The sequence below is a fragment of the Eubalaena glacialis genome, chromosome 18 (assembly GCF_028564815.1).
Source record: "Eubalaena glacialis isolate mEubGla1 chromosome 18, mEubGla1.1.hap2.+ XY, whole genome shotgun sequence".
In the NCBI taxonomy this organism is placed as follows: domain Eukaryota; kingdom Metazoa; phylum Chordata; class Mammalia; order Artiodactyla; family Balaenidae; genus Eubalaena; species Eubalaena glacialis.
Genome location: NC_083733.1, coordinates 17,220,292 through 17,464,084, shown reverse-complemented (window position 1 = coordinate 17,464,084; position 243,793 = coordinate 17,220,292). Strand labels below are relative to the sequence as shown.

Below are 243,793 nucleotides of genomic sequence, written 5' to 3'. Positions count from 1 at the left end.
GTGGACTCCTGTCCCAGAGAACCATCTTACCTGAGTTAGAATTCAGGCTTCTTTTATACTAAAGAGGGAAGGGGTGTGGCTGGTTGTTGCAAACTTCTTGGTGCTGGAATCCTTTGCTCTTGCAGCTGTCCATGTCCAAGTAGGTCAGGTCACAATGTTCATATAAACCTCCAACAAGACAATTGCTATTTTCTGTTCTGCAACTTTTTGTCTCTCTATGCATGGAAAAGTGTTATACTTTTAAAGGTCAGAGCCTTGAGAATGGGCTATCCTGTATATTCCCCAAAGGAAACCTCGTACCCATTAGCAATCACTCTCCATTTCCCCTGCCTTTCCCCCGCCTTTCCGCCATCCCTGCCTGTCCCCCCAACCATTGGTCCTAGGTAACCACTAATCTACTTTCTGCCTCTGTGGATTTGCCCATTCCAGGTATCTTATAAATGATATCATACATTACATGGTCTTTTGAGACTGGCTTCTTTCATTTAGCGTAATGTTTTCAAGATTCATCTGTTACCAATTCCAAGCTGGTACTGCTTGTCACGACAGGCCAATAAATGGAGAGACAAGTTGTTATGGCAAGGAACAACGAATTCATTTGGAAAGCCGGCAGGCCCAGAAGATGGTGGACTAGTGTCCCAAAGAACCATCTTATCCAACTTAGAATTCAGGCTTCTTTTACACTAAAAGGAGAGGGGATGTGGCCGGTTGTTGCAAACCTTTTAGTGACGGAATCCTTTGTTCTTGCAGCTGTCCACATAGGTCAGATCACAGTGTTCCTATAAACCTCCAACAAGACAATTGTTATTTTCTGTTCTGCAACCTTTTATCTCTATATGCATGGAAAAGTGTTATACCTTTAAAGGTCAGAGCCTTGAGATTGGGCTATCCTGTATATTTCAGGCTAAAGACAACATTCTTTTACAAAAGATGCAGATCCAGCATGACTAAGTACAGACAACAAAGCACAAAGGAAAAGATCCAGGATGGAGTCAGGTTTGTTTTCTCTGTTACACATCCATGTCAGTACTTCCTTCCTTTTTACAACTGTATAATATTCCACTGTATGGATAAACCACATTTTGTTTATCCATTCACTAGCTGAAGGACATTTGGGTTGTTTCCAATTTTGGCTATTATGAGTAATGATACTGTGAACATTTGTATACAAGTTTCTGTGTGGACATGTTTTTCCCTCTCTTGGGTAGATACCTAGGTGCAGAATTGCTGGTAACTCTATTTTTAACATTTAAGAAACTCCCAAACTGTGAGGTAGGGACTAATACCCCCATTTTACAGATAAGGACACAGGCACCAAGTGGTTATTGGCTAGTCCATAGCTATACAGCTAGTCAATGGTGTAGTCCAGAATTTAAACTCAGGCCCTTGGACTTCAGAGCCAGCTCCTAGCCCCTTGTTATCAGAGTTAGAGTCAAAATTCTTGCACCTAGCTCCAGGTGCTAGTGCTAACTGCTAATGCTCGTCTTTCTGAGGCCTGGTTGCCTCATCTGTAAAAATACAGGTTGGGCTGCATTTTCTTAAAGGTCCCTCTAGCTTTAATTTGCTGTCAGTTTAAGATTGTACAATTTCCATGATCTTCTCTGAGCAGGCCTCTGTCCCAGGTGTGTGTATGTCCTGGGCATTGTGTATCGACTGAAAACAGTGTCCCCAAGGCCTTCCCCACATCCTCAGGGAGCAGGCCAGCACCATGGAGCTGTAGGAAGCTTTGTTGTCTTCATTAACTAGAAATAAAAAGCAGGGGCAGGAGAACCCTCAGGAGTCCCCTTCCTCCTCTCGATGAAAGAACACAAACAGCCTCATTTTAGTCACCTGCTAAGGCACTGCATCCACACGTGTGGCTGCTTTTTTGCACAAGAAGTCCCCAAAGCCCCCATGCTTTTCTCTGAGCTGCAGGTGATGGACTTAGCACAACAGCTCAGAGCTGTGCTTGGGCCTGTCTGGGGACCCGGGCATCTGTTGTCCTCAGTGGTTCCTGTGGCTACCATCGAAGTATCCCTGGAGGGAATAGGTCCTTGGTATTAGGAGAGAGATGATTCTTCTACTGTAAGCTCCATCCCATCCTGCCCTCCTGTCTCACTGCCACGATCACTGCTGCCCAGAACACACACTATTATGTTGGACTCCCTGTGTTCCTGTGTGTCCTGCTGGAATTTTGTCATGTTATATATTGTGTAAAGTAGGTCACCCTCTGTTGGGCTTAGACCGCTTTAGTTAAACTCAAATTTCTCTTGAAATGGCATGCATGTGTTGTGAAGAGATTTTATCTGATGTAGCAAATTGAGTTTTGGTGCCAGATGAGAGAACTTAAAGTACAGAAGGGACCCATTTTCAATGCTTGCTCCTTTTCACATCACTAGTAATTCTTCAGCTTTTGCATGAACACTTCCAGTACAGGGAACTCATTTATAATTTCCAAGAGCAAACTAGAAGAAAAGTTTGGAAAAAGTATTTCTTGCCTCTTGAATATTTTCTCCAAACTGGTCTGAATCATACATTCAGTTCCACAACCATTTGTTAAATATGATTCAAGATCCAGGCACTGAGCTTTGTGAAAAGTGTAGAAAGAAAACACCTAGCGTTTGAAGAGGTCTAAGCAGCTATTGGTAAATGTGCAGCACAATTCCTTGTCACTGTGCTTCACAGAACTACAGTCTCTTCGTTGTCTTAATTACGCAAAAGGTTTCATTTATGAGAATTTACCTCTGAATGCGTGAACACAAAAACACAGTGATCTAGGGGGCTTCCCTGGCGGCACAGTGGTTGAGAATCCGCCTGCCAATGCAGGGGACACAGGTTCAAGCCCTGGTCCGGGAAGATCCCCGTGCACCACAATTACTGAGCCCGTGTGCCACAACTACTGAGCCTGCGCTCTAGAGCCCGTGTTCCGCAACAGGAGAAGACACCGCAATGAGAAGCCCGCGCACCGCAGTGAAGACCCAATGCAGCCAAAAATAAATAAATTTAATAAATTAAAAAAAAAACAAAACAGTGATCTGGACATGTTCAGCATTTCCACTCTAGATTTCTTCCTGTCTGTATGTACTGGGGTAAAAATTGCTAATGATTTGCTAATAATTGTGGGGTATTCTTCTAGATGCCCCATAGTTTTGCTGCTTGGCTGTGAATTAGGGTGCCACTGCTTCCTTGGGAGAGTGTTTCAGAAATGTCGATGACACAGAGCTTTTAACCATATCACGTATTAAAGAAGATAGCGGTACAGAAGTGTCAAGCAAGGAATGTTCCTCAGTAGAATTCTGGTTAAATATGAGTTCCGAACATCCTGACCTAGTAATCAAAGCTTTCAAGGACAACTTATTTACATTAACAAGTGTTTCCTACATCGGTATTCGTTTTTTTTTTAAATAAATTTATTTATTTTTTATTTTTGGCTGCATTTTGTCTTCATCGCTGCATGCGGGCTTTCTCATTGTGGCGAGCAGGGGCTACTCTTCGTTGTGGTGCACGGGCTTCTCATTGCAGTGGCTTCTCTTGTTGCGGAGCACAGGCTTTAGGCACGTGGGCTTCGATAGTTGTGGCACGTGGATTCAGTAGTTGTGGCTCGCGGGCTCTAGAGCTCAGGCTCAGTAGCTGTGGCACATGGGCTTAGTTGCTCCGCGGCATGTGGGATCTTCCACGACCCGGGCTCGAACCCGTGTCCCCTGCATTGGCAGATGGATTCCCAACCACTGAGCCACCAGGGAAGCCCCCTACATTGGTATTCTTGAAAGCAAGCTAAATATAGAACATCATCACAGTTTATATCTTTTTACTATTAAACCCCAAATCAAAGATTCATTTTCATTTTTCACATTTAATTAAAATAATAGTGTGCTAGAAATTTAGATTTTTTAGTTAAAAGATCTTTGTTTTCGAATATGGCTACATAATATGAACAATCCATTTATTTCTGGGCAGTCATTCCTGCCTAGATGATTGATTTAGTGGGTTTTGGTGAGGGCAAGCATTTGCATCTTTCTATTACACCCTTATAAAGCAAATTTTATTTTATTTTTATTTATTTATTTTTTTGGCTGTGCCCCGCAGCTTGCAGGATCTCAGTTCCCTGACCAGGTATTGAACCTGGGCCACGGCAGTGAAAGCCCAGAATCCTAACCACTAGGCCACCAGGGGACTCCCAAATATTGCCTTTTAATATTTCTCATATGTGTGTCTCACATAGGCCAGAGGACTTAAATTTGCCTGTGTCCTTTGATGTTAAGGCAAGCCCCGTTTTGGCATGTATATAAAGCTCCCTGTAGTTCACTTTTTACTATTTACACCATTTTAGTGTGAGTTTTGCTTCTTCGCATGTAAGCAAAATAGATGGGTTGTGTGGGGGAGTAGACTTAAGTGAATGGGTTCACGGATATGTGGGTTTGTTGGTCTCTTGTGTGACCATCGCCTGGCTGATGCTGCCGTAATCGGAGAGTTTCGGATTTCCTGTGTTTCTGGAGTAGACTCCAGAGGCAACTTTGTTCTTGTCTTCTTGATGAAGTTTTCTTCTGCTTCTCTTTACTTTGGGCCTCTTATTCTTTCCAGAATTAGATCAGAACTGTGCTCTGCCTTAGCTCCTTCCTGATAAAAATGAACCCTGCGGCCCAACTCTGAGTTATAGCTCTAAGGGGACTAGGAGAGAACTCCCTCCCCTTCTGCACAGTAAAGCCATCGGCAGGTGAAAGAAAGCAATCCTTTGGAAGTTCCTAAGCTTTTAAAACCTCTAGTCCTTAGGATTGAAAAGCTGGAATTAACAATTTGCTGTGCATGCATTTACAACCCTCTTTATCATAACGTTCCTGCTCACAAGTTTGTTCAAGGCCACATGTCTGCATCTCTGCAGTTGTGGTTGTCACTAGTGCTGTTCGCCCAGCATTTCTAGCACCCCTCCTCCGAGACACTGGGATGGTGTTTCTTGTTCCCCTGGGATTGGGTGGGGCCACAAGACTACTTCTGGCCATTGAACTAGGAGTAGGATCCTTTTGAGGTTTGCTTTGGGCTAGACCAGAGGAGCCTTCAGTCTGGAAATAATAGTTTCCTGCTCCTGAGTACTTGCCTGATGCCCAAGAATTAGCAGGTTTTCCACTCTGCATAGCAGAAAGATGAAGTGTTCCTGGCCTTGGGTGAACTTTGAGGATTACTTCCTGTTTTTTGGGGTATTTCTTTCCCCAGCTTCAGGAAGCTCCTCACATAATGCGCTGATCGGTACTTACCTGAGGACTCATGGGGGCCCTTTTGCAAACCTGCGGTGCTCGTGCGTGTGCGTTCTCTCTCTCTCGTGTGCTGTGATGCTCTCTCCTTTCCGATATGTCTGGGCCCTCCTGGACTCCCAGCTCTGTTGCTGCAACTCAAGACTTCTGGCTACACCTCTTCCTTCTGGAAGTTCTCTCTAGACATCAAACTAGTGCAATTGTGGCACTCACCTCATTTGTCTCCTCTCTCACGGATCAGCACACTGCCCTGCCTGACCTCCAGAAGCTGAAAACTGTCATTTCCCATATCTTATCTTTTGTTTTGGGTGAGAGGGTAAATGTGAACCCCTTTACTTCCTCTTGGCCAGGAGTGAAACTCTATGACATAAAATCCATCCTAAGTTTAAAGACAACCCTAAAATGTCTCCACAACCAAGCTAGTATTCTGGCTGTGTCTTCAATAACTGAAAATAGAATTCTTTTTTTTTTTTTTAATAATTATTTATTTATTTTTTTGGCTGTGTTGGGTCTTCGTTTCTGTGCGAGGGCTTTCTCCAGTTGCTGCAAGTGGGGCCACTCTTCATCGCTGTGCACGGGCCTCTTCACTATCGCGGCCTCTCTTGTTGTGGGGCACAGGCTCCAGACGCGCAGGCTTAGTAGTTGTGGCTCATGGGCCTAGCTGCTCCGCGGCATGTGGGATCTTCCCAGACCAGAGCTCGAACCCCTGTCCCCTGCATTGGCAGGCAGATTCTCAACCACTGCACCACGAGGGAAGCCCTGAAAATAGAATTCTTAAACCAGTTGGTAGAAAGTTGTGATTCATGGCCAGCTAGTCAAAACACTTTGAGGTAACGGGTTGGGAGTTAGGATATATATATCACCTTTTAATAAGTTAATATTAAATGCCAAATATATGCAACAGTAAATATTTATTGAGCACCTGCCATGTTCCAGGCACTGATCTACGTGCATATAGAGCAGTGAACAAAATACAGCCCAGCCTTGTGTCTTCCAAAATGTCACACACACACACACACACACACTTATTTTTGCAAAAGAAGACACAAGGATAAATCAGAAACAAATGAAATGGATTATCTAGAGGTTAAGGGGAAACGGGATGAGAGGGAAGGGCATCTAGCTCTATGCATACCTTTGTTGTATACAGTTATATAGTTTTGACTTTTGGAACTGAGTTAGTTTCAAATTAAAAAAATATATGGGACAGGAAAAATCTTAAACTGAATTGAAAGCAAAAAAGTTAACTATATACCAAATGGACAACCATACAGGAAAAACCTCGATGTAAAAAACTTTTGAAGCTACCACTTTGTGAATACACTGTTGATGTAAAGAACTTAGAAATCTTGTACCTGGCAGGTTTATTCACAAGTAATGAGTTACCATCACTTAGGGTGATGCACTGAGGACCAATGATCACGTATGTAGCTTTCTTGCCCAGTGTGCACCACCTCCATCTAATCCTGAAGAAACATCCTGTCAAACCCAAATGCAGGGACATGTTGAAAACCCAGCTTATACTATTAAAAAGTCAATTTCTCAAAAGACAAAGGCTGAGAAACTGTTCAGATTTGGGGGAAAATGCTATGAAGGACAGTATTGGGACAATTTGGTAAAATTTGAATTGTTATATAATAGTATCAATGTTAAATTTCCCGAATTTGATCACTGTGTTGTGATTATGTAAAAGAACATTGTTTCCCTCTGTGTGCTTGTGTGTATAGAAAGGGAAGAAGCAAATGAGGAGAAATGTTAATAATGGGAGAGAATGTTAACAATGGGAGATTCTAGGTAGTTGAATACTGAATTTACCTGGATGACTGACATGGTTCAAAATAAGTTAAAAAAAAAAAAGGGACTTCCCTGGTGGCGCACTGGTTAAGAATCCGCCTGTCAATGCAGGGGACATGGGTTTGATCCCTGGTCCGGGAAGATCCCACATGCCGCAGAGCAACTAAGCCCACGAGCCACTACTGAAGCCTGCGCGCCCTAGAGCCCGCAAGCCACAACTACTGAGCCTATGCATGGCAACTACTGAAGCCCGTGCACCTAGAGCCCATGCTCTGCAACAAGAGAAGCCACCGCAATGAGAAGCCCGCGCACCGCAATGAAGCCCCCGCTAGCCGCAGTTAGAGAAAGCCCGCACGCGGCAACAAAGACCCAACGCAGCCAAAAATAAATAAGTAAGTAAATTTATTTTAAAAAATGGTAGCTCTTAGTTTTATTATGATAAACTTTCCCGCAAAAAGATAGACCTAAATGCTTGATCTTTGGTGTACACCTTAAGTAAGTGTTTGCCTCAAATTACCTAAGAAGAAGCAAAAAAAAAAAAAAAAAAAAGAGAAAAAAGAAAATGCACAGAAGCTTGCAACTATATTTACTAGAAATACATTATCACTTGGAAGTTCCCTTCTTTAAAGGTTGAAGATTTGTTCCAGGCACTGTTTGTTCTGTTTTAATCAAAGTCCCCTCAACATGGCAGTAATCCTGGCTCTCTGGATGCACACAGGCCAAGGGATGGCGGGTTCCACCACAAACCCAACCCGAGGCACCACAGTGAGTCCTGAGGCAGCACTATGGAAGCCAGGCCTCTTCTGTGTCCAAGTGGTTGTGGAGTTGGCACAGCTGGGGACCTGAGACATGGTTCTCCTGGGCAGTCACAGCATCAGTCCAGCTTGCCTGTGGAGCTCACACTTCACCTTTTCTTCACAAACTTCTTTCTGGAAGCATTGGGATTTAACCGTCTCCTGCCGGCTCCCAAGGTGCTGTCTCGGACCTGCAAGGTAGCTGACCGGCTGGAGATGTCATTCTCTGCAAAGGGAGACACCCCAGCTATGTAGTCAGGGGCAAACACATCAGTTTTCTGCCTGGCCTTTCGGGAGAGTCGCAGCTGAGGGAAGCGCTGGTCCTCGGTCAGGTGGGGGTTGATGGCGTACTTGCCCCCTTTGGGAGTGGGGAGTGAATACTGCAAATAAGACGAGGAAAGGCCATTAGGAGGACAGGGATTCGTATTTATACACATCAGATCCTGTTAACGTAAAGCTTACCTGACAACTCTGCACGCGGGAAGATGACACCAATGGAGTCTATCGTCACTGCCTACTGTGCACTGAGTACATGACATGCATCTTCCCACTTGAGCCTACTCTCACCTCACAGATGAAAAGCAACATGGTATTTTGACTACATTCCCTCAACAAAAGACAGAAAGAATTACACTAAAACACAGAACCCTAGTAGGCAGGTACCATTTTCATAATGGTATAGGTTAGCACTTCTGAAATAACTACACACACACACACACACACACACACTCTCTCTCTCTCTCTCCAGTTGAACAAATAATTATAATTATGGAAAATGGTGTTATGAAGGGTGTTATGGATATTAGAGGGAGGGCTAGAATGAACTCTGGTGTTGAACTGAAACTGGTTATAAATTCAATTTTTAATACAGATAAGAGAAAAAATATTAATATGTGTATTTATATACAATATTTCCCATCTTTGTCCACTGTGGGCCTAGAATTAATGACACCCTAGGACAATGAGCACACCCACTGTCCAGTGCCCAGATCTTTGCTTCTAAAAACTTAAGAGCTCCTTAGAGAAATGGCTGATTCCAGGGCACAGGCAGGGAGGTATAAGAGTCGGAACAGCTTGCTGTGCCAGAAAGTAAAAGTGTTCCAAGAATAAGTGGGGCACATCAAGAAGACACAGAAGCCATCCTGAAGGGGCTCCATGAACAGTTTGAGTATCAAAATAAATAAGGATAGCAATGGATCACAACCTACAGACTACAATAAAAATCTATGCGACCACACTCATATAAATGATATATGGGAAAGTTCCTTTTTACAGCAGAATGATGGAGAAGAAATGATGGAATTAGAAAATCACCATTTGGCAACCTTCATTGTAAAAACTGATTCAGATGACTTTAACCAGTAAAAGTTTGATGAGAAACAGTATTCACACAGTATCAGACTATCTTTCTCTAAGTTACTTATTAATTACAGATAATAACCTTACAGGAAATTTGGTAATCTTGGTTTTGGTAATTATATTGTGGTTACACAAGAAACCTCCAACTAAGTGATCAAAGTTATCAGCAGTAAATTGGACACAGCCTGAATCTAACCAGGAGGAAACACCAGACAAACCCAAGGTAAAGGATAGTCTACAAAGTAATTGCTCTGTACTCTTCAAAACTGTTCAAAAATGTCAAGGTCATGAAAGACAGCAGACCTGAGAAACTACTTCAGTTTAAAAGAGACTAAGGAGACAGGACAATGAAATGCAACAATGAAATGCAACGTGTGATCCTAGACTGGATCCTGGACCCCAAACAAACCCCCTTCTCTTGCTGTAAAGGAAATCTGTGGCAAAGTTTGAATATGGTCTAAGGACTCCCCTGGCGGTCCAGTGGTTAAGACTCTGCACTTCCAATGCAGGGGGCATGGGTTCGATCCTTAGTTGGGGAACTAAAATCCCACGTGCCACGCGGCACAGCCAGAAAAAAAAAGGTCTGAATATGGTCCATAGATTAGACAGTATTGAAGTAATGTTAACTTCTTGGTTTTGGTAATTGTATTGTGGGTATCTAAGACAAAGTCCTTGTTTCAGGAAACACACACTGAAGTATCTAGGTGCAAAAGGGCATCATGCACAGTTTACTCTCAGATGGTTTAGGGGAAAAGAAAAAATATACATATAAATGATAAAGCAAATATAGTGAATGATTAAATTGGGAAATCTAAGTGAAAGCTAAATGGGAATTATTTGCACTATTTTTGGCAACTTTTCTATAAATCTAAAATTATTTCGGGGCTTCCCTGGTGGTGCAGTGGTTAAGAATCTGCCTGCCAATACAAGGAACATGGGTTCGAGCCCTGGCCCGGGAAGATCCCACATGCTGCGGAGTAACTAAGCCCGTGCACCACAACTACTGAGCCTGTGCTCTAGAGCCCGCGAGCCACAACTACTGAGCCCATGTGCCGCAACTACTGAAGCCCGCGCGCCTAGAGCCCGTGCTCAGCAACAAGAGAAGCCACAATGAGAAGCCCGCGCACCACAATGAAGAGTAGCTCCTGCTCACTGCAACTAGAGAAAGCCCGCGCACAGCAATGAAGACCCAACACAGCCATACATACATACATACATAAATTTATTAAAAAAAAAAAACTATAAGATACCATTAAAAAAAATTATTTCAAAATAGAAAGTTAAAAAAAAAAAAACAACCTTTCTCACATGTTTGTGACATGCACCATACCTGGAGAACTCAGAGCCAGGTCAGCCACACTCATACTTGCCTGTCTCTCAACCCTTCTCTCCTGATTCCTCAAAACAAATCAACCCCGCTGTGTATCCAGCCCAGGACTCTCTTGTGCTGAGTATTTACACAACCTACCCTTGTGGTTCTTGAAGCTTCTAGACATTCTACCCATCCTCAAATTCCCACACAAATCCATCCTCCACCATCCTGCAAACCGTCTCCCTCTTGGTGACCCCACATATATTTGGCCCTTGCTTTTTACCGTGTGGAATTACTGGTTATTTCTCCTTAGATTGCAAACTCCTCAAAAACCTCACAGGGAGGTTGAATTGTGAGCTCTCCCCACCTGCCTTGGTCCCTGGATCACAGGCTTTCAATAACTATTTTTAGAAACCAGGAGGGTTTGTTTGTCCTCTCTGATCATTTCGATCCTGGTGCTAAAAGGTCTCGCTTCCCCGACCTGGGCCCTGCTGTTAGGGGAGCGGAAGATGCACCACTCACCCGGAGGCCCCGAGGATTCAGCACCTTAGGGTTGCGGGAAAAGTGCATACGCAGGGTTCCATCGTCGCTGACGGTCACAGACACCTTCTTCAGTGTCTTGTTTCCACACTGTGCACAGAACACTCTGCTCATGTCAGATGTTGTCCTGCAGAAACAAAGGAGGTGCATCACACTGGAGCCAGAGGCAGCAAACCCCATCCCCAGAGCGCAAGGCGAGTCTCGGGCCTCAGAGGAGGAGACACAAGAAATGGGGACAGGCTGAACTGCACTGCACACATCCCAGACCAAGGCCGCCTGCCCTCACGCTGCTGATACAAGCACACTGCTGCTGCACGGCTCCCACGGCAAAGGTAAATGACACAAGGAGCAAGTTAGTAAGAAAACTGAGCACAATGTTGTTACAGTAATAATGAGCTCTTACTGAATTCCGTTAGGCATTATTCCACAAGTTTAATGTCAAAATAACCCTATGAAGTTGGTATATCTCCATTTTACGGATGGGGAAACGGAGGCAAGGTAAGGTAGCTTGCTCAAGGTCATAGAGCTAGTAAGTGGCAGGTATAAGCCCAGGGAATCTGGCTCCAGAGTCAGTGCTCTTACCACCACCATACCTTCTCAAGGGTCATATTATTACATTACTCAACTATTTCTGAATACCATGTGCCCAAGTATCAGCCTAGGCATTAAACCAGGAGGTGGCTCTGGAGGTGCTGAGAATTTACTAACAAATCATACAGGAAACACTATCAAAGCTGCTATGATTGAATGGGTATGGGTGCTGAGGCAGACCCACAGGCCTTGCCTCTCTCCCACCCCCTCAAGGCCCAACGATGGACCCTGAACAGGCAAAGCTGCTGTTGTCAGGGACCAAGCAGGAGCCCTGGTGTCTGTCCTTGAGGAATTCTCCCTCAGTTCCCAGTGGTAAGGACACAAGAGCTGCGTGAAACTGCCAGAGAAGCCAAGCCCCTTCCTGAAGTCTCTGCGAGTGAACTAAGCAACAGGGGCTAGGAAATAATTATTTTGTGCAAGAAACCATTCAGTCACTGGGGTTAATCTAACAAGAATGGAGAACATTTCCAAGTGTTTCTAAGAACGAATGTTAATTTGAGGAACTTAGAGCTTTTGTAACAAAGGACAATGGGGGAAATGAGATTTCATGAAGCAAAAAGCTTTACCGTCATGAGCCTGGCACGTTTACACACTAAAGGTTCAAAGAATGCAGAGGCAGTTTTGAGGAGTGGCTCCCCAGCAGACCTGCAGAGGACGGTAACAGAGATGGGCCCCGAGCCACGTGGGGGAGCAGGGCTTCATCCAGGCTACTCCACCGTCAGTGGAACAGCACTGGGGACACAGGGAGAGACACCTTACTGCTTCGGAAAGCAGTGCACACAGGCCTCCACAGTAAGGGGCTCCACCAGATACCCGACATGATGGCCACCATGTCTAGACTGAATCTGTGGAAAGGCTGGAAGCCACCAAGTTCCCAGGGCCATGCTTCACTCAACAGCAGGGCTGCAATATAGTCTCTTCCATTCCAACCAGATCTCAGATCCGGGGGCCTCTCCACACAACACCAGCCCTCACCACGAGAAAAACCAATTCATGAGGCAGAAAAGAAATGGGGAGGAGGGCATGGTCAATGAACTAAACAGTTCACCTCAACGGAGCACTTCCTATGCGCCAAACAAGCACTCTTTTATGTGACGATCTCCCTAGTTCCTCACAACTACCTTTCTAATTTTACATAAGAAGAATCTGAGGTACAGAGAAGCTGACCAACTTCTGCAAAGTCACACAGCTACTAGGAGACAGAATCTGGATTGGAACCCACATAGTCTGGATCCAGAGTCCACTTTTTTTTCAAATAGAAAATTTCAAACATAAAGTAAACCAAAGAGCACAATGAACCCTCATGGACCCATCACCCAGCTTCATCTCTACCCTCACCCATTCCTTCCACTTCTGTTTTATTTCAAAGCAAGTCCCAGACATTATCCCATCCATAAACATTTCGGCACTTACTGCTAAACGACTAGGGCTCTTTGCTCCAGAACCCACACCCTTAATCCTATACACAAAGGTAAGGACAAAAAACACCCGCCCTGGCTTTGTCAGGTGGGAGGTCACTGGCCACCTCTGTCCCAGGGCTTTCAGTGCCCTGGTGGGGGCAGAACCTGGCCCAAGGAGGAATGACAAGGTGGAGGGAATGCCTGTACACAAGGCAAGGCTCTCCTTCAAGTAGTCTGTAGAAGGTTTAGTAGTCTGTAGGAGGAGAGGAGTGTTCAGCAGAGGGGCACTGAGCCCAGGTTATCGGCTACATACTTGAAACAGCCATGGCAGCGCAAGATGTAGCTCCGGGCCTCGCGGATCAGCAGGCCGTTCACGGCCAGCACATGCAGCCCCATCTGGAGCAGGACATTCTGCAACCAACAAGTTAAAGGGAAACTGAACTCATAGCAAAACCAAGAATTGTTTAACATCTGCATAATCACAGTTAAAAGAACTTCCCAAACCCTGGTTTGGCTCATAAAGGGCTTCTGCTAAAGAAAAGCAAGCTTAGGATACCTCTCAAGACATGTAAACTAGGACAAGGACCCAGATTTTTCTTATCTCAAGTGCCATGGACCGTGACCATCATTTCGCCAAGGCCTCCTTTAGCAATCTCTCTTAACAGAGACATTTATTGTGTCAGAGCAAGTATACTCATTTCTGGACTGAAAACCTCTACAGTCTCCAAATACTTAACTGAGCACAGAACATTACGCACACTGAAAAGAAAAGCAGCAACAGATCATGAATATTGAACATTAGAAATTTAATATACCATATACCTTCTGTAGGTATACTATGATTCCCTAACCTCCAAGCAAAACTAAAAATTACCAAAGAGCACAAAGTTTCCAGAGCCAGGAAAAGCAGCATTACACAACAGCTCTGTACACACCCCCAAACCTCCAAAGGACCACTGCCTGTAACAGGTATGCCACCAAGCCCAGGGCCAGCCGATGCCCATTCCATCCACCTGCATGGCGAAGTCTGTAGTCACACAGCCGACCCGCACATCCTTCGGGATGGCGCACTGCTTCATCTCCTGCTGGACCTGCTTGATGTTGCTGGGGGTTATCCACCCACCCCCGTCATCATCACTGTCTTGGTCCTTCCTTTCTTCAAATCCATTCTCTTCGTTCTCTTCCTCACTTGGAATAGCCTCACCTTTGTCAATCTGAAACGTTAACAGAATTCAAACTTCTCGCCCACAGGAGCAGCTAGTCTGTTGTCATCAGGAGATCATACAGCAGGGCCTTACCAGCAGCTCCTGCAGTTCATGATCAATATTAGGCAAAGGATTTCTCCAGAACAGAAAGGAACTGAATTCTAGGTCCTCAGGCTCACCGACTGGGTGTCCATGTTCTACTGTTCCTCGTGTGGGTTTAGGCTGAAGTTAAAAGAAAAATAATTTTAAAACCTGAAAATTGAGAGGGTTATAGATGAAATGATATACGATATATAAGCTAGATCAGACAAGGATGGACAAACTATGGTATCTGTCTAGGTAAATTTGGTTCCCTCTAAACAGACAATTTGTGGAGATCTGACATGTAACAGAAAAGAGCATGAAGAGCCTGGCCTAAGAAATTACCTTTGAGGGCAGATGGAAACCAGTAATGTGTAGAGGAGTTTCTGGGTGCTGAACTGATGAACTCACTTTAACCTTTAAAAAGAAAAGAAAAAAGTGACAGCTCTAAGCAAAGAAATACAGGGTGAAAATTCAACATGGAAGAGTAATTTAAAAAACAGAAAACAAAATACTTCCCCCTGGTTATTGAAATAAAAGATATTCAATGTTTTTTAAAAAGTGGAAAACATAAAAATATATGTAAAGAATTTTTTTTTTTAATAAATTTATTTATTTTTATTTTTGGCTGCGTTGGGTCTTTGTTGCTGTGCGCGGCCTTTTTTCTAGTTGCGGTGAGCGGGGGGCTACTCTTCATTGCGGTGCACGGGCTTCTCACTGCAGTGGCTTTTCTTGTTGCGGAGCATGGCCTCTAGGCGCACGGGCTTCAGTAGTTGTGGCTCGCGGGCTCTAGAGCGCAGGCTCAGTAGTTGTGGCGCACGGGCTTAGTAGCTCTGCGGCATGTGGGATCTTCCCGGACCAGGGCTCGAACCCGTGTCCCCTGCATTGGCAGGCGGATTCTTAACCACTGAGCCACCAGGGAAGCCCGTAAAGAATTATTCAGGGATTCCACTACTACCAAATAACCACTTGAGGACATTTCTTTTTTGTCCCTAGACATAAAGGTTTAATGAACATCATTATGTGTAAAACTTGGAAGTATCTTTGGTTATATCCTTAGGATAAATGCCTAAGAGTGGAATTGCTGGGTCAAAAGACAGGCTGTTTTAAAGCTTCCGATACAAAACAGCTAACTCCTGCCCAAAAGACTGCAGGAAAGGGCAATTTTTAGGGATCTCAAATTGACAGACGCCAAAGCAGAAACCCAACTGAGCCACAAAGTCAGAGTTTATATAAAACTATTCCCTTCACTCCCATCGCCCCAAAACATTCTGGTGACACACAGATGTCTATATTTTAGGCATCACTTTTAGACTTCTTGGGATTGGAGGACTCTACACTTGGTTGAAAACAAGTGAAGGCAGTTCTGACTAGAATAGAATCATGAGCCCACTACAGTTTTGATGACCTTAGACAGCGGAGATCAAGTAATTCTTTGCAAACACTACTTGAAATTACTTATTACAGTATAAGGTTAATAATCTATCTTTCAAAATCCTCTGGCCTGGAAACAGGCAATGGGGTCCAGGCACAAAACCATTAGTCTCTTCAACTTAGCCAAGCTGGACAAGTCCCTAAAAGCACAACAGGAACCCAGAATTTTGAAGGTAGCAAGAGTTGAAAAAGATGGTAATCATTTAAAGTGTTCTTTCTTGCTTGCTTCTGGAAAAGAATTCTATTTTTAAAAAACTAGTGAGAGGGGCTTCCCTGATGGCGCAGTGGTTAAGAATCTGCCTGCCAATGCAGGAAACACAGGTTCAAGCCCTGGTCCAGGAAGATCCCACATGCCATGGAGCAACTAAGCCCGTGCACCACAACTACTGAGCCTGCGCTCTAGAGCCTGTGAGCCACAACTACTGAGGCCTGCGCACCTAGAGCCCGTGCACTGCAATGAAGAGCAGCCCCCGCTCGCCACAACTAGAGAAAGCCTGTCCGCGGCAACGAAGACCCAACGCAGCCACAAAAAAAAAAAAAAAAAAAGTGAGAATATAGTTGGTTTTTACTCTTTCTGCATTTTATTATTATTTTAATTTATTTTATCTATTTGGTTGCACCAGGTCTTAGTTGCGACAGGCGGGCTCCTTAGTTGCGGCATGGGGATCTAGTTCCCTGAGCAGGGACTGAACCTGGACCCCCTGCATTGGGAGCGTGAAGTCTTAACCACTGTGCCACCAGGGAAGTCCCTGCATTTTTAAATTTAAGCAACCTTACCAAGAACCTACAGGTCAAGACTGAGACATGTTTGCTAATTGCAATGTATGAACCTTATCTGGATCCTGATCCAAACAAGTAAACTATTAAAAAAAATTTATAAAATAATTGAGAAATGTGAACACAGATTGGATATTTGATGATATCAGGGAATTACTATTAATTTTGTGTAGGTGTAATATTGGTTTTGTGGTTATTTTTTTAAGAGACATACCTTATCTTTAGAGACACACCAAGAAACATCTATCAGTGAAATGTTAGGATGTCTGAGTTCAAAATATTCAGGGCTGGGGTTGGGTAAAGATGAAAACAGATCATGAGTTGATAACTGTGGAGGCAGAATGATGGGGACACTGGGTCCATTATACTATTCCCTCTACTTCTGTACATCTGATAGTTCTCATAATAAAAAAGTTAAAACAGATAAAACCAACAATCTTTCTTATTTACCTTTTCTGGTTCTTGTTTTAGGTGAGACACCCCAACAAACTCTGCTTCCAGCTGGTAGGTAAGTGCCAGTACTTGGATATCTGTGGCAGAGAGGCTGGGATAGTCTCCAGTTTTCTTTGAAAACTCAGTCACTGTAAACAAGAGATTCCCAACTTCAGTTAAAAGCAAAGAGCTATATGACCTTGGATAACCATAATTTAAGTATGAAAAGAACTTAGGATCAGTATCCCAAGAAAAACCTCTTAACACTTTCATCCATTTCCTGATCTTTTTCTATTCACAATTGATACATTTGTATTCTCTATCACCAAGATTTCTGCCAGTTAGGTTTACAGTGATGTCTTTACTGAGTGCAGATGAAGGAACAGAACAAAGTTAATAGAAAGTCAACAAAAGTTAGCATAATATTTGCAAATGAGAGTTCCTTATCTAGGCTTGGGTATTATGTTTGAATAGAAGGTCTCTTCTCTCCCAGCAATAAAATTCTTTGATTCTAACAATCCATATTAATAGAATGATCAGATTCCAAAATGGGACGGAAAGCTGATTCAGCCAATAATTGTCAATCATGAAACAAAAATATTGGGTTATTCTGTAACAAATATCAGTTTTTTATGTAAACCCACCCGACAAGAAAACCCACATCCCTATTTAACACAAAGTAAACTCCAGCTGTTGCTATTGTTATTCTCCTGAGACATCAATAACAAACACATACAATAATATCTTGACACATTAACAGAAAGGTGTCTTCTGCTACACTAGCACAAGGAACAATAAGTATACGGCTCACATTTTCTAAAAATGCAGCTATTAATTAAAAGCAGCTAAAATTCAGTGGGCACTTACTATGTATCAGGCACTGTGTTTAAAACTTTTCATTTTATCCTTCAGCCAAATCTTTTTTTTTTAAACTGAAGTATAGTTTATTTACAATGTTGTTAATTACTGCTGCACAGCAAAGTAATTCAGTTATACATATACATACATTCCTTTTTAAAATATTCTTTTCCATTATGGTTTATCATTGGATATTGAATATAGCTGTCTGTGCTATACAGTAGCATCTTGTTGTTTATCCGTTTTATATATAAAAGCTTACATCTGCTCACCCCAACCTCTCCCAACCCCCTTCCCCTTGGCAACCACAAGTCTGTTCTCTATGTCTGTGATTCTGTTTCTATTTCAGAAAGGTTCATTTGTGTCATATTTTAGATTCCACATATAAGTCATATCATATGGTTATTTGTCTTTCTCTTTCTGACTTCACTTAGTATGATAATCTCTAGTTACATCCATGTTGCTGCAAATGGCATTATTTCGTTCTTTTTTATGGCTGAGTAGTATTCCATTGTATACATGTACCATATCATCTTTATCTGTTCATCATCAATGGACATTTAGGTTGTTTCCATGTCTTGGCTATTGTGAATAGTGCTGCTATGAATATAGGAGTGCATGTATCTTTTTGAATTACTATAGTTTTGTCTGGATATATGCCCAGGAGTGGGAATGCTTCAGCCAAATCTTATGAAGTAAGTACTGTTAGTATTTCCTCAAAAAGATTAAGTAACTTGTCAAAGATCACACAGCTAGGATGCTGCAGAATGCTAAAGAAGTCACAAATAGTGTAGATAACAACATCTCCATTATCAGCCTTTAAACCCTAAAACACTTCCAACCACCTAGGTCCTTTCCTGGGCAGGATCATCGCCTTAATCCCTAACAAAAGAACAACGCTGACTCCTAAGCCAAGTGAGAGTTGTTTAGTTTTCTTTCAGGACTAATGTAAGGCCTAAAAGCCATCCCTTTTTCTGACTTGAGGCTGGCCTCCATATCCAAAACAGTCATCACTCTTATCTACGGAAAAGAAATGGGCGAGAGTAAGAGATCTGGGTTCTTCTAAATCTTAAATCTTTTTAACATCTTTATTGGAGTATAATTGCTTTACAATGGTGTGTTACTTTCTGCTGTATAACAAAGTGAATCAGCTATACATATACATATATCCCCATATCTCCTCCCTCTTGCAGCTCCCTCGCATCTTCTATTTTTAATCCAAACAAATTTATCGAATACTTACAAAGCGCTGGACACTGTGCTGAGTGATATTATTCCTCATTTAATGCTCCCAGCAACCCCTGGGGTAGGTACTATTGTTAATCCCATTTTACAGATGGAGCAACCAAGGCCTAGAGCGTCTGAATGATATTCCCAAGGGCACATAACTAGTAACTGGCAAGGCCTGGCTGACTCATGACCCAGAACTCCTCTCTCCCACCACGGTCTCCTAGATCGTGCAGTTTCTTTTATTTACTTATTTATTTTTTGAATTTTTGAATTTTATTTATTTTTTTATACAGCAGGTTCTTATTGGTTATCCATTTTATACATATTAGTGTATACATGTCAATCCCAATCTCCCAATTCATCCCACCACCACCACCACCACCCCCTGCCACTTTCCCCCCTTGGTGTCGATACGTTTGTTCTCTCCATCTATGTCTCTATTTCTGCCCGACCGTGCAGTTTCTAAATCAACTCTGATAAAGTATCCAGACTCCGACTAGAACCAGAGCAGGTTCAGTCAGCAACCCGGGAAACAGCTTCGCCATTAACACCGGGCAGAGACACTCACCCAGTCGCACGTATTCCGGGAAGGGCTCCTTGAAACGCAGCTCGTAGGGCAGGACTGCCAGCCGCCTGCGCGTGGCCTTATCCCGAATCTCGCTGATCACATCCCGAATGGTGTAGATGTTGTTCCCGATGTCCTGAGGGGAGACCGGCCCAACTCACACCCGCCCGCACCACGCAACGCGCTGCCCGATTTCCCAAGCTCCTTTAGGGGCCACCAGCCCAGACCCCGCTCCTCTCCGCCGGAGCTCCCTGTACCTGGAGAGCCGCGTCCTGCAGGAAAGCCCCTGCATCGGCTACAACATGCTCCACCGGCGCCATGTTGGTCCATCGAGACCGGAGCGTGCGTGCGCATGCAGATTGCGCCCGCCCCTCTGTCCCAATCCGGGCTTCTGGGAGCCGGGACGAGCAGCCGCGGCTAAGCGGCGTCTCCTGGCGGCCGCGCCAGCATCTTCCGGCTCAGGGCTCCCCAAGCGCATGCGCGGTGAGGCCGCCAGCTCTGCCTGGGAGGTGTGGGCGGGGTCAAAGCTTGGGAGGAGCGGGGGGGGGGGGCCACCCGAGGAAATTTGCTTTGGCGTCTGCTCCTTAGCGCCTTCTTTACGCTTAAATGCAAATAGTCTGTATTAGTTTCATTGTTAAGAGTCAATCAATACAGATGCCCTAATTTAAAGATCACAACAACCCTATGAAATAGGTACTATTTTACAGGTAGGGGGTAGCTGCTCAAGAAAACTAGACCCAACTAACATGGGTAGTTAGTGGGGTATCGAGATTAACACTGAAACAAACCGACTCAGAGCTGCTTTCTTACTACTGTGCCATACCGACCGCTGCTTGTTTACTTACCCCCGCTTCATTTTGAGCAACTTGGGTCCAGGATCTCTTACGCCACTTACATAAACGAGGCTCATAATTCCTTGCTGAGATTCCATAATTATGAGATCTGGTCTGTTAGAAATTCATGCTGGCGAATTTTGGCTGAATGATGACTTGAGTTTTCAGTCATCCATCTTCAGAGGTGTTGAGTTATTCTAAACTTTCTTTGTCAAGTCTTCACTCCAGTTTTTACCCCTTAGTTATACTTTATCCATCGTACCTCCAAAAATTGTTCACTGCCCTGGGGGGGTCTTTTAACAGGTGCCCAAATCCCTTTTCCTTCCCCAGATGTCTCAATTTTTTTCTTTTTTCTTTTTTCTTTTTTGCGGGATCTTAGTTCCCCAACCAGGGATCGAACCCCGGCCCCAGCAGTGAAAGTGCCGAATCCTAAGTGCCTAGACCGCCAGGGAATTCCCTATCATATCAATTTTTTTGTTCTTATTTCTCGATATTTTCAGTTTCTCTGCAGAATTTTACAATGCTGACCATTTCCTCTTTCTGGACTGTCTCCTTGCCTCACTTTGGTGATACATCACTATCCTGGTCCCCCTGTGTCTCTGATGATTTCTCACCCTCCTTCACTGCCATCTCTTCTGCCTTGCTCATGGGGCACCCACCACAGAACTGTCTTGGCCGCTGTGTCTAAGTTTTCTCTTTCACCAATACTATCTATCCCCAAGGCTTATCACAATTATCGCATTATCGGAATGCCTTTGGAATCTACAGGTCCAATCCCTGTTTATTCCCTAGACTAGCCGTTGGCCACATCTTTCTGAAAATTTTTGGCATCTTCACTCAGGAGGAAGGTTAAAACTAAGGTAGTTTTCTCTCCTGCCCCCGCTTAAACTTTCTTCACTGGTTGAGTTCCTATTTTTACGAATGGCATTACCAAAAAAGGCACTCAAGGTAAGAATCTCTGAGTCATCCTTATTCCCAGTCTCAACCCATACTCCTCTTGCTAAACTTTACTAATGTCACTTCTGAATTGTTTTGAGGTGCCTGGGTCTCCTCTCCATTCATTCTCATTACTCTAGTCAAGTTTTTATTTCATGCCTAGAAAATATAATCCACTCAACACTAACATTCCTATCTCTAAGTTCTTCCTCAATTGCTCCTGTTGCCTAAAAAGGGAGGGAGTATATAGAAACTAGACTCCACAATAAAAGAGGTTTATTGAAGTTGGCAATAATTCTGTAGACACTAGGGTGAAGAAGAATGATCTAGATCAGTGTTCTCAAACTTGACTGTGAATTAGGATCCCCTGGAGAGCTTGGAAAACTAGATAGCTGGGGTTCATCTTCAGTTTCTGATTCAGTAGGTCTGGGCAGGGTGGGAGAATCTGCATTTTTAATAAGTTCCAGATGATGCTGATGCTGCTGACCTGGGGCCACACTTGAGAACCACTGATTTAGGGGAATACCCAGGGAAAGAAAGATCAGGCTCTGAGCCATTCACTTTCTAGTAAATATTAAAAATACTTGTTAATATAAAAGGTTTCTTGACATTTTGTAGTTTTTGTCATTTTTTGTAATACTTTAATCCCTTTTCTGTTTCCCTGTAAGGCTCGCTACTCTTCAAGTCCACTGAAGCCTTAGAAGGACTCTTATTTAGTGAACAAATAAGTACTGAGAGCTAATTTATACCACCACAATTTGGGTGATATAACAGTTATGAACAAAGTGATATTTTGTATAGTGTCTAGGGGCACCTTCGAGTTTATGACCTTGGAGCCAAATCTTGAGGGATGAGTAGGGCAAAGGCATTGAGGTATGAAAGTCCAAAGGGAGTGTTCAGGGAGTTGAGGGTAGTGCCTGTGGTAGCACAGGGTGTCTGGGGACAGGTTCTCTCAGAAGTGAAGTGAACCCTGAAACACTTCAATTTTTTGAAGCTCCTTGTTTTTTAAAAAGTGAAGAAATCCAAAACATTGTTATGAAATTATGGTCACTTGAAACAGTTTACCTTAACAAATTAACACTTTCAAACATATGTAGAAGAACTCCACGTATAACTTATCTGGAGGTAATGACAACTTTTACATGTGAGGCCCTTTATGAAAGAGAAACGCCTTGCTTGTGTGCCAGTGGAGAGCTGACTTCACTTGCAGGACTGGAAAATGTACAAGCTATGAAACTATATGCTTAACAGTGGGGTAGGGGAGATGAAAGCTTGAAACAGTGGGGTAGGGGAGAGAAAAACTACATGCAATCAGTAAGTGTCCCTAGAATTCCTCTGGACTTTCCTGGGAGTGTCCTGGACTTCCTTGTCTCTGCCTTTGCCCTTGTTTTCTCTTCTGCCTGAAAATTCTGCTGGCCAATCCCTGCTTACTTAGTCTCCAAGAAGCAGCTCTATTGTTTCCTTTGTAAACTGGTCCTCATTACCCAAATCAGATTTTTCTCCAAGGATGGATTTGAACCCTTCTTTCTCACCATACTTAAGACATTTTGATTCTATCACTCAATAAGCAGTTATTACTTCTGCTTTGCATTGTAGTTAATTGTGTGTCTTCTTTAAGTAGGTTGGAAATCAGGGACTGTGTTTTAGGGGTCTTTCTCCTTAAATGAACATTTCAATTTACTTTTTAACTTTTGCAGGGCACTTTTTTTTTTTTTAAATAAATTTTAAAAATTTTATTTATTTATTTATTTATGGCTGTGTTGGGTCTTCGTTTTTGTGCGAGGGCTTTCTCTAGTTGTGGCAAGCGGGGGCCACTCTTCATCGCGGTGCACAGGCCTCTCACTATCGCAGCCTCTCCTGTTGCGGAGCACAGGCTCCAGACGCGCAGGCTCAGTAGTTGTGGCTCACGGGCCTACTTGCTCCGCAGCATGTGGGATCTTCCCAGACCAGGGCTCGAACCCGTGTCCCCTGCATTGGCAGGCAGATTCTCAACCACTGCGCCACCAGGGAAGCCCCTGCAGGGCACTTTTATGATGACATATTTCAGATTTTTTATGTGTCTTAAAAAAAAATCTCCTATACTGTAGGACCTACAGCAATGAGTTCAGTGCTCAATAAATGTTGATGAAGTCTATTCGTTCAACAGATTGTTTAAAGAGGCCTCCTATGGGCCAGGCACTGCTTTGAGGGCTGGGTTATAGCTCCTGTCTTCGTAATTTTTGTAGTGGGAAACAGACTTTATATATACATACACACACACACACATACATACACACATATTCATATGAAAGTCAGATAGTGCTAAGTTGAGGAAATATGGAGAGAAAAAATAAAGCAGGAAGGGGCTGGTAGGAGGGGAAGGAAGAAATGAGTTGCAATTTTAAATAGGGTGATCAGGAAAGGCTTCACTGAAAGGGACAGTTAAGCAAAGATCTGAAAGAGATGAGGGGGTGAGCCAACTGACTACCTGGGGAAAGAGCTTTATAGGAAGAGGGAAAAGCCAGTCCAAAGGCCCTCAGGCCAGAGTGGCTGAAGCAGGGTACTGAGTGAAAGAGTAGTTGGAAATGAGATGAAACAAAGGGGAGGGGTGGGAGGTATCACCTAGAGCCTTTATAGGTCCAGGTATATATTTAGCTTTTACTTCTTTAATGTACAGTGAGAGCCTGCCTTGCCTAGTCCCTTTTTTCCTTTTGGTCAACACCTACTCAAATGCCACCAAATCAAAGAGGCCTTCCCTAATTCCCCTAGAAGAGAATTTGTACAACTCCCATCAATGTTACTAGAGAAATTTTAATAGTTTTTTAGATAGGAATTAAGGTGTTAAGAGAGAGCTGTAGCTCCTTGAAAGGCCATCTCCTGGATGGATTTGGAATGGCAAAATAGAGACTAAATGCTCGACCAGTTTCATTTGTACGCATAACAGGATCCATCCAAACTGGAAGACCCAAAAATAACAGAATAATTAGTGCACAGTGCTTAGAGCTAATTAGGTGATTAGTATTAATTTTAGTTAATGGTGATTAAAAGTGAAAAATTGAGCCTTCATTCAACTTTTCAAAGCTGAAGTTCTCAACCATCAGTAAAGAATATTGATTTAAAATGTTTTTTCTAGTTCATAAAGGTCTGTCTACTCTGTATACTAAGGAAATGGGGGTTAGTTTGGTGTGGTGGGGCACTTTATGGACCCCCAGCAAGAGTTTTGGAGCCTTTCTGCCTTTGTTTTATGTCACAAGAACGGATGCTCCACAAAAGCTACTTTTGTATTTCTAGAGCCTAGAACCGTGCCTGGCACATAGTAGGCTTTGGGTCGTCAGATATAGCAAATTAAAACACAAGATGCCTAATTAAATATGAGTATCAACAACAAGTAGTTTTTTAGTATAAACATGTACTGTACCAGGCAGTATTTGGGGCACACCTACGTATTAATGGTTGTTTATCTAAAATTCAAATTTAACTGGGCGTCCTGTATTTTATATGGTAACCCTGAGTTCAATAAATATCTGCTGACTTGATTGAACGCCTCCTCTCACTTGTAAAATGGGGCTAAGACAGGCCCGCCCTCGGGGTTGATGGGAGGAGTATATGAAGCGCCTGGCACTCAGCGAGCCCTCATTTTATTTGATTGCTCCGGGACCATCTAGCGAGTGGAAAACCCTCCCACTTTTAAACATACAGAGGGTAAGAAGGCCTTCTGGCCAGAGGTTCTCAGGCCTGGCCTAGGTTGCACACACCTGCGGTCCGGCCAGCCTCTTCCGGGTCAGGTGACCGCCCGTGGTCACGTGACCTGGCCCGAGTGCGGGCGGTGGAAGGCGGAAGTGGGAGAGGAGTTGGGCGCCGCTTCTGTGGCCGCAGCAGGTAGCGAGCACCGGCTCTGGGGGCGCGGCGGGCGGGCGGGGGCGCGGGGAAGTCCGGGAGTGGCGGGCGGCGCGGGGTGGGCCGGGGGAGGCGCGGCCAGGGCGCTGGGGGGCGGCGGCTTCCTGTGGGAGGGGCCTGGCGCGGCGGTTCCGGCCTCCGAGGAGGGGTGTCCCGGTTCCCGCCCGAGAGGGGTGGGCTCGCCGCGGGTCGTGCGCGGGGGCTGCTCCGAGGCGGGCGCGAAGGCAGTCATGGGTGCGGCGGCCAGCAAGTCCTCCCGGAAGGGGAAAGCATCTTAGGTGCCAGGGATGAAGAGGAGTGACCTTTGTGCAGGGATCGGAACAGGGGGAAGGGGCGACTTGGGGCTGAGTTGGAATGGGTCGCCTGAGATTGGGCGAGTGACATGGAGGGAAAGAAGGAGAAATCAGTATGAAGATGCAGCCTGAACCGCACCTGAGAGTCTTTTCCTTCCTTCCTCTTTGTAAATGATTGGTACCCGAGACTTTGATTTTGGTCCCATTCAGTTTTTAAACTTCAGGAAGGAGCACAGAATCTTGATCATCTTGCTTTCGTCACACCCACTTACTCCTGCTTGGGTAGGGTTTCCACTTCTTGGGAACCTAGCCCTTGGGATCATCTTTCTTTGAGATTTTCTCAGATCAGATCAACTTCTAGGCTTAAAAAAAAGAGTGTGGGCACTTTGCTCTGGCCATAAAATGGCTTTTAGCCTACCATGTTGAGCACGACCTAATCCCAGCATTACCTCACCAATGCAGAGACTGCTGTAACCTTGGACACTGTCTACCTACCCTGCTTCATGAGTTTTCCTCTTTCTTCAGTTTAAATTATTCAGTTTCCTTTACCATGTGACTGCTTATCTTGACAAACTGTAACTAGGTAGCTGACTGAGAGGTCTGTGTTTTGTTCCTTAGAACTGTGACCTGGATCATAATTTTGAGATTAAATACCTGTGCCAAAGCTGTTTATCCTCTTTTTCCTTGTGTTTACTAACATTTGCAAAAGTGGAATGAATTTCACAGATGTGGTACAATTGGAGTGAATGTTCAAACTGGACATTTACAGGAGCCGGAGTTGTTTTGGGTTACAAGTAGGAAAAAGAAAAGTACTTTGCTAATGTATAATGAGTTCAGATTTTTGGAGTACTTCACAAACATTTAAAAATTGATTTTTGTGGCAGCTCTGTGAGTTAGATTGGGAAGGTGTTATTCCCATTTCACAGTGAACAAACAGACCTAAGAGAGATGACTTGATTTTTTGACAGTTGTTTGCTTTTTCTTGTCTGCTGGTCTCTTTCTCCCTGCTAGACTGCAAATTCCTCAAGGGCAGGGTTCATATCTTATTTGACTGTTTGGCTCCTAGCCTAGTGCCTGTCATGTTGTGGGCACTTGGTGTTTGGTGAATAAATGAATTTCTAAAGGTCACAGACCTGTAAGTGGAGGACAAGAGATTTGAACCTGAGTCCTAGCTCTTCTCTTGTCAGACAAGCTTGCCATTTTCTGTTATTGGTCCATGTGAAAATGACAGGTATGAGGAAAAGGCTTGGGTTGGCTTCTCAGTCTCCTTTATTTAATGACTACTTTCCCAATTGTAAAGAGCTTATGACAGCATCTCATTTAATTTTCACCATGATCCTGTGACGGTTGGAATTGTCCCTATTCTGCAGATGAAGAAACTGAGGCTTAGTGAAGTCCTTGCTTTAGAGTCTGGAAGTAGTGAGTGACTGAGTAGGGACTCACGCCCAGGCATTTTATCCTTAGACCCATTCTTTTCCATTTATAGAGGCAACATAAAGTTTTATTTTAAAATATTTTTTCAAGTGGACAAAGTATGACATTTTAAGGGAAAAATAGTACAGGTTACAGCAAAAATTGTGAATATGGAGTGTAACTGAAGTTTAGAAAATCCTGTGCTATATCATAGCTGCCTCTTCCTGGGAAAACATTTTTTCATTCAATGAATATTTATAAATACCTACTCTGTGCTAGGCATTGTTCTAGAGTTGCATTGTCCAGTATGGTGGTCACTTTCCAGTGTTGAACACTGGGGGTAGGCTATGAGTATAAAATACACACCAGATTTTTGAAGACTTAATATGAAAAAAAAAAAGGTAAACTATCTCATTGATTTTTTAAAATATAATAAATGATAAATATAATATAAATATATGCTATAAATCATAACATTTAAAGTTTTTGGGTTAAATACAATAGAGTTGAAATTTCCTCTGTTTCTTTGTAGTTTTTATTTATTTTTTTTAATAAAAAAAATTTTTTTTAAAGCTGTACCTATTTTAAATTTATTTATTTATTTATTTTAGGCTGCGTTGGGTCTTTGTTGCTGCGCGTGGGCTTTCTCTAGTTGCAGCGAGCGGGGGCTACTTTTCATTGCGGTGCGCGTGCTTCTCATTGCGGTGGCTTCTCTTGTTGCGGAGCACGGGCTCTAGGCGCGTGGGCTTCAGTAGCTGCGGCACGCGGGCTCAGTAGTTGTGGCTCACAGGCTGTAGAGCGCAGGCTCAGTAGTTGTGGCGCACGGGCTTAGTTGCTCCGCGGCATGTGGGATCTTCCCGGACCAGGGCTTGAACCAATGTCCCCTGCATTGGCAGGCAGATTCCTAACCACTGCGCCACCAGGGAAGTCCCCTATTTAGTTTTTAAAATGTTTCCTAGGAAATTAAAAATTATATTGGACAGTGCTATTACGAACGCCAGGACTATAGTACACAAGGAAGGCAAAAACCCCTGCCCTTGTGGATCTTAAATTTTAGTGGGGAAAGGCACAATAAACAAAATAACCAAGTAAAATGCACATTACATTGTTATAAAGGAGGGAGGCAGGATGTGGGTTGTTGGCTGGCATTGCGGTTTTGAAGAGGGTCCTTAGAAAGTCTTCCTGAGAAGGTGACGGTTGAGCAAAGATCTGAAGGAGGTGAGGAAATGAGCCATGTGGCTAAATGGGGACACAGTGGTCCAGGCAGAGGAAAGAGCAAGCTCAAAAGCCCGAAGGAAGGGCCACCCCTGGCAGGTTGGTGGACCTGCCTGGAGGCCGGTGTGGCCGGAGGGGGTGGTTGGAGGGGGTGGTTAAGGGGGGATGGAGAGGATGAGGTCAGAGAGGCGTTGGGGGTAAGGGAGAGATGGGCAGGTCGTGGGGGCCTTGCAGGCTCTCGTGGGGATGTTGATTTTCCCTCAGAGTGAGTTGGGCCATTGGAGGGTTTTGAGCAGTGGAGTGGACACGTTTCATCCTGCCTTTTAACAGGCTTACTCTGGTTGCCTTGTGGAGAAAGCAAAGAGGAGTGAGAAGTAGAAGCAGGGAGACAAGTTTAGAGGCTCCTGCCGTGATCCAGGTGAAGGATGGCCTGGGTGGTAGTGATGGAGGTGGCCAGCAGCGGTCGGGCCCTGGGTATATTTTGAAGTACAGCCAACAGGGTGTGTGGAGGTGGGATGTGAGAGGAAGAAAGGAGTCATGGCAACCCTGCAATCTTTGGCGTGAACACCTGGAAGAATGGAATTGCCATTAACTGAAATGGGAAGACTGTAGGAGGAACAGGGCTGGGGCTGAATTTCTTTCACACTGATTGTAAAATGCCCAGTAGAAAAACAAGTGAAGGTGTCATGGGCAGTTAGATAGGGAAGTCTGGAGCCGGGCTGGGCTGGGGATGTACATGTGGAAGCAGTTAGCACGAAGATGGTATTTAGAGCTAAGAGACTGAGGGAGGTCACTTAGGGCGTAATGTGGATACATAGCCAAGAGGAGTGCTAGAAGTTCAACTTTGAGACAAAAATCTCAGTTTATACTATTATACTAGTAGGTATTTTAAGTATAGCAAAGCATTGCATTATATCTTGGGGAACTTAGTTTTCTCTCCTTTTCACTTTTCATTTAAAGACCGTTTTGAAAACCACAAGCTAATGGGTCTCTTTTCTTCCTAAGGAGGCTACTTTTCCAAGCGTGCATCTTTGTAGTGCCGCTGAAATCAATTTAAGTCCCAGTTTCTGGAATTAGTCAGGCTTTCTGGGTTGGCAACCAATTTAGAGACCTCCAAGAAGAATGGGAAAGAGACAGCTTGGAAGGATGGGTAATGGCTTTTTAATGTTTAAAATATTGGTTCTACCTAACATGTATTGAATGTATGTTGTTGCCAGGCATCCTGCTGTTTTATAGATTTAAAACAAACAACCTCACTGTGGTGAAGTGACCTGTGCATAAGGTCATGTAGCTAAGAGATGGAGGAGCTGGCATTTGAATCTTAGTCTTCTGAGCCCAGATCTGATGCTTCTGTCAGTAAGATATGCAGTAGTGGATGCATGAACATCACCTTCCACTGGAATCAAGTCAGTGAGTGACTTTGGGTTGCTTCAGACTATTACAGACTCTGGAATTTCTGAGAGGTAGGGACAAAAGGGAAGATCTTGTTTCTCTTAAAAAGAACCAACTGAATCTTTTTGAGAAGGTTGTAGTCCCCTGTTCCTGCCTCACCCCCAGCAGCTTGAAAACAAACATTCAGTGCTTTCAGTCAAGTGTTAATCACCATTTCTAGGAATATACCGAATATCAAGATTTGGCAGCCCTGACCTAGGGCAGGTCCTCTTTCTCTCTGTGTCACCCATGCCTTTTGCTTCCTGTTTTGTCCTTAGAACTGCTTTCCAGTCTCTCTCTCTCTTTTCTTTTTTCCAGTCTCTCTCTCTCTTTTCTTTTTTTTCTGACTGGGCCGTGCGGTTTGTGGGACCTCACTTCCCCAGCCAGGGATTGAACCCGGGCCATGGCAGTGAAAGCCTAGAATCCTAACCTCTAGGCCACCAGAGAACTCCCCAGTCTCTTTTATTACTAGCTTATAATTCCACTGCGCTTCCAATGCTGTGACTTCCCATGTCCCTCCCTCCCTCTCTTCTTATGTGCTTGGTCTTTGTACAGATGGCATTTGGCCAAGTTCAGTTCTGTTTGATTGTTTTTCAATATGGGCCTTCGGGAATGGAAGGTAACTCAATGCTGAACAGAGGAAAGAGGCGGAGAAAGAAGCATTAGTGTTGGAAAAGCATGAGAGGGTGGAGGGAAGGAAGAATCTTTTGAACAGACCCTTCTCAGCCACATCTTTCAAGAAGTGGATACAGGGCGGATCTGTACTTATAAATAAGAAGCACTGCCTGTTTCCACAGTGGCCTAATTAGAAATAAAATCTTGGTGCTGGTGAGTCGTTTTTGCTCTTCCCTGCCTCATCTGCTACATAGGTTCTTTCGTCTCAAGATCAGTGTTCAGTGATTTCTTGACTCAAAGCTGGGTCAAGAATTTCAGGAATCTCAGCGCCTAGAATTTCAACATAAAGAAGAACAAGTTTAGCTTGTAGTAATACTTGAAGAACACTTAGTATTTGCTGGTTGCTTTACCTGAACTCATTTATTCCCTACGATAATCTTATAAGGTAGTGCCACTCAATGGCTAGTGACTGGTGAAGCCTATTTGTTTCCGAAAGATTTACTGGTCTGAAAGGTTCTTGCCGAAGTTGGGTGATAAGAATAATCAGGTACTTCAGATATTGTAAGAACTGTCACTTGCTAAATCTGACGTGTGTTTGCTTTCTCCTGCAAGAAGCTCTTCGAGGATTTATTTAATGGGGGACTCTTAGAGTAAGATATCTGAGCTCCCAGAGGGCAGGGGCCCCGTGGCATTCTGCTTTGTATTTCCAGGGCCTGGCACAGAGTGGGGTCTGTGAGCATCTGTTGAAAGACTGACCGTGGCTCAGGACTGGATGGGGTGAATCAAAGGGGTCTGGAAGAGGTGCAGTCAGAAGGCTGGCTGCCCTCCTGCTGAAGGTGCCCTTGACCGTTATAGTCCCCTGGCTTCAAGAATCAACCCATCCTGGAAATTCCCTGGCGGTCCAGTGGTTAGGACTCAGCACTTTTACTGTGGTGGCCTGGGTTCAGTCCCCAGTCGGGGAACTAAGATCCTGAGAGCCACGTGGCTCAGCCAACAACAACAAAAAAGAATCAACCCGTCCTAATAAGACAAATGTTGAGTTGTCCATTGACTGACGAATGGATGAACAAAATGTGGTCTATCCTTACAAATGGAATATTATTATTATTATTTTTAAAAATATTTATTTATTTATTTATTTTGACTGCACCGGGTTTTAGTTGCGGCACACAGGATCTTTTAGTTGCAGCATGCATGTGGGATCTAGTTCCCTGACCAGGGATCAAACCCGGGCCCCCTACATTGGGAGCCCGGAGACTTACCCACTGGACCACAAGGGAAGTCCCTGGAATATTATTCAGCTAGAAAAAGGAATGAAATACTGATACATGCTACAGTGTGGGTGAACGTTGAAAACATTATGCTAATGAAAGAAGCCAGATGCAAAAGACTACATATTGTGTGATTCCAATTATTTGACATGTCCAGAATAGGCAGATCCATAGCGACAGGGAGTAGATTAGTGGTTAGGGGCTGGGGAGCCAAGAGGAATGACGAGTGACTATTAATGAGTATGAGGTTTCTTCTGGGCTGATGAAAATGTTCTGGAATCCGATAGTGGTGATGGTTGTACAACTCTGTGAATATACTAAAGCCCACCAAATTGTATGCTTTAAAAGGGTGACCTTACAGTGTGTTAATTATATTTCAACAAAAATAAAAAATAAAAAAGAATCAACCATGCATCCTCTCCTGTTTGTTCTGTCCAGGTCAAGTCAAGATTTTGATGCAGGTGACAGCAGCTCCTTATTTTCTGGGTGCCACATGTTATTCAGCTTCCTCTATTATTCCCAGTTGAATATGTTGAAAAGTAATCTCCCTCCCTTTTTGATCTCAGGCATTTCAAGTATTTTAACCAAAGAGGACTATGATAGATCTTTGTTGTCTTTCTGGATGCCTCTGGGAACCCCGAACCAGTAGGTGGATCCTTGAGATGCTTGATTTCGCTAATGAGAAGGACTCAAGAATTACTACTCTAGAGAATAGTTTCTTCTAACAGCCAGTGGATTACAGGCAAAGAAAGTTTTTTTTTTTTTTTTTTTTCCTTGTTTAAAAGTAAAGGTGTAAGGGCACTGTTTCTTCCTTTTGGGGCAAAGCTGATAAGCCCCCGGCAGCTGGTAGTTGAGGTTGTACCATAGTCTAACTCTGAGCTGAGGGCAGCTACCTTTCTGGTACCCATGCAGGGCCTGGGGCATGCCTGTGTCATAGGAAAAAGGAAGAAATCGGAGAGAATGAAGGGCCTAGCAAAGTAGAAAAGGAAAGAGAGGTGAAGAGGAGGAGGAAGATGGTAAAGCTTTCAAGTGAAGACCAGAGAGAAGCTGCCTTTTACTCTTCTCTTGTGGCCCTTCTTGCTTCATTCTGTCATTTGTCATTAAAACAGACTCTTCTCAAATTCTCAAAGGCTGATCAGTTGTGGTGGTGTTAGTAATGGCATCAACAAATTGTTCTGAGTAGAGTGTGAAAAATACTCGTTTTTTAAAAAGTAATGAAATAAAACATAATGATACATTTAGGATTCTGGTTTGTATCTGGAGTCACAGTTAAGAAACAGATGACAATTTCAGCAAGACCACAGACCCCTGTGACTGCAGGGGTTCTTTCTTTCTTTTTTTTAAAAGATTTATTTTATTGACTGATTGGCTGTGCCGGGTCTTAGTTGCGGCATGCAGGATCTTCATTGCGGCATGAGGGATCTTTTAGTTGCAGCATGTGGACTTCTTAGTTGCATATGGGCTCTTAGTTGCGGCATGCGTGTGGGATCTAGTTGCCTGACCAGGGATGGAACCCAGGCCCCCTGCATTGGGAGCACGGAGTCTTACCCCCCGGACCACCAGGGAAATCCCTGCAGGGGTTATTTCTTAAGGGAGGTTGCAGTGGGGCCTGGGTCCAGGTGGATATGGAAGTCAAGTGCCCCAAGGATGTGTTGTTGGAAGAGGCTTTCCAGTTTCAGCTTGCTGTCATGAAATCCACATCTTCTAAAAGCCTTTGTCCTAAAAGCCTTTGTCCTTAATCATGTTAATTTCCAATTCCTCCTGTGTGTAACAAATTATCACAAACTTGGTGGTTTAAAACAACCGAAATTTGTTCCTGTATAGTTCTGGAGGCCAGAGGTCTGAAATCAAAGTGTCAACTGTGTCAGCAGAGCTGAGATCCCGCTGCACACTCGGGGAGAAATCCTGCTTTGCCTCTCGTAGTGGCTCTAGGCATTTGTGGGTTTGAGGTTGTGAGACTCAAATCTCAGCCCCAGTCTTTTTTTTTTTTGGCCGCACAGCTTGCGGGATCTTAGTTCCCTGACCAGTGATTGAACCCGGGCCATGGCAGTGAAAGCGCCGAGTCCTAACCACTGGACCACCAGGGAATTTCTTCAGTCCACGTCTTCATGGCCTTCTTCCCTGCGTCTGTGTCTTCTCTCTTCTGTCTCCTATAAGGACACTGGGCCCACCCTAAAGGATGGTCTCATCTTGAGAGCTTTAACATAATTACATCTATTTCCAAATAAGGTCACATTTACAGGTTCCAAGAGGGTAAGCACCTAGGCATATCTTTTGGGGACCACAGTTCAACCCACTACACTAATTAAATGTAGACTGGATGCTCTTGTAAAAATTAAATAAGGACATCATCCTATGACTTGATTTGAAGAGACCCTTTTTCCTTTCTTGAATTTAAATTTTATTTATGCCCCAAATAACACACGCACTTAGTTTAGAAAGTCCAATAGCATTACACGGCTCATAACGCAACAGCACTTCCTTGTTTCACTCCCTTTTGTTCTTGGTTCTTGTTCTGTAGAGTCAGTGACTTTTAACTCATTGAGCTCTTTTCTGGTATAGACTTCTGCATCTCTAAATGGCATCCTTATACCGTCATTTCTTAGCTTGTCAGTTTTTTTTTTTAATTGAAGTATAGTTGATTTACAATGTTCTATTACTTTCTGGTGTACAGCAAAGTGATTCAGTTATATATATATACACACACATATATATATTCCATTATAGTTTATTACAAGCTATTGAATATAGTTCTCTGTGCTATACAGTAGGACCTTGTTTTTTATCTATTTTGTATATATAGTTTATATCTGCTAATCCCAAACTCCTAATTTAATCCCTTCCCGCCCTCGCCCTTTCCCCTTTGGTAACCATGTTTGTTTTCCATCTCTGTGAGTCTGTTTCTGTTTTGTAAATAAGTTCATTTATATCATTTTAAAAGATTCCATATGTAAGTGATATCATATGATATTTGTCTTTCTCTGTTTGACTTCATTTAGTATGATAATCTCTAGGTCCATCCATGTTGCTGCAAATGGCATTATTTCATTTTTTTTATGGCTGAGTAATATTCCATTGTGTATATGTACCACATCTTCTTTATCCATTCATCTATCGATGGACATTTAGGTTGCTTCCATGTCTTGGCTATTGTAAATAGTGTGGCTTGTCAGTTTTATCTATTGCTTTTTAACTCTTTGAGCTCTTTTCTGGTATAGACTTCTGCTTCTCTAAATGGCATCCGTACACCATCATTTCTTAGCTTGTCAGTTTTATCTGTTCCCTTTTAACCACTGAGGATGGACACTGAGCTCTTTCTGGCCAGTCTCCACAAATATACTCTTCTACCCCCACCTTCTGATTACAGCCGTATCACAAGTTTTGATTAAATTGTTCATGCTATTTTGATTATAAATATTTTTCACAGCTGAGCCACACTGCGTATTAGGATTACATTTCCTTTCTCATAATAGCTTTTGTTTTTACTAGAGTTGTGTATTTCCTGATTTTTTCATTTGCATAATTTTCTGTGTACCTACCGCTACCTCAGCCCCAAACATTCTGGTAGAGCTAAAATAATACTTCAGTGCAATCAGATGCCTCATCTAATTTATTTTGTCAGTTTTTTTCTTTCATCTAAAGATGACACGTCTTATGTCATCTTTAGATGAAAGAAAAACTGATGAACTCTCTCATCTGGACTGGTTGCTTTCTAGGCTAATGGACAGTAATGCCTTGGGATTTCTCTTCATCGTTAATCTGGGAATTCCTTTTGCCTCTCCCATGTGAATACACACTGTCCTCCAACTTTCTCATTTACTCCCCTAGAGCGTATCTTTCAGTAGCTTCCTAAGAAAATGAGCTTTGGAAGCAATTTTTTTGAGACTTTACAAAGCTGAAAATGTCATTGTTTTCCTGTCATGCTTGACTGATGGTTATGGAATTCTGGATTGGAAATAATTTTAATTATAAATTGCGATTAATCATTTTATTTAATAATTGGAAATAATTTTATCTGAAATGTGAAGCATTGCATTGTCTTCTAGCAGCCAGTATTACTGTGAAGTCTGATGCCATTCTGATTCCTGTTCTTTGTAAATGTGACTGGAAGCGTGTATACTTTTTGTTCTCGTGTTCTGAACTTTCATGATGTTTTGTCTTAGTGTGTTTTTTTGTTTCTGTTTTTCGTTCATTGTTCTGGGCACTCAGGTTCTTTCTGTCTAGAAATGTATATCCTTCAGCTTAAGAAAAATCTGTAACATTTCTTTGCTGTCTTTTTTTTTTTTCCTCTTTTCTATTTCTGGGCTAAGTCAGACATTGGACATTTTAAACGAATCTACTATTTTAAAAAAGTCTTGGGAATTCCCTGGTGGTCCAATGGTTAGGACTCCGAGCTTCCAATGCTGTGGGCCCAGGTTTGATCCCTGGTCGGGGAACTAAGATCCTGCAAGCTGCATGGCCAAAAAAAAAAAAGAAAACAAAAAGGAAGAATTTTTAAAAAAAGTCTTTTCTCTCCTATCTACCATCTTCTTTTTCTTTTGGTTCTGTTTCTTAGATATGTCCTTACTTTATCAACTTCGTTTCTGCTATGAGAACTGTCCTTTCCAAGGGCATTTTCTTATTCTCTGAATCAACCAACCAACCAACTTCCCTGTCTCCCTTCCTTTCCTCCTTTAAAATTACATTCTGTTCTTGTTTCATGGATGCAACATTTTCTCTTATCTATCTGAATTGTTTTGAGGTTTTCTCTGACCGTGGTTACATTTAACTATGAGTTAAAAAATTGAAATATAATTCACATATCTTAAAATTCACCATTTTGAAATGTTCAATTCAGTGGATTTTAGTATTTTTTACAAAGTTGTGCAGCCATCACCACTATCCAATTCCAGAATATTTTCATCACCCAAAAGAAAACGTGTACTCCTTAACGGTCACTCCGACCCCCAACCCTCTGCCCTGGACAACCACTAATCTACTTACTGTTTATGTGGATTTACCTATTCTAGATAGTTCATATAAAGGAAATATGATAATTGGGTCTTTTGTTCTGGCTTCTTTCACTTAGCATAATGTTTTCAAGGTTCATCCATATTGCAGCATGAAACAGTACTTCATTCCTTTTTATGGCCAAATAATATACCACTTTATGGATATACTACATTTTGTTTATCCATTTATCAGTTGATAAACATTTGGGTTGTTTCCACTTTTTAACTACTACAAATAATCCCGCTGTGAACATTTGTGTACAAATTTTTGTGTGGACACATTTCAGTTCGTTTGGGTATATACCTAAAAATTGAATTGCTGGGTCTTAATGGTAATTCTGTGTTTAACTTTTTGAACAAACTATTCCAAAGCTGCTCACCATTTTTCATTTCTTGCCTGCAGTGTATGAGGATTCCAATTTGTCCAAGTTCTCACTTGCGCTTATTATTGTATGCTTTTTGATTTTGGCCATTTTGGTTTGTGTGAAGTGGTATCTCATTGTGGTTTTAATTTCCATTTCTCTAGTGACTAATGGTGTTTGAGCATCTTTTCATGTGCTTATTGTTTATTTGTATATCTTCTTTGGAGAAATGTCTGTTTAGATCTTTTGCCCATTTTTGTTTTAGTTGGATTATTTGTCTTTTATTGTTGAGTTGTAAAAGTTCTTTATATATTCTGGATGTAAGTCTTTTATCAGTACATGATTTGCAAATATGTTCTCTCATTCTTTGGGTTCTCTTTTCATTTTCTTGATGGTATCCTTTGAAGCACAGACATTTTAAATTTTTGATGAAGTTGAATTTATCTAGTTTTTCTTCCATTGTTTGTGTTTCTCCTATCATATCTTAGAAACCATCTCTTAATATAAAGTCATGGAATTAATTATATTTCAATAAAATAAAAAAAGATAAAGTCATGAAGATTTACACCAATAGTTTCTTCTATAGTTGCTCCTATATTTTGGTCTTTGATCCATTTTGAGTTCATTTTTGTCTAAGGTTTGAGGGAGGGGTCCAACTTCCTTCCTTTACACATGCATATCCAGTTGCCCCAGCACCATGTGTTGAAAAGACTATTGTTCTTTTCCCATTGAATTACAGTAAGTCCCCTACATATGAACCTTCAAGTTGCGAACTTTCAAAGATGCAAACGTGTGTTTGCACGTCCAATCATGTAAGTTAGTTCACATGTCTGTAAGATTACTGTACTGTAAGATTAAAAATATTGTCTTTATTTTTTGTGTCTGTTTGTTTTTTATGTATTATTTGTGTGAAAAGTATTATAAACCTATTACAGTACAGTACTATGTAGCCGATTGTGTTAGTTGGGTACCTAGGCTAACTTTGTTGGACTTATGAACAAATTGGACTTACGAACGTGCTCTTGGAACAGAATTCGTTTGTATGTAGGGAACTGACTGTATCTTGCACTCGTGTCTAAAATCACTTGAACATCAGTGTGGGATTGTTAGGGAACCACTGACTGAAACTGCCCACCCTGGCCAGGCACAGTAGTAACCACTTGCCTGAGTTATCTTACAATAGGAGGTCCTGGTAAGAAACACGGAACTAACAAGCTACCAGCAACCGGTCAAAAGGAGAGAGGAGACTCCAGTCCATATGTCCTATCAACCTCCCTTCTAGATTCCAGTGAGAAGGATTCTTCCTTTTCACTGAAATCCATCTTGGCTGAGCGATGTGTGTGCCACTAGGAAGGACCCCGAGTCAGAGTGATTGGCCGGAGATAACCTGGAAACTAACCCCATCACCATAAAACCTGAGACTGTGAACCATGTGGCAGAGCAGTTCTACTGGGTTCCCTTACCCTGCTGCTGTGCACCCGGGCGCCCCTTCCCAACAGTCTCTTGCTTTGTCAGCACGTGTGTCTCCTTGGACAATTCATTTCTGAGTGTGAGACAAGAGCCCTCTCTCGGGCCCTGGAAGGGGTCCCCCTTCCTGCAACAGGTTTGTATCTGGACTTTTAGTTCTATACCATTGCTCTATATGTCTTTCCTTATACCAGTACCACACAGTCTTGATTACTGTGGCTTTGTAGTAAATTTTGAGATTAGCAAGTGTGAAGCCTCCGACTTTCTTCTTCAATATATTTTGGCTATTCTGGGTCCTTTGCATTTCCTTATGAATTTGAGGATCAGCTTATCCATTGAGTTCTTTTTTTTCTCTTTGCTTTGATATTTGGCTTTTATGTCTGAGTCTCTCCTCAGTTGTGTATGTTTAAGTGTGCTAGGACCCAAATGAGGGAAGGTAAGTGGGGATGGGGAAACCTCTCATAGTTCATGATATAGACTTTCTCTTATCTCCCTGGATCAATATGGTGCCTTATCCCTACTCTCAACCATGCCTTAAGTTCTCAAGTCTGATTTAACCTATCCAGAGATTAAAATTTAACTCTCTGTTTGGGATTAGGGAGGGATGAGTGCCTAGCTGAAGTGGGTGGGGACTGGAGTCTGGGACTCTTTTCCATGAAGGTTTTTACCAGCCCTCCTGTTTTTAACCCCACTTCCCCCATCGCAGGCAGTTAGATTTCAGTTTCAACTCACTTGCCACTTTCCAAAATGTTGCTGCCATCTCTGTTGTTTCCTTTTCCATTCTTTTTTAGTGGGTGTACGTTCTTTGTGTTTCTTCCTGACATTTTGATGGGGTTTGAGAAGGGAGCAGAGATAAATATAGGTGTTTAATCTGTCATGTTCATTGAGAGCCCCTGGAAGACTCTCTGTGGGAAAAGTTGGCATCAAGGAAGGTGGTGCAATGCTTAGTCTCCTTGGAACCACTCCTGGAACAGCTCCTCCACTGTATTCTGTTCCTAGAGTTACATATCACCCCACTTTTTCTTTTTCTTTTTTTTTGGCTGCGTCGGGTCTTAGTTGCGGCAAGCGGGATCTTTTGTTGCAGTGCGCCAGCTCTTCCTTTGCGGCACGCGGACCTCTCTAGTTGTGGCATGCAGGCTCTCTAGTTGTGGCACGTGGGCTCAGTAGTTGTGGCATGTGGGCTCTGTAGTTGTGGCGTGTGGGTTCCAGAGTGTGTGGGCTCTGTAGTTGCGGCGAAAGGGCTCAGTAGTTGTGGCACATGGGCTCATTTGCCCTGCGGCATGTGGGATCTCAGTTCCCCAACCAGGGATTGAAGCCGCATCCAGTGCATTGGAAGGCGGATTCTTAACCACTGGACCACCAGGAAGTCCCCCCCACTTTTTCATTTGCAATTTTGGGACATAATTTTAGTTTAACCTTGAGCATTCTGATAGAGGTAAAGTCCTACTTTCAGTGCAGTCAAATTAGTTGAAGCCTCAACTGATTCAGTAACACTGATCCAGTGGTTCTCGCCCCAGCTTCACTTTGCAATCATTTGGGTAGCTTTTAAATAACACAGCTGTCCCCGGCCCACTCCAGACCAATCGAATGAGAATCTCTGAGGTTAGGGTTTGGTTGTCAGTGGGTTTTTTTTTGTTTCGTTTAGCTTTTATTGCTCTCCAGGTATTCAAATGTGTAGAAAGAATTGAGGACCACTGCTCCAAGGCATTTCATAGTTGATTAAGGATGATTTTACCTAACAGGATAAATTCAGTTGCATTTTTTTTTCTTAATTTAAAATTTTTTTTATTTTTGGCTGCACCGTGTGGCTTGTGGGATCCAAGCCATGCCCCCTGCAGTGAAAGCACAGAGTCCTAACCTCTGGACTGCCAGGGAATTCTCCAGGTGCATCTCTTATCACTATCCTCCTCCTCCTCTTTCACTGCCCTCCAGCGGCGCTGGCCCCCTTTCGTTCCTTACACTTTCAAGACATGCAACCATCTCAAGAGCTTTTGCTCTTGCCCTTTTATCTGCCTGGAGTGTTCTAACGCAGATATCCTCAGTTCCCTCCTTCTCCTGCGTCAGATCTTTGCTCAGAAGTCACCTTCTCAGTGAGACTTGCCTTGTCCACAACGTTTAACATTTCTACTTCCAACCCCCTCCCAAATTCCTGTGTTCTTTCACTGCATGGTTTTTCCCCATACCTCTCGTCACCTCTCTAGTTCTCTTGTTTGTTCCCTATTTGGCATCCGCTTCCCACATATGCCTTTCCCCTAAGTATCAATCTTTTACCGTATAAAGAAGCCAGTGGTTGGAGCTTCATTTATTCCTTCTGCCATGCTCTTTTCTTTGTGTAGATAGAAGTTTCTGACCTTTATCATTTTCCTTCTTTCTAAGGAATGTCTTTTCAACATTTCTTGCAGGGCAGGTTTTTGTTTGAGAAAGTCTTTTTTTTCTCCTTCACTTTAAAGGGTAACTTCATTGGATACAAAATTCTAGGTTGGTGGGTTTTTTCTTTTTTCTTTTAAAAAATATTTATTTATTTATTTGGCTGCACCAGGTCTTAGTTGCGGCACTCGGGATCTTCGTTGCGGCGTGCGGGATCTTTGGTTGTGGCATGTAGGATCTTTAGTTGCAGCATGCATGCGGGATCTAGTTTCCTGACCAGGGACCGAACCCAGGCCTCCTGCATTGGGAGCACGGAGTCTTTACCACTGGACCACCAGGGAAGTCCCGGGTGTTTTCTTTTAACACTTTAAATATTTCACTGCACTCTCTCCTTGATTCTTTTTTAAGTTTATTTTTTGATTTTTGTATTCATCCTGCTTGATGTTCTGTGAGCTTCCTGGATCTGTTATTTGGTGTTATGTCGTTAATTTTGGGAAATTGTTGACCATATTACTTCAGATATTTCTTTTGCTCTGTTCTCTCTTCTGATATTCCAGTCATGTGTATTTTGTACCTTTTCAAATTGTCCCACAGTTCTTGCCAGTTCTGTATTTTCTTTTTCTTTTTTTTTTAATTCTTTTTTTCTCTTTGCATTTTAGTTTGGGACGTTTCTGTTAATATATTTTCAAGCTTACTGATTCTTTCCTCAGCCACATCCAGTCTACTCATGGGCCCATCAAGGCATACTTCATTTTTGTTACCATGTTTTGCATTTTCTTTTGATTCTTTCTTAGAGTTTCCATGTCTCTGCTTACATTACCCATCTGTTTTTATATGTTGTCTACTTTTTCCATTAGAGCCCTTAACATATTAATCATAGTTATTTAAAATTACCTGTCTGATAATTCCAAAATCTGTCATATCTGAGTCTAATTCTGATGCTTGCTTTGTCTCTTCACACTGTTTTTTCTTACCTTTTAGCATAACTTATAATTTCTAATTGAAAGCCAGGCAGGATGTGTTAGGTAATAGGAACTGAGGTGAATAGGCCTTTATCTAGTTGGGAGTTTTGTGTAATCTGGCTAGGAGTTGGCTTGTGTTTAATGACTGATGTAATTGTAGGTACCAGAGGCCTCAAATTATGCTAGTATCCTTGTTTTTGTCTCCCCTGTAATCTCTCGTCTTCCCTAAGAACTCTTTCTTAAATAGAGTATACACCTTTTAGCTCTTTCAGCTGTAATCCACTGTTATTTTATTGGACCCTCGATATGGTGGCAGAGTGTGGGGGAGGGAAAGCATTTTATAATTTTATGATTAAATCTCAGTCTTTTAGTGGGTCTCTGTCCCTGGGCTGTGACCTTTACAAGTGTTTATTAACTGTTTTCCTTTCTCAGTGTGATAAGAAGTCTAGAGGGGGCCTCAGGGAAATTTCCTCCCCCCCAGTTGGCATAAGGCCTGGTAGAGCCTTTTTCCTGGAGTGAAGGCTGCTGTTACGAGAACACTCTGGGCATATATCACAATGGTTACTTTTCCCATTCCCCTGCCAGAGCCAGGATCATTCTTCGCTCTTTACCCGGAGAATCTTGTAGGGTAGGAATTTTTTTTAATGTTTTATTCATTGATGTATCACTAGCACCAAAAACAGTAAATGGTACAGAATAAATGCTCAATACGTATTGAATGATTGAATAAATACTGTTTTACATAGATGTGGGAAAATTTCTCAGACCTAAAATGATAATAATAAACTGATGGCATTTCTCTGAGTGACTAGTTAGTCCCCAGTCTAGTGTTTGTCTATTTGCTTAGTGTTTGTGTCTCTCTAACCTAAAACCCTAAGATAGGATTGTTGTAGAGCAGTTGTTCTCAAGAGGTTTTGACTACAATCTTTAGTAAGACATATACATATTTTATATCATGACCCAGTATACATGAAGATGTAAATGTACATTTATCTGAACAAACTTTTTATGAAATAATACTTTCCTTTATGTGTGGTGTACTTTAATATTTTCTACTCTGTTATTTTATATTTTATTTTAAAAAGTGCTTGTCGACAGAGATTTACACAGAGATTAAGTTCAGAGGATAATGTTTTTTTTTTTTTCAAGAAATTTGGGTAGATCTACCACACTTAGTTCTGGCTTCCCCCTTTCTCTCCTGGTAAATCCATGACTTCCTTGAATAATGAAATTCATTGTGCATCTATAACCTTTGGTGATGTTTTAAACATGTTCTCCCTCCTCCCCCTGCCTGCCCCAGGCTTATGCTAAGTCACTTTTTTTGGAAATGATTTGAATGCAAACACTTCTCATCACTATTAGCAGGGGAAAAAATCACTTGTGTGCATGTACAGAGTCATCTATTTGTGCTGCTGAGACAGGTGTAGAGTAAAATCTGGGTCTCAGGTTTCATAAGCTTCCTAAAGTGGCTAGTAGGAGTTTGGACCTCATGCCCTGTCCAATATGGGGCCCTGAGACAGAAATTGTAGGTACTTTGGGGTACTTTCCCTTCAACAGTAATGGCTATTTGTCTTTATACATGGATTGCAAAGGTTCAATTCAAGATACCTACGTTGGGGCTTCTCTGGTGGCGCAGTGGTTAAGAATCCGCCTGCTGGACTTCCCTGGTGGTGCAGCGGTTAAGAATCTGCCTGCCAATGCTGGGGACACGGGTTCGAGCCCTGGTCCGGGAAGATTCCGCATGCCGTGGAACAGCTAAGCCCGTGCGCCACAACTACTGAGCCTGCGAGCCACAACTACTGAGCCCGCGGGCCACAACTACTGAAACCCACACTCCTAGAGCCCGTGCTCTGCAACAAGAGAAGACACCACAATGAGAAGCCCGCTCACCACAACGAAGGAGTAGCCCCCACTCGCCACAACTAGAGAAAGCCCGTGCGCAACAACGAAGACCCAACGCAGCCAAAAAAAATAAATAAATAAATAAAATAAATTTATTTAGAAAAAAGAAAAGAAAAGATACCTACCTTCTAGTGTCAGGGTGGTATCTTGCTAATGGATCTGGAGACAAAGCCCTACATAAATAACGTGGGCTATTGTTAGTAAACAGTGGCCTGTAATTATGAAAGACATGGGAGGAAGAAAACATGGTAGTCTTATCTACTCTATTTCTACTGCTTTCCCTGTTGGTTTTGTTCTGAGCCGCCTTTGGAATTTATCTGATTGATTTTGTTTTGGAGCCACGAAGTATAGATCGAAAGGTTTGGTCTTTCTCCCATGTAACAGGCCATGTGAGGGCTTTGCGTTTCATTCTCCAGAATTCTCTCTAGTTCAGAGCAAAGGCTAAAAACAGCTAAAGCTCAGGAAGAACAAGCTAGTTTAAAAACTACCCTTAGTCGAGTTGCTACTACCCTTAGAACGAGTCCCAGTAGATGTAAAGATTTTTAAATTGTTTTCTTTTTAAAGTCTATAAATAATGGATTTCCAGCTTTTAGTGCTTTAACCTCTGTTACTAAAAGCCCCGAGGCTTAATTTACAATCATTAATCTTTCCTTCATTACTCAAGATACCATCTTTTTATCCCCTTTAAAATTACTGTTAAATTATGAAAAAGATCAAACATATGAAGTGGTTCAGAGAATAAGATAACAAACAGTCATAAAAACCACCATCTGGATTTAATGAATAGTAACATTTTGCCATATTTGCTTCAGAACTTCTTCCTTTAAAACGTGAAATGTTGCAGATACAGTCGAAGTTCCCTTGGTCTCTCTGTTCACTCCAGTTCCCCTGCTCCCTCTTCCGCTACCCTAGAGGTAACTTCTGTCCTGAACTTGGTGTGGTTCCTTCCCATCCATGCTTCTATACTTTTATACCATTTATGTGTGTCCACAACAGTAGATACAATTGTTTTGTGAAAGTTCAAGTGTATACCAATGGCATTGCCCTACACTTAGGCTATCACTTGCTTTTTTTTTTTTTTTTTAGTTCTAGTATTATAGTTTGGGGTTTGTACATATAGGTTGAATTCATACATTTCAAGAACTATATAGCCTCCCATTTTATAACTATTTCACAATTTATTCATTCCCTCATTGATGGACATTTAAGTTATTTATAAATTTTTGCTGTTATAAACATTGCCATGATGAACATTTTGAACATGGTTTCTTCTGCATTTGTTGGAAGATTTTCCCCTGGCAAATACCTAGGAATGGAATCCTGGGAAGTACAATATATGCATCTTTATTGGCAAATACCTAGGAGTGGAATCCTGGGAACTACAATATATGCATCTTTAACTGTATCGGAGGTTGCCAGGTACCATCTAACTTGCACTGCTTCCAGAAGCCTGTGAGGCTTCTCAGCAACACTGTTGTCAGACTTCAGATCTCTTGCTAATCTGATGGGTAAAAGAGTTGATATGTTTATTGCTTTACCAAAAAAACTTTAAGGGAGTCAAAACATTATCCTTTTGAATTTCAGAAAGTTGATGCTCCTCTTCATTCATTCAATAAATATGGAGTTCTTACTAGGAGCCAGGCACTATTCCAGATAGTAGGCTACAGGGCTAAGAGGGGACACACATCTCAGCCCTCATGGAGCTTACATTCTAGAGGAGGGAGACAATAAATACAAGAAATCAATACACTATGAACCGTGTCAATGATAAATGCTAAGGCGGAAAGGTAAACTAGGGAAGGATGGGTACAGTGTGTGTGGAGAGGTGGGGTTGACAGGGTGGTCAGGGAAGGCCCCTTAAGAAAGCAACATTTGAGTTAATGCCTGAAGGCAGTGAAGGAATAAGCTGTATATGTGGACAATTGGGAAAAGAGCATTCTAGACAGAGGGGTAGAAGTCTGATGGGGGAACATGGCTGGCATGTTCAAGCAACAGCGAGGAAGCCCATGGGGAAGGTAGGGAGAGGGGAAAGAAATGGGAGACAAGGTCAGAGAGGTGTGTGGTAGTGTATCATGCCGACCCTCCAAGGTCATTACAAGGACTTTGAGGTAGATGGGAAGCCACTGGATAGCTTCCAGCTTTTGAATAGCACAGTGATATGATCTGATTACATATTAAAAGACAGGACTCTTGCTGAACGTAGAAATTCTTTTGAAGGGGGCAGAGGGCAGAAGCAGGAAAAACAATAACCCAGCTAAGAGATGATGGTGTTTGGAGCAAGGCAGTGACAGTGGAGATGGAGAGAAATGTTTGAGCTTGGAAATATTTTAAAGGTAGAATCAATAGGATTTATTGATGGGTTGAATGTGGGGTGTGAGAGGGAAAGGGGAAGCACGAATAAGCCCCAGAATTTTGGCCTGAGCCACTGGATGGAAGGAGTTGTCATTAACTGAGATGTGGAACAGGATTGAGGGCGAGTATCAGAAGCTCAGTATTGTCAATGCGCAAAGAGGACCTGAGGTTCAAGGGTGAGGTTCGTACTGGACACACCCATTTGGGATTGTCCACAAATAGATAGTATTTAAAGCCATGAGACGGGTTGAGATAACCAAGGGGAGACGTGCAAGGCCTGAGCTATGGAACACTCGGGTGGTTAGAGGTTCGGGAGCAGAGAAGGAGCAAACAAAGGAGGCTGAGGAAAAGCAGCCTGAGAGGCAGGAAGAGAATCAGGCAGGTGTGGTGTCCTGGAAGCCAAGAGGAGAAAGCATTTCGAGGAAGAAAGACTCATCTACCCATTGTGTCAGGTGCTGCCAATAGGTCATCTAAGACAAGGATTGAGAATTCACTCTTGGATTTAATACCATGGAGGTCTGGTCTCTAGAAGTCTTGATAAGAATAGTTGTAGTATTGTATTCTTATATGTTACCCATAACATTTCAGAAGTTTCCACTGCTACTTTATATGTAAGTAAAATGCCTGTTACGGACTAGTCCAGAAAAAAACTGGTCCCTTAAATTTTTTTTGGACTGGAAATCTCGTAAATAAGGCAAATGGTTTTGTTTTGTTTTGGCTAAAATCTCGAAGCATAGAATTCTTTGACTTCAGCTGTGGAAAATGTCAAAATCAATGTGACTTAGCAGTAGCTACATTTAATTCTCATACAAATGGCTTCCATTCTTAGAGTAATATGGTACATTCATAGCCACATTTTAAGTCTGAACTGCTCTTCAGAATAGGGAGTTAGGAGAGACATCAGATACAAATAGAATGAAAGAAGGTATAAATGATGTTGAATAGAACAGGAATTTCATAGTGTTTTTATAGCAGCTGTTCTCAGGTGTGGTCCTCAGGCCCCTGGTGGCCCCTCGAGAGTTTTAGGGTTTTGCAGGATCAAAACTATTTTCATGATAACTTTGCCTTTTTCACTGTGACACATGCACTCATGGTGCAAAAGCAAAGGTCAGTGAAACTGTTGGTGCCATAGCACGAATCAGGGCACTACCACTGGCCTGGGCTGCTGTCATTGTGTTCCTCACCATGGCCCGCTCAGTAAAAAGGAAAGAAAGCCAGTTTCACTTAAGAATGTGCTTGACGAAGCAGTAAAAATTACCAGTTGTATTGTCTTTACTCATGTGCATGCATGTCTTTTTAATATTCTATGTGATGAAAATGGGAAATACGCCTAAAGCACTTCTCCTGCATACTGAAGTATAATTGTTGTGTTGAGAAAAAGCACTTGTATGACTGTTTGAATTAAAAGCTGTATTATATAGTTGTTTTTTTCATGAAATACCATTTTTACTTTAAAAAAAAATCAACAGATAAACTAGCGTTAATAGATTTGGGCGTTTGGCAGACATTTTCCTGAAGTTGAATGAAGTAAGCCTGTCACTTCAAGGAAAACAACTGACAGTGCTTGTTGCCAATGATAAAATATGAGTTTTTAAGTGAAAATTAGAATTTTGGAACACTTCCATCTACCACAAAGAGCTTGACAGCTTCCCAATACTCAAAAACTTGTCTGATGAGATCAGTGGTGACATTCACAAATGTGATATTTTGGATAGGGTATAATGAAATGTGTCAACATTTGGAATATCTATAGAACTCAGTGAACCAAATATTTTCCAAATGACAAATGACGATGTTACACAATTATGTATGAGTAAAAGAGCCACTCAAAATGCAAGATAGACTTCTGCTTCTAGCCAGGATGGAGTGACGGGGATGCCTTATGGCTAATGAGGTCCATCAAAAATTATTTCATGTGCTTTGTTGGCCAGGTCCGTGTGCACATGCAGGTGATAGCAGGGTAGTCAACTGGATGAATGTTGGGCTTTGGAATCAGAAGATGTAGATTGAATCCTGGTCTGTCATTTCCTTGGCCAATAAGCACATTTACTGGTATACCTTCTTGGAGAAACTTTTATTAAAATCTGTCCATTTAAAAAATTGGTTTAATATTACTTTAAAAAATTTTTTAAATGTTTAAAAATTTTATTTATTTATTTTTTGGCCACACCGTGAGGCATTTGGGATCTTAGTTCCCCGACCAGGGATTGAACCCGTGCCCCCTGCAGTGGAAGTTCGGAGTCTTAACCACTGGACTGCCAGGAAGGTCCCTACTTTTTAAAAAATTGTTGAACTGTGACTTTCTTTTTGGAGATATTATTTTAGGCTCTCCCTCCTTAAGAGGTTGATGCAGCAGTGCTGTGTCCTTCTTAGTCCATCCAAGTCCTACCCAGATTCAGTAGTCATTACGAGACAGACACCACTCTGCCTGAAGCAGCATGGCTGCAGTTGCTTGGATGTTTATATTTTCTTTTTTTTAAAAATAAATTTATTTAATTTATTTATTTATTTTTGGCTGTGTTGGGTCTTTGTTGCTGCGCGTGGGCTTTCTCTAGTTGCGGTGAAGGGGTCTACTCTTTGTTGCTGTGCGTGTGCTTCTCATTGCGGTGGCTTCTTTTGTTGAGGAGCACGAGCTCTAGGTGCGCGGGCTTCGGTAGTTGTGGCACGCAGGCTCAGTAGTTGTGGCGCACGGGCTTATTAGTTGCTCTGTGGCATGTGGGATCTTCCCGGACCAGGGCTCGAACCCGTGTCCCCTGCATTGGCAGATGGATCCTTAACCACTGCACCACCAGGGAAGTCCTGGATGTTTATATTTTCTTGCTTCTATCTCTTTAAACTCAGATATTAAAATTGGGTTCAGTTCCTCCGTCTCTTATCAGATATCCTCTAAACCTGCTGCTTTGTTTGTCTTTCAGTTTCCTGGTGATGACATGGCATCTGCCAGCTCCAGCCGGGCAGGGGTGGCCCTGCCTTTTGAGAAGTCTCAGCTTATTCTGAAAGGTGAGTGGCACTGGATGAAGTTTGTCATTTCAGGTCCAGCCCCATCTTTGGGAAAGAGGTGGAATTATACCACACCTTGGCTTACGAGCGTAACTATTCATTCTTATAGGGTTGTCATATTATAGCTGGAGTTCTTGAAGAGGAGGGGGAAAAAAAGGAACTTTTGGAAAGAATTATATAAAATGGTGAATCCTTCCTTCCCCAGGGCTCTTTTCTATCTACGCTCATTCCCTTGGTGAGCTCATCCGAACCTTATCACTTTAAATGCCACCAATAGTAAGATCACTGCCAGATTAGTATCTCCAGCCTGGCCTTGTCCCTGAACTCCAGGTTTGTATATCCAATAGCCCACTTGGCATCTCCACTTGAAGGCTTAGTAAACGTCTAAAATGTGACATGCCTGGAACTGACCTGATTTTGTTTTTTGTTTTTTTCCTCGATATCCTGTATTCAGCAAATCTGGTTTTGTCTACATTCAAAATGTGGGCAGTGTTCAGCCACTTCTCACCACCCCTACTGACCCACCAGCTGGCATCATCTCCGCCCTAGATTAAGGCAGTAGCCTCCTAACCTGGCTTCCTACTTCTGCCCTTTGCCCCGCTTCATTCTGTTGATCACACAGCAGCCAGTGGTCTTGTTACAGTGTAAGCCAGCTCCTGTCACTCCTCTGCTCAAACACATCAAGGACTGTCTATCTCACTCCGCGTACAAGCTGAAGATCCCATGTGATACGACCCCTTCCATTTCTCATTTCTTGTTCCACATTTACTCCTCTCTGGCTAGATGCACAGGTCCACATGGACCTCCCTTGCTATTCATTGCCTCTACCAGGTACACTCCCACCCCTGGGCCTTTGCACTTGCTGTTCCCGCTGAGTGAATTGCTCTTTTGGCTGAGTTATCTACCTGGTCTGCTTCCTGACTTTCTGCAGGTTTTTACCCCAAAGTCACTCTCTTCAACGAGGCCTTCCCTGATTCCCCCATCTAAAGACTCCCTACCCTGATTCCCTCATGTCTCTCCTCTTCACCACTTTATCTTTTTCTTCTCAGCCCCTGTCACTATTTAATGTTTGACCTATTGGAATCTATTTCATTTATTCACTGTCTCTTTCCATAGAATGTAAGCCCCACGAGAACAGGGGTTTTTGTCTGTTTTGGTTACTGTTGATGCCCCAAAGCCTAGAACAGTGCCTGACACATAGTGAGGCCTCAGTAAAATCACACGGATGAAAGCCTGCTGCTCCAGTAGCTTTAGGAGGAGGAGTCACGGGACCACAAGATGCTCGGGGAGAGAGGAGTGGCATTCAGTATCTGGGCTCAGGCCTCTCAACGTGATCATTGGGAGGCAAAATTGTATCTTTGGTCCAAATTTTAAAATTATTGTTTTAAAAATGGAACTGTTATTCATTTATTTAATGCACTCACATAGTTTACAATTCTTTCCGTTCCTCCAGCTCCCCAGTTCCCTCGCCTGGAGGGAACCTATTGTTATCAATGAGTGCTCCTTTCCCCACATCATCTTTTTTTTTTTTTTTTTAAGCCTACAGCACCCGGTGTTGCCAAGCGGTCTCCCATCCAAGTACTACCCAGGCCCAACCCTGCTTAGCTTCCGAGTTCAGGGGCATTCAGGGTGGTATGGCTGTAGTCCTCACACCTTTACCAACATGATATGTTGTCAGATTTTTATTTTTTTATCTTTGCCAGTCTGGTTGGTTAAAAAAAAAATTGTGTTCTCAGCATAGTTTTACTTCTCATTAAATGATAAGTGATGTTTAGTGTCTTATCATATGTTTAAGTAAATTTGTATTTCCTTTTCTGTGGGTTGCCTGTGTCTGTTCTTTGCCTGTTTCTTATTGACTTATTGATTTTTTTAATAGTCTTCATACATTTTAATTACTTTTCTTGGTGTCTCATGGCTGCTCCAGCCCTTTTGAGAAGGGAGAAGGATTAGAGTGAACTGATAGGGTTTTGAACTTGAGACTACAGCCTTTACTGCCTTATCTAATAATTAGCAGGGCTAGGTCAGAACAGAAGCCTGCCCATGGAAACTGGTGATATCCTGAGGTCCCTGTTTTGGGACCATGTTATTCAGGAACATGCTCTGACTTCTAAAGGTTTCTCTCTTGCCTTTCCCCAATGTGTATTTTCTCACTAGTGTGGAGAGAGCTAACTTGATAATACAGGTGCACCTCATTATATATGCACTTAAGCTATAGGGAGTTGATAATACCATCCAGGAAAGTGGTGGGGGAGAAAGAGAAGGAGAGAAACAACCATTTAAACAGTGTGGGTGGTTCTTCCTCCTGTGCATTTCATGGATAGAGCCTCTGGTGTAATTTGGGAGCTGTTGCTATGCTGTCCCCTCTCTCTGCCTCAGTTCCCTTTGCCTCTCATAGTGCAGTCCTAGAGATTTATTTTTTTTATTTTTTATCTTTAAAAATTTTTATTGGAGTATAGTTGATTTACAGTGTTATGTTAGTTTCAGGTGTATGGTAAAGTGAATCAGTTATACATATACATATATCCACTCTTCTTAAGATTCTTTTCCCACATAGGTCATTAAGGAGTATTGAGTAGAGTTCCCTGTGCTGTACACAGTAGGTCCTTATTAGTTATCTATTTTATTATTTTTTAAATTAATTTATTTTATTAATTTATTTATTTTGGCTGCGTCGGGTCTTTGTTGCTGCACGCGGGCTTTTCTCTAGTTGTGGCGAGCGGCGGCTACTCTTCGTTGTGGTGCACGGGCTTCTCATTGCAGTGGCTTCTCTCGTTGCGGAGCATGGGCTCTAGGCGCGAGGGCCTCAGTAGTTGTGGCTCGCCGGCTCTAGAGCGCAGGCTCAGTAGTTGTGGCGCACGGGCTTAGTTGCTCCGCGGCATGTGGGATCTTCCCGGACCAGGGCTCGAACCCATGTCCCCTGCATTGGCAGGCGGATTCTTAACCACTGCGCCACCAGGGGAGCCCTGGTTATCTATTTTATATATAGTAATAGTGTGTATATGTCAATCCCAATCTCCCAATTTATCCCTCTCCCCCAGTCCTAGAGTTTTACAGTACACTTTTTAAATACACTAAGGTCCTCAAACATAAGCCAACTATTTTATCTGATATTTAACTGAAGGAACACTGAAAACACAGCACAGCAAAGCAAAAAACTGGCTGTTTGGAACCTATAGAAAGATAATATGCCACACTCTATTCTGTTGCCTTCCTAAGAGCTTTTCAGGGGTATAATTTTGGAAATATGTGATTTTTTGCCTTATTTGTTGACTTTAAAAGCTAAATCCTATGTGAAGATGTGACTCCATGTATAAGAAACTGGCATTTATATTTTATCAAATAGTAAATAAACTTTCTAGGTAAACTTGAGACCTTTATTTTGGCTTGTCTTTTAAGAGCAAGAAACATTGAAAATATCACCCCACTTATTAATTATAAATTACTGAGGGGAGAATGTATCTTTACAGTGGAGTGACCTGGCAAACCCCACATTAACCATGGTATCAAAATTAGTATCCCCAATAGGAGGATGGCCTGGTGTGTACAGTAAGAAGTATGCAACCTAACCTGTGTAGTTAGTATTCTTGACAAAAATGTTCACTGTAAATCTAACCATGAGGAAACAATCAGAAAAATGCAGGATTTAGCATTCTATAAGACAGCTGGTGGAAGTCTTTAAAAATCATTGTCATGGAAAAAGAAGGGAGTGCATTCTAGGTGTTAAAAGATTAAGGAGACAGCAGCTGACTACAGTTTGTTCATCTTGATTGGATCCTGGGTTGGGAGAAAAACAGCTATAAAAATATGTTTGGGGGACTTCCCTGGTGGCGCAGTGGTTAAGACTCTGCGCTCCCAATGCAGAGGGCACGGATTCGATCCCTGGTCAGGGAACTAGATCCCACATGCATGTCACAGTTAAGAGTTGGCATGCCACAACTAAGAAGCCCGCGTGCCACAACTACAGAGCTGGAGAGCCACAACTAAATGCTGGCACAACCAAATAAAAAAAAAAAAAAAAAAAAAAAAAGTTGGGAACAACTGGGAAAATTTGAATATGGAATGGATATCAAATGATGGAAGGAGTGACTATACATTTTTTTTTTAGGTATAATAATGGTGGTGTGGTGGGTGGAAGGATGCCCTTATTGTTAGGAATTGCATTCTGAAAGTAATCAGGGCTGATCTGTCATGATGCCTCCAACTTACTTTTTTTTTTAAACACAGATGTCGTATATATATCTGGGTCCTGTGCTATCCAATAGGGTAGCAAGTATAGCCACATAGAACTATTTACATTAAAATTAAATAAAATTTAAAGCTCCAGTCCTCAGTCTCACTAGCCATATTTCAAGTGCTTTATAGCCACATGTATCTCATGGCAATGTATTGGACAGCGCTGGTGTAGAACATTTTTATTATTGCGGAAGTTCTCTGGGTAATATTGATGATAGACGCTGAGAGAGAGACAGAAAAGCATATGTGGCAAAATGATAGCAGTTAGTAAATAATGTGCAATTATTTATTCTATTCTTTCAATTTTTATGTAAATTGGAAACTTCACAAAAAACTACTAACTGCACCATGTGATCTTAGATTGAGTCCAGGACTAGAAAAAAATCTTTTCTCTTTTGCTGTAATGGACATTGATAGGGTAATTGGCAAAATTTGAATAAGGTCTGTACCTTAGATAATAGTATTAAAGAATGTTGAATTTCCCAGTGTTGATAATTATACTATGGTAATGTTAGAAAATGTCTTAGTTCTTAGAAAAGACACACTGAAGTATTTAGGGAGAGAAAAAGAGAGTAATAAAGCAAGTAGCATAGAAAGTTAATATTTGGTGACTTTGGGTGAAGGGTTTTTTTTAAATGAAATTATTTAATTAATTAATTAATTAATTAATTAATTAATTAATTAATTTGGCTGCGTTGGGTCTTCGTTGTGGCATGTGGGATCTTTCGTTGTGGCGCGTGGGCTTCTCTCTAGTTGTGTCGTGTGGGTTTTCTGTCTCTAATTGAGGCGCGTGGGCTCAGTAGTTGTGGCGCATGGGCTTAGTTGCCCCATGGCATGTGGGATCTTAGTTCCCCAACCAGGGATTGAACCCGTGTCCCCTGAATTGGAAGGGGGATTCTTTACCACTGGACCACCAGGGAAGTCCCCGGTGAAGGGTTTATAAGAATTCTTTGTATTAGTCTTGCAACTTTTCTAAATGTCTGAAATTATATCAAAAAATTCTTTTTAAAAAGTAGATACTAAAAAAACAAGGACCAAAAAGGAAACATGATGGAAGAGTTCAAAGAATCGGCCTGGGAGCTGGGAGACTTGGTTCCAGGCTTAGCACTGCCTTTGACTAGCTCCGTGATTTTGGATATGTCTCACCTCCCTGGATCTTAGTTGGCCCAACTATTAAATAAAGGGTTTGAACTTGTTGATTTCAAAGAAACTGTCTAGCTCAAAATGGTAGGACTCTATAACTAGTCCCTATTTTTTATCTATATTTTTACATTTAAGGGTCTGCCTGCAGAGCTGCTCTCACACCACCAGGTGGCCTCAGTTAACCCTGGTCTATGTGTGTAGTATTTTCATTTTCCCACTCTGGGCCACATTTCCCAGCTCTACGACCTTTTTTCCTAATACCAACCCTTGTTGCTTCTTAATCTTCACGACAGCTTTTGTTGCTGTTGTTCCTTGACTTTCTCTCTAGTGTTCTTTTGGTCCTGGAGAAGACACGTATTGCTAAAACACAATCAGAGGTGGCTTTGCCCTTTGCCAAGTTGTGGACCCTTATAGGACTGTCATCCCTCAGAAGGGTCTAGGAGAGAGAGGTTTGCTAACTCTTGATGGGAACTCAGGTTCAGGCAGTCTTGTCATCATGGGTAAGGAACGTCAGTTATATGCTCTGATTTAGGGCATAGGATAGAAACCATCCAGATGGGTTTTGTCCTAGTGATCTGGAGTTTCCACCATGGCTGATAAATGCTACAAAAGGAGCTTGTCTAGCATCCAGCCCTGGGCGTATGCTTGCTTAGTTGGTGCTGAGCCCCTGGCTTGCTGGTGCTGTGTAAGCCTCAGAAATGCTGCCACATGAAGGAAATGAACAGAAGAGGAAATGCAGATGGTTAACAAGTACATGGAAAAACTATTCAATCTGGCTAGTAATTGAAGAAAAGCATTAGAACAAATAAGCAAAGTCTGGAAATGGCATATAGCATGGTGTGGAGTCAGGCTGCCGGGTGCACATTGCGGTTCGAAGCTCCCTGGATGTGTAGCCTGGGGCAATGACCTAGCTTCCCCAAGCTTGTTTCCTCATGCGTGAAATGGAGTGACGATGTATTTCTTGCCTCATTGTAAGGATTCAGTTAGATAATGTGTGCATAGTATAGTATCTGTAATAAGTGCTCATTAACTCTTAGCTATTATCTTTATACTATTTTTTTTTTTACCTACATGATTTGCAAAGGGTGAAAAAAACATAGTACTCAGTGCTATGCAGTGTTTGGTGAAATGGATATATTCCTATAGTGCTGATAGGTGTCTACATGGGTTTAGAAAGGAACTGAGCAGTTTTAAGAACTTTAAAAAATGTTCATATCCTTTGGAAGAATACTCAGAAATGCATGCAGATACTATATACGTTTGTGGTCATTTTCCCCGAGCCAAAAGTTGGAAGCAATTTATTCAACAATGAAAGAATAGTTGACTAAATTATGGTGTATGCTTGTAATGGGCTTATGTTGCAGCTTTTTAAAATGGATTTTGGAGGGAGAGGAATTTTTAAAGAATTGGAGACATAAAAGATGAAAGTCTAGAAAGTCTGTATTTACCAACATCTTAATGATAATTATCCCAGTGTTTTTGGGTTAGGAGTGATTTTTTTTCTTATGCTTCTTTTCTTATGCTATTTTTATATCCTCACATTAAAAAAGAAGACTTTTTAGAATGAGGAAAAGACAAAATTTCTTTTTTAAAAGAAACAACAAAAAAGAGGGAGAACATCTGCCACAGGGGGGCAGCTGGGAGCCCTCTGACTCATCCTTGACTTCTTCTGTCTTTCCTGTCCAGTGGTGTCAGCAAAGCCCAAGGTGCATAGTCGTCAACCTCGAATTAACTCGTTTGTGGAAGTGGCAGTGGATGGACTCCCCAGTGAGACGAAGAAGACTGGGAAGCGAATTGGGAGCTCGGAGCTTCTCTGGAACGAGATCATCATTTTGTAAGAGAAAACCCCTTCTCTCTGAATGCAGCCCCCCGGGGGAATAGAGGAAGGGGTTGTGGGAGATCCAGGTTCCCTGTAGCCGCCTCTAGTCCTTCTGCCTTTGGTACCCGAGGCATCTTCTCTTCAGGTGTTTCTACATCATCGAGCTCACAGAGTGTTCATTGTTAGCTGGATGGTTACAGGGTCAGCTCTGGGGGGGAAAGGGTATATGTGAGTGTCTTCCTCTTTGGGGTTCCCCCCACCTTCAAGATGTCAGCAGTGTAGTTTCTCTGTTTTCTTCTAAGTTACAGGAGTGACTGATCTGCTTGGGTATGATGAATCAAGTATTTGTTTTCCAGGAATGTCACGGCCCAGAGTCATTTAGATTTGAAGGTCTGGAGCTGCCACACCTTGAGAAATGAACTGCTAGGCACCGCCTCTGTCAACCTCTCCAATGTCCTGAAGAACAATGGGGGCAAAAGTATGTACAAGGAAGGGGTACCTGACGTCATTCATTTGTGGGGGTGGGGAAAAGAATGTGAAGGTGTGGATGTCTCTCACATGGTGGCTAAACCTGGTGATGCAGTTTCCTCCAGGACCAGAGGCTGCAGTTACTGTACTCCCCGTGGATGTGGTCCGTGGAGTTCTAGGAAGGCTGAGAGCTACTCTCTGCCTCTATTGCAGAACTCAGCCCCTTGGTCCAGGGCCCCTAGTGGTGGGATGCACTGATGTCTCCCCCTTGATCCTTCCTCAGGGATGCATACTTTCCCTCTGCCCCTCTTTTCCTGATCCTGATGTGTGATGTGTAGAATCAAACTGTCAAATGCCTCCAGCCTAAATCATTACTTTCCTAGTCTGATCCCTCAAACACAACAAAGGAGCTTCGTCTGTGGGTGGTTGTGTACATGTGTGCCTGCCTGTCTGCGTGGAATGGTGTTACAAATGGTGCCCTGTGCTTAGAAGGCGCTCGATAAACATTTCCTGGATGTTGGAATGCAGTGGAAGCTCTATCATGATTATTCAGCATGCCTCGGCTGCACGGAAATCTAAATCCTCACGTCTGTTTATTGCTGTTTGTGGTCAGTGGAGTAACTCGTGGCTGAGGTATCTGGATCCTCCCTCATAAAGCCTCTATTCAGAGCAGTACCAGATGTGGCGAGGGAATGCCACAGAAAGAAAGGCTCCTTCTTTTCTTGATGTGTGCTGTCTAGCGAATATTTTCTGAACATGGATTTAGTTTAAGAGAGATGTGTGGGTGGGGAGCCCTGAGTCCCAGGGAGAGTGCTGCTTGATTCAAGAGTCTTTCCTTTCTGAGCCTGTGCTTTCTGATGGGCCTCTTGAGTGGTGTGTGAGGCTTCCCTGGTCTTTTCCATTCTGCTGGGCACACACTGATGTGGTGAACCCACTCTGGACTCTGGAATCGTCTGAAATGAGGATCTGCCTCTATTCTAATTCTGCAGGGAACACCCCGCTCCTCTGTCTTCTGAGTCGGTCTTTATTTTCCCAAATGCTAGCCTGCCTTTTATAATTTGATTCTCAAGGAGGATTATATTTACTATGTCATTTGGAAATAGACTTGTGGGCATTCTCACATTAGGACCAGCAACCGACATGAGTGTCCTTTTCTCTCCTTTTTCATTTGTCCAGTTGGCATGCTTTTGCTTTCAGTTACAAAAGTAATTGTTGAAAAATTGGGAATCACACAAAAGCACACAGACACACAAAGAAAATAAAATTCTCCTGGAAGCACAGTACCTAGTGATAATTATTGTTAACATTTTGATATATGCCTTTCTGAGCTTTTTTTCCCTGTGTGCAGTGTATTAATATTTAAGACATCAGTGAAACAAAATTGAGATCATACATGAACTTATTTTGCAACATGCATTTTTCTCTTTAAAATGTATTACTATATCTTTATTTTTAATTGTGATAAAAAAAACACGTAACGTAAAACTTACCGTCTTAGCCATTTTTAAATGTACAGTGCAGTGGCATTAAGTACATTGACAGGATTCTGCAGCCATCACCTCCATCCGTCTCCAGTACTTTTTCATCTTGCTAAACGCAAACTCTGTATCCATTAAACAGTAACTCCCTCCCTTCTCTCAACCCACACCATTCAACTCTCCGTCCCTATGAATCTGCTTACTCTAGGTACTCCATACGAGTGGCATCATACAGTATTTACCCTTTTGTGTCTGGCTTCTTTCACTCAGCATAATGTCCTTAAGCCTCTTTCACGTGGTACGTATCAGAATCACCTTTTTTTTCTTAATTTTTAAATTTTATTTTATTTTATTTTGGCCACACTGCACGGCTTGTGGGATCTTAGTTACCTGACCAGGGATTGAACCCGGGCCCTCGGCAGGGAAAGCACGGAGTCCTAACCGCAGGACCACCAGGGAATTCCCATAATCCCCTTTTAAAAAATATCTATTTATTTATGGCTGCGTTGGGTCTTTGTTGCTGTGCGCGGGGGCTGCTGTTTGTTGCAGTGCGCGGGCTTCTCATTTGGTGGCTTCTCCTGTTGCAGAGCACGGGCTCTAGGCGCGCGGGCTTCAGTAATTGTGGCACGTGGGCTCTAGAGCGCAGGCTCAGTAGTTGTGGCGCACGGGCTGAGTTGCTCCGCAGCATGTGGGATCTTCCCGGACCAGGGCTCGAACCCATGTCCCCTGCATTGGCAGGCGGATTCTTAACCACTGCGCCACCAGGGAAGTCCCCGGAATTATCTTTTTAATGCCGAATAATATTCCATTGTATGCCGCATTTTGTTCATCCATTCATCCATCCAAGGACATTGGTGAACATGGGTGTCCAAATATCTCTTCAAGTCCCTGCTTTCAATTCTTTTGGATAATATATTCAGAAGTAGAATAGCTGCATCACATGGTAATTCAATTTTAATTTTTTGAGGAACCGCCATACTGTTTTACATAGCTGTTGTACCATAAAATATTTAATTTTTCCTCAAAAGTCAGTTTTTGATGACTGTCTGGTAGTAGTCTTATCAGATGGCTGTGTGAAAATTTAAGGTTGAACATTTGGGTAGTTTTCAGTATTTCACAGTCACAAATAATGCTATTTTGATAAACTTATAAGTTTACAAATCTTTGTACCAATTGTTAAAAATTTGTGTTAAATTATTGAACATAGACTTGCTGGATTTAAACATTTTTCAAGGTTTTGGACACATATTGCCAGATTACCCTCCAGAAAAGTTCTACCCATTTATCCTTCCATCAGCTGTAGCCGAGATGGCTGGTTTCTATTGCACTTTGGCATTTATTGGATTTATTTGTAAAAAAAAAAAAAAAAAAAAAATATATATATATATATATATATATATAAAATATATATATATATTTTTAGCCTATTTTATAATTAACGTTTTGCCAGATTTGCTTCATCTATTTCTTTTTGGTTGCAGTATTTAAAGTAAATTACAGGTGTTTCAACCTTTTATCCTAGATTCTTCAGCATGCATCTCATTAAAAAAGGACTTTTTTTACATGATTACTGTACCATTATCACACCTGGCAATATTTACATGAATTCCTCATTATCACCTAATACCCAGTTCGTATTCGATTTCACCATCTATCTCAAAGTGTTGTTTTACAGTTGGTTTGCCCCAACCTGGATTTGGGCAAGGTCCCCTCATTGCATTTGGTGGTTATGTCTTTGAAGTCCCCCCACCTCCACTCTACCTTTTTTAAAGCTGTAATTTACTCAAGGAGACTGAATGTTTTTAAAGTGTGTTTATTGCCTTATTAATGTCCTTTGCTCATTTTTATACTGAAATGTGCATTTTTCTCTTTTGGTTTTGAGAGAGCTCTTTATATGTTAAGGCTGTTATTCTTTGTCTTGTAATTTGTGTTTTCCCAGTTTTTCATTTGCATTTTAATTTATCAGGCTTTTTTTTTTTCCTTTTTCCATACAGATGTTTTAAACTTTCTGTAGTCAAGTCTGTTACCTTTTATAGTTTCAGCCTTTTCTTTTACGTTTTGGAAGGCTTTCCTTTATTCTGAGATCAGGTAAATGATCACCTCTATTTTCCCCTAGTTCACTGTGATTTTATTTTTTTAATTTAATTCTTCATCCAAATGAATTTATTTTTGTGTACAGTGTGAGTAGGGATCTAATTTAATTTTTCCTAAATAGTTAACTGATTACTTTAGCACTACTTATTAAATAACCTATCTATATCCCCAGTGATCTGAGTTGCTACCTTAAGCATATATTAAAAACATATGTATATTTGTACCTGTTTGGGGACTTTCCATTCATTGTTGTTTTTTATCAGCCTTTTCAAATCACTCTGTCTTAGCTAGTATAACATTTTGTTATGTTTTTAATGTCTGACAGTTCAAGTTTCTCTTCTTTTCAAAATCTTCCTGCCTCTTTTCTTTGCATGGATGACACCATCACATGAATTTTAAATTATTTTGTCAGGTTCTCCCCTCTTCCTATTCTCCTACCCCTAATCCCTTGAGATTTTTGTTGGAATCTATCATATGTAAAGTTTCTTTATGGAGAATTTTCATACCAGGAACATGGAATGTTTCTAAATTCACTCAAATCATTTTGAAGTTATCTTCAGATAGATTCTTTTAGTTTTTAAAGAAGCTTTGATATTATTTTCAGTGGGATCTTTTTCTATTATGTCTTCTAACTTAATGTTGTTGGTATATGACTATTAGTTTCTGTATTTTCTTTTATATAATCAGTCACTTGCTGAATTCTTAGTATAGGTTTTCAACAGTTTCTTTTGGATTTTCTTGGTAGACGTTTATGTGGTTTCTAAGATCGATAATTTTGATCATCTTAGGAGATAATTTTACTTCTTTTTCTTTGTTAGTTGCTTTGTATACAACTTCCTGTTTTAGTGGTGATAGAGTGGGCATTCTCCCCTAATAACCAAACTTATAGTGACTTCTGTAGGTGTCAGGCTGGGTATTAGTTGGTAACCTGTCTTCTTGATTTACTAATCATTGTTGTCTTTTTCAAAAAATCAGGATAAGGGTTGAATTTTGAGCAAATAGCTTTTATTTTATCTTTTAAAAAATATTTATTTATTTATTTATTTGGCTGCGTTGGGTCTTAGTTGTGGCACGCGAGATCTTTTAGTTGCAGCATGCAGCAAATAGCTTTTAAGCAACCATTGGGATAATTATATGATGTTTCTCCTTTCAATGTATTATATTAATTTCCTTGTAGTAACAACCCTAGAATTTCTAGAATATACCTAATTGCTCATGGTAGATTATTCCTTGAAAATTTTTTTAGAATTACTTGTTCATATTTTATTTGGGGGTTTTCCATCTAATTCATGAGTGACATTTGTTTGTAGTTGTACTATTTTTGTCAGCTTTGGAATCAAGGCTAGGCTAATTTTATAAAGTAAATTGAAGTGCTTTCCAACTTCGGGAATAGCCTCTATAACATGGGAATTATCTGTTCCATGAGTGCAGGAAAGAGCTCACGCATAAAACCAACTAGGTCTGGCACTTTCTCTGAAATAATTCTTTGATGACTTTTTCAGTTTTTTCCCCATAATGATTGGTTTGTTCAGCTTTTCTGACTTATCTTGTGTCAATTTTGTTAATTCATATTTTCTGAGAAAACTGTTTCATGAGATATTCAAATTATGAATATAAAGATTTGAGATAGCTTTCTCATTTTTAAAAATGTTTCTAATTTTTCTCACTTAAAAATGTTGGTATTTTTGTGTTTTTTCCCCATTTATTTTTCTTGACTGGCATAAACATTTTTGTTTTAACTTTTGGCTTTTGATTTATTTTTCACAGGACAACTACTTGGACTTATTTATCAATTATACCATGTTTTCTAATGTTAATTTCTATTTTTAACTTTGTTAACCTTTTTCATCTTTTTGCTTTATTTATTTATTCAATAGTCAGTCATTTATAGCTTTTTGAGTTGAAAGCTTAGTGCATTTATTTTTGTCCTCTCTTATTTAATAATAAAAACATTCTTGCTTTAAATTTGTCTTTGATTTGTACTCCACTTGGTATTCAAATTTTTTTCTGTTAAAGAAAAGTGCACAAATCTTAAGTGAGACAGCTCAATGAATATTTACATGTGTTCACATCTGTGTAATCACCACTCAGATCAAGAGATAGAACATTCCCAGAACCCCAGAAATTTCCCCATGTCCCTTGCTTGCCCTGCCCTGAGATAACAACTATTCTGAATTTTATCACTATTGATCACTATTGATTAGTTTTGCCTATTCTTGAATTTTGTATCAGTGAAATCAATATGTTTTCTCGTGCCTGGCTCTTCGTTATATCTGTGAAATTCATCTGGGCTTTTGCATGTAATGAGAGTTTGTTTTTTTTACTGGGGTATGGTATCCTATTGTATGAATATACCACAATTTATTTGTCTCATCTCCTGTTGGTAGACATTTGGGTTAGTTCCAGTTTTTAGCCATCATGAGAAAGCTGCTGTGAACATTCTTATACATGTATTTTGGAAGACACAGACATGCACTTCTGTTAAATCTATCTATCTATGTGTCTATCTATCTATATCTATCTTGGGGACTTGTTTCATAGGGTGGATGTATGTTTAGCTTTAGTAGAGACTGTCTGGTGGAGAACCAATTTGCCATCCCCTACATTTTGCTGGGTTCTGCTCCTTTTTTGTAATTGCTCTTGTGATTTTCTCTTTGAGCCCAGAGTGATTCAGGAGGATGTTTCCTGTGGCTCCCAGGGGCTGTGTTGCTTATGGCAGTGGCTGCAGCTTCTAGTGCTCTTGCTGACGCCAGCCTTAGCACTTTGAGTGTGTGGCTGGGTTGAGCAGTGAGGCACATCAGGTCCGAATCTGATGGAAAATTTGGGCAGTGGGCTGCTTTTTCTTAGAAAAACAAATCTAGGATGACAATATAGATGATATTCTGGCTGTGTTTCCTAAAGCCTTCTGTATAGAGCAAGGCTGTTTCTGATGATTGCAAATCTGTCATGTAGAGAAGTGGTTAAGAACATGTAGACTCTGGAGTCGGACTCCCGGGGTTTGAATCCTGATTCTACCAACTTTGTACATCAGACACTTAACTTCTCAGTGCTTCTGTTTCCTTGTCTGTAAAATATTGTTTCGAGTTTAAGTGAGCTAACAACAGTATGTGACACATGTTCGTACTATAGTAGTAGTAGTAGTAGTAATGGTAGTTATTATTCTGTCTCCTCTGATACTTTCCTTCCCAAAGATTGGGAGGTACAAATCCCAGAGATGGACAGCAGAGACCCAGTTTCCTGATATGGGACCTCCTTGCCTAAATGGGAGGCAGCCCTGAGGGTGTTCCAAGAGAGAATTCTAAGACTGGACAAATGCAAAAGCTTTGCGGGTGTGGAGTGGGGAGACCATTATTAACATGGGACATTTTTCAGCACCACGGTCTTGGAGCCTGCTCTCCTTGGGGAGCTGCTGGGCGGGAAATGTTTCCAGAGTGGTGTCTAAGTATGAATACGGTTTCGTAGGGTAGTGGGTCACAGTAGGTGAGGTGACTCCTCTCATTGTGGCCGGGTCTTCCTGAAACCACTTTTCTTGGGAAAGGGAGTGACGGGTAGCGGTTGCCCCACCTGGTGTTTTTCTGCTCCATGGGACATCATTCTTTCATTTGCTCCCTTGTTTTCCCCTGGGTGGACTTGGAGGTTGACTGGGAGACCCAGCTGATGTTTCCTGCCTCCCCCTGGCCGAGGGATGCTGCAGTGGAGGGTTTTACTCAAGTCCGGCAGTTACATAATGGTCAGCCTTGGCTGACTCCGCAGGGACATTGACCTGGCTGTGGCTGCACAGAGGACTTGACCAAAAGTCCTGGTTTGGCTCTTAAGGATGGTTCTAGTCATCTCTGTGTGGAAGCCAGCTTTTGAGTTTGACTATTGCTTTTCTTAAAATTTATTTTTTTGGGGCTTCCCTGGTGGTCCAGTGGTAAAGAATCTGCCTTCCAATGCAGGGAACAGGGGTTCGATCTCTGGTCGGGGAACTAAGATCCCACGTGCTGCGGGGCAACTAAGCTCACACGCCACAACTACTGAGCCTGCACACCACAACTAGAGGGCCTGCATGCTGCAAACTACAGAGGCCGTGCACCACAACTAGAGAGAGAAAACCCACATGCCACAACTAGAGACAAGCACGCGAGCTGCAACAAAAAATCCCTCATGCTGCAATGAAGATCCTGTGTACCGCACCTAAGACCCGACGCAGCCAAAAATTAAAGAAAAAATAAATAAAATAAAATAAAAATAAAAATAAATAAATCTTAAAAAAAATGTTAAGTCCCCGAAGCAAGAACCAATGCTTTAAAAAATAAAAAAATTAAAAAAAATAAAATTTATTTTTTAAAAAATTGAATGAATACCAATTTAAAATTAATTAATTAATTAATTAATTAATTAGTCTGCGCTGGGTCTTAGTTGCAGCACGTGGGATCTTTGTTGCTGCCTGCAAAATCTTTAGTTGCGGCCTGCAAACTCTTAGTTGCGGCAGGTGGGATCTAGTTCCCTGACCAGGGATCGAACCCCGGCCCCGTCCATTGGGAGCACGGAGTCTTAGCCACTGGGCCACCAGGGAAGTCCCCTGAATACTGATTTTTAAAAACCTTTTTAAGTTTTTATTTATTTATTTATTTATTATTTTTGGCTGTGTTGGGTCTTCGTTTCTGTGCGAGGGCTTTCTCTAGTTGTGGCGAGTGGGGGCCACTCTTCATCACGGTGCGCGGGCCTCTCACTGTCGCGGCCTCTCTTGTTGCAGAGCACAGGCTCCAGACGCGCAGGCTCAGTAGTTGTGGCTCACGGGTCTAGTTGCTCCGCGGCATGTGGGATCTTCCCAGACCAGGGCTCGAACCCGTGTCCCCTGCATTGGCAGGCAAATTCTCAACCACTGCGCCACCAGGGAAACCCTAAAAACCTTTTTATTAGGGGAATTTTCAAACATAATCCCCATCCCCCAGTAGTCACCAGCATGTTTCATCCGTACCCGCCCACTGGATGATCTTCATTTCTTTCTAGCTTGGTAGCAGATAGGAGCTGAGACCCACTTTTCTCTTGTAGCTCTCCTCTCTAGTAGTTGGACTCATCAACACTGCAGATCTTGGCACTGCCAGATTGTTCTGCTTTCAAGGAGGGAAATATGGCTTGAAGTAGATTAAAAAAAAAAATCCAAACTTCTTTATTTTAAAATAATTTCAAATTCAGAGACAAGTTACAAGGCTAGGGCAAAGAACTCCCCTATACTCTTCATCCATGTGGTGGTATTTTGATGCATTTGCCTTAACATCGTCTGTATGTCTGTATATGCATGTATGGTGATTTGCCGAATCATTTTAAATTATAAATCTTATACGTCTTTATCCCTGAATATTTAAATGTGTATTTCCTAAGAAGGATATTTTCTTGCCTAACCACTATAAAGAACCTAATCAAGAAATCTAACATTTTTACAGTATTGTTATATAATTCGTATTTTCTAATTGTTGCAAAAATGCACTTCAGGTGATTTCCAGGATCCCATGCAAGATTGTGCATTACATTTGGTTGTCCTTAAATCTGGGGTCAGTTCCTCAGCCTATTTTTGTCTTTGATGACACTGTCATTGTTAAAGAGTTCAGGCTGTCTTTTTGTAGAATCTCCTCAGTTTGGATTCAGAGTACTACACATTTTTGGCAGGAGCATTCCAGAAGTGATGTTGCGTCCTTCTCAGTGTGTCAGATCAGGGGGCACACAACTCAGCTTGTTTCATTATTGATGATGTGAACTTTGACCCTTGGGTTAGGGTTGTGTCTGCCAGGTTCTCCACTGTAAAATGACTATTTTCTCTTTATAACTAAGAAGTTTTTTATGGGGAGATACCATACTTTGAGACTATGTAAATATCTGTTCCTCATCACACCGTCACCTACTAGTTTTTGCATTCATTAATGATTTTTGTCTGAATCAGTTAATGTTCTGATGGTCGCAAAATTGTTTTTCCAATTTAGTCATTCCTTCTACATTTATTAGTTGGCATACTGCTGCAAGGAAGAGCTTTTCTTTTTCCTTTATATAGGTATGTATTATCAGTCTCAACTCATGGATTCTTATTTTATGCATGGGTTATAATTTATTACTGCCATTATTTTGATGCTCAAATTATCCCTGGTTTGGCCAGTGGATGCCTCTTCAAGCTTGCTCCTGTATCCTTTTGACATGTCCCCATCATATATTTTTTTCCAAACATCATCCAACATAGATAGAATTTACTATGTGATAAAGGTGGCATTTAAAATCAGTAAAGAAAGGTGAACAAATTGGGACCATTGGTTAACCCAGTGGTTTTCAAAGTGTGGTGTCCAGATCAGCAGCATAGGCGTCACCTGGAAACATATTAGAAACATAAATTCTCAGGCCCTCTCCCAGTCCTACAGAACCAGAAAACCTGGGGATGAGGCGCGGCAATGTGTGTTTTAACAAATGCTCCAGGGCATTCTGATGCCGGTTCAAGTCTTAGAACCACTGAGTTACCACTGGGAAAAAATACAGTTAGATACCTTCCTTACACTAACACTTGTGCTGGTTTTCTTTATTTAGTTTTTAAACGTTTAACCCTTTAATCAATCTGGAGTTTTTTTTTGGTGTATGGTGTAGGCCAAGGATCTAGTTGTATTTTTTCCGTATGGGTTTTACGGTGTCACTGTTTTCACTGGAGGGAGTGCCAGTATCAGGCTGGACATACCTCTTCTCACTGCTTTTTTTTTTTTAATTTTTATTTTTTTGGCTGCGTTGGGTCTTAGTTGCAGCATGCGGGATCTTCGTTGAGGCATGCGAGATCTTTCGTTGTGGCGCACTGTCTCTTCGTTGCCGCACTCGGGCTTCCCTCTAGTTGTGGCGCGCGGGGGTCCAGAACGTGTGGGCTCTGCAGTTTGTGGCACGCGGGCTCTCTTGTTGAGGTGCGCGAGCTCTGGCGTGCAGGCTTAGTTGCCCCGCGGAATGTGGGATCTTAGTTCCCCGACCAGGGATTGAACCTGTGTCCCCTGCATTGGAAGGCGGATTCTTTACCACTGGACCACCAGGGAAGTCCCCTCACTGCTCTTTTTCTTCAAAACTTTCTTGGCTCTTGAGCCTTCATTTTTCCTGAAAGACTTTATGTATACACACACACACATAAATATCTATTCTGTGTCTATATATTCAAGGTGATGAGTTTATGCTGAAATCTCCAATTCTAATTCAACCCCACAGAGTTCTTGCTAACTTTCCTCCTTTCCACACGAGAACCCTGGCTCTCACCGTCATCCACATATTTACTCATTTCTATACACACAGGAGGCGGTTAGAGAATTGCTGTACTCAGACCACTGTGAAAAATGAAGTACCTTCGAAAAGCTTTTTGCTTATGCTCTTCGTTTTCTATGCGTGTCTGTTTTCTTTCCCCATGTGTGTCTCCCAGATATAAAAAAAAAAAAAAAAAAAAATGAGAGAGGGAGAAAAAGCAAACAGCTCCCTATTTATTTAAAAATCTTATAAGCAGAGGGTTGTTACTGCACTTTATGTTCCAAGAACAGATAGGCCAGTCACGAGGGCTGCACCACCTCCCTCCCTCTTCCATGAGGATGGAGTGTTCTGGTGGGTGGGCCATGCATCTCAAGGAGGCAGGCCTGACAGACAGTGCATGCATTTATTTTAAAGTAAACACCACACTGTTTTTCCAGTTTTTCAACTGAAAGAGAAATAAACCACTGATCCTTGGAACCTGAGTCAGAGGGAGAAGAGAGAAAACTTTTGAAAATTGCTCCTAAGTTAAAAACAATTTTAAATTTAAGTTTGAGAAATTATTCACTGTTTCTTCAGATGAGGAGGAGGCGGGCAAGAGACAAAAGTAAAAGGAAGGATGTGACAGTCCTGTAAGCTGGTAGGGAGCTATTATTTAGGGCATAGTTACAAACTCCAGTGCCTTGATTAGACCTGATGGGAGAATGGCCAAACCAGTTCTACATAGCCAAGTAGTTACTTTTATGAACCTGGTAAACCACTAAGACCTAGTTATTTCAGTCTCATGGTATACTCACAGAAGATTTCTGAGAAATTCTCTCTTGCTCCCCAAATTGAAAATAGTATAATTGTATCTCTGGGATGCGCCCCCGCCCCCCACCCCCCATACCACAGTCCACAGATGCTCAAGTCCCTTATATAAAATAGCATAGTATTTGCATATTACCTATGTACATACCCCCGTATACTTTAAATTATCTCTAGATTACCTATAATACCCAATACAATGTAAGTGCTTTGTAAATAGTTGCTGGAGCACAGCAAGTTCAAAGTTTGCTTTTGGGAATTTTCTGGAATTTTTATTTTCCTGAATATTTTTGATCCACACGTGGTTGTATCTGAGAATATGGAGCATGTGGATATGTGGCGGGGGAGGCTGACTATTAATATTTTTTCTGATAATAAAAACAACGTATGCTCCTAAAACTGAAAATGTTACTGTTATTTTTCTGATTATTATTGTTGTTTTATGCTTATTGAAAAAAAAGACAAAGAACATTGGGAGTGCTAAGTACGTACCAGGCATTATTCTGAATTCTTGATCTCTATCTATCTATCTATCTATCTATCTATCTATCTATGTCTATATCTATTCTTTCCATTTAATCCTCCTGCATACCTATAATGTAGGTTGTACTGCCATCCCCTTTGATGAGGAAATAGGCAGATGTTATGTAACTTGCCCAAGATCACATAGTAGGTGGTGGCAGAGTTGGGATTTAACCCAGGCCTTTTTGGTCTCAGGGCCGTTGCCTGCAACCTCTGCATATACTGCCTTCCAAAGAAGGAGAAGGTTAAAAATCACTGGAAATTCTTCTTTTTCCCCCCACAAAGCTAGGAAATCTTGTTCTGTTATTATGAACTCCAATGAATGTATGCATTTTTTAAAGACAATTTTTTAGAGCAATTTTAGGGTTCACAGCAAAATTGAGAAGGTACATGGAAATTTTTTTATTCAGAGCTAACCCGGTTAATATTTTGTTATATATCAACTCAGCTTTTTGGGGGTATGTCAATCATATATATATATATATATATGTGTGTGTGTGTGTGTGTGTGTGTGTGTGTGTGTGTGTGTGTGTGTGTGTGTGTGTGAGTGTCTAACTTTTTCCCCAAACTGGGAACTCACTCTACATATTGCTTTATAACTTGCTTTATTTCCACCCAGTTTTTCTACCTCAATGAAACTAGATCCTTTTAATGGCTACAACAGCATTTTTTTGGTATGAATGCACCATAGTTTAACAGATCTTTTATTGTTGGCCGTTTCTGCGTCTTTACAAGCAAGACTTTTCAGTAAATTCTTGTAATGATATCTTTGTTCTCCTGTCCTTTTTTTCCCTTAGGGTAGTAAATTCTTAGGCATGCATTGCTGGGTCAAAAGGCAGGCACGCTGCAAGTTTTGTGATATCCGTGGCCTGGGTCTGCTGCAAAGACTGGACCCGTTCACACAACCCACCGTGTGTGTGCACGTGTACTTGTTTCCCTTACCCCCAGTGGCGCTGGGCATTGCCAGTCTTTTAACCTCTGCCAGTCTGTTTGGCTGCGACAGTGATTTCTCTTTGTTATTTTAATTTGCATCTCTTTTCTTCCCTTTCCTTCTTGAGGAACTCCTGGGTAACCTTTTGTCCTTGCTGCCTTGCTGCAAATGCTGTACCAGGTCTCCGGTCACCTCCGTGTGACTCCATCCAGGGTCAGTTCTCATTTCCAACTCACTTGCCTTGCAGACTGGATACAAGGAATCCATCCCTCCTCCTTGACCTACTCTTTTCACTTGGTTTTCAGGACACCACGCCCGGCTGGTGTTCTATCTTTCCAGTCACTCTTTTCCAGTCTCCTTTGCTGGTTTTCTCCTCGCTGGTCCAGAAGCATTGGGATACCCCAAGTTGGCTTAGTCTTGCATCCACCTGTTAATTTATACCTCTTCCTTTCACCATCTCATCCAGCCTCACGGCTTTAAATTTGGTCCGTTCACCTATGACTTGCACCCTGGGCCTTTCTCCGGGCAACCTGAGACCGTGTTTCTAGATGTCTAATCAGCATCCTGGAATTAACATGTTAAAAGCTGAGCTATCAGCTTTCCATCTCAGGCAACGGAGATGGAGATTTGGTGTTGCTCAGGCTGAAAACCTGGGTGTCCTCCTTGACGCCACTCTTTCTATTACAACCCACGCTCGGTCCATCAACATGTCCTGCCCTCATTACCTTCAAGATACCTTCGAGGAACTGTTTCTCACCCTGACAGCTGCCGTCACCCATGTCCACCTCACCACCACTTCTCGACTCAGGAGGCAAAGGCCTCCTAACTGGTCTCCCGGCATCATCTGCCTTTGTCTCCCTACACTTCAGTTTTGAGCCCAGCAGCCAGAATGATCCAACCCATAAGTCAAATCACATCACTCCTCCAGTGGTTGCCTTTCTCACTAAAAGTAAAAACTGAAGTCCTTCCCAAACAGCCTAAAAAGCCTTCCCTGATCTTTCTGTCAGCTCTCTGTTACCCCATCTCAATCATTCCACCCTCACCAAACCGCCTTCTGCCCATAGGCCTGTGTGCTCTTCCTCCAACCCACTGCTGCTCTTGCCTCAGGGCCTTTGCACCGCCCTGACCTTCGTCCCAAAATATTTCCTCCTTGTGTGTCCTCCTGCCTTTCTCCCTCAGCCCCTTCCAGCCCACTCAGATGTCACCTCAGTGAGGGCTTCCCTGATCAATTCAGTGACTGTTTTTTTTTAATTTTACCAAGGTGTGCAACATCACCGTGAACTTTCCCACCACCTCAGTAAGATCCCTCCTGCTCACTTAGCTCCTGTTCCCATTAGTTCCTGTTGCCACCCCCAGCCCCTGGCAACCACTAAGCTGCTTCCTGTCTCTGTAGATTTGCCTTTTCTGGACACTTTATACAAATGGAATCATACGTGTGGCCCTGACCAAACCACCTTAATTTCAGTTCCTCCCTACACAACATTCCCTATTCCTTTCCCTGCTTTATTTTCTTTTTAGCAGTATCCCTATATAGTATATATACATTTTGTTTATTTATCTGACTTATTGGCCTCTACAACTAGAATGTGAGCTCCATGGGGGCAGGCACTGTTTGGTTTTTGTTAACTCTTGTACATCTCCTCACTCCTGTGCCCAGAACACAAAGAAGATACTAATAATATAATATAATGTATAACATAACATAATATGATATTATACAATGTAATGTAATAATATGATATTAGTATATATATAATATACATATTTAATTCGATTAGTGAGGATGAACATCTTTTTATGTGACTGTGGTTTTTGTGGCCAGTGTCGTGGCTGACCGCTGAGGCAGAGGTAGGACCAGGGTAGTGCTGGGTGCCCTTTCTGGGGAGGCATCAGGCAGAATCCGTCCCCAGCCTCCAAATGCAAGCCTTTGTTTCATTTTACCTCCATCCAGTTGCAGTTGTATCAGTGACTACTGTTTCCTTGATTGGCACCAGATGCCAGGCATTGGGATTTAAAACCATCTTTAATAGTCTCTGAAAAGCTCCCTGTGTGTTGCTTTCCATCATTGTGCACCTCAGGCAGATACGGCCAAGCCAGAACCTCAAGGAATTTCTGAAGAAGCCAACAGCCACCCCCTCCCCTGACCCCAGACCCCCAGTTTCTCAAAGTTACAGCTGGTCCCAGCTCGCGGCTTTGGTGTCAGTGGAGAGCTGGTCAAAAGAAAAGGTCCTTTTAGCCAGCAGTCTCGAAAGTAAACACACAGGCCCCTGCAATGCAGGGTAAAACAGACCTGCTCTCTGTGTCACCGGCTGAGAGGCTGCCTTGTGAAACCTCACTTGAAAAAAGAAGAAAAGCTTTCTGTCAGGAAAGCCATCCCCTGTACGTGGCTGCCTCAGTGTGGCCTGGGGTTTAAGGCTGCCTCCAGAGTGTTCTGTAAACTTACTGGCTTTGGAGGGCCGTCAGCCTCGTGGGAATGCCTGTTTGAACAAAGAGCGATTCCACCCCTCAAAACACGAACGCTGGCTGAGGCTGTCCCCCTTTTTCTTTTTCTAATGGTATATTGAAAACTTTTGCATTTTAATCCATAGTATTTGGTCCGACAGTTTTCCCCTCTTTTCTTTCTTTCTTTCTTTTTTTTTTTTTCTTTTTAGACTTATGAATTTGTCAGTGTTGGATCAGGGTTTTGTGTGACAGGAAATGTACTTCTTTTCTATCGGGCATTTTCTTAGGGTTGTGAGAGGGGCCTGCGGCGGGGTCGGGGGTGGGGGCAGGGTGGGTGTGAAGTTTATTTACCAGCATTTGCACAGTAAATCCCTTTGAGCACTGGGCTAGATGCCGGAGATGCAGCAGTGAAGTAAGGCAGACAGTCTCGGAATTTAGGATCTAGAGAGGAAAGCGGACAGACGTTGGACAGATAACTGGTGCAGACTGTTCCAGTTGTGACAGATACGATGGAGGAAAGTGCAGGGTGCTCTGGGAGTATATCATTCAGGACTTAACCTAGACTGGGGTCAGGGGGTGTCAAGGAAGGCTTCCCCGAGGAAGTGACACCAGGACTGCAGAAGGATGACAAGCGATTGTCCAGGCCAACAAGGAGAAAAGCATTCCAGGCTGAAGGAAGCTTGGAGGCAGGAAAAAGCTTAGTTCAGTCAAATTACACAGAGAAGGCCCCCGGGGCCAGCCGGGCCTGGGCAGACAGCTGCTCAAGATTATGACTAAAAACGGCAGGGAGGAGGCGCCCAAGCAGCGCTGTCCAGTAGAAATGTGATGTGAGCCACAGACACAATTTAAAGTTTTCTAGTAGCCACATTAGAGAAAGTAAAAACAGAAATAAACGGGAAATTTGTTTTAGTGATCTATTTTCTTTAGTCCAATATATACCAAATGTTATCATTTTAACATATGAGATCTGGTGTGTCATTTACACTCCCAGCACATCTCAGTCTGGAGATAGGAAAATGAGACTGTTGCCTGGATGTGAGCAGTTTCCTTCCGCTTGCCAGAAAAAAAACCAACCCTGAAGTATTGCATGTGATGACGGGGCCTCTTCCTTGTGCCAGTTCCCTGAGAGTGGCTCCCGCCTGCCTGCCCGTCCAGTCTCCCAGGTTCTTCAGGGGAGACACCGCGGCTGCTGGGGTCATACGATGATCAGACCTCGTTTTAGCTCATCGGAGTACATGATTTCCTCTTTTCCTTCAGTCTTCTGGGATTCTAGGAGCATTTTTCTTAGAGCAGGAGACTTACTCTTGTAGGAGAGTGGTGAGTTGGGAGGGAAAGCGATCCTGGATCAGAGTAAGAGTGCCACAGTTACACGTGTGGTGCGGTCAGTGCCACGGGTCAGGTACAGAGCGGAGATTTTCACCTTAGCGTCAGGCCCGGCCTGGGGGATGCTGTTTATTATGTACAGGACAGCAAGGCACACAGTTCTCAGAATATAATGTCTGTGTCTTCCCTCCCTCCCGCTCTTAATTAACTGATTCATGTTTATTTCCACGTGTATTACATGAATTCATTCTTTTGGAGCCGGGTTCATTGTGGTAAAGGCTGAATTCCCTTAGAACGTGCTGCTCCCTCAATCCTAAAACCCTCCTCAACAGATAGATTGCTTCTGTATATATTTTTAAAGATTCTTAGGATACTTTACAAGTCAAAGGGCACAACTTGTGGGCCTAGGGTGAATTCACTTTTGCATGTGTAGTTTATACGTGTGTTTTTGTGCTGGTGTTTGCAAGTCTGATGACTTCATACAAAGTTGACGACAGTGACCTATGTCATGGGGAAACGGTTTGGAATGTGTGTGCTTACATCATATTTTGAATTTCTTTCTTTTTTTTTCATATTTTGTATTTCTGCTTGAATTTTTTATAATAAGCATGTTGTTTAAAAAATTGTAAGTTAATGTTATTTATTGTGGAGCAAATATTATATAGCATAAATGGGGAAATTTTTAAACTTTTTATTATAGAAAGTTTCAAAGATAAATAAAAGTAGAGAGAATCATATAATGACTGAATCATCCTGTATCCGTTACCCACTTTGAACAATGAGGACCACGTGTCCAGTTGTCTTTCATCTCTAGCCCCCACTTTTTGGGGATGTATTTGAAAACAAATCTTAGGTATCATGTCATTTCATTTGTAAACACTTCTGTATACATGTGTAACTGATATTGGAAATTGAGAAAAAATACATATTCACTGTGCAGATAATGGAAATTTAAAAAGTGAAACCTTTATTTCATAATCGGACTCTTCAAACACAACTTATTTTCTCTGCTTCATTTATTTCTTTGCCCCTTTACATACTTATTTTTACAGGGTTTTAATAATAGGGTGCTTTTTATAACTTCATGGTCTTGTTTTTTTTAGAATTAACATTGTAGTGTAAATGATGTTCCATGTTGTTCACTCTTCATAATCATTAATCCAAATCTTAATTGTGGCATAATATTTCACTCATTTGAAATTTGTAATTTTTCAAAAGCCATTTTTTAAAAGGGGGAATTTTTTTTTATTGTGAAGTGATTACCACAATAAGTTTAGTTAACCTTCATCATCTCAGATAGATACAAAAAGAATAAAGGAAAAAAAATGTTTTTTTTTCTTGTGATGAGAACTTTTAGGATTTCCTGTCTTTGCATCTTTCCAGTAGATCATACAGCAGTGTTAACTGTAGTCACCACGCTGTCCATCACATCCTTGGTCCTTATTTATCTTACAACTGGAAGTTTGTGCTTTTTGACTACCTTCATCCAATTCCTCCACTCTGCTGATTTGTTTAAGAGCAGAACCTTAACCATGAAAGCGCTCTTCTAGCTGGGCTCCTGGATTTCGCTATTCCGAGACCGTGGAAAAGGAGGTTTGTTCATTGAAAGCCTTTCTCTGCTGTGTTTACAAACACGTCCTCAATTCTGTGCAACGGGGAGAGGTGGTATAGTCACCGAGGTTCCCTGAGGGCGCAGAGAATGGATAAGCTGCTCAGATGGGCCTAGTCTAGGAATCCTCTGAATTAATGGGTGATGAGGACCACCCCCGCCTTGGGATAGAGGAGCTCTAATGACAAGGCCGCAGTAATTAATGTGAACTAACAGTTTATCCTAAAGATGCAACTTTCCCAGATCTGTATTTATTTCCTCTAAATCACTTTAAAAATAGGCTATAGCTTTACAGACAGTGAGATTCACCAAGACAGATGAGGCTTTTTTTCGTTTCCTATGTGAAGGGGACCCTCACTTGATTCAAGAGGGACTCTTTGTCTATAATGTACCTTATTAGATAGATGACTCAGGTGAATAGCCAGTTCTGAAGTGTCTATGTCAGTGCATTTTTTTTTTTTTTTTTTTGTAAATGAAGAAAAGCATGTGTAGCTGCAGGGGTTTGGACTGTAGAACACTGGGACCCTGAATCAAGAGAAATAAGGACGATCATGACTGATGAATCTGTCATGTACCGAAACGAGGATGCATGTGCCTAATCTCTCCTCCATCATTCTTGTGGTTGGAGGCGAGCCGTCCCTCTTCCTCCCATGTGAAGGGCCGACTCTCCATCCATGCTTTGGAGCCCACCCTTTCCTGCCTTCTCAGGACTCCTTTCTGACTTTCCTCCTGCCTCTCTGACTGGTCTTCTTCCCCAACCTGCTTCACCCCGCAACGTGCTAGCTCTTTGCCTGAAACTTCAGATCACAGTTGAGCTGTCAGTTCCTCAGGAAACTTTTCCTGATGCCCTGACCAGGCCAAATGTCCAGCACTGATGGGACTGTAAGGTCTCTTGTATGAAATCTGTTTCACAGTTGCAACTTTACATTTCTTTGTGACATTATTTAGTTACTTCTGTTTCTCCCACTGACTTGTGAGGTTTCTAAAAGCAGAGACTATGTCTATTTTCCTTCTTCATTATAACCCAGCTTCTAGCACAGTGTCAGGCACATAAGGGATGCCCAGAAAATGCTTCTTGAATGAATGCACAAGAAAAAAAGGAGAAAAATAAAAGTTTACAAACTGGCTTTGTAAAATGAAGCTCTTTTCATTTTTAGAGGAGTTAATGCAACCCTCAGTCAACCAAGACTTTAAACTTTTATTTATTTATTTATTTTTGGCTGCGTTGGGTCTTTGCTGCTGCATGCGGGCTTTCTCTAGTTGTGGCGAGCGGGGGCTACTCTTCGTTGTGGTGTGCGGCTTCTCATTTCGGTGGCTTCTCTTGTTGCGGAGCACGGGCTCTAGGCGTGTGGGCTTCAGTAGTTGCAGTGCCCGGGCTCAGTAGTTGTGGCACGCGGGCTCTAGAGCGCAGACTCAGTAGTTGTGGTGCATGGGCTTAGTTGCTCCGCGGCATGTGAGATCTTCCCGGACCAGGGCTTGAACCCGTGTCCCCTGCATTGGCAGGTGGATTCTTAACCACTGCACCACCAGGGAAACCCCAGCCAAGACTTTAATTTGGAGATAATTAAGGATACGTTCCCAGCAGCAGCCTACAGAAGAAGCTTCAAGGCCAAGGTAGACGCTTCCTTACACCATGTGTTCTGGGAAGACTCTGCCAAGGCTTGAGTGATGGGGCTGAGGGAAGGTGGGTGAAGCAGAGTCAACCTTGGTACCCCAATAAGAATTCCAGTGTCTACAACCTGCTGCTAGCTTGGTAGAAGAGGCTTTCTCTTGTTAGGCCCTGGCTAAGGTTGGAAGCCAAAGAGACATCGTAACAGTAAATCCTGGAAGCCTCTGGCTTTCTTTACTGCGAAGGGAACGTGAAAGAGTGTTCTCTTTAAACCTGGGGTAGCCTCCAGCCTGTGTGTGTCTGAGTTAACGGGGAGCCAGGGAAGGGAAAGGAGACTGTTTACTCTCTGCCCTTCTGGAATTTCCTCCGGTTCCGTTCCTCTGTGCACCAGTGTTTCACAGCTACGTGTAGAATGAACACTGACCTGTTAATGAATGCCCTGTTTATTTTCACTTTCTTTTGATGGGCCTATGGGATTGAGGGCAGAAGGAGGCCGGAAGAAGGAGGTTTGTTTGTTCCACTGAACAGCTCTGTTAAGGCCAAATCAATCACATCTTCCTCGGGCTTCTGAGACTCTTGGCCTGAGAGTACTTGGTCTCCCTTAAAAATATCCTACTTTGTGTCCTGTTTTGTTTTTCTCAAATTTCCAGGTAAATCCTTATATTTGTATTCTGAGTTAGGAAGAAAATATTTTTTCTCTTAAACGATATAAGCGTATACATGCACATACATTTTGGTGGTGTGAGAGCAGGGAAGGACAGTGATGACAGAAGATTCTAAAGCAGAAAGTTCCTTCATACACTGCAGTGAAACTGTCCAGGCAGGGCTTCTGGACTTAACTGAATTGCATTATAGGGGCACAGTTTGGCAGTTCTGGTTTATGTAGTTTTTTTCTTCTGTCGGAATGAGGAAGGCAGCTTCCATGCCCTATTTATCTATACTTATTGGTACCATATGCAAACAACATATTAAAAAGTCCATGTCAGGAAAGGGAAAAAGTAAGTCTTAGAAAAATATTACTCATCCCTGTTGCACGTAACAACTCTTCCCAATAGGAAATTATTAACTGAAGCCACTTGCAAATCTGAGGCTTTGAAGTAAGGGAAAATAACCGTCGGAGCTACTCCCTAAGCAGCTTGATTGTATATTTTCTACCTTTTCATATTTCAAAATGTGTATGTAACATTGAATTTGTGTAAGTTTTTTAGTTTACAAACAAGAACACTGCTTGTTCTTTAGGTATGCTGGCTTGAAAAAGAAAAGCTATTATGGAAAATGTCAAAATACACAAAAGTAGAAAGAATAGTCCATGAACCCCTATGTGCCCATCACTCAGATCCACAGCGGGCTACAGGTGGCCATTCCCACCCCATCCTCCATGGGGTTATTTTCACATAAATCTCAGACACGTTTCATTTACAAATATTTCAGTATGGATCGCTTAAAGATAAGGGCTCTTAAAAACCATAACCATGATACCAGCTTCATACCTGAGAAGCTTAATGGTAATTATTTAATCTCATCAAATATTCAGAGAGTTTTTAACGTTTCCCCAGCTGTCTTCAAAATTATTTTCCCCCCACCACTGGTTTGTTTGAATCAGGATCCAAACAGGATTGATAAGTCTCTTAAGTCCCTCCCCCTCCCCCTGCAACCAGGGATGGAACCCGGGCCCTTGGCGGTGAAAGCTCAGAATCCTAACCACTGGACTGCCAGGGAATTTCTTCTTAAGTGTCTTTTAACCAATATGTTCTCCTTCCTCTTTTTATCCCTTACAATTCATTGTTGAAGAAACTGGACAGTTTGTCCTGTAGTTTCCCACATATTGGGTTTTGCTGTTTGTGTCCCTGAAATGTGTTTTAACATGTTCCTCTGTCCCTCTGTGTTTCTTGTAATCTCATACCTGTTGAGATCTAGATCTAGAGACTTGATCTGATCCAGGTTCTTATCTTTTTCTTTTTAATGAGGTGGTGTGTATTTCCACCAGGAAACACGCTATGTCTTCTTGTCTCTTCTGGTGTGCCAGCTTTTAAAGGGATCTCCTGGCACGGTGTTGAGGATTTTCCTAATTCTTTTCCCCTAGCTTCTAATCTCCAACCCTACCGCTGTATGTTGACCTCCATAAAGTAGCGTTACAAGGTATTGGTAACCAGTGGGTACTTAGAAGAGAAGAAGGACATTTGCTGAAGTTAGCATGAGCTCAGGACTTTGGCTTTTTCGGAGGAACTAAAGTCTCTTGCCATCGGAATATTTTCATTATATATGTTCCACTTGGTCGTAATTGAATCTGACTTCCCCCAGCCATGCTCTACGTTTGTGCTTTTTGCAGCCTCTGCCTATGATTTGCCCAAAGCTTTGATTCCAAGAGCCTGGTGGGTCTGTGGGGACTGACCAGTGTGCTCGGTGGGGAGCCATGGGGCTTTCCTAACACGTGCTGGAAAGGCGGAAAAGGGCGAGTCTCCCTTCTGCTACCCTGCTCCCGGAAGACACTGCCATCGCCTGGCCCAAGCCACCAGCTGCTCCCGCCTGGAATATTGCAGTGACTTCCTCCCTGGTCTTGTCTGCTTCATCTCTTGCTCCTCCTGCAGCTGGAGTGACTGTGCTGCAACAGAAGTCACGTCCCTTCCTTGCTCACGAGCCTCCAGTGGCTCCCAATCTCCCGCCGAGTAAACGCCAGCGACCATGCCAGCGCTCCAAGGCCTTCCTTGTGAGCTTCCAGTTTCCTACCACCCTCATCTCCTGCTCCTCTCTTTCCTCATCCACTCCAGCCACACTGACCTCCCTGCCATTCCTCAGATCTGCCAGGCGTGCCCCCATCTGGGGCCTCTGTGTCTTATTCTCTCTCTGCCTAGAGTATCCTTCCTCCAGATACTTACGTGGCTCCCCTGCCTCATCCTTCTCTAAGTCTTTGCTCCGTTGTCACTTTCCTGGTGAGACTTTCTCACCACCCCAGACCCTCCTCCCACCTCTAGCACTCTTCATCCCTTCCCCTCCTTTCATTTTTTTTTTCTACTGCATTTGCCACTAACAGATTATGCAATTTACTTGAAAAACAAAAAACACTGCCTAGTGTCCGTTTGCCCCAACTAGAATATAAACACCCAGGGGCACAGCTTTTTGTCTGTTCTGTGCCTGTTGAATCTCACTGACCAGAGGAGTCTGTGCTCGCTACGCACGTGTGGACTGCACGATTACAGGTGGGGCGGGGCCGGATGAGGTGGAGGGCCGTTGGTGAGCCTCCTACGTTCAACCTGGTTCTAGTTCTGGAACTTGACTTACTACACCCATGTTTTCATCAGCTTCTTGATTTTTGAGCAGTGCCTGAAAAGGCGGGGGAAGACCTGGTGCAAGAGAAAGGCCCTTTGTAGAGTTGATGGCGTTGCTGCAGTGAAACCCGAGGGCCCCAGAGGAGAGGTGGCTAATGCTGCTATTTATAGCTCAGATTCCAGTATATGTTTTCCAGCCACACTTACTCCTTTCAGCCTCCCCTGTATGCTCAAGTCTGTCACTCAGTTAGCTAATGGTTTCTTTAGTCCCATTATGCACTGTAGTGCTCCCCTGGCTCAGGTGTGTTCTTTTTGTTTTTGTTTTTTGAGAGAATAATAGAGTGTTCTATTCTCAGAGGTTTAATTCTTTAATAGCCTTGCCAATTAAAAAAAAACAAAAACAACCCTTTACCAATGTTTTATCATGCAATTGTCCAACATACAAAAGAGTCGAAAGAATAACACAATGAATGCCCAAACGCCCTTCACCGAGAACCAGCACTTCTTAAGATTTTGCTGCATTTGTTTTACCTGTATGTGTGAGCCTGTGGGTGTGTGTGTGTTTTTTTTCCTGAACCATTTGAAGGTAAACTGCAGACATCATGACACGTCACTCCTGAAAACTTCAGCCTATTCTCCTACAAAACAGTTTGAGAATAAGTGCAGGTATCATTATAATATACTCTTGGATCTCCCGAGAATGAGACCATTCCTAAATACAGCCACAGTACCATTACTGAACCTAAGAAAATCAACAGTAATTTCAGACATCATTCACTATCCAGTCTGGATGCAAATTTCTCCAGTCGTCCCAAGAATGTATTTTTCAAACCAAGGTTTCGTCAGAATTCACGCAAGGCATTTGGTACTTATGTTCCTTTAAATCTAAAAGAGTCTTCTTCCTGCCTGCCCCCGCTCCCCTTTTAAATTTATTTAATGACATTGACTTTTCGAGGAGTCTGTGATGGTTACCGTATGGATGTCCCATATTCTGGGTTGGTCTGATTGCTTCCTCGTGGTATCACTGAATTTATTCCTCTATCCCCTTATTTCATGTAAACTGGGAAGGAGGTTTAGAGGCTTGATTGGATTCAGGTTAAATGCTTTTGCAAGAAGACTTTAAAAGTGATGTTGTGTACTTCATCCTGTGTCATGTCAGGAAGCATGTGGGTGTTGGGTTGTCTTGTTCTTAGTGATGCTGACTTCGGTCACTTGGTTACGATCGAAGTGATGCATAGAGGTGTCTCTGAACTGTTTCTCTTATAAGTAAATAGAACAGTAGAGGGTTATGTTCTCAAAAGCTTAGTTTAAAGAAAAAAAAAAAAAAACCTCCCCTGTCACTGGCTCTTTTCGAAGGTCAGATGTGTCTCCAAGAGTTGCCAGGTAACTTCCAAGCCTATATGTATATAATGACTCTGCTGGACATGATGAGCAGGTAAACCAGACAGAAGAGCTGAGCTGGAGCTTTGAGTTGAGACCATGGAGAGGAAAATGTGGGCTCTGCCCCTGGCTTTGTCAGAGGACCATGGCGGCGTGGCTGTTAGGAGGTTAAAATTAGCAGCGAGAGGCCTTGGGCTCTTCCAGCTTCCTGTTGAACATTATCATTCTTCCAGAAAGGAGGGGAAAGGTACCCACACTCCATTTGTAAAGTGATGGCCTTTGAGATATCAAGAAGGGAATTAAGGAGCCCTTCTAGAATTCTCATCCCAGCATGTTCCTGAGAGTGGTGTACCGGACATCTTTAGGAAGCGTCCTAGGTACAAGACGAGAGGACCATACGTCCTTGTGATAGGTATGTGGGTGATCTTGGAAGATGTTTGCTGACCTTGGAGTTTGTTGTCGAAAGCTGAAAAAGGCTTGGAAAGGTCAGTAGAAGGGCAAGTATACAATGAACAAATTAGATTGAGAGAAATCAGGACTTTTCAGCCTAAAAACAGGAGAGTCAACAGGGAGATAATAAAAATGACAGTTTATTGGGAACTTACCAGGTGCTGTTTAATTCATTACATGTGTTCCCTGAACAGTGTGTTCTTACTGCTCCTGTTTTGCAAGGTAGAGAGACCAGTGCTCAAGTTAAGTAATTTGTGTAGTACCGCATAGTACTAGATAGAACTGAGATTTGAATGCAGTCTGTCTGACTGGTACCCGCCCTCGACCTCTGTGCTTTCCTGCCTGCTAGGGACTTATACCCTGGATCTTGGTATGATAGAGTGGGGAGGTGCTCCTTGACTTTAGAAAAATAAATAAATAAGCATTTGTTACCTCATAGTTTCGGTAAGTCAGGATTTGGGAGCGGCTTGGCTGGGCAGTCCGGCCTGGGATCTTCCACGAGGTTGCACTCGATACATTGGCTGGGCCGCAATCATCTGAGGGCTAGACCAGGGCTGGAGGATCCATTTCCAAGGTGGCTCATCTGCATGGCGGGCATGTGGTGCTGGTTGAAAGGCCTCAGTTCTTTCCCTCTCTTGGACTTTTGAAGGAGCTAGTTTTCAGATTACAAGTGTTCTTTTATAGAAATATTTGGAACTCACCAAGCCCCTTAGTAAAACTGACTGAAAACAGACTCAAAAGGATTTGGAGAGATCCATCACAGGGAAGAAAGGTTAAGGAGAGGGAGAGATGCTTCAAGAGCTTGAAAACCTGAGGGAAAACTGGTTTCTACCTTATTATAGTAGATCCTTGAATTGAACGAGACTTTTTTTTTTTTTTTGCTAGGTTATTAAAGGGCTGTGTCTGTTTCTTGGAGAGATGCAGGGCAGACTTTTTTGGTGAGGGGAGGTTGTCTCATGGAGGTAGTTATTTATACATACCCTGCCTTGTTCTAGAAAACCAGCTTATAATAATACAGTAGCAACTAAGAGAAAATGAAGTGGCGGTTTGATGGATAGTGTGGGTGGGGAAGGAGGTTGGAATATGTGGCACTTTCCTGGTCTGGCTTTGTAAGATGTGGGGTGGCATGGAAGGGCTGCATACTCTTTGGAAATCCTCATAAACGCTGTTCTTTCTTGGTAATTATTGAACGGCTCTGAACTGGAGGCTATGGGTCCTCAGCAGTAACTGGATGGAGGCCATTCGGTGCGGCCAGGCTCGGTGGGTGGGGTCAGGGGTGTGTGTGCAGCAGTTTCCAGCCCGCCTAGGGTTTGGTGCTTCTGCCTCGTGCCAGTTAGTTCTGTTTCTTGTTCGCCCGCAGGGCTGAATTTGCCTAATGTTCCAGGGGCTGGGTGACTCTGAGCTGCCTTCTCACCTCACTGGTGGAGCCAGGTGTTGACTAGTCTCTCCTTGTGGGACTTACCCAGGACCGTGTAACTATGGGGCTGACTTGCTTGTACTGAACTTTTGTTGTTTTAAACTTTTTTCCGCCTTATTTCAAAGTGAAACATTTTCCGGATTGAAAATTAAAAAACACTTTTTAGCCCAAATAATAAGTCCCTGAAATCCTTTATCTAGAGATGACTCCTGATAACATTTCCTTAGGGTCTCCTGACCTGTTTCGATTCTTTTTGCCACCCCTCTTCCTATGGGTGGGGGGATGCTGTTTGTAACTGCTTTCTTCCTCTGTATGCCGTCAGTATCTCTTACTCTTTTCTTACGGTCCTGCAGGTATAAGCAAACAAATAAATAAAGTAGAAATTACCTAGTGAGCCTAACGATATAAAATGTTTAGAAAAAAATGAGCACAGCCTTCCCCACCAGCCTGATATAGCGGTGACAATTAGGCATATTCCTTCCCGTTCCTTTTGCCGTGCCACAAGACAAGTTTGAAGATGTAGAAAAAAGTTGCCAGGGAAGCCAGAGTCGGTGAAGTGGGAGCTTATAACTTACAGAATCTGAACTCGGTGTGCGTTTGCTTTTGTCCATCCATGTTGCTTTTTGTGTCCAACAGTGGAGAACACACAGCTGACCCTGAACCTGCAGACAGAGAACAAAGGCGGTGTTGTCTCGGGTGGTGAGCTGACAATTTTCCTGGACGGGCCGACTGTTGATCTGGGAAGCGTGCCTAATGGCAGCGCCGTGACGGATGGTGAGTGCTGCCCTGCTCCCCAGGGCTGTGCCTGGATGGGGCAGGGCGGGGCAGGGCGGGGCAGAGTAGGTGCCCAGATCTTGGTTCTCTACCAGGTACCTGGGTTTGGGTACTGCACAGCCAGCCCTGACTCTTCTTAGCATCATGGATCACAATCAGGACATGATTTTTCAAGGACTGTTTTCTGTTAAAGGACCAAAATAAATACCAAGCCTTTGTAAGCGTGTTGTTGTTTTGGTTCTAGAGCAGAGAAACACATCCCACATGGGATGTTTTCATCCCACATGGACTTTGTAAAATAAAACATCTTTATTAAATGTTACTTGGGCCCATTTTTCTTCTTCCCAATCCAGTTAAACTTCCTGGAGAGCTTGAGAGTGTCTTTTATGAGACGGTCTTGGTTGGAAAAGGGGAACTGTGTGTCTCAGAGATTCACACGAGCTGAATACAGGCAAGAAGCGGGGAAATTGGAGAGTGTCTCCTGCTCTGTCCTGAATGTGGGCGGTTTGTTTCTTTTCATCTAGTTTGAAATTAGTCACTTTTGGATCTAGCAGGAAATTACTTCATGAAGTCTGAGGTCCAAAACGGGTTGGCTTTCTCCATAATTTTTCTTGTTAAGCGTGATGTAACTATGGCACCTTCCAGGCCCCAAGCAGGCTTTCTGTAGCTTCAGGGGGTGGGGTTTGAACTCTATCTGAAGGGCATTTGAGTGGAATCTCAGTGATTGGATGGGCCTTGACTTCTGAGAATCCTCCCTCAACTGGCCTGCATGGTGCTTGGGGTACTTTCGGTGCATCTAGAAAAGCCTGCATCATTCACTCACTCAGCGCGTACATCCACGGCTGAGCACCCGGTATGTACTAGCTCGTGGACCGGGTGCTAGCCAGACGGCAGGGGCAAAACTCACATGGTCTCTACTCCCTAGAGCTTGTGATCTACTTGGCAGGGGCAGGGGATGTTAGATATCAAATGAGTAAACGCAGAAACAGTTATATAACTGTAACTGTGAACAAATCTATGAAGGAAGAGTACTGGGTGGTATGAGATTCCTTTACTTGAGGGGGAATCTCATCTAAACTGGGGGGCCAGGGAAGGTTTCCCTGAGGAAACTGAGTCCTGCTGGAGTATGAGGAGTTTGGACAGGCCAAGGCGGGGGGCGGGGGTGTGGGTTATAGGGGTGGCTGAGTAAGAGGTGGAGGGGTCTCACATGCAAAGGCCCTGAGGTGGGAGCGAGCGTGGCCTGCAGTGGGTACAGAGGCAGCCAGGGCAGCTGGATCGTGGGGAGCGAGAAGGAGAGGGCTGGGAGGGTGAGGCCAGTCAGATCGCACAGCCTCGAAGACCTTGGTAAGGATTGTGAACCTCGGTAAGGATTGTGAACCTCAACCTAAGAAGTAGAAAGCTGTCGAGGGGTTTTTAATCAGGAGAGGATCATGATTTGATTTGGATCGAATCTGATTTGGCTTTTTAAAAGCCCTCTGGTTGCTGCGATGTGGAGAGATGCCCCAATTCCTTGCCTCCACTTTGCAGGGCCAGCATCTATCCTCTGTCTCACGGGGTGTGGTTCATTTAACATGTAAGGGAACACGCTTGTAAGTGCCTTAGACATTCTTGAAGGTCTTGGGGAAGAAGAGCTGTTTCCCAGGTTTGAGCCCCTCTGTTCCGCAGCCCCGATCAGACCTCACCCAGCCGTCCCTGTCCTTGTCATGCTGGAGGCTGCAGCTTGCTGGACCGTTGGTGTCCCCCTGGGGTGGGTAACTCTAAAACATGCAGTTAGCGCTGTTCCTGTACCCACATCTCAAACAGAGGTGTGAGCTTCTCAACGTTTCTGTCTTTTTTTTGTGATGGATCCCTTTTCCAGGTTCACAGCCGCCTTCGAGAGAATCCAGCGGGACGGCTGTCACTCCAGAGAACCGGCACCAGCCCCCCAGCACAAACTGCTTTGGTGGGAGATCCCGGTAAGACACCTTCCTCCTTGTGAATGAGGAGGAGCCTGGAAGTTGCTTAGAGCTCTTGAAAACATGTTGGGAAGCGGCGAGGAACAATTTATGTTAGAAACTGTTGGAAATTTCCAGAGAGCTTATAACTGACTTATAAGACTTATAAGTATGTTAAGATGGCCCAGAGAGGAATACAAAACTCAGGATTCTCGGAAGGGTCAAGGGTGCCTTGACGAAGGTTGGGACTGACTCAGTTGGTTATTTGGCTGAGAGGAACTGTTGAACAGAGCTTGACTGCTTTTTATGCATCAGGTACGGTAGCCACAGTTATCCTTCCAGGATGCACGTAGGAACACTTAGAGCAGTGGTTCCTTGTATGTGAAAATTTCTGTCTGTACATTTCTATTTGCGGGGGTGATCCATGATTCCCTTTGGAGTGTTGGTTAAGACCTCCTGCACACAGAGTCTGACCTGTTTTATACTTCTTATATACATCCCAAATGACTTAATTTTATTTACCGACATTCCCATCTTATACCTGTGTTAATGGTGCAAACTCCTCTCCACGGTCACTGAATTCCCAGGCAGAGGAATAGTTTTAAGTGTATTTGAGAGATGGGGAGGAGGTTGGGAACCTGCTTTTTTTAAAAATAATAAATTTATTTATTTATTTATTTATTTATAGCTGTGTTGGGTCTTCGTTGCTGTGTGCATGGGCTTTCTCTAGTTGTGGCGAGCGGGGGCTACTCTTCGTTGCGGTGAGCAGGCTTCTCATTGCGGTGGCTTCTCTTGTTGCAGAGCACGGGCTCTAGGTGCGCGGGCTTCAGTAGTTGTGGCACACGGACTCAGTAGTTGTGGCTCGCGGGCTCTAGAGCGCAGGCTCAGTAGTTGTGGCGCACGGGCTTAGTTGCTCCGCGGCACGTGGGATCTTCCCGGACCAGGGCTCGAACCCGTGTCCCCTGCATTGGCAGGCAGATTCTTAACCAATGCACTACCAGAGAAGTCCTGGGAACCTGTTTTATTGTTTATTACAATGTACAAAATCCCCAGACGTTTTAAGGAAATTTTAAGGAAAAGAATCATGTGGAATGTAATTTGTATCTGCAGAGAGTAGGCGAATAACTGGTAAAAATCCTCCCAAACAAATCCCGGGCAGTGGGGGAATAATGCTTTAAGAAACAAAGCATATTTTAGCCAATACCCACAGCATCTGGAAAGATCCCTCTGAGGACAGCCTTCAGCCTCTCTGGATTTGGTTGTTTTGAGGGTTTGTGAGGTCTTGATGCTTGGCAGGCGTCAGGAACAAGAGAGGGTTGGATGTTTGGATCTTTTGTCTATAGCATCATTAGAAGCAGAGGTGCTATTTGCCTGTCGTCTTTTCTCCAAGCCTCTGCAAAGGTCTTAATTACCTCATACCATGAAGACTAGTCATCTAGCGAGTCACAGAGAAGAGTGATTTGAAGGTTGGGATAAGTAGTTGACTCTCACAGGGAAAGGACCAACGATATAACTGGCAAATCTTATATCAACAAAGGCATGATTGGCGCCCAGAGCTAGAGAAAAGAAAATCTCTTCAATGGTGAGTAGCTGGTGGAGAGGAACACCTCAGACATTCACTCTGAGAATGATGCCTTCTTAGCTCTGATGCTAGTAACTACCATCTTGGTCTTTTAGCTGACTTGGAAAATTGGTGTCAAACACAACTGATGTCACTTAATTTGGGGCTGGAGGGCAGTGTTCAGCTCTTAACGTTTGGACTTAATTAAGTTCTTGACCTATTTGTTGCTCTCTGAAGTTCTCTAGTTGATAGACCTTGAACTTTACATGTCTGGATAGCCCTTTTTTGCTGATGTTTGTGTTGAGGATTCTTGAGTGTTACAGCAGCAGGCAGACTTCAACAGAAAATCGGACGCCTTTTTGCCCATAACACGTGGCGGACGTTCAATGCTAGTTAATTGTTAGTGGGCAGATTGCCTTCTAGGTAGCTGAAGCCGTGTGGGAGTCCTCCTCCGCCTGCCCAGCTACTGCAGCATTTTCCATGCATGGCCTCTGAATTTTCACAGGCCTCTGCCACCTAAGTATTTATTGTGTGTTCGCATGGAACCTGCTGCCATTCAGCAGCAAACACTTTTGGATGTATGGCCCAAAGGCAGTCTCTTCTGCATCCTTAAGAACCCCCTTTCCCCATTGCTGCCGCATTTACGAAGGTCACCGTGCACACAGGGGGTAGCAGAGTGGTCTGCTGGATGAGTGTGAGGCTCTGGAATCAGATGTAGATTGAATCCTGGCCTGTCATTTACTTGCTATACAATACTGGACAAGTCACTGAAATGCTCAGCCTCTCAGTTTTTTCAGGCATGAAATGCGGACATCGCCTGCCGCACAGGGTCATTGTAGGAATTAACTGAGATGAGTTCTGTCAGTCTGAGGGCCTTGCACATTGGGAGTGCTCAGTGAAGGTGGCCAGGAGTTGCATCTGGAGACTGTCTTTTGCGCCCCACATCCCCACACCCAAACCTGGGAAGCACGGCATTACTGAAGCTTTCCCGTCCAGGAGACTGTGGTTAGGAGGGTGGTGAATCTAACCTTCAGGATTCAAGGACAGTCCTCCACTGTCCTTGGTTTCCTGTGGCAGAGAGAATGACGGACTTCTGCTTGCCGCCTCCCAGACTAAATATTTAGCTTTCGCTGTCTGAATGGTAGGTTTTTCTTGGACTTGGGTGCTATTCTCCATGATCAAAGGTGCTCTGATGTGCCCGTGAAGGTGAAGATTACAATGTGAAAGCAGCCTTTTCCTCTCCTTCCCCTACTTTATAAAGCCATAGAACTGGAACCGTGTAAGAGTTTTATCTTAAAGGTTCATCTACCCAAGCTCATCCAGCAAAGCTACCATGTGCTTGCTGAACAAGGCCTCAAAGCTCCGTCTTTTACTGGGATCTTTCTCACTATTTAGGGATCATCAGGTGAAACATCTCTAGTTGTTTTGCCATCTGAGCTGCCACATGGAAGCCAGCACGGGATCGCCACCCATGGCATAAATTTATTAGCAGACAGACCATGTTAGTATCCAGTTGGTGGGTCTGGCTGAGTAAAGAAAGAGTTAATATCGTACATCGTTGTTTAGTCCTACACTGAAATGCTGTCCCATAACAAAAATGGAGGAAAGATAGTTGCATCATTGTGGTAGAATCTCAGAAACATAATGTTGAACAAGAGCAGCAGATCACAGAAAAAATACATAGTATGATGTCATTTATGTAAAGTTCAAAAATGTAAATTGAAACCATGTATTTTTTATGGATACCTTCATAGGTGGTAAAACTATAAAAATTGGAAGGGAATGCTAATTAACCCTGAATTCAGGAGGATGGTTGTCACTGGTGGGTTTAATGAGGAAAAAGCACAGTGAAAGCTTCTGGGTATGGGGGATGCTATTTCTTGGCCCTGGGTGTTCATTTTATTATTCTTTTTTCAACTGACTATATATTTAATATATTCTTTGGTTTACACTGTATATTTCATAATACAAAAACTGTCATCCACCAACCTAGGTAAACTGTATAGTGATCGTGTTAGGTTGGAGAAATTGTTGTGTGCCATCGAGGTAGACAGATTTCAGAACTTAGGGTTTCTCCAGGCTCGATGATGACCACTCATTTCTCTTCTGCCCAGTTTATCTTTATAGCAGTGGAGCCAGTGATTCTAAGGCGATGCTTCACGTTGGCCTTGTCGGCTGTGCTCCTGTTACTTAGAAATCTCAGGTGGGAGAATTTAGTTTGGGCCTTGGGAAAGGGTTCCAGATGAAAGCTGGTCACTGCCAGATCATGTGTCAGAACAGCACTAATCTTGGGGGCCCAGGAGGGCCGGCCTGATACCCTTTGGTGTTTGGAGCAGGGACTGTTACGTGGTGTACCCAGGGCTCTGTCTGTGAGTGTGCCGTCCTGCCCTGCGTCCTCAGCCAGCGTTCCTTATTCCAGTGTGTTATGGAGCCCCCTGGGAGAGTGTGTGCTAGTTGGCACGGGGGGGGCCTACCACACCCTTTAATAATCCCCCAGTGTTTATTTTATTTTGCTGGAATGAGGGCCAGCTTGGGAACCGTGCCTAAGTCAATTCAGGCTTTGCAGTTCTCATGTGTGCCCAGTGTCGTGCACACATCGCCTTGCACGAGGCCTGCCAGAAGCATGGCGTCTGCTCTCCACAGTGAGCGCGCAGTCTTCGTGGCATACACCATGTATATGAAATGGCGCGCGTCACGGGAAGCTCAGAGAGAGGAGAGATGAGCGTGTGGAGAGGGAGAGACTGAGGCGAGGGTGGGCGTGGGTTTGCAGAGAGACTCTTGTCCACTGTCCGAAGGTTCAGTGCAGTGTCGTAGGGGCTGACACGTGAGGGTGCTAACTAGTGAACTAGAGAGGCTAGTGCTGTGGTGGACGTGGAGGGGGAAAGAACCCAGCAAGGGGATCCACCCTGGTACCGGCAGCTCTCTTCAGAGCTACCGTTAGGTTAGAAAAGCCAGGACGTTGGAGTCCCTCTGTGGTTTGCCGATTCTTCATCACCTGTGATTTTTTTCCCCCCTCCCCAGCTATTACATGAAACCAGGGAGTTAAGGTGATGTCACCCAATGGGTGAAACCACAGGACTGCCCGTGAGCACTGCTGCCGCTCCAAGCGTAGCCTTAAGATTTCTTCTGACTTGAGTAACTAGCTCCTCCATCTAGAATCCCTGTATATTTTCCATCGTCATACAGGGAAATGGTACCAACAAATGGAAGAATGCATTGAATTTGCTTTTAGCTTCCTAAAGTTTTTCATTAATAGGTCTGAAAACTGTGAAAGGGATCTTGGTTAAGAATCTAGACTTAGGGGCTTAAATAATTAGTTTTTCTTTATTATGTATTATGTACATATTTACTGTAAGAGTATATGTGAATGTGCGTGAGTGCGTGCATGTGTTTGGTGTGAAGGGCTGCAGGCCTCCGTCCTCCATCAACTGTCACTACTGGGCAGTGTTGGTTGGAATCTAGATTTTAACAAGCTCCCACACGATTCTTTTACATGTGAAAGTTCAGACCCTCCTGTAATAAGTTTTCATCCAGCCTCCTTTCCTCTCTCCCTTTTTATCCTGCTTTGATGAAAACATATCAGATTTATTGACTCCCTTGCCTTGGCATCAGTGACCTCTGGAGATGTAAAAGAGCTGTAATCTCAGCGGCGTAGAAAGGCGCAAGGTCTCTGGTGAGCTCTAAATAGCTCATCAGCTGTGTCTGCAGACAGCCTAGCCCAGAAAGGAAAGAAAAATAAACTTAACGGGGCCTGAGACTGCTGGGAACACTGCTGGGAGCCCTGGGAGTGCCAGCGGGGACTGGGAAGCAAAGCTAATGGGGTAACGAGGGGTGGATAGGAACTGAGCCTTCAGGCACTCTCTGTCATTGTTGGCCACTGTCACCTGACCTTCCACTGAGATGACTAAAGGCTACTTGATTCGGAACTGTAGTCATGTGACGATGTCACCCTGTCAGCATGACACTGAACCCAGCATCTTTACAGTTCAGGCCTCCCACACAATAGCTTTTACTTAAAATCTAGCTGTAGCCTCACTACGATTGCTGGGGACGAGAAAGGAGTAAGAAAAGGAATACGTGTACTTCACTTACTCGTGCATTGATAACTAAGATCCGGTCCCTGCACACAAGGAGCTTTCAGGGCTCTCTTCTGAGCAGGTGGTGTATAAGGAATAGGATTGAGACTGTGGACAGGAGCCCCACTGCGTTCTCAAAGGCAGACATCGAAAAGTCATCCTGAAGATTAATTACACATTCATTTATACATTAATTTATTAATCCTGCGCTAATTAAAATTATGCATTATACATTATTGTACATTTTTTTTGTTTGCTTTTGGCCATGCTGCGAGGCTTGTGGGATCTTAGTTCCCCGACCAGGCCCCCGGCAGTGGAAGCACAGAGTCCTAACCACTGGACCGCCAGGGAATTTCCTATTGGACGTTTATTTATTCAGATCCATTTATGTCATTGGTCTTTACTGGGCATTTCTTCTGTATGAGTCCAGAGAGGTGTGGTATGTGCCAGAAAGTAAGGCAAGTATCTGAAGTATCTGCAATTGGAGGCAATATTCGTTCCACAGACATGAGTGCCAGGCTATGAGCTAGGTTGTGGTGATAAAAAGATGAAAAGCCACGGCCCCTGACATCGAGGACTGGCATCCAGTAGGAGACAGAGACACAGGTGAGAATTCCAGTTTAGTGCAATGGACCCCATAGTGATGGTGAGTGAAGACAGTGGAAAGTTTACCTAAATCTACCTGGCGGGGTTTAGGGGAAAACCTCACACATTTGAGCTGTACTTGTAAGGAGTTTGCAGACCAGTGAAGTGGGGGTAAGAGAAGTCACTCAGGCTGAGGGAGCAGCGTGGGAAAATGCAATGGAGAAAAAGAGAACTTGGCATATTCGAGGACATATTAGTCATTTGGTAATGTTGACACATAGATATTCAGGACGATAGCTGAAGCAAACCATGGTTTGCAGGTCACATCCAGGCTGCCACCTGTTTGTTTGTTTGTTTAGAGCAGTGTTAGGTTCATAGCAAAACTGAGTACGAGGTACAGAGATTTCCCATATACCCCCTGCCCCACTTACACACAGCCTCCCCTGCTATCAGCATCCCACACTGGAGTGGTACATTTTGTTACAATCGTTGAACCTACGTTGGCACATCATTATCACAAATGATAAGGAGGGACTTTATCTCCCAACGTCCATAGTTTATATTAGGGTTCATTCTTGGTGTTGTACACTTCGTGAGTTTTGACAAATGTACAGTGACATGTATGCACCATTATAGTATTATGCAGAATACTTTCGGGGCTCTAAAAATCTCCTGTGTTTTGCCTATTCATACCTCCCTCCCTATTAATTCCTGGCAACTACTGATCCTTTTACTGTCTACATAGTTTTGCCTTTTTCTAGAATGTCATATAATTGGAATCATGAAGTTTGTAGCTCAGATTGTCTCCTTTCACTTAGTAATATGCATTTGAGGTTCCTCCACGTCTTTTCATGGCTTGATAGCTCATTTGTTTTTTAGCACTGAATAAAATTCCATTATCTGGATGTACCATGGTTTATTCATTCACCTTCAGGAAATCTTGGTTGCTTCTGAGTTTTGACAATTATGAATAAAGCTGCTATAAACATCCCTGTGCAGGTTTGTCCGTGGATGTGTTTTCAACTCCTTTGGGTAATAGCAAGGAGAGCAATTGCTAGGTTGTATGGTAAGAGTGTAAGAGTATATTTAGTTTTGTAAGAAATTGCCAAGCTGTCTTCCAAAATGGCTGTACCATTTTACATCCCTACCAGCAATGAATGAGAATTCCTGTTGCTCTGCATCCTCACCAGCATTTGGTGTTGTCAGTGTTCCAGATTTTGGCCATTCTAATAGGCATGTAGTGGTATCTCATTTGCATTTACCTGATGATGTATGCGGTAGAGCAGGTTTTCATATACTTATTTGCCATCTGTATATCTTCTTTGGTGAGGTGTCTGTTCAGGTCTTTTGCCCATTTTTTAAATCAGGTTTTTCCTTTCTTTATTGTTGAGTTTTAAGAGTTCTCATAACAGTCCTTTATCAGATATGTCTTTTGCAAATATTTTCTTCCAGTCGGTGTCTTGTCTTCTTATTCTCTTGACCACCTGTTTTTGTAAATAAAATTTTATTTGAATACAGCTATACTCATTCATTTACATATTATCTATGGCTACTTTCACGCTACAATGGCAGAGTTAAATAGGTGTGACAGAGACCATATGGTCTGCAAAGCCTAAGATATTCACTGTCTGGCCCTTTACAGAATGCTGATCCCGGCTGTGGGAGATGGTAAGAAGGTGAGACCAGTTCACAAAGGGTTATGCTTTGCTGAGGACTTCAGATTTTATTCTTTGGAGATAGGGAACCACTGAGTTCTGAGCAAGGGCATGTTGTGTTATTTCTGTGGTAAATTATTCAGGTAAGTATCTGCTGGATGAATTTGAAGTTGTATCAGTTAGGGTTCATTGCAGGAAACAGAAACCACTCTAGGTATTTTGAGCAGAAAGGAATTTAATATGGGGAATTAGGTCTTTATAAAAGTCACTGGGTGGGCTGGAGGAGAAATGAGCCCCTCCCCATCCTTGGTTTCAGGGTCATAGTCCTGTGGTGGCAATCCAGACAGATGTCAGGAAACTTCTGCCCCTCCAACCATTGCATGTGCATGAAGTGGTGTCCAGGCAGTGAAGCAGGGAGACTGCTGGAACTACTGACAGCCATCACCACCACCAGAAGAGTGGTCTCTCCCTTTCTTCTGCTTTCCAAATCTCCTGCAAGAGCTTCTCATTGGTGCAACCTAAATCACTTCCAGAACCTAGGGGCATGGTAGTCTGAGAGTTTTCTAGCCCATGCAGTGAGGGGACAGGACAAGGGACACATGTGGAATAGAAGAAGGTAGGAATGTCTGACACAGTGGAGGTTGAGGCTAGACTCAGGGACCAATAAGAGGACTGCTGTGGGAACTGGTGAGATAGGAGTGGATGACGAGCTGTGGGTGGTGGCAGATTAGGGAGGAAATAGGAGAAAGACCTAGGAGGTGTAATCATTGAGCAGGACTGGGTGACTCACTAGTGAGACAGGGTCGAGGATGAGGAGGCATATAGGGGACTCCCAGCCTCTTGGATTGAGATGCCATTCATGGAAATAAGAAATGCAGGAGGGGAGCAGCTTATGAAGCTGTCACTTTAAGGTGGCATCCCCCATGATGGTTGTGATTGGTGCTTAGCAGGCTCTGTGGAACTGGGACGGAGTCTTTCCTCTAAAAGCGTATCCATAGGAGGAGGAATGCAGAGCAAAACAAACTTAGGAGATACAGAGCAAATCAAAGTGTATTCCTGACGGTGAACAACGGGGCCAATATAAGTGTCTCCACGATTTAGGGGACGGGGTGAAATTTCTATTGTACTTTAACTAGATCTGTGTCTGGATTTTAGCACTTCTCAGTCCCAGAAAATTGTCATTGAAAGGGAAAGAGTTTAGAGAGAAACCAATAAAAAGAGTATGGGTCTCAGAGAAAGGATTTTTTAGTCGTGGGAGCTTGGGCAGTTTGGGTATGGGATGATCAAAGGTTGGAATAGAACTGACTGCAAATGCTTTGGACAGATGTGGATGGTGGGGGAAAGGGTTGCTGAAGCTGTGGTGTTTGTGGTTGTGGTTTGGTGAGGTGAGGTTAGACTTTTCCTTTAGGATTCTGTTGGCACTGGATGGCTCCTTTTGAAAGTGCCAAGGTCTTTGGAAGTGGAGATTTGGGGTTTGGTTTAGTGACTGTCTTTATGATGGCATGCTCCATAACCTAAATAGAACGACTCCTTTCAAACACTGGAACAATTATATATTTAGGTTTTTCATTTTGCATTAGGTAAAAATAGTCACAGAACTGAAGCACGTAATTTATATTGCTTTACGCTCTACATGCCACAGGGGTTCCTGAAGTTGTTATGTACCCATAACTTACTGAAAATATAGTGAAGATATTAGTCTTAATATTCTTTGGGTCTCCCATCCTTATCTCTACTTGTGTATTAGTTCACTTCATTCTGGCATCCGCCTCTATCATTCTGCCAAAATTACAGCCACAAAAGCCCAGCTGACTTGTCTGCAGGTTTCACCTGTGGACTCGTCCTTTCTGGAAGAGTTACCTGCCTTGGCATCTATAGTAGTGTGTAATCCCAGAGTGTTCCTCTTTTTTCTGGTTTTATTGATCTTCATTATTTAAAAAACAAATTTGATCCACGTGAAAAAAAAAATAAATGTATTACACAATAGCAGGATGCACAATTATATAATGCAGTCAAGAGAGGTATCATTAAAAAGGTGACCTATAAGCAAAGATTTGAAGAAGATGAGAGATTTATCCATGAGGCTATCTCAGGGAAGAATATTGGGCAGAGCAATGGCTCTTGCAGAGGAACCGAGCTGGGAGCGTGCCTTTGGAGTTGAAGGAGGCCAGTCTGGCTGGAGTGGAGGGAGTGAAGGGAAAATAGGAGGTGACAGCAGTAACAGGTAGGGCCAGATTATATCCATGAATTTCTTTCCTTTTTTTAAAATGAATGTATTTATTTATTTATTTATTTATGGCTGCGTTGGGTCTTCGTTGCTGCGCACGGGCTTTCTCTAGTTGCGGTGAGCAGGGGCTACTCTTCGTTGTGGTGCACGGGCTTCTCATTGCGGTGGCTTCTCTTTTGTTGGGCTCTAGGCACACGGGCTTCAGTAGTTGTGGCACACGGGTTTAGTTGCTCCACGGCATGTGGGGTCTTCCCTGACCAGGGCTCGAACCTGTGTCCTCTGCATTGGCAGGCTGATTCTTAACCACTGTGCCACCAGAGAATTCCCATGAATTTCTGCGTTATGTATTTCAAGGATATTTTGTCCACAATACAAATTTGAAGTACGTCTTGTGGGCGAATTGAACCTTTTATCCTTATCTCGCGATCTTCTCTTTTTCTAGAGCTTTTTCTCTTAAAATTTATTTGTTCTGAGCAATAAAAAGGAACAGGCTACAACAACATGGATGATTCTCAAAAGCATTATGCTAAGTGCAAGAAGCCAGACACAAAAAGCTACGTTCTGTGTGACTCCATTTACATAACATACTGGAAAAGGCACAATTATTGGGACAGAAATCAGTCAGCAGTTGTTGGGAACTGAGGGGAGGGATTGACTGCCAAGGGCACCAAGAAGTTTTGGGGGGCGATGGAAATGTTTTATGTCTTAACTGTGGTGGTGGTAACACGATTGTATGCGTTTGTTAAAACTCACTGAACTGCACCCTTAAAAAGGGTGAATTTGACTATATGTATTAATAAATATGCCTGAATTTTAAAAATCATTTAAAAAATCTGTTTGGTTTGATATTAACATAACTTCCCCAGCTTACTTTTGTTTTGTATTTTCTCAGCATATTTTTCCCCACACATTTAGTTTCAGCCTTTTGGATGGTTATATATTAGATGCAACAGCATTTAACGGGATTTTTAGCAAATAGTATGAGGTGGGTGGGAGGTTGGGAGAAATAGGTGAAGAGGATTAAGAGGTGCAGACTTCCAGTTATAAAATAAATAAATCATGGGGACGTATGTACGATGTAGGGAATATAGTCAATAATATTGTAATCACTTTGTAGGGTAACAGATGGTAACTAGACATTGTGGTGATCAATTCGGAATGTATATGAATGTTGAACCACTATGTCGTATACCTGAAACTAATGTAATTTATATGATAACTATATTTCAATTAAAAAAAAAAGGTTGAAAAAAGCCCCAAACCAATATGATACCTTTTACCTTTAAGCTCTCACGGTTAGTCCATTTATGTTTCTTGTGATTCTCGATATCTTTGGAGTTTTCTCCAAAGATGCTATCTTTTTATCTTCTTGCCTTTTAATTGCTCTCTGTCCTGCCTTCGTTGTTTCCCTTTGCTAAGCTAACTTTGCACTTTAAGCCTGTGTTTGGCCTGCCTTTTCTTTGTCTTGATGAGTTGAAGGTATCTTTGGCTCACTGATTATTTGATAATGGAGTGTGAAATTCTGCACCTAACGGTGTAAAGAGAACAAGAATTTCTACCCAGGCTCCCTGTCTGAAGATTTTCTGTTTGGACTTGGACTTTACTTGGACTTTTATGGCACATCTATGTGCTGGGTCTACTTTGTGTGCTTATAAATGGCTTTTGAAGGTACAACTTTAAAATGAGAAAACAACAACACTTTTTAACATGAGATTAGCGAAAGTCTAGAATAGGAGATGGTATGAATAATTGTTATTTTGTGAAGGAGAAGGGGAGATGAGGACATGGTTCTTTTTCTTTAAAATTTTACCTTAAAAAATTTACCTTAAAAAAGGTAAGCAAAAAGCTTTATTTTAAATCACATCATACAATTTTGCTTTACACTTAGAAAAGAATGGTGAACTGGGGACTCCTGAGGAGTTAGTTTTTCCTCTTCCATCTACAGCACTCCTTTTTTTGGAGGTGGGGAGGGGTACAGGGGGAGTGGTGCTGAGTTCTCAGCCAAACTCATCTGGACCTTCTGCATCTTTGTGTCCCTACCAGGGCCTAGAATAGTGCTTTGCTGCACGTAGCAGCAGCTCAGTAAATCCTTGTTGAGTTGAAAGAGTCTTGTGTTCTTGCTTCTCACTTGCCAGGACTTCGGGGTGGGTCTTCCTACTGGTTTACATTCCTTGGCACCCTGACTCCCTGAGAAGTGACGGTTTCAGGGGCACAGGTTACAGGGGAGACTTTTTATCAGGACGGCCTTGTGCTTTCCAAGGCTTAGCCGGACCACCAAGAATGTGGTGGGTTCCCACTGCCTGCTCCGTCTCTCCTGTTCGTCCTGTTTTTTTCTTCATGATTGATATTTCCACTTTGAACCCTTTTCATGGACTGTTCTTCTCAAATCCTCGCAACTTTTAAGGTTAACATTGGAATCAGGGATAAGTTGACACATAAATGCGTCTTGCTTGGAAAAAGAATGTGTAAAGTCCATGTGCCTGAACTCTACCAGGAAAGAGAGTTACTTACTCACCCTCTGAGAACAGTAATGTCCCACATATATATAGCTGTTCAAATCCCCAAGTGATGGTTGAATGTGAGGAATGCGTGTCTCATAAAGGACATTCGGATCACGGAAATGCATCCCTAGGAGATGAGCGCTGATTCCATAGGGCATCTCCATCTCTGTATAAGGCCTTCTAACAGAGTGAGGTGGGGTGCTCAGCAAGAATTACCTAGCCGTATATTTGAAAATTAGTATCTTCTGTGGAAACTGACATTTATTTGTACTGAGAGGATCTATTAGTTTTCAACTGCCGTGTAACAAATCACCACAAATTTAGGGCTTAAAGCAGCATCATTTGTGAGCTCACAGTTCTGTAGGTCGGAAGACTAGGACACCATAGCTGGCTGACTGGTCTCCTTAGAGTCTCACAAGGCCAAAATCAAGGTGTCAGCAGGGCTGCATGCTTATCTGGAAACTAAGGAAGAATTTGCTTCAAAGCTGATTCGAGTCATTGACTGAGTCATTGTAGGACTGAGTTCCCATTTCCTTGCTGGCTCTCAGTTGGGTCCTTACTCAGCTCCTTATTAAGGCCATCCACATTTCTTCTCATATGTACCCCCCCCCCCCACTCATCATCAAGCTGGCAAGGGTGTGTCGGATTTCCCTCGTGCTTTGAATCTCTCTGATTTTCTCTTCTGCCCTCCACTTTTGACAACTGCTGGAGAAAGTGTTCTGCTTTTAGGAGATTATGTCATTAGATTAGACCCATCTGGATGATGTCCCTTTCTTTCTTTTTTTTTTTTTTTTTCCCGGTCCCTACCTGCTCTCTTTTTTTTAAATACATTTAATTTATTTTTTTTATTTGGCCACACCTCATGGCAATCCCGACCAGAGATTGAACCTGGGCCCCAGCAGTGAAAGTGCCGAGGTCCTAACCACTGGACTACCAGGGAATTCCCTCATGTCCCTTTCTTAAGGTCAGCTGTGCCATATAATATCATAATATTATCATATATTATTATGGTAATATCATGTGCCATATAATAATATAATCAAGGGTGTGATATATCATCATATCCCTAGTTTTAGGCATTAGGGTGGGGTGTCTTTGGGAGGAGGGGCATTTTAGAAATTCTGCCAACCACAGAAGGTATCTTTCTTAAATCCCATATTTAATCACTTGCCTAGTCTTCACCTGTTGGAGGGCACTTGAAAATTATAGCTAGAACAAAAAAACCCATGATAAATAAAATTTGGTTGGATTTGAAGATTGTCTTGTAATTTTAGTATACGTGTTGGCACGAAATGAGTCTAATGAAATGATTTTTATTTGTAGACCCTGATGCTAGAGAATGTTTTTACATGATGTTGAGGGCTAACCTTTCTGGAAGACACTAGCTCTGACACTTCTCAATACCTGGTAGATTGTGGATTCCATCTCTCAGCATGGATTCCATTCTTTAAAAGGGTGGAGGGAGATGGGGAGGTGAGGACTGGTTGCCACGAACATGGGAAGTATTAGAGATTACAGGCCCAAGAGTGCTTTTGTGCTTGAGAGCTTGCTTCTTTTATTCATTCAGCAAATGTTTTTATATGCCTACTCTGGGGCCAAGCACATTCTAGGTGCTGGTTATACAAAGGTACACAAAACAGACAAGGTCCCACCCTCATGGGCCTTGTTGAAGTCAGACATTAAACAGATAAACATATAATCACAAATGGAAGTGCCATAAAGGAAAAGTTTAGAATGCTGTGTGAAAAGAATTCAAGGGAATTTAGTGCAGCCTGGGAGGTGAGGGACATTTAGACTAAGATTTGGATGAGAAGCCAACCGGGTGAAGAGTCCAGAGAAGAGGATGCCAGGCGAGTAGATCAGCAAAGGCTCTGAATTTTCCTTGGGAGGAGTTTAGAGGGAGGTTTGGAGGAATGTCCGTTGAACATATTCTTTTAGGAGCTTACCTCCCTCCTGCTGAATCCCTGCCTTTGCGACTTGTTGTCAGAACACTTAGAAATAACGCCCAGTGTACTGTCATCCCTGGTACCGCAGGGTCCCCTGTGGTCCTTTCAGGTCTGGGGCTGTAGCACAGGGACACTCTGGGCTGGGCCAGGTTCAAACAAGATGTGATGCCAGGAGGAAGAAGGTGGAGATACTTTTCTGGCCCACCTGTAGCAGAAGCTGGAGCTCCGTATTCAGGGTCAGCCCTGTGCAGCTTCCTCCTGCGTGTCAGTGGAGGCTGATGGTCCACCACGCTCGTCTCCTGAGCTGCTAGAGCATCCCATGCCCTTGTACCATCTCAGGACATGGGACAAATAAGTCAGGGGCTGCCCTCTGTGTTCAAGGAACCTCAGATCATCCCCTCCTGCCCCGAGCGGGGGTGGGGTGGAACGAGACAGTGACCACTTCCCCTGGACTTCATCTCTCCTTCAAGTTTGGGAGGGCGTTTGAGCATTCTTTTTAGTGAAGCCCAACATGCAACCTGGAATGAGATGAGGTGAGTCAAAATTTATTGTATTTTCTCTCTTAAAATGAATTTTTTTAGTCTCAGAAAGCTGCCACCATTGAGAAGTTTGCTCTATATTCCAGGTTGGGCAAAAGTAAATCACTTGTCTTTCTGTCACGTAGAATGGACTTGCAGCAGTTTTATTTTTACCTTTCCTGTCATTTCTGAGGCTGGCAGCTAGAGGTAGGATGTGGAATGGAGCCATAAATTACCGTTGGAATGACTCGAATGGTCCCATTTTTAACTCTAATTGCGCCTTTCCCTTTTCACCTCTCCTTTTTATCCCCTCCCCCTTCCCCCCCCATCCCCCACCCCCACCCCGTCCACATTTGAATGAGAAGGAAGAATTGAGGCGGCTGTAGGTGGGAGCAGGTTTGCTTAGTGACGCCTCTCTGAATGGTGGAAACCGTTTCTTTTCCCATCACCGCTTCCCATTTTTTTCCCTCCATGCTTCTATTTTAAGTGGTTGGTGGTTTTTTTTTTGTTTGTTTTTTTCTTTTTTCTTTTTCTGGTTCTTTTACTGGAAACCAGCCCAGCCTCACTCAGTTTTGTTTCCATGCTGCTATTAAAAGACAATGCCCAGTTAAGAGGACTTGGAGGAGGGGCCGCCCTCTTGGTTCTAGTCATCCAGGCAAAAATCGATTCCCTGGATTGGAGTGTGAGAAGAGTTTTAAGATTATTAGGCAATTTTTAACTTCTGTATCTGTTTTTTGGTTTTTGTTTTTTTTTAACTTAAATGGAGGAAAACCCCACTATCAGTAGTTCTACCCTGAAACTTCTCTTTTGCTGAGCTAATGGACCTGAATTCTGAGGCCAAAGAACCTCCCTTTAGTATCCTGGGCCTCTTTTACCAAGACAGAAAAATATGCTTGGCACTCGGTATCCGGTCAGCCACGAATTCTTGACATTTGGGAGAGATGTGTCCCCAGGCTTTGAAGAATCCCTGTATCTATTAATACAGAGTGTTTGTAGAGTCCTGAGTACTGCCTGAATCACATTCCCATCAAGGTTCTTGTTTTCTGGGTGTTTTATTTTGGGGAGGGGGCTATCCTCATACCATAAGTTACATGCCTTTTAAAAAATATATTTATTTATTTATTTATGGCTACGTCGGGTCTTAGCTGCGGCACGTGGGATCTTTCTTTGCGGCGCACGGGCTCTTCATTGCCTCATATGGGTTTCTCTCTAGTTGTGGTGTGTGGGCTCCAGAGCGTGCGGGCTCAGTAGTTGCGGCGCATGGGCTCTCTAGTTGTGGCACACAGGCTTAGTTGCCCCACGGCATGTGGGATCTTAGTTCCCCGACCAGGGATCGAACCCTCGTCCCCTGCATTGGAAGGCGGATTCTTAACCACTGGACCACCAGGGAAGTCCCAAGTTACCTGCCTTTTAAACCTTTAATTTTTTCTCACGTGGTGAGTTGTTTTTGCAGTGACTGAAACACACAAATTGCTTTTTAAAATTATGAAGATAGGTTTATGGAGGTGTACAATAAAATGCCCCCTATGTAATGTACAGTTTGATAAAAGTATAGCGTCTGGTAACCACTACCATAATCAAGATATTGAAAGTTTCATCTCTCCCAGAAGTTCCCTCATGCCCCTTTATAGTCAGCCCCTACTTCTTTCTCCAGCTACTGGCAGATACTAATTGCTTCCTTTCCCTACAGTTTTACCTCTTCCTAAATGTCATAAAAATGGATGGATATACTCTGTAGCCTTTTGTGTCTGTCTTCTTCCACTTAGCATAATGCATTTGTGATTCATCTATGTTGTTGCATCATCAGTAGTTCAATCCCTTTATTTACTGAGTAGTATTTCACTGTGTGGATGTACCACAGTCTGTCTGTTCATTCACCAGTTTGGGTTGTTTATGGTTTTGGAAATTATGAATAAAGTCACTATAATTTGCCTACAGTTTTCGTGTAAACGTTTTAATTTCTCTTGCATAAATACCTAGGCATAGGATTGTTGGTTCGTATGCTAAGTGCATGTTTAACTTTATAAGAAACTGCCAAACTCTTTTCCAAAGTGATGGTGCCACGTTGTGTTCCCTCCAGCCGTGTTTGAGAGTCCCAGGTGCTTTGTGTTCTCACCAGTACTGTTACTGTCAGGTTCTTTTTTGTTTTGTTTTTGCTTGTGCGTGTGTGATTTTTTGGGTTTGTTTTGTTTTGTTTTTACTTTGTCCATTCTAACAGTTGTGTGATGGTACCTCATTGTCGTTTTAATTTGTGTTTCCCTAATGACTAATGATGTTGAGCATCTTTCATGTGCTTATTTGCTGTTTGTAGATCTTCTCTTTTAAAATCTTTTGATTATTTTTATTGGTTTATTCTTTTTATTATTGAGTTTTGAGAGTTTTTTTTTTCTAGAAATAAATCCTTTATCAGATAGGTATTTTGCAAATGATTTTTCCCAGTCTAGGGACTGTCTTTTCATTTTCTTGATAGTGTCTTTGGAAGAGCAGGAGTTTTAAATTTTGATGAAGCCACCAATTACTTTTTAAATCCATTTCCTCATAAAGGATATGATAGATGTATCAATCCCAAATTCTGGGCGACCACCAAATTTAGAATTTCATTTTTTAATTTAGCAAAAGTTTTTGTTTTCATGTCTTGTGAGCCATCACTTTTTTTGACTCTTCATTTTGTTTTCATTTGCATTACTGATGCTAGGGCTGGCTTTTTTTTTTTAAAACAAAGTTTTGTTTTGTTTAATTACTCCACATAAATTATTACATATGTGATGATCAACAAAGCTGCACTGGGTGACAATGCCAAGTTATCAGGCAGGCTCACTCACTAGACAAGTGGCTCTCCCACACACTGGCGTTGTAAGGTGTGATGCATATTTGCTTCTGAGCAGAAGTACAAGTCACTGCATTTCCACTAAGATATAAGCTCCTTGAGGTCAGCGACTCTTTCTGTTTTGTTGCTAGCCCTAGAACAGGGCCTAGTGCTCAGAAAATAACGATTGAATGCAACTCTCTGGCCTTCATGCAGGGCAGTGCAGGGTGTCCCACAACATTGGAGGCTGTGGCTCTCAGGGTCAGCTGAGGACTGAGGCCAATGCTATGAATGTCAAAGCTTGAATGGCAAGGGACAGCCAAGAGCCCTCTCCTGGGGACCTCACCTGCATCAGTTCTCTTTCTGCAGAGTGGAGAGAGAATCCCAGGGCCCTGACCTTGACTGGCATTCCTTAGGGGGGTCTTAGTTTCTGATCTGAGGGAGGAACTTAGGTAACTTCACACCAGCATTTTGAGAGGCACATGGTGTAGTGAGAGCTGAATCTCTGTAACTAGGTGACTTAAAACCATTCGTGGAATTTTGCCATTCCGCCTTCTTCTGACTGCCCCAGGGGCTGCATAGCTCCTCTCTCCCGCCCCCAAGATGGTGGAGGGATCAGGCCAAGGTTGAAGTCACTGGCAGAGCCGAAGCCAGGCTGCCTGTGGTGGGGCCCAGCTCATCTCCACCCCATCGCCCCGCTTGTGTCCTGGTACTATTTTGGCTTATGGTGTGTGGTTTCAGCTTTTGGGCCAGCTTTTAATCACAACACAGTCCCATCTTTTAAGGGTTGAGTGACCTCCCAGAGAGGAAACTGCTGAAGAGAAGATTGTCCTCAAACATTGAGGCCTTCTCTTCCTTCTAAGAGTCTTACTTTAAAGGTAATTCAAGAGGGGAAAAGTGGAAGCTCCAGATTTAGGGCAAGAGAAGAATCTGGGGGAAAGGTGTGTGTGTGTGTGTGTATGTGTGTGTGTGTGTGTGTGTGTGTGTGTGTGTGTATGGGGTGGGTGGGTAGCTGGGTGGCCGTGGGCCACGGGCAGGGAGGTGGCAATTCACACAAAGTGGTCCCAGCTGCCCCTGGTTTACAGGCTAATCCCGGCTCTGCACCAGCCTGTCATTCAGGGTGTGCTGCTGTCATTAGTGGTTGAACATTTCTGAAAGTATTCTCTGTCAACTCTGACCGCACGCCCCTTTGGGGAAGGGAGGGAGGGGCTAGGATAGTAATGGGACCCACCCTGTTGTCATGCCCAGCTGCTCTGCAGAGGGACAAGGAGCCCAGGACCTAGAAGGAATCACGGGCCTGTCAGAGCCCGTGTGTGTGACATGAGTGTCGCATTTTCTATGCTGCCCCCTGTGGCCTGCTGCGCCCAGAGAGGGTGAGCCCTCTGCTGTGGGCTGTGAGTACAAAATCACAGAGGCTTTTCTTCTTTTGTCCTTTTTTTTTTTTTTTTTTTTAAATTTATTTATTTATTTTTGGCTGCACTGGGTCTTTGTTGCTGCACGTGGGCTTTCTCTAGTTGCAGCGAGCGGGGGCTACTCTCTGCTGCGGTACACGGGCTTCTCATTGCGGTGGCTTCTCTTGTTGCGGAGCACGGGCTCTAGGCACGTGGGCTTCAGTAGTTGTGTCGTGCGGGCTCAGTAGTTGTGGCTCGCGGGCTCTAGAGCACAGGCTCAGTAGCTGTGGCGCACGGGCTTAGTTGCTCCGCGGCATGTGGGATCTTCCCGGACCAAGGCTCGAACCCGTGTTCCCTGCCTTGGCAGGTGGATTCTTAACCACTACACCACCAGGGAAGCCCTTCTTTTGTCCTTTTAAGGGGATTCTTGTCTGAGATAAACCTTCTATTAACCAATTTGGTCTCTCTCAAGCTCTCTGCCCTCAGCACATACACGCACATTCACCAGTGGCGAACGACCATCTTTCCCTTTGGAACCAGTCTGCACTCATTCTGCTTTCGAAGAGGACTTACGGTGAAGTGCTCAATATTAATATTCCTTCCCATGGAGTGGGGACTCTGAGATATTTTTCTTGACTGAGGTGTGACTGACAGCTTTGATTTATGAAATTAGCTCAGGGAAAAATAAGACGGAAAAAGAGAGTCCAAATTAAATCTTTATTTCCACAGCTCAGTCGTACTCTCTCTATCCATTTTTAACTGCCACGCAGCCTTAGGTACAAAGGACTCCAGGGTTTGCTAGGTTTCTTTTTCTTCTTCTTCTTTTTTTTTCTTTTTTGTAGTTTTGGCCCCAAGAAAAAACTTTTTTTTTTCTTTTTAAATAATTGTGTTTCTTCCTTGCTCAAAAGTAGACATGCTTAATGAAGAAAATCAGAAAAACCTAGAAAAGCACAAAAGGAAACACTAAAGGCATCCATATTCCCAATGTCCAAAGATAATCACTGTTAACATTTTGGTTTATACTCATCTTGTTGGAGAAGGTAGTCAGTGGAGGCACTTCTTATTCCTCTAGGAATCTCTCAGTTTGTTGTGCTGTAAGTTTGTCCCAACATACTGGACCAGAATGTCTCACCAGCAGAGATGTTCTGGTGGGTATGGAGCCTTCCAGTGGGGGGAGCTTTCTTTCTTTCTTTCTTTTTTATTGTTGCTGTTTATTTTTTAAAAAATTTTTATTGGGGTATAGTTGATTTACAAAGTTGTATTAGTTTCAGGTGTACAGCAAAGTGAATCTGTTATACATATATGCAATCTTTTTTTTTTTTTAAAGATTTTTGATGTGGACCATTTTTAAAGTCTTTATTGAATTTCTTACAATATTGTTTCTGTTTTATGTTTTGGTTTTTTGGTCCCGAGGCATGTGGGATCTTAGCTCCCCGAGCAGGGATCGAACCTGCACCCCCTGCATTGGAAGGTGAAGTCTTAACCACTGGACCATGAGGGAAGTCCCTATCCACTCTTTTTAAGATTCTTTTCCCATATAGGCCATTACAGAGTATTGAGTTGAGTTCCCTGTGCTATTATACAGTAGGTCCTTATTAGTTATCTATTTTATATATAGTAGTGTGTATGTGTCAATCCCAGTCTTCCGATTTATCCCTTCCCCTGCTTATCCCCTGGTAACCATAAGTTTATTTTTTACATTTGTGACTATTTCTGAGAGCTTTCTATTAGAGGTCTTCGTCTCGCCATTGACCAAGTGACCAATGAATAGCCTGGAAGAGATTCAGCTTAAGTCCAGCCTTCCCACCCCCAGCCTCCAATCAGAGAGCGTGGGCTCTTGACCTTAGAGCACCTGGTTTCGAGTCTTTGCTCCATTGCTCACTTTCTCGGTGTCTGTTTTCACCTGTAAAATGAGCATAATAATAGTAAGCTACCTCTAGGGTTGCCATGTTAAATGAGATAATATATGCAAAGTGCACAGCACACCACAGGTACCTGGAACATAATATTCCAGCTCAATGAATATTAAATTCTTCCATAGTCATTGTTTTCACGTTTATTGTTGGTGGTATTGTCAATGCCCCGAGTCCCGTGGTTGTAAATTGTTCTCTGGATCTCTGTTTCTCTGCCTGGAGAGGGGTGGTCTTTTCTTCACTGGGTAGTACTTAAATCATCTCACTGTTGAAAAGTAGTATATAATGAGTAGGAAGTAGAATAATCTCCTTTGACAAAACTGAGAAAGGCAAGGAAGCTTAGACATTTCCATCGAGTGAATGAAATCAAGCTACGACAGGACCGTGAGAACATGTACTGCCTGTTGCCTTGTGTCCTCTGAAGATGTTAGATAGCCTCTGCTGCTGGATTCCACCATTTTCCTTGTGGTACAGATCCCTCTCTGCATTTGTTCCTCATTTACCTGCATGGATGTTGAATCACCTTTTCTAGATAAAACATGTCAACATACACATTGGTTGAAGTTGTCTAATGCCCCTTGACTTTTATTCCCAAGGCAAGCATGTTTCTAGCCATAGAGAAAATGGATTTGGATAAGTTTTGGACTCTTTTTTGGCTAATGGGAGAAACATGTCGTCTGTAGCCTGTTCAGTGATTCTTGTTTATTTCTTACATTCAAGCCCAATAAAAATAACGTGATGGTCACAGGATATTTTACCAGTTATTTCAGATGTGGGGGAAATTCACTCTGGATTTGTTTATTTCAAATGGAAAAGTTTACCCAAAGTTGCCTTCTGTGCTTTTACCAAGAAGGAAGCTTACGTGGGTCTCTCTGTTCAGGGCCAGATTCTGTCAAGTCAAAGACCAGAAGGACCATTACAGGACTTATTTCCCATAAATAGCAAGAGAGGGAATACGGTGACTTAGGTGGGGCACACCTCTGTCTTTTTCACAGTGACTTATGTCTGTCTGCTTTATATTTTGAACCCCCAGGACACACAGACATTCAGGTGGTTCAGCCAGAACAGCCACAGCAACTGGTGAGCAGAGCCCCGGTACTAGCAGCCGGCAGCACCAGCCCCTCAAGAACCCAAGCCACAGTGGCTTGGCCAATGGCACAGGTGAGTGACAGCGCAGAGCACCAGCCCAGACCAAAGCATGGCCTCTGACTTGTTCTCACATGGAGTCGGGACCCTGCCTGCTGTGTCAGGATGCAGGGTGGGCGAGAGAAGGCTCCCACACTAAGATGGAATTTGAATCCATCAGTCTTTCCATGACCCGTCTTCTTTTCTCTCTGGCATAGTGTGTACAGCCAAGGTTATTCTCCACATGACTGTGCTCGTCTGAAATCTTCCTTTGTACAGAAATAAAAAGTATTGATATTTAAATTCATTTCTTTTTTTTTTTAACATCTTTATTGGAGTATAATTGCTTTACAATGGTGTGTTAGTTTCTGCTTTATAACAAAGTGAATCAGTTATACGTATACATATGTTCCCATATCTCCTCCCTCTTGCGTCTCCCTCCCTCCCGCCCTCCCTATCCCACACCTCTAGGTGGTCACAAAGCACCGAGCTGATCTCCCTGTGCTATGCGGTTGCTTCCCACTAGCTATCTATTTTACATTTGGTAGTGTATATATGTCCATGCCACTCTCTCTCTTTGTCACATCTTACCCTTCCCCCTCCCCATATCCTCAAGTCCATTCTCTAGTAGGTCTGTGTCTTTATTCCCGTCTTGCCACTAGGTTCTTCATGACCTTTTTTTTTTTCCCTTAGATTCCATATATATGTGTTAGCATGCTGTATTTGTTTTTCTCTTTCTGACTTACTTCACTCTGTATGACAGACTCAAACTCCATCCACCTCACTACAAATACCTCCATTTCCTTTCTTTTTATGGCTGAGTAATATTCCATTGTATATATGTGCCACATCTTCTTTATCCATTCATCCGATGATGGACACTTAGGTTGCTTCCATGTCCTGGCTATTGTAAATAGAGCTGCAATGAACATTTTGGTACATGACTCTTTTTTTTTTTTTTTTAATTTTTATTTTTGGCGGTGTTGGGTCTTCGTTTCTGTGCGAGGGCTTTCTCTAGTTGTAGCAAGCGGGGGCCACTCTTCATTGCGGTGCACGGGCCTCTCACTATCACGGCCTCTCTTGTTGCGGAGCACAGGCTCCAGACACGCAAGCTCAGTAGTTGTGGCTCACGGGCCTAGTCGCTCCGCGGCATGTGGGATCCTCCCAGACCAGGGCTCGAACCCGCGTCCCCTGCATTGGCAGGCAGACTCCCAACCACTGTGCCACCAGGGAAGCCCATGACTCTTTTTGAATTATGGTTTTCTCAGGGTATATGCCCAGTAGTGGGATTGCTGGGTTGTATGGTAGTTCTATTTTTAGTTTTTTAGGGAACCTCCATACTGTTCTCCATAGTGGCTGTACCAATTTACATTCCCACCAACAGTGCAAGAGTGTTAAACTCATTTCTTATCAACATTGGATTTCTTTGCGAGCGGGGCGATATCTTACTTACACATGACACGTTTTTTCATTTCCGTAATTTAAGGGAATGATCAGACTAGGGAGAAAGAAGGCTAAGTATTGTTGTGAAGAGCTGGCTTAGAGAAGATGGCAGCACTGTTGAGCGGGTTGGGATGCTGGACCAGGAGCAAAGCCCAGCTGCCACTGGGGGGCCTCCTGTGGCTGTTCCATTGAGAGTATTTGTTCCATTTGAGAGTAGATAGCGCTTCCGCATCCACATGGAACTTCTCTGCACTTGATCCTGCTTCCCCATAAGTGGGAAGAGAAGGACCTATTTCAGAACAAATCCATTTTTGTCATGCTTTCCTTCTGTCTCATCCGGACAGTGTTGAATTAAAAAGGGGAAAGGACCAAAAAAAAGGTTTTTTTCCTAAACATCTTGAAGATTGTCATATCTTTGGTGACTGCTGGTCATTTGGTAATTTGTCTTAATTTGGGGCAGTTGGGAAGGGACTCGGGCGTTTGCTTTGATAAGCTGTAGGTGGGGGAAATGCAGGTGTTTAAATCAGTAAGAGACACTGAAATAATTTTGTAGATGCTTGTGATAGCAGAGGTGTGGCAGGAAGGACAGGAAGTTCAGAGCAGCATAGCTTCTTCACATAAGCGTTACCATGGTACTGTTCCTGCCCTTTGTGTGACAAACTTATTGAGCAGGAGAAGTCGATTGGGATTACTTTCTAATGACTTTTAGTTCTCTCGCAGCAGCGCATGAGGGCTGCAGAGCCCCTTTGACAGCTAAGGGTGCTCGGCTATACTGTTGTCTGCAGCAGACTGCAGGGTGGAGTGGCCTGTGTCTTGCAAGGCTCACTGTGTGTGCAGTGGCCTGACTTTCTCCCTGGAGTTCGGGACCTGCCTGCAGGAATTGAGTTAGCCAGCTCTCCCCGAGCCTTGAGGACGAGGATGAGCTGGAGGTGAGGAGCATAGCGGTAGCTGTCTCAGCCTGCCCGGTGCTCCTTTGCCAACCACCGTGTCCAAGTGCTGGAACTGCCAGTTACAGAAGCCAGGGGTGGCCTGGCTTCCCGTTTGTGTGGTGGGGATGGCGAGGTGGTGGCCGTGGCCTGCGTTACAGAATACTGTATGCAGCTCCGCGAGCACCAGTAAACATGTTTCTCTTAAGCAAATAAGTCACTTGTGGGAATTCCCTGGTGGTCCAGTGGTTAGGACTCGGCTCTTTCACTGCCAGGGCCCAGGTTAAACCCCTGGTCCGGGAACTAAGATTCCACAAGCCATGTGGCGTGATGAAAAAAAAAGTCACTCATAGATGAGGGCCGGTGTTCACAAACGGGCAAGGGGAACTGGCTTTGGAACCCGTTGTTTCCTGGATGCCACAGGCGTGATACCAGCCACTTTGTTCTTCCAGGAGCCTCCATTATTGTGATGCTGGTCTCCCCCAGCCATCTCTGCTTGTCTTACAAAAACTATGAGTAGGACTTCCCAGGTTGTCCTGTGGTTGGGACTGCACGCCTCCAATGCAGGGGGCGCGGCTTCGATCCCGGGTCGGGGAACTAGGATCCCACATGCTGCGCGGCACAGCCAAAAAAACCCAAAAAAAACCAAAAACCAGGCCCCCCCCCCCCAAAGAAAAACACCTATGGGTAAATTGCCTTTCTGTGGTGATGGTCTTTGAGTAACTCTCCTTGGACATTTAAACAGGTCTGTGTTTCCCCTACTCTTATTTTCAGGTACCTTTGTGTATTGTCCTTATCTCCAGGAACATTATGTATTTCAGCAGACGAGGCACGTGCCAGCCGCGTCTTCCGAAAGCCAAATATCTGTAACCCCAAACTGCCTTGGAGATGTTTTATGGTGCTGTGTCTGAATGCCCAAACTGTTCCCAAACCTGCCTGTGAAGGACAGTCGTTGCATGTTAGGGATTTCTGCCTGTTAAAATACTGAGGCCTTGGCCCCTATCTTGTTTCTCTCCTTTCTGCTCTGATGACGGTTCACATTTGGCTCACAGCCAGCCTGGACTTTGTAGGCTTTTTAATGTCTATCCAAGGGATACAGAAAGACCTCACCTTTCCTTTGGGGAGCAGACAGAAGCCCCCCTCTTTGGTAGCATAAAACTAGAAGGGGGTTGAGGCTCTGATTGAGGACATCTCCAACCCTGTATGGACGTACAGGTATATGGACATCTCCATATACCGCTGTTCGAACTGCGAGGACCAGTTCCAAAATGGTGGTGGTAGAGAGCCGTGCTTCCAGGAAACGTTTCCAGAGACATACAAGATTTATTTAGCAAGCCTTTTTGGCTGTGCTCTGCAGCTATGCATGAAAAAGACATTTGGGGCAAAGACGGAGCTGACTTCCAGGTGTTTTTTTCACGTCACAACTGTAAAGTATCCGTTTTTATAAAAAGAAAGTGAATGGCGGTCTGTCTGTATAAATATAATATTTCTGAGTTTTAGAAGTGGTGGAATCAAGGACTAGGCTAATGGTATAGCACTTTATTGAGACTTGTGTGCAATGATTTACTTTCTAATTTTTTCTTGAAAACTTTACCCCCCCCCCACACACAAAAAAAATTACATCTCTCACTCACTCCTCCCTTAAATGTGATTTCCGTGCATGTAAGGTGGGGAGTCACACTGACTGCAGTCAGCTTCTGCCCCCGGTGTATAGCATGTGTGTAAGACCCAGGGACTAGTTGGGCCCTAGTTTTCTCATTAATAAAATTAGGACAAGATTATATATCTCATAGCGTTGTTATAAGGAATAAATTATATAAAACATGTAGCATGTCTAGCACAGTGCCTGGGACATAGTAAGCTCTCAAAGTTAGCTTTTATCTTTACGAATAATTTCATATGGTTATAATTATGCAGCGTGGATAGATATTCTTTTTTCCATTTCATTATTTTTGTTACACGTGTCCTTTTTTTAGTGGCCTCATACTATTTCACAGTTAATATACCATAACTCATATAACCATTTTGCAGTCCTTGTGTATTTCCCTTTTGTAAAACAAAATCCTGATGTAAACATCTTTGCACACAACTTTGTTTCTTCCAGAATAGAGTTCTTGAGTCAAAGGATGCGAATTTTTAAAATCTAAAGTGTATTACCAGATTGCCTTCCAAAAGGTTTGAAATAATCATACATCCCAAGGCACCGTAAAATTTTCCTCATGGCATATGAGGTTTATTTTTCCCTTGACCTTGTAAATACTGGTTTGTCATTTTGCTAACAGGTATTGGGTGCCACCTCATCGTTTAACCTCATTGCATTTCTACAATTATCAGTTGCTTTTCTCTTAAGCGACTTTTTTCATGGTGTTCAGTTATTTGTCTCATGGAGTTATAGACGTTTATTTTAGAGATTTATATAGTCTAAGTACAGGTTTTTAATAAAATTGTGGTAAAATGCTCATAACATAAAATTTACCGTATCAACCATTTTTAAGTGTATAATTCAGTAGCATTGAGTACATTCACAGTGTTGTGCAACTTTACCACTATCCATTTCCAGAACCTTTTCATCATCCCAAACTGAAACTCTGTACCTTTTACACAAAAACATTCTCCCTTCCTCCTACCCCCCCAGCCCCAGCCCCTGGTAACCTTCGTTCTACTTTATGTCTGTATGAATTTGCTTATTCTAGGTACCTTTTGTCTCTGGCTTATTTCACTTAGCATAATGTTTTCAAGATTCATCCACGTTGTAGCATGTGTCAGGGTTTCATTCCTTTTTCAGGCTGAATAATATTCTGTTGTATGTTTTTACCATGTTTAATTTATCCATTCATCTGTTGATAGACATTTGGGTTGTGTCCACTCCTTGGCTATTGTGAATGCTGCTGTGAACATGGGTGTCCAAGTATCTGTTTGAGTCTGTTCTTTCAATTCTTTTGGCTGTATACCTTGGAGTAGAGTTGATGGGTCATAGGGTAATTCTATGTTTAGCGTTTGAGGAACCCTTGAACTGTTTTCCAGAACAGCTGTAGTCTTTTCCCACCAGCAGTGAATGAGCATTCCAATTTTTTAACATCCTTGCCAACACTTGTTTTTTTCTGTTTTTTTTGTTTTGTTTTGTTTTGGTTTTTTTCCCCATACTAGCCGTCCTAATGGTTGTGAAGTATCTAGGTACAAGTTTTATCTGTTATTTGTATGATTATAAGTTTTCCCCCTATATCATTGTTTTGCCTTTTATCTCATTTTCTGTGGTTTTTGTAGCAAAGGAGTTAAAAACTTAAAAAAAATTGTCCCTGAGCATTTTTTTAATATTTGTAATTTTAACTTTTGCTTCAGTAGTGAAAAGATTCTCTCTTGTCTCTAGATGGAATAGATATTTTCTGTTTTACTTTTTTTTCATGTTAAAAATATCCCACTGGAAATTAAACTGGTTTATCTGTATCCATACATACATAAATATAATGAAAGCTGGGTTTCAATAATTTTTCTCTATAGCAGGGTCCTATTATCCTGTAAACATTCATTACTTTTTTTCTTTCTGTGGTTTTACTCAGTGTTTATCACTTACTGTATTCTTATACGCAGTGAGTATTCATTTCTGGACTCTTTACTTATCCCATTTATTTCTGGTTTTGAGCCAGTCTTGCGTGATTTTGATTATCGACATGTTATAGGATGTTTTTCTAATGTCTGGAAGGGCTAGTCCCACCTTATTGCTTTTTCTCCATGATATTTTTTGATAGTTTATACATTTTCAAAACAAATTTCAGACTTTGAATGCTTAGAAGCGTGGTGGAATGTAAGTGGAAACTGTATGAATCTACATATTGACCAAGGAAAGATTGAACTTTCCCATCAGGTGACATGGTATGGCTTTATCCATTTTTAAGTTTTTCTTCTTTTTTCCATCTAATTTAATTGCTTTTTAAAATATAATCCTTACCCACCCTGTGTCATGCTAATTATGAAATATTTTTCTAGTTTTGGTCCGCTCCCTTGAAGAGCTGAGTTGATCGATTGCATTGGAAGGCATTGCTTGGGTTTCACGGATGAGAGATACTGACTGCTTTACCGTGTATCATATGTTACGAGCTGATCTTCAGTTTAAAAAGCTTCCATTGTTGGCAGTCGCCTTCTCCATGCCCGAGTGAGGGGGCTGAAAAGACCTGTGTGTCCAGTGAGAGTCTGTGCTACACCACACACACACCTAAAGATCTTGGAACACACAGTGAGCTGGCAGCCTGTCTAGGATTAAGAAAAAGAATTTCCAATTCCTGATCTTTTTTTGGCCAACTGTGACTAGAGTATGTCTTAGTCCTGAATGAATATCTGATTCAGAAAGTTAGAATGTTTAACCAACATCACAGAGGGAACCTTGTGAAATACCCACAGTTGCAGAAATCAGCCATTTTACCTCCTTACCCCATTTACCCTCTCATCTTGGTATCCAGCTTTTCTTTCCCACACAGGAAAGCCATCTAAGCCATCTTCATTTCTCCTCCTCCCACCTCCTTCCATTGTTTTTGTTTAATAGTCTTCTGGATTTGAGTGCTGGTTCTGCTACTTGCTTGGCACCTCTCTGAGTGGTACCTCTGGGAACCTCAGTTTTACCTTCAGTAAAATGGGAATAATACTACCTTCCACATGGGGTTATTAGGAGGATAAGTGAGCTAATGAGAATGAACTTGTGAAAAGCAGCACGGGATCCTGGATTGGATCTTGGAATAGTAAAAGGACATTAGTGGAAAACCTGGTGAAATCCAAATAAAGTCTAGAATTTAATTAATAGTAATATACTAATGTTATCTTTTTAGTTTTGACAAATGTGCCATAGTTCAGCAAGGTAGTAATAGCATGGATGAAGGGCATGGATGAAAGGCATGCTATCTTTGTACTATCTTTGTGACTTTTCTATAAATTTTAAGCTATTCCAAAATTTAAAAAATTTAAAAAGAACCTGCTTTGCAAGTGATAGTGTTACCCAAAGGTGAGGCGGTTTTATTTCAGATATCTTTTGCTAGATTATTAGGCCTATTAAACAAGTATTTATTCAATGAATATTTATCGAATGCCATTTTGCTAAGCGCTATGACAGTGTGAAGAAGTATGAAATAAGGCCTCTGCCCTATAGTCTGTTTCAGGGGAAGAAGCTGAAAAGCCCCAGTCAGCCAAGTACCAACACAGCAGATGTCACAGGGGCTACATGGTTGAGTAGCCAAGACCACAGGTGCTGCGGGCTCTGCAAAGGGATCCGTCTGGGCTGAAGTGGTGGGGAGAGCCTCTAGGGAAGGAGGGCTGAAGTGAGCAAAGGGGTGGAGACAAGAATGTAGTAGGTAGAGAATGGAAGTAGCAAAAAATGAAGGAAAACAAATTTACCCTCATTCTCAAGAAGGATGCTGTCTTTTGGGGGAGATAAATTGTGTACATCAAATAATTAGGATTAATAGAGAACACTGGCTATACTGAATAGAGCTTAAATGTAAAATACAACAGTTTTCTAAGGCATGATGAAATTGTAACTCCTTGACTTTGTCAATCCAGGTTTTCTCTCTACTTGAAGTCATGGCTCAAGTGCGGCGCTCTGTCACTGTTTTACCAGGGTGACCATGGCGCAGTAACTGAATTATCTGAACTTTGGTTTCTTCTGACTGTAAGCTGTGATGGTTTGGATTTACTTCTGAGGTTTCAAGCCCTTATGTTCTAAGAACATGTGTGTATATACAGGCACACCTTTGTTTTATCTCTCTTTGCTTTATTGTGCTTCACAGATAGTACATTTTTTCTTCTTCTTTTTTTTTTTTACAAATTGAAGGTTTGTGGCAAGCCTGCATCAAGCCAATCTGCCGGCACCATTTTTCCCATAGCATTTGCTCACTTCGTGTCTCTGTGTCATATTTTGGTAACTCTTGCAATGTTTCTTTTCTTTTCTATTTTTTTTTGCCAGGCCGTGTGGTTTGTGGGACCTTAGTTCCCTGACCAGGGATTGAACCTGGGCCCTCGGCAGTGAAAGTGCAGAGTCCTTACCACTGGACCACCAGAGAATTCTCCAGTTCTTGCAATATCTCAAACCCTCCACCAGCAAAAAGATTACGACTCACTCAGATGATGGTTAGCATTTTAGCAATAAAGTATAAAGTACACATTGTATTTTAAGATATCATGCTATTATTGTACACTTAATAGACTGCAATATAGTGTAAACAAAACTTACACGCACTAGAAAACCAAAAAACTTGCTTTATTGCAATATTTGCTTTATTGTGGTGGTCTGGAACCAAACCTGCAATATCTCTGAGGTCTGCCCGTACACACACACATACGGAGTCTTTGAGAGCAGAGAGTATAAGCATGGACACATAAAGTTTCAGTGCTAGGATATCTGGCTTTCACATTCTGTTTCCAAATCTAAACTCGAGATACCACAAAGCTCTTAAACAGATGAACTACTCTGGTGAATCAAAGGCTCTCGGATAGCTCTGTGGACAGATGCAGTCCTGGTGGGAACCCTTCTAACTAGATTTGCAGCAGCATGAACGGTCAGATCCAAATAGTATTGACTAGGCGGTCTTTTCCACTGGCATGCTGCAGGGCTCTGGTTTTGTTCTTTTCCTGGTTGACAATTTCATAAAAATTTTTTTAATAGGCAGCACATACATGTTGTCAACACTTTAAAGGTATAAAAGCTTAAACAGTGTAAAGAAAGTCTCCTTCCTATTCTGGTCTTCAGCTTCCCCTTCCTTCCCCAGAGGCAGTCACTGTTGTGTTTCGTATGATTCTTTCCAAGATATTCTTTGAATATACAAGCATATTCTTTGAACATACACACACCAATGGTAGCACAATATATATGCTGTTCTGCACTTTCCCACTTATTAATTATCTTAGAATTTTTTCCAAAGAACTTGAAGCCAACTTGAAGATCTTTGGCCCTTCCCTCTTCTGCTAACCCCAGCCAAAGGTGGGGACAATTTTAGTTTCAATAAGAACAATAATCACAAAAGATTGAAATGCTTTAAATATATTTAAATCCAAGAACTCATAATGATTTTTAAGCAGAGCAAAATTTCACTGTTTGTTTTTGGAGGACATGAGAGTATCAACTCATTCTTCTGAAAACTGGTAAATGAAAGGAAAGACTCAAGCAATTCTCGTGCCTTTTCTTTACAAACTGAACCTCAAGGTAACCAGATAGTTGATAGGGGAAATTTCTCTTTAGAGGCGTGATAGAATTAGAATATTACTATTTTTCGGTTTTTTACCGGTTAGTGGATTTAGGCAGTAATCATCAATGGCTGCTAACATTGCAAAAGAGAAACGACCAGACATTATGTGCCTCTCCTGATGGGAGTGCACACTCCATCTGTGCCACAGACATTGAATATGTACAAAAGTAAAAAGGAATATTACAATGAACCCATCACCCAGCTTTGACAGTTATTGACTCATGGCCATTTTAATTTCACCTGTAGGCCCCCCACCTCTCTTCTCTGTACCCACCCAAGCTTCCCCCCACCTCCCAATTATTGTATTTAAATTTTTGGTATTGCCCAGCTGCACTCCACAGAGGTTCTAGCAGTTTCTCTTCCTACCAGCAGTATGTGAAAATCCAGTTTTTCTTACATTCTTATCAGTGTGGTTGAATATTTTTCACTCTTGCTAGTGTGATAGGTTAAAAAATGGCATTTCATTATAGTCTTAAATTGCATTTTTTTGTCTCATAATTGAGGTTGAGCATCTTTTCATATGTTTAGGGGTAACTTGTATTTCCTTAACTGTGAAGTGTCTCTGCATATTTTTGGTCTTTTTCTTACTGTTTTTTTTTTTTTAATCAATTAATTTATTTTTGGCTGCGTTGGGTTTCATTGCTGTGTGGGCTTTCTCTAGCTGCGGTGAGTGGGGACTACTCTTCGTCGCGGTGTGCGGGCTTCTCATTGCGGTGGCTTCTCTTGTTGCGGAGCACAGGCTCTAGGTGCGTGGGCTTCAGTAGTTGTGACACATGGGCCCAGTAGTTGTGGCTGGTGGGCTGTAGAGCGCAGGCTCAGTTGCTCCACAGCATGTGGGATCTTCCTGGACCAGGGCTCGAGCCCGTGTCTCCTGCATTGGTAGGTGGGTTCTTAAGCACTGCGCCACCAGGGAAGTCCCTTTCTCACTGTTTTGTAGAGGCTTTTTTCATATCAAAGAAATTAGCAACTGGTCTGTAATATGAATTGATAATAATCTTTCCCAGTTTGTTGTTTTTCTTTTGATTTTAATTTTGCTTATGGTGGTTTTTTACCATTTAGATTAAAAAAAAAATTTAATGTAGTTGAATTCATCAATACTTTATGACTTCTAGATTCTGTCTTTTCCACTTCGAGATTATAAAACTGTTCTCCTCCATTTTCTTTGGTTCCTCTGTGATTTCGTTTTTTATGTCAAAATCTCTGATCTATCTGGAATTTATTTTGATGTAAGGAGTGAGGTAGGAATATATCTCAGTTTTTGTCCAGTACACTACCCACTTGTCACAGTACCGTTTACTGAATAGTCTGTCTTTTCTGCAGGAATTTAAAATGTCACCTTTGTCATATACTAAATTCCTTAATTCCAATGTGTATTTAATTCTGTTTCTGAACTATCTTATTTAATTGACATCTGCCTATTCATGTATCAGTGCCACATTGTTTTAGTTGTTGTAGCTTTATAATATGGGTTAATTAATACCTTAGAAAACTATCTCCTCCCTTCTCCCCCACCCCATGCAGACAAGACTCTTCGTCTCTAGAATTTTTATGGCTATTCTTCTGTGCTTAGTTTTACGTATAAATTTTAGAATGAATTTATTTAGTTCTCAAAAAGTTCATGATGGTTTTTTCATTGGAATTGAGTAAAATTTATAGATTTGCATAAAAAGAATTGCCATCTGTTGTGTTTTACTAACTCAGCCGAGATAGACTAGGAATATAAATAAAAATTCTTGCATTTATGTTGAGGAAACATCAGTTGCATAAAATATAGTCATTTATTAAGCAACTAATTTAGTCTGTGTGCCAGACAATATTTCATATACTGAAGAGAAAGCAGATTATTTAAATTAATCGTAGGTAGTTCCTAGGCTCTTTGCTGTTTGTTAAGATCAAGCTTGGCATCATCTCATGTGAAGAAATTTTAGTTTCCGCTGACCACCAGTCTCACGTTAGCCGACAGGCTCATGTGGTTGCTTCTGAGTTCTTATAATCCCGGGCTGCATTAGAGGATGCGCAGAGAGGGAGAAGTAGAGTGTAGTGAGTGAGGGTTCAGGCTCTGGAGGCAGACAGCAGGGGTGTGAATTAGGTGCCCTGTGACCTTGGCAGGTTATTTAACCTCTTCGAGCTTCAGTTTCCTCAACTGTAAAATGGGCTTGTGTATGAGGCTTAAATGAGATAATCCAAAAAGCAATGATGTGTACTTTGGCTGGCACATACTGGTGTTCTATAAATATAACTAATATCATTTATATTGGAAATCTGACCCTGCTGGTCTGATGGTATCTTGTTTATTACGTTCAGTTCATGATACCATTATTTAGAAATGGGAGGCAATAGAAGAAAATATCTACAAGAGGGCAGCCAGGTCATAAGAAGAGAGTAACCTAGAGACATTGAAGAAATAGTAGGCCTTTTACTGGAATAGAGAGGGTGAATGAGAAACAGGGTGGCCGGATACTTTCTTTGTATTGCTTGGGGTGTGGGGACTAAAGCTATCTAGTAGAATTCAGCTTAACGTAAGAAAAATCTTTCTGGCAGCTACATCTGTTCAACAATGGAAATCTCTGTAGCAAGGTGCTTGTCAGAAGAAATGTTCAATCTGGATAGCCATTTGTTAGGGGAACCGCAAAAAGAGTTTCTGAATTAGGAAGGTGAGGCTAAACCAAGGGGTTTTCCTACGAAATTCTAGTGTACATGTACACATATGCAATCACATATGTAGAAAATTCTCTGTTTATGGCTTATCCATTTTCAAAGAATTTTAATTCTTTGAAACTGTGTTTGATCCCTTTCTGAGTGAGAGGATATTGCAGTGCCTTGGGATCCTTGTGAACATGAGTGATCATCAAAGGAATGGAAAAATGAGGAGACTCGGGAATCAGCTTATTTCACTTCTGTCTATTTGTCTGTTGTTACCTTGGAGACAAGTCCCTTCTCTCACAGCCCCATCTTTTCCATCTAGGGTGTTAATCCTTGCCCCCCACTTTGAGCATGAGTCTTTAAAAGAACAAGCACATTATTGGAAGTTTTCTACCTCTTAGTGTGTATGGAGCTTTTTGAAGGAAGGTGCTATTTGTGTCTAGCAGACAAGTGACAAAGAAAAGTTTACAACCCTATAACTTGGCTTTGGCCTTGGCCTTGCTCCATGTAGCACTAACACACTTGCCTGGTACATTATTTTTCCTGCTCCTCTTTTATCGCTGTAAACGTAACCACGGCATGTTAGAAAAATTTAGTGAAGTTATATAAAAGAGGTAATATTTAATAATCTATTTATTTCAGCTCCATCTCCCACTTTTCTTCCGGCAGGCCCTCACTGACTTGCTGTCCTTTCCAAAGTTATGTTCTGTAAAACTTTTTGCCGTCACCAGGTAACATGTACAGTCACCCTGTAGGTACTGTGTTACCACATTAAGTGAGAAACCTGGTGAATGTGAACACAACGCTGAGTTGATCTCTAAACTACGGTTCCTGTGTTTTCAGTGAATGACGAACCCACTGCAGCCACTGACCCCGAAGGACCCTCCGCTGTTGCTGTGGCGTCCCCGCCTGCTGTGGCATCGAGTGCGGTCCCCAACCCCGCCACCGCGACTCTCCCTGCCACGGCCACTCCGGAGGAAGGAGAGGAGGCCAGCACTTCGGGCACCCAGCAGCTCCCAGCGGCTGCCCAGGCCCCTGATGCTCTGCCTGCTGGGTGAGTAGCCTTCTGTCCCACAGCAGCACCTCCCTCCCCACCCCCTGAAATAAAAAAAAACTGAGGCTCCTTCACCAGGGCAGAAACAACATGGTTATTTATTACCTGGTGGCTAGTAGTCTCTGGGGAGGCTGCCATGCATAGGAACAAGGGAGGTGTGGGAGAACTGCTTGTTCTACATAAATCTTGAAAAGGATCTAAATCATCTAGGGCAGAATCAATGGTACCTTATACCGTGACTTGAAATGCACAGCTTGACTCAAAGAATGTGGCTTTTATGGAACAAGGAGCTCATTTTGCCCTCCAGCATCACTGGATTTGCCTAGATCCTGCCTAGAAAACAGCTTTTCTCCCTTGCATTTTATCTCAACGGCCCATGGAGGACTTCAGGCTCTGAATGTTACTGTATGTTATTCCCATGGCCGGGGCTGATGTTAGCGCGGGCTCCTGGTTTTCTTGGAGCCACCTTTTAGTTCAGAATTAAATCTGATGCTGAAGGCCTTGGATGACAAGAAGACGGCCCCAGCAGGCCAAAAGCGAGTGGAGATTAAAAGCATGGACCTGGGAATCAAGTAGATCTGGGTTTAACTGCCCACTCAGCCCTTTATGACTTTGCCTGCGTGACTTACTATCTCGGTAAGGTGGAGGTAATAATCATGCATATCTATCTCCCCAGGAAGTTAAGGGACTCAAATAAGCCAGTGTATATGAAGCCCTCACCCAATGGTGGGTGTTCTACCTGGTGAATGATATTTTTTAAGTGGGTATGAAGGAACCATAAAGGAACAGACGGTTCTGAACTGGGAAACAGAGTCTTATCTCAGGACTACTGTTCACTTTCAGGGCCAGTCCCGTTGTGGTCCCAGTGCCCATCCTGGTTATCAGTTGGTACTGAGGAAACCAATGTCCATATCACCACAGTCACCATGGTCTGGCAAGTGGTGGTGGTGCGTGGGTGATTCACAGAGGAAAAGGGAAGGATGGATGGTCTCTTGCTTGATGTATAACATTCTGTATTGTTCTTAAACCACTTTAGAAAACCCAGTTGTTTAAGCAAAAAATCCTAAATCCGAAGGCATTTGCGATCCCCAGCATTTGGCACACAACTTAACTTATATTTCTTAATAAAACACAATGAACACGTGAAAAATATTGCAAATAGTTTTTAATACCTCAAACCCGGAGAGAATTGGGGGTATTGAGAGGTGGCTCCAAAAAGTCTTTTGTGAAGTTTTTGATTTTGTGAAAAGATTCATAAGCAATTGCTTGTGTGTAACTCCTCCCTACAGAGGCGTTCTTTTTTTTTTTTCTCTTTCATACGTGGTAAGGAATACTTGAAAGACCTTTGTTTGGTTTATAATTTGAAATCTGTATATAATTTGGGGGGAACAGGGCAGAATCATTTTGGCAGAAAGGAGAGAAAATGGCTTCCCCGGGTGCTCCAGGAGCTGTTTGTTTGCTTTCCACTGAGCAAATGCCTGGAGGGCGGGCTTCACTCCCGGTGTCAGTCACAGGCAATTAGGGCTAATGGCTCAACGCGTCTTTATGTAGGGCGTGTGTGAGGGTTACTGTTCTCCTGGATTGGGCTCTTCCTGTTTCCAGGCAGCTGGAAAACTCCAGGCCTTGAAAACACCCTTTATTCTGAGTCTGTCGATTGAGCAGCTCAGAGAAGCCTGTTCTTCTACCCCCACCCCCACCCCGCCCCTCCCCACTTGAACACGTATCGTGGTCCAGAGAAGGGTACCGAGACCCAGTTTTCCAGCCCAGATGGACTTCCAGGTGCCCACTGGAAGCTCCGGTACTTTGCGGGCTGTCTCAGGGCCTGGAGATTGCCACCGGCCCTGCTGAGTGTGTGGCGGTGAGGATGGCAGGCTTTCAGTTCTCGGCTCTGTGACAGCAAGCCAGAAAGGGCGCACTTTCCACTGTGAGCCTTCCAATTCACAGACCTACCGTCCCCGCCCTAGCTTATTTACAAGTTTAGGAGATTCAGACAAGATGAGTTATTCCTCTTTCCCTGGTGTCTTTTTTTTTTTTTACTTTTCTGAAATTATTTTATTTTATTTTTATTTTTTAAATTTTTTAAAAAATTGGGGTATACATGCTTTACAGTGTTGTGCTAGTTTCTGCAGTATAGCGAAATGAGTCAGCTAGATGCATACATATATCCCCTCTTTTTTGGCTTTCCTTCCCATTTAGGTCACCACAGAGCATTGAGTAGAGGTCCCTGTGCTCTACAGCAGCTTCTCATTAGTTATCTATTTTATACCTAGTAGTGTGTATATGTCAATCCCAATCTCCCAGTTCACCCCACCCCCGCCTTTCCCCCCTTGGTATCCATATGTTTGTTCTCTACATCTGTGTCTCTATTTCTGCTTTGCAAATAGGTGCATCTGTACCATTTTTCTAGATTCTAGGTATATGCGTTAATATATGATATTTGTTATTTCTGGTACCTTGCATTCAGGAGTCAGGGGACCACTTTTAACCTTTGTAAATAAAACTCCGAGCATGACATTTCACCACTTAGAATGCTGCAATGGCTTCCTATTGTCTTCAGGGATAAATTCTCAAATCTTAATAAGACCTAAAAAGCCCTGCAGTGTAGGACCTCATCTACCCCTCAAGCCTTCCATGGAAGACATTCTTTGCTTTGCTCTCTAAGCTGTAGCCATAACTTATTTTAGTTTGACAGATGTACCACACTTTCTCTGGATTTGGGACCCTCTGCCATGCTGGTTACCCTTTCTGAAACCTTCCTCACCATTTTGTCCATTACTTTCTATCCATCTTCAAGTCTCAGATTAATCAGCACTTCCTCTGGGAATCCTTCCTCGATCCCCGGTAGACAAGGTCAGACCACCCTGTGTACTGTAACTTCTCACACGTGTAATTGCGTGTTTTGCGTCTCTCTGCCCTGCTGGGCTGTAAACGCCAAGATGGCAAGAAGCCTGGCACAAAGTCGGCCCCCAAGACATACTTGTAGTGAATTAATGAATCGATTTAAATGCCATCTTTTTTTTTTTTTTCTCCACCTGGTTGAATGTTTTCTGCTTCTTTGATGCCTCAAATAAAGAGGAACTATGACAGGAATACTGCATTTTCTTCCCAAGAACAAGACCCTAAGGGGTTACTAACTAGGCTAGGTTGTCTGGCTTTGGGTTCAAGTATGAATCTCTCACAGGGTCAGGATGCTCTTCCCTGCTCACTAGGGGTCCTCATGCCCTGGGAGACACTGTGGACCATGTCTCGCCTTTGCTAAGGCATTTCTGAGCCATGCTAGACTGCTTTTTCATGGCATCCAGCTGACTTTGTCTCTTTCTAACCTTACCTTCTCAATCTCCTTTACAGAGGGATCGGGCACAGTTCATTTGGGGATCCCAAGGGCTTATTTTTCCAGTTGCTGCATTGCCTTTCTGAAACTTGCAGCAGATGAGACTGGACATAAAGATGTCACATCCGTCTGTGTGTTTTAGTGACCGAAGGCCACCAAAAACTGGGCCACATAAATCCAAATAGAACACCCTTTATCCCTTTCCTCTCTCTCCCTGTCTCCAAACCCTCCTGCTTTCCCTACCTTTTAATTTAATTAGCACGAAAGAAGCTAGTTGGAAGGGCATGGTGTTTTCAGCTGGCAAATGTCCGTTATAGGAGGGGGTGCCAGGAAGGCTCGGGAGACATGGTGAGATAGTGGTCCAGGCAGTGGGCAGTGGGGAGGGAGGCCACTTTGATCAGCTCGGCCTGCATCTGGTTTTTATCAGCAGGGAGCCCACTTTGGGGACCAAATGCTCATTAACAGACAGTGTGTACATGGCTTAGATAAACTCCAAGTGCGTCCCAGGCTCTGCAGCTCGCCCAGGCCCTCTCACACAGAGGCACATTATTTCACCCTGGCAGCCCGCACTGTGCTGTGGTTTCTTACATAAGGGAGGCCGTTGTGTTTGGACTCTGCCGACTTACCTCAGCACTGCCACTTCACACCATCCCTCTCCTCTTGCAGTCATTGGCTGCCCTGGCCGTTTCCTGCCTCAGAGTAGAAATAATTGAGGAGGGTGATTTCTGGATCTGTTTGATTTGCCATCTTCCCCTACCCCCAGGCCCAGTCATGGAGACCCAGAGGTCCTTTCTCCAGGTGGTCCTTGACACACTATCAAGGATGACAACCTGGTAAGAGTTCTTTGATGTTTTGTTTGTAGAGACACTTTAAGAGACGTTGGAATTTGCAGCTTTTCTGCTAAGTTATAAACCAGCTGCTGCCATTGAATTTCATTCCAAACTCAATTTTGGCGCTAGCCGAAGATCCTTACCCAAGGAGTTTTAAAGCAGTGCTTCTGAAACTGTCTGTGAAGAACTAGTCCTTGTTTTTTTTTTTTTTTTTCCTTCTGGTTTTGTTTGTTCTGTTTTAATTTTTTTTTTCAATCTCTTATGAACCTTTACTTTTGTCCTCTGTTCTGTTCAGTGAGGCAGATCTACAGATCACATATTTGGATGTTGTGGCAATGTCAAATTGGTCCAAAAGTTTCTAAACATCTAGAAGCTTCTGTACTTTTCTGGTTGCTGAATAGTAACAGTTTGAGCCATGGACCATACTTTAGTAGCACAGGATTAAAGGATTATACTGGAGAATCTGTGCCTTTTTGCTAAGTAGTATGGTTTAGTTCTTGACTCTGCAGGGAGTATTACATGCTTAGGTAATGCCAGATAATACATGTTCCTGGCTTCCTCCTCCTCATCTCAGGACGAAAGCCTTGTTTCCAAAGATTCTACTGTTGTTGGGGCTGGCCCATGAGAAGTTCTTGCCCTGCTATATGTATGTATTCATGTATAATTAGGAATTTTCATTTTTTACTACACTTTCTTGAGAGCTCCTCAGGAGTTGGGATTATTGGGTTTTTGTATTCCCAGCACTTAGCATAGTATTTGGCTCCTAGGGAGCTGGAGTGAGAAGTGTTTGTTGAATGACTGGATAAGTATTTTCATTCTCAATAGCTCTTACAATTTTTTACAGGTTTTTTTTTTTTTGGAAAACTTAGAAAAAAAAATAGAAGAAAGAAGTAGAACAACAGCAATAACAAGCACACACCCACCTAGATTTGACCACTGGTGCTTTTCATGCACCTTGTGTATTTTTTTGCCTGATCACTGGTGAGAGTTAACATGTGTTAAATGTTTCCAGAGTGCTGGGGAGTGCTAGGTTTCATACGTGGGTTATTTCGGTCTTCACGGCACTCTGTGTAGTAGCTACTTTCACCCTTATTTTGCAAATGAGGAAACCTTAAGCAGTTTGCCCAAGACCACATATACAGACGTGTACACGTCAACACACATCTACCAAAATTTTTTGACAGTCTTAGGGTGTGTGCTTTTAAAATTTATTTTTTAATTGTAAAATATTTTAAGCATGCAGATAAGAATAGAAAGTAATATAAGAAATACCTGTGGGCTCCCCTACCCAGCCGTATCAAACTTTAGCATTATGCTGCATTTGCTATAAACCTTCCCCCTGTTTTTTAACCTCTTGATGAAGACTGTCAATAAAGTTGAAAGTCCCTGTGAACCCCTCCCCGGTCCCATTCCCTATATACAGAGATACATGGAACTTGGTACATTCATTTAAACTGCTATATGGTCTTCTGTTGTATGAATAGGTAAAATTTTATTTATGTTATAATTAAAATTTATTTATATTTACTGTGTATATTCTATATCATATAAATGTAAAATATAAAAAATAACATTTTATATTTGTGTTTATTTATATTATAATTACATCTTTGCCTTTATAAACAATGCTACAATGAAGTTTTTTCTGTGTATGCCTTTTTGTGTGCATGTTCGTTTCTTCAGTGCAAGTACTGGAACTAGGATTTCTTCTTTGTAGGAAGATGAAGGTCTTCAGTTTTAGTAGACACTATCAGATTGCTTTTTGAGTCAGCTCACCAGTTCATGCTCCCATGAGCATGCATAGCATTCCTGCTAAAACTTAGAATTGTCAGATTTTTTTTCATGTTGGCCAGTCTGATGGGTGTGAAAGGGTATCTCTTGCTGGTTTTAATTTGAAAACCTCTTCTTACATGTTTTTTTAATTTGGTTCTTGAGTTTCCTTTCTTGTGAATTGTCTATTCATATATTTTTATCCATTTTTCTGTTTGCTATCTGTCTTTTTTAATCTGCAGGATTTCTTAATATATGCTGGATACTAATCCCCTCTCAATTATGTGCATTGCAAATATTTTCTCCCAGTCTGTGGCTTGTCTTTTCACTTTTTTATGTTGCTTTTTATTGTACAGGAGTTCAAATTTTTAGATAGCCAAATCTGTTCGTCTTTTTCACGTGCCTTTTGTGTCTGTCTGAAATACTTCCTTTCTCTGATGTTGTAAAAATTTTACATGCATACATGATCCCCCTGCCCCCATGTTTTGTAGATTCTGATATGCATGTTATTTCACATTTAACTTCTTTAAAATCAAGATGTGATTTACAAACATTGGAGTGTCATAGTTTAATTGGCAGCATTTTTTTCTTTCTTGGTGGTATGTTAAAAATCTTAACAATTGGTGGCATTTTAGATTTAGTGAAAAATAGTATATTTTTATAATTTTTAAACAAAATTTTGATTATCTTATGCATGTTATTTTTTCACTTATTTTTGTTACCCAATATATTGTAAACATCTGTACAAATCTATATTATCCACAATGATATTTTAAATGATGGAATACCCATTATAGAATGAACATAATTTATTTTACTAATCCTCCACTTTGGAGCATTTAGGTTGTTTCCAGTTTTTCTGTAACATGCTGCAACATACTGTGATGGATGCACTTAAAGCTAAATCTTTGACACATAATTATTTCCTTAGGATATGTCCTGGAAACAGAGTTGCTAAATTAAAGGGTATTCATGTAGGAAAGGTTTTTGACTGAGTTGCCAAATTACCCTTAGGAAAGAGTATACCCATTTTTGCTCCCACTAACTATTTTTTAAAAATATTTATTTATTTATTTATTTGGCTGCATCGGGTCTTAGTTGCAGCATGTGGGATCTTTAGTTGCGGCATGCAGGATCTTTAGTTGCAGCATGTGGGATCTAGTTCCCTGACCAGGGATCGAGCCTGGGCCCCCTGCATTGGGAGCTCGGAGTCTTAGCCACTGGACCACCAGGGAAGTCCCTCACTATTTTTAAAGAGTGCCTATTTCCCTGCATTGCCAATCTTATCTGCACAGTTTTTTAAATCTGCAATAATGTTTAAAAAATTTTTTTTTAATAGACACCGTCTCTAGGAATTGTCTTGCCTGTCTGTGAGAGCATATCTTTTTTTTTTTTCTTTATTTTTTTGCCTGTGTTGGGTCTTAGTTGCGGCACTCAGGATCTTTCACTGTGGGGCACGGTCTCTTCGTTGCAGCACTTGGGCTTCTCTCTAGTTGTGGCATGTGTGTTTTCTCTCTCTAGTTGTGGCGCGCAGGCTCCAGGGTGCATGGGGTCTGTAGTTTGTGGCATGTGGGCTCTCTCATTGAGGCGTGCGAGCTCAATAGTTGTGGCGTACAGGCTTAGTTGCCCTACGGCATGTGGGATCTTAGTTCCCTGACCAGGGATCGTACCCGCGTCCCCTGAATTGGAAGGCGGATTCTTTACCGCTGGGCCACCAGGGAAGTCCCGAAAGCAGTTGCCGTCTTCCATTGAAGAGCTCTGGGGACTTTTCCAAGGCAAAGAAAATGGGATGGGTGAAGAAGAAAGAGAAGAAAAACAGACCTTAATTCAGAGTCCTCTGTAGCTACTACTGTGCCCCCCTGTGATTAAGGGGCATAAAGTGCTGGTTGTTGATAGTTTTAAAAAGGGGGTTAGTGTGCTTGGATTTAAAGGAAAGCTCAGTATTTCAAGAAGGGTTCTTGGGGGAAGGTCTGAATTTAACACACTTCCTACCCAGTTTACAGAGGACCTACTGAAGCAATGAAAACAGTGAGTAGGAGATGTGTTCCGCTGCACACAGATTTTTGACTCAAAAAACAGTCTGACAATGTCCCTACACGGGAAATAAATCTTACCGTTCACCCAGGAAGTGGCCAGAGGTTGGGGAATAGGATTTGGTTCAGAGTTAAAATTTATTATAAGAGCATGAAGTAAGAAAATATGAATTCCCTGTAATATTTGCCTGAGGGGAGTTGAACTTCTACATAGGCAGCTTTAAGAATACCTAAATACTTTCAGTGTATTTTTCTGAAGTTTAGTTTTTGCCCAAGTAACCAGCAAGGCATCTTTTCTTTATTGGTGCATAAGTGTTCTGGCATGACTTTGTTTTCTGATGGAGAGAGTGTATTTTGAATGTGAGTCAGCTTTACTAATGCCCAGTGCTTTTGTTAATAAAATTTATTAACAAATTATAAATAATACAAATTAATAATGTTCTTACTAAGAATTTGTGAGTGTGGTGATATCATCTCTGATACTAACCTGAAATCCTCGGATTGTCCAGCTTTAAATTCCTTCCCAATTTAATCCGACTCTTGGTGAAACTGTGATTCTGTCCAAACTTAGGGGAATCTGACTAAGAAGTGTGTTGATCAGGATGGTTGAATATACACTGTAACGGCAAGTAACTGAGAATTGATTTCCTGAAGACCTTTTAGGAAACCTTCCACAAGAAAATGTGGTTCAGGGAATTCCCTGGCGGTCCAGTGGTAGGACTCCGTCCTTTCACTGCCGAGGGCCCTGGTCGGGGTCCCATAAGCTGCGTGGTGCATCCAAAAAAAAAAAAAAAAAAAAGTGTGGTCACTGTTAAGTGACCAGACAATTTCCTTTCAGATAACATAGGGGAGAAATGATTGGATGCCATCCTAATAATGGAATTGAGATTTTCATCCTTTACCTTTTTAACGATGATGGTGGGGGGGATGGGGGCATGGGCATGGAAGATACACAACTTGTTAACAAACGCAAGTTCGTGTGCCCAATGGACAGTGAGGCCAAACAACACCGAAACATCAGAGTTTGGAGCAGAGAAAGGTTTATTGCAGGGCCATGCAAGGAGACGGGTGGCTTGTGCCCAGCAAACCCTGAACTCCTCGAAGGGTTTCAGCAAAGCACTTTTAAAGGTAAGGTGAGGGAGGGGCATGGTTAGTTATCTCAGACTTGTTGGTGTTGGAGTCCTTTGTTCTTGCAGCTAGGTCAAGTCACACTGTTCCTGTAGGTCAAGTCACAATGTTCCTGTAAACCTCCAACAAGACAAATGTTACTCTCTGTTCTGCAACTTTTTTTTATCTCTAAATGAATGGACCCTTAAAGGTCAGAGTCTTGAGAATGGGCTATCCTGTATATTTTAGGCTATAGGCAACATTCTTTTACAAAAGGTGCAGAGCCAGCATGACTAAGCACAGGCGACAGAGCACTAAGGTTAAAGTAAAAGAAACTGATCTAATATGGAGTCAGATTTGCTCTTCCCTATTGCAAACTGAATAAAGGACAGTTAAAATCCATAGGAGCAAAGGGAATTTAGGTTAAAAAAAAAGTACAGAGATTAATTGAAATTGGAGACTATTTTTTAAGTACTTTCAAAATAGAAAGACCCTGTGTAGTCCATGGTCCAACTAAAGGCTATACATCGAAAGCCAAGGAGCAATGTGTTGGGAAGGGACCTGAATCAAGCTTGGTGCTTTGAACACTGTTTCTGAGAGCATCAAAGAAAGCTATTCAGTGGGAGAGGATATGACCCACGTGACCAGGATGCAGTATCGAGACCCATGGGTAGTTTGATTGAAAAGCCTTTTAATCTCAGCATGAAGAAGATGCTTATAAGGTTCAGAAACCTAACCCCTGCCAGGGATGTGCTGATGAAAGGTCACTGCCAGTGTCACTTTCTTGGCATGGGGAGACCAAACCAAGACAGTCGGAAGGCTCAATCTATATGGGTCAGCAGTTACAGAGGAGAAATGAGAATCCGGGGGCTCGTTTGATTGACGATAGAATCGACCGACTCTGCTACACAAATGGAGGGGAGGGATTTGTATGAATTCTGAGGAGCCGTGCAGGTAGGGAGGAGTTGAGAGTTCTCTAAGAAAAGCAGTTAGGCCAGGTCACGGATCAGGGAGGACCCACATGGACATTTAATCCGAGCAGGAGTCCAATTATAAAAGGAAGAATGTAGATATCAAAAAAAAAAGGTAATGAAAGAAAGGTCTTGTTCCTCTTGGTAACTATTTTTCTAGCTAAGCCAGTTGAGAGGGTTCATAGAAGGACACTGAGATTCGCTGGACAGTAACGGTGCCCAAAAGAGAGCCTTTCATTTCTAGGATCAGCTGGGATCAAAGACAGGAGAGACAGGTCTTGTCAAGGCTTGGGAGGAGCCATCATAACTCTTGAATATAAGCAAAGAGGACTTCACACCGATTTCCTTTCTGGCAGTGCAGGAAGACCACTGTGTCAATTCAAGGCATTTAATTCATGGAATTTTAAGAATTATTCCATCTTCAAATGAAAATATTAGCCAAAGTATAATAAAACCAAAGTTTTCTCCTTGCCTCAAATGAAATAGAAAAGAAGCGAGAAGTCGAGACCAGTTATAAGATGAAATTTTGTAACAAAAGAATTGTTGGAATAAAGAAAAAATGTGCTTTAGCACCTTTTCTCTCCAACTGCAACAACACATATTTTGTCTTCATTCAAGGGGCAGCCCCACCCACCAATTATGGTCAGTTTTCCAATTAGTGACTGCAAAATGAGCAAAGTTGTTTTATTGGTGCTTTTGTGCCACAAAATTGCCAAGGACAGGAAGGATAGAGCTAATTTCTTAGGAAATGCAGAGGAATTCTCAGCTCCTTAAGTCTTTATTAGGAGCAAATGTTATGAAAGAGTGGTTTGCTACCCTTGCCCTGAGGAGCTTCCATATTTCAGTACTTACCCTTAAGCCAAGTATCTTTCTCAAGACTTTCCTTATTTCCAAATTCAGATGACTAAAGAGGGTATTGGATTTGCTGCTTGATCACCCAGCAGACAGGAGGAATTTAGAGAGCTGGTGTGAAATCACAGTATGTTAGCCTTTTTTGCTGAAGGGTCCCCACCAGATCCCTACCAGTCTTTTGAGCTGGCAGTATCTGTTACTCTTTTGTCTTTAATTCAGAAGGGCATCGAGAGGGAGAAGAGCTTTAACTTTACCCTGTGTTTATTTTCACCTGGTCAGTTTTGTCAGAAGATTCTGCCCTTTCAATAAAATACTGACTGAAGTGCATGAATCTTCCTTTTGCAGTGGGAGGAACCCAGGGCACCTGGGCCAAGTCACCAGTATCTGCTTCAACCAGAACCTTGAGTGGGAATACCCAGGAGAGAAAATGTTCTCGAGCTCATTTTAATGGTGTTTATAGCACTCTGGTCCTCAACACAGTAGTTGATCCCTTTTGAAAGGAGAGAGTGTGGAACTACCAGACCTCACTGCTCCCAGGCGTAAGCCTCCCAGTGGTGCAAAATGTGCAGCCTCTTCCCATAGATTGTATCTGAGCAGAGGGTTGTGATTAAAATGGAGCCTAGAAATTAACTAGGTGGACTTACTATAATTTCTCCCCAGTCGTCTTGATCCTATAGGTCCCCCTACCCAGACTCCTGTGCTAGGGAAAGCTGTTCACGTTGAGGTGGGCTTTGGAAAGGCACCTGGCACCTTGTCTGCTGGGTTGTGGGTTCCTTATAATTTCCAGTTGCCCTTCCTTTTCCTCCTTTTTTCCTTTCAGAGTGACATGGTAAAACTCATGGGCTAGAGAGTCAGAGCTGAGTTTGTTTGTTTGTTTAGATTTTTCTGATGTGGACCATTTAAAAAAAAAAAAACTTAAAAAATATTTATTTATTTATTTATTTGGCTGCGCCGGGTCTTAGTTACGGCATGTGGGCTCTTTAGTTGAGGCATGCGAACTCTTAGTCGTGGCATGTGGGACGTAGTTCCCTGACCAGGGATCGAACCCGGCCCCCTGCATTGGGAGCACGGAGTCTCAGCCACTGGACCACCAGGGAAGTCCAGACGTGGACCATTTTTAAAGTCTTTATTGAATTTGTTACAATATTGCTTCTGTTTTATGTTTTGGTTTTTTGGCCACGAGGCACGTGGGATCTTAGTTCCCCGAGCAGGGATCGAACCTGCACCCGCTGCATTGGAAGGTGGAGTCTTAACCACTGGACCACAAGGAAGTCCCAGAGAGCTGAGTTTAAATGCCACATAAGAGTTACTTAGCCTCTCTGAGCCTCAGTTCCCTCGATGGTGATGGCATATGCCACCGTAAAGGATGAAGGCAGGGTTGAACGAAGTAAAAATGAGCCTGCAGCTCATTGTGGATGTTCAGTGGGTGATGGTTACCCCCTTCCCATCTTTGCCTTAAAAACCTTGCGTATACCTGTATCTGAATTAACCTCAGAGGGGCTTATCAATGCAGTCCGCTGATCAGACGTGAGAAATGGTATCGAATAAAGCTGATGTCTATTTGAGTAGACACACCAGGCTTAGTAACAGAAGTTAGGACATTTATTTCAGTATACAGTCAACTCTGCTATAACATATGTGTTCCTAGAAACCACCACGCTATGCCAAATCATGCAGTAAAAACCACAGGGCTTATGGGGAAAAATGGGTTAGGGGTGTAACAGTCAAAAATTTGTCAGTGACACAAATAGGAACCTAATAACGATGGTAGCACAGTTTTACACATGTTAAATGGTTGAGATCATAACACTACAATACATATGGCACATTTCCATGAGAAGACCTGAAGTTTGCTTGTGGAAGCAGGTGTTGGAAGGGTTGGAGCTTGTGAGTGTTGTCATGAAGTGGTACAAAGAGGGTTTTCTGAAATCAGATGGGAGATGTAACACCAGATGTGGGTGAGCATGGTGTGTAACACGCAGTAAAGTGAAGTAGCCGGCAGATGAGTGTGGGTTTTGTGTATTCCTACACGACTGGGTTTAGCTGGGGGAAGTCTTCTGTGTTCATCTAGTGTGTTTTGAAGGCAAATTCATGCAAAGCAAACCCAAAATTCATAGTATGTTCCCTTATGTATCAATCACATTGGCATAGACTTGTGTTTTTAAAACAAGCATTTCAGTAGAACTGACTATACTAGCTTCCTGGCAAAGGTCACCTTCCCCTAGGCAGTACCCAAAAGTAGAGGTAAATAAAATCAATGTAAAACATAAAGGCTAACGGGACCATTAACATCCTTCGTAAAATGGTAATCATTTTATAAACATAAATCTTTGCATCCCTTATATGTAGGTTACTGTATTCTAGGTAAGTGGAGTTATTGTCAGATTGCATTGAATGTGGGAATAACAGGAGTGTGGGGATGGGTGGTCCTTGGCTGTATTTTGTAGTGATTTTGCCTTTGTATTAACTCTTTGGATCATCTGCTACCTTGTCATTCTGCCATTAGCACAGATGAGCCACCCTCCGCACCCTGATCTCATAGTAACCCACACACAGACTTAGGGGTAGAGCAGCCAATAAATAGCAGTATGCTATGTTTCTTGATTCATCCAGATCTCTTTTAAAGATCCTCTGTAAATGAATCCTGTATTTTAAAAAGAAATGTGATCATGAATATATACGATTCTAGGAGAACAGGGATAGTCATATAATTTGTGACTTTAAGAGGTAGTAGGCTACAAGGGCTGGAGGGCCCATGGATGAGCTTTAGGAGAGGTCCAGGAATCCCAGAAATTGCACACACATTTTTGTTGGTAAGTGCGTTTTGGAAGCTTTCATCACATTCCTAAAGGGATCTTTGATCCCGAAATGGCCAAGAAACAGTGATTCACAAAAATCCATGGCAATGTAGATTCATATGGGTTGTTTAGGGGAATTTAGCGTGATCTATGGGTTATCTAGTACCTTGAATCCATAAAGGGGAACTGTTATAGTTTTTTCAAGAAGCAGACGTGGGTGCCACCATCAATGACAATGTGGAGCTTGTCTGACCAGCGGGTTGGTCTTGCATGTCAACTTTGATGTTACCTCTCACATTAGCCTAATAGTAGTGAAGGACTCCTTTGAGCAAGGGCATATGCCTTTCACTGGTGTGTCTCATGCCTCCCTTGACTTTATTTTGCAGATGGGAGCAGCGAGAGCTCCCCAACGGGCGTGTCTATTATGTTGACCACAATACCAAGACCACCACCTGGGAGCGGCCTCTTCCTCCAGGGTAAGGCTTGGACCAGTAAGACCTGAGGCTCTAGAACTGGCACCAAGAGTCCCCCATCAGCTTCTTCACCACTCTCTGCCATGGCCATCTCTTTATTTTCCCCCACTCTCCTCCTTTCTCTCTTTCTTTTCCCCTCCCCCTACAGTCATCCCCTTCTACATTCTCTGCTCTCTCTTTCTACTTTCCCTTCTTTCTACATGTGTTGTATTGGCCATGGGCTTTCTTAAGTGGTATTCAGAGCCCCCATGGGTATTGGGTTCTGGAGGAAGGAGGGTTGGGGAGGCCTCCGGGGCGCTTGGTGTCTCACTGGCTTCAGTCATTTCACCTACAGAAATATCCTATAGGGCCCGATTTTCAGTTTCTTTCTGCAGAGGTAGCAAAGTCCAGGGACATTTATCCTGGGTCCCTTGATTGCCTTTCCTACTCACTTACTTTAATTCTGCTCTCATTTCCTAGGACAGACTAGGAACATTTAGAGCATCTCTGGGGGCAAAAAGAGGACAAGGAAGCCAAGATAGAGAGGGTGTTGATGCATTTCATAGCGCCCTGTGTCCAACCAGCCCCTGGAGACAGTGTGCTTCTCGTTCAGCGGGCTTTGCGAGAACGCAGCTAAGTTCTCCAAAACCAGAGGATGAGTGAGGCTTCCAAGTGAGGGAAGACTGTCCAAGTTCAAGGAGAAGGGGTTTGGTTCCCTGTCTGCCAGGGACAGAAAGTTCTTTCCACATGTGTCTCCCGGTCCTGAGAGCTTTCGAAAGGGAATGCATTCTGCTCTCAGGAAAGAATCACCTCCCAGTAAAGCAGCCATGAAGGGCTCCTACATAGAACATGAACGCTGACTTCCCCCTCCGAAGCTTGCGGAGGGAGAGGATGTCAGAGGTGGACGCATCGGGAGAACCCCCGTGCTCTGTTTTGTTCACCTGTCAGGCGTGTGCCGGGCAAATATCACCTCACTTTCCAGTCCTACAAGTTTCCATGGATGGGCTGCTTTTAGTTTCAGTTTTCCAGTGGAATGCTTGTGTTTTCCTTTTCTTCCTTACCATTCTGGAAATCACACTCATAATCCGCCATCCTTAGTTCTTACTCTGTTTCTCCTTTTACTTTAAGTCCAGGGAACTTACCAAAGATAAACATTGACTTCTTAGAAAAAAATTAAAACATTTTATTATGGAAATTATAGAAATTTTCATACTGAATTTTTTAAATATGTGGGACAAAGCATGCCCACACACTCAACACTTAGCTTCAATAATTATCAACTCATGGCCACTCTTGTTTCATGTATACCAGTGGTTGGCAAACTGTGGGCCTGTGGACAAAATTCAGCCTGCCACCTGTTTTGTAAATAAAGTTTTATTAGAACACAGCCCCTCTCATTTGTTTACTTATTGTCCATGGCTGCTTTTGTGCTCATTGGCCGAGTTGAGTAATTGTGATACAGACTGTAAAGCCTGCAAAGACTAAAATATTTACTTTTCGGCCCTTGGTAGAAAACATTTGCCACCTCCTGCTGTGTAATCCTCACTCACCCCTCTCCCACCCCTGTTCTAGATTATTTTGAAGCACATCCCAGACATCGTATCATTTTATCCAAATTTCAGTATATATTTCTAAAAAGTGTTCTCTTATTAAAAGTAAAACCACTATATTATTAACAGTATTTACCTACCACCATCAAACCCAGTGAGTAGTCAGATTTCTCCAGTTGTCTCACAAATTAATCATCAACTTTTAACGGGACACATTGCACACTTGTACTTTGTGAATTTATAACATGTATATATATTTTTTGTCTTTTTTTTTTGAATTTTTGAATTTTATTTTATATATTTTTTATACAGCAGGTTCTTATTAGTTACCCATTTTATACATATTAGTGTATATATGTCAATCCCAAACTCTCAATTCGTCACACCACCACCACCCCCTGCCACTTTCCTCCCTTGGTGTCCATATATTTGTTCTCTACATCTGTGTCTCTATTTCTGCCCTGCAGACTGGTTCATCTGTACCATTTTTCTAGGTTCCACATATACGCATTAATATGCGATATTTGTTTTTCTCTTTCTGACTTACTTCACTCTGTATGACAGTCTCTAGATCCATCCACGTCTCAACAAATGACCCAATTTTGTTCCTTTTTATGGCTGAGTAATATTCCATTGTATATATGTACCACATCTTCTTTATCCATTTGTTTGTCGATGGGCATTTAGGTTGCTTCCATGACCTGGCTATTGTAAATAGTGCTGCAATGAACATTGGGGTGCATGTGTCTTTTTGAATTTTGGTTTTCTCTGGGTATATGCCCAGGAGTGGGATTGCAGGCTCATATGGTAATTCTATTTTTTTAGTTTTTTAAGGAACCTCCATACTGTTCTCCATAGTGACTGTATCAATTTACATTCTTACCAACAGTGCAAGAGGGTTCCCTTTTCTCCACACCCTCTCCAGCATTTGTTGTTTGTAGATTTTCTGATGATGCCCATTCTAACTGGTGTAAGGTGATACCTCATTGTAGTTTTAATTTGCATTTCTCTAATAATTAGTGATGTTGAGCATCTTTTCCTGTGCTTATGGCCATCTGTATGTCTTCTTTGGAGAAATGTCTGTTTAGGTCTTCTGTGCAGTTTTTGATTGGGTTGTTGGATTTTTAAAATTGAGCTGCATGAGCTGTTTATATATTTTGGAGATTAATCCTTTGTCCATTGATTCGTTTGCAAATATTTTCTCCCATTCTGAGGGTTGTCTTTTCGTCTTGTTTATGGTTTCCTTTGCTGTGCAAAAGCTTTTAAGTTTCACTAGGTCCCATTTGTTTATTTTTTATTTTTATTTCCATTACTCTAGGAGGTGGATCAAAAAAGATCTTGCTGTGATTTATGTCAAAGGGTGTTCTTCCTATGTTTTCCTCTAAGAGTTTTATAGTGTCCAGTCTTACATTTAGGTCTCTAATCCATTTTGAGTTTATTTTTGTGTATGGTTTTAGGGAGTGTTCTAATTTCATTCTTTTACATATAGCTCTCCAGTTTTCCCAGCACCACTTATTGAAGAGACTGTCTTTTCTCCATTGTATATCCTTGCCTCCTTTGTCATAGATTAGTTGACCTTAGGTGCGTGGGTTTATCTCTGGGTTTTCTATCCTGTTCCATTGATCTGTATTTCTGTTTTTGTGCCAGTACCATATTGTCTTGATTACTGTAGCTTTGTAGTATAGTCTGAAGTCAGGGCATCTGATTCCTCCAGCTCCGTTTTTTTCCCTCAAGACTGCTTTGGCTATTCGGGGTCTTTTGTGTCTCCATACAAATTTTAAGATTTTTTGTTCTAGTTCTGTAAAAATAGCCACTGGTAGTTTGATAGGGATTGCATTGAATCTGTAGATTGCTTTGGGTAGTATAGTCATTTTCACAATATTGATTCTTCCAATCCAAATCCATCTGCAAACAGTGACAGTTTTAGTTCTTCTTTTCCAATTTGTATTCCTTTTATTTCTTTTTCTTCTCTGATTGCCGTGGCTAGGACTTCCAAAACTATGTTGAATAATAGTGGCGAGAGTGGACATCCTTGTCTTGTTCCTGATCTTAGAGGAAATGCTTTCAGTTTTTCACCATTGGGAATGATGTTTGCTGTGGGTTTGTCGTATATGGCCTTTATTATGTTGAGGTAGTTTCCCTCTTTGCCCACTTTCTGGAGAGTTTTTATCATAAATGGGTGTTGAATTTTGTCAAAAGCTTTTTTTGCATCTATTGAGATGATCATATGGTTTTTCTGCTTCAATTTGTTAATATGGTGTATCACATTGATTGATTTGCCTATATTGAAGAATCCTTGCATCCGTGGGATAAATCCCACTTGATCATAGTGTATGATCCTTTTAATGTGCTGTTGGATTCTGTTTGGTAGTATTTTGTTGAGGACTTTTGCATCTATATTCATCAGTGATATTGGTCTGTAATTTTCTTTTTTTGTAATATCTTTGTCTGGTTTTGGTATCAGGATGATGGTGGCCTCATAGAATGAGTTTGGGAGTGTTCCTTCCTCTGCAGTTTTTTTGAAGAGTTTGAGAAGGATGGGTGTTAGCTCTTCTCTAAATGTTTGATAGAATTCGCCTGTGAAGCCATCTGGTCCTGGACTTTTGTTTGTTGGAAGATTTTTTTTTTTTAAACCTTTCTTACAACACTTCTTAATTTTATTTATTTATTATTTATTTTTGCTGTGTTGGGTCTTTGTTTCTGTGCGAGGGCTTTCTCTAGTTGTGGCAAGCGGGGGCCTCTCTTCATCGTGGTGTGCGGGCCTCTCACTGTCGCGGCCTCTCTTGCTGTGGAGCACAGGCTCCAGACGCGCAGGCTCAGTAATTGTGGCTCACGGGCCCAGTTGCTCCGTGGCATGTGGGATCTTCCCAGACCAGGGCTCGAACCCGTGTCCCCTGCATTGGCAGGCAGACTCTCAACCGCTGCGCCACCAGGGAAGCCCTGTTGCAAGATTTTTAATCACACTTTCAATTTCATTACTTGTGATTGGTCTGTTCATATTTTCTATTTCTTCCTGGTTCGGTCTTGGAAGCTTATACTTTTCTAAGAATTTGTCCATTTCTTCCAGGTTGTCCATTTCATTGGCATAAACTTGCTTGTAGTAGTCTCTTAGGATGCTTTGTATTTCTGCGGTGTCCATTGTAACTTCTCCTTTTTCATTTCTTTTTTTTTTTTTTTTTAATAAATTTATTTATTTTTATTTTTGGCTGCGTTGGGCCTTTGTTGCTGGGCACCGGCTTTCTCTAGTTGGGTCGAGCGGGGGCTACTCTTTCATTGCGGTGCGCGGGCTTCTCATTGAGGTGGCTTCTCTTGTTGCAGAGCACGGGCTCTAGGCACACGGGCTTCAGTAGTTATGGCACGCGGGCTCAGTAGTTGTGGCTCGCGGGCTCTAGAGCGCAGGCTCAGTAGTTGTGGCGCACAGGCTTAGTTGCTCCGCAGCATGTGGGATCTTCCCGGACCAGGGCTCGTACCCATGTCCCCTGCATTGGCAGGCAGATTCTTAACCACTGCACCACCAGGGAAGCCCTCCTTTTTCATTTCTAATTTTATTGATTTGAATCCTCTCCCTCTTTTTCTTGATGAGTGTGGCTAAAGGTTTATCAATTTTGTTTATCTTCTCAAAGAACCAGCTTTTAGTTTTATTGATCTTTGCTATTGTTTTCTTTGTTTCTTTTTCATTTATTTCTGCTCTGTTGTTTATGATTTCTTTCCTTCTGCTAACTTGGGTTTTGTTTGTTCTTCTTTCTCTAGTTCCTTTAGGTGTAAGGTTAGATTGTTTATTTGAGATTTTTCTTGTTTCTTGAGGTAGGCTTGTATATTTATAAACTTCCCTCTTAGAACTGCTTTTGCTGCATCCCATAGGTTTTGGATCGTCGTGTTTTTGTTGTCATTTGTCTCTAGGTATTTTTGATTTCCTCTTTGATTTCTTCAGTGATCTCTTGGTTATTTAGTAACGTATTGTTTAGCCTCCATGTGTTTGTGTTTTTTACGTTGTTTTCCCTGTAATTGATTTCTAATCTCATAGCGAGCGTTGTGGTTGGAAAAGATGGTTGATATGATTTCAATTTTCTTAAATTTACTGAGGCTTGATTTGTGACCCAAGATGTGATCTATCCTGGAGAATGTTCTGTGTGCACTTGAGAAGAAAGTGTAATCTGCTGTTTTTGGATGGAATGTCCTATAAATATCAATTAAATCTATCTGGTCTATTGTGTCATTTAAAGCTTGTGTTTCCTTATTAATTTTCTGTCTGGATGATCTGTCCATTGGTGTAAGTGAGGTGTTAAAGTCCCCCACTATTATTGTGTTGCTGTCGATTTCCTCTTTTATAGCTGTTAGCAGTTGCCTTATGTATTGAGGTGCTCCTATATTGGGTGCATATATATTTATAATTGTTATATCTTCTTCTTGGATTGATCCCTTGATCATTATGTAGTGTCCTTCCTTGTTTCTTGTAACATTCTTTATTTTAAAGTCTATTTTATCTGATATGAGTATTGCTACTCCAGCTTTCTTTTGATTTCCATTTGCATGGAATATCTTTTTCCATCCCCTCACTTTCAGTCTGTATGTGTCCCTAGGTCTGACGTGGGTCTCTTGTAGACAGCATATATATGGATCTTCTATTTGTATCCATTCAGCGAGCCTGTGTCTTTTGTTTGGAGCATTTAATCCATTCATATTTAAGGTAATTATCGATATGTATGTTCCTATTACCATTTTCTTAGTTGTTATGGGTTTGTTCTTGTAGGTCCTTTTCTTCTCTTGTGTTTCCCACTTAGAGAAGTTCCTTTAGCATTTGTTGTAGAGCTGGTTTTGTGGTGCTGAATTCTCTTCGCTTTTGCTTGTCTGTAAAGCTTTTGATTTCTCCATCAAATCTGAATGAGATCCGTGCGGGGTAGAGTAATCTTGGCTGCAGGTTCTTCCCTTTCATCACTTTAAATATATCATGCCACTCCCTTCTGGCTTGTAGAGTTTCTGCTGAGAAATCAGCTGTTAACCTTATGGGAGTTCCCTTGTATGTTATTTGTTGTTTTTCCCTTGTTGCTTTCAGTAATTTTTCTTTCTCTTTAATTTTCGTCAGTTTGATTACTATGTGTCTTGGTGTGTTTCTCCTTGGGTTTATCCTGCCTGGGACTCTCTGCGCTTCCTGGATTTGGGTGGCTATTTCTTTTCCCATGTTAGGGAAGTTTTCGACTATAATCTCTTCAAACATTTTCTCGGGTCCTTTCTCTCTCTCTTCTCCTTCTGGGACCCCTATAATGTGAATGTTGGTGTGTTTAATGTTGTCCCAGAGGTCTCTTAGGCTGTCTTCATTTCTTTTCATTCTTTTTTCTTTATTCTGTTCCGCGGCAGTGAATTCCACCATTTTGTCTTCCAGGTGACTTGTCTGTTCTTCTGCCTCAGTCATTCTGCTATTGATTCCTTCTAGTGTTGTTTTCATTTCAGTTATTGTATTGTTCATCTCTGTTTGTTTGTTCTTTAATTCTTCTAGCTCTTTGTTAAACATTTCTTGCATCTTCTCGATCTTTACCTCCATTCTTTTTCCGAGGTCCTGGATCATCTTCACTATCATTATTCTGAATTCTTTTTCTGGAAGGTTGCCTATCTCCACTTCATTTAGTTGTTTTTCTGAGGTTTTATCTTGTTCCTTCATCTGGTATATAGTCCTCTGCCTTTTCATTTTGTCTCTCTTTCTATGAATGTGGTTTTCCTTCCACAGCCTGCAGAATTGTAGTTCTTCTTGCTTCTGCTCTCTGCCCTCTGGTGGATGAGGCTATCTAAGAGGCTTGTGCAAGCTTCTTGATGGGAGGGACTGATGGTGCATAGAGCTGGCTGTTGCTCTGGTGGGCAGAGCTCAGTAAAACTTTAATCTGCTTGTCTGCTGATGGGTGGGGCTGAGTTCCCTCCCTGTTGGTTGTTTGGCCTGAGGCGACCCAGCACTGGAGTCTACCTGGCTCTTTGGTGGGGCCAATGGCGGACTCCAGGAGGGCTCACGCCAAGGAGTACTTCCCAGAACTTCTGCTGCCAGTGTCCTTGTCCCCACGGTGAGCCACAGCCATGCCCCGCCTCTGCAGGAGACCCTCCAACAGCAGCAGGTGGGTCTGGTTCAGTCTCCTATGGGGTCACTGCTCCTTCCCCTGGGTCCCGATGCACACACTACTTTGTGTGTGCCCTCCAAAAGTGGAGTCTCTGTTTCCCCTAGTCCTGTCGAAGTCCTGCAGTCAAATCCTGCTATCCTTCAAAGTCTGATTCTCTAGGAATTCCTCCTGTTTCCAGACCCCCAGGTTGGGAAGCCTGACTTGGGGCTCAGAACCTTCACTCTAGTGGGTGGACTTCTGTGGTATAAGTGTTCTCCAGTTTGTGAGTCACCCACCCAGCAGTTATGGGACTTGATTTTATTGTGATTGTGCCCCTCCTACTATCTCATTGCGGCTTCTCCTTTGTCTTTGGATGTGGGGTGTCTTTTTTGGTGAGTTCCAGTGTCTTCCTGTCGACGATTGTTCAGCAGTTAGTTGTGATTCCAGTGCTCTCACAAGAGGGAGTGAGCGCACATCCTTCTACTCCGTCATCTTGAACCAATCTCCCTATGACACACGTATTTAAAAGTGGTGGTAACTCTGTAAGTGTGCTGGTTGCTTGCCTCTTAACCTCTCTGGTCTATAAGTTATTTAGACCTTGACCTGGTGAACATTTGAATGGAATCTAAATGAAGATATTTAATGGTATTTTCTAAGAATGGCTGAGGATTTACTCTTCTTTAAGTATTGAGGTGGAATACTAGACCCAGCTTTCTTATTTTCAGGATAGTTTTAATGTTGTATTGTGAGATGGCTCAGCTCTGCAACCCCTATAGCCTATGAGTTCTTCCTGAGTTTTAGGCCCAGACCTTTAAGCCCCTGGCACTTAGTTCTGCTATGTAATAGGGAACCCAGAGAGAACAGAATGCTCAAGCTTTCATTGCTAATTAATGGGAGAAGTTCCGCCCTGGGGAAGTATTACCATGGTGAGAGCAGCCTTGAAACTACAGATGGAGCCATTATATCAGCAGACCTAGACATCCAGGAGCGAGATTGAACCAAAGGATTCAGTTTATCATGGCCATCCCCTTCTGTCCCACCCATGGGACACTTGTATGAAGACCGGTCATTTTATCCAGGAGAAAAAAGTATTGGACCTGGTAGTTAAGGATGAATGCAGTAATTTGCTGTTTAGTCATTCTTAGATGGTTCTCAAACTTGAGGTGAGCAGGGAGAGTGATCACCATAGAGCATGGTATTGGGGAGGCCTCATAGGGGGCTTAGACTTGGTCTTTAGGAAAGGCTGAGGGGTGGACTTCAGTGAGAAGAGGAAGGTGATCCAGGTTGGGAGAACACTGTGAATGTAAAAGCTGTGTTTAGGGAATGATGCATGGAGCAGTTTTGCTCGAGTGGAGGGTTTGTGTGAAACAAAGATGCTCCAAGTGTGTACAGCAAGGCCCCTGGGTTTGGTGCAGATGCCCCCTGGAACCAAACAACATGAAAGGGCTGACCTGGCCTCCAGCCACTGCTCTGTTTTTGTAGATTGTGATTCTGCGTAAGATTTTACCTGCAACCAAGGGTGTGATTATGCTGCTTAGAAGTTTGAAATTCACCAGTGCAGAGGACTTCTAGTTAAACATATGGATCCAACATGTGTTTATTTCCATTCCTTCCTGAAAACCCACTAAAATAGCAATAAAGGTTATAAAAAAGTATAATGATAAAGGAATGGAAGAGGAGAAAAAGCATATGGGAGATTGTAATCAGAGTTTAGTTGCTGATGGATAAATGGCAGAGTTGCGAAAGCTGAAACCCAAGCTTCCGGTGTGGGGTTTCCACCCGGAAGGCAGCCAATTTGCACCATGGAGCCCTGGAAAGCCTCAGTGATCAGAGACATATGGGGTGTGTGTGTGAATGTGTATGTGTATGTGTAAGGAGACAAAAAACTTGGAAGTTTAAAATTTGTGCAGGGAGCAGCTAGATTTCTAGGTTGTCAGCCATCGCTCCCAACCCTCTGCCATATGTATGTGTGCACACACAGACATGCACACACACAGACATGCACACACACACATGTTCACATACACACACGCACAGCCATGTGAGTGCTGCTAGTGTAAGAAGTTCTGGGAGAGTAGAACCAGCGTGGAGAACACAGCCATAGCCGAAGGCAGAGATGAACTCAGGAAAAAGGGATTAAGTGAGGATGCTGTCTCCAGGGTAAAGACTGGAAGGTTTTTTTTGCTGGGGAAAGTGACCAGTCTAAGGGAAGAAAACTATAGATTGTGATATTTGGGGATCTTCTAGTGAAACAGCTGAGTGAATCCAGAAATCAGCTTTTAGACATTTTAACACTCAGGTGTGAGGGTTGAAATAAAGTCATCTTCGGACATGCAGGGTTTCAAAAAATTAACTTTGGTGCATCCTTTCTCAGAAACTCCTAGATGATTTCTTCTACCAGACAAGAGGAAACAGAGAAAGAAGTCCTGAGATGCAGGACACAGGGGACTCAGTTCAGGGGCCAAGAGGAGGGTGAGGGAAGATGACTCAGGGCAGGAATGTAGAGCAGGCAGGCCTGGAGGACAGCTGTCCACGCTGGACAAAGGGTGCCTGGAGAAATGAGGCCCAGAGTTAAGTGATCCTGGGGGGCCACCAGCCCTGTCAGAATCTGGGGGTAAATTTGTGATAGGTCCTTGAAAACCAAGCAGAATAAAACACGCAATTCTTAACTCTAGAGAAAAAGAAAAAGGTGTACAAGTAAGGAAATGTATGTATGGTATTCTACAAAGTCATAATCCAAACTCTGAATATTGAGTTAGTGATGGTTTTCTAAATTGGGAGGATGGGGGAAGAGAGAGCATTGTGTGTGTTGGGGGGTGGAGTACAAGAACTAAATCCTCAGCTTTGCTAGTGGAAAGTCCATAAGTATTATCTAATTTGGCAGAAATCAAGAAATTATGGAGTAAGCATTTATTTAGAAGTACGACTGTCAATAGAAGAAGCAGTCAAGAGCTGAAAGTCGTTGTTGCCTCTGGGGAGCAGAAATCAGCAGTGGGGAGAAGGAGGCAGGAGACACTGGTTTTCATTGTACCTCCTGCAGTACTGTTTGTGTTTCAAACTATAGATACATGATTCCTTTGCTAACAAATAAAAATAAATAAAAATCAGTGGTTGGGAGAATTTATGAGAAAGGTGGGAAGGTTCCAGATTATTGTGAGCCTTGAATACTGATTCAAGGTTTTGACTTGAGCCTGACATAAGGAGTCAGTCTGTTGGGGTTACCCTGATGGCAGTTTGTTGGCTGGATTGGATAAAGAGATTAGTTCAGAGATAGTTGGACGTAGAAATGGAAAGTCAAGGGCAGGGAGACAAATAAAAAGAAGCCCTTGGGCTGAGTGGCTTACTGACATCAGTAGGAAAGGAAGAGTCGGGAATGATGGTGTTGTTTCATGCCTGGGAGGAGGACTGATGGAGGGAGGACGGGGAAAGGCTCAGGTTTGGGGCGAGAGGGATGGCATTTAGTTGAATCCAAAGTGACAGCAGGTCAGGACGGCAAGGCAGTCCAGCAAGCAGAATCCAGACGCAGTCTGTGAACAGGGACTGGGAACTACTTGAGGAGAAGCCATTTTTAGGGAGGCTTTGAGTTTGATAGAATTGTTGAAGGGGTGGCAACAAAAGTCAGCTAGGAGGCTAACCCTGAAAGCTGAGGAAAGTATCAGACCAAAGCGCCATAGTCATGTGAATAAGATCAGAATTCAGAGATGATACGAGAAGGTAGTTAGGGAACAAAGACCTTCCAACACTTTGGAATCGTACAGTGTAATCCATTTTGGGTTCCTTTTCCGTTGGGTTAACCCCGTTTTCTTCAGTGGTATCTCTCTCTTATTTTTTTAAAACTCCTTTTCTCCCCCTTCCCCTTTCAAATTTATAATGGAAAATTCAGGCATACAGCAAATTTGATAGAATAGTACAATGAATCCCTTGTAACCATTGCCTGGTTCTAACAGTTAATAACATTTTGTTTTATCTGATCTTCCCACTTTTCAGGGGAGGGGACCAATGAATTGTAAAGCAAATCCCAGTCATCATATCCTTGGATCCATAAATACATCACATACACCTCTAACAGATGAGTGTTTTGTTTTAAACATAACCAAAATACCATTATCCCACCCAACACAATTAACAATATTTCCTTACTTATGTCATACACAGTCTGTGTTGCGTTTTCCCCAATTGTCTTAAAAATGTTTTCACACTTGATTTGTTTGAATCAGATCCAAACTCAAGATCAACACATTGCTTTTGGCTGATCTCATAAGTCTCTCTTAATCTATAAGTTCCCCCACCCTTCCTTGTTTTTTTCTGGCTATTTATTTGTTGAAGATCCTGGGCATCTGTCTTGTAGAATTTCTCACATTCTGGATGTGGCTGATTGTGACTCCTGGTGTTGTGTTATATGTTCCTTTATTCCTTATCTTTCCTGGTAAACTGGTCATTAGATATGGAGGCTAAATTAGATTCAAATTCATTTTTGAAAATTGAAATATAATTTACACACAGTGAGATAAACAGATCTTAGTTATACAGTTCACTGAGCTTTGACAAATGCGTACACTTATGTAACTCACACTCCATCAAAATGTAAAATATTTCTATCACCCTGCGGAGTTCCCTTTCTTACTTTCTTTTGATCACTTCTTCCCTGTGTATGTGGAAATCAAGTTACATCTACCAAGCACAGCTGAGGATTTTTACTCTCTGTGCTAGCCCTGCCTTGCCCATGGATATTTTAGGGCCAACTTTGGAAAGATTGCTTCCTCAACAAAAGATAATGTGGAGAGTCCTGCTGTCATTTGCACCAACTCTTCTTCTCGTGATCATGCAACGTATTTTCACTGGCACCTTATATCAGGATAATTTCAGTTTCAAGGAACAAAAATTGGGATCCAAATTGGCTTGAATAATGAAGAGAATTCACTGCCTCATGTAACTAAAAATTCTAGATGTAGATCCTGGTTTCAAGTGAACCATGATCCAGTGGCTCAACAGTATCCCCAAGAGACTGGCTTTTTTCCCATTTTTCTGCTCTGCCATCTACTGGGTCAACTTCATATTGTGTTTGGGTCCAAGATGGTAGCCAGTCCCAGGACTGCATACTTTCTCAGTCATATCCGGCAAAGAAGAGAGACTATATTCTTCCCACCATAACTAGCAAAAGCCATGAGATTCATCCTGATTGGCTCAGCATAGGTCACTTGCCCACTCCTGGTCCAGTCAACAGTTCAACTCCAGGGTTGGGAGTACAGTCAGGTGCCCCAGAACCACTTGGATCTCTGACATGGAAATCAGGAGCTGTTGGTAAAGAGGGATTGGTGGCTGGGGGGGCAACCACAGATGTCTGCTAGAATCATCTAAGCCCTGGAAGCCTCCGTGACTGGAGCCCACCTGGCTGTGCCTCCCCGGAGCAGCCAAACTCCTGTGCCAGACCCCACACCAGACCCTTCCTCACCCTCCTCCTTGCCAGCCATCCTGAGATTTCTCTAGCATTTGAGCGGAGGGGCGAGGCGGTCACTATATTCATTCTGAGCTTGATGTTTGCAGCTGGGAGAAACGCACAGACCCCCGAGGCAGGTTCTACTACGTGGACCACAACACTCGGACCACCACCTGGCAGCGCCCCACGGCCGAGTACGTGCGGAACTATGAGCAGTGGCAGTCCCAGCGCAACCAGCTCCAGGGCGCCATGCAGCACTTCAGCCAGAGATTCCTCTACCAGGTGAGAGCGGGGGGCCAGCCACGAGGGAGGGGAGCCTCCCAGCGGCCACGCACGGCCACGCACATTCTCCGTCCACCTGTTTGGCGAGCAGGGAGAATGGTGGCTAGAAATGTCAGTGCTCTGACACTGGAGATTTTACTCATCACAGTGAAATTCCTCAAACTCCAGTGTTTCTAACTTAGTGACTCCATGTCCACCTTCTGTGTTTATGGACTCAGGACGTGTATCTGAAACTGAATTCCCCGATCTTCCTTCCAGGACTGGATTTCTCTTCTGGTCCCTCCATCCAGGTCCATTTACCCAGACTTGAGACCTGAAGTTTGCTGTGACCTCTCCCATACCTTGCCTTTTCAAGTCAAAGCAGTCACCCAAATCCTTCCCTTTCTATTGCTGCTACTGGTTTTCTTTAGATGTTTATTATCTGACAGGTTCTGAAGGATGGAGGGACCTTAAAGTTCATCTGGATTTGGGGTGGGCAAACTATGGCCTTTGGGCCAAATGGGCCCCCAGCTAGTTTTGTAAATAAAGTTTTATAGGAACACAAGCACACCCCATAGTGTGGGTATTGACTGTGGCTGCTTTCATGCTACAATGGCAGAGTTGAGTAGCCACAACAAAGACCAGGTGGCCCATAAAGCCTAAAATATTTTTGTGGCCCTTTACAGAAAAAGTGTATTGACCACCGGTCTAGATCAGCCTTCTTCTATCTGATTCCTGATTTTCCTCTGTCCCTCCCACCTGAATGGTTAAGGCAGCCTTGGAATTGTCTCTTTGCTGTCATTCTCTCTCCTCCAATCTGTACTGCCTGTTTCTAGCAGAGCAGTCTTCAAATATCACTGTCATTTTGTCACTTTTTTTTTTTCTTTTTAATTTTTTGGCCGTGCCACGCAGCTGCGGGATCTTAGTTTCCCAACCAGGGATCGAACCTGGGTCCCCTGCAGTGGAAGCTTGGAGTCCTAACCACTGGACCACCAGGGAATTCCCCATTTTGTCACTTTTTAAAAAAATCACTGTGGAAGATTTAAGGAATGGGGCTTTGCTCTACATTATTAATCACTGGCTCAAAACCTTCTGTGGTCATTACCTACAGAATAACATTTAAACCTTCTCGTCCAGAAGTCAGAGTGTTGTGGTCCCAAATTAACTGTCTAATGGTCTCCCATACTGGGTCCCTTTAGGAACCTTCCTTCCTGGGTCTCTCTCTCATTAGAGGCCCTACCAGCAGCCTGGTGCTTGGTGGGGAGCCCAGCCACACAGCTTCTTTGGCAGAGAGAAGTGGGATTCCCAAGTTGGAACTCTGATTACATTTTCTCAGAGCCCCTTGAACATGAAGCTTTGTTCCCTCTGCAGTGGAACCTGCACAGGGTGTGGTATATCGGAAGTTGGAAACTTTTTGAGCTGGTCTAGGACATCACCACGTTTAACTCACACTGTTTCTATTTGAAATGAACTTTAACCCCACAACCCATTTCTAAATGCTCAGAAAACCTGTAATTCCAGCTAATAGCATTCATCATCAGCTTTGCCGTCATTTCCAGCTCTTTCTCTGCTCACCCAAAGCAGGAGCTACCCCATCAACCAGAAGGCATGGTGGCATTGGCCTTGGCTGGCTTGTTCCTTCTTCTGTCTGTGGGGGCTGATTGCTTATCATACAGTGTTTCCTTAGTATGGATGAGCAGAAAGTCTGGTGTTTGTCACGTTGAGTTGCCTCCAAGGTAGCTATGATGCCTGTCTACAACCCGTGCCCAGTGGTCTACCTGGTGCAGCACTGCTGGGCATCTGGCCTCCCACTCCACAGCCCCCTTCATACATGCCGGGCATCCGGTTCTGGCATGTTTCAAAATTGGGTGGAATCTGGTTCTTCTCTGCATTTCATAAATTATTCCTTTTGAGCTGGGCCCCAAAGACTTTCCCTGCCATTTTCTTGGGTGGTCATGGCTGCAAAACTGGAAAGGTCTGGGCATCTTTGTCCTCTGACTTAGAGACGAGGACGCGTTTTAGGAGTCTCACATGGTTTTGTCTCCCTGTTTACCCGACTTCTTAAATTAAAAAAGAAAACTCCATTGAAGGACTCTTTTTTTTTTCCTACCCTCCCATGCACTGTGTAGGTTCTGTCAGTTGACCCAGATGTCTGGTGTGTGAAAGGGAAGATTCTGGAGCGCACGTCTGCTCGGTCTTTTGGAGCCTTCATTCCTCTCTCCTGTCTCCCTCATTTTAGCAACATCATTCCAGGCCTGCAGAGGTAGAACTTTGACTTGGAGTGCCCCCTAAAAGTAAAAATTCAGCGCTTGAAAGAAAATGTTCTCTCTGAGTCCTCTAACATGGTTTTCTCAGCTTGGCTGGGGATCCAGGAGGGTTCTGGATGGAGGTGATGGTTCCCTTTTGTTCCTGAAACAAGACTCATATTGAAAAACATGGTAGGAATCTTTTTTGGGTCAGCTTTCAATGTCTCTCTGTTGATTTCCCTTCCCTCTGGATTTGGTTTGCCCCTCTTGTTTGCTATGGTGCCATGTCCTGGTTACAAGTAAGAAGAGTCGCTTTCATAGAGTTATTTTGGGGTTTGGCCTTGGCCCAGGGTTTGACTCGGAAGACTTAAGAGCTGATACTATACCATTGGCTTCCCCTTCTCCTCCTCCTCCTCCTGCTGCTGGGCTGAAACCAGACCTTGTTCTTCTTTGCTGCCTGCAGAGAACACGAAATACAGTTCAATATGGGAAATCAAGGGAATCCCAGATGGCAGTCTCCTGCAATTCCTTCCTGCCTCAATGCATACCTTTTTCGGTCTCGCTGTTATCATCCCCTTATCTCTGACACGTTTCCCTCTCCTGACGCCCCAGTGTGCCGTTGTTACTTGCGATCTTCGTGCACATACTTGCGCTTGGCCGCTGCAGTTTCGATTTCGATTTGCCCTCTGTTTTGTGGTCCTGCTGCGGTCCACCGAGCATGCCCAGCCCAGTCGTGTGCATCTTGTAATTGCGACGGGACTCTGCTTGCAGCCTACTACTATTTCTGTGGCAACTCCTCCTCCACTCCTGCCTGATGCTCCCCCTGATAAACAAAGGTGTAGCCAGCATTGGCAAGACTGAAGCAAATCATCCTGCGGCTCCTAACGTATGGACGCCAAAGTGCTTTATCCAGAAACAGACAACTTGTTTCTTGCTCTGCAAAGAGCCCCTTGGATCAAATTCTCAAGCACCTGGGTTTTGTTCTGTGCCCACTGGGTGCATCCTTAAAAAAAAAAAAAAAAAAAAAAAATGGAGCCTGCCTTCCACACTGTAACCTCTATGCCCTTCCCAGAGCTTGTCTTGCCCTCGGCTGTATTTGCTAGACATTCTTTATTTCTGAGTTTGTATCTTAAAATATTACTGGGACTAAATGCTTTTAGTCCCTAAGGGACTTGAACTCATGTGAGCCCTCTGGCTCATGGCCTGCACCCCAGTTCTTCCACCCCAGGGACGGTTACCAGGAAAATTATTCAACAGCATCCCTTTCTCTTCTTAATAATAAAGGAAACTGTCTTGTCTCTTAGAGTCACCTGCACATCCCAGGATCTCTTTTCTGACCGCAGTCCCCTCCCCCACCATACCCCTTTCTCTGTGCTTTTCCAGCCATGCTCCAGGTAACACTTGGGATCTCTCATTTCAGGGGAAGGTGTGGTAGGAGAGAAGGGGCAGTTGGTTGGCTCACTGGAGATGTGGGGTTTTTGGGTTTTGGTTTTCTGGCCAGGGTATATAGCTTTTAATTTTTTGTGTCTTCTTGGCTTCTGTTCACTTCCTTTAAACATTTTTCAAGTTGTACTATATACGTTAGGGAAGAAATATCCAAAATAATCAAGTGCTTTGCTTTAACCGTAAGAGGTAAAATCATTATGAGCGTCAACTTCCACTGACCCATTTCACGTGTCGCTCGTGTTTATCAGTCTCTGGTCTCTCTCCCTTCCTGTCCGCCTCCTCTTCTCTCCACCTCTAGGGATGAGAATGAGAGGATACTAAAGGCATTTTTCAAAAAACCACCTTCATGAAAGAGAGCCAACACTGTGTGAACATTTAATTTCTGACATTAAAAAAAAAAAAAAAAGGCAAAGGTTAAGAAAGGGGCCGTTAAACATTTTTTGTTTCTAGTTCAGTGCAGGTCACGAAGGCTGTCAGAAAAAAGACCTTTTGGTGTGTTGATTTGTAGAGTTAGGCAAGAGACGACTGTAAGCCCACTGAAGCCCAGTTGGTACCAGTTGGGAGCTAATTTCCCAGCAGAGCTCCTGAATGCTTTGCAGATCATCCACTTACTCTGGTGGGGGAGAAAAAAGGCCTGAATCAGCCAAAAAAATTGCACCAAATGCTGCTTCTTTTAATTTCTTAGAATGACCTTTTCTGTAGCCCTTCCCTTTTGCGAGGACACTGGTCCAGGTCAACGCTCACCTGCCGCCTTCTATTTGGCTTCATTGTCTGAAGCGCGTGCATGTTTCACAAGGTAGTTCCTTCCCTTCTGTTGCCGCGTGTTTTTTGTACCCACTGTTCTTGTTATGTATTAACTACGAAAAAGGTGGAGGAGCTTGGGTTTTATGACATGCCAACTCCCCTCACCTCGCCTCCCCTCCACACACACACCATAATAACCTCCGTGAATTGGGGAAGTTTTCTTTCAGCAGCCATCAGACAAATCGGAACGGTGGTGGGGGGTCGTAAGCACACCCTCGAGGCTGAGGGCAACATGCCCTAAATCCAGGACAGCCCAGCTTCCCGCACCTTCGAGCAGTTTCGCTCTGCCTGGTTAGGAGGCCCTCTGCTGGAAGGGGGCTCCGTCCCATCAAGGAACCTATGGTTTCAAGACTGAAACGTCTTTGTTGGAACTTGCTTTGGAAGAGTCGCTTGTAGCTGCCACCTCGGAAAGAAAGTTTCTCTGTCCTTTCAGCGGGGAGTGGAGGGAGGGCCGTGGAAGGGGGTTCGTTGGCAGTTGAGTTCTACCAATGTTTTCTCAAGCCGAGACTGAGCTCCATTCATCCTCCTGCCCGTGTGTGGCTCCACCGCCCCCAGACGGGGCCCGCCAGGCAGCCCGAAGTCTGCAGTGAGAACTTGATCCCCCTCATGTAACAATTAAATTTTAGTAAGTGAAATAAAAATGCTTTGGCACAAAAAAAAAAAAGAAAGAAAGAAAGGAAAAAAAAGGAGAGAGAGAGAGAAAGCAAGCCAGCGGGGAACAATACTTGTTTTATTTCAGTGTGAAGAGTCTTTGACAGCACCCCCGTTCCCCGCAGGCTATGAGAACTCTTGGGCCACTGCAGCCCTGCCCCAGGGACCCCGCAGCAGAATGAGGCTGGGGGTGAAGGTTCGAATGTAAACAGCGACCCTGAAGGCCCGGAGTTGTCTCCCCTTCTCTCTCTCTCTCCCTCGCTCTCTCTCTGTCTCTCTCTGTCTCTCTGTCTCTCTGTCTCTCTCTCTGTCTCTCTGTCTCTCTGTCTCTCTCTCCCTCTGTCTGTCTCTCTCTCTGTCTCTCTGTCTCTGTCTCTCTGTCTCTCCGTCTCTCCGTCTCTCCGTCTCTCTCTCTCTGTCTCTGTCTCTGTCTCTGTCTCTCTCTCTCTCTCTCTCTCTCTCTCTCTCTCTCTCTCTCTCTCTCTCTCTCTCTCGTCATCTCGCCCCAGCCCCACCTCCCCAGAAAGACGCACACAGAACACTGAACAACTTCAGGTTCAGGCCGGAGGAGAAGAAAGGTGCTTTGTGAAGGGAAGCAAAACATTCCTGGGGGAGGTGAGGGGCCCGGGGCCTGAATGTGCCCTCAGTCTGTCGCACACCGCTGCTGCCTCTCCCTGTGCACCCAGGAGGGAGGAGGGCCCAGCCCCCGGCCAGGAAGCTCTGGGCGTGGGCAGGGCTTGTGGGAATGATTTCATTGGAAAGGCCTGCGATATTTTTTCCCCTCCCGTGTGTGGTTCTTGGAGAAAGTTGGAGGTGGTGGTGATTGCAGTCGCCTTGGCCGCCTTGAGCAGGAGCTGAGCGGCTGACGCACCAGCCGGCCGCGCTTTGCCGGGCAGCCCCGCTCGGGCCCTCCTCCTGCTGCGCCTGGGGCCGGCTCCCGGCCTGGCCTGGGGGCGTCCTGGCCCACCTTCCTCTGCACACCTCTCCCTCCCCCTCGCTCCACCCTCTCCACAACCCGTCTGGGCCCTCAGCATGCAGGGTTCTTTTTTGGTATTTCTTCTTCTTTGAAGACTTTCGAGAGGAGCAGATGCCGCCTAAGGCCCCACCGTATACTCTGCAAAGTGCTAAAATGTGGAAACCAGTCCTTGGCATTTTTATTTTTATCGATTGATTTATTTTTAACCAGTGGGCTTTTTTTTTTTTTTTTTTTTTTTAACTTCTGTGTTCTGCTGTGTTTCTTGTGTTTAGTCTTCGAGTGCTTCCACTGACCATGACCCACTGGGCCCCCTCCCTCCTGGCTGGGGTAAGTACTGAATTCTCCTTCTGTGCCCTCAGCCGCATCAGCTGATGCTCTGTTGTGCTCTGTCCTCTTTCCCTGCACATCTTCTCACTTCCCTGCCTCGGTTCCCCGTTTCTATTCTCTCCAGCACACCCTCTGGGGATACCCAGCTGGAGCAGTTGCAGGTGATGGAGCTGGAAGGCTGGGAAAGTAACTGAGTTCCCCTGCACCCCTCTAGCACTCACCTGCCACAGCTGCAGGGGGGGTGACCTTATGAGAGAAATCCCCCAGCAGCCTTGGGACTGTTGGGTTGTGGTGCTGACTTTCAAGGTGTCTCCTCAAGAATCCATCCTATTTGATGAAGGCATTTTGACACGGGCTGATTCCCAGATGCATTTGTTTCAGGTCCGTGGCTGTCTGCTTAGACACCTTACCAAACCTTTCTCTGCAGCTGAGATGTTGGAGGACTTCAGCCTGATTTTGACTTCAGCCGCCTTTTTATTTATGATAACGGCTGTGAAAGGGGCCAGAGGGAAGCAGATAAGAGAGTTGAGTGTGGGCTGGTGATGTTATGAAAGTGCACTGTTGCTAGTTAATAATGTTGTACTGGATTCTCCTTGTCACTGGAGAACTCCAAGTCCTTGGTGTGATTTGCCAATAATGAGTTAGAGGGATGCACAACCATGTCTTGGGTGAGATGGTGTGCCTTATGGCTATTCTGGGAAGGAGTGGCCATGCACAAAGGGGTCATGAGAGATGGCAGGACCCAGCACATTCTGCAGCTCCGAGCTGGGTCAGGGTTTTGTTCAGCATGTACGACAGGAGTCCCTGGGAGCTGAAGAGGGCCGTTTTTGCAGGAATTGTGGGTCAGGTTTAGTTTGTTTGTTAGACCAGCAGAAGACAGCGAATGCTGGTTTGATGGTGTTCACAGATAGTATTAAAATAGGCCGGGGTGTGCTCCCCAACAAAGACGAAGAAGCTGACAATGATAGGAAAAGCATCACCTGGAAAAGTGCAGCTTTTGAACTGGATCCTCTCCATCTCTCCATACAGACACAACTACTCCCTGGTAGTAATTTACAGGGTTGCATCAACCCCTATGGCCCTGCAGGGTATCAGTTAGTCAGTTACCACTGCGTGCCAGGGCACTTGGAACGGCCTCCTAGTCCTCCTAGTGGAAAATCTCAGATAGCGAGGCCTCCACACAGTTCTTGACTTTTCAGCTGGGGAATCCCTTAGGCACACAGCTGATCCACCCGGCTCCCTGAACCGATGAAAGGTCATTGTTCACTGTTGTCTCAGAGATCGGCAGCAAGTCAAATGTGAGAGGGTCAAACATAGGATCCCTGGCTGGGCAGGGGAAGACTCATCAGATGAAATAAGAATCTGTAAGGCTATCTGGCAGACCCTGTGAACTAGAGCAGGGGACCCAGAATTGTTCCTGGATCTGTAGAGTCAAGTGATTTATTTCTGTACCAGTTCTGCTAAACGATGGTCACCAAGAAAGAGCAGCTTATAGGGTCTCGAAAACAGCTCCTAGAAGCCAGGTGTGAAATATTTGAGATGGGAATAGGAGCCATGGTCGGAGTCAGTGCTGTTTACAAATGATCAGGGGAACACACAAGACCGTAATGATACGAAACTGAGAGGAAAAGAACATCTGGCCGAGGGCCAGGGAACCTTCCTGATCAAATCCTTTGGGCTTTGTGTTAGCTTCCCCAGGGCTGTGGCAGGGTCATCTCCCCAGGGGGAGTTAAGATTGAACAGAAAGTATAGCAAAACCAAAGGAGAGTTGCATTTAGTGCAAGCCTGCTGTCAAGTCTCCTGTGCTCAGTCCTGGGTCCCTTTCTACTCCTCTAGGAGAGATCCCACATTCTCCCTGAGCACCGACCCAGGGGTCAGAGCACCTGAGGTTTAAGATCCACATCGTCTCAGCTGCTCTGACCCTGGGCATGTGACTGAATGCTCCCGAGTCCATTTCTTCCTAAATGGGGTCAAGCTAGATGTCACCTAAGGACTTTCCCAGCTCCCAGACTACGACCTTGCATGCAGCAAGGTGGTTCCAGTGGGCCATGAAAGGCCTCCACGCAGCAACAAGGGCACTTCCCGGCTGGACAGATCCACCCGCCTCGGCTTTGGCCCTTGGCAGAGAACACGCGGGAGGATCTAGTTCAAAGCAGAAGCTTCCGGGCTGGGAGCGGCTCCTTCTTCCCCTCAGAACCCTGTCGGGAAGCTGGTCTTCTGTGGGACGGTCCCACAGGCTGTTCTGAGGTGACGGTAGCTCTGTAGCAATCCCAGTCACCTTCTTTTCTTTCTTTCGAGTCTCTTGTTTTTGAAATTTCCATCAAGTAGTGGATACCAGGTAAGTCAGACAGAGACCAGGACCGTGGGTTGATACTGTGAACATTGCAACCTGCTACTCAAGGAGAGGGGGCTGGGCTCCCTAGTTCTGTGTCTTTTTCAGCTTTTGGTTTCCCTGTAGCTTCTGGAACTGATTATTTTTATTTCTTTAATTTCTCCCTGTCATCGTAAAAGAGGGAGGGCCATGAGCATTGTTTGTTTTCAGGACAGAAACAGGTTTGAAAGCCCAGGAACTTTGAGCTGGGAAAGGTGACCGCTCTTGGGTTCGGAGTCTTGCTCCGGTCTTGCCTGCCATCCACCTGGAGCTGATGGTCGCCCCTTTCAATCCCTGTTAAAGACCAGAATCACCAGCTGGAGTTGAGTTTGCCCCTGGAGCCCAGAGTTTCTCCCTCAAACGACTCAGCGCCATTGTTAGTACACCAGTAAAAGGGCAAGAGGGTAAATGTTGTCCAGAGAATAGAAAGTATGTCTGAGCTCCCCAAACACTGCCCCATCTCGAAGCACACACTTAGGTATAAGACCAAGATGGCACTGTAAGTGCCCACAACCACAGGTGTCTCTTGGCATGTATGCAACATAGAGGTTTTGCTGGGATGTAGGAGTTTGAGAACAAAACTTTGCCTTTAAGCAGGGGGGTATGTAGGCCCTGTGGTGCAGAGCGCTGATCAGAGAGGGATGAAGGAAAATGCAGCCACCCCACAGTGACCCTGCCTGTGGGACAGGGGCACCTGGGTCGGCTGCATCCAGTGGATGGAGGGGTTGCAGAACCAGAGAGCAGCCGTGATGGACTGGGGTGGGGACCAGGATCCAGGGGAGGCTGGGCTGTGCCTCCACTTTGCACACAGCTGGATGCAATTATGCCTCTGGTTTCAGTTGGGCTGCTCCCCCTTCGTGTTGCCACACCGCCCCCTTGCCTCCAGCAAATCAACCAACCAAAGATGGTGTTTGATCTGGAGTTGAAAATGTGTATATCCCTCCCCTACTCCCCAGTAGGGCAAGATTCTCTTTGTCCTTCTTGCCAGTGACAGATGTGAGTGAGCCAGGCTCGCGCTGGTTAAACTTCTCTAACAGGTTAGGAACAGGGGTAGAAGTTCAGACCCAGCACCCGGGAGGTGGGAGTCAGAGGGGAGAGGACATGGGCTCAAGACGTCTCAATCTGAGAGTCTGCTTTTCCTTCTTCTCCCCTGGCAGAGAAGAGACAGGACAACGGACGGGTGTATTACGTGAACCATAACACACGCACTACCCAGTGGGAGGACCCTCGGACCCAGGGGTAAGGACTCAGGCCAGGAGGGGTCTGGGCTGGGCCCTGTGCACCTCCAGTACTGGCCCAGTGGCCTTGGACTGCATTTGTCCTCCACGGCCGATGTTCTGGGACCTTCGGCCACACACAGGTGCCCTGAGACCCTCATGATATGGTGTTGGCCCATTGAGAGCTTGAAAGTGGCACCTTAAGTTGGCCTTCCTCGTGGATACAGCGTGGCCTGGCTGGCAGGTGCTGCTGGTCTCTGTGCCAATTGTGCAGGCTGCCGATCGTGTGATTTCAGAAGGGTTGAGAACCCTGCCCCAACACTGTCAACTCCCCACCCCCCAGAAGCTAGTCTGGGATGGAGCACTGGGTGCCTTGGGATTGCTGGTGCCCGCTCAGGCCACGGCCATCCACCCAGGGCTGGTTCTTTGGCCCTGGGACAGTAGATGACCTCTCTCTGCTGCAGAACCATCCTCAGGACTTGGGTACTGCCAAGCACATTTCCTCAAGGCCCACCCTCAAGGGCTCTGCAGGGCCTGGGTGAAAACAGAGAGAAAGCAGCACTTCAGGGACCCCAGCCTCCTTAGCATGGAGGCCCAGAAGGTGAGGCCAGCCCTTAGCTCCTCTCTTCCCATGTTTCCAGGATGATCCAGGAACCAGCTCTGCCCCCAGGGTGGGAGATGAAGTACACCAGCGAGGGGGTGCGTTACTTCGTGGACCACAATACCCGCACCACCACCTTTAAGGATCCTCGCCCAGGGTTTGAGTCTGGGTAAGGACTTTGCACAGGTGACATCACTCTTAGCACAGGCCTGGTATAGCTGCTCTTACTGCCCTCTAGTGGCCAGTTTTGATGTCACACTAGTGGGGATGTGGAGGGAAGGGGCTACTCTATTTACTCAGAATAACACTGGGGGTCTTTCTCTAAAAGCAAGAGGTCTGGCTTTCTTTTTTTAAAATAAATTTATTTATTTATTTATTTTTGGCTGCGTTGGGTCTTCATTGCTGCATGTGGGCTTTCTCTAGTTGCGGCGAGCGGGGGCTACTCTGTTGCAGAGCACGGGCTCTAGGTGCACAGGCTTCAGTAGTTGTGGCACGTGGGCTCAGTAGTTGTGGCTTGCGGGCTCTGGAGCGCAGGCTCAGTAGTTGTGGCGCACGGGCTTAGTTGCTCTGTGGCATGTGGGATCTTCCCGGACCAGAGGTCGAACCCGTGTCCCCTGACTTGGCCTGTGGATTGTTAACCACTGCGCCACCAGGGAAGTCCCCCTGGCTTTACTTCTAGTTCTTTTTAGTCTTCAAATCTTCAGAAGATCTTAATGGCAGTCACTTTCTTTCTTTTATGCCTTACTTTACTCGTCTTTAAATTAACATAGCATCAGCTTTCCTTAGGACTAACAAGATGCGTTGCTAATTTTTGAGAAATCACATGGATTCCAGAAATCTTTGCTCTTTCCAGGACGAAGCAAGGTTCCCCTGGTGCCTATGACCGAAGTTTTCGGTGGAAGTATCACCAGTTCCGTTTCCTCTGCCATGTGAGTTCTGGTACTGGGACCTCCCCCGGAGATTGGGGTTGTAGAGTTATTTCAGCACAATTTTCTAGCCCAGCAGCAGGTGTTGGAATGCCTGTGTCTTAGGTGGGAGCAGGTCACTTGTCTCACCTCGAGCAGTTTTGTGACGTTATCTCTAGGAAGCCAGCCAAGTTCTCTCCCCAAGCCCAGGGGGATGGGGAAGTCTGTTCAGACAGACAGGTGACCAGACTGAATAGTTACCACCAAGACCCCAATTTGAGGTTTGTTTTTTCCTTTTCTTATCAGTCAAATGCTCTCCCCAGCCATGTGAAGATCAGCGTTTCCAGGCAGACACTTTTTGAGGATTCTTTCCAACAGGTTAGAGAATAATCACCGTGTCTAAGACCGGGGGCAGGCAGGAGGTCCTCTCCTGCTACCCTGTCTTCTATCATGTAGCCTGTTAAGCCCACATGGTAGAGTTCTCAAGGCGTGGGCCTTGGTGACCGGTATCTGCCGAAGAGCAGGCCTGGCAGTCCCCTGTCCCCCACCCCCCAGCCTGCCATGGAAGGGAGAGTGGCAGGCTGGCCACGATCTTCTGTCTCCCCAGATCATGAACATGAAGCCCTATGACCTGCGCCGCCGGCTCTACATCATCATGCGCGGCGAGGAGGGCCTGGACTATGGAGGCATTGCCAGGTGAGCTGGGAGCCCTGGAAGGCTGCGCTGCACCCCGCTTCCCCTGGCTACAGGGCCCACGCCCAGAAAGCTGCCTCCTTCTTGCTCAGAGTGTTGCCAGATCTCTCCTGCATCTTCAGGAGTGGGCAGGGGTGTGGCCAGTCCGAAGGGGCGCTGGAGCTGGGTCCGGGGGTCCCCTGCTGGGCTAGGCATTAATCCTTTAGTTTTTGGGTCATGGGGAGGCTAGGGGGCTTCTGGGAGAGGGGCTCAGGACAATGGCTCTTTACCAACCAACCTGTCATTATTTCCGGCTACACCAGTGTCAGTAGCTAAATATCAGTGTTAAGTGGTTGTCTGGTAGAATCGACCCTGGGCTTCACTTCGTCTTGAGGCAGCCGGGGCGTGTTAAGTCGGCTGTCTTGGTGTATACCTGGCATGTATAAGCTGTGTCACAGTCCAAAGGGCATTGATCAGTACTCAGCTGCGTGTCATGTGCACAGGGTCAATAAATTAAAATAGCTGATATAACCCTAAAAAGAGCTCAAAGCATTGTCTTGCCCTTACCCCAGCCCACCTACAAAAGTTAACAGACTCTCTGGCAAAATGTTGCCTTGGACGATGGGGCACAAGGGCCCCGGCAGAGAGAAGGAGCATCCTGGCCTGCGGTGACTGCTCAGCTTGCTGACCTCTCATGGTGTGGGGACGTCTTCTCACTTGGTGTTGGGTTAACTTGCTTCTGGTCCTCTGTGTGCTGGTGGCGTTGCCCTCTGTGTTGGCACCCACGGATCGATTGCTCTTTTTTCCGTGGTGACTGTGGTGACCTCCTCTCTAGGCTCTGCTTGGTGGTGTGGCTCCCGCCCCGTGTGTGTCTGTCTCTCTGTGTCCTGCCAGTGGTTTTACCCTATGGTAGGTTACGTCATGCTGTTCTACCACAGGGTAGAACCACGGACAGGATACCGGGGCACCCTCTGCATCGAAGGACTCCTCGTCTGCCTGGCCACAAACAGCCCAGCAGCCAGGGACTGGCCCCCTTGGGACGTCCCCCTGCTGGTTTAGCTCAAGCCCCAAAGGACTCTGAATTCTGGCTTGAGGCTTGTACCTAGGGAGCAAAGAGATGCTAAGGCGTGGGCATTGGTTCAGATGAATGCGTGGACATATGGGGAAGGGTGTGGTTGATGGGGTCTGGGGTGAGGGGATGGAAAAGTGCAAGGGCAGTGAGATACCTGCGTGGTAGCTGGTGGGAGTGAAGTGTAGACACCGCACGGGTTACAGAGTTTTCATGCAGAAGGAGTTAGGAACGTATTACCTCGTATTCACATTATGCTGCCTACTCAGGTAGGGTGGAAGCAGGGTGGCTGCTGTTCATACAGCACCTTTGCAAGATTTAGAAAAAGATGCCCTTTGTCAAGACACTTCTGTGTTGGAATATGGCCGAGATATACTGGTTTTATCAGAAAAAAGGCAGCTTGACTGCTATTTGCAGGAAAATTGTTGTGATAAATGTACAAATCTGTGATACTGTAACATCGTGTCGTTGTGCAGTGCATAGCCTACACAACTGTGCATAGTGGCTCCGGGTGCAAGGAGCTCCTTTGCCATTAGGCGCTCTGGATAACAGATGGAAAGTCCTGGAATGCAGCACCTGGAGCCAACATGCAGGCACGCAGGTTTTCCTGAGCATCATTGTCAAGTGCAGTTGTTCTGGTTCACCCTAGGTCTGACCCTGCCCCGTTCACTGACCAGCTGTTCACAGAGGTTAGCCCAGGTGCTGATCCCAGTGGGGCTGCCTCCCCAGGACGCATGTCTCCAGACTAGGTGAAACAGGACAGCACAGGAGACTCGCACCTCCAGAACAGGTGTGCAGGGAGGGATCCATCAGTTCCGTTTTTCTCTCTCTTCTCTCACAGAGAGTGGTTTTTCCTCCTGTCCCACGAGGTACTCAACCCCATGTACTGTTTATTTGAATACGCCGGGAAGAACAATTACTGCCTGCAGATCAACCCCGCCTCCTCCATCAACCCCGACCACCTCACCTACTTCCGCTTTATTGGCAGATTCATTGCCATGGTAAGATTCGCTGCCACGAGCCCTCCAGGGAGGGCGGCGACCCTATACACCACCAGCAGCCGGTGCAGCCTGGCGCCCCCCCTCTCTGAGCCCCACCCTCATCCTTTTACAGAACTACTCACTAAAGATGCAAAAAGCTAGCGAGAGTTCTGGAAATAGTTCAGAGCTCTCTCAGTGGCCACCCCAGGGCGCTGAGAAGGTTTTCGTGTTGATTTGTGTAGGATTTGTCAAGCGAAAGCCCAGGGTCCCTGGATCAAAGTCTTCACTTAACATTCAGCACATGTTCTGTTGAGGGTGGGGCATGACGGGCACGGCCCACCTGCTGCCTGTCTCTGGGTGTTGCCACAAGCTGGGTGGCAGCGTTTGGGAATGTCCGACTGAGACTCAGGCCTTCTGGAAGGGGATTTGGAATCTACACTAGCTGAGAATAGAGCCCTAGTAGACCGGTTGGTACAAGATGCAGGAGGCATCTGTCAGGAGGATGGCAAAATAGGGAAGGGGGAGTTAGGTATTTGTATTTACGTAGAAATAGGAGCACAGTGTGAATATTGTTGAGTGTCCTGTTGAGTGTCTCATGAGCATCACGAACCAGGATGGGGACGGGAGCCCGTGAGGGCCACGGTCCCGCTGCCACATTTGGTAGTTTGAGAGGTTTCACTGCTAGCTTTCCTTCACTTCTTCCCCTGACTTCCCGAGTGAGCGTCTGCCCCGCTCCCCTCTCAGGAGGACCCAAGAGCCCATGACTAAATATGTCCCTTCCCTTTGTCTGGAAGTTCTTGGCCAAGGTGCTGGGCTCAGGAAGTGGGCACATTCTTCCCCGGTCTAGAGACCCGCCTGGCCCTGCAGCGGACAGGACAGACCAGTAAAACCCTAGACTATTACTCACCACTGGCCCGCCAGCAGCCGCGTCTGCATTATTTTTGGCTGCCTCTGCTGCCCAGCTCAGAGCAGCAGTGAGTCAGGGCCGCCACCTGGAGCTGTGCTGAATGAGTCGTCTCTGTACGCCTGGGGGCAGATCTCTGCTAGAGCAGGGAGCCGGCAGGCAGGCAGTGGGCCGGAGGTGGGTTCCTGAGCAGCCAGCTCTGCTCATCTCCGAGGTCTGCAGGCGGGACCAAGAGTGCTGCAGACTTTCCCTTCAGGCTCCTGGGGTAGCCGGATGCTCAGGAGGGCAGGGAGCAGTAGCTGGGAAGTAGCTGATATGGGGCATCCTAGGAAAACCAGATCTCTCTGCCATGTCTCTTCCTTCCTCAGGCTCTGTACCATGGAAAGTTCATCGATACAGGCTTCACCCTCCCTTTCTACAAGCGGATGCTAAACAAGAGACCAACCCTGAAAGACCTGGAATCCATCGACCCCGAATTCTACAAATCTATCATCTGGATCAAGTGAGTCCCCTCCATCGCCCTGTGCTGGGAGACGAGGGAGTCTCAGGGTGGGTAGTAGTGCGGGTGGAGGCACAGCTTCTAGGTCCCCCTGCAGGGCAGCTCTGGAATTCTCTCCTTGCATCAGGGAGATGTCCCGTGACACCTTTCTGGGTTCTAGGCCACCTGTGAGTCCTCGTGTCCCACGGGCACTAAAAGTGAGTGACGGAGCAGGAGGGAGGGAAGACCCTTCTAAGACAGACATCTTCCCTCTTGGTCTCTCGTGCCCCCAGAGAGAACAATCTGGAAGAGTGCGGCCTAGAGCTGTACTTCATCCAGGACATGGAGATCCTGGGCAAGGTGACAACCCATGAGCTGAAGGAAGGTGGTGAGAGCATCCGAGTGACAGAGGAGAACAAGGAAGAGTACATCATGTGAGTTTCAGGCGCTGGGGAGCCAGGGGCCTGGAGAAAGGGGAGCAGAGACACAGCTGGCTGCAGAGAAAGGGTCTCCCGCTCTCATCCTGGGGCCCCCTCTTCAGCCAGGCCCCCACGCGTGGCCCCGGGGTCACCAGGGATGGAAAGAACCTCTCACTTTGCACTGACCTTAGATGGCTGCCATGGCCAGTTACGTGCGGACCAGAGCCGGGGCAGCCAGAGCCCGAGGCCCTCTGTGCCAGCTCCTGGGTGCCCTTTGTTCCCAAGTGGTAGACGTCAAGACCGCAAGGCTGAATTTCTTCGAAGAGGCATAAAGCTTCGACGCATCCCTCTTCTTTCTCTAACTCAAAGGGTGTCTGTGTCCTGCCCGCTTAAACCCACTATCGCACGTGAGATTGTGCATGAATGTGCCCATTACTTCAGGACCCTTTGCCTCGTCTTTTAACCTCCACTCGTCTGAGGTTCAGGTAGCAGTGGTGAGAGGAGCAGGAGGGGGGGATTTCAAAGATTCAAGCGTCTCCGGGTTACTCTGAGGTTTTAAAGGCCATGCCCTTGGGGCCGGCCGCAGCCTGGGAGTCCCGCCTGCCCGAGGTCAACTCTCAGCTGCCTCCTTGCTGCCGATCACAGCCCCCTGGCAGGCCCTGGCGGTGGCCTCCTAGGCAGTGGGTCTCGGGCTCCTCCGACGGCCGGTCTTGGTTTCAGGCTGCTGACTGACTGGCGTTTCACCCGGGGCGTGGAAGAGCAGACCAAGGCCTTCCTGGATGGCTTCAACGAGGTGGCCCCCCTGGAGTGGTTGCGCTACTTTGACGAGAAAGAGCTGGAGGTGAGGGCTGAGCTTGTTGGGACCCTGAACCCCTGCCCCTGGGGCTGTCCTGCCCTTTGATAGCCTCGCCGCGCACCCACAGCGACTCACCAGTAAAGCCCTGCACTCTCCCAGGACGGTGGCAGCGGGCCAATAACATTGATTTGCGTCTCGCACCTGCCCTCACCTGGGCCCTTGTCTGCAGGGGGTCCACATGTTCCCCATATTATTAAAACTGCCGGCAGAAATAGTTGAAGATGTGTGGGATGCTTTCATCTGCCAGGGAGTGGATGAGGCACGGCGCAGCATGGGGAAAGGGCTGGCGCTGGGTGCCTGACACCCTCTCTCTCCACTGCAGCTGATGCTGTGCGGCATGCAGGAGATAGACATGAGCGACTGGCAGAAGAACACTATCTACCGGCACTACACCAAGAACAGCAAGCAGATCCAGTGGTTCTGGCAGGTGGGTACTGGGTCTGGTCCCTGCAGTCAGGGTGAGGGTCTGGGCAGGGATGTTTGAGCAGTCCCCACAGAAAGCGAGACCCGATTCGACCCCAAGCTTGAGGACGCTTGTGTTATCACCTCCCTCGTCTTTGACACTCTCCTCACCTCCCCCAACTTGCAAAAGGAGATGAAAAACCCACCCTTGGGACGAAAGGAGCTGTTGCAGCTGGGTCGTGGCCACTGCATTTGGCAGGAGGTGTCAGCGGTGGGCCAGCTCCCAATGCTGGTGTGTGTGTGTGGACGGGGGGCGGTTTAGGCAGGAGCGAGAGCTCTCGTGGGTCGCGTGGCCTCCTTCCCGCCAGGTGGGGTGGGAAAGCCTGGGCTTGCTCCAGAGAAACTGAAAGAGCTTGATGTCCTGGATACAGTGAATCGATTCCTTTATATGAGTGGGTCTTGTCGTTGTTGTCCTTTTGAAGTATAGCACACGTAAAAAAGAATGAGCGTATATAGGTTTTCTGTGGAGGTAAAATTCACATACCATAAAAGTTCACCATGTTAAGCATTTTAAGGTATACAGTTCAGTGGCTTTTACAGTGGCTTTTGACAACGTTGTGGAACCATCACCACTATCCAATTCCAGCACATTTCATCTCCCTTTAAAAGAAACCTCATACAGGGAATTCCCTGGCAGTCCAGTGGTTAGGACTCCGAGCTCTCACTGCCGAGGGCCCAGATTAGGGCTCTGGTTCAATCCCTGGTCGGGGAACTAAGATCCAACAAGCCATGCAGTGCAGCCAAAAACAAAAACAAAAACAAAAACAAACCTCATACCTATTAAGCAGTCACTCTCATCCTTAGTAATTTTTTTTACATTAATTAATTAATTATTTTTTGGCTGCGTTGGGTCTTTGTTGCTGCGCGCAGGCTTTCTCTAGTTTCAGTGAGCGGGGGCTACTCTTTGTTGTGGTGCGCGGGCTTCTCCTGTTGTGGAGCACGGGCTCTAGGCGCGTGGGCTTCAGAGTTACGGTGCGTGGACTCAGTAGTTGTGGCGCACGGGCTTAGCTGCTCCATGGCATGTGGCATCCTCCCGGACCAGGGCTCGAACCCGTGTCCCCTGCATTGGCAGGTGGATTCTTAACCACTGAGCCACCAGGGAAGACCCTTAGTGTGTTTTTAAAAGTGGAACTTGCATGGGAAGGAGACTACCTGGCCTGAGGTGTCCCTGAGACCAAGAGATGTCACATAGATTGGTGGGAACGGTCTATAAGCACAGACTCTTCGAGCAGCTTTGGGGTTTCCCAGGTACTGGCTGTCACCTCCCCACCCAGCCTGGGTTCCATGTTCTCAGCCCTAAAGAGGGGCCCTGGCTGACTGGAGAGTTACAGGTCAGGGTGAAGTGCTGGGCCATGGGGGCCCTGACTCTGCCTTGGCTTGCGGGGTTCCAGGTGGTGAAGGAGATGGACAACGAGAAGAGAATCCGGCTGCTGCAGTTTGTCACTGGGACCTGCCGACTGCCTGTTGGGGGATTCACCGAACTCATTGGTATGTTTCCCCTTGCCCTGCTGGCACCCTTGGGTGGCGGTGAGGACAGCTCAAAGCGGGAGCAGGACCTAGTGTCTTCCTGGAAGCAAGTCAGGGGAAGGGGGCTGAGCCATCTGTGGTGGAGTCGGAGGGTCCTGCCTTAGGAAGGGACCATCCTGTTATATACAATGTGTTCTTCTTTGGGTAACAGGTAGCAACGGACCACAGAAGTTTTGCATTGACAAGGTTGGCAAGGAAACCTGGCTGCCCAGAAGCCACACCTGGTGAGTGTGCTGGTTTTGGTGGGAGGTGGCCAGAACCTGAGACCCGATGAGCCACTGAGGGCAGCTCTGTGGGCAAGGTGGCTTCAAGGCCTTGACCCGGGCAACTTGTGTGTAGTTCTGGGGTTTGGGGAGGAGGGGCTCCTGGGCCTGGGCCTCTGATCTTTTGGGAGTTGTGACAGCAGTTATGTGCCCTGACGGCCATACCAGGTATGAAATACTGAAACACTCCTATTCCAGTCGGCAAAGAGCTGCTGTCCTGAGTACCCACTGCCCGCAGTTCCCCATTTCCCTTGCAGCCCTGCCTCCTCTGACCCCTTCATGGTCCAGGGACACAGCACAGCCTTCAGGGACCCTGTTCTGGTGTCTGGCTGGCCGGCATTGTGGTTGAGCCACAGTCTGGGAACTCTTTTGACCCCACCCTGTGGCTGTTAGAGCTCTGACCTCTCTGTGCTGACTGCCCTGCTCTCCTTTCTCAACAGTTTCAACCGGCTGGATCTGCCACCATACAAGAGCTACGAACAGCTGAAGGAGAAGCTGCTGTATGCCGTTGAGGAGACCGAGGGCTTTGGACAGGAGTAACTCAGGCTGCCCCTTCCCACACCCCCAGCACATATGTAGTCTTGAGTCCTGCCTGCCCGAGAAGCTGCTGGCCGCACAGCCCGGGAGGCCCCTACAGATGGTGGCCCTGCGTAGGACCACACTGTCATCAGGCTGGTGGCAGCAGAGCCTGACCTCAAGAGGCCCTGCCCACCCCACCCTCCTACCCACTGGTGGCAGTCTGGAATAAAGCCCCCATGTCACTCTTGGCCCCATCAACCATTGCAAATTCTGGAGGGCTGACCCTCTCTGTAGAGCTCACCCTCTTTCTCCCCCGAGACCAATCCTAGGTGTGTGTGAGTGTGCAAGGTGGGGCGTGCCATGCCGAAGCCCTAGGCCTCATGGGCTGGTTAGGTGAGAAGGAGACCGACCACTCGGGGTAGGTGTTCTGGGCTGACAAAGCCCACGGTCTTTGCCAGTAAAAGACGTTCTGTTTTGTATGGAACTTTTCCAGTGATCTGTATAAATGAAGGTCTGAGGGAGCGGAGCTCCAGATCAAGGTCACCTCTCGTCCCTCGCTAGCCGTCTCCAGCTACAGAGGCTGAGCAGCACGGCCCCTCCCTCCACTCATTGCTGGCCAGTTGGTGCTTTCCAGCAGATAAAGGGTCGTACCAGCTGCTTGGGTGTTGCGGATGGAAACGGCAAACCCCCTCAGACTTTCTTTTCCCTTTTACATACACTTGAAACATTTTGTGTGTAGGGCTGCTTTGTGTTCTGTTGTTGGTATGCTGCTGTCACCACTTCCTGTCAAGGAGCTGGTGCGCCAGGCACGGCTGGGACGCTGAGGGACCCAGCACTGTTGGTCCAAGAATTTCCCAAACAGCTGCTCCCCTTAGGAACCTGCTTAGCAGTTCTATGAGCTCAGGCAGGCCTGACCCGGCGGCTCAGCTTCCCAGCAGCCTTGTCCCCGACCCTTGACCGAGAGGGAAGGGGGTTGTTGTCCTGAGTGGCACCCCGACCTCTCCGCCTCCAGTAGACAACTCCCTTTGCTAGGTGGGGTGACGGGGCACGTGGGGCTGACCTGCCAAGCCCCCGGACCTCCAGGCGGCACATGCGTCCGGGTTGAGAATGAAGTGCACCCCAGCTACTGTAGAGTGTGTTCACTCTGCCTAGAAGTGCAGCTTTACCTGCACAGAGGAAACGATGCTCTTGGAAGCCAGCAGAAGGGCCCTGAGCTGCTGCCCACAGTCTGACTTGATTGCTGGAGCTCCTGCCAGCCTCTGCCGTGGGCATCCCGCTGTGTGTTGAGATCTTCCAGGCGAATACTCTCCTCTGGGATGCTGGAGTGGTGATTGTCGCTGGGCCCCCATGCAGGCCCTCAGACCGGCTACGGGGTCTTCTGAGGGCAGTCTCGTGCTCCCAGGTCTTCGTTCTTCCCCCTGGCCCATGTTGGCTCTGTTGCGTGTGCTGATTCGAGTGGCTCAGCTCACTGCAGCCCAACCTTTCTTCTTCCCTCGAATCGTTGGCAGTGCTTCCCTGCGGTGTCTCACCATGTTGGGGGTTGGGGTGCAAGCTGCCTTGCGGGTTTTGGGAGCCTCAGGCTCATGCGTGTGCAGTGTTGTCATGTGGGTATGGGTGTGTACATACGTGTATATAACTGAGGTGTCTGTACGGAATGCCCTTTGGTAGCTCTGAGTTGGTCACCAGATTGTCTTGTAATGCCCACCCCCTTGCCTCGGTATTGCCAGTTTCTTGTGCAATAAACAATCAGCAGCTGTGGGTGGTGTTGGCGTGGATGTGTCCAAAATTATTGTCCTCCAGACAAAAGGCTTCTAGGCCCCACAGACCCTCCAGGTCCAGACAGGGGCGGACATTCCATGACCTTGCTGGTTTTGAGAATTGTGTGCGTCATTAACCAAGACAGCCACACTTCTGGTGGGTGGCTGAGTCCTCGTCTGGGGATCACAGGCTTCAGCCCTCGGTCAGTTGCCTCACAGCACCCTTTTGGCCTGGGTTTCTTTGAGCAGTTGCCGTGGAGCCAGAGCACCAACAGCTGAGCCTGCAGGTTGGACCGGCTTCAGGAACCGGCTCCTGGGGACAGTATTCTGGGCAATCATTCATTCGAGAAACATTTCCTGGGGTTTCTTGAGTTCCGTGATCATAGAGGGACTCCCTGATCTTGAGCTCATCATGGTCAGACAAGGGCTTGCCGCCCACTTTTTTGAACACTTGAAGGTCCAGATAGGACCCATCAGTGCAGTCTTGATGCTTTTGACATGGAAATGACTTTGTCCTGGATCATGCCTTGCTCTCACCGGGCTTCTTCCCGAGGGAGGCAGAGGTGGCAGAGCATCTCCTCCCTGGAGTTCGTCAGCTGAACTCACTACCCCCAGCACCAAAGTTATACTTTGAGGAAATTATCGACAAAAGTCCACACATTATGCAGACGTCTCATAATAAATTCCAATAAGACATCTCTAGTCGAAATTGTTCTCCCCGCTCTTATCCCCAGAAGTAACTGCTGTTCAGTTTACTGTCCTCCCAGAGTATTTTTGTGTGTATAAATCATATGTACATATAATTTTAAAATGTACTAAAGATGAGATCTTACACATATTGAGCAACTCATCTCATTAAATGAGATATTATGAGGGACACCTTTCCATGTTCGTCAACATAGGTCCAGTGAATTCTTTAGTGTGTGATATCCCATGTCATGGTTGTCCTGTAACACAACCATCTTTGTCCTAACGGCGTTGTATTTGTGTCCAACAGTTTGCTGGTGGAGGCTCTTGGTCAGGTCTTGTGCACCGATGCTGCTCTTCTGGGAGGGGGCAGTCCTGGAGTTGGACGGTTGACTATGCACCTTTATTTTTATTTCAAAGTTGTAAAAAAGGTTTAGAAGTCCAAGATAGGAAGGGTCCACAGTGAAAGCCCCCCTCTTTTGTTCCTCAGGCATTCTGATCACCTTCTAGAGGCGACTGTTGTTGCTGGTTTCTTTTGGATCCCTCCAGATAGACTTTAAAATCCCAACAGATTCTACTCAATTGCCCTTCAAAAAGGCTCTTGTTTTACCAGCCTTAGCAATGGAGAGGACCCCTTGCCTCCCCACTCTGCGAACTGGATCTATGAGCTCCCCTGTCTGTTCTTCCAGCTCTTTTTTCACTTTCCCATCTCCTAACTCTGTGCATCTGCCCTTTTGCTTTTACATGATCATAGTGTTTCTTTTTTAAAAAACCCATTTATGTTCTATTCTGTAACCATAATGAAGTCTGTACTTTTCTAAAGGTTTATTCAAAAAACTGAAAAGCAAGAAAAATGTTTATATCACTATGATGATATAAATGCTGTTTACTCCAGAACTAAATGGTATAATGTAGTACAACTATTTCTCCCTCATACAGCTCTTTCACCCTAGGGATTCTAATTACTGATCCTTGTTTTTACTGTATCCTTATTTTTTTTTTCTTACTCTTAAGTGTTTCAAGTTAAATTAGACAAGTAGGAAGCCTCCCTACCTCTATACGCTGTAGTAAGTTCCTGATAAAATTAGCCAAAGCTACAAATTATTTTGGAACTGAAGAGCAAATATGACTCCCTTTGTCACCCAAGGTCCCCAGTGGGGCTCAAGACTTTATATAAGGTGGGACCTCACTGGATCTGGAAAGCTCAGCTGTTGCTACCCCATTGCCCTTCTATATTGGGGCTCACATCATCCTTCTAGAAAAACCTACACTAAAGATCTACGTGCTTCCTTTCAGAGGAATGCTTACAAATAGCAGGCTCTTGATCTTCAGCTAAACTCGGCAACAACAAGGCCCCAGCCTCATCTTGGGGAAGAAAATTGAGTCAGTGCCCAAAGTTATTACCTCTGCTCATTTCCCTACACTCTCCCCCATGAGTCTAATTTTAAATACCCTTTTCTCCAGGTCCCTCTGATTCTGAGGTTGGTTTAAGTTTCACAGTCACAAGGTCACTTTCCTGTGGTCCATGCTGCACGAGTCAGGCACCAATCAGCTGACTCAGATCGGAGCACGTGACTTGTCTTTGGCACACTTTCTGTTTTTTGTACCTTCTGAACGTCATCATGGACTCAGGGCCTCACTCCAACTCAGTTGGTCCCAGTGACAATGATCATTGTTTTCTTTTTGATGCTTGTCACAGTTTTGGCCCCTTCAACTCGACTCTCTTGTGACCTCTCCAGATATACTTGATGGTCTCCATGACATCTAGTCCCAACACTAGTTCTCTTGCCCAAACACAGAATCAACTACCTCACTAGGAGCCCTGGTTCTTTTTGGTGTAAAATAGTACTAGAAACCAAAATGTGGGGTTCCATCAAGATGGTACCATGAACTCATGACTTGATCAGCTTCTCGGCTCCAAACGTATAATATAAAAAGGGAACACAAAATATAAAAAGACAGAAAAAAAGGCTGGTTCAAAAACAAGATAAATAAGTCCATGGGTTATAAATAAAACAAAAATGCAGAACGTTGGGCAAGATGGAACTGTGGGTCGGCTGCACCTAGAGCCTGGCAGTGGTGGCTGAGAGTTCAGCTGCTGTGGGATAAGGGGTCTAAATATGCTCCAGAAGGGAGGGGAGATGGGCACCAGTTGTGTACCTGGCTGTGGCTTTGAGAAAGATGGAGGCCCAAGGAGGCAAACTCATTAAGCCAAACCATCCCACTGGTTCTGGCCTGGATCTGTGACATTCCTAGGTCCCCCCAGGCCAGGGCCCCAAACTGCCATTCAAAGACCAGACTCTGGAATGGATGGCCAGCAGGACAGGATGTGGCAGCTGCAAAACCATTAGACAGGAAAAAGCGAGCGCAGATGGAGAAGGAGGAAAAGAATAACTCCTTACTCAAAAGTTTTGGCTCCATATTTCAGAGAAAGACATTCATGAGTGGTCTTTTGCCTGCTGGTCTCTGCTGTAAGGGTATTAGGTGGCAAGTGGGCTTTTTCATGGGGCCCTAAATATCACTGTTCAGGGGTCTTTTCTCTGGGGTGATCAGTTTCTCCAGAGATGAGTCCCCACCTGAGTGGGAGACTATACCTGAGCCAGGTAACCTGCCTGTAGGCTTCCTGGGAACAAGGAGCAGGAAGGAGCTGGGGCTCTCAGAGTCCTGGCCACTGACCTGACCTTTTCTCGCCCCCTGGCCCTCTGCTCTGATTCGGGTCCCTGAGCCTGGGGCTCCACTTGCCCTCTGGTCTCCTGTAGCTGGCAGAGGGGAGGTAGCCAAGCTGTATGGGGCTTCATGGGGACCTTGGTATCCCACCCTTCTGTGTAGAAACTTTTACCTACACCAGTTTCTGCTCCCCTCCTGCCTTCCTGTTGCCCTTAAGTACTGAGTCTCCGTGAGGACTCGCTCATCTTCTGTCTGCGTCTCCCTCTGCAGTGTCTTAGGTTAAGACTTCTCCTTGGTTGATTACACTCCACCTTTGAACACTTTGTTAAACAACCTTGTCCACTGCTGAATCCTCTTATGTTCTCTTTGCCTTTGTGGATTAAGACTTTCATAAAGCTTTCTTCACTGTTGTTTTAGCGAGGCCAGAGAGGGAGAGGAGATGCTTCATCTGCTATCTCAGTTAAGCTTCCTTTCCTTTCTATAGGTCTGCCTGTGGGCAGCTTGCAGCTGTGCAGAGAGGTCCCAAAGCGGGCTTGGCTGTTTCATTATATTGACTTTCAACTAAGCTGTCGTGTTCACTCCCATGGCACTAACTCCGATCTTAGGCCTGAGCCTTTCCCCGCTCAGAACCCTTTTGGCTAAGCTCCTTCCTCATGAATTTGAAGCTGGGGCTCCTGCTGCCCGGCCGGTGCTCCTGCTTTCCTCCTTCCAGAAATGTGTCGAATTCCCTTGTCCACCTCACAGATGCTACCTCTGAACTTGGGCCAAATGGCAAGGGCCAAATGGGAAATCTTTGACATTCATTCACTCTCATTTTAGTGGGGTCTTGGGAGGGAGAAAGGATAAATACATGTGAGAACTGATTTTTGCTAATCAGCCATGATTTTGCACCTCACTTCTTAAGAGCACTGACTTGGTTCCTAACTCCAGGGATTTTGTTTTGTTTTGGTTTGTTATCTCCAAAGCCACTGGGAGCAATAGGTAGTCCTGCATATAAATGAGGAATGTTTTACTTCTATATTTTCTATTAACATTATCTTTATTCTAAGGCTTTCATTAGGCACTGAAATTAAAAATGAAAAACCCACTGTAGTCGATTGTGGATTACCCTGGTGAATTCTTGTTTTTATCTGTAGGAGGCAGGCTTCTTAGGTGGCCCCCCATGACCCCCTCCTGGTATGCACACCCTTGTGGTATAATCCCCTCTCCTTGAGTGGGAGTGGTCTAGAGACTTGCTTCTAACCAATAGAATATGGTAAAGGTGATGGGCTCTCTCTTCTGCGATTAATTTACAAAGGATTTGGATCTACTTCTTGCTAGCTGACTCTCCACTGCCTTCTTGGCTTGTGTACTTCGATGAAGCAAGCCGCCATGATGGGGAGGCCCACATGACAAGGGACTGAGGGCCCCTTTGTGTCAACAGCCAGCGAGGAACTGAGGCCCGCAGCCCAACAGCCCTTGAGGAACTGAATCCTGCCAGCAGCTACACGCTCTTAGAACCTTGAGACGGCAGCAGCCCAGCCAACACCTTGATGGCCATCTGTGAGCATCGCTGAGCCGAGGACCCAGCTAGGCCCTGCCTGGGCTCCTGACCCAGAGAAACTGTGAGATACTAATATGTATTGTTTTAAGCTGCTAAAGTTTATGGTAATTTGTTATGCAGCAATAGATAACTAATACACTATCCTAGGTCAGATTAAATGTCCTTGGATTAGCATTTCTTCCAAGTCCCAGGTCCTGAATGTGGCCATGATTTTTAATAATGAAAGAGCCATGGCATGGAGATTATCTGTAGTTCAAAAAATCACACTAACCAGGAATATAGGCAAAAAGGTACTAGTATCACTCTTCTTCCTTTTCTTGGGGAAAGAAAATACCGGGAAGTGGGAGTCATTTCAATCCCCGCCCCCAGCCCATGGCCTGACATCACTTCCCAGGTAGCACTGATGGCCTCAGAGGCCTTGGGTCTGGCCCAGCCTGTGACTGTGGCGCTCTGCCTTGGGTTGTTATTCATTCTTATCTGGGCTCCCAGCCAAACCCAGTTGGCAAGAGTCATGTCCATTCTCTCAAGGACAATTTTGGGTCCGTTTTCTGTACAGTCATAGGGTGAGAAGTAGGATAGATGGTGCCACTGCAGCAGTGAATACACCTGAAGGACGGCCTTTGCAACCCCAGCACCCCCATGGGGGTTGGTTCAAGGGGCACATCTCCCGCCTCAGTGGTGCCTCCCTCGTGAGCATCTGGGCCCTGGTGAGTTGTGGGTATAGAAGTGTCCTTTTCTTCTGGGAGGGAATTAATTTCATCCTTGAACTTTCGGTTTTTATAGTCGTGGTTGTTTGCCAACTCTTGTGATTGGTTCACATTGGTTAAAATACGGGGTATTATGGGGTGGGGGAGAAGTAGCATATGCATTAAACTTTTATCCTGTCCCTACTCTTTTCTTAAAAATATTTTTTAATTTTATGTTTTTAAATTTAATTTTTATTTTTTACCTTTTGGCCATACCGTGCAGCATGTGGGATCTTAGTTACCCGACCAGGGATCAAACCTTCACCCCCTGGATTTGAATTGCAGAGTGTTAACCACTGGACCGCCAGGGAAGTCCCCCATCCCTACTCTTGAACAGGGGCACAGATCCTTGAGGCATCGGCTGTCTGCCATGGGCTACAGGAAACCCCTGGATAAGTATTTTTTTTTCCAGCTTTATTGAGATACAATTGATATAACGTGTTAGTTTAAGGTGTATAATGTGGTGACTTGATTCATGTATATATTGCAAAATGATTACCACAATAAGGTTAGTTGATGCATCCATCACCTCACATAGTTAGCACTTTGTTGTTGTTGTTGAGACCATTTAAGTCTGGGATGTGGTGAGAACATTTAAGAGCTACTCTCTTAGCAACTTTCAAGTGTGTGATACAGTACTGGAGTCTTTATCTGCTGTGGGGTAAGAGGTAGGGATAAAGCCAGGGTTGAAAATGAGGAAGGAGGGGATAATAGATGAACTGAGGATGTTAGTTGGTTATTTTGGTTAAAAGTTTAGCCAAATTATGTTATCATTGATCAGATACTAGCTGTAGCATATAGAGAGGTAGACACTGGTGCTAAGTTGCAGAGAAGGAAGACACTTTGTGGAGTGTAATAGACATATATGTACGAGAAGAGATCTTGAGCTGGGAAAAGACTTCTTAAATATGATCCACAAAGTGCTAACGATAAGGCAAAAAGTTGGTAGGTTTATCTACATCAAAATAAAGGTTCTCTAACTTCCATATGTGCAGAGACCACCTATTTCTTAAAAACACAGATTACCAGAGATTCTCATGCAGTAGGCAAATTGCATAAATTTACAATGAAATAAATGATATCTGAAAAGGGTAATAAATACTCACTATGCATCATAGCTTAATCATTTTACTATGGTTTACTATCATGTGTGTTCTTGAGGTTATTTTTAGCTCTTGTATCCATATTTAGGTAATAGTATGTAATGTTGTGCTAGTATGCATCTTTTCCCCATTCATGTTGGTTTTGAAATCAGCCATGGTGGGAGTATTTACACCAGGGAAATTGGAAAAGGCCAGAAATCAACATCCTTCCTCCTCTCTTTTAGAGACCTGGTTGTTACACATTTACCAGCCCTCCACTGGATATGGTCCTTAAAGAAATCAGGAGTGGTATCAGTAGTGAGGAAAATCAAAGCATGAACTATCCGAAGGGCAGAGAAAACCTTGTATATTTATTGCCCAAGCAGTAGTATATAGTAGAGTACAGCAGGGGTGAAGGTGTGGCAACTTGACCCAATTTTTTTGCACCCATATGCTCTCCAGATTCCTTCAAAGTCTAGCCGGGATGGTTGCAGCCAAAAGCAGAAGTGGTGGGAAGCAACTCTGGGGATGGTTCCCAATTCCATGTTGAACTGGCAATCAAATGATTCTCTTGCCAAGATGAGATTAGTCAATGGTGCCATCTAGTGTTGAAGAACAGATTGGCTCCAAAGAGGAATGCTCAGAGAAAGATTTCTCTTGACTTAGGACTTGGAAACACACTAACTAACATAGTTTCCTCTTCCTTTCTTTTCCTCTATTTTCTTTCCCTACTTCCATTTCCCTGTTTCCGGAGTCATTTTTCTACCTACTCCCCCGATGGGAATAGCCATTAGTTTTTTTTTTGTTTGTTTGTTTTGAAAGATATGAACTCAGTGCTTCTTCCAGGCAAAATAGATAAATGCTGAGAGTTGAAAGGCATAGATACGGAAATCAGCACTTGCCTATATTATGTATAATAATTTGGAATGAATTTGTTTAGGGAGGCTGTAGAGATATTCTCTTGTGGGTCACATAAATCAGATGCTTCTCTACTTTCCCAACACATCCCATATCCTTCCTATTTCCTGTGTCAGGGGCAGATGGAGTAGTTTGGTTAGCAACCGCAGATTCATTCTCAGGTCTTATTTCTGCTTCATAGATCTTTTCATGGGAAAATGGTAGAAGAAAAGACCTGTTCATAACTTCCAAGTGAATAGGATCTTTCATTCTTTTATGAGGACCCGTGTTAATAAGTTCTTTTATTTGAAGTGAAGGTAATTGTGCACGGCTAAGTTCTCATAGCTGGAGGGTCCTCCAGAAACGGGAGTGAGATTCTGGGGTTGCTAATTCCCGCTGGAAAGGTTTACTTTGCATCTGGCACATTGGAGAAGTAATATGGTAGTCCTTCAATGACGATTACTTCCCTTTGTCCCTTTAGTGATTGATGATCTGAGTAAAATGAAAGAACATTTAACTAATTAGTGGGCCCAAAGCTGTTGTTCCACCCTGATAGTATCCATCTTTTCACTAAGGATAACTGACCTCTAAGTTTAGGGATATTTCAGATGTTAGTTATCAGACAGAAAACTAGTAAGGAATAAATGCCCTCCTCTCTGTAACGTGTGTAGCAGGAGCAGCCTGAACTCCCTAAGTCATTGTGGAATGTTTTGAAAATGGAAGGAAGGGAATATCATAACTCTGGATATGAGGTCCAGAATTGGGATCAGACTTTTTCTAGGATACTTTTTCAATGTGTTCAAAAACAACAGAAGTAGTTTAGAAATCTCGAGACTGCTGAGCTATCCAAACACTTGGCTTTATTTTAGGTGAGGGCCATGGGTTTTGCAGTCAAGTGAGCTGCTATTTGTATAAGCAAGACTTTATCAATATTCTTACAAGGCTCACCCCCCTTATATAGGATGGCAGCAATTTTGCCTTAGAAAATGAGCCTACGTGACTCTAGAGGCTACAAATGAATTTTGTTAGAAGTAGGAACTGAAGAGCCTGTTAGGAAGGTAGAAGTCCATGTTGCCACATGTGGCTCAAGCTATTAAATATAACAAGGCCTGGGTATTCCCACGTTCTTATATGCTTAATAAACATTCCAATTTATCAAATGGTGACAAACTTAAAAGCCTGTGGCATTGTCCTGTTAGACCCTGGGAAAGCTTTTTAAGTGCAGATCATACTACTAAAGGTGGATATGATCCTGTGTGGTCTCAAGTTGCCCCCGATCCTACATAAAGGACCCACTCTTTGGGATGACATTCTCCTCCTTCCCGCTGCCTAGCCTCAGAATCATTGCATCCTGGCTCTTTCCTGCCCACTGTGGAGAAAGTTTCCCTTTCTCAGTCTGTTCTAAACATGGCAACCAAATCTCAAAAACTTCAACACACTCCTGTCATTTTAAATGCATCTCATGCATCTCAAGCTTTGAACTATGTATTTTGTATTTCTTTTATTCGGTTAGATGTAACCACCATCTAACTTTTGATTGCTGCAGTAGACAAAACTTGGTTCTCTAGTTTTTTTCCCTTTACTATTTCTTTTTTTTCTCAGAATCTTAATGAACCTTGAAGAGACCACTGATGTGGGTGCTCCTATTTGTGTAGGATAAAAGCTCAGCTCTACATCAGCCCCCAAATTTCAACTAGTTCTTTGGCAGGCAGGTCTGTGGATTAAAAATGGATGCTTCCAGTAACTTTGAGGCATTATAACATTATGAAGTGGTTTATGAGATTCCACTGACTTAGTTTTAGTGCCATTATATTCTTAAATATCTGAACATTGACAGTCCATATGGTGCACTAGAGAACTCTTAGGGAGGTTCTAATCGCTCAAGGAAGGAAATTAATATCCAAGTGACAGCTGTTAAGTCAAATGATTATCTTCAAACTTACTTTGGGGAGACTTTGTTCCATCCCCACTAACCTTGTGGCCTGACGTACTTAGACCTACTGCAATAGTAAGTGAATGTGTCTCTTATAAAAAACTGTTCTAGGGACTTCACAGATGAGGAATCTGAGGCATTAACTAGGACACAGGTCTTCTGGGCTCAGATGAGAGCTCTCCTCCCTACAGCTGTCTGTTTTTAAAGGAATGAGGTGCTTTCATAAAAGATTCAGTCTAAAATAATTCTTTAAGGCAGCTTCAATTAAAGACTGTCTTGGTTGCTTCTGAAAACAACGGATCACCACACCCAGAGTCAAAAACGACCAGAACACAGACTTAAAAACCAAGCCATTTAATTGTGTCTTCGAAGGTAAACAATATCTTGAGATGGATCCCAAGCCCCGAGAATGCCAGAGCTACGGGTCTAAGAAGTCCCGTGGGGTGGTATTCTCAACAGAGTCCAGAGGGTCAGACCTCAAGGTGTTCTGAGGCAGAGTACTTATGGAATTCGTGCATTCCATTTTGCAGTTTTGCAGACTGCCAGAAACAGACCCCAAGAGTCTCTTGAGATGGGGAAAATTCAACTCCTGGTCTTATAGATAAAAGCAGGAAGAGTACTAAAAATGTTACGTTTATGTCTCTTCACTTTTCTCACACAGTCTGAAGCCTGAGCTATCACATTCCCAACTCAGAGCAGCCTAAGCTGCAGTTCAGGTACAAGATTAGTCCCTCTATCCAGAGAGCGCTCATCAATACAGCTTTTGCACTTAAAGTGAAAAGAACCCTCTGGCAGCACAATGAGTTAGTTTATAAGATTTTAATTTACAAATTAAAAAGCTACATGTTTTATTTTTTCTCCTTTTTCTCTTCTTTCTTTACATCACTCTTTTCCTTATCTTTCTCTTTGTCATCTTTTCTATCCTTTTTGCTGTCTTCTTTTTCCTGCCCTTCTTTCTTCTCTGCGTCCCGGTTGGCGATCTTGTTGTTGATGAGGTTGTGCAAGGCGACCACGGAACGGATCAGCGAGGCCAAATACACCACCACCATCTGGTCATTGGTCTTCAGGTAAAAGGCCTTGACAAACTCCTGCAGGCTGACATCTGGCAGCAGGTTGAAGACGTCCTGCAGCTGGTAGATGATCTGATGGTTGATGGGCAGCTTGCCTGTGGCCACTTTCTCCAGGTAGCTCCTGATATCCAGAAGTTTGGAATTGAGTCCCTTCAAACCATGGACCTGGTTTGTGATCCGCTGGGAAAGAGTGCCCACTGTAGTGTCTTTGATGTCTCTGTAGGAACCCACAAGAAAGGGCAGGAAAATACATCAGTGTCCTGTACTATCACGCAGATTTTCACATTCTAAGGAAATACTAAGTTTGTGAGGAGGGGCAAGTTTTCCAAAGGAAAAATGTTACTTCCCCATTTGATAAAGATTTGAGTAAAACTGCCTTAATCTTGTTTTCATTTGGAGGAATATGTTTTATCTTTCTCATCACAGGGCATTTTTCAAAAGAAAAGAGAGAGCTAAACTGAAATCATTTTCACTAAAAAAACAAAAAAAACCCCCTCTCTACTTCAAGTTCCCTGTTCCTAAAAAGGGTGGCATTTTCTCCACCTGCATCTATATGATGTTGGGAGAAGCTTTAAAATCAGTCAGCAGTAACTTTTTGAACTGGAAGGCATCTTATTGTTTGAGAAAATCTATGACCATTTCAAGTAAGTCAGGGTTACGTAAGCAGAGGATTTAAAAATAAAACCCCAGGGCTTCCCTGGTGGCACAGTGGTTAAGAATCCGCCTGCCAAAAAAAAAAAAAAAAAAAAAAGAATCCGCCTGCCAATGCAGGGGATGTGGGTTCGAGCCCTGGCCCAGGAAGATCCCACATGCCGCGGAGCAACTAAGCCCGTGTGCCACTACTGAGCCTGCGAGCCACAACTACTGAGTCCGTGTGCCACAACTACTGAATCCCACGTGCCTAGAGCCTGTGCTCCGCAACAAGAGAAGCCACGGCAGTGAGAAGCCCACGCACGGCAACGAAGAGTAGTTCCTGCTCGCCGCAACGAGAGAAAGCCCACGTGCAACAATGAAGACCCAATGCAGCCAAAAATAAATAAATAAAATATAAATTTAAATCAATCAATCCATCCATCCATCCATCCCAGTCCAAGATGCAGATTCTCTGCAGAAAACTGGCTAGCTACAGTCATTGAAAAGGAGGTACACAGAAAGAGCACACGTTTGCTTTTAAATAATTCACACATCTATTCCCGTCACAGCCAGCATTACAGCTTCCAGACAAGGTGTGCTGTCCACAAACTCATAAATCATAACTCAGGACACTTTAGAGATGGCCCAGGACTAGAACCCACGTCTCCCTATTCCTGATACAGATCTCTTCTTTACACTGAGCAGCGTCTTGGGCTGCTGCTGATTCTGATGCTGTCCTAAAGTCTCACCGTAACAAGTGTTCAACTCCGACTTCCTCAGCTTCCTCTGCTCCAATTTCACTGGTCACGTGCTCAAATGTTTTTGAGGTTGGAGTTCCATCCTGGGAGAGGAGACTTAACTACAGTTATTTACTTACAAACAAATGAACAAACTGGCACATGTTCCTTTTCATGCCTTGATTCTTCTGCTTTAAGCCAAATCACTTCATGGGTGTCATTACTGGCTTTTTCATGGCAAGGGTGGGTAAAGTTTGCTTTGAAAGCTTTCAAAGCACTGTGACTTATAAGCTGAAGTCACAGTGGTCCTGCTCAGGGAGGAGGTGTAGTGGGGAATCATCATTAGTTTATTTCTAAGGAAAATCTTGATATTCTCTCAAGCCTGCAGTAGAGTTGAACATCAGGGAAGTCTTGATTCGGCTAAATTTTAAGGACTTATAAGCGTTCATTCTAAAATAGGCAATATTTAGAACACCTGTACTTGAGGCAAGCTCACGTCAGAAGATACAACTTTTAACCATCTGTTGTCCCTTGGGTCAAATGGTCAGAGCACCAAAGCAATGTGGTTAGAATAACTGATTTTCTGGTGACCTGAATTAGTCAAGGAACCCATTAGTGGATGTGGTTTGCTGTATCACTTAGTGATTTCTTGATGGGACGTAGGAGAAACTTTTCTCAGATCTAGTGCCAGAAGAGGCTGTACATCTCCTGTAAAGGCTGTAAAATGTGTGTGAGGCACGACAGCACAGCAGTGAGTGCACAGACTCTAGCCAGGCTGCTTAGATTCAAAGCCTGGCTCTGCCATGTGTGATAAGGGAGCAGTGAGATCTTGGGAAAGTCACTTCACTTACACTAAGTGGTATAAACATTAGCTGTTGTTATTTTACCCAGGACAGTGTCAATCCTGCAAATGGCATCTTCCTCTTGGCTTTGTATGCTAGGATGGTCAGAGCCTTCAACACTCGTGCAGGACTTCGTGGCATGTCTTTTCATGTACTGATGTTCCCTAGCTTCATCTTATTATATGACCCTTACATCCCCTCCATCCTCTATTAAAAGATCTTGTTTCATTGGTGTGTGTGTGCGAGTGCGTGCATGCATGTGCATGTGTATGTATAAGCAGCCTCTAATTCCTTTTTGAAAGAGGCAGGGTAAAATTTAACTTATAACAACTATATCAAGACCAGGGATGAAAGTCTTACTGCAACTAGGCAATAAATTTGGATCTAAGCTCTCTGGTAGCAAGGCAAAGAGAAATAGGAGCACAGAGCTCAGTGCAAGGAACATCTGCAGGGAACTAACTTAACAAAGCCTTTTCCAGATTTTAAAACTGAATATATGGATAACCATAAGAAAGAAAGACAGCCTTTAGTCTGTCCGTTCAACTTTGGAAATTCAAGACTGAGCTCTTTGCACACCCTAAGTGCAAATATTTTACGCTCAAAACAAAACTCATATACAATTTCACATCAAATCCTATCCTAGAATTTGAGTTCAATTTTCTTGGAAATAGAGAAAAGCTATTCTGGCAGCTCTTCATGTCCATACCCAAGAAACAAGCTAACAGACCACACAGCTGGTACTGAATGCCATGGAGCTGACTATACAGGTGTCAAATCATACAGATGGGTTTTGCCATCTAGCTCCTGGCAGCTCTTACTCTATTTGAAAACCTAGGATCTAGTCTATAGGGATTGGCTATAGACTAGATAGTTAATATAGTCACTATATAGGTGGGCCAACAGTGGAAACTGCATTAGATTAAGACCAAGCTCACCAGGCTCTGCATTTACTTTGCTGAGAACATCTCTGGGCAATCATTTGACTACTTTTGTCTCAATTTCATTTGTAAAAGGGGACTTTAGATTTCTATGGTCCTATTTCTAAAATTTGGTGACTCAAATTTGGGGGAAAAAAACATAATATCAAACTACTGACAGAAACCAATAACCTTTTCTTTGTTATAAAATGTCTGTTGACTTGAAAATGGAAAAAAAAAAAACCCCAATGGCCCTAAAAGTAGCAAATCTAATCTCCTAGGCTCACAGCAAGATGACTTACATCATGAACTTCTTCCACCGAAATATATGCTTCTGTGGGCAGTCCCAAGTCCTTTGGTTTCACGTCAATGATGACCAATACCTGGCAGAAAAACAAATCTTAGCAAATCACCTCATACTGAGCACGTAAGGAATAACTGCAGCCATTCTGATGATTACTGAAGCTTTTTCATTCATTCAACCAGATATAAGCCAGAATTTTCAGAAAAAAAAATTACTTTACATTTCAAATTATCTTATTTGCTCTGCTCTTCAACCCCATCCATTAACAAGCTGAGAGGTAGTATAGTGAGGTTATCAAGCAGAAGGAAATTAGAGTCAAGAAAGCCAGCATTTTAATCCCAGCCCCACACTTAGAAGACCCTACTAACCATTCTGAACCTGTTTTCTCATTGTAAAGAGGATAACAATCTCATACAGTTACTGAGAGGATTAAGGAAGATAACTTAAATACCTAGCACTGAACAGATGTTTAACTTACTAAATACACTGGGTTACCGTATACTACACAAAACACTGCAAATTAACACAAGCTTATAGAGAAAAAGTGGTGAAATGATTGATTATCCAAATCCTTCCTAGGATGCTTTTTCTTGAGTTAGCTGGCAACGAATATGAGTCAAGAGTTTTAAAGACGGAGTACACTTACTGAGTTAGGGCAGTATCTTTTCATGAGTTCATTGATGGCGATGTCATTCTTGTGTAGTTTCGGGCCTGTGTGGTACCACCCAACTATTCTTTCTCTGGCTGGGAAGGAAAAATTAGTGGCTTTGAATTGTTACATAAAGATCTATGTATTTCCCTCAAAAAGGGTAAGAACTCCAGTAGTTATGTTCTCTAGCTTTTACAGAAATTCCAGACATCTAAACCTTGACATACCTATGAAATCTAAAACTCAAAAACAGGATTCTCAGAAAACAAACAGCAGGGGAAATCTAGAGATGTACATATCTCAGACTAGTTTAGGAGACCAGTCATACATGAAACAACTAGAAAACAATTCCAAGGCAATATATAAACGAATTCAAGTTCATGTCACATAGATTACAACTGTGAGTGTTGTGGGAATAAACATTTCCAAAGCGATGTGGTTGCTGAAATGAAATAAAATGAAAGCGACACATGTAACAGATATTTACCCTGGTGGTACTAAAGCTCTAGGCGCAGGTGGATTTTATTCGACCATTCTTTGCTTTTCTGCTGTAGAGGGCTAGCTCTCTCCCCTGAAGCCTAGGTGGTCTAGCTGGCCTTAAATTGCTACTCTAGTTTCTCATTTATTCTACCTCATTCCTCTACTACCACTAGTCTTACTTCAGTCTAGCTAAGTGAAAGGGCCTTTGACGTTAAACAAAGAAAAGTGAATATTTAGAAAAGGCATTATGGGCACACATATACCTACACACACACACACGTGCCACAATGCCACCTACCATTGACCTTCTTAAACATTCCATACATGTTTTCCAAATAATCGTGGTCTAAAAACCAGACAGAATCATCTTTGTCGTCTTCATCAAAAGGGACTAGAGAGAAAAAAAAACAAAAAACAGTTTAGGGTGCTAGATAGAACTCTAAGGGCACATATCACAACTGTAGACCCCTAGGCCAGATCTGATCCATGTCTTTGGTTTGTCCAACACAGTATTAAAATTATTTTTGAGTTGCTTTTAGTAAAAACTGGAAGATTTCACATACAAATCGAGACCTCCAGGTTCTCTTGAAAAACTGGAAGACCCAGCAACTGGCTAGAGCCAGACAGAAGCCACCCCCTTTGTAAAGGACACATTCTTCAGTTTGCTAAAAGCTCCATCACTTCCTAATATTCCCGTCTGGCAAATTACATCACTGCCTGATCCTTTTAGACACTGGAGTTAGTGACCTCTAGTCTAGCAGCCATGCCAGGAATTATTTTGTTGTTCTTTATTATTGTTGCTTCAATCATAAAATATATGGATACATTCTTATAAAGATTTATGAAACAGTGTAAAAGATAAGGTCTTTATCTCCCCCTTGCCTACCCATAACCATGGTTAATAGTTTAGTACAGTGGTTGACAAACTACACCCGCTGCCTATTTTAATAGTTTTACTGCAATATACCTATTAGTTTGTCTACGTACTGCCTATAGTTGCTTTCCTGCTACATTAGCAGAGCTGAGCAGTTGCAATGGAGACCGTATGGCCTGCAAGTTTTAAATATTTACTATCCAGTTCAGTGTGTAGCCTTTAGCCTCCCTTTTCTATACTTAAGCAATTCTGAAATAGAATTGCTTGGTTATAATAAAAAATGGAGACCACGAAAGCTTCTTTCTTTTTAAAAGTTAACTGACATTTTAACCATACTCAGAAAATTTAAAATTTGCCTATTTATTTTTTTAAAAACTGAGGTATAATTGACAAATTTTTCTTTTACCTGCAAAACTGTTGGATACATCGAGAACTTTCTTTTGCCATGACCCCAAAAGCACACCAACAACACGCTTCTGGTTTCCAACCTTGCCTATTCTGAATGAGAAAACAGAAGGTCAGTCTGGAGGGGCACAGACAGAAGTGGACCAACAATAAGATACCCAACAGGAAATATCAATGGTACAGATACAATTTAGCTTATCTGGGAACTAATCCCACTAAACAAATATAATGGGTTAGTCCTTAATAATTCTAATAAATAGAATGGGTAATTCGTGAACTTTGGACACGGCAGTTTCACTGCTGACTGCAAAGAAAGACATGCTTGGAAAAAAATCTCAAACTTTATAGAAATTTAAAATGGAGAAAATGAAAACTCCCCAGATCTTAAGGTTTTAAATGTTATTTGGTGTTTGAAATCACATTTACTTTTATTTTTTCCTCTGCAGCTTACCTTTCTCTTTTAAATTTTCCCCATCTTCTCTGTCCTCAAAAATCTTTTCAGGGATAAAGATGCTAAAGTTGAACCAGTTTTATGGTCCAGCTTGCCAACTCTTCTCTGGAACATCTATGTCAACGAGCCCCAATAGATGTTATAATTCTTTGTACCATTTAGGGGCTCAGAAAATGATTCTGACCCAGAAGCATGTGTGTGCCATTTGTGGTCTCTGAATGGCTTAATTAGGCAGAAGTTGGAAGTGAGCTGGTGACTAATCATACTGGGAGAAGGGCTCAATGAACCAGAAAGAATACTTCAGAATATTTATTTCCATATCAAACCTCCTCAATGATTTTTGTCCTAAGGAACTGCAAGTGTTTCACTTATATCTCATTTCATTGGTCATCATGTAGAATTCTCCTTTAACCACTAACAATTGTAACATACAGAAACAATACAATTCTATGTTCAAAGCAAAGACAAAAGTCACTGTGAAATGAACTACAATTCCTTAACAGTTGCTGGTTTCATACTGATTTAACTGTATTTATCTAAACATATGGTCTGGCAAATTTATAAATGCTTACTATATTTAGGGTTTGGACCAAAGTTAAGGATTCTGTATTCTGGTGGTTCTAATTTTTTGGGAAATCTAAGTTCAAAGGAAACTTCCACACTCATGGGCTTTTCTTTTGATCTACAAAAATCCATTCGCGTTTTAAAAAACCCTGCAATTGTCTGACAGAGCTTGCAGTGTCTGCCTTCACTATGCCCTTAACAAGTGTTTGCTGAATTTACTGAACAGAACTGAAAACATGCTTGCCCTCTTAGCACCTCTAGTATCCTACAGGAGAAAAATACTAATCATTGTACAGTGGGAAAGCTCGCATATCCTGTTAGGCTAAGGGTGCTACAAAGCAATGGAACTGGACTGGGGACCCTAAACCTCACAGGAGTCTTGAGTTTGGTTTTGGCTCTGGTTGAATTGGGAGTTGTACAAAGCAAGATGCGAGAGGATGGGCACTTAGCAACTATGACTTTACAGCATTTGCTCCCAACTGGGTCTTACAACTTTCCAAGTCAATTAATTATCTTGTAAAATTTATGAACACGTGTAACAGGTCCAGCGGGACGAACAGCTCAAAAACAAGCAAGCGAAGGCGGAAGAAACATCTGTGGGATGTTTTCTTATTCATTAATGCCAACATCTCCAACCGGTCTCATTTTTAAAAGAAAAACTTGACTTTAAAACGTAAAACATCTACGTTTTAAGCTATCGTCAAACCAGAGTCCCACTTGGAAACTTTCACAAGTTAAATTAAAACCACAGTTCTTCCAGGGAGTCCTTCGGAGCGCTGAGAACAGAATTTCGGTGACGGCCTTCAGAGGCAAAAAGTGCGAGTCTGAAGGGCTTTTCTACCAGACACCGAGTCTTTCAGGCGAAAAGGGGCGGACGAGGTGACAGATGGGCACGAGGCCTGGGGATCAGGGGCAAGTGAAGCCTGCCCCCCATACTCTGGCATCGTACGGACTGGGTAAAAGGAACGAGAAGCCCAGTTCCCGGAGTGCCGGCTGGACGGCGGGGGAGACGATGCCGGGTGACTTGGGGCTTCGTGAACGGAGTTGGTCTGGGCCCCTCGGTGACACAGGGCCGCCCCCGGTGCATCTGCGCCCCCGCGGCCGCCGCGCCATCCCCAGCGCGCCGTGACTCAGCAGCAGCGGCGCCACCGGCCCCGGTAGGACGCCCCGTGCCGCCCGCTCACCGATTGAAATGATCCACCACACTGAGCAGCACCAGGGGGTGGACCACCACCTTCTGCACCGCCAGCTCCGGCATCGCGACACACCCCGCCCGCCAGGCCCTGCTCCCCGCGACCCGCAGACACCGACGGCCGGAACAGCAACGATTCTCCGCGATCCTCCAGGCCCGGCTCCTCCCCTTCCGGTTGGGCCGCCGCCGCGCGGCTCCTTCTTCCGCTCCCGGAGTGCCGCGCGCGTCGGGCTCGGATTGTCGCTCCCGCCGCCACCTTGAGGAGGGGAAGTGCCGGGGAAGGCGGGACCCGCCTCGGGTGACTGGCTGCGAGTTTCCCAGGTCATGAAAGCTAACAGGACACTGGAGACTGATAAAGGTTGACCTCCTGGTGTTTGGCCTGTACTGTCACCCGCTGCGGCTTTTCGCCTCAGTGCCTTACTAGCTCACCTCCCCCTCCCCCCATCTTAAGATTGGAGAAGATGCTAAGAAAAATGTAAATAGTAATAAGTAATATTTCCACCATTCAGAAAATGTTCACTTTCGCTTCTAGTCAAAATCTTCCAGAATTTCTTAGAGGAACTAACTTTAAATCTCTAGCATTAGGGCATTCCCTTAAATTAGGTTTGGTAATTTATCTCATCATTTTATTGTCGGGGAATTTCCCCTTAATCTTTACCATGGACACTTAGCAAATAATAAACCTGTCTATATTTTCCCACCTGTCTTTATATTACTTACCATTTAACAAGGGTTAGAAGAATGCAGTTTGTGCCTAGAGTTAGATCATTCAGATTGATTTTAAAGTAAAAACTTACAAAAAGATTGACGAAAAGATGGAAAGCAATAAGGAAATATGTTTTCATAGTTAGCTGGGAAAGAGAAAAAACAAGACTAAAAGGGGAAATGTAGGAAAAGAGGACTTGAGCTTATTTGCGGAAGAAGGCAAATGACTTAAAATCCATGCAAGTTTAGTTTTCTGTCTGGCTTTAAGTTGCCATTTCTGTAAACAAAAACAATACTTCAGCAACGTGGATTATTTATTGTATATCCTGTTTTTAAACACCTTCTGCGTTCCCTATATCAACAGAGGATCTGACCTCTCTGAAGAATGACAAGGAGACTTTTGCTCTGAACCTTAGCCTCCTTCCAGTATAATTAGGGAGCTTTTGATACTCTTTCTGGGCGCTACCCCTCACGTTCATTTCATAAACTCTTCCTACTTTGGGGAACACTGTTTTGCATCTTCCTCATTTCTTTTAATATTTTTGATTTGACTCTGAGATGATTGCTGCTACTTAGGATGATAGCACTTTAAAATTAAGGAAATGTTAAGTCAGCCCCGTTGTGTGATGTGTTAAAGCATGCTTGCTGGTGTTTAGTGCCTGGATCAAAGTAGATGTTCTTGTTTCATTTCTTACGTGATGCTATTCAACACAGTGTAGACATGTAACTGTTATGAAAAGACCTTGGAAAGGTTTCCCCCCCTAATTTTTAAGATCAAAGATTGATTTTGATTTTTCTTATGTGTCAGGTAAGGCATAAGAATTGGAGTCTAAAGGAAGCATGTTTTTGGACTAAAATATTTAGAGTATAAAGAAGACAACTTGAAATCATAAGGAAGGTATTTTTCATGTTGTCCTGTTTTTTCTTCTTTTTTAATGGAACTGACTTGAAATCATAACTGATTTTGTAGCCACTATTAGGGGCTATATTCATTCAGAGGAATGCAGAAGGAGATATAAGAAATCTCCTTTCTTTTGTTCATTTAATTCTGGACTTTAAGAGGATCTGATGAGAGCATAAGGATAATACATTTTATTTTCCTTTGACTGTTTTTGTCTTTTTTTAAAGAAAGAAATGTAATTTTAAAATTTTTATTTATTTTTTTATTGAGGTATAGTTGATGTACAATATTATATAAGTTACAGGTGTACAATATAGTGATTCACAATTTTTAAAGGTTATACTCCATTTATAGTTAATATAAAATATTGGCTATATTCCCCGTGTTGTACAATATATCCTTGTAGCTTATTTTATAATAATAGTTTGTGCCTCTTAATCCCTTATGCCATGTCTTTTTTTTTTTTTTTTAATTAATTAATTAATTTTTGGCTGTGTTGGGTCTTTGTTGCTGCGCGCGGGCTTTCTTTAGTTGCGGCGAGCGGGGGCTACTCTTTGTTGCAGTGCGCGGGCTTCTCATTGCGGTGGCTTCTCTTGTGGCGGAGCATGGGCTCTAGGTGTGCGGGCTTCAGTAGTTGTGGTGCGTGGGCTCAGTAGTAGTGGCTCCCGGGCTCTAGAGTGCAGGTTCAGTAGTTGTGGCACACGGGCTTAGTTGCTCCGCGGCATGTGGGATCTTCCCGGACCAGGGCTCGAACCCATGTCCCCTACATTGGCAGGTGGATTCTTAACCACTGCACCACCAGGGAAGCCCCTGTCTTTCTTTTTTAATGTTAAATTCTCCTTTTCCCAAATTTATTGAGATGTAATTGACATATAACGTGTAAGTTTAAGGTGTACAATGTGATGATTTGATACATGTATGTATTGCAAAATGATTACCACAATAAAGTTAGTTAACGCTTCCATCACCTCACGTATTTACCATTTTCTTTTTGTGGTGAGAACATTTAAGAGCAACTTTCAAATATATAATACAGTATTGTTAACTATAGTCACCATACTGTACCTTAGATTTCCATCTTATTATTGGAAATTTGTACTCTTTGACCAACAACTCCCATTTCCCCAACTCTCAGCCTCTGGCAACAACTATTCTACTCTCTATTTCTGTGGATTCTGCTTTTTTCATTTCCACATATAAGTGAGATCTTATAGTATTTGTCTTTCTATCTGTCATTTCACTTACCATAATACCCTCAAGATCCATCCATTTTGTCACAAAATGGCAGGATTTCCTTCCTTTTTATGGCTGAGTAATATAGATATATGCCACATTTTCTTTATTGATTCATGCATCAACAGACACATAGGTTGTGTCCATGTCTTGGCCATTGTGAATAATGCTACAGTGAACACGGGGATTCAGACATCTCTTTGAGTTAGTGATTTCATTTCCTTTGGATACATACCCAGAAGTGGGGTTGCTGGATCATATGGTCGTTCTAGTTTTAGTTTTTTTAGGAACTTTCATACTCTTTTCCATAGTGGCTATATCAATTTACATTCCCACCAAGAGTGCACCAAGTGTTCCCTTTTTTCCACATTCTCACCAACACTTCTTATCTCCTGTCTTTTTGATAATAGCCATTCTAACAGGTATAAGGTGATATTTCATTATGGTTTTGATTTGCATTTCCCTGATGATTAGTGGTGTTGAGCATCTTTTCATGTATCTGTTAGTCATTTGTATGTCTTAAAAAAATCTCTATTCAGGTCCTCTGCTCATTTTAAAATTGGATTAAGTACTGTAATCCCTTACCTGAAATTCTTACCTCTTGTGAAGGTATTTTTGCATGTGGATAGTTGTTCCAATTGATGTTTCTGGGAGAGTATGTGTGCTAGAAATTCCTATGCCACCATCTTGTTCATATCTCTCTAATCCACCTTTGTCTTTCGATTTAGGGAGATAGCCCTCCACAGACCCTAGTATCTTGAAAGAGTTCTTATTTTTCTTGGGTCTAGAACATGGAATCATGGTTCTGCATGCATGGCAGCAATACTTTGAACTCTGCAGCCTCTGTTGATCATCTTACTAGATTTGGAAAAAAAAAAAAGGAAGATATACCACCTTTAGTCAAAGCTGTATTTATTGCTGGGGTTCAGACATCCTTGCGGGTGCTGGAAGTTTACCATTTTCTTTGGTGGTGTCATGTTGCCCTGATTCCTCGTGTTCCCTATAGCCTTGCATAGATGTCTCTACCTTTGAAGAAGCAGTCACCTCTTCCAGACTTTCTGGACTGACTTCAGAAAGGAAAAACCTTCACCTGTGAGTGAAGGCAGTCTGGAGTGTGCTAGGCCCTGGGTCTAGTGGTGTGGGGTGCTAGGTATGAGAGTGAGTAGAGCCTTTGGGTCCAAGGGTGTGTGACTTGTTGGCTTAGGCGGCTGGGGTCCACCACACCAACAATTGCATGATCCTTGGTGAGAGCTGTGAGGGGTCTGCAGTAGCTGCAAGGGCTGTTGCAGTCTTCAGTGGAGCCTCCAGGTCCAGCTGCTACCAGTGGAGGTAGCAGTTGTGGCCAGATCTGGCAGTGTATTCATGCTTGGCTGTAGGGACCAGCTGCAGGTGCCTGTGTGGGGGCGGGGCCTGCCGCAGACACACATGCAGTGGTGAGGGACAGGGCCAGCATCAGGGGCTGGGGCTAACTGCAGACATGTGAGCAGCTGAGGGGACCCTGACTGTTGGTGTAGACCCATGTGACTGCATGGGCTAGCTGTAGGTGTGTGCACTAGCCAGACGATTCTTAATTGCTGGTAGTGGAACCCTACTCTAACCAGCTGAAGTGAAGGGAAGTTCATTATCTCATGTAACAGCAAGTTCAAGGGCCCTGCTTGTTCCAGAGGGCTCACTGATGTTTCTCTCTCCACCTTTCAGCATCCTTCAGTGTTTTGGTTCCATTTCCAGACAGATTTCCTACTAGTGGCGGGGAAATATTTTGATGGCTACAGATAGTCACAGCTTTAAATATTTAAAGGAAGGGAGGCTTTGCACTCCAAACCTTTATTTACGAAATTTGATTGGCCTTGCTGGGACTGGGAGCCTCTCTGAACTGACTGCTGTGCCCAAGGGAATAGAGTTTTCTAAATGTCCAGTTTAGGATCAGTTTGGAGATGGTGCAACCGTGATGGATGAGCTCACCATGACCACATGAGTGGGGAAGGAAAAAGGGGATGTTGTAATTGGGAGGGGGGAATGAATGCTTAGCAGGCAAAAATAAGTCTATCTTGTGATATAGAGAGCTTAGCATAGTTCTTGGAACATAGTAAGAACTCAGCATATGTTAGACATGGTTATCATTAGAGTGTAGGGTCATTATCATTATTATTATTTTTTTTAGAGGCTTCTTTTAATTATTTATTTATTTATTTATTTATGGCTGTGTTGGGTCTTCATTTCTGTGCGAGGGCTTTCTCTAGTTGTGGCAAGTGGGGGCCACTCTTCATCGCGGTGCGCGGGCCTCTCATTATCGTGGCCTCTCTTGTTGCGGAGCACAGGCTCCGGACGCCCAGGCTTAGTAATTGTGGCTCACGGGCCTAGTTGCTCCGCGGCATGTGGGATCTTCCCAGACCAGGGCTCGAACCCGTGTCCCCTGCATTGGCAGGCAGATTCTCAACCACTGCGCCACCAGGGAAGCCCCATTATCATTATTATATATTATAACAGACTATAAGAATTTTTTCTTGGGAATTTCCTGGTGGTCCAGTGGTTAGGACTCTGCGCTTTCACTGCCAAGGGCCTGGGTTCAATCCCTGGTCGGGGAACTAGGATCTCATAAGCTGCATGGCGAGGCCAAAAAAAAACAAAAAAAAATTTTTTTTTCTTTTTATTAACTGGTGTTTATATTTTAAGTAATCCAGCAGAACAAGAGTTGAAATTCATCTTTTGCATTTGCCGAGTGTTTCTTTATCCTTCTTTTGCCTCAGGTATATTTAGTTTATGGAAATATGTTTTTTAAAATTCCTCTTTTAAAATGTATTGGTGATCAGTTTGATTTTTCAAAAGGCTAATTTTTGCAGAAATATTGGATTCGTTTAAAGAGATTTTCCTTGTTTTATGCTTTACACAAGTGGTGGGCCTTATGTGTTGGCCCTGGATACCTGCATGATTGCTATTCCTCTTGTTGTTGTCATATTTCATTTAACTGCAAATTAAAAAGAACTAAAAAAATTACAGCAATTTCTAGTTTATATCCAGGAAATAGAACTCTCCACAGGAACCCTTATGTGGTACAAATATGTTAGAAAACCATTCTCCATTGTGCTTTGAAAGCCTGCAAGGAGGCCACAATGGAGCACAGTTCACCTGTCTTGGATGAAGCCCAGAGAGACTGCGGTGTGCAGACCGTAGGAAATCTCCCATCTGAAGAGTTAATTTTCTTTCAGGAACAGTGTTAGCGGCTACTGTGATTAAAACAGGACACTTTAAGGTTGGTATAGGAACACTTATAACAGTTGACTATAAAAGAAAACCCAGGAGGCCAGATTCAGCCTTGGGAGCTACTTTGGTTTGAGCCTCAAAGACCTTTATTTATTTATTTATTTTAAAAAGACCTTTATTTTGAATTTATCTCTTCTTTCAATTACACACACTTTCAGCTTTGTTAAAAAGAACTCATTAAATATAAATAAGCAAACAACTAGTTTCATCTATTTAACATTTTAAAATGTCTTGAAGGCCATTTAAAAAAAAATTTATCTATTTATTTATTTTTGGCTGCATTGGGTCTTTGTTGCTGCGTGTGGGCTTTTCTCTAGTTGTGGCGAGCGGGGGCTACTCTTCGTTGCGGTGCACAGGCTTCTCATTGCGGTGGCTTCTCTTGTTGCGGAGCATGGGCTCTAGGTGTGCGGGCTTCAGTAGTTGTGGCATATGGGCTCAGTAGTTGCGGCTTGCGGGCTCTAGAGCGCAGGCTCAGTAGTTCTGGCGCACGGGCTTAGTTGCTCTGTGGCATGTGGGACCTTCCTGGACCAGGGCTCAAACCCGTGTCTCCTGCATTGGTAGGTGGGTTCTTAAGCACCGCGCCACCAGGGAAGCGCTTGAAGGCCATTTTTGTCTTTTGTTTCTATTCTGATTCTTTTTTTATGCTCTTTTTAAACATTTTTATTTTATCTCGGAGCACAGTTGATTAACAATGTTGTATTAGTTTCAGGTGTACAACAAAGTGATTCAGTTATACATATACATGTATCTATTCTTTTTCAAATTCTTTACCCATTTAGGTTATTACAGAATATTGAGCAGCGTTCGCTGTGCTATACAGAGCCATCCCTGATGATGGTGTAAAATTAAACATTTTTTTTTAACTGGACTTTTAGATGCAGATTTATGAATGTAGTATCAAAACAAGTATAAGGTTTGAAGACAGATGAAGCTTTTCATCTGTTTACGGACAGAGATATTTTTCCTTTCCTTATTTTCTTCAAGATGGTAAATCAAAGAAGCATTTTTTTAAATTTGAAAAGCTGGGACAATAATGTTATTGTTAAATATCTACTGTTGGAAGAAAAAAAAATCAACCATTATCCTAATCTCAAATGGAGCAACTAGTTTTAGTTTTGTATTTACCTTTCAGTTTTGGGCACCTGCACACATACTTCAGTTGAAGTTTTAACGCAACTAGAAAGACTATTGAGGAGAAATTTAAGGCAAGTTGAATCAATTTGAAGTTGCTATACTTTGTGTTTTAAGAATAGAGCAATGTTTGTCAGTTTTTTGCTTTCTGCAAGAACAGGAAAGGGCAAAAGTCTTTAAAAAAAATCAGTACGTTGTTCATATAACATGGAAGTTTCTTTTTTTAGACCTGGAAGTCAGAAAAGAAGTAGGTGTTAACCTGGGTTTGTGGTAATGCTTCATTATCACTGGCATTCTCTCAAGTTTTCCAAATTTCTGCAGTTTGTTCCTGCAGGTGCCTCTTCCCTCCTCCAGCCGGAACCTTCAAGCCATCTTTCAAAATGCTGGCGTTGTTTTTTTTTCCCCCAATGCGAAGTACTGATGTAACTTCCTTAAAATCCTTCAGAACCTTTCCAGTGCCTACAAGATAAAATCTGAACTTTAGGAAGGTATCCAAGACTCTTCCTAGCGTGGCCTCAGCCAACCACTCAGAGCCTCATCCCCTATTGCTCTCATCCTCTGTCAGACCAGCCTGAAACCATTTAATCTGTTTCCAAAGGAATTTGCTTTTCTCTGTGCCCATCCCATTTCTGCTTTCTGAATTGCCCTTGACCGCTTAAACACCAGAATTGCTGGGTCTTTCTCAAGGATCACACTCAGTAGGTCATCTCTTCTGTTGGAGTTTTCCTTACCTTCCCCAGGCAGTGTTAGTTCCTCTGACCTCTGGGTCCCCACAGCACCTAGTGCTTATTTCTATTGTACTGCTCATCGTGCTGAATAGTAATGATTCATTTGACATGTGTCTCTTTAGTACTAGGGTATATGTGGAGGCCAGGACCATGGCCTAGTCACCTTATTAGCATCTGCACCTAGCAAGACTCATACACTTGTTAACTGTATTGTGTAACTTGGGTAATATGTTACACAGTATATCCATAATATGTTGGTCAGTGATCTTTCAGCATGCAAAAAAATAACAATATTCTCTGTAGTTTCCTGTTTAGTTAGTGATCTTTCAGCATGCAAAAAATCACAGTATTCTCTGTAGTTTTCTATTTTAGTCTCCCTATATACAAAACCAAAACAACACAAAACCAAACCAAACTCATATAGACTGAGCAAAACTCTCTGATTAAAAATTTCCGATAATGCATGTAATTTTAAATATACCCATTGTTTCGAATATAAATGAAATGTGTTGAAATGTGAGTGAAAAAAATATATGGACTGTTATTGATAAAACCATTCAAAACCAAATGGTATATTCTGGGTAGCTATAATTTTTCAAAAGGTACTATGTACAATTTTTGGTTAGTGTCAGATAACCTCTTCACCTTCATTTCTCTCTTAACACCTTTTATCTTAATTTCTGAAGCTCCTCTTTGTAGTTCGAGTTAAAAGTCCTGAGGCAGGCTCTTCAGAAGTCTAACACCTGCTTAGGGCTGAACTGGCAGAGGGAGAAATTGAAAAGCAGTGAAGAGTCTTTTCAGTAAAGTACTTAGCATTTTAAATAGTAGATGTTTGAAAAAAAAAATAATGGTAATAATAGTTTTGGAAACTCTCCTACCACCCCACGCAGGGAGAGGAATGTGAAGCTGTTTAGTGGATTTATACTTTGAGTTCTCAAAACCCTTCATTTGCAAAGATAGTTCAAACTTGATTTTGATCAAATTAAACTGCTAAGAGTGTGGACTTTTCCTTGAGCACAGATTTATACTTTCTCTTTTAAAATTCAAACCCTTTTCCTTCTGACATCAAAGAGAAAGGATTCAAGGCTTTTAGAATCTTATTCTAAGATACCAAAAAACCCTAGGATAATGGTTAGAAAATTAGGGAGGGAGTTTTGAAATAATTAAATTTTGATTCTCATCTGCTGTTTGATATTGACTATAAAGTACCATGTTCCAGGTTAATGACAAAGTTTTAAAAAGGTGCATGTGCTTTTTAACCCTTAATGATTTTGTATTGTTCTCATGAGTTTCTGGAGCCTTTTAAGATTCAGAGGTCTGTTGTGGACTTTTTGAGGTTACATCTTTTAATTTTTTATCTTTTTGTTCTGTAACTGGAGGAAATTGCTTAATTTGTTTTTCCAGCAGAGGGAGACATCTGACCATGAACGTGGTACTGCTACTTGCCAGGAGTATTCTGTAGCCCATTTTATCAATATACATAAAAAACTCAATGTTCAAATTAACTAGTTCAATAAGTAATTTAGCTCATTGATTTTTGGGCATATCCTAAGTGCCATTACAAGCTATGGATATTTTAAATGCCATTACCTAATAGAAGAAATGTTTTAAGCACCTTTTATTGATTTTATTACTGCTTTATTTTGCTGTCTTCGTTTAAAATCATTTTAACCACTCTGTAATCAAGAAGAAATATATCGTTGGTGAAATACAGTCAATTTCCTAAAAACCTTTGACATCGTTAAATAAGGAATTACAGTTGTTAAATCATGTCAGGCAATAACTGAGAAACAGAAGAGATATAAAATTTGGAGCAGTGGGCCAGCATACCAGTAAGTCACGTTGACCTCTAACACTCAGATTCTGCATGTGACAGTCACACTTCAGGTTTGTGTATGGTTTTTACGTCAGCAAGAGAGATTTAAAATCTCAGATAACAAGGAAGATGGAAGAATGATAGCAAAGTATAATACAGGGGCAATTACAGTGCTTTTTAATGAGCTCTTGTGACTTTTGGTGAAAATGATTCTCTAAGCAATTTTTAAATTTCACTTGCTTTGCTTGCTAGATTATAGTATATTGATATTCTGCATAAGAGGGAACCAGAGTGCTCACAGGGGTTTTTACCACTTTCTTGTTCTGCTGATTTAATTTTATATTAGCAGTATTACTGAGCTGATCTGCTGGCAGACAGGCAGGGACTATGGTCCATACACTGCTTAATCGAAGAGGTGCAGAAGTGGGTAGTGAGCACTGAAGCTTGATACAAGTCTGCTAATGAGTTGATTGCATTGACATGTGATGTAGTTTAACTGTAGAGTGGCAAATATCAATACCTGTATATGATTTGGCAGATGGTTGTTGAACTGTGATTAGAAGTTTAGAATGATTCCCTGTAAAAGACCACCTGGCAGTAACCCAAGAACAGAGAACTGAGTTTTCCCCATTAAATGGAATAGGTCCAGAAAGTCAAGTGTTTTGATCATTAATAGCATCTTCCCTTTTCTTTTAGCAAATGTTAGCTTCAAGAGGAAGTTGATAATTATGCATAGGTCTATTAAATGATCTTAGGGAGAGCTCTTTGCATTCCTTCAAATGAGCTCATATCTATAGTTGTGGCAATTATTCACCAGCAAGGAAAGAAAACTAGTTAAAATGCTGATAGGTGTCATTTCAAATATATCAGGGATGTTGGGAGCATCTTTGTAGAATTAATCTCTTTGAGGCTAAAAATCAGATTCAGTTGTAACATTATTGATTATTCTATATTAATTTATGTATCATATAAATACATTATAATATGAAATAATTTAAGGTATATTGAGTATGTATTATATGCAAAACACTCTTGTAGGTGTTTTAAATATAAAGAACACCAAGATGATGCCTTCCTTTTCCTCAGTGAAGGAAGGGTGGTAGATGAACACGTGCAATGCATGTCCCATGGAAGGGATGGAATAAAGGTTCAGGAGCTGTGGCAGCATAGAGAAGAGTAATAGGTTCCTCTGTGGCAAGAGGAAGTATCAGGGAGGGCATTATGGAAGTGTCACTTAAAATAGATTTTGAACAGTTAGAGATGAGCATTCAGAAGTAGAGGGACTAGCAATACAAACGTTTTTAAAAAAATTGGTTTTATTTTTTAGATCAGTTTTAGTTTCACAGCAAAATGAAGCAGGAAGTATAGAGAGTTCCCATATGCCCCCTGACCCTACAGGTACACAGCCTCCCCCACAGCTAACGTCCTGCGTCAGAGTGGTACATTTGTTACAGTTGATGAACCTGCATTGACGTGTCGTTATCACTCAGAGTCTGTAGTTTACGTTAGTGTTCACTCTTGGTGTTGTACATTTTGTGGGTTTTGACACATGTATAATTACATGTATCCACCATTATAGTATCATACAGAATACTTTCACTGTCCTAAAAATCCTCTGTGCTTCGCCTAATCATCCCTCTCTCCCTTCTAACCCCTGGCAACCACTGATCATTTTACTGTCTCCATAATACAAAAGCTTTTGAAAAATTTGAAATGCTTGATATACCATTATATGTGTGCGATGTATGAAGAACAATGAAATAAATAAAATGTGTTCACTTTTCAACTGAGGTGTTAGAATATTACCAATATTTCTGAAGGCCCAGTGTATTCCTCCCCAACTGCTCCCTTCTGCTCTACCAATACTTCAAATTATTTAATATTCTTATACATAGTTGCAAAGTACACAAAAAACCTTAAGACCCACAACCCCCTTATTTTTATCTTTGGTTAGGTCCATGCAAGATAAAATGAAGGAATGGGTTTATGTTTGTCTACTGAATTCAGATTCTTTGGAAAGCAATTTTTTTTTTTTTTTTTGTGGAAAGGAAGAGGGAGTCCTGGATAACCTAAATGACTGTCAGTATAATTTGAAATAGGGCATAGTCTGATTTATTCAAATTATAGTGTCTGCTTCAGTTTGAGCTTTATAAGCCTTTCTTTTCTTGCTCAGTATATTCAGATTGAATGAGTAAACTAATCTCAGTGCAATAGGGTAGAGCCACTTACTTGGCTATGGAGACTCACTCAGAATTTTCATGCATATAAACTTCCATGTCAGCATGGAATACTCATCTTTAAATTTAGCATCAAGTATTTTCAGAATTAGTTTTTAATTTGGCTGACGGCCATGCTCTTATTCCTCCGTTTTCATTTTCTAGTTTTACAGGACTTTTAGGTGAATATATTTTATATTAAAGCAATGGTATGTTGGAAAGTAGAACTCTAGGATACAAACAGTCTTCTTCCCTTCCCTCTCTGACCCACTCTGTGGGCCAGTTCTTCGCCTACACCTGGATGAAATCTCAGACTCATCCCTTAGCTTTTCCAGCCACTCTTAGATTTAAGAAAATATATTGATTGTTTCTAGTAATAATAACAGTCTACTTTTAGTAATAAAAATGGCCAGTCCAATGTAACATTCTGAACTTTATTACAGTTCAAGCCACTCTTCTTGCCCAGCTTGGTGATGGATTAGATTGAGAAGCCCACAGTAGGAGGTGTGGATGGGTTGACTTCTCTGTTTCTCTTTTGGAGCTTCTCCTCCCCACCTATCCCAACCCCAGGGAAGGGCTGAGAAGGGTGAAGAGGTAGGGTAAGTACAGGAAGAGCTTCCTTGGCAATCCTGTCCTGATCTGCTGGTGGTGTTCTCTGGGCTTGGCAGATGCTCTGACTCTGGAGAAACTCTCTTGGGTGCCCCCTATGGGAACGGCAGAGGGCAGCTCACATGCCTCTTGTCTGCATTCCAGGGTCCATCTCCAGCCTCTTTCTACTGAGGTTGACCCTTCTGGATTGGGATCTCTTTTTAAATGACTCCCTGACTGCCTCTTTTACTTAAGGGCTAATAATACAATTGTTGTGGGGATTAAGTGAAATAACACATGTAAAGAGCTCTTCCTGGCATATATTTGTTGAATAAATTAATTAGTGTTTTACTGGCTACCTTCTCTGTGGGGCACTCTGCAAGTGCTTTATAAACCTAACCATACACCAGTCATAGCTATGACATAGATTTAAAGGGACTCAGACACGTTAGGTTATTTGCAAAGTCACAAAACTAGAAAGTGGATAAGCTTAAATTTGTACCCAGTTCTGTCCAACACCGGAGTCTCTGGTCCTTTGGACTATGGTCTATTGCCTTCTGAAACAGCCTGGCGTGGCCCTTATTGTTCTAAACCCTGGGAAATCTGGTTAATACCCATGGATCCTAGTACCCATTCTATCTTATCAGTTTCTTAAATGTCAGGCGTGCTATAAATCTACAGGAATGCTCTCTTGGATACTTTAACTCGACTACACCTATATGATATTTGGGCAACCTGAGTTCCTTGACATGACTCTTTTATTTCTAGAGATCTGGGCCAGGTTTCTGGTCAACTTAATTGGAGATTTAAGGAAATTTATCCTGATAATCCAGACAGAACCTGGGTTTTCCTTCCAGAGAAGTGCTTCAGTGTTTCACAGGAGTTCATAGCACACGTGGAGTTCTGAGTCTCATTGAATAATCTCTGTAAGGTAACCACACGTCTTTCTTTTGCCTCCAGTATTCTGATGATCAAGTATGAGCTATCTGAGTTCTGCTGTGCTGACTGCCCCAGATGACTCCTAGGGTGACCTGTGCAGTTTGGAAATCTCAACAGAGAGCCCTGGAGGAGTTTGGAATCTTGTTCATTCTTATTCACTTGGGACAATGGATTAAGAAAATTTACTTTGGAAAGAATTGGCCAGAGTTAGACTAGGTAGAGCAAACCATAGAAAAGAAACAAAATTTCCGGAACATTTGTCCTTATTTGTTTCAGTAAAATGTCACTTAATGAAATCCTAATGGTAAAGCCAGGTCCTGGACATACACTTGCTGTGAAATGTATACTTAATCAGAATGTTCTAAAAACCTACATTGACATTAGCTATTGTTTAGCCGCTTTAACTTTATGCCCACCAAACTGCAAGCTGCCACAAGTAGATAATTTGAAAGACATTTTTATTTGCCCTTGTGGCTTGCGGCAAAGAGATGTTGAACCCCACATTGTAAACTGGCCAGTTTCTGGTTCAGATAGATATTCAGCCAATTTAAATGGATTACTAACCCTTCTTTACTCTGCTGTGGAGATATTGTCAGAGGAAAATGCATTCAAAATTCTTATTTTGTGTGCCGTAAAATAAGTGAGGTCTTATGAGAAGAGTACCAACTCTAGTTAGTCCCTTTTTTTGGCTCTATGGAGAACTTAACAATAATCAGGAAAAGGCATTTCTCGTTTTTTGTGTCTCAGCTTCCTCAGCAAGAAAGTACAAATAATAAAGTCTGCCCTTTAGGACTTTGTAAGGCTGTTGTGGCAAAGTATTTTAAACTCCTTGAGAAAAAGCCTACTCAGTGAAGTAGCTTTGTTATTCCTTTTAACGTCAGTTATATTCTGAAACATGATTTCAGAATTTCAGGATCCCAGGACCTATGATTGAACTGGCAGGTGATCGGTTCAGTGGAATTTAGCATTCTGTTTCTCGACACTGAACCAAAATTTGCTTTGGCTAAAAGAGGTAAAACATGCAATTATGGTAAAAAAAATGTAATAATAAATCTACTGTAACAACCTTCTTTCCACCACATATCTTTTCTGGTATTTATCTGAATATCCAGCTTATGAAAACTAGAAGAGGTTGTAATTTCAATAGCAACGGCAACTCAGTGAGTATACAAAGCCATTTAAACTATGATCTGCTTTTATTTTTCCAACGTGCATGTCTGAAACGTTTTCATTTTTTTTTGTTTTGAAAATTAAAGAAAAAGACAAACAGTTAAAAGTATGGAAGTTCCATGCATGCTGCTTTTTCTGCACCTTGAGGACTAGCAAAGTCTTTAATATGAGACTTTATTTGTACAAAGCAAAACTTCAAAACCACTCAAAAGCTTTTCTTATTAACTGCTGTCAGTCCTGTGATTTACAGAGGCAATAAAGAACTAGAGGGGGCACATTTATCATGGAATTCAGCACACCAGGAGCCATTTTCTCCAGCGGTAAAGGCAAGTGATAAAACGAATTCTTTTGTTCTATAACCAAGACACATTCTCTGTTCCCTTTTCTCTAAACTTGGGCACGCCAGGCTTCTCTGGTGGCAACTTGGCACCACCTCAGCCACACTTTATGATAAACTGTTAACATGAAAACATTGACGATACACCTGGAACACCTGGCTGTGAAAAGTGCTACGTGTTTGCCTTCAACACACAATAGTTAGCTTCCAACATATTTGTAGTATTAATTCCCAGTTTTCTTTGAACAATGCTTTGTGTGTGTGTGTGCGCGTGCGCTTTCTTTGGCTTCAGAAGGGAGTTGATGGGAATGTTAAATAATGTGGGTTTTGTTTGTTTGTTTAGTAAAGAGCATAAAAATTTGGATTTTGAATTGCAAATTTCTCATTGTATTAAAGAATGCCTCATGTGAATTTTGATACTGAAAAGCGAAATCAGTTCCAGTACACATTTTTTCAGTTCCCTTTGTATTTGATTTAGATTTTGTGTTTTGTGTTTTAGGCGTGTAGGTGTGATACAGAGACACTTTTAAGCTGTCTCTGAGCATTGATTATACATTTGTGGGTTTTGAAATGAATTCTTCAGACTTTGAGCTAAGGTGCACATAAAGGCTACAACAGTTTTGCTCTTTGGGAAGCTTACAAAATGGAGCATTTTGGAATATTCTATAATTGAGTACATCCATCATCCAATAGTATTTATTAAGCGCTCGCCTGTGCATGACGATGTACTGGGCACAAAGATTACTGAGAAAAAGTTCAGTGATTTGGAACCAGAGACAGTGGTAGTGTTTATACCTTTGGGAAAATGAACACAAATGTTAAATCGTGAATGCTATTCCTAATGGAGCAAGTTATGTAGTTAATGTAGTCTCAGAAAAAGACAAGAACACTCAAATAAAATCTCCTGGCATTTCCCAATTATACAATCGCTAACTATGCTCTTATTGGTGTATTAATGAAAAATAGTGTGTTCAAAAGACAGTAATAAGGCAGAAAACATGAAAAATTCAGGAAAAAAATTTCAGGCCAGGTGCTTTTGTGACTTATTGGTCATTCTTAAAAACTTTTAGCTGGGAAGGAATTTGGAACAGAATTATGTGGGAATTTCATTCATCCATCTGTTCTTTGCAATGTATAATTTAGTGGTTAAAGTTATTCTCTTGCTTCTGTCGCTGTCAGTTTCTTTTCATAGGAAGGGGAAATAGGTCCTTCTGTCAGTAATTTGGCAGAAGTGCTGAAAAGCCCATTATCCCTGTTGGAGAGAAAGCAAACCACCCCTGGTATATGGGGGTCTGGCAGGCTTCATAGAGATGAGCCCAATGAGAAGCTTCCAGTGAGAGATGGTTTTTTATTTTCTGGGAGATACTGATCATTAGACATTCCTCTTGAAACCACCTAATATTTCTCGGAGCAAAGTTATCTGCCCCTTACTCCCCACCCCCAAAACAAATTGACTGCTATAGAAGATGGGAGAGAGAAGGAGAAAAAAGCAATCATTTGAATAAAGAAGTCATATCTTTTATGTGCTTTATGTTATACTCTATGTACTTGGGAAGGGACCGCATCTGTCCAGAGGATGGTGGGAAATTGAACACTGTGCTTCACGGTGTGCTTCTTATAGTATTTTCTTAACCAAAAAGGAGCAGCTGTTGGGTAGCAGAGACAGCATTGTTACCAACCTGATCATATGGAAGCTTGAAGCTTTGGCTAATTTGGATGTCTGGGCACCATTGCAGAAAGACTGTCATAATTGTTTGCTGTGATTTTAGGTCCACACTTCAATGTTGGAAGGAAAAACTTTTTACAGAGGCTTACTTTTTTTATATATGGCTTTGAAGGGAATTGTATTTTACATCTGACACTTAACTGTATTGTAAAATCTCTAGTCTTGATATTTAAAGGTGGAAACTTTTAACTTTCTTAAAAAAAAAAACCCCAACTCAAGGGACTTTTTAGTACTATAGCCTCTCAAATAATCCTAAAGCTTTGAAAAATGAAATACTTTATTTTATGAAGCAGTTTTGGGGTCAATTTTTTTTCCCTAAAATGTATGCTTTTATGTTGGGTGGTTTAAAGACCAGCTGTTAACTGAAACCAACCGTCAACGAAGTTACATAAAGTTGTGTTTCCTATTAGTCTTGTATCTTTCCTATTAGTCATTTATGAAAGGATACAGGAACATCTAAGAGAACTCTAAACAAAAATTGAAAAAACAGATGTCAAAACCATATTGACTTGATGGTTTGCTATTTTTTTTAAATAGAAAAAGAGCTTAGTAATTATTAGTGGATTGTGAAATAAGGCTTGTGTTGCTAATTTATCACAGAATTATTTGTAGTAGCTTGCAGTTGAAAATTGGTGTTTTACTAGAATTTCAGAGAATCAAAAAATCAGTTGAAGTTTATGCCTGGGAGGACCATGAAGGAGGAACTGTGACATTTTCAGTAGTTGGGCATGTATGGGCCTCTAAAGGTGTGTTTATTATGTTGTCATGGTGAGCAGTGAATTAAAAAAATAACAAGACTGCTCCTTGGGTAGTTGTGACTTACTGGTAGTTATCTTTACAAGAGTTCCATGCTGACTTAAGTAAAGATCCTTGGGGAAAAAAAAAACAAACTTTATTTTTCAAATAAATTCGGCTAAGAGCCCACAGGCTTCCATGACACCGCACTGAATTGTTATTAATGTGCACTGCTGTGAGAATAATGCTTGCTGCTGTTTAACAATAACCCCGTCCTCTGGAATTTTAGGAAAGTGGTAGGAAAATGAGAGGCAGATTTAAATGCTGCTGCTGAATTAAATGTGCTGGTTGACGGGCACAACATTTTTATCGTTACTTGTGCAAGGGAGTGTAGAAAGAGATCTTTATTCGGGGTCAGGTCACATGTGGGACCGGTGAAGTTGCCTGAGAGGCAATTTTGGCAAGCAAGGGCATTGCTCCTGTTCAGGAAAAGATTTGTTCAGCCTATTGCCTTTACCTTGGATGTCCCATTTACAGCCTTCTCTTGAGGGTTATGTGTGGTGTTTCTTGAAGGCAAGGATATGATCTTTTTTTTTAATTTTAATTTTTAATTTTTTAAAAATTTAAGAATTTATTTTATTTATTTTTGGCTGCGTTGGGTCTTTGTTGCTGCGCGCGGGCTTTCTCTAGTTGTGGCGAGTGGGGGCTACTCTTTATTGTTGTGTGTGGGCTTCTCATTGTGGTGGCTTCTCTTGTTGCGGAGCATGGGCTCTAGGCGTGCAGGCTTCAGTAGTTGTGGCACGTGGGCTTCAGTAGTTGTGGCTCGCGGGCTCTAGAGCGCAGTCTCAGTAGTTGTGGTGCACGGGCTTAGTTGCTCCGCAGCATGTGGGATCTTCCCAGGGTAGGGATCAAACCAGTGTCGCCTGCATTGGCAGGCAGATTCTTAACCACTGCGCCACCAGGGAAGTCCCAAGGATATGAACTTTTAAGGGTCTCCCTCGTTGCCTTTAGGAGTCTATTATTAAAATCAAATATTGGACACATCACTGCTCATTAGTACTTTTTAACTTGGATGTTTAGTAGACTTGATTTGAAGTTCATTATTATGATTACAGATGCCTTTTCCATTTGGAATTATCTTTAAGTCAAGGTTCTCCAGCCTACATTTCCAAACATATATTCTGCTGTTCCTTGTAGTCTTTCCTCCTCTGTCTCTCTTCTCCCCACACTCCCATCTTCTAGCCATGCCAGACTACCTGCTGTTCTCCAAATATGCCCTCGAATATCTTGCCTCTTTAGTGCCTAATATCTGTATGCCTTTGCTCGCGCTGTGCAGGTGGAATACTCATACACCAATCCCTATGTGTTCTATAAGGTCCAGGTCATAGTATATCACTTCAGAGAATGGTTCCCAAATCCCTGCGTATACTTCCATGGAATAAACTTCTCCTCTTCCTCTTCTCCTACTGCACTCATTTGTTACAGTGTATTCTTTATTATTTGTGAGTGCATCTCTCCTTCTTCCATGGATGGTGGGCCCTGGAAGTTAGGGGCAGTGTGACTCTTATCTTTGTATCTTGCATGTGGTCAGATATAGCACTCACATGGTTGTACAGGGTAGGCAGTAGATAAATCTTTAGCAATTGGAATTCAGTCATAGGTGATTGCAGATCCCTTATAACGAGACATTCAAGGAGTCTGGAAACTATTAATTAGTCATTTAATTGTAATTCTAGTGGATGGAGTTGAATTTTATTTTATTAGGGCGGACTCATGGCCGTTAGGGTGATGGGTACCACTGAAGGGTGGGGTTGGTGAAGTTCTTCTGCAGTGCAGTGCCTCCTTTTGTTTCTTGTTTGCACACGCCATCTCAGTGTAACTTCCTGACTGGGTGGAGAAACTTCAGCAGACAATCTGAATGCTGGTATTTTGGAGGATATTTAAAGTGCTTATCTAAGGTGCTTTTGGTACATTTTTCAACTAATGCTTAATTTTCCACAAATTCATAGGAATCTTAGAGGTTACCTAAAGCCACCACCTCGCCTAGGCAGAAATCTCTTCCTAGACCTTCCTCATTGTGTCTGCTTCAACACATCAGTGATGTGGAAATTGCCACTCTGACCATTAAAGGGAAGCTGGGAGAGGGTAAGAAGTATCTTCCTGTGATAGCTTGCATAGTTTAAGTCACTTTTCCTCTTAAGTTTTCTCTTTTCTAGGCTGAGTATTTCTATTTCTCCTCACCACATGAATCCAGCTTCCCATCCAGCATAGCTAATTGAAATGGACACCTCATCAAAGTCACCTGTTGCACTGGCTGGCCAGTGCCTAATCCAATTTTCTGTCTCTGGAATCTGACTCGGAGACAGGAACTGTAATTAGCTGTAGGGAGCTGAGCTAAAGGGGCATATGGGGCAGAGGCCTGAGTCAGCACCATGGCAAACCAAAGTCAGATGAAAACTAAAGTTGTGGTAGAGCCGAAACCACAAGTTAGAGGAAGCTGAGTGTAGAGAGGGTGGAGCAGAGCTGCCCGAAGAGAATTATTGACAAGACTCATGCAATTCCAGAGAGAGATGGAGAGAGAGGGTGTGTCCGTCCCCAAAGGTGGGCCCTCATGGGAACTGGAACTGGGAGGCCTTTATCCAGTGGCATCTATAATACTGGTGTGTGGCACAGGAGAGGGAATGCCAGCAGTTACTCAAGAGGCAGTTTAGTGCTCATCTCTTGAGGCAACAGTGGTTAAGATCATGGATGCTCGTATGAGACTGCCGGGGTTTGGGTCCTATCTCTGCTACTTACTACTGTGTGACTTTGGGTTAGTTACTTACTCTTTCTCTGGGCCTTAGTTTCTTCATATGTAGGATGGACACAGTACTACAGCCTGCATCATACCATTGTTGAGGAATCAGACAAATTAACGTGTGTAAAGCATTTTACTTGAAAGGGTGCCTGGCCTCCAAAATGTTAGCCATTATTGTTATTAAAAATAATAATAGTTGTGCTTGTTTTAGTGTCTGAAAAATTGTTCAGACCTTATTTCTGAGGGTAAAATATAGTGGTTAAGATGGTAGAATCTAGAGTCTGACTGCTTGCTTGGTTTAAAATAACGCCATTTCCAGCTATATGACACAAGTTTTATAAGCTTCTTGTGCCTTGGTTTCCTTATTTATCTAATAGGGCTAATAATCCTACCTACCACCTAGAGTTACTGTGAAGAGTACATGAATTAATATGTATAAAACATTTAGAAAAGAACGTGTGTAGAAAGGATCTCAATAAATATTATTATTACCTCTTGTGACTTTAGCATGCCTTTGGGTTTTCATTAAGACATTATTTTTATGAGGTTATAGGAAACCTAAGTATATTTACTTGGATGCCATTCTGTCTCATTTTTCTCTAGGGGGATCATAGTCTCTCTGATGGTCATCTCCAACTGATGTAGGGCTTCACCAGCAGTCTCTGAGGTAGAGCCTGGAGATGTCTAGTAGGCAGTAGAAAGTGTGGATTTGGAGTTCAGAAAGAGGTCTAGAATAAAGGTATAGATTTGAGTAAGTATAGCAGAAGCCATGGGAACGGACAAGATCATCTTGGGAGAATGTTCAGACTGAAAAGAGAAGAGGCTTGGGACAGATCTCTGAAAGAGGTTTTGGGGATGGTGGAGATTTTGGAGTGGGGTAGAAGGTGACAGAGAAACATGAGCCAGGAGATAATGCTCAGTGTAGTCAGTCAAGTGATACTAATAGTGAACATGATTGAAAACATACTATGTGTTAGACATTGCTCCAAGTTCTTTTATTCATTCATCTAATCTCTCAACAACTCTTAAGTAGATATTATTGTATTCTCACTTTACAGAGATACAGAGAAATTAAGTCATTTGCCCAAGGCTGCAAAGCTAGTAATTGATAAAGCCAGAGGGATTTGAATCTAGGTAATCTAATTCTAGATCTTACACTTTTATTTTTCCTTTAAATATTTTCCCCTTTTGTTTGGATTTTTTAAAATGGAAGTATAGTTGATTTACAATCTTGTGTTAGTTCTGCTGTGTAGCAAAGTGATTCAGTTATATATTCTTTTTTCAGATTCTTTTCCATTTTAGTTTATTATAAGATATTGAATATCATTCCCTGTGCTATACAGTAGGACCTTGTTGTTTATCTATTTTACATATAGTAGTTGGTATCTGCTAATCCCAAACTCCTAATTTATCCCTCCCCACCCCTTTCCCCTTTGGTAACAATAAATTTGTTTTCTATGTCTGTGAGTCTGTTTCTGTTTGTAAATAAGTTCATTTGTATCATTATTTAGATTCCACATGTAAGTGATTAGATCTTGCAATCTTATTGACTATACCAAATGGCCTCCAAGGACAAGTAGAAGAAAAATCAGAATAAATAAAGACTAAGAAGTTGTCTCTGTTAGCATTTAGTTTGTTGATGTCTTCTACTTTGGTTTATTTCTTTTATTATTAATTGTTTCAAACCAACACACATGATGTTCTTTAGCAATAGCAACTTCATGGTATATTTAGAAGGTAAACAGCTGTGAATTGAGAAATGAAAGTGTGTTGGTCAGCTTTTGCCGCAATAGTAATGCGTAACAAGCAATCCCAAGAGGTCAGTGGTTTACAACCATAAGTGCTATTTCTTGCTCATGGATTTGTGGTTTGGCTCTGCTTCAGGCTACAGGAACGGGTTAGGTCAGTTCCACGTGTGTATTAATTTGTTACGGCTACCATGACAAAATACCACATACAGGGTGGCCTAAACAACCGAAATTAATTTTCTTAGAGTTCTGGAGGCTAGGAATCCAAGATCAAGGTGTCAGCAAATTTGGTTTCTTTTGAGGCCTTTATCCTTGGCTTGCAGTTTTCAGCGTGTCACTATGTCCTCACTGTGTTCTTTCTTTCCTCTGTGTATCTTTTTGTGTGTCAAATTTCCTCTTCTTATGAGGACATCAGTCAGATTGGATTAGGGCCCACTCTAACCATCTCATTTTAATTTAATCACCTCTTTAAAAACCCTATCTCCAAATATAGTCACATTTTGAGATACTGGGGGTTAGGACTTCAATATATGAGTTTGTTGGGTGGGGGACCCAATTCAGCCCACATCAGTGTGTCTCCTTATTCTGGGACCTGTGGCTAAGTGGGGCAGAAGCACAAGATACCTCTTAAGGCCTTAGCTTGGAATTGGCACACTGACCCTTCTGTCCACATTCCATTGTTTAAAACAGGTTTCATGACCAAGCCCAAAGTCAATGGGGTGGGGGACTATACTCCAATCTCAAGGGAACTGTGGGATGAATGGGGAGGGAAGGAAACACTGAGGACGAAAATATATAACCCACTATAGAGCAATAGCAAGTTTTTTTCAAGAAGTTTTGTTAAAGGAAGTACAAAGAAGGGGTAGTAGGTAGATGGGGACATCTGTTCTCACAAACATGTAAATGGTGTGTAACTAACAGGTTTCACTGACAATCTTTCAGAACAAGCCTACCAATGGCATGGAATGGAACAGGAATGCCTTCTCCTCCAGCCTTGGTTTCTTGGCTATCTCTAAATGCCCCCTCTCTGTTCACATTGTTGTCTGCTGAATGCCTTTCCCCATTTTTCTTTTCCTGGATAACTGCTGTTCATCCTTCAAGACTCAGTTCAAAAGTCACTTTCTCTGTGATGCTTCTGTTTCCCTGAGGCAAAGCAGGTACTTCTTTTTCTATTCTCTTACAGCACCTTTGTTTTAGCTTTTATTACTTTTTAAATTATAACTATGTAGCTCAGATATCAGCTTTTCTCCTGTCCTCTGGGTCCAGCATCATCATGATCAGTGTATGCCCTGGGTCCATGAGGATGAGAAGTTCAGTGCTGCTTTGGGCTCACAAACTAAAGTGGCCATCGCCACAACAAAACGTGAGCTACTACAGAGAAACAAAAACCAATAGTAAAAATTCAAATTCACTTGTATAAAAGTCTTAAGGGAAAAGATGCTTTTGGAGGGGAGGTAGAAGAAGGGTTTACGTCTTACTCCAAGGCAAATAACTACAAAAATCCCTTCTAGACATTTCTACTCTGGCCTCAAATTTCTTCTTGGTCATTAGGGATTCTTTAACTGCCCAGCACTGCCCAGTCCCTCTGGCTTTTGCAGGGCTGCTGGCTAGTACAATGCCATTCGGATAGAAAATGATGTATGTGGTGCTCCCTGGAGTTGTGTGTCATGGCCCTGGGCCAGTTGTGTCTTCTCCCTTGCACATCTGTCTATACCCTTGGGACTCTCAGTTGCTGTTCTGTGTTATGCAGAACAATTTAGCTTGCTCCATTTAGTCTTCCAAGTGCAGTGGTGCTCAACCCGGAAGAGGGAAAACAGGACCCACTGACCGTAGAAGGAAGTTTAGTGACCATTTTTTATTATTTTAGGATGCCCTTTAGTGGACGCATACCCTTAGGGGCTCATCAAGACATTTTCTAAACCAAGGTGATGTCCCCTTATAAGAAATTCTTATTGTAGCTCTTGTGATAGTACAGTTTTCTCCATATCACTACACATGTTCACTTAACTATTTCCTAGCTAGACTATGATATTCTTTAAGGCAGGAATTTTGCTCTATTCATTTTTGTATTCCAGCATCCACGACAGTCCCTGAAACATAGTAAGGGCTTAAAAAATGTTGCCTGAAAACCTAAATGAGTACAATTCAATATTATTTATTTTAAATCATAATCAGAAAGCCAATGGAATGTGAATTAGAAACTAGTAAATATATTTCCACATTCCCAGAATTGAACTAGAACTGTTATTTTATTGAACTTGAACTAAATTGCAACAAAGCTTCTTGATATTTTCATTGTAAATCAGTTAGAATTGCTTACTGACTTGAACCAGAGATAAACTGCTTCACTTCTGAATGCAAAAGGGGGACTACTTTGAAAAACTTACTGGTTTATTCTCTAGTTCCTTGGTAAGGTACTTGGACATTCTATGAATATGAAATTGCCATTTCATTGACAGTGGATCTAAATATATTAACTTGTCGGTAAGATCTTTTTCTGTTTCTTCCAGTGAGATCACAGAATCTCTTATAAGATCCTTTAACCTAAGTGGAATTGTTCTGGGGCTTGCCAAAATATTGTGGATAGTCTTCTCTCTGTCTCTCTCATTCATTCATTCAGTCCATGATTCCTTGCCTTATTGCCAAAAGCCCGTTTTAGAGTAAGATGAAAATCAATTAGTGAGGAAATCAGGAGATGGGAGTAGAGGATTTTTTGAAGTGGGGGGTAGGAAAGCAAATAAAGATAGGAAAAATAAAATAACACTAGGAAAATCTTTGTATCAAAGTATGTGCCAAAAAAGTCTTACTCATTTTGCTAAATAATATTATAAACGTCAGTAAAAGTAATGACAATAATATACAGTTAATTTGGATCTGATAGAGGAGAGTTAGGTGAATTGTGAGAGGAAAAAAAAACTTTGTATTTAAATTTTACCAACTTTCTTTTTCCTTCCTGATTTGTGAAGAATTTATATTGGCTTACCATTCAAAAACATCGTTTCCCGTCCTTCAGTTATTTAAATTCATTTGCAAGGCAAACTAAAATCCTGTGAGTAATTTCAGAATTGTGTGCTTTAATTTGGCTGTATGAATCAGTCCATAGAAAATATATATCTTTTAAAATTTATTTATTTTATTTATTTTACTGTTTTTGGCTGCATTGGGTCTTTGTTGCTGCGTGCGGGCTTTCTCTAGTTGTGGCGAGCAGGGGCTACTCTTCGTTGCGGTGCGCGGGCTTCTCATTGCAGTGGCGTCTCTTGTTGCAGAGCACGGGCTCTAGGCACACGGGCTTCAGTAGTTGTAGCACGTGGGCTCAGTAGTTGTGGCGCACGGGCTTAGTTGCTCCATGGCATGTGGGATCTTCCTGGACCAGGGCACGAACCTGTGTCCCCTGCATTGGCAGGCGGATTCTTAACCACTGCGCCACCAGGGAAGCCCGAAAATATTTCGTATAAGTGTTTTCCTTCTGTTAAAAATAATATGCATGGCTCCAAATAGTCTTACTTTTATGATGAAATGCCACACTGTCTCATCTGTTATCACAGTCTAGTGATAGCCCCTTTCATTTTCCCAAGATTTTATTAGAATTTAGAAAAGGTTAATTAGTTATCCAGTGATCTTAGTTGAAGAAGATTTTAAAAAATATAATATTCCAAAACATTCTAGTAGGGTATGAAGCTAACACCACAAGGGGGTACTATAATTTTATCAAATTTGTCCTGGTAAGTTGGTTCAGAAAGTGAAATGATTATAGCTCGCTGAGTTAATTTTAATATGCTAATACATCACAGCAAGTTGGAAACTTAAATAAAATGATACAATTAATATACTTTTATGGAATGTAGAAAGACTTAGTAAGGTCATTTATAGATTATATTAGAGCTACATTTAGAATTATTGGGTTTAAGATTCAGCATTGTTAAAAGAAATCAGCAGATATCTGACGTATGCATTTTAGTGACCTTTGAATGAAGAAGTGAATGTTGAATTGCGTGGATCTTGTTCTGGGTTCTTAAAATAAACTCTCTGGGCTCCCCTCTAAATACAGCTAGGATCAAGCCTTTAGATATTAATTTCTTTAGTGTTGCAACATAGAAAATGTTGCAGTATGTTAATCCTAGAAGGGATTTTTTTGAAAGGATATTTAATCATAGAAGACTTTAGTTTCTTAATGTGCCTCTGAAAGTGATTCTCCAATTTTCCTTGGTAATAAATTTGAGTGGCTTGTAGTCCCTCTTGGTTGGACAATTCTCTTTTATTTAGACTGAAATCTTTGAAGGTGCTTATATGGGCAAAGGAAATTCTTTTTCTTTTTTTGATGTAACATCCTGTTACTCTGTTTTTGCGTTAATTTTACCAGGTGTTGCTCATTTGCTGGTCAGGGTAGACCAGGGATATTTAAAATGAGCTCATGATTCATCTATGTGGAAGAGGAATTGCATGTTTACAGACTGCCAATAGAACTGCTAGATATTCTATCTTTTGTCACATACTTACCCAGTGGCACGTTGGTCCAATATTTAGCATCATCCTAGGATTAAATGAGATACCGTGTGTAAACTGCCTAGTATAGTAGCTGGGGCAATGATGAGGCAACCCACAGCCTCAGGGCTGCTGGAGGCCTCCTTGGCTCTACCATATGGCCCTTGATCTCACTGCAAAATGCAAGATTAGAAAACTGCCTCTGTGTCTCTACCTCTCAAATATGCACAAATGCTAGAATTTAGTGGCTAAAAAGCACAGTCATTTTTATTGACGTTCTTCTATTCAATAAAGTAAGCAATCTGTATTTTAAGAATTTGTGATTTACTCCTCCACAGGACTAAATACAATAAATATTTTAATTTTGTATTAAAAAAAAAAGCAAACCTCAACCCTTCTGATGTCTCTTAAATTATCCTAGCCTAAAAAAGATTGCTCATGACTGTCCAAGGACATAATTTGGTAAAGGATTTTTTCTTTCTTTTTTTCCCTTCTTATTGCCAATAAGGACTCCTATTTACCTGAAGGCCCTGACTTGTCTCCACCCTTAGAATGATTCTGATCTTGAGCAGTGGCAGCTGTTTCATGTTTTCATTGGTATCACATTCTCTTCTTGGCTGTTTAGTCCTCATGCTTGTTTCTCAGATCCTTTGTGTAAATTCAGTCTTTTGTAGTTCATACTGTCTCATATCATTTTCCTCTGTTCTCGCTGTGCCTGATTTCCTAATGCCAATATGTGTTATTTCAGAATCTGAGCTCTACTTGTCCATCTTCCCATCTGTTCTGCCTGGTGATGGTCAAAGTTGACTGTACTGGAAGACTCAGTTCCCAGTGTTACTAAGCTCTGAACCACTGAGAATCAGTCTCTTCTTCTTTATGAACTTTGATATGTTAAGCTTAATATAAATTTATCTTTATGGCTAATAAATAGATTATACAACAGCATGTACAGCATCAACCCATTTAAAAAACATGCATGTTACTATTAAAGTCCCTTTTTAAATGAGTGGATCTTAGGAGAAAATGAGATATTGAGAAATTCCTGCTTCTGATGGAAGATGCAGTGGAAAGCAGGCTTTGCTTATGATGCCAGAATTGTAAGTGTTGGTGTGGAAACTAAACATGGTGGCAGGAATTGTGTATATTTTGCTCACTATTATTTACCCAGAGCCTAGGATAGCATCTGTCATGTGATAAGCCCATAAGGAATATGTGCTGAATGAATGAAATGAAGAACTGAGCCCTGAGCACACAATGGGACTATTGCATGATATATCCAGCCTGTTCGGATGACTTGACTCCTTGGCTTTCCTGGAATAAGCACCTTTGACAATGACCTGCAGCATCATGTCATGGCCCCAGAAGATCACTAACACGTCATCTTCCATTAGCCGTATCTTTTGCCAGATAGGATATTTATACAGGTGTCTGGTATTGCTACTTCTAAACAAAAAGGCTTTTTTTTTTTTCTGAAAGAGACTGATTTATTTGATCAGCACTGAAGATGGATTGGGGAGGTTGGGATAACCTATTTCCTTGAAGATTAGGGAAAGTTAAGGAAAAAAACCATCTTTCCTTAACTCCTCCAGCTAACTTGGGGATCGACTGACATAGAGTAGATATCTAATACATCTTTGCTTCTTGGGATGGGAGAGGCTTGAGTATCTTACAGGTTGTGGCAAAAGAGCCATAGGAATGAAATGGGGTAATTGATGGGCAAGGCCCTGGGCAGGCATATGGTGATGGGGTCAGCATCACAAGGCCAGAGGAGGGACACTTTTTCTGGAATCTCATAAATCAGAAACTAGATTCTTTCCTGCCCTCATCTACCACATCCAATTGAACACCATGAACAAAGTATCTAGTTCCTAAATATCTTGAGGTCTAGTCCCTTTTCTATTTCAACTGCTGCTGTATTGGTTCAGGTTCTCACTTTTTGCAGCCTAGACTACTGTAACAGAGTGCTGTACTGGACTTCTGTAATACAGCAAAAATGCTGTTCTGGACTGTTGTAATATGGTCAGGTGCTGTCTGCACTATTCTAACAAGTGTCCTTTCTTTTATTCTAGTCTGCCTCAATTGAATGTTCACCCTGCTGCCAGAGGGATCTTTCTAAAATGCAAGTCTGATCATGTGTATTTTCTGTTTAAAAAAACCCCACAGTGACTCCCCATTGCTTTCAGGATAAAATCCCAATGCCTTATCCTGGAATCCAAGGTTCTTTGTAATCTAAACTATGCCCGCTTGTTTAGATTCACCTATTATAGCTACTCCTATCGGACCCTAGACCTCAGCCATATATCCTAGAAGTTATCAGCTGTTTTATCCCTGTACCTTTACTTGTGCAATTCCTTGAACTTGAAATGTCCTTTCCCCCCATTCCATGCCTCTGTACTTGGTGATGGTTAGTGAGGTCTTGATGGTGGAGCCATCTTTCCTTGGTGCCTGACTTTATCTCTGTGCCCTCTATTGATCAGAGGCAGTCTGCCTGCCTCTTCCTGTTTTAAAGCGTATGCCTTGTTTTGGGATATTCACATTGTTTCTTGTTTTCTGTTATATTTTTTAAAATTTGATGATTTTTATGGTTCACTTAAGAAGTAATGTTTCTTAATCCTACTGTAATCATATAATGTCAGAAGTATTAATTATACAGTAAAAATTAAAGAGATGATTTCTACCAGGTTAGAAGCTGTTCTGTCATGTTCATTGTCAAGGGAAAGCCTGTTTTATTTTAGAGTTTTCTAAGGGTAAGACAATGAGACTAACATGGGGTTTCATGTTTGGTGGAGAAAATGCAAAGAATGGGTAGAAATGGAGAGGTGATGATTTAAAAACACTTGCAAGGCAAATATATTCACTAGATAACTTTCTTTTCATATTAAAACTTCTTTCAAGCCTCTTTCTGGGAATAGGTATACAAATAAAATATCTCTTTTTGAATTTCTGTGGAGTCTTGATAAGTATCGTGGGGCTTATTCTTGATTATCTGTGTGAAGCTTTAATTAGAAGAGTATAGTAATGTATTTTTGAAGCAGAAAAGACAGGAATGAAAAAATACTTCAAATATTTCTCAATTTCTATTTAGCAAGATCTGATACGAGCAGAAATAATTAGAGTGATAAAGTCTAACCCCACTAGTAAATTTGACTTAAAGCCAAGAGCAGCACAGCCAGGACACTTATGTTCATGTTTAAATTACTCAAGTGCTTAATTGTATAATTTCAGTTTCAATTACTAAATGCCCTTACTTTTAAAATTAGTCCTTTGGGTATTAGCTGCATGATGTTGTTATTAAAGTTGAAAATCTGCTATTATGGTTTAGAGGATTATTGTAAAGTTGTTGGCATACGTCCTGTTTAATAAATAAGTTTAATTGTGCGTGTAATCTGGTAATTTAATAATGATGAATTATATTTTACAGAAATGTAGAATGACTGTTTTTTTCTTGGGGTAAAACAAAATTACTTTTTAGGATTTATTTTCCAGAGGAAATATTTTATTATAAAAATACCTAAAATACCTCTTGTTTACCATGTAAACTCCTGTAAAGAGTAAGACTTAATGGAGATTTTACATTAAAAATCGCCCCTCCCATATAAAAGAGGTTGGCAACACGGAAATGAAGTTCAATTAACAAGCAAGTGATGTTTATACATTTAATGCTTTTTCAGTTTGTCTCACCTCTAGAATATTGAGAGTATGACAGAGTAGCCCATACAGTAGATTAGTGTATTTTTGCCCTGTGAGGCACATTCCCATTTGGATGTGAACTTGCAGCTGCTATTAATGTTAATGAGCTTCACTAGTCAAGAAAGTCCCTTGAGCTCATCCTGAATTACCTTGGGCAAAACCATCTGATTGGCATTATATCGTTCATGCTTCTGTCAGCTCTACTTGTCTTTATTGAATTCTACTGGGGAAAAAAAGCCAATTGTTTTAGACATATCTCAGGATAAGAAAGTTCAGAATTTTAGAATTCAAATATATTTTCTTTTCTAAATGATATTGGCCTCTCAGTTGATTCTTACATGAAGTCTTTGCATCAAGAAGGGTTGCTTTTTTGACCTCTGCCTTTATTTGATGGATGAAGAAACAGAGGGACGAAAGCTTTCTTCATCTTTTGTGAAAGATTGTACAACTAATGATAGAGAAAGGACTAAAATCCAGCTCCAATTAAAACAAATTCAATTGATATATTACCTGATTTGTTTCAACACATTGAGAGGAGATTAAGAGTGTTTTCAAAAAGCTGGGTATAAGGTTGTGATGGGTCCATGGAATATTAAGCAACTAAAAAAAATAATTACCTGTAGGTAAAACAGTAAGTTGTATTAGAAAAGAAATGAAATCAATTATACCATGCGGCTCAGTTGTAAACAATATTTACATGATCATGTTAATTTAAACACTGATTATTGATTTGACCAAAAACTATGATACAGCTGTGTTGGGAAGAAGAGGTAGGAGGAATTTTGTGTGTGTGTGTGTGTGTGTGTGTGTGTGTGTGTGTGTGTGTGTGGTGGGGTAAGTGGCTGGGTGGATAGTGGTAAAAATCCTCATTTTCCATAATAGAAAGTAAATGGATGATAGCATATTAATTAAAATACAGATGTAGATATTAGAAGAAAGAACTAAAAGAATCCAAATTGTTGGTCTCTGAAGAATTGCCCACCAATTCTTTAATATTCCTCTCTTCAGGAGGTGAGCTAGTGTCCCTGTTCCTCTAGTATGGGCTGGACTTAGTGACTCTCATTTAATGAATAGAATAAAGCAGAGTGATAGTTTGTAACTTCTCAGACTAGACTGTAAAAGTTATCGGGGCTCTCTTAGAACACTCGTTTCGGATAAAATCAGCTACCATGTGCAAGGATGCTCAAGCAGTCCTATAGAGAGCTCTACATGGTGAGGGACATGTAGGTGCAACAGCGAGGAACTCAAGATCGAGTCTGAGGGTGTGGCTATGCATGGGTCTGTGTCATTTAGTGGTAGACTGAGTGATCATTTTCTAAGATGGAAAATGGAGACTTTCATATCCTGAAGCATACATTCCGAAAATTGCACTCTAAAATATTTTAACTTCTTGGTTGTCCCTATAAATTTTAGACAGTGAACAACTCTAAATGGACCTCATTAGGATTTCTAAAATTAAAGTAGAACATATTATTTAAATATTCTCAACAAATGTTATGTGGCCTCCTAGGGTTTAATTAATTAGTTAAGTAATTGCTTCTGTTTATTTAAAAATATTGAATAGATACTCCCAGCACCAAGATCAAGACAGTTCCATTTTTCTTCTACATGGTGCATTTATTTCTAGGTACCTTTTCTTGGAGAGTGGCTCTTTGGTGTTCTAATTTTATGGGACGGAGGTGGGTGTCTTCTATTAGTCTCGTCTTCTTGGGAAGGCCCAAGTCCTAGTCTTCTGTCCCTCACATACCACTGTATTGCAGTTAGAGCAGGTGGTCAGTGTCACCAGGGTTTGGTAGGACCAAAGCTGACTTTGGCATTTGCTTATATTTCTGGATTTCGGCTTCCACTTTTCTTTTGTCATCAGGGGTATCCTTATTATTAGCCCAGCTCTGCATTTGAATCTTATTTGAAATTATTATACCCAGCATTTTTAGTCGTTTGCAGTGGGAGAGTTACTCAGAGTCTCTAGTCTGTTCTGTCGGCAAAGATTCTGATTTAGGTAAGCCAGTATTTGTGAACAGTTGGGTCTGTGATGAGCAGTGTAAAAACAAATTCCATCCTCAAGATGAGGAAGCTCAAGAAAAACTACTCATTACCAGCTGTGTCAGGCGTTGTTGATGCTCCCACACATATTCTATCAGCCTACCTATGTTTACCTGCAGCTGAGGTCAGTCCTCGGTATGCCAAGCTTTTCATCTTAATATCTCCTGCCTGAGGGCTTTCTCTGGCTCTGCAGTGTCTGGGCTGGGCACAGGTGCAGCCTATAATGGTGGAGGTGGTTCTGTGCTCAACCCTCAGCCAATGAGGGCTGGGAGTTGGTAGATAAATACCCCACCTCCCAGACCTCAGGTGTGTAGGTTCTGAGGCGTGTGTTCCAGAGGGTCTCAGAGTGTCCCAGCAGCACTGCGCTCCTGGTGTTCGTCAGGTAAGCTGCTAAGTGATGCACCCTTATATGGCTTTTTTTTTTTTTTCTTTTCCCCACTTCCTTACTGGTGCTTTCTGGGACCACTTCTCAAATCGACTACCTATAACTTTATCTTAGGATCTGATTTTGGGGGAGCCCTAAGACGCCATCACATAGCTATAAACTTTTTTTTTTTGACTCTGTATACAATGGAATTAGCCTCCGTGGATTTTTAAGCTTAAGAATTCTCCATGTCAATTTTTCTTGATAACATGGAAATGACTTCTCTGAATTTAGCCTTAAAGAAAAAAAGGTTAACTGCTTGGTAACAATTTTGGTTTGATAGGTGAAGTGCGGTGTTTTCGTGGTTTATTCTCATTTAAAAAAATGCTGTAGGCAAAGTGTTGGTAAAGCTACCCTTTCCTTTGTCTTTTCTCTGATATTTAAATTCAATTTTTGTTTTTTAAAATGTTTTATAAGTATTACAAACTATTCTATTAATTGACCCAGAAAGAGAAGTGATAAATCTTTCTAGAAATTTCACAGATGCAGAAGTGGTAGCATAAGGTGATAACAGTGATTACTGCTGCCTAAAAAGGTGAGAAAATTAGTAAGAATAAGTATGAATTCAAACCTCTGTAAAATAGTAGAGAGGCTATGATTAATGTTGGTAAGGATTCCATCTGTTATGTGTTTCTTTTGTTTAATTTCGTATATAAGTTTTTGGGAACACAAAATTGTTTTAATTCGCATGTTTTTGTGGCTTTTTCTTTCGGTGCTCACCATTGCCCACCCAAAGTTACCTCTCATTAAGGAGGTTTCAGAAGTCTCCAAAGCTGGAAATAATTGAAAATGATTACGTGTGCAAATAGGTTTGATTTTTTTTTTTTTGTTAGATAGTCGGTGGTGATTTGAGATTTCCTTGGTGATGCTGGAAGGAAGTTTTGAGCAAGTTGGAGTGTCATTGAGGGGCAGCATACCAGAGTGGAAGATCATGACCTTTGCACTCAAGTACCCATCCTAGCCTGTTGCTAACTTTGTGCACCTGGGCAAGTGCTAGTTTCTCATCTGGAAAACCCACTTAGTAAGGTAGTTATAAGGGTTAAACAGGGTAGTCCATGTGAAGTACTAAAGAGTGCCTAGCATATACTGCAGCTGTGTAATGCGAACTTATTGTAGTGCAGAAACCTTGAAGTAATCTGAGCAGGATGACTGTCTCCCATTTCTTTTTCCCATTAGATACTCACTGGTACCTAATTTCTGAAGAAATGTGGTTTATAACTTTACATGGGAGCTTTTTAGACTGCCTCATTTAGCTATCAGTGTTGCATAGTTTATTTCTCCTCTTGAAACATCTCATCCTAAAGCATGGATCTCCCTCAAGTTGTAATTTCAACTCTGGCATCATTTCCAAAATGGTTTGGTTTGTGGGCTTGTATTCCAAGTACTGTAACATCACATGTTTGACCTACCCCATTCCTTTTTTTTTTTTAAATTAATTAATTGATTTATTTATTTATATTTGGCTGTGTTGGGTCTTCGTTTCTGTGCGAGGCCTTTCTCCAGTTGCGGCGAGCGGGGGCCACTCTTCATGGCCGTGCACGGGCCTCTCACTGTCGCGGCCTCTCCCGTTGCGGAGCACAGGCTCCAGACGTGCAGGCTCAGTACTTGTGGCTCACGGGCTTAGTTGCTCCGTGGCATGTGGGATCTTCCCAGACCAGGGCTCGAACCCGTGTCCCCTGCGTTGGGAGGCAGATTCTTAACCACTGCGCCAGCAGGGAAGCCCCAGGAGTTTTTTTTATTTCAGGGTTCTCCTGGATACTGTACCTCAGGCCCCAAGTTCTTAGTGACTCCCAAATTGGAACTTAAGCCCCGAAAAGTCATATCGGGGTGCCAACACATGACTGTTCTAGAATAGCATCGTATTTTCGGAAACACAGTTTTACCAAGAGTGAGTAAGGTACTAAAAATTGGTCCCAATGTAATTATTCCCTCCATAAGGCATGTTGAGTAGTGCTCACTATGTAGTGAGTGTTTGCAGCCAATAAGCTTCTTTCTTAGGCACTTTTGTGCTATTAATTTGAGTTATATACTTAGAATGAGTCAAGTCTGTTCTCAGGCCTGTTTATGCCAATTTTACTTGATATTATACCTATGCACTATGGTTAAATGTTATGTAAACTGATGAATTATGAGTGTTAAGTAAAGAGTTGTTTCTGTGAAAATAACATTAAATACTTTAGAAAAACTCAAAGGCATGCTGTTAAAAATGCTGTCAAATTAGATGTTTAGTGTTGGAAAATATCACAAATCCAGAAGTGTTCTGTTCTTAGATTGCTTTACATCCTTGCTGTACTTTAAATGAACTGGAAATCATAGACAGTATCTTAGTTGCAGCTCATGCAAGAAAAATACTGTGATAGTCCAGTTGGTGGATTTATACTGAAAGAAAAGTCTTGGTTTTATATCAAAAGTTTGGTAGCAAATATTTTATAGCAAATAGGTGGCTTGGATGGTGGAAGAAAATAAAGATGCTGCATATTGGGCAATAGAAGGGAGAAATTATCCATTGAACAACCTGTTGATTATAGTCTACAGATGAGTGAATCATTTATCAAAATATTTTATTGGTGAATATTTTTATAATATAAACAGACCCAAAGTGTAAGATACTGCTTATAAAAACAATTACAGGAAAAGTAGAGTGCACATAATGAAGATCCCAAGAAACATCACAGCACTGGCCTGCAGCCTTCCATCTGGAGTCTAAAAATTGCCACTTGAGGTTATTGACCAAGCCAAAAATCCTAGAGCACTTATATGTATGAATTGTTTGCCTTTACTGGTTTACTATAGCTCACAAAACATGGCATGGATGAACTCTACAAAGAACTTGTTTTTTATGAAATAGTACATTTTCTAAAGAAAACTGAAAAAAATACTAAAAGAGCTGTATTCTTTTAGCTATCACTCCTTTATATCCCAATTTTAAGGACTGTGTAGGGGATGTAAATGCATGTTTTCCCCAGCAGATATAACCTCTTTGATCTAGTCAGTGATGGGTTAAGGAATTCTGAAATGTTTATAGAATAATAAGTGAAAGTTTTTGACTTTTATTTTGGAAACAATTGAAGATAAAAATGTAGGTAGTGCAGAATTATTGAGAGTCATCAACATGATAGATACTATTTATATTATTGGAGTAGAATAGTTTCCAGTTCAGCATATACTGCATCTTGGAGAAAACTGGCCTGAACTTGACAACCACTGCAGAAAATCTAAATGTACAAGAAGAAAGTAAAGGACGTGGTTTATTAGTTTGCTGATCTCAAATCAAGGGTTCTAGTGACTTTTAGGATGGTGTATAACAGGGTTGAGGGTGACAATTTATAGGAAAATGAAACACTGAATGATGTAGAAATTACACATGTCAAAAGAAGAAAAGATGGAGCTGAATATGAAAAAAAAGATAAAAACAAATCAAGAGGCAAACATTACTCATGTTGTAACCAAAAAAATGCCCCTTTACAGTATACTGGACCACAGCTTGAATTGACAACAGTCAGCAATATGGTACATAAACATGGAGGAACTAGATATGAAAATAGTATGCCATCCTCTAACAAATTAATACTAGATTTATTGAATGAATATGTATTTACATTTTGAGGTAAAATGTTTAATATATGAATTCATTTAAAAATTATTTTTCTTCCTCTAACCATTAAAATTTTAAAAGTTAGCATGTCAACCGTCAACTCTGAATCAGATAGTAGGATTTCTACTGTATTCTTAAATATGCCCTCTGAGTTTCTGTTGCCACTCTTAGCTTGATTCTTCTCAGATTGGATTGAATAATGAGTTGAGGGGACTTCCGTGGTGGCACAGTGGTTAAGGATCCACCTGCAGTGGTTAAGGATCCACCTGCAGGGGACACGGGTTCGAGCCCTGGTCCAGGAAGATCCCACATGCCGCGGAGCAACTGAACCCATGCACCACAACTACTGGAGCCCGTGCTCCGCAACAAGAGAAGCCACTGCAATGAGAGGCCCACGCACCGCAACGAAGAGTAGCCCCCGCTCACTGCAACTAGAGAAAGCCCGTGCGCAGCAGCAAAGACCCAATGCAGCCAAAATATAAATAAATAAATAAATAAATAAATAAATAAAAAATGAGTTGAAGCTTTATCAATTGAGAGTTGAGGCATCCAGAGTCAGCAAACTTAGCTTCAGCATCTTCCAAGAGACACAGTAATGCCTTCATAAGACCAAGAGCAAAGTGACTATTTAGGTGTATAGGTGACTTGAAGCTGTGATCACCCACTACTGTTAGATGGCATTGGGATGTTTGTTATACCAGTTAATTAAATAAGTACATACCAATAGGTTTGGGAACTGAAAGCTTTCAGGATAGACTCAAAGTTAGCTACATTTGAATATCTGACTAATGCAGCAGCATAACTACAGTTACATCCCGTAACTGCAGTTGCACATTCCACAGTTGCAGCTTTGCTCTGATGCCAACAGGTGAGGACAGGATTAGTGGAAATTTTGTGAGCTAATGAAAATTACGGGATTATAAAAATCTATATGCAAGGCTTTTATGTGCTTCTGTTTCATTTACATCTTGTCTTTTTTTTTTTTCTCCTTTTTTTTCACCTATTACCCTTTGGCTATTAAAGAGTTGAGGGGGGGATTCCTTGTGGATTGTGTGACCTTCAGAGAAATAAAGCAAACAAAGACAAAAAAGACTTGGTTCTCTGTTCTTACTGCCTACGTGAATGCCTATCCACTGTTTTCTTTTCACAGTGAACAGGGCCTAATATGCATCAAATTACGAGCCTTAGAGCTTCAATTAAGTGATTCAGTCACCCTGTTTCGGTCATTATGCAGAATTGACAGAAAGTTTTCCTCTTGCTCCCAGAAATTGCTGATATTCCTTTGGGAGAACTAAATAAAGACACTGTATTAAGAGGAACATTAAGAAACTTGACAAATGAGAACAACAGACAGCAGAAGTCAGCACATGTTCAAAGGAAAGTGACTACAACCTCTGTCATTGCATTTTCAAAAAAATCCCCTTATCGGATGATTAATAAAACGCTCACATACTGTCTAATGTGTTTTTTCTCATGACATGACGTATTCTAGTAGGCACATTTGTGGGTGTAGTGGGCTTTTCTTTTATGAAAGATCTGAATCATAAGATGGAATGTCTATTTAAGTGTTTTTTTTAATGTAATATTGAAATATATCAGTAGTAAAACTATACACTAATAACCCTCATCTTCCCCAGCTTTGGATCAAAATAGCAAGCTACTGCATCGTCGGTAATACAGATACGAATTTAATACAGTTGACAATATGGCCACATCTCTCTTTGAGCTTTGAGGAATGAAGAATACAAAAACAATCAAGCCAATATCAATTATTATTTTCCTATATCCCTGTGCATCCCTTTAACATCAAAATCCCTTGCTAATGTCATGTCACTTCCTGGTCCCTTTTCAAGGTCTTCAGTTTAACCCCACTGTAGTCCCAGACCATCACAATGACACCTGGCCCTCCTTGTTCTAAGGAACTTCTCTACCGGATTAAGCAGTTTGTGGGCTCTTGGTAAATGTTGTTGAATGAAAACATGGTATCCGTTTTCTTACCATTTCTCTCACAGCCAATCTTACCTACCGATCTTGCTCTTCTCTGCCCCTTACTGGCATCTCCAACCATCCTAGTGTCTTGGTTTCATCCAGGCTATTTGGTAGAATTCTATGATTATCTATTGCAAGAGTGCCCTTTCCAGTACCTTTGGTCTATTACAGGTACTTGACCATTTGCAGTTTTTCAGGCTTTCTTCTGTCTATTCTCCACCCCCTTCTGCAAACACACAGACACCAACACTTTGTCTCCTAATTCCATAGCATGCAGTCAACAGTAGTATACAACAAGCTCTGGCCTCTTCCCTCTGCTTTTTTTCTATACTCACTGCAAATAATTTAAGGTTTCTATGAGAGGGTGACTTGACCTCTAACTTAAGAGAGATTAGACTACCCAATAGGACTACATATCCTATATTTGACACGTTATTTCATAGCCCTTATGACTTTCATATTTTTCTAGCAGTCTCAGATGCTTTTCTCTAAAGCTGATTCTTATATTTTGGAAACCCAGCCCACTGTTAGTGAAATGCACTGCTTCCTTGAAATCTTCCATTGTTTTAGTCATAGTTCAACTTATTTTGCCCTTGGTTTTGCATTTAATATTTCTCTTCCAATTCTGTTTTCTCAAAGTAGATTGTTAATTAATTAATTGGGTATACATTTGAAAGAGATACTGCCCCTCCTCTATTTTTTATTTTATTTTTTAAAAATTTATTTTTGGCTGCGTTGGGTCTTTGTTGCTGCCTGCGGGCTTTTCTCTAGTTGCAGCGAGTGGGGGCTTCTCTTCGTTGCGGTGTGTGGGCTTCTCATTGCAGTGGCTTCTCTTGTTGCAGAGCACAGGCTCTAGGTGTGTGGGCTTCAGTAGTTGTGGCATGCGGGCACAGTAATTGTGGCTCACAAGCTCTAGAGCGCAGGCTCAGTAGTTGTGGCACACGGGCTTAGTTGCTCTGCGGCATGTGGGATCCTCCCGGACCAGGGCTTGAATCTGTCTCCTGCATTGGCAGGTGGATTCTTAACCACTACGCCACCAGGGAAGTGGCCCCTTCTCTGTTTAAAGAGACACTACCCTTCATTTGTTTGGTTCAAATAAGAAAGGTAGGATAAATGCTTGACTCATTTCTGTTATTTACCTATTTTTAAGATTATGAATTAGTTTCTAACTGTTCTCTAAAGGTGGCCAGTTAATTTCTTTAAAAAATTATTTTGTCTTGGACTCGTGGATTGAAACATACTTGATAAACTCCAACCTTATTGAAGCTTAAGTTACCCCAGGTTTCGTCAGTCGGAGGCTCTTTAAATTGGCAACTGAATCTTTTTGGCATGACTCTGGTAGACTTTGTTAGCTTTCCTGCTATGTGGGATAACAAAACATTCAGGCTCATTTTATTCATTTCCTGCCAAAGACCTAGAGTCAGTTATTTCACCAAGAAGCCCCATTTTCTTTTGGTAGGAAATGGTATTCCATCACCATGATCTGGGCACTAGGGAGGTTCATTACTATATTTCATTGTATTATTTCTACAAAATGTCTGCTGGAATTTTGATTGGGATTGTGCTGAATCTATAGATCAATTTGGGGAGAACTGACACCTTAACAATATTGAGTATTTCATTTGTTATATCATTTCACTTTTTATGCCTTCTTAAATTTTTCTCACAATGTTTTGTTGTATACAGACTGCTGTATAGACATTTTTGTTAAAATTTATACCTATGTGTTTCTTACTCTTTGATGTAATTGATAATGGTTCTTTAAATTTATTTTCCACTTTCCCCCCTTCCTAGTATGTAGAAATACTACTGATTTTTGTATATTAATCTTGTATTCTGTAACCATGTTAACATATTTATTCTAGTTGCTTTTTAGAAAAATAGAATCTGTAGGATTTCCTACTTAGATGACAATGTCTGTAAATACAGTTTCATTTATATTTTACAATCTGGATGCCTTTTGTTTCTTTTCCTTATTCACTGGCTAAAACCCAACAGTGTACTGTTGAATAGAAGTGATGAGGGTGGATATCTTTGCCTTGTTCCTGATCGTAAGGAGAAAAGTATTCATTAGTCTTTTACCATTAACTGTGCTGCCCATATAAGTTTACATAGATATCCTTTGTCAGGTTGGGAAAATTCTCTTCTATTCCTAGTTCGTTGAGAGATTTTGTCAGGAATGGAGGTTAACTTTTGTCAGATGCTTTCTCTCCAAATACTGAGATGATCACAGGTCTGTCTTTTTTAGTTTGTTAACATGGTGAATACATTGCTTGATATTTGAATATTAACCCAACCTTGCATTCTTGAGGTAAAACTCACTTGGTCATGCTGTGTTACACATTTTATGTATTGTTGGATATTATATGTTAAAACCTTAGAATTTTTGCAACTATGTTCATGAAGGATGTTTGTTTGCAGTTTTCTTATAATGTCCTTGATCTTTTTGGTATCAGGGTAATGCTGGTTTCATAAAATGTGTTGGGAAGGAACCCTCTTCAAATTTCTAGAATTTGCGTAGCCTTCATAGTAATTCTTTCATAAGTGTTTGGTACAATTCACCAGTGAAACTATCTGGGCCTGGAGTGTTCTTTGTGGGAAAGAGTTTAACTACAAAATCAAAAAATTTTCAATATCTTTAATAGACATCTTCCTAAGTGAGCTTTGGTAGTTTGTGTCTTTCAAGGAATCTTTCCATTCATTTAGGTTGTTGAATTTTTTGGCATAAAGTTGTTTTATTTTTTATTTTTGTATATTTTTTGTGTGAAGCTGTTGATATTTTTTATTATCCTTTTCCTATCTGTGGGATCTGTAGTGATGTCACCTCTCATTCCTGATATTGATAATGTGTGTTATCTTTCTCCTGGTCAGCATGGTAAGTAGACTTTTGAGAAAAGATTAAGAGGGATAAAAAGTTATTTTATAAATAGTGATAAAGGGATCAATTTATCAAGGGGATATAACAATCCTAGATGTTTATGGACCTAATAACAGATCTTCGAGGTACATTAAGCAAAAACTGATAGAAATGCAGAAGAAATAGACAAATTGACAATCACAGTTGGAGCTTTCATCACTTGTCTCTTAATCATTGATAGAACACGGAGACAAAAGTCAGGAAGGACATAGAAGACTTGAGTAACATTATCAACCAAATTTACCTAATTTACATTTGTAGAACATTCCACCCAACAACAGCAAAATAAACTTTATTGTCAGGTATATATGAAGTATTTGCCAAGATAGACCATATTATGATCTATAAAACAAGTCACAATAAATTTAAAAGGATTGGGGACTTCCCTGGTGGTCCAGTGGTTAAGACTTTGCCTTCCAATGCAGGAGGTATGGGTTTGATCCCTCGTAGGGAGCTAAGATCCCACATGCCTCGGGGCCAAATAACCAAAACATAAAACAGAAGCAATATTGTAACAAACTCAAAGACTTTTAAAAAAAAAAATTAAAAGGATTTAAATTATACAAACTATGCTCTTTGACTTCAATGGAATGAATTTAGAAATCAGTAACCGAAAAAAATACGGAAAACCCCCAAATGTTTGGACATAAAACAAGATAGTTCTAAGTAAGCCATGCGTCAGAGAAAAAATCAAAGGGAATTTAGAAAGTATTTTTAACTGAATGAAAATGAAAGCACAAAATCACACAATTTGTGACTACAGCTGAAGCAGTGCTAGAGGAAATTTATGGCACTAAGTGCCTATATTAGGAAAGAGGAAAAGTCACAATCCAATGACCTTACCTTAAGAAACTTCTACTTTCCACCTTAGAAGCTAGGAAAAGAGAGAAACCAAAAGGAAGCACAGGAAAGGAATGAGCAGAAGTCATTGAATAGAAAAGAGAAAAACAGAAAAACAATGAAATCAAGAACTGGCTTATTGAGAACCTCCCTTCCTCCCCACAAAGAGGATGGAAGACAGTAAAGATCCCTGCTCACATGGAGCTTATGTTACAGTGGAATAAGATTTAATATAATCAAGAAATTAAAAAAAATTATGAAGAAAATAAAATGGAGATGATAGTATACTTTCGGATTAGAGGTCAAAAAGACTTATCTGGGTGCACATAGTGTCACATTTTATCTAAGCCGTGAATGACAAGAAGGTGCTGTTGGACCAAGATCTGGGGGAAAACCATGCAGAGCAGAGCTAAAGACTGGTGCCCTGTGGCAGGCAGAATAATGTGAGGAAGAAATACATTTCTATGTTTAAGCCACTGTTACTTGGAATATCTTTTTTTCCTTCTTTTGTCCTACCCTACCCATAAAAATTTATTTTAGGTATGTCTCATTTACATAGTATGTAGCTGGATTTGTTAACCTGGTTTGAGAGTTTCTGTCCCTTAAAACTGGCATTTAACTTACTTATATGTATCAAATTATAGACACTTTTAGTCCTATGCCTGCGATCTTATATTTTTTTCCAGTTTACTATGCTTATTTCATTTTTCCCTTTTCCTTTGTGGAATTTATTACTTTTTCCCTCTACTTTTCCTATTCCATTTTTTATGTTTTGGGAATTATGTATACTTTACATAGTGGTTTTAATTTTTATTTTATTAAATTTTTATTAGAGCACAGTTGATTTACAATGTTGTTAGTTTCTGCTGTACTACAGTGGTTTTTAAATGATCACATTTAAATTTATATTTTTCTTTGCCTCAGATTATCGCATATTTATTACTCATGAATAAAATGAGAATCAACAGATTGCTCACTTTTTCCCAACCCATCACTTTCTATGTTAAGATTATCTTGGATTTTAGTTCTAAATTGTTATTTTAAAATCAATTATTTAAACTGAAATACCAGTTTTATTTATTTGCTTAGCACTTTTTTGTCTGCCATACCCTCCTCCTAGTCTTTTGTGTTCTGGATCTTTAGTGTAATCACATTATATGTTCACTTGATATGGGTAAAGACTCACTTTTGCATCTCTGGAGTTTGGCCTGTAGTAGATACATAGGAAATGTTCATTGAATGATTGTAAGGTCTGCTCTTATATCTTAGCCCTGTGCTTTGATCTGCTTTCCTCTGTTTTTAGGTTACCTCATTCTTCTTGGTCTAGGTCTTTATATGGTAACAGAACAAGGCTGTCTGCTCCTTGTGTGGTGTACCACAGGTACATCAGACTTGTCAGGAACAGACAGAAGTCAGGACTCAAGGAGATCTCCTGAGAGGAGGCATGTTTGCTCTGCCTCTCTGCTTTGACCTGTTTTTGCTCTGCTTTGACCCTCAGTCAATTGCTGAAATTTATTTCCCTAGAAATTTGTATGTATGGTGACACAGAGTATTTTATATGGTTGAGTTACTGAGCGGTAGGAACATTAATGGAGGAGCAGCTATGCATTGACTATTTATTTCCCAGATGTGAGAACGGAGGAAACACGCATCTCAGGTATTAGATGTTGGAGGAATCTTCACATGGTATATCTATTTACCTAGTCATATAGTCTGAGTATGAGACTCAAGGCAGGATCATTCCATAAAGACTATTCTACAAAATCCTAAAAGTGTTGGGAAGTTTACCCTAGGCCTACATTTTACATTGGTTAAGTTTCATTCTATTACTTAATGGCTCGATATCAGACTAAAAATTTTCCTCTTGTGTTTACACCATTAAGGAATTTATTGGCTATTATCATGGGTCCCTAGCTAGCTCAGTGGTTGTTTAGCCAGACTGTTCATTATTAATTTTTACTTTTATACTCTTTATCTCTTTAGTTCTGCCCTTGTTACTTCTACGTCCCCCCTTCATATCCACAACTGCCTTATGTCTATATAATTTCAGTCTTTGTTCCATAAGCTCTTTTAAAAGAACTCAGAGTTCTTTGAGCAATACCTTTTGTTTACCTTTTCCTTAAGAAAACGTACCACCAGAGACCAAGAGCAATGCTATCGCAGGGGAGGATAAGCTAGGGCAGTGACCGGGAGCCCTGTACAGTCGTGGGGGGTGAGGGGTACAGTAAAGTGAATCCAACCACACCAGAATGGTCCTGCCTACGTTTCCTTTCCACCTTTCCTTCCCACCCTCTTCCCAAGTCCCTCTGGAGCCTAACAGAGGACACGGACATAGTCAGGCATCTTCAGCCTCAGGGAGGAACTGATATGTATATATATATATATATATATTTGCTGTTGTTGTTGTGTTGTTGTTGTTGTTCCTAGTGATCATTAACACTTACTTTCATCACGAATAAGAGGCGACCAAGGAGAAAGAGAGCCAGGTTTAGACTTTTGGAAGGAGGCTTTAGCACTATGGGTGTGTGTGTGTGTGTGTGTGTGTGTGTGTGTGTGTCAGCCATAGTTGCGTGTTCAGGCCTGCAATTAATAGCCTGATAGTTGACAGAATTCTTGCTTTCCTCTATGAGATGCTCAGTCTCTGAACTGAACTATGTAAAATATTCAAGCATTTAAAATATATACTCACATGAGACTTCACTTAGACTACGACTTTATGAATATTCATTTTGAACTATTTAGCCTCAGGGTGTGAAATAGTAACGTCTTACCTGAGTTTTACATCTAATTTTTCAGTGACACAGAAGAATATTAAATGTTACCTGCCACCAGGGGCATCATTAGGACGGGCTCTTTAGGTTAAAGCTCTAAAAGAACTCAGTCTCAAATAATATTTTGCTGATTCCCGTCATGCGACAGGCAAAATTTATAAAACTATTACCCTTGTTTTTGTTCAACAGTGACCTATCTCTCCAGATTTGACAAGCAAATAATGTTAAAGATCAATTTCTATTGTAGTAAGTGTGAGCAATACAAGTTATTTTATTGTATTAGGATTTGTCATGAAGAGTGCATGCCTAGAGATTACAGCACTTATCAATAGAAACTATAAAGAGACTCACTATGATGAATAAGTAATGAAAATAAGTACTCTAAATTGAGTAGGAAAAATTAAATAGTATTGGATTATATTTCTGTTGTGGTACATGTTTGTATTTGTATTTTGTTTTTGGTGGTTAGTTGGATAGTTTCAGGTGGGTTTTTCCGAAGGGATGAGATGGATGAGGAGTGGAGGGAAAAAGGCAGCTGAGGGGTAGTTTGTTGAATTTTTTCCATTTTTTCTTGGAAAAAATATTCATTGAGGAAAATTTAGAAATAATGGATAAATAAAAATAAAACTAAAAATACTTCTGACCCTACCAATAGGAAAACCCACCGCTGTAATTTCAGTTTCTTTTAGTTTATTCAGTCTTGTATTCTATATTAAAAATTCAAATAAGTATATTTTACAAAAGCAGAGTCATACCATACTGTTTCATAATCTGTATTTCAATAATTATGACAGTTCTCTTGACATCATTTTAAATAGCTGCATAGTATTCTATTATATGGATGTATTAATTCATTTAAATCGATATTTTTTATATTTAGGTAGTTTGCAATTTTATGTTATTATAAATGGCATTTCAGTGAACATCCTGAGACCTTACCTTAGAAATAGTATACACTTTTAGTGCCTTAGGTATATATTGTCAAATGGCCCTCCAGAAAGAATATATCAGTTCATGCTCCTGCACCTTCCCTAAAGCCAGGCATTTTCATTAAAATATATATATTTGCTAATTTTATAGGGAAAATTTAGTAGCTGACTGTTTCTAATTTTAACTGAGTTAAAATTCCACCTTTATCACATGAAGTATATTTTTAAAGGGTAAGTTGAAGAATAAAAGAGCAAAAGAAAATTTTCCTTTCTTTTGTACTGGAAGCAGATAGAATATCTTCAAAAGAAATGATTTTCATTTCAAGGATTAGTAATAATTCCATAGTTGTGGAAATCATTGCCATGGTAGGGCATCTCTCTTGAGACACATCTTTTTCCATACTCTTTTATTGCAATTAAGTTCATTGTGATGAGATTTTACCTGTATATAATTCAACAAATTTACATTTAAAAAACTGTGGGTTTGTAGATTGATACAATCCCATGAATCTAATGACTGCAAGAATCTGATTCGGGGTTATAATTAAGCACATAGGTGGCCTTGGACATAGGCTAACCAGGATTAAGTAGATTACTTTCATATTTTGGGTTTAGTCCTAGGTGGGGAGAAGAATGCCAGATAGCATGAAAGGATAGTATTCCAACCAATAGACAGTATTTATATTCTTCTAGAAGAATTGTTATTATAATAATAAAAATGTTTGGGCTGAGATACTCACTAATAAAAGTTCACTAACATGTACATGGATTGACCTCACTAGCTCAGTTTTGAACTCAAAGGGTATATCCATTTATTTTGGCACATTTTTTGGAAGATTAGCTTGAGTATTGGGAATTCCAATGAAAACCTGTAGCCTGGAGGCATCCTACTTGTGTCTGTTTATTTAAATGCTACTGGTAGTCTGCGTTTTATCACTCATATTTACTAGATTATGGGAGGTATTTGGCAAAAACATGATATTAGATTATCCAGTTTACTTATCATTGTTGTTCTAAGACTGCTTAAGATGATCATTGTTTCTCTTACCGCTTACTCACCTGTTGCAATGCTCTTTTGTGGTTCCCCCATCCCAAGCACATTATTGCCAGATTAAATGTACTAAAGGACATGAATTTGCTGAATTATAGACAGGTCATATCCCATCATGCCAAAATCCTATTTGAAATCTTGAGTGGCTGTCCTTCCCTGTAGAAATTAGTAGGAATCATTTATCTGCCAATCAAAGCCCATTGTAGTTAAGGTCATTGCCTACCAGTTTCATGTTTAATGATTCATCTACAGTGTTTGTACCCTGAATAGAAAACTCTTGCTCTCTTACCTTCTTGCCTCTTAAAAAAGCATCTCTCTCAACCTGGAACGTGCTTTTTCATTTGCACAGAGAATCTTGGAATAAGGTTTGAGAGAGACCTGCAACATTCATACTCCAATATTCAAGGCTCAGAACATGTACTCCTGGCCCTGATTTCTAGTTGAAATGATTGATTTCCTCTGATTTTCTATGTACTTTATTCATACTCCCTTTAAGACAGCATTGATCACATTCAGCCTTATTTTATAGTTGTTTCTGTACTTGTCTTAGTCCTCTAATAGATTAAAAATTGCTTGGGATCAAGGACTGCATTTTATTTCCTTATTTTTGAACGCCTTGTAGTACCTAGTACAGTGCTGGGCATACATTATTGATATACTTATCAATAAATGTCTAAATAAAGATACATTGAGAAATTGTTGGCATTATTATTCATGTGATTTCAAGGGTATTTAATTATGATAGATAGTAAATTTTGGTGGCATCCAAAACTTCCAATTTTTGTGCATAGAAACAGACTGTAACTGTACTGAATCTTTTTGAGAGCAGATTGAAAATTTTAATTTTTTTTAAAACTATGATGTAACTTGAAGTTTAATTAGAAAAAAAAACAATATGGAGGCAAAATTACCACTCTTAGAAAACAGTAGTTAAGGCTGACCTGAGAGATGGGAGTGAATGTAAAATGTGTGAATTTTCTATTCACTCAATTTCTTGATTCTGTCAGTGCCTCGTCCTATCATCCTGAAAGGATTTAAACCTAAGGCATTTTTTGGGTTCTCTTTCTTATAGTCAACCAGTCACTCTATTTAATTAATCTTCTTAGAGAACAGCTTATAGATTCATTGCCTCTCCTCTAGCTTAGCCTGTATCACTTTAACAACTGCCTGACAACCTTTCTTTCTCACACATCTCCACACTCAGGGCACTGGAAACACTGTCTCCTTAGAATCATCTGCGGAAATGTCATCAATAAACCCCTACTCCGACATCACTCGTGGCTTCCTGTTGATGAAATTCAAGCTGGAGCTTTGCAGTCCATGCTCTGGCTAATCTGGTTCCATTCTACCTGTGCAACCTATCTTGCCTTTTGCAAATGGCATTTTTTTTTTAACTTAGGGGATCATAACTTGGAGGTCTTTCAAATCCACCATGCTTAATCTTTTTATAAGCCATGACTGGTTGGTGCTACATGGAGCAAGTTTCTCTCTTCTTCCTTTTTCTTCAGACTTTGTCTCTCTGGCCAGGTCTTCTTTCCTCCACAGGAATTCCCTGATGCTACAGCCTCCCCTCTCTGGCCCATTGATTGTCTGGTTTGCCCAGTTGGGCCTTGTTGCCCAGCTGCTGCATAAACCTGGTTTCTCCTACTATACTGAGCACTGGCACACAGTTGGCGCTGGGGTAAATATCTAGTGATATAAAGTGGAAATCATGATTTGTGTTTCTTTTGTGTTGCTGTGGTGCTTAGTACTGTGCTAGGGAACGTTCAGTGAACATCTGAGAGTCTGTAACTTGGGAAAAAGTTCTATCTACAGTAGGGTATGCTGCCTTTCAGAAATCTTACGATATTTTCATGATAATTTTATCTACTATAATTTTTTCTTTCCCCCCAACTTATAAAACCCTTAAAAAGAACTTTGGATTTTACTGAAACACTTCTCATATGATTTTAGAACACATGATAAATACCATGAAATTTTAACATCTTCTTGTGCATGACCAGAGCAGATTTATGCCTAAATCACAGCATAAGTTGGTCGTTGGCTGGAGTTAGGCATTGAATGTGGTGGTCAGGACCACCAGCCCCTGTCTCCTTGTATAAATTTAAGCCAACTTCTACAAAATTTCCTTAAAAGCAACCTAAACAACTTGGAAACTGTCTGATTTTACAGGAGTTGCCAATGGGATTTGTGCGTTCTCTGTCCCAGGCTGGTCCTGCCCAGATGACAATGTGCAGTGGCCGTACCTGTGCTCCCACAGAGAGCGATGATAGCCCATTCTCTGAGTAGAAAGATGAAAGGACTAGAGCTTTCTGATGGCTACTTTGAAAACTCTGCTCTCTGTCCTTCTTGTTTAAAACATTTATTTGTCTAAGTATTATTAAAAACTAATCATTGCAGTTTTCTTGTTTCAAATTAAAATGGTTCCTTGCTGTCTAACATCTGATCTAGCTCTGCTTTGTTATTCAGGTTTTACATTTTGTTTCAGTACAACAGTTAACAGCTAGTAAAGCTCTGTGAACATCAGGGGATCTGACCATGACAGTAAATGACACATACCATGGAAGAAGCCATCTGCAAGTTTTGAAAAGCCACTGTCATATAAAGAGCTCTGTATTTTCTCCACAAGAGGGCAGGAAAGTCTGGGCTGTAAATATGATTTTTCAAAAAAAAAGTCTTTATGGGAAGAAGTGTTTTACTTTATCTTCCATACATACTTGTTAAAATATAAAAATGTTTTCACTTTAAAAATCATCTACTCATGGACCTTTTTTTTTAATGTTTCCCTTATCTTCTGGGCAGTTACTCTTGAGCTTTCCCTCCTCTAGATTCTCATCTTAGGTTCTAATTGCTGGACTAAGTGTTGTCAGGCTACTGTTATCAGTAACCAAAGCAGCTCCTTTTCATTGACTTGTGATTTTAGACCCTTAATAACACACGTTGGAAAGGAAAAGACCAACGTTTCACTAGCTGTTTCTGCCAACGAGAAAGTAACACCCATGTCAAAGGAAAACAATAACCACATAAGAGGTTTGAGGCCAGTCCTGAACATCCATACGCATTCATACATTCTCCTGCTCATGTTAAGTTTTATTCTTCACTGATTCCCACTGGCTGCCACCCCACAACCACTTTCGTCCATCTTGTTCTGAAAGATTTAAATTACAGGCCGTGCTACAAAAACCATCTAAATCTGATATCAACAACTCAATGCTTCTCTCTTCTGGCGATCACAACAGGGTTGGCCTAACATGTTAGGTCCCACTGCGCTGGGATAACAACAGGATATGCCGTGAGGGAGAAGACATTTGACAAATTCAGTTTATTTTCATAAACATATACTTCGGGAAATATTTGTAGGATTCACATTTGGGGGTTGAATGCTCCTTGAATATCCACTGCCAATTGAACATTTTTTCCTTCTTTCTGTTTTTCTTCCTTTTTTTTTTTTTTAAAGAGCTCATAGACTATTTGAAAGATAAATTGTGTAAACCAATAAGGCATTAAAGACTCAATTTTTGTTTAAGGCCGATAGTGATACCCCCCTGTAGGGCATGAAATTAAAATGTGTGCACAGAACCAAATGATTGCTGCAGTACCATGTTTTTAGCGGCAGTTGTCCTCTCGAAGCAGTTAGTGCTGCTAAAAGGAAGTGAAGTGAAACAATGCAGGTGACAAAAGATTGATTCAAAGAGGATGTTTATACAGAAAAATTATTGACAGCTACAGACATAATCAGTTGGAATAGCTTGGTGATAGGCATGGCAAGAAGATGTGAGAAAGATATCAGAAGTAACGTGGGGACTTTGTTTGTGAGATGCAAGTGTAACTAATATCACTCACTTGCATACCACAAGTATAAGCAACGTGGCCACCCACATGCTGGTTTTTTTTGCAGTATGGCTGCCCAGAAATTCCAAGTCATTTGGCACCCCTTCCTTTAAGTACCATGGCAGTTTGCAGCCCTACGAAAGGTTTACTTGAAAAATCCCTTATTGTTTCACTCCTCATTATAGATACAGATGGCCACATGGGTTTGGGGAAAAAAAAATTAAACTGTAGAACATGTAGCAGTCCTAAAAGTTCATTTCAATCCTGTGAATGCCTTATGTCTTTTTTCATAGCTTGTCTTCTTTTCAAAACACAGACAGTGGGAGTTAACTATTTTTCTTTAGAAGTAGTATAATGGGCGGGGTGTGTGTGTATCTATGTATTTTATATATATATATATATATATATATATATATATATATATATATATATAAATCATTTTTCTTTTACATTATAACTCATTCTTGCCTGACTTTAATGTAGTTAGTCTTGGATGAGTGAGTGATATCACAGTAATTCTGGCTTCCTTCCAGCAGGCAGCCCTTTGCAGAGGGAAAAATGACAAAGTTGACTAAGAATTCCGTAGCACAATGTGAAGAGGAATGTACTAAACAGACTTTACCCAAAGGAAACATGAGGAAAACATCTTATTATAAGATACATATTTAATATGTTTTTCATATTTGGAAAGAGAAGTTAATGTCTGGGAATGTCCTTTGATTCCCTGGCCAGAAGGATTTTTGTTACTCTGTGTACCTCTCCCCCACCCCCAAGTCTTTCGATTAGAAATGATTTATTTACAGAGAAAAGAACAGTACTTTGATATGTTATACTAATGTTAAACATTTATGGGGTTTAAAAATATTTATGAATGTGTAAGTTATTAAAGCAAGTGTGTTTTAGGTTACCTTGTGATCAGGTAGTATGAATACAGAAACAGGAATTTTTATGAGGGAAAAAGACAAAGAGAAAATATGTATGAGTAGATTTGTAAAGTTTAATAATCTTAAGGTATATGAATGTGTCTATTTTGTATATAATTTAAAATATATACAATAATCTTGTGTAATATAGGTTTAATATATATGTACATTTGTAGAGTCATATGATAAATTATAATGTTAAAGCTCCAGAAAAATTTCCTTATAACTCTTTATTTCTACTCATTCAAAAATATAAAGAAAAATTTTTTTCAATAAAAAACTTCCACAGTTTGCTCTTCATTTAAAAAAAAATAATTCGGAGGAATACTGTACTGCATTTTTGGGCGTTAATTTTAGAGGAAGAGAATTTTTATTTGCTCTGTTAGATTATTCAGGCCTTATGTTAGTTCATAAGAAAAATGTTAAATAGATTTACATAAAATTGCATATACAAGTAGGATACAAAGAGAGGCCATGGAATATTTCAAGTGAACCTAAAAGTAAAAGTTTATATCTTAACTCCATTTTTCTAAAAGCATCTATTTATCCTTAAAAGGACAAAGTTGACTAAGAATTCCGTAGCACAATGTGAAGAGGAATGTACTAAACAGACTTTACCCAAAGGAAACATGAGGAAAACATCTTATTATAAGATACATATTTAATATGTTTTAAGGGCATATTAAATATGCCTTTAAAAGGATAAATGCCCTTCTAGCAACGTTAATGGCACACCTATCACAAATAAAGCAAGGTCCTCTTTTTCTTTTCAGTTTTTCAAGGAAATCAAAAACACCCAAATTTATTACTCTGAAATAACAAGGTTTTAAATCTTTCTTAGTTTCCTCTTTGCATCTGAGATTTGTAAGCATTAAATGACACACACAAAAAACCACACACAAAACCCTGGTCTTTATATGCTGATCAAAACGGGCTAGGGAGGTAATGAGATCAGCCTAAGCATGTTGAAGAGATGCCATCGTTCTGCTTCCCCTTCTCTCAATGTCCAGTCCCCTTTTGTGGCTTTGTAGCCAACCAGGGCCCCCCAAAATTAAAGCCTCACAGATCTCCTTTCACCATGGGAGAGTTGGAGCCGTTCCCAGTGCAGCTAAGCTTTGTTAGGTACTTCATTATAATTTTACCACTTTAAATTCTTTCTACCTATTGGTAATTGTTGAACCCTATATTGAATTTCCATACATGCCTACAACTGTTGTGATTACTTAGTTTAAGTAGAAAATGAATATTTTTATCCTAATCCATTACTAGGGGTGGGAGATGTGGGGGATGAGGCAGGGAGGACCCATTATAAAACCTATAGTTTTATGCCTTGCTTTGATGTAGTAGCTGTGGCTTATGAATTTTAATTATAGTGAAAACAAGTAGGACATGCAAGGTAGATTTTTTTAATTAAAATTTTAACTATGTAAAGAATCACTTGATCATTTAGTATGTCAAAGAGTTGTGGGAATCTGTTTGTATAAAATGTTTGTACCCATTTCTTTTTACTAAACCTTGCATTTTATATCTGTATAGCCATTTTTGATTGTAGTTGATGACTATCAAGACCTTGAGGATTTTTATACTCAGTGTTAACTGTGGTTCTGCCACCTGGGGAAGTAGAAAATAAAGATTGAGACTAGTTAAATTGTTGAAATGGAAACTATATGTAAGAGCTATCTTTATGAAAATGTTATGCAGATGTGTTTTTTTTTTTTTTCCTGTAAACAAAGATGCCATGGGTTGTACCCTTCATTGAAGCACAGGTTTCACAGTGTTGGGGGAAAAGGCAAAAGGTTAGAACTACCAACACAGTGCTCAACTTTGAGCATCAAATTTAAGTTTTGGGGGAAAGTTGCAGTAAGACAGTAGTCTTGAGAGTCAGGCTTGTCAAGAGAGAAAGAGGGACTTCTGTTTTCCAAAGCTCCTTTTGCATTATCCAGAGACAATAAGCAAGGGCTGAAATAAGGCCAAGTCTGCAAAGATGGGGAAACCTACTGGGCCCCAACAGTGCCAGAACAGATCACAAGTTCTATCAGCTGAGGACTTCAGCAGGGGACACTGCAGGGTGACCAAGAGGGAAAGAGGCATCTCTCTGGAGGCTACAGGGCAGTGAGGACCTAGAGGACAGCTCAGGGTCCAGCCCTTGAACCCCAAATGTTGTAAAAATAGTACAAAGAGCTCCTGTATATACTTTACTCAGAACCACCAATTTACAACTTAAACTTTAGCAGTCTCTCTCTTATATTATTATATATAATATGAGAATTTATTATAATATCAAAAAATATTGTTTATAATATATTAAAAAATTATTTTTTGAACCATTTGAGAGTAGCTTGCATAAATCATGCCTTTTTACCCCTCAGTCTTTGTGTATTTTCTAAGAACAAGGATATTCTGTTACATAATCATTATCAAATTCAGAAAGTTTAACATTGATAGAGCACTTCTATATAGTCTACAGTACATACTCCAATTTCATCCTTTCTCCTAATGATGTCCTTTTAAAGCAGTTTTTCTACTCCAGCATTCAGTCCAGGGTTACCTTTTGAATTTAGTTGTCCTGCGAGATGGAATTATCTTTTTTTTTAAAAAAGATTGATTGATTGATTGATTGCTATATTGGGTCTTCGCTTCTGTGCTAGGGCTTTCTCTAGTTGCGGCAAGCGGGGGCCACTCTTCATCGCGGTGCGCGGGCCTCTCGCTATCGTGGCCTCTCTTGTTGCGGAGCACAGGCTCCAGACACGCAGGCTCAGTAGTTGTGGCTCATGGGCCTAGTTGCTCCGTGGCATGTGGGATCTTCCCAGACCAGGGCTCGAACCCGTGTCCCCTGCATTAGCAGGCAGATTCTCAACCACTGCGCCACCAGGGAAGCCCTGGAATTATCTTTAAGTGACAATTTCTAGTCCAGTTTCTCACTCTACGCACCCAACCTCCATCTACCAGAATAGGAGCTACAGGGCAAGTTTTATATTTCTTAGTTTAGCATATTTATCTGTAACGCATGTTTATTGTGCTACATATATCGCCTGTGTACCTATTACTGTTTCCAAATGCTTCCAAATGAGACCTGTGTGTGGAGCTGAGAGATTTCAACTTTATCCTGCATAAAGTCTGCATCAAGTAGGCTTTCAGCCCAGTGACAAAGGGATTGCTCTCACTTCTGTAGCCTTGGAGGGTGTTCTAATGAAGTAAGAAGAAAGTCAGGGTCATATGTTTTAAAATAGCCATAGCTATATTTTATTATGTGCACTAGGCACTTAATATT

The 243,793-nt window shown here is 42.4% G+C and overlaps 3 protein-coding genes, 2 non-coding genes and 1 pseudogene across 7 annotated transcripts; 2 read left to right on the top strand and 4 right to left on the bottom strand.

The window, feature by feature from the left end:
• Window positions 1-7,427: 7,427 nt before the first annotated feature.
• NOB1 (NIN1 (RPN12) binding protein 1 homolog) lies at window positions 7,428-20,022 on the bottom strand. The gene is made up of 9 exons (XM_061172925.1): window positions 19,855-20,022; window positions 19,601-19,733; window positions 16,963-17,093; window positions 14,647-14,718; window positions 14,314-14,442; window positions 14,029-14,229; window positions 13,329-13,426; window positions 11,007-11,151; window positions 7,428-8,193 (listed from the first exon to the last, which is right to left on the bottom strand). Exons 1-9 carry the CDS (start codon window positions 19,915-19,917, stop codon window positions 7,924-7,926), a joined length of 1,242 nt encoding a protein of 413 aa, XP_061028908.1. The 5' UTR covers window positions 19,918-20,022; the 3' UTR covers window positions 7,428-7,923.
• Window positions 20,023-25,136: 5,114 nt separating this feature from the next.
• Window positions 25,137-170,715, top strand: WWP2 (WW domain containing E3 ubiquitin protein ligase 2). Of its 3 annotated transcripts, none has more exons than XM_061174376.1 (24): window positions 25,137-25,224; window positions 48,799-48,883; window positions 55,946-56,093; window positions 56,435-56,556; window positions 83,744-83,881; window positions 85,740-85,836; window positions 108,028-108,155; window positions 121,201-121,411; window positions 135,490-135,579; window positions 148,730-148,904; window positions 155,279-155,333; window positions 158,862-158,943; window positions 159,563-159,691; window positions 160,376-160,451; window positions 160,734-160,805; window positions 161,035-161,123; window positions 163,010-163,169; window positions 164,421-164,554; window positions 164,824-164,964; window positions 165,670-165,790; window positions 166,128-166,232; window positions 167,659-167,755; window positions 167,946-168,018; window positions 168,498-170,715. In XM_061174376.1, the coding sequence occupies exons 2-24, from the start codon at window positions 48,814-48,816 to the stop codon at window positions 168,595-168,597; spliced, it is 2,613 nt and encodes an 870-aa protein (XP_061030359.1). In that variant the 5' UTR covers window positions 25,137-25,224; window positions 48,799-48,813; the 3' UTR covers window positions 168,598-170,715. The 3 variants fall into 3 exon arrangements, with proteins under 3 accessions (XP_061030359.1, XP_061030361.1, XP_061030360.1); XM_061174377.1 differs by having other exon boundaries at window positions 25,141-25,227; XM_061174378.1 differs by lacking the exon at window positions 160,734-160,805.
• On the top strand, window positions 35,844-35,916 carry TRNAW-CCA (transfer RNA tryptophan (anticodon CCA)). Its single transcript has one exon. It is a non-coding gene; the product is annotated as a tRNA-Trp (tRNA).
• On the bottom strand, window positions 50,421-50,529 carry LOC133079196 (5S ribosomal RNA; annotated as a pseudogene).
• Window positions 116,460-116,532, bottom strand: TRNAE-UUC (transfer RNA glutamic acid (anticodon UUC)). The gene has a single exon. It is a non-coding gene; the product is annotated as a tRNA-Glu (tRNA).
• A 9,511-nt stretch (window positions 170,716-180,226) lies between the features above and the next one.
• On the bottom strand, window positions 180,227-189,191 carry PSMD7 (proteasome 26S subunit, non-ATPase 7). The gene is made up of 7 exons (XM_061172694.1): window positions 188,999-189,191; window positions 186,801-186,892; window positions 185,819-185,911; window positions 185,038-185,135; window positions 184,390-184,470; window positions 182,341-182,432; window positions 180,227-181,175 (listed from the first exon to the last, which is right to left on the bottom strand). Exons 1-7 carry the CDS (start codon window positions 189,070-189,072, stop codon window positions 180,737-180,739), a joined length of 969 nt encoding a protein of 322 aa, XP_061028677.1. The 5' UTR covers window positions 189,073-189,191; the 3' UTR covers window positions 180,227-180,736.
• Window positions 189,192-243,793: the final 54,602 nt, after the last annotated feature.

Excerpts from the sequence above, each read along its gene's own strand:
- NOB1 (XM_061172925.1), bottom strand. The coding sequence starts at position 19,917 with ATGGCGCCGGTGGAGCATGTTGTAGCCGATGCAGGGGCTTTCCTGCAG. Across the intron at positions 13,427-14,028 it reads CTACAGACTTCGCCATGCAG|AATGTCCTGCTCCAGATGGG; the intron begins GTGGATGGAATG and ends TGTTGGTTGCAG. Across the intron at positions 8,194-11,006 it reads TGAATCCTCGGGGCCTCCGG|TATTCACTCCCCACTCCCAA; the intron begins GTGAGTGGTGCA and ends TCTTATTTGCAG.
- WWP2 (XM_061174376.1), top strand. The coding sequence starts at position 48,814 with ATGGCATCTGCCAGCTCCAGCCGGGCAGGGGTGGCCCTGCCTTTTGAG. Across the intron at positions 83,882-85,739 it reads TGGCAGCGCCGTGACGGATG|GTTCACAGCCGCCTTCGAGA; the intron begins GTGAGTGCTGCC and ends TCCCTTTTCCAG. Across the intron at positions 165,791-166,127 it reads TTGACGAGAAAGAGCTGGAG|CTGATGCTGTGCGGCATGCA; the intron begins GTGAGGGCTGAG and ends TCTCCACTGCAG.
- PSMD7 (XM_061172694.1), bottom strand. The coding sequence starts at position 189,072 with ATGCCGGAGCTGGCGGTGCAGAAGGTGGTGGTCCACCCCCTGGTGCTG. Across the intron at positions 184,471-185,037 it reads AAAGATACTGCCCTAACTCA|GTATTGGTCATCATTGACGT; the intron begins GTAAGTGTACTC and ends TTTTTCTGCCAG. Across the intron at positions 181,176-182,340 it reads GGAGTTGAACACTTGTTACG|AGACATCAAAGACACTACAG; the intron begins GTGAGACTTTAG and ends GGGTTCCTACAG.